At 39.3% G+C, this 264,899-nt stretch overlaps 1 protein-coding gene across 4 annotated transcripts; it reads right to left on the reverse strand.

Moving 5' to 3' along the window:
• Positions 1–37,039: 37,039 nt before the first annotated feature.
• PTPN2 (protein tyrosine phosphatase non-receptor type 2) lies at positions 37,040–167,264 on the reverse strand. 4 transcript variants are annotated; one of them, XM_037025726.2, is made up of 11 exons: positions 166,973–167,259; positions 108,562–108,652; positions 93,601–93,701; positions 74,206–74,304; positions 69,850–69,987; positions 56,505–56,714; positions 54,954–55,106; positions 49,135–49,316; positions 44,455–44,556; positions 43,561–43,653; positions 37,040–37,399 (listed from the first exon to the last, which is right to left on the reverse strand). In XM_037025726.2, the coding sequence occupies exons 1-10, from the start codon at positions 167,039–167,041 to the stop codon at positions 43,602–43,604; spliced, it is 1,197 nt and encodes a 398-aa protein (XP_036881621.1). In that variant the 5' UTR covers positions 167,042–167,259; the 3' UTR covers positions 37,040–37,399; positions 43,561–43,601. The 4 variants fall into 4 exon arrangements, with proteins under 4 accessions (XP_036881621.1, XP_036881630.1, XP_036881626.1 ...); XM_037025735.2 differs by lacking the exon at positions 74,206–74,304 and having other exon boundaries at positions 166,973–167,260; XM_037025731.2 differs by lacking the exon at positions 43,561–43,653 and having other exon boundaries at positions 166,973–167,251.
• Between the last annotated feature and the right edge of the window lie 97,635 nt (positions 167,265–264,899).

Consider the following 264,899-nt stretch of genomic DNA (forward strand, 5'->3'; position numbering starts at 1 on the left):
ATGTGCAAGGATAAGGACCTAATTCTATCTCAGTTTGCAGGGTAACATTTTGGAGTGATGCCTTCCGTGTGTGTGTGTGTGTGTGTGTGTGTGTGTGTGTGTGTGTGTGTGTGTGTGTGTGTATGATTTGGTAATCATACTAAGGCAACTATTATTGAGTTTTCTCTTTTTAATTCACAATATGTGATGGACATTTTCCATGTCATTTTTAGCAGATCTTTTGAAGAGTTATTTGGTTGTACAGATTTCAGTTTTATATAATACAAGTCCATGATGAAAAAAAAATGTAAACAGTACAGAAAGCTGCACTTCACCACTATGTCCCCAGACTGCCAGCCCTCTGCCCAGAAACAGCCACACTATTTGAGATTTTCTTTTTGCTAGCTCCATCCAAAGACACTTTGCTAGTTAGATATTAACTGAAGTTCTCCCAAATTCCTCTGCAAGTTACCCAGTGACCATCTGCCCTCTAGCCAGACACATCCAGAGCTTCAGGGTTAGAACTGTTCCAAGAAAAATGGTACAAGAAAGAGCCATGCTTAATGCTGGACCTCAGATCTAGGTTTCTGAAATCTACAATATTGTTATGAAAGCAATCATGTTTTGCTAGTAATAGTTGGGCTTCTTTTAAAAAATGAAACTGAATAATAACATAAATAATGAAGTGTACAAATCTTAAATCTACAGCTTGACTAATTTTTTAAATATGGTTACCCCCAAGTAACCCCCAGCAGTTCAGACATCGAGAAAGGAGCCAGGCCTTTAGAAAGAAAGGTTTTGAGTTCCAAAGGGTTACAGCCTGAAGGGATTAAAGAGTAGAGTTCATACATTGAAATGTCTTCAGAGAGATGTAAAATGTTTTAGGAGAAAAAAAAACACACTGCACCTTCCCAATAGGGCCAAGAATGGGGTTGGACCAAATTGTGTCCCCCCACATTCACATGCTGAAGCCCTGACCTGCAATGGGACTGTTTTTGGAGATGGGGCCTTTCAGGAGGTAATTAAGGTCAGCTGAGGTTCTCAGAGCAGGGCCCTGATCTGACAGAGATGCTGTCTTTACAAGAAGCAGGAGAGACTCCAGAGAGCCTGTTCTCTGGGTGCAGGTGCCAAAGAAGGGCCACGCGAGGACACAGAGAAGGCAGCAGTCTGTAGCCTGGGAAAGAGTCCTCACCAGACACTGTATCTGCAGGCACCTTAACCCTCGACTTCTAGCTTCCAGAACTGTGAAAAAATAAATATCTGTTGTTTAAGTTGCTGTCTGTGGTGTTTTCTTATGGCAGCCCAAGCAGACTAATACAGCAGAAGAAGCCTGTGCTCTTTCCAGGGTATGGCCTGAGGGGACTGCCTGCCTCCCAGAGATGTCCCTAGTCCTAGAGAACGTGGCAGCAGAGCAGATGTGAGGGGGGACAGTAGGAGACAACCACTGAACCTCCCACACCACGTTCAAGTCACCTGGGCTCCGAAAGGGGTTGAGAGGGGGCTGCAGGGGCCTCAGGCCTGGGATTCCAGCCCACACACTGCAGGTTGTGCACCAGAGGCTGCGTGGGCCCTGCAGGAGATGCACCTGGCCACAGTCTTCACCTTCACCCCCTGTGCCAAGACGCAATAAGCACTTGGATACCCCTGCATAGGAGGCAAGGCAGAAGGCTGGTTTCATGACTTTAACTGCCTTAACTGACCACACTTACCTGGAAAAAACTACTTAATTTTCTGCCTATCAGGCAGGTTGAATACTAAGGCAAAACTGAGTTCAATTACAGGAAAATACTAAGTTTTGTATAAACAAGCAGTGATCTGGGAAATTTGTACTAACAACAAAGTGACTTTTCTGGGTGTAGTATGTGCATACACACAAGCGTGCATGTGTGTGTGTGTGTACACCTAAATATGTCCCATCTATCTATTTGCAGTGTTTCTAGTTTACAGATCCTTTAGACTTAGATTCTGGAAATCCCAAGATAGATTCTTTTCCTACAATAGAGGCTGGTTGTAGCTGAAGTACTTCTTCCCCTGCAGACTGGAGGACCATCAGGGTGAGACCATCTAACAGAAGGGTGGGTAGGACAGCTCTGCGCAGCTGCGTGCTGTCCCTGTGCCCTGGATAAGACCCATTTCACTGGAAACAGCATGGCTTGCAGATTCATAATGCCTGTGTTAGCTGTTTGTGAAAGTACTCGACTACTTACAGACACAATTGCTTACAGGACGTACCATTGTGAGGAAGGACAGAACGATTGTTATTTCCATTCTTTCTAGGCAGTGGTCTCTTCTGGCAGAGTTTTGTTGATCTGGTCCCCAAAGGCCTGTATGAGTTTTAATGCTAGTTGTAAATATTAGCATTGTGCTGGCTTTGGTAGATGACTAACTTTGCTAGGCCAACTACATTTCCCAGAAGTCATTTCCTGGTATGTTGCCAGTTAGCATGGCCACAGACATACTTAAGGGAACTTTGGAGGGTAGACATGAAGCCGCAGGTGTTATGTGGCCTGCATATCATCACCTTCCTGTGGGCTTGCCTCCCGGGTGTGGGACACCAGCAGACTGCACTGCTCCATTATTCCCAAGCAAAGCCCTGGGTCACAAATGGACGTTGGCTCTGTGACAAATGGTGCCAGCTTCCCTTGTGGGACACCCATACCACTTGAGGTTTTAGCCTCAAATGCTATGGGCTCCCGCTTGCCCCTGCCCTTCCTACCTAGTACCCCTGCACCACTGCCCTCTCTGTGGACTTCAGGCTCCAGCAGCAGGTGCTAAGATGACAGCCTTAGAAAGAAGGCTTCACTGGCTCTAACAGTTGCATAAGACCAATCTCTGTCACAAAAAGAGTCATTTACGCTGACATATCCCTATATCTTCAGACGGTTCTGCTTCTCCGATTGATCCCTGACTGATAACAGAATCTGGTCCTGGAAGAGGAGTGGTTCCAGAGGAACATAATCTTAAACATGAATTCTCTGAATCGATTCTGGGTTTTCTGGAATTGGTTATCTGATCTGATTAGATTTAAACATACTAATGACTCTATTTCCAGTGATAACAGGGGCACCAGCAGTCTGTGGCACGCAGTGGTAAAACAGTTACACAATTATCATCCGTAGGTACTTGCAATCAGATACATCCAGAAGGCAAGGCTCTGGATGACCAAGTATCTACTGCCATAGATGACTAGTAAAAATAAAGATTGTAACGGGTTTGTTTCCAAGCGTTCTGCAGAACTTGGAGGGAAGAGAATGATAATACCAAGGCTTTAAATTCTCTGCTCGAAGTCCACACAAGGAAGCTGAATATTTCTATGTCTGCCCAAAATGAAATCTTTACCTGCTGAATCCACAGGGCCAAGATTTCTGAAAAACCACACCCAAAGACTAAGCCCAGGTGTGACTGAATTACAGAGCAGATTGAATGCCCAGCCTCCCGGGGTTTCTTGTGTTAACATTAGAGCACTGATTAAAAAGGAATGGGATAGAGACAGTTGAAACAGGGCTGCATTGACAGGGCCTCAAGGAAGCAGGGGGACTTAAACCCTAAAATTATACCAAGACATTTTTTGCCAATAGAGCCTTCAACCTGGTCTTAGGACATCTCCATCCCTTTGCCTTGCAAGGCATTACAGGCATTACTGGTCTTCTTCAGAATCATCCCTGATCACCTCTCCTTGCTTCTAGACCAGACTTAGACTCAAGTCCCAGCAGGTCCTTGATGGTGAGAAACAAATGCAACACTGAAAGAACTGCATGATTTTCCTTATTTTTATTGAGAGAAATTTAGGAAATAAGTGTGTAAATGGATTGTAAGGGCTTGAGATCAAGTTTGAAGGAAGTGATATCAGGCCAAATAATATGGAGTCATTAAGCAAAGACTCAGATTCACTGTGTTAGCTTGAGGGCTGAAAGTGGTCCTACAGTTTGGTGTGTTGACTGACATATGGATCCCAAGGGTGCCCACATTAAATGAAATAAGTGCTAGACCTTTCTTAGTGTCCTCCAGAAGGAGCAGTCCAGGGCTTCAGGGGACCAGAATTGGAATGCCTGTGTCACTAAGAGCTGCTCTCCCACACCCACTCAACGTCCCCTGGGAGTGTCCAGAAAACACATTCTTCACCAAGGCTCTGAGAAATAAGAGAAATAAACGTGCGAGGAGAACACCAGCATCCTTGAGCTCTGGATGACGCTGATCTCTAAGTCAGGAATTACAAAGGGAGAGGCTCCACTTGGCGCCATCCCTAAATTCAGTGGGGGTGATGGGTTGCAAAGTCCCAGGGACCAAGTGGTGGTGTTTAATCACCAAATACAAGGTGTGTGTGGTTACTGTAGGTACAGTGAATTACTGAGAACCCAGGTAGGAAGACAAGCTTATTTACAATAAGGAAATATGTGAATTAAGGTAGTTTGTAGCTTTCATATGAACCCCCCCCCCAAAAATCAAACATGTACTGCATGGGTACCCCTGTTTGCAGCAGCACTGAGGAGGAGAAAAACACTTACTCAGGACAGAACCAGGTCCAGATTTTCAAAACAGTAATCAGGGTAGTGGGACTGCTGGGGCCCATGGTGTGGCTGGCTCATGGCATCCCTAGAACTGAAGAAGGTGGAAAGCCTATGAAGTCCTACCTCATCTGCAAAATCAAAAAAGCCCTATATCTAGTAAGCAGAAACCTGACTCAAATCACCAAAAATAGAGTTAAGAACCCTCCGGACTTGATGCAGCCCACACACCCAGAGCGCCTTCAATGAAGAGGAGGCCAGGTCTCCCTAAAAAAGGCCCACAGGACACTGACAAACATTTGTACTACTGATCTTGCTTTCTGATTTCCACAGAGGGAACTACAGTCATTTTTCCTGTGTGGCTGTGCTTTGGGAAGGGGGAAGGGGAGAACCAGACATCAGAGGACTAGACACTGGCTCTCACCTTAGTTCTGAAGATGCAGAATGGCATCAGTGCTGTGGCCCACCAGCCAACCTGGTAGCTGCTGAAGTTAGCTGACCGAGGAGATGCTGGCTCACGTCCATCTCATAGGAGGGCTGGTGGGCCTCAAGCACCCCCTACAGCTATTTCCCCATGATGTCTACAATAGACATAGCAACTTGGCAGAATCTCTACATTAGTTCCCTGACCTTTGGAGTGAGGGCAATTATGAAAAGAAATCTCAAGTGGAAGCCACTTGAACTACCTCTACTCACAAAAATACCACATTCCTGGAGGGATTTCAGAAATCAGTTCCAACATCTAAGTTGTTGAAGATGCAGGAGTGGTGATTCCTGCCACATCCCTACCCATCCCCATGGCCTGTGCATAAGCAGTTGTGTCCTGGAGAAATACAATAGACTGCCACTTAATCAGGTGGGAATTCCAGTTGCAGCTGCTATTCCACATGCAGTTCTGTTGCTGGAGCAAACTAACACGCTTCCTGGCATCTGGTATGTAGCTATTGATCTGACAGATGCCTTTACTCTATACTTTTTAGTAAATACCAACAGAAGCAGTTTGCTTTCAGCTGGCAAGGCCAAAATACACCTTCACTGCCCCAACTCAGAGCTTTATTGGCTTTCCACCCCTATGTGATCATTCAGTCTGCAGGAATCTGATCACCTTTCCTGTCCACTGGTATGTTACATTGAGGAAAATAGGCCAATTGGACATTTGAGCAGGACACAACCACCACTTGGCACATAAAGTGACAACTGCTCAGTGCCAAGGTTCTCACTCTACAAAACTTCATGGAGTCCAGTGGTCTGGGGCACGTCAAAATATCACTTCCATAGTAAAGAACAAGTTTCTGCAACTGGTCCCCAGTACCACTGAGAAAGGGTAACAATGCCTACTGTGCTTCTTTGGGTCTTGGAGCCAACAGATAGTTCATTTGTGCATGCTATACTGACACACTTACCAAGTGGCCTTTAAAACTGCCAGTTTTGAATAGGGCTCAGAGTAAGTGATGTTTCTGCAACAGATCCAGGATGCCATTCAATCTGCTTTGCATTTGGGCCATATGACCCAGCAGATATGATGCGGGTGTGTATGGAGCCTTTGGCAGGCTTCTGTATGTGAATGACAGTTCAAATCCTTATAATTTCGGAACAAAGCCCATGCTATCCTCAGTAAACAACTTTTCTCCTTTTGAGAAAGCTTTTGGCCAGGTACAGGGCCCTAAAGACAGCAAATGCTTGATCATGAGCTACCAGTTATCATACGACCTGAGCTGTCTGTCATGAATTGGATGTTGTCTGACCCACTAATCCCTCATCAGTGGAATAGACAAGATCAGACTTGAGCAAGTCAAGGACGGACAAGTAAGTTGAATGAGTAAGTGGCCCGATGGAGGACTGAGATTTGAGTGCCTTTAGTTTGCACTAATATTTAAACTCAGTTTGGTTGGTGGTCACCTAACCTACCAGCAATGAACTTTCAGTTAAGTTTTCTTAAGCTGGGATCCTTTGACCAGCCCTTCTGTTAATGTTTTCTGCAGAAGCTGCATGATTTCTACTTGGGGAGCACTTATAGGCGACTGAGACTCTTCTCGTATGTTGAGCCCCAGGACCCAGATTCATCTTCAGCTCCAATCTTACCACCACTTCCCTCAGGCTTATGATGAGTTCATCTGAAAAACAGAATGAGATGTCCCCAATACAACTGTGTTTCCCACTTCCATTGATTTGGATTTTACATAGGGACTCCAGACACCAATCATAGGGACCCAAAAGAATGGTGAGAATTTTAGGTATAATAGGAACAAGGAAATTCAATTTCAGTCATTGGCTTTATCATTAAAAAAATAGCAACAGTCAAGTCTGGCTCTGATTCAAATTGTGGGATTAATATATAAATCAATATAGAAATCAAATGTATAATCATATATGACTTGATTATTTTTCCTGTAATTCCTGATAAGTGATCAGGAACAGAACAAACAAGACCAAAACAGTTCCTGTGACCTAACTGCCCTTGCTATTATTTCAATACCTGGTAAGACGTCATGCCCCAGGAGACCGGAGACTCCGAGGATTAAGTTTAGAGTTAGTTAATGGTTGTCTATTAAGTACCTCACACAGAATTCTATTGTTGTTATCTTGCATTTGCTCAATAAATACGAAGGGTGCCCTCTCAGCACCACTCGCGCTGTTACGCCTTGAGTCCCCTGGCTGCCCCTTTCAGATCTTCGATATCTCATCACGTCTCCTCTCGTCTGCGGGTCAGAAGCAGGGAGGGACCGTCACAAATAACAGAGACACTACTTAAGCAAAATGGCTATAAATTTGGTAGAATTAAAAACTGGGGTATTAGGGCTTTTTACACTAAGATTAGTGGTTTATAAGAAGGCATGACGAAGTTGGGAATTCTCCAGAAGGCTGGCTGATGCTGCCATCCTTGGAATGCTACCTGACAGAATTACCCTGCTTCAGGTCTGTCACAGAGCCTTGCCATTTCAGAAATTTTACCTTGTCCGTAGCCGGAGTTGATTACTAAACTCACAAAACCCTGAGTTGTGTAGTCAACCAGGCCAATTAGTAAAAAGAAATCACCATGCATTTTTTTTTTTTTACCTGGACTGTGCATTTTTTGCCTAGAGGAAGACAGTTTATCTGAAGGTTGGTGGGTGAACATGGAATCAAAATAAGAATTATTTGATTCAGATGTTTAATTGTATCAAGTTCTTTAGCCTGAAGGATCTATTTCCATAATAGGAATATTCCTGTCATATATAATAGATTTCCTTCAGTGTTTTGCCACCATGCTGCATTTTTTATTAAACTGTTTCTGACTGACATATTCATTCTTTAGATGTTGAAGACAACTAGATTTTACTAGTGCTTTGTTTTAGCTTGGGAGCCATTTTCTTTTTTTAGTGACATTCAGTAGTTCTGACCTTTCATTATGTGATTCTGTAGTTCGGTTCTCAGAGTAGCAGTGTTCTCCATTTCCCCCCAGGTTTTCAGAGGACACTTGTTGCTCCCATGTGGTACTTACAATTAACTGTGGTGAGCTTGGCCAACTGTCATTCCTCATCTTTGTAGTATTTGTTTTTTCCTATCACAAAATTATTTAAACACATACCAAAAATGGGCAATTTGACAGCATCAAAAAGAATAATGGTTACTTGAGTTTCAATAGATAAGAATATATGGACTTCAAAAAAATATTTTTAGAAAATGAAAACTGCGTTGGTTACAACCAGAGCTTACTAGGACACTAATTCATTATTCTGAAAATCAACAAATAAAAGGAAAGAATCAGATATCATCTATTCTGACTTAACTGTACAAACGATTTCAGAGCTGTGTAATAGAAGAATCACAGTTAGTAAATGCAGGAGGAAACAGAATTAGAAAATTATTATGTTGCTTCTTCCAATGAACTAACGGGTCTAGGCAATAATCACCACTGGTAACTAAAACCCAGTAGGTGACAGCCTGAGGAGTGCTTTATAAAGATAGACCAATGTCAACTGTTTCTACCAAGCAATCAGCTTTAGGTGCCTCTTGATGTGAAGCCAAAGGGCATAGCACCATCTATGAACAATTTTTGACAAGAATATTGCTCCTAAATTCTATCTAGCACTTCAATAGAGTTATCAGCTAGAGGAAGAGAAGAAAGAGGGGTGCTATTAAATGTTACCACGAGGAGAGTCAGCTAAATCCAAAATGTGGGGAATTCTACAGGACAAATAACCCAATGTTTTCTACACATAAATGGCATGAGGGGAAAGGGAGGAGGAAGGGAGAACTGTTATAGATTAAGCCACTAAGGGCTATTTCAAGAAGATACAGTGTGTGGACTTTGGACCCTGATTCGAACAAATCAAGAGCAAAGAGACACTTTTGAGATAACTGGGAAATCAAAGCTAGACCAAGCATTAGAAGATATTAAGTAATGAACATTAATTTTGTTGAATGGGATAATGATAGTGTCATAGTGTTAAACAAGCAAACACACACAGAAGGTCTTACCTGTCAGTGATACATAATTACATATTTCCAGGTGAAATGACATGAGACGGGGAGCAATGACAAAGAAGTGGGGAACGCTGAAGTGGGCTGAAGCTGGGTGACGAGTGGGACGTTTGTGATATTGTTCTCTATACTGTGTCTGTTTAATGCCTCTTTGATCAAGTGCAGCATCTATGCAAATCTTTTCTGGAAATGGCCAGAGAGTAAATATATTTGGCTTTTCAGGCCATATAATATGTAACAAGTCTCTGTTACACAATTATTCAACTGTCATTGTTGCACAAGAGTAGAAAACTGGGAAAACTGTCAGCCATTGGGGAAGAAAGCATGTGGCTTCAACAGAAAAGTCATGCTGAAATAAAATTCAGCAACTTGAATATTGGTACTGGAAACACACATACAAAATGTCAATACGTCTGTATGGGGAAGGGAGTAGTATTTCAAAATACTGACAATGTGCTGGAGATGGGGCATAATACAGGTAAAATACAAAATCTGTGATCTGAAGGATCCTATGACAATTTCCTTGCATATGCTACCTTTTCTCTCCCTATTTTAGTATTTGTTCTCTATCTACTGTGTCAATGTACATGATTACGTACTAAAATCTCACCAATTTAACCCGCTTTAGTTCAATTAAATAGTTATCTACTTAATTTTCACATCTCGTATGAGTATCTTTCTGGTCGTTTGGCTGTCTGAAGATTATTCTCTAGCAGGTTCCTAAGGGACAGCTGATGAAAAATAGCATTTCCTGAATTCTTGTAAGTTGATAACTTTGAAAGTCAGTTTTTCTATATTTTATGTCCTTTGCTCACATTTTCTTCACATTTAACCTGTATCTAAATATGCTACAAAATTTTCTTCTGGCATGAAGTGTTGCTGGACTTTAAAGAATCCTTTGGGTATGTAGTCAAGAACACTAAGTGACTTACAAAGGAAAGCAGCTCAGATTATCATCAAAGTTTGAAATTTTACTACAAAGGACAATTTTGGTGGCTCTGGGTTGATATTCCCAAGTGTACTCTCTCAATATGCAATTTCAAATATTTTTATTTGAGGACACTTTCTTGTTTTATAAATGTTAGTGTTCTGTTCACTTTTTATTTCTTCTTGTCTAATTTTTTAGAATAGTTTTAGATTTACAGAAAATTTTAAAAAGACAGTAGAGAAATCCCACACCATTTCTCCTGTATTAACATCTTACATTACAATGGTATATTTGTCACAATTAATGAACTAATATTGACACATTATTAAATGAAGCCCAAACTTTATTCAGATCTTCTTAGTTCTTGCCTAATGTCTTTTTTCTCTTCCAAGAACCCACTGAGGGAGACTGGCTTAAAGATAGTGGCATGAGAGGTAAGATAGAAACTCCTCCCAAAACCACATATAATATGAAAATATAGCAAATATAACTAATCTTGATAGAGCAACAGGAAAGAAGGCTGCACCACAGAGCAGACCTCACAGAAAAGGGTAAAGCACTAAAGCTGTGATCCAGGGGGACCCAAGCCATTCCCCAACCTGAGCTCACTGGCAGGAGGAAGACAAACAGAGCAGGGAGGGTGTGGAGGCCTACTACTGCTGAACACCCACACCTGGAGATATGTTCCAGGAGCACAAAACTACATTACATGGTGATCTGGAGATTAGTGGGGTTGGAAAGCTAAGACAGGCAGAATACTTGGAGAGACAGATTCCAGCGGCTTGTGGCAAACAGGTACCCACAACCAGCCACTCTAGGACAAAAGAAAGGCAGGCAGTCTGAGATACTTCCTAACACTAAGAGGGCTGCTAAAGGGGCAAGGATTTCACAGAGCTTGCTGCTCAGGAGAAAGGACAGGTGGACAGAATGGTTCTGGTGCACTCAGCACAACAAGTTGGAAACTTTCAGGAGCATCAGGTTCTCCATCCGCCTGGCTGGCAATGCAGCCCACGACAATACACAGCCTCCCACTCCTTCCTTCTGGCCAGAACTGGCTTGCAAACAAGCTGCCCCTGCCATTGTGACAGGCCAGCCAGAGGGCAGCCCCACCTACAGCAGCTACAAGTGCATAGCACAGAGATTCCTCCATGTGTGCTTGGCGTACTGGCCCTGTCAGTGGAGGCACACACTGCAGCTAGGAAGCAGGAAAGAGCTCTTTCCCATGGGCAGGCACCAGCACCACTCACCTGCGACCCCCACCATTGCCCCAGGGGCTGAGCAGCTTCAGAGAGTAGAGCTTCTGGATACTAGAGGGTGCCACCAACAAATATAAAATGTCAAAGAAACCTGGTTCAACCCCAAATCCTACGAACACCAGAAAGAGGGCCAAGAGAAATGGAACTCACCATTTCTCCTGAAAGAGATTTCAAAATAAAAATCATAAACATCCTCACAGAGCTAAAGAAAAATATTCAAGACATCAGGGAGGAATTCAAGAATGAGACAGAAACTTTGAAAAAATACAGTATCCAAAATGAAACACACAATGGAGGGATTTAAAAGCAGATTAGATGAAGTACAGGAGATGGTAAATGAAATAGAAATTAGGGAACAGGAATACAAAGAAGCTGAGGCACAGAGAGAAAAAGGGATCTCTAGAAATGAAAGAATATTGAGAGAACTATATGAACAATTCAAATGGAACAATATTTGCATTATAGGGGTACCAGAAGAAAAATAGAGAGAAAAGGGATAGAAAGTGTCTTTGAGGAAGTAATTGCTGAAAACTCCCCGAATCTAGGGAAGGAGATAGCCTCTTAGGCCATGGAGGTGCACAGATCTCCCAACACAAGGGACCCAAGGAAGACAACACCAAGACATATAATCATTAAAATGGCAAAGATCAAGGATAAGGACAGAGTATTAAAAGCAGCCCGAGAGAGAAAAAAGATCAGTTACAAAGGAAAACCCATCAGGCTATCATCAGACTTCTCAGCAGAAACCTTAAGGCCAGAAGGCATGAAATATTTAACGCAATGAAACAGAAGGGATTCAAACCAAGAATACTCTACCAGCAAGATTATCACTTAAATTTTTTTTTTTTAACATAACTTTTTTTTTTTTTGAGAGGGCATCTCGCTTATTTATTGATCAAATGGTTGTTAAGAAAAATAAAATTCTGAATAGGGGGGTCAATGCTCAATGCACAATCATTAATCCATCTCAAGCCTAATTCTCATCAGTCTCCAATCTTCTGAAGCATAACGAACAAGTTCTTACATGGTGAACGAATTCTTACATAGTGAATAAATTCTTACATGGTGAACAGTACAAGGGCATTCATCACAGAAACTTTCGGTTTTGATCACGCATTATGAACTATAAACAATCAGGTCAAATATGAATATTCATTTGATTTTTATACTTGATTTATATGTGGATCCCACATTTCTCCCTTTATTATTATTATTATTATTTTTAATAAAATGCTGAAGTGGTAGGTAGATGCAAGATAAAGGTAGAAAACATAGTTTAGTGCTGTAAGAGGGCAAATGTAGATGATCAGGTGTGTGCCTATGGACTAAGTATTAATCCAAGCTAGACAAGGGCAGCAAAACATCCATGGATGCAGAAGATTTCTCTCAAAAAGGGGGGGTGAGGTTCTGAGCCTCACCTCTGTTGATCCCCAATTTCTCACCTGATGGCACCCCTGCGACTGTGCCTGTCTTAGATTGTTCCTCCCTTGAGGAATCTTACCCGTCTCTGGCTAACCAGTCATCTTCCAGGGCTATACAGGGAAATGTAAAGTTGGTAAGTGAGAGAGAAGCCATATTGTTTGAAAAGGTTAGCTTTTTACTTCTTTGCAGATTTATGCCCTGTGGTTTCTATGCCCAGCACTTGTCTCGAGGTATCTTTACCACCTGGAGGAATTATGATGCTCGGTAAATTCAACATGAGGCACGAATTCTATTTAAGGGTTGTAATTAGGAAGGAAGAAGAAAAGCTATAGAGGTAGCAGATGGAAGAAAACATGGGAGGATTATTTCTTTGACATATCTTCTTGTAGAGTACCTTAAGCATGTATAGGTTTTAAACTACTAACTAACTTGTATACACATATTAACATAATAGGAATATGGTGACATAAACTAAGCAAATCTATAATTACCAGCCATCTCCAGTGAAGCCAGGAAACCCAGTTAGGCACCCTAGGCATTTGTGAAAATTTGTCTATGATATGATGGATATTGTCCAACTGTACTTGAACAGTCTGAGAGAAATCAGACAAATTAAAGCAACCCATGTCTGGGATCTGTTCACATCCCATATGTTCTTTTAACTGTAGATAGTCTATAGTCATAAGATTTTGGAGTGCTACAACTTGCACCCCTCCCAACTCCTGGTTGAGTTCCAACAGTACAGATCTGGTCAAATTTGTTGTCTCACTGTATGCACATGCCAGCCTAGATATCTCCCTCCTCATTCCAATGGCAAGTCCAGGAAACGGTGGGGTGGATGCAGCCACAACCAGAGCATCATCCGGATCCCTGTGGAGGCATTTTGATGATCGTCCCCTGGCACAAGTCCTCCAGAGAGTGCTGATGCTGGAAGCTCCTCCTCATATTGTATCTTAGTTCATTTTCTGGGTAGCCAAGCCAAGCTAGGCCTTGATCTTCTGCATAGAAACAAACAGACCCTTTGCCCACACTTTGACATGCCCTCTATACCACTGTGTAGAACTCATTGGAGGTCAGCACACACGAACTGCTTTTTTTTTATTAAGAGAAAGAAATATTATCAGAAAAGAGCACCTCCATAGCTGATCATCTGACACCCTTTAAGTGATCAACATTAAGGATGTTTAAAGCATGCATTGATCTTTGATTTACCAGTAGTTTTATCCTATCAAGGAGTAATCCCCCTTTTCTTTCTTTCTTTCTTTCTTTTTTTTTAAATCTTTAATCTACACTTACATGAAGAGTACTATGTTTACTATGCTCTCCCCTATATGAGGTCCCCCCTAAAAACCACATTATGGTTCCTGTCCATCAGGTTAGCAAAATGTTGTAGAATCACTACTTGTCCTCTCTGTGTTGTACAGCCCGCCCTCCCCTTTCTCCCACCCCCCCAAGCATGCTACGCTTCATAACCCCTTCTTCCCCCCCTTATCCCTCCCTGCCCGCCCATCCTCCCCAGTTCCTTTCCCTTTGGTACCTGTTAGTCCATTTTTGGGTTCTGTAATTCCGCTGCTGTTTTGTTCCTTCAGTTTTTCCTTTGTTCCTATACTCCTCAGATGAGTGAAATCATTTGGTATTTCTCTTTCTCCACTTGGCTTATTTCACTGAGCATAATACTCTCCAGCTCCATCCATGTTGCTGCAAATGGTTGGATTTTTCCACTTCTTATGGCTGAGTAGTATTCCATTGTGTATATGTACCACATCTTCTTTATCCATTCATCTACCGATGGACATTTAGGTTGCTTCCAATTCCTGGCTATTGTAAATAGAGCTGCGATAAACATAGGGGTGCATCTGTCTTTCTCAAACTTGATTGCTGCGTTCTTAGGGTAAATTCTTAGGAGTGGAATTCCTGGGTCAAATGGCAGGTCTGTTTTGAGCATTTTGATGAACCTCCATACTGCTTTCCACAATGGTTGAACTAATTTACATTCCCACCAGCAGTGTAGGAGGGTTCCCCGTTCTCCACAGCCTCGCCAACATTTGTTGTTGTTTGTCTTTTGGATGGCAGCTATCCTTACTGGTGTGAGGTGATACCTCATTGTAGTTTTAATTTGCATTTCTCTGTAATTAGCGATGTGGAGCATCTTTTCATGTGTCTGATGGCCATCTGTATTTCTTTTTTAGAGAACTGTCTGTTCAGTTCCTCTGCCCATTTTTTAATTGGGTTATTTGTTTTTTGTTTGTTGAGGCATGTGAGCTCTTTATATATTCTGGACGTCAAGCCTTTATCGGATCTGTCATTTTCAAATATATTCTCCCATACTGTAGGGTTCCTTTTTGTTCTATTGATGGTGTTTCGCTGTACAGAAGCTTTTCATCTTAATGTAGTCCCATTTGCTCATTTTTGCTGTTGTTTTCCTTGCCCGGGGAGATATGTTCAAGAAGAGTCACTCATGTTTATGTCTAAGAGGTTCTTGCCTATGTTTTTTTTCCAAGAGTTTAATGGTTTCATGACTTACATTCAGGTATTTGATCCATTTTGAGTTTACCTTTGTATATGGGGTGAGACAATGGTCCAGTTTCATTCTCCTACATGTACCTGTCCAGTTTTTCCAGCACCAGCTGTTGAAGAGACTGTCATTTTGCCATTGTATGTCCATGTCTCCTTTATCAAATATTAATTGACCATATATGTTTGGGTTAATTTCTGGAGTCTCTAATCTGTTCCACTGGTCTGTGGCTCTGTTCTTGTGCCAGTACCAAATTGTCTTGATTACTATGTCTTTGTAGTAGAGCTTGAAGTTGGGGAGTGAGATCCCCCCTACTTTATTCTTCTTTTTCAAGATTGCTTTGGCTATTCGGGGTCTTTGGTGTTTCCATATGAATTTTTGAATTATTTGTTCCAATTCCTTGAAGAATGTTGCTGGTAATTTGAGAGGGATTGCATCAAATCTGTATATTGCTTTCGGCAGGATGGCCATTTTGACGATATTAATTCTTCCTAGCCATGAGCATGGGATGAGTTTCCATTTATTAGTGTCCCCTTTAATTTCTCTTAAGAGTGACTTGTAGTTTTCAGAGTATAAGTCTTTCACTTCTTTGGTTAGGTTTATTCCTAGGTATTTTATTCTTTTTGATGCAATGGTGAATGGAATTGTTTTCCTGATTTATCTTTCTATTGATTCGTTGTTAGTGTAAAGGAAAGCTAGATTTCTGTGTGTTAATTTTTATCCTGCAACTTTGTGTATTCCGATATCAGTTCTAGTAGTTTTGGAGTGGAGTCTTTAGGGTTTTTTATGTACAGTATCATATCATCTGCAAATAGTGACAGTTTAACTTCTTCTTTACCAATCTGGATTCCTTGTATTTCTTTGTTTTGTCTGATTGCCGTGGCTAGGACCTCCAGTACTATGTTAAATAACAGTGGGGAGAGTGGGCATCCCTGTCTGGTTCCCGATCTCAGAGAAAATGCTTTCAGCTTCTCGCTGTTCAGTATAACGCTGGCTGTGGGTTTATCATATATGGCCTTTATTATGTTGAGGTACTTGCCCTCTATTCCCATTTTGCTGAGAGTTTTTATCATGAATGGATGTTGAATTTTGTCAAATGCTTTTTCAGCATCTATGGAGATGATCATGTGGTTTTTGTCTTTCTGTTTGTTGATGTGGTGGATGATGTTGATGGATTTTCGAATGTTGTACCATCCTTGCATCCCTGGGATGAACCCCACTTGGTCATGGTGTATGATCCTTTTGATATACTGTTGAATTCTGTTTGCTAATATTTTATTGAGTATTTTTGCATGTACATTCATCAGGGATATTGGTCTGTAATTTTCTTTTTTGGTGGGGTCTTTGCCTGGTTTTGGTATTAGGGTGATGTTGGCCTCATAGAATGAGTTTGGGAGTATTCCCTCTTCTTCTATTTTGTGGAACACTTTAAGGAGAATGGGTATTATGTCTTCTCTGTGTGTCTGATAAAATTCCGAGGTAAATCCGTCCGGCCCCGGGGTTTTGTTCTTGGGTAGTTTTTTGATTACCGTTTCAATTTCTTTGCTCGTAATTGGTTTGTTTAACTTTTGTGTTTCTTCCTTGGTCAGTCTTGGGAGGTTGTATTTTTCTAGGAAGTTGTCCATTTCTTTAAGGTTTTCCAGCTTGTTGGCATATAGGTTTTCATAGTAGTCTTTAATAATTCTTTGTATTTCTGTGGAGTCTGTCGTTATGTTTCCTTTCTCATTTCTGATTCTGTTGATGTGTGTTGACTCTCTTTTTCTCTTAGTAAATTTGGCTAGAGGCTTATCTATTTTGTTTATTTTCTCAAAGAACCAGCTCTTGGTTTCATTGATTTTTGCTATTGTTTTATTCTTCTCAATTTTATTCATTTCTTCTCTGATCTTTATTATGTCCCTCCTTCTGCTGACTTTAGGCCTCATTTGTTCTTCTTTTTCCAGTTTCGATAATTGTGATGTTAGACTCTTCATTTGGGATTGTTCTTCCTTCTTCAAGTGAGCCTGGATTGCTATATACTTTCCTCTTAAGACTGCTTTCACTGCATCCCACAGAACTTGGGGCTTTGTGTTGTTGTTGTCATTTGTTTCTATATATTCCTTGATCTCTATTTTGATTTGTTCATTGATCCATTGATTATTTAGTAGCATGTTGTTAAGCCTCCATGTGTTTGTGAGCCTTTTTGTTTTCTTTGTACAATTTATTTCTACTTTTATACCTTTGTGGTCTGAAAAATTGGTTGGTAGAATTTCAATATTTTGGAATTTACTGAGGATCTTTGTGTGAGCTAGTATGTGGTCTATTCTGGAGAATGTTCCATGTGCACTTGAGAAGAATGTATATCCTGTTGCTTTTGGATGTAGAGTTCTATAGATGTCTATTAGGTCCATCTGTTCTAGTGTGTTGTTCAGTGCCTGTGTGTCCTTACTTATTTTCTGCCCGGTGGATCTATCCTTTGGGGTGAGTGGTGTGTTGAAGTCTCCTAAAATGAATGCATTGCAGTCTATTTCCCTCTGTAGATATGTTAGTATTTGTTTCACATATGCTGGTGCTCCTGTATTGGGTGCATATATATTTAGAATGGTTATATCCTCTTGTTGGAGTGAGCCCTTTATCATTATGTAGTGTCCTTCTTTATCTCTTGTTACTTTCTTTGTTTTGAAGTCTATTTTGTTTGATATTAGTACCGCAATCCCTGCTTTCTTCTCACTGTTGTTTGCCTGAAATATGTTTTTCCATCCCTTGACTTTTAGTCTGTGCTTGTCTTTGGTTTTAAGGTGAGTTTCTTGTAAGCAGCATATAGATGGGTCTTGCTTTTTTATCCATTCTATTACTATGTATCTTTTGATTGGTGCATTAAGTCCATTTACATTTAGGGTGACTATTGAGAGATATGTACTTATTGCCATTGCAGGCTTTAGATTCGTGGTTACCAAAGGTTCAAGGTTAGCTTCTTTAGTATCTTACTGCCTAACTTAGCTCGCTTATTGAGCTGTTATATACACTGTCTGGAGATTCTTTTCTTCTCTCCCTTCTTATTCCTCCTCCTCCATTCCTCATATGTTGTGTGTTTTGTTCTGTGCTCTTTTTAGGAGTGCTCCCATCTAGAGCAGTCCCTGTAGGATGCCCTGTAGAGGTGGTTTGTGGGAAGCAAATTCCCTGAGCTTTTGCTTGTCTGGGAGTTGTTTAATCCTGCCATCATATTTAAATGTTTGTCGTGCTGGATCCAGTATCCTTGGTTCAAGGCCGTTCTGTTTCATTGCATTAAATATATCATGCCATTCTCTTCTGGCCTGTAGGGTTTCTGTCGAGAAGTCTGATGTTAGCCTGATGGGTTTTCCTTTATAGGTGACCTTTTTCTCTCTAGCTGCCTTTAAAACTCTTTCCTTGTCCTTGATCCTTGCCATTTTAATTACTATGTGTCTTGGTGTTGTCCTCCTTGGATCCTTTCTTTTGGTGGTTCTGTGTAATTCCATGGTCTGTTCGATTATTTCCTCCCCCAGTTTGGGGATGTTTTCAGCAATTATTTCTTCAAAGAGACTTTCTATCCCTTTTCCTCTTTCTTCTTCTTTTGGTACCCCTATAATACGAATATTATTCCTTTTGGTTTGGTCACATAGTTCTCTTAGTGTTGTTTCATTCCTGGAGATCCTTTTATCTCTCTCTATGTCAGCTTCTATATGTTCCTGTTCTCTGGCTTCTATTCATTCAATGGCCTCTTGCATCTTATCCATTCTGCTTATAAATCCTTCCAAGGATTGTTTCACTTCTGTGATCTCCTTTCTGACATCTGTGATCTCCCTCCGGACTTCATTACATTGCTCTTGCATTTTTCTCTGCATCTCTGTGAGCATGTTCATGATTTTTATTTTGAATTCTTTTTCAGGAGGACTGGTTAGGTCTGTCTCCTTCTCAGGTGTTGTCTCTGTGATCTTTGTCTGCCTGTAGTTTTGCCTTTTCATGATGATAGAGATAGTTTGCAGAGCTGGTACGAGTGTCCGCTGGAAGAGCTTCCCTTCTTGTTGGTTTGTGGCCTTCGTCTCCTGGTAGAATAGCGACCTCTAGTGGCTTATGCTTGTCAGCTGTGCACAGACTGGGCTTCTGCTACCTGCCCATTTGCTATGGAGTTTATCTCCGCTGTTGCTGTGGGCGTGGCCTGGCTGGGGCTGCTCCTCCAAAATGGTGGAGCCCCGTTGGAGGGATAGCAGCCAGGAGGCTATTTATCTCCATAAGGGGCCTCTGTTCTCCCTGTTGCCCAGGGGGTTAGAGTGCCCAGAGATCCTCAGATTCCCTGCCTCTGGTCTAAGTGTCCTGTCCTGCCCCTTTAAGACTTCCAAAAAGCATTCTCCAAACCAACACAACAACAGCAACAATGAAAGAGGAAAAAGAAAGAAAAAAGGACAAAACGCACGATTTTCTTTGTCCTCAGGCGCCGGTCCCAGGCACCCGCCCACCGGTCCTACCGACCTGCCTCCCTAGCACTGTGGTCCCCGTCCCTCCAAGGCCTCCAAAAAGCACTCGCAAAAAAAAAGAGGGAAAAACGTGCGACCCTCTCCGTCCCCAGGCACCGGTCCCAGGCACCCGCTCACTGGCCCTGCCGCCCTGCCTCCCTGGCACTGGGGTCCCTGTCCCCCTAAGGCCTCCAAAAAGCACTTGCTAGAAAGAAAAAAAAAGGGAGAAACACGTCATTTTCTTTGTTCTCAGGCGCCGGTCCCAGGCACCCGCCCACCGGTCTTGCTACTCTGCCTCCCCGGTATTGGGGTCCCCGTCCCTCCAAGGCTTCCAAAAAGCACTCACCGAAACAAAAAAGGGAAAAACACACGATTTTCTTTGTCCTCAGGCGCCAGCCCCAGGCTCCCGGCCACCGGTCCCGCCGCCCTGCCTCCCTAGTATTGGGGAAAATGCGTGATTTTCTTTGTCCCCAGGTGCCGGTGTCAGGCACCCGTTCACCAGTCTTGCTGCCCTGTTTCGCTGGTATTGGGGTCCCTGTCCCTTTAAGGCTTCCAAAAAGCACTCACCAAAAAGAAAAAAAAAAAGGGGAAAACACAATTTTCTACATCCTCAGGCGCCCGTCTCAGGCACCCGCCAACCGGTCCCGCTGCCCTGCCTCCCTGGCATCCAGGTCCCCGTCCCTTTAAGGCTGCCAAAAAGCATTCGCCAAAAAAGAAAAAAAAAAGGGAAAAACACACGATATTCTTTGTCCTCAGGCGCCGGTCCCAGGCACCCACTCACCGGTCCTGCTGCCCTGCCTCCCTAGCACCGGGGTCCCTGTCCCTTTAAGACTTCCAAAAAGCACTCGCCAAAAAAAAAAAAATAATGCTCCAGTTTCCACCCGCCAGGAGCTGGGGGGAGGGGCACTCGGTTCCCGCTGGGCTGGGGCTTGTATCTTACCCCCTTCGCAAGGTGCTGGGTTCTTGCAGGTGTGGATGTGGTCTGGATGTTGTCCTGTGTCCTCTGGTCTCTATTTTAGGAAGAGTTTTCTTTGTTATATTTTCATAGATCTATGTGTTTTGGGGAGGAGATTTCCACTGCTCTACTCACGCCGCCATCCTGGCTCCCCCCTCTATCACTTAAATTTGAAGGAGGGATTAAACAATTTTCAGATAAGCAAAAGCTGAAAGAATTTAGCTTCCAAAAACCATCTCTACAGTGTATTTAGGAGGGACTGCTATAGATGGAAGTGTTCCTAAGGCTAAATAGCTGTCAACAGAGAAAACAGAACCACAGGAAAGGAAGTAGACTAATTAACTACAAAGAATATGCAAAATTAAATCAACAACCCACAAAGTCAGTCAAGGGATAGACAAAGAGTATAGACTATGAAACCTAATATATAAAGAATGGAGAAGGTAGAAAAAAGGAAGGAAAAAAGAGAAACTTTAGATTGTGTTTGTAATAGTGTACTAAGTGAGTTAAGACTGTTAGGTAGTAAAGATGGTACCCTTGTACCTTTGATAACAACAAATCAAAAGTCTGCCATGGCAATAAGTACATATCTATTGATAATCACTCTAAAAGTAAATAGTTTGAATATACCAATCAAAAGACATGGAGTCACTGAATGGATAAAAAACAAGACCCATCTATATGCTAGCTACAAGAGACTCACTTCAAACCCAAAGACATACACAGACTAAAAGTGAAGGGATGGAAAAAGATATTTCAAGCAACTAATAGGGAGAAAAAAGCAGGAGTTGCAGTACTTGTATCAGACAAAATTGACTTCAAAACAAAGAAAGTAACAAGAGACAAAGAAGGACATTATATAATGATAAAGGGGTCAGTCCGACTAGAGGATATAACCATTACAAATATATATGCACCCAACCCAGGAGCACCTACATATGTGAAAAAAATTCTAACAGAATTAAAGAGGGAAATAGAATGTATTGCATTCACTTTAAGAGACTTCAACACACTACTCCCTCCAAAGGACAGATCAACCAGACAGAAAATGAGTAAGGAGACAGAGGCACCAAACAACACATTAGAACAGATGGACCTAACAGACATCTACAGAACACTGCACCAAAATGCAGCAGGATACACATTCTTCTCAAGTGCACATGAAACATTTTCAAGAATAGATAATATACCACAAGTGCACATGGAGCATTTCAAGAATAGATCATATACTGCAAAAAGAGCCTCAGTAAATCCAGAAAGATTGAAATTGTACCAACCAGCTTCTCAGACCACAAAGGTACGAAACTAGAAATAAATCATGCAAAGAAAACAAAAAGCCCACAAGCACATGGAGGCTTAACAACATGCTCCTAAATAATCAATGGATCAATGACCAAATAAAAGCAGAGTTTAAGCAATATATGGAGACAAATGACAATAACTCAACACCACAAAATCTGTGGGATGCAGCAGAGGCCGTGCTAAGAGGGAAGTATATTGCAATACAGGCTTACCTCACAAAAGAAGAACAATCCCATATGAATCATCTAAACTCACAATTAATGAAACTAGGAAATGAAGAACAAATGAGGCCCAAAATTAGTAGAAGGAGGGACATAATAAAGATTAGAGCAGAAATAAATAAAATCAAGAAGAATAAAACAATAGAATCAATCAAATAAGGGGCTGGTTCTTTGAGAAAATAAACAAAATAGATGAACCCCTAGCCAGACTTATCAAGAAAAAAAGAAAGTATACACATAACCCAAATCAGAAATGAGAAAGGAAAAATCATAATGGACACCACAGAAATACAAATAATTATTAGAGAATACTATGAAAAATTCTTTGCTAACAAACTGGATAACCTAGAAGAAATGGACAACTTTCTAGAAAAATACAACCTTCCAAGACTGACCCAGGAAGAAACAGAAAATCTCAACAGACCAATTACCAGCAATGAAATTGAATTGGTAATCAAAAACTACCTAAGAACAAAACACCTGGACCAGATGGCTTCACCATGGAATTTTACCAAACATTTAGTGAAGACCTAATACCCATCCTCCTTAAACTTTTCCAAAAAGTGGAAGAGGAGGGAATATTTTCAAACTCACTCTATGAGGACAGCATCACTCTAACACCAATACCAGCCAAAGACACCACGAAAAAAGATTACAGACCAATATCCCTTATGAACATAGATGCAAAAATACTCGACACAATATTAGCAAACCAAATACAAAAATACATCAAAAAGATTATCCATCATGATTAAGTGGGATTCATCCCAGGGATGCAAGGATGGTACAACATTAGAAAATCCATCCACCACATCAACAAAAAGAAGGACAAAAACCACACGATCATCTCCACAGATGCCGAAAAAGCATTTGACAAAATTCAACATCCATTCATGATAAAAACTCTCAAGAAAATGGGTATACAGGGCAAGTACCTCAACATAATAAAGGCCATATACAACAAACCCACAGGCAACAATATCCTTAAAAGTGAAAAGCTAAAAGCTTTTCCTTTAAGATTGGGAGCAAGACAAGTATGCTGACTCTCCCCACTTCTATTCAACATAGTACTGGAGGTCCTAGCCATGGCAATCAGACAACACAAAGAAATAAAAGGCACCAGACTGGTAAAGAAGAAATTAAAATGTCACTGTTTGTAGATGATATGATATTGTACACAGAAAACCCTGAAGAATCCACCCCAAAACTACTAGATCTACTATCTGAATTCAGCAAAGTTGCAGGACACAAAATTAATACATAGAAATTTGTGGCATTCCTATACACTAATGATGAACTAGCAGAAAGTGAAATTAGGAAAACAATTCCATCAAAAAGAATAAAATACCTAGGAACAAACCTAATCAAGGAGGTGAAAGACCTATATCCTGAAAACTACAAGACACTCATGAGAAAAATGAAAAGACATTAATAAATGTAAATACATTCCGTGCTCTTGAATAGGAAGAATTACTATTGTTAAATTGGCCATCCTGCCTAAAGCAATCTACAGATTCAATGTAATCCCTATCAAAATACCAACGGCATTCTTCAACGAACTAGAGCAAATAGTTCTAAAATTCATATGGAACCACAAAAGATCTGAATAGTCAAAGCAATCCTGAGAAAGAAGAATAAAGCTGGGGTATTATACTCCCTGACTTCAAGGTCTACTACAAAGCCACTGTAATCAGGACAATTTGGTACTGGCACAAGACCTATAGATCAATGGAACAGAATAGACAGCCCAGATACATATGGCCAATTGATATATGATAAAGGACCCATGGACATACAATGGGGAAAAGACAGCCTCTTTAAGAACTGGTGTTGGTAAAACCGGACAGCTACATGTAAGAGAATGAAACTGGATCACTGTCTAACCCCGTACACAAAAGTAAATTTGAAATGGATCAAAGACCTGGATGTACGTCATGAAGGCATAAAACTCTCAGAAGAAAACATAGGCAAAATTCTCTTGAATATAAACATGAGCAACTTTTTCTGAACACATCTGCTTGGGCAAGGGAAATAAATTAAAAAATGAACAAATGGGAGCACATCAAACTAAAAGCTTCTGTACAGCAAAGGACATGAACAGTAGAACAAAAAGGCATCCTACAGTATGGGAGAATATGTTTGTAAACAGCATATCTGACAAGGGGTTAACATCCAAAATATATAAAGAACTCACACCTCAACACCCAAAAAGCAGAGAACCTGATTAAAAAATGGGTGGTTACGAATAGACACTTCTCCAAAGAAATTCAGCTGGCTAACAGGCACATGAAAAGATGCTCCTCATTGCTAATTATCAGGGAAATGCAAATTAAAACCACAATGAGGTATCACCTCACACCAGTTAGGATGACGAACACCCAAAAGATAAGGAACAACAAATGCTGGTGAGGATGCGCAGAAAGGGGAACCCGCCTACACTGCTGGTGGGAATGTAAATTAGTCCAACCATTGTGGAAAGCAATATGGAGGTTCTTCAAAAAACTAAAAATAGAAATACCTTTTGACCCAGGCATTACACTCCTAGGAATTTACCGAAAGGAAAGAAGATCTCAGATTCAAAAAGACATGTACACCCGTTTATTGCAGCACTGTTTACAATAGCCAAGATAAGGAAGCACCCTAAGGGTCCATCAGTAGATGGATAAAAAAGATGTGGTACATATGCACAATGGAATGTTATTCAGCCATAAGAAGAAAGCAAATCCTACCATTTGCAACAACATGATTGGAGCTAGAGGGTATTATGCTCAGTGAAACAAGCTAGCTGAAGAAAGACAAGTACCAAATGATTTCACTCATTTGCGGAGCACAACAATGAAGGAGAACTGAAGGAACCAAACAGCAGCAGACTCACAGACTCCAAGAGGGGACTAGCAGTTACCAAAGGGGAGGGGTGGGGTGGATGGGTGGGGAGCTGGGGAGAAGGGGATTGAGGGGTATTCATTGGTACACATGGTGTGGGGGGGGGGGTCACAGGGAAGACAGTGTAGCACAGATAAGACAAGTAGTCTGTGTGGCATCTTCCTATGCTGATGGACAGGGATTTCAATTGGGTATGCGGGGGACTTGATAATATGGGTGAATATAGTAACCACAATGTTTTTCATGTGAAACCTTCATAAGAGTGTATATCAATGATACCATAAAAAAAAAAAGAACCCACTGAGGATACCACACTACATTTCATCACCATGTCTCCTGAGGTTTCTCAGACCTCTTGTTTTTGATGACTGACTATTTTGAGGAGGACTTATCCGGAACCTCCTCAGTGAGGACTTGTCAATGTTTTTCTCTTGATTAGACCGTGGTCATGTGTTTTGAGGAAACTGCTAAGTGCTAAAGTGCCATTTCATCACACCATGCAAGAATGTATTGTCAACATGACTTGTCGCTCTGGATGTTGACCTTGATCATCTGACACTGACGTTTTTAAGTGCTGGCAGCTCTGAGAGGTGTTTTAGATGCCTCCTCTGATTTACTCCCTCTCAACACTATGAAATATAGATACTAACATAATTACCATTTCACAGGTGAGTAGGAAAGTAGAACTTCTCCACAACATATTTATATATTTTTAATTGTGCTAAAAATATTAAGTTTAGTAGTAATTTTAACCATTTTCAACTGCACAGTTCAGTGGCATCAAGTATACTCATTTGTTCTGCAACCATCACCACCATCTATCTCCAGAACTTTCCATCCTCAGTGTTATATATTCTCTATCCTTTTGACCATAGCCAGAATCCTTTGATCTTCCGAAGATTCAAGGTTCCAACTTATCAGGCTCATCTTGAATTGTTCCTTTGGGTGGAGAACAGTTCAGGTTGATGTTTCCAACTTACCTTTATGTTTTCTCTTTATTGAGGTATAATTGACAAAATTGTCAGATATATAAAGTGTATATCAAAGTAATTTGACATATGTATGCCTTGTGAGATCTTTACTTTTTATTGCTCCAAAATGAGAGCTGTTTGAACTCTGATGTTCGTGTGTGGCACTGCTGTGGATGTCCAGCTTACGTGCTGTGCTGTCTGCTTTTGGAGGAATTGCCAGCACTTCTTTTTGAGGCTCAGAACATTTCCTACACTCTTTCTTGTACAGCTTCAGTTCAGAGGTTGCAAAGGAGAGAAACATTCACAAGGTTTTGAGTGTGGAAGTGAGGCCAAGGCATTTTCTCAAGGAGCAGTTGCAGTCTGATGTGTGAATACATGAGATTCTCAACGGCTTTTCAGCAAGCTTGAGAGAACCACTCCACTGTTGCAGACTGAGAAATGGTAGTATGTGAGAACTTCACAGAAACTCAACAATTACCATAGCAACCAGGAGGACTTTAGAGATTTGCCTGCATAGGTGCTTCAGGATGAGCCATTTACTGCTAACCACGCTGCAGTGTCAATAGCCTTTTCTGAAGTCCTAACCTCTCTCCAAAGGAATATGAGGAAACCAAAAATACGGAGTAGTTAGTGTTATAAAGGCCTAAGACTCTAGCTTTGCCGACAGATGTCCATATAGAGAGAAAATGGTGAAGGGGAAAATGAGTGTTTGAGATGGCCTAAATTTCTCTAACTCTCCATTTTATGGCTTGAAGTTACTAATGTTGAACTTCATACCTACATATTTTGGTACCTACAGATATTCATTACCTTGGTATTTTATCAAACTTCCTCAAAGCCTTTTTAAGAACAGAAACATAAGCAAATTAATATTAAGAATTTGGAAACTTCAGTAACTCTATCCAAAAACATTTCAGTGGAATTCTTTCTTTTCATTCATATACTTTTCTTAATGATGTCTGGGTTTTATAAGAATTGATTCATAAGATATGTAACATCTGGATTAGAATACATATCACTTGCACTGTTATATTCACATCTGTTTACTACACCCCATCCCAATCTTGGCTAGGATAGTGATATCCTTTAAGTTTTTCTTTATTAGAGAAAGTATAGGACATAGAAAAAATTCAATGCAAAAATCTGAATCCTTAATGTCTATGCCCATTCTTCTAATTTTGCATTCTGTGATGATTGCTTGAGCAGCACACAGGTGAAATATAAACACTTTATCTTGTGCTACATGGTACACTGGACCCAGAAACATACTGAGTCAAACCAAACACATTTACGAGGCATTTAGCTTCCTGCTTGGATCTCACTAGAAAAGGGATTTATTTACACAACCTTATCCTAGGTTGTGTGTGGCTGGCTTAACTCGGCTTAAACAGAACAGCCATACACACCCAGTTGAAATACTTCTTGTGCCTATGTGCATGCATATAGCCAAATTTTGGCAAATGAGATTTACGTGGAATTGGAATGCCAACTAATGGGAAGCCTGCCTAATGGAAGGTGACTGAGTCAAAGAGGTGCTGCTCTTCTGGGATGTGAATGTGACAACTGGAGCTCTAGCAGCTGTCTTGGACCTTGAGATAATATTGAGAGTAACAACCATGTATGGTAGAGTAGGAAATAGGTAGTGCATGGGTCTCTGAGTTACATATATCTGAATTTCTATCTTGAATAGGCCATTCTGTTAATAGTAGTCATTACAGTTCTTTTTTTTAAATTTTTTTAAATTTTGGTATCATTAATCTACGATTACAGGAAGAACATTATGTTTACTAGGCTCCCTGCTTCACCAAGTCCCCACCACATACCCCTTCACAGTCACTGTCCATCTGCATAGTAAGATGCTATAAAATCACTACTTGTCTTCTCTGTTTCACAGCCCTCCCCATGCACTCCCACACTATACATGCTAATCGTAATGCCCTCTTTTTTTCCCCCCGCCCTTATCCCTCCCTTCCCACCCATCCTCTCCAGTCCCTTTCCCTTTGGGGTAACTGTTAGTCCATTCTTGGGTTCTGTGATTGTGCTGCTGTTTTGTTTCTTCAGTTTTCCTTTGTTCTTATACTCCACATATGAGTGAAATCATTTCATACTTGTCTTTCTCTGCCTGGCTTATTTCACAGAGCATAATACCCTCTAGCTCCATCCATATTGTTGAAAATGGTAGAATCTGTTTTTTTCTTATGGCTGAGTAATATTCCATTGTGTATATCTACCACATCTTCTTTATCCATTCATCTACTGATGGGACATTTAGGTTGCTTCCATATCTTGGCTATTGTAAATACTGCAGCGATAAACATAGTGGTGCATCTGTCTTTCTCAAACTGGAGTGCTGAATTCTTATGGTAAATTCCTAGAAGTGGAATTCCTGGGTCAAATGGTATGTCTATTTTGAGCATTTTGAGGAACCTCCATACTGCTTTCCACAATGGTTGAACTAATTTACATTCCCACCAGCAGTGTAGGAGGGTTCCCCCTTCTCCAACCTCGCCAACATTTGTTGTTGTTTGTCTTTTGGATGGTAGCCATCCTTACTGGTGTGAGGTGATATCTCATTGTGGTTTTAATTTGCATTTCTCTGATAACTAGCGATGTGGATCATCTTTTCATGTGTCTGTTGGCCATCTGAATTTATTCTTTAGAGAACTGTCTATTCAGCTCCTCTGCCCATTTTTTAATTGGATTATTTGCTTTTCATTTGTTGAGGTGTGTGAGCTCTTATATAATTTGGATGTCAACCCTTTATTGGATCTGTCATTTATGAATATATTCTCCCATACCATAGGATACCTTTTTGTTCTACTGATGGTGTCTTTGCTGTAGAGAAGCTTTTCAGCTTGATATAGTCCCACTTGTTCATTTTTGCTTTTGTTTCCCTTGCCTGGGGAGATATGTTCAAGAAGAGGTCACTCATGTTTATGTCTAAGAGATTTTTGCCTATGCTTTTTTCTAAGAGTTTTATGGTTTCCTGACTTACGTTCAAGTTTTTTATCCATTTTGAATTTACTTTTGTGTATGGGGTTAGACAGTGATCCAGTTTCACTCTCTTATATGTAGCTGTCCAGTTTTGCCAGCACCAGCTGTTGAAGAGACTGTCATTTCCCCACTGTATGGTAATGGCTCCTTTATCAAATATTAATTGACCATATATGTTTGGGTTAATGTTTGGAGTCTCTATTCTGCTCCATTGGTCTGTGGCTCTGTTCTTGTGCCAGTACCAAATAATCTTGATTACTGTGGCCTTTGTAGTAGAGCTTGAAGTTGGGGAGTGAGATCCCCCCAACTTTATTTGTCCTTCTCAGGATTGCTTTGGCTATTCAGGGTCTTTGGTGTTTCCATATGAATTTTTGAACTATTTGTTCCAGTTCATTGAAGAATGCTGTTGGTAATTTGATAGGGATTGCATCGAATCTGTATATTGTTTTGGGAAGGATGGCCATTTTGACAATATTAATTCTTCCTAGCCAGGAGCATGAGATGAGTTTCCATTTGTTAGTGACCTCTTTAATTTCTCTTACAAGTGTCTTATAGTTTTCAGGTATAGGTCTTTCACTTCCTTGGTTAGGTTTATTCCTAGGTATTTTATTTTTGATGCTATTGTGAATGGAATTGTTTTCCTGATTTCTTTTTCTATTAGTTCATTATTAGTGTATAGGAAAGCCACAGATTTCTGTGTGTTAATTTTGTACCGTGCAATTTTGCTGAATTCAGATATTAGTTCTAGTGGTTTTGGAGTGGAGTCTTTAGGACTTTTTATGTACATCATGTCATCTGCAAATAGTGACAGTTTAACTTCTTTACCAATCTGGATTCCTTGTATTTCTTTGTTTTGTCTAATTGCTGTGGCTAGGACCTCCAGTACTATGTTGAATAACAGTGGGGAGAGTGGACATCCCTGTCTTGTTCCCAATCTCAGAGGAAAAGCTTTCAGCTTCTTGCTGCTCAGTATGATGTTGGCTGTGTGTTTATCATATATGGCCTTTATTATGTTGAGGTACTTGCCCTCTATACCCATTTTGTTGAGTTTTTATCATGAATGGATGTTGAATTTTGTCGAATGCTTTTTCAGCATCTATGGAGATGATCATGTGGTTTTTGTCCTTCTTTTTGTTGATGTGGTGGATGATGTTGATGGATTTTCGAATGTTGTACCATCCTTGCATCCCTGGGATGAATCCCACTTGGTCATGGTGTATGATCCTTTTGATGTATTTTTGAATTCGTTTTGCTAATATTTTGTTGGGTATTTTTGCATCTACATTCATCGGGGATATTGGTCTGTACTTTTCTTTTTTGGTGGGGTGTTTGCCTGGTTTTGGTATTAGGGTGATGTTGACTTCATAGAATGAGGTTGGGAGTATTCCCTCTTCTTCTATTTTTTGGAAACCTTTAAGGAGCATGGGTTTTATGTCTTCTCTATATGTCTGATAAAATTCCGAGGTGAATCCATCTGGCCCGGGGCTTTTGTTCTTGGGTAGTTTTTTGATTACCATGTCAATTTCATTGCTGGTAATTGGTCTGCTTAGATTTTCTGTTTCTTTCTGGGTCAGTCTTGGAAGGTTGTATTTTTCTAGGAAGTTGTCCATTTCTCCTAGGTTTTCCAGCTTGTTAGCATATAGGTTTTCATAATAGTCTCTAATAATTCTTTGTATTTCTGTGAGGTCCATCGTGATTTTTTCCTTTCTCATTTCTGATTCTGTTGATGTGTGTTGATTCTCTTTTTCTCTTAGTAAGTCTGGCTAGAGGCTTATCTATATTGTTTATTTTCTCAAAGAACCAACTCTTGGTTTCATTGATTTTTTTCTATTGTTTTATTCTTCTCAATTTTATTCATTTCTTCTCTGATCTTTATTATGTCCCTCCTTCTGCTGACTTTAGGCCTCATTTGTTCTTCTTTTTCCAATATTGATAATTGTGATGTTAGACTATTCATTTGGGATTGTTCTACCTTCTTTAAGTATGCCTGGATTGCTATATACTTTCCTCTTAAGTCTGCTTTCGCTGCATCCCACAGTAGTTGGGGCTTAGTGTTGTTGTCGTCATGTTTCCATAGATTGCTGGATCTTCATTTTAATTTGGTCATTGATCCATTGATTATTTAGGAGCATGTTGTTAAGCCTCTATGTGTTTGTGAGTCTTTCTGCTTTCTTTGTACAATTTATTTCTAGTTTTATACCTTTGTGGTCTGAAAAGTTGGTTGGTAGGATTTCAATCTTTTGGAATTTACTGAGGCTCTTTTTGTAGCATAGTACGTGGTCTATTCTGGAGAATGTTCCATGTGCAGTTGAGAATATATATCCTGTTGCTTTTGGATGTAGAGTTCTATGGATGTCTATTAGGTCCATCTGTTCTAGTGTGTTGTTCAGTGCCTCTGTGTCCTTACTTATTTTCTGTCTGGTGGATCTGTCCTTTGGAGTGAGCGGTGTGTTGAAGTCTCCCAACATGAATGCATTGCATTCTATTTCCTTCTTTGTGTTAGTATTTGTTTCACATATGTTGGTGCTCCTGTATTGAGTGCATATATATTTATAATGGTTATATCCTCTTGTTGGACGGACCTCTTTATCATTATGTAATGTCTTTATCTCTTACTTTCTTTGTTTTGAAGTCTATTTTATCTGATACTAGTATTGCAACAGCTGCTTTTTTCTCCCTGTTGTTTGCATGAAATATCTTTTTCCATCCCTTGACTTTAAGTCTGTGCATGTCTTTGGGTTTGAGGTGAGTTTCTTGTAAGCAGCATATAGATGGGTCTTGCTTTTTTATCCATTCTATTACTCTGTGTCTTTTGATTGGTGCATTAAGTCCATTTACATTTAGGGTGATCACTGAAAGATATGTACTTATTGCCATTGCAGGCTTTAAGTTTGTGGTTACCAAAAGTTCAAGGTTAGCTTCTTTACTATCTTACTGTCTAATTTAACTCAGTTATTGAGCTATTATAAACACTATCTGATAATTCTTTATTTCTCTCCCTTCTTATTCCTCCTCCTCCATTCTTCATATGTTGGGTGTTTTGTTCTGTGGTCTTTTTAGGAGTGTTCCCTTCTAGAGCAGTCCCTCTAAGATATCCTGTAGAGGTGGTTTGTGAGAGGCAAATTTCCTCAACTTTTACTTGTCAGGGAATTGTTTAATCCCTCCTTCATATTTAAATGATAATCGTGCTGGATACAGTATTCTTGGTTCAAGACCCTTCTGTTTCATTGCATTAAATATATCATGCCATTCTCTTCTGGCCTGTAAGGTTACTGTTGAGAAGTCTGATGATAGCCTGATGGGTTTTCCTTTGTAGGTGACCTTTTTTTTTCTCTCTGGCTGCCTTTAATACTCTGTCCTTGTTTTTGATCTTTGCCATTTTAGTTATTATGTGTCTTGGTGTTGCCCTCCTTCAGTCCCTTGTCATGGGAGTTCTGTGTGCTTCTAGTCATTACAGTTCTTAACTGATACACTCTGTGACCCTGAGGGATTTCATGTTTCAGATTAACTAACCACATTGGGGCTGTTGCTAGACAATGGTCTCCTCTCAAGCTCAGCTGACATCTCCATCTGGAGGCTCACTATTCTGGGCAGCAGCACACATAAACCTGATGTCATTTCTCCTCACTTGGGAGTGGGGGTGTGTGGAACTTTCCCCCCATGTCTCCTTTGATTTTCTGCTGTCATGCCTCTGTCTCTTCCAGCCCACTGAGTTGTGCCTACACAGGCACTATAAGTTGCTTCCAAGGACAGAAATGGCAGCATAGCTTGGCTGGGAGCTCAGTGAGCCTCCATCCCAAGGCCCCTCTTTGCACCTGCTCTCCTCACTTCCAAGCTGTGGGAGGTGGGTTGGCCCTTCTAGTTCCACTTTCTCCAGTGCCTTGGTTTGTTCTCTTCACAAGGAACTAATTTTCCTAATCTTATCAACTTTACTCATTCTTACTAACCAGCACCAGTAATTTTTCCTTCTCCAACATGACCAATTTCCCCTTTGCTCAATACTGTCCATTAACATTCTTCCATATCCATAATAGCCTTTGGCTTAAAATTTCTATCTCCTTATACAAAGAAGTCATTCTGCATTTTAAAGCTAGGTGACATGTAAAAAATGTAAAAGTCACTTAACTTGAATGGATCAACACAAATAATTTTTGGTATAAAGTAGTAGAAACTCTTGGCTATATTATAACCACCTTTTATTAAGAGTTGGGTAGCCTTTCCTCAGATAAATGGCCCTGGACTCAAATAGTCTTCATAAAAACAAAGCATGCAATCTCTTGTCCAACCCCCAAGACTTCTAATGTGTTACTTTCTTTCTGTATCTCAACTGTCTACATACAATAAGCAATCCTGAAATATTAGTATCTTAACACTACAGTTCATCCCTCACTCATTGCATGTCCCCTGAAGGCTAGTAAGGGACTCCTTTTGATATAGTCACTTAGGGACATGCACCAGCAAACTCGCATTTTGTCTGGAACCTGGCCCCTCAGTTGCCTGGGCAGGGGAGGTGCTGGAGGTGCAAATGGACTATTCTGCCCTTCTCCTTTCACACTTCACTGTCTGAACTAGTCACAGCCTAACAGCTGCTGGGGTGGGGCCAGGGTATGGGAAGTATGGAAGGGTGAACAGAATATCTGGCAAACAGGAAAGGTTTCCACCATGTGCCCCACACAAAATGACTGAACTTAGATTTGTTAACACTTAAATTGAATTGTCTTACAGTCATTTGAGTCACAAATTTTTATTTTCTACTTAGAAGCCATTATTTTTCAAGCAGAATACCCCTATATTTTGTTTCTTAAAAATTTTTAACTTAGTATGTATAATTTACAGAGTTCTAGCACAGATCTTGCCAATCTTACCTGTAAGAACATCAAAGTTGGTTCCACAGGTCTATATGATTACTATTCAAAGCAATTCTTATTCTTCTGACCACTTGCAATCTGCTTCTATACTGCATGGCACAAATGCTGCCAGACATGAAATTTACAGCCTTTCCTCAACTCCATTCTCTGTTCCATACCTAAAGCAGCAGTTACTCAACTTTGGCTTGGAATGTCACTTGTGGTAGCTTCTGAGGGTGTCCTTGGGACCTCCCCAATCCCATGGACTGGTCAAGTTTTGGGGGGGGACCTTAAGTACTTTTCCAGCCTTGCTTAGAAGCTAGGAGTTTGCATCAGGCTACCTTGCTGTAACTTCAGCTTCCTTAAATTGTTCACTGAGCCAGACAATCAAATGCACTGTACAGTGGGCCAATTAACCACCCAAATGCCTCACGCTACATACTGTCTGGTCTCCCATCTGGGACGTCAGCTCCCTGCTCACTCCTTGGGTTTCCCAACCCTCCATCCAAAGTACAATCATGGTGGTAGAGATTTCCACATTAATTCCATTTTGAGAGTAGCCATAGCATCTCACGCGGGCTAAGAATTGTTGGGAAGAGATCCATTCAAAGACCCACAAAGTTACATTAAATTCCTGATTCAATTAGGACAAACTTTCATCAAATGGAAGGTAGGTGCTCACACAGGGCAGTGCAGATGCAGCTCCTTCAAAGGAGCATCCTGAGCAGAAGCCTCAGGAGTGACATGCCAGTGAGTCTTGAAGACCACACAGAGTAGGGTCTCATCAGATCTGGACACTTCGACTCTTACCTCACCACTGCCCTTTAGAAACTGGGTGCTTACACTGCTGTTCCAAAAGCATACAGGTTAGCAATCTGTGCATTTCTCTTTAACCTAAGGCCTTCAAACATTGATTCTCCTTTCCTTAAGCCAAACTTCTGGTAAGGCCACATCCCTACCAGGAGAGAAGCAGGGTGCCCTAGTATCACCAGGTGATATCCTGCTACAAATTTCAGGCTGGAAAGCCATTTCCCCACATCTAAGTAGAGCCCTTTGTCATTTCCATCACAGCACCTACCACTAATTTTAACTGCACTTTTGCTTATTCACATGCTTAACTGTTTGGCTCTTCCACAAGACTGCAGTGACCACAATCATGTTTTCCTTCCTTATCACTGAATATGCAATGCCTAGTACAGTGCCCAGCACAAATGTGTTCAATAAATATATATTCAACAAATAAGCAGAATATTCCATTCTGCTTAGAATAAGCAGAAATATTCCATTAATTCTGAATGGTTAGGCATAGCTACAACTTAGGGTGCCTATTAAAGAGGACCAAAAGTCACACTTAAAGTGTAAACAACAAAATAAAAAAACATACAAGTGGGACTACATCAAATTAAAAAGCTCTGCACAGCAAAAGAAACCATCAACAAAGTGTAAAAAATCTATGGAATAGAAAAAAATATTTGCAAACCGTGTATTTGATAAGGGGTTAATATCCAAAATCTAAAAAGAACTCACACAACTCAATAGCAAAAACAAATAATCCAATTAAAAAATGGGCAAACGACTTGAATATATTTTCCCAAAGAGGATACATGAATGGTTGACAGGTACATGAAAAGATGCTCAACATCACTAATCATTAGGGAAATGCAAATCAAAACCACAACAAAACATCACCTCACACCAGTCAAAATGGCTATCATCAAAGAGACAAGAGTTAATAAATGGGGGCATGGATGTGGAGAAAAGGGAACTCTTGGGTACTATTGGTGGGAACGTAAACTGGTGCAGCCACTATGGAAAACAGTAAGGAGGTTCCTCAAGATGTTAAAAATAAAATTACAACATGATCCAGCAATCCCACTTCTGGGTATTTTTCTACAAGAATTTAAATCAGGATCTCAGAGATATTAGCATTCCCATGTTCACTGTAGCTCTGTTTACAATAGTCAAGACATGGAAACCATCTAAAAGTCCATTGACCGAAGAATGAGTAAAGGTAACATAGCATAATTATACAATGGGATACTATTCAGCTTTATAAAAGTAGAAAATTCTGCAATATGTGAAAACATGGATGAATCTTGGGAGCACCACATTAAGGGGAACAGCTAGTTACAGAAAGCCAAATACTGGGTGATTCCCTTACATAAAACAGTCTAATACATAGAATCAGAGTTTTGGAATGGTGATTACCATGGCTGAAGGAAGGGGAAATGAGTTACTTAATCAACAGGCGAAAATTTTCAGTTTTTCATCTTTTCAACAAGATGAAAAAGCTCTGGAGATCTGCTGTACATCATAACTATAGTAAAAAATAACATACTGTATAATTGAAAATTTGCTAAGACAGATCTCATGTTAAGTGTTCTCACCACAATTAAAAAAAGAAAAGAAAAAAAGAGGAAGAATTCAGATGAAGAAAACTGAGTCAAAGGAGAAAGCTTCGAACAAGTTCTTAATAGTCAAGAGGTCATATAAATAGGAATGTCATATAACCAGAGGAATGTCAACTGTATTTGGCTATAGTACGAGCTAAGGTGACCTTTCTAGGTCATTTTTAGTGGGATACAAAATATTAAATACCAGTAGAGTATATGGGAAGTGAGGAAATAGAGGTAGTTGAGTGCAAATAACTCGAGAAGCTTTGTTGACACAATATTAAGATTGTCTTACTGCACTGCTTTGTGGTATAATAAATTTTCCATACTTTGTTTAGGAAAGGTTTAGCAGGAATTGCTAGACTTTTCTTACTCCTAAAAAAGACAACAACATCCTGGGAAATAAGGCAAAAAGGAACAGAAAGTGAGTCATAAACTTTTAAAAGATGAAATAGATGTATTCAATGAACGGTACTACAACTAACAGTTAGCAAAACAAAACCATTATGAGTTGTTATACTGTTAAGGTGATATTCATATGACACAGAGACTCGAGTGTCTCTGGACAAAAAGAACCAATAACCTGACAACTAACTAAATATACAGCCCGAACCTGTCACTTTGTTGGGAAATTCAGATGGCAAAGAAGCCAAAGGCCTCCCTCAGGAAGGAACCTTTGGTCTTTGCAATGAGAAATGTTTGGGGAAAACACAACATCCAACACATGGATAAAGCCATATTAGTATTTTTCCAAGTAACAAAAGGAATATTATACTTTTCTTTTGTTGCTTTCACCTAATCTATATTGACAGACTATAGAGTTAACTAAATATTAAAAAGTGACCAATATTTTGAACCAATTTCAAATTGTCAATTGCTACTTATAAAAAATTGAGTGAACCCTTAAGAATATTTGAAGCAAAGCTGTCCTAAGATAATGCACACAAACCAACATAGTCTATTTAATAAAAATATTTAATGCTGCCAAAAAGTATAAAAATACAGTAGGAATGGCAGTACAATACAAAGTAGTCTCTCCTAATTTATTTCTTTTACATTTCATACACACATTAAAAAACTTAAGAATACATCAAATTAGAGGGTTCTGCAAAGTCTTCTGCTGGTGGTAGTCTTTGTTCCCTGGATGTAAGGTTTACTTTGTAAACAAACAAATGTGAGGCAATCTACAGGTTTATCAGCCTCACTTTAGTTTCCGGAGTGGGCTTCAGGTCTTGCTTTGCACGTCAATGGTTCAAAATTTATAGCTGCAGAATATTCTCAAGTCATGAAATATTTAGGTGTCTGTCAATCTTGGCCTAAAACATAAAATAAGAAGTCATCTATTCAATTCATATTTACCAAACACAGACGTATATGGATACACAGAAACACAAAAGGACTGACAATGAACTACAAAAGCAACCAAAAAAGAAAAAGTGTCCCAACACATCACATTCAACCACACAAAGTGCTTCACTATTATCTTGGTAAAACTGCTTAAGTGCTTGATATTTGAACAGATTGATGGTGTGAGACAGACTCATGTTAAAGCACCGTAACTCATATTCTTTTTCAAGAATTACCAACTACGAACTTTTTAGGTCATCCTGTGTTACTTAAGAAATGACCTCCATAGGAGATACTGACAGACAGACAGATTTTTAAAAAATGTACCCACAAAAGTTTAGCAAGATTATATGGTATGTACTAGACTTACCAATACTTTGGAATTCAATGCAAAAGTCTAATCCAAATTGGACCTCCACTGTATTATACTGCTAAAAATATTATCATGTCTGAACATAAAGTTGGTTTTTATTAATCACGATAGCAGCATGCTTTTTGTCCTGAAGGATAATACTAATGGTTATACAATACAGAACTGAAGTGACGTGATTTGTTACTATCAATATAAAAGAAAACACAGACATATAATAATTGACAGATTTATTGTATTTGAATGCCAAAAAGTAAAGATAAATGAGATTTTAAACAAGTGACAGATGAAGTAACTATTTTAAGGGCAGTTGAATTTTTTATGTAATTTCACAGTATTTGAAAATAGCTGAATTTTTGAGGAGGTAAATAGTATTTCTATTCTTTTCCCAGCTTCCCTTGTTCCAACAAAGTACTCCAAAATCTAAGTACTTGTCATTATTATGTGTCCACATATATAAGTAGAAAAATATAAACCACATCCACAGATTTATCCAAAAGTCAAAAATCCCAGAATACTGTGAATTGGGCTTTTTCCTGACCACTGGGCTCCTTCTGCTGAGAATGGAATGACAGTCCCAAGCACTCTGGTGTTCTGAGTAACCCTTTTCTCCAATTTTCACATAGTGACAGAGAAACGCCAAGTCATCAAGAAAAGATTCTCATTAGATGTCTGTGGGCCACAAAAATAAGTACAGAAATGACTGCAGATGCTTCTTGCAGGGATCTACAGAACCCTGAAGCAAAGTGGTTGAAGTAAGGAAAGGTGCTTATTGATTCTGACTGTTGCAAAGCATGTTATTTCCAATATATTTCCAAGTCTGCTCATTAAAACAAAGAAACTCAACCTAATCAATCAAAGTGAATGAAATAATGATCTGGTTTAGAGAATATTCTGTTTCAGTATTTCTCTGGTTTAGTGATAGTTCAAACTGTTTCACAAAGTTTTTACAGGGAAAAAATTTGATTTGCTTCACTAATAAATAGAGGGACACTGGATTTTAAAAAGTAAAAGTAGTTAATGTTTTTCCATTTAAATATTTGGCTTAAGTATTCCATAAAAATAGTCAGTGTAACATAATGGAACAAGTATGAGGTCTGGAGTTGCTGGAATTCTTTAAGGTGGAGTCTGAATATCAGCCTTGTCATAAATTAGGTGTATAATCTTGGGCAAGTTACTCTGTGACTCAGTTTTCTTATCTGAAAATAGGGGTAACTCAATGCATCTAGAAGGTGTTAGCAGGTTAAATTTAGATTATATGTAAACTGATTGGCAGAACTGTTGTGTTCAACATCCACTGCTGTCTTCTCCAGCAGTGTGTAAGAGATACACACACTGAGGATGAATCATTTTATAACAACTAAAAGAACTTGACTTTTTAAAAATTTACTTAGTTTTTTGCTTCGTAAATATTATCCTGGGGGATAAGAAAGTAAGATGAAATCATTGGGACTCTTAACTATTTTAAAAGACTATTTATTTGCAAGACTGAAAAGACAAATGGTCTTCACTTTAGGAAGAAAATATGTTCACTTGGATCATTTTTTTCTGTTCTATTTAACAAGGCAAAAGTAAAATGGGTTCAAACAAATCAAGTGAAATTGGCCATGCTTAGTGCTTTCTTTGGAGAAGGTGGCGCTCACATTAACTATTCTTATGCTGGAATAGGAGCTGGGTTTCAGTCAGAGCATAATCTTCCCAGGCTGGCTCCACACCTGAAAACCAGACAGTATCAAAGTAGCCTCAATAAGTAATAATCCCACTAAATTCTGTAACTCCCATATTCCACTCTAAATTATAAAACCAAAATAGAAAACAGCTCAAAAGATTGAACTGTTCATTCTCCCAGTGGACCACACAGAGGTGGTCAGAGCTCATTAAGACTTTTCATTTCAGGTTGTTATTGATAAAGACAAAGCCTCATAATGTCAAGTACAAGCTTTTCATCTGAGTTGCTGCTGACACCTGGCAACACTGTGATGGAGTAAACAGCATACAAAATGAGAGAGGGTCAGCAAGGACAGTGGGGAAAAAGTGCTACCTAAAGAAGTCTCTTGAATTCAGTAGCCAAAGTAGATAACCATTTCTCTGAAGAGTGCTGAGAGAAAACACATGTGCAGAATTGCTCCATGCTGTTCTTGTAGCAATCAGAATGTGGAAAATGCTGAGAAAATTCCTGCTGAAGAGGGAAAAATGAAATAGCCAAACTCATACCATTTTCCTAGACATTTTTTCTTTAGAAGACTGCCCAAGAAAGGGGGTAGCTTAAAATGCCCAAACTAAAGTTTAAACCCCCAAATTTGGATGAACAATGCAATGTCTATATTACAGCCAGGTACATGGAATATAGCCAAGAAGTGTGCTTATTGGCCTGAGGATTCCTCGGCAGAGCAGGTATGTGGAGCTTATGCAACCTGAGTTTCTTCCCACCAGGGCATGTTATCATTTACACATATAAGGAATTTCTATCATATCCACAGGTGTAGGGGCTGCTGGTACTGTCCCATAAACAGTATTTTGAAGATAGGTATAAGAAAAACAGGCATCAAATCCAAAGCAAGCTAGGGAAAAAGATGAAAGAAACAGGTTGACTCCAGAGTAAATCATCAGGAATGACCAAGACCTGTATTTTAAGTCCAGAGATCTTAATTTTGTTATATAGAAAAATAGTATGTTTCTATTTTTCAAAATTTTATTTGTAATATTTTGTGACCCTATCATTTAAATAAATTAAAGCCAAATGAAGATTTCTTAAAGTAGAAGAGACTTAATTAGCTGTTGATGTAGAAATGAAAACACAGAACAGACATTTCTGCTATACACTTAGTTCGGGACCGGGTTCAGTGCACCAAGTTCTGACCTCAACCCCCCAGCTAGCATGCACCAAATTGAGAGATCCACGCCCTTACTCCATATTCCCCATCCCACTGACAAACCCACATGGACCCACTGGAAGAAAAAAATCCCTGTTTACAGAAGGCATGATTCCTTAAGACTCTTGCTTGAACATAGGAAGAAATGGGCCATATACATAATTCATTAGGTTTATAATAGACTACATTTAAAAAAGTCTCTGTAGTTTATCTCTGAAAGTAAAAATCAAGGCACACTAGATTTTAAAATCTGTACAATAACCAGGCAGGCATTTTGGAAATGTAGGTACTCTATTTAATATAGAGTACATAATGATCAATAAAAACATTTCTAATATAATCAGATTCTGGCCTATGTCTATTTATATACAATCTAGTCAGAGATATTTTTCTAAGAGGGAAATGACTTGCAGAAGGTAAGTCTGAGAATTATCTAATTCTATAATACCCTACATATGAGACTTTTCAATAATAGCACCATAAAAGAAAGTAGAAATGTCAAGTGTCAGGCTGATTATGGCTTAATACTAACACCACCTACCTCAAAAGCTTATTGTGAGGATTAAATAGGATAATTATGAAAAGTGCTAGTAAAAGTACTAGTTTACTAGTAAACAATCAATAAATGGTAGCAACCATCACTCTGAATTGATGCTGAAAGCAAAGAAGGGATTTATATAAAACTGGAGGACTCCTCCATACCATAAACTACTTTTGAAACCACAATGTGATTTTTTTATTCATTCCATCAATTCTAGTTTAATTAAAACAAAGGGGAAAAGCACAAGTGTACATAAAGTTAACTTCAGAGTTACAATTCCTTCCTCTGGCATACCTGGTAAGCACAGCTATTAAAAGAAAGCAAGTTTTTCCTCTCTCTTCTTATGTTATTCCTTGGTAGAAATATAAATATTGGTTAAATGAACCAAAAAGATAGGAGAAAAGGACAGAGCAAATACATAAAATATCCTCTAAATATGAGAAAAGGTCTTTATATTGTTCTAAACTTCTGTGCACTTTTACATATTATTTTTTTAACCCCCTAAGAATTCAGGAAAAGGATATTATTTTAGTTTTATATATGGAACATTAAAGATGGAGAATTATATTTTTATGTAGTATATGTGTGTAGACATACATAAAAATCAGTAGTAGGAGAGAATAAAGTATTTGGCTAAACTTGGAAATGAATATGTAACCAGTTGGTGTAGCTAGAGAAGATGGTATTAAATCAAAGTTGCCGTCAGTTTAAGAGCAGGGATAGATATGAACATAAACAAACTAGACATTAATGAAAATATTCTTCCCTGAGAACAACAAAGTCTCTGGCTTTTAAAAAAATCTTTTTTCTCTTCCTTAACCTGTTTCAAAAGTAATACTACCTAATTAAGATCAAACTATACAACTTACTGCTAAAATCTGTTATAATTAGAAATTACTATGAAGACCTGAGGACACACAAGTCTTACAAAGAACCCATTCTGGATTGCTAACTTCCTCTATTATCTGAGAAGGCAGGAGCCATGTCTAGGTGCTGAACAGCACATCTCATTTAATAAAGGGTCAGGATGATGACCATGGGTACCACAGCACGTTGCCATATATTTTCAGTAATTAGAACATGGCACTACCAGTAAATATTACAAATGGTAAAAATTTCCTCAAGGCTCTGCTCAGAGGAAAGATGACTAACCCTTACGGAAGTTCATCAACAAGTGTTCACTATACTGAATATGACTTAAAAAATATATCACAACAAACAGAAGGACAGGAAGCAGACAAAATGCAAGAAGAAACCCTGAACCCAAGGAAGGACATTCACCCTACAAAGGGGCAATGTGATTATCAGCATTTGTTTCCTATAAGAAATCTTTACCTTTTTCTTTAAAGCAAGGCTACATGTCTTCAAATGGAAATTTAATATGGTCTATCCATATTTCACTTGCAGAGTAATATACTATATTTTAGCAAAATAGACCAAGGCAAATTGGAAAGAAAGATTTTAAGCCAATAATGACCTAAAATGTAATGAGGGTCTTGGTACCTCAACACAGGTTTAATGCAGATATAAGAAAATGTCACTCTTACGCCTCTCCACTTAAAAGTTACACGACACAGTAATACTGAATTAGGACACGGCACAAGTTACACAAGTCTTATTTAATATGTAGTAACACCTACACTCTGCTTTTGTGCTTTCAGCATAATTTAACACATTCAAGGAGGCTTCTCAAGTCAAATTCAAAATATCTATCTGTACCAATGGTTTTCAAACTGTTTTTTACATTATAACTGCCCCCTTAAAATAATTAAACCTCATGCAGAAATCTTATGTAGTGTATAAAATAGATAAAACAGAGATGGTCTGGTTGAAAGTAAAGGTTGGTGGGATGGAGTCCTTCCTACCACCTCTTGGAGACCCCTTAAAAATCCAATGAGCATAGTTTGAAAATCACTGAAATAATGTAATTTCATTATTACAGCAATAAAATTTATAAGAACTATTTAAAGTTTAAGTTAAACAAGTTAAACACTGAATGGAATGCTTGGATCTGAAGAGAGCTAGCATTCAAAAGAGCAGATAAATTCATTAAACAATATGCCTTAAAAATACCCATTAAGAAGTTAAAAGGACAATGTAAGGTTTGTACATCATACTATTTATTGAAGTAGAAAGAACTTAAAAAAATGTTTACTTCAAAACTTCAGTCTGGTAAACTGAAATCAAGGATAATAAAATGCTACTCCTTATTTTTATTTCCTAAATCATGATTTACCCCAATTATAAATTAGGGTAATTACATTGAAATTTTCATGAAAAATAAACAGTTTTAATAATGGGCTTTATAGAAACCAGTTTCTTTACAAAGTCTGGACCGATTGTTACCTGACTATGCCAGTAAGGAGAATTTTCCTCCAAAGATATATTTAGTTTAAATTTTTGTTTCTTTGTTTGTTTTCCTTTTTAAAATTAAGGAAACTGTAAAACATAAAAGAAATGCAAATGTATAGTAAAAAATGCTTATTCAGAGTTCTAACTGCTCACATCAAACTTCTCTTTAGGAAAATGTATCCAGTACAATTGAATCAACACACAATTTATTTTTTTATGGTAACAGGTTTTCCAAATTGAGCTTTTAAAAAGTACATTTAATTACAAAAGTTAAGATTAAATAGATACTTATAAAATATATATTTACCCCAAAATGGTTGGTAATATAAAATGTTGATGCCCATGTCAACTGTATATTATACATTACACGCATTACTTAGAGGTCATTTTCTTTCCAGTAATAATGTAGATAAAACCACAATATTTATTGCTTATATCAAGCGTAGGTTAAAATCTAGATAGCGTCCAAAAACAAATCCTTGTGATAAAGGATTTCTCAATCTGAGCAGGTGAAATAATACACTTAACATGTATGAATACAGTTGCAAAATGTACCAGTTTTTTACAAGCATTTAAGTCTTTATTTTAGATAGCTGTTTACAGTTTGGCGGCAGTGCCCTGAAGATGTTGGGCTGGGAAGTAAATATATATCATTTATCTGGTGGTGTCTATTCTACTGCACTGTTTTTTGGGGTATAAGGAGTCTGCTAACAGACAAACCCTTATGATTAGTGCAACACTGTCAGCTACTAGTGCAGAAGCTTGCTGGGCAAATTAACTACTCATAGAACATTTTTTTGAAAAAACAGTGTCCAGCCAACAAAAGCACCAACCAAAATGACGGACACAAACCCCATCTGAGTTAGAATAGGTTGCCAATATAACCACCTTTTTCTTTTTCGTTCAGTCTCATTTAGTCTCTGTTTCATCTGCTGCACCTTCTGAGCCGTGTTAGCTTTTCTGTCCTCTCGAACACGTTTCCGCAAAACACTATGAATAAATAAAAACAAATAAAAAGAAATGCATGGCAGGACTTAATTACTCTGACAGAGGATTTAAACTCAAATAACTCCCATACCCCTAACTCAAAAACTGGAATAAAAAAAGGGAAAAAGTTTCAATATTCTAAGTGGTCCAAAGATACATTCTGATAATTCAGTGGCAATTTCTGGAACAGTTTTATAATAAGAAGTACTTTTATTAGGACCTAAAAATAAGCAAGGTGCTTTCTTTTTGTAATGTGGACTGTGACTGTCAGTTTTCTTTCCCTCTTTGCTAACCAGCCAGTACAAGTGGCAAAACAAGCAGGTATGCCAGCATCTGTGCCCTTCCATGCTTACCTTTGATTTTTCACAAAGACCCCTGATAAAAGCTATCTACTTAGCATCTCCCTGAATAGTCTGTTGCGGCATTGCCTAATGCTCTGTCCACACATATTTCTAGCTCTCATTTTCCTATCCAGTCCAGAATGTTTTGCCACAGGAAGCTCTTTGACTCCCAAGATACACAATCCTAGGTCTACGGAAAGAATGGCCAATGGCAACACAAAAGTTACTGTTTCTTCCCTTAAAAAAAAAAAAAAATCTCACAAAATCCATCTTCTCTTTTCACTTATTGCCTTTAATACAGCAAAAGCCCGACCAGTTTCCCTGCCTCCAAATTTAACCTTATTGCCACATTAATTTTTCTGAAGCACAGCTCTTATTACGGAGCTTGATTAGAAATTTTGACTGTCTTTTCAGTATTTACTACATTAACAGCCAACTTTTTTCCTAGTCAAAATGTTTAATCTGCATCAATAGTGAAAAACTATCAGAGAAATCCAGATTGTGGGGCATTCTAAAAGGCAACTGATACACAGCCTGCAAAAATGTCAATGTCAAATAAGGTTAAAAAAAAAAAAGGCTAACAGTTCCGGATTACAGAATTACATCAACCAAAGACAATGCATTATCATGTATTAGATCTTGAATTACTTTTCTGTGAAATAGTTACAGAGATTGGGATCATGAAAATGCTCCAAGATCAGATTATGGTGATGTCTACACAACTCTAAATATATTAAATCCACTGAACTGCACCCTTTAAATGAACTTTATTGTATATAAATTCTATCTCAATATAAGTTTTTAATTATATCTCAATAAAAAGTTTTTTTAAGCTATGAAGTGGATTTTTCAGAGAAATTTTAATGTAGACTGTATATTAGATTATTTTATCCATGTTAAATTTCTTTGGCATATTGGAACGTTCAGACATTGCTGGTGGGAATATAAAATACCTGCAGAAAACTCTGGCAGATCCTCAAAATGTTAAACACAGAGTTACAATATGACCCAGCAGCTGCACTCCTAGGCATATTTACTCTGAAGCAAGAGAACTCAAAACATGTCCACACAGAAACTTCCTGGTATACTCCTGCTATGCAATACTTTGTTCTTGTTCACATGGCTTTGCTGTGTTCTCCTCTACCCTAGACACCTTTCTTCTCTATGGTTCTCATTCAACTCTATTCTTTGCTTCTGCTTCCTCTCATCATCTGACAGCCCTTCTATTCTTATCTTAGGGCATTTGCTTTATAGTAAACAATTTATGATGCTGATTCTTGTTTTACCCCCAGATTGGCAACTTTTAAGGACTCTTGTTTGCTTATCTCTGTATGCCTTTTGGTGCTTTCTAATGTATTTTTTATGTTTACTCATCATATTCCTGGGTATCTCGGTCTGAACTCTACCTGAATATTTGCTATAATGACTAGGAAAATTATTACCCAGAATTCACTCTCTGAATTGAAAATTCACTGTAACAAATATGTGCATACCTGCCAGTGAAGAAATTTAAGTTGTATTCAAGGGCAGGCAAACATACATTAAATATATAAAAGAATGTAGGGTTCCCATCCAAGGGGTGAGTCTTCCATGGATCCCTGTATCTGTTTCTGTCAGGGGCCTCAAGCCACCAAGCCAGGTTCCAATTTAGATGGAATCTTAAACACATTATTTAATTTAAAATTTTCACTGCAGTCTAAAAGATAATCATAATTTTTATCCAGTGTTTTCATTTATCAAATAATGAAATTGATAAACCCAATATCAGTTCACTGAGTGTTCCATCCTTATATAATTAATGCTTTAAATACTCTTATAAAGGAACTTAACAGGATTTTTATGGTATTTGGGGAAATTCATTGTGATTTTGGCTAGGCTGAGAATACACAATTTTTTCCCATTTAAAATAATAGAAGAGAGGCTCTTGATTTTCAAAAATGCACTGTATACATGTTTTTAGGAATGGAATGAATACAACTCCAAGGGATGTCATTACTTAGTTTAAGAATGAAATTCCAGAGATCTAAGGACTATTCTCCATTTGTGATACAATAGTCTTTTTTTTACTTAGTTGGGCCTAATGAAATTATGTCTGTGTAATATAACCTGACAAGTGGGCCTGGCCAGGTTTTCCTATATGGTTACACAATTCTGGCCTTAAGCTAGCAGGGAATGCCTCCTGCCCATGAAAGATCATGTGAAATTCTTGGTGGCACACATAGCAGGCTATTGCCAATACATGTCTCATTAGATGTACTTTATAACTATACAAATACAAAGAAGGAGGATTCAAGTAATCTGACTTTCCATTTATCCAAATGTTCTCTACTCTCAGTGACCTGGATTTATGGGTTGCACTACCATTGAGAACACTGGCTTTCAGACCATAATGGCAACCTGCAGCAAGAAATATCTTAACCATCACAAGAGTTAGCAACATACACACACATTTATACATGTATACAATATATATGTAAACATACACAATTTATATTTAACCTGTACATATAAAAAAGCATGTTAAATACTTAGTTACTATTTGTGATACTCTTATTTTCTAATTTAAATTTAAATTTCTATTTTATTGTATTCTATTATTTTAAAAATGCTTTTTGTAACTAAACTGATTTCATGACCATGGGAATGTCACCTTCAATATGAAAACACTAATCTGGAGAAAATTTAATAAGGAAAATGAAAAGAAAGTATTGTGCTCTATTCTTTTGAAACAAGTTCTTCTGATAAGATTTTGATTTATTCTATCAGCATCTCTAATGCAAAGCTAAAGATCAGTATTAAAATTTATTAGGGCTGAACAAGTAAAAATTTCAGTGAAATCTCTATTTTACCCTTTTCCTTTTCTATATAACCTTGCTCCCTCACTGGTCCTCTCTGTTCCTGACCCCTAACCTCCTACTGCAACCCTCACTCTGCTTTCAAATGAGTCTGCTCTCACCTACTGGAGGAAAGGAAATAGCATTCAGTGCCCCATCCCCAAAACACCACCTTCTGCAGTCACTCTGCAACTCCTGAGTGGTTTCCACTGTTCTCCTCTGTACTGCCAAACTGGACAAAAAGTGGTTTACCTTGTTGGGACTGATAATATGGTTAACCTGTCTCATTAAAAATTAAAAATCAACACCTCTGAAATATTAAGAACACCAATTTCATCACCAAGCCTGTTTTCCATTTAATTCCACACATAGGACTAGTCAAAACAATAATGTTAGGAACCTGAAAATCTTATTACTGAAAAAGATAAGGTAATTTAAAACAGTGTAATTTCTTGATTCTAAAATATATCTAAAGTGAAAGAAGGAACAAATAAACAACTCCTGTAGTCTAAAACCTCTAAAGCCATAAATAAAGGAGTAACATTGCTAAGTCATAATAAACTCTTCGGTATAAGAACATATATACTATGTATTGCAGTATACTACCTTTTATAAAATTCCAGGTAATTTTTATGTTGAGGAAATATAGAAGTATTTATATAGGAAATTATAGGAAACCTTACAATGTCATAGCACATCCCAAGATGCCAATGTAACAAATATGACTCCAACCTAAAATTTCCCACCATAATAAGCATTATTTGACAAAAAGTCATTCTGAGACAATGAAGATTGGAAGCAAAAGAGTTGATTCACTTTGCTGAGTGACTCACTTCAGGATACCAGATTCCTTAAAGTAGGGGAGGTAATTTTAATTTAAAAACTTGAATAGCTTATATGTTCATATGGATTTAAAGCTCAAATTATAAAAGGGCATTTTATGTAATGTTTTAAAAAAGACTTTTTGCTTCTAATAATTAAATTCAAATATTCACTTAAATATTTTATAATTAAAGGCATATTCTCAATTACATTGTTGTAACTACAGTATGAACACTAATAACTGCACAGTTGACAGGTATTCATATCATTTATTTTCTGTAGCATACTATACAGTTTAGCATATAATTATATTAATTTTTGCACTCAGTTTGTATTGTGTTAAACCACTTTTCAACTGGTTTCTGTCTATTGGCTTCTTAATAGAACTGAAACCCTTTGAGATCAATGATGCCATCATACACTACTTAAATACCCTGAGGTAATAAATAAATGGTTACATTAATTCAATAAACAAAGGGTCTGTATTAGTTCACATCCTGAACTGAACTTATTATATATAAAATATATGTCTTTTATATAAAATAAATCTCATGTGTTACAACATGTATTTGCAGTAGAATTACCTCTCACTGTTCTCCTCCATTGTATCCTGCACTTTGGAGGACAGTCCTGTATATCTGTCACCTGTCAGTTTTTCTTCTTCTAGGCCTATTCTATTCCCATTGTATTTTTCAGTCATTATTTTGTTTGGTGAATGATCAAAAGCAGGACACAAATCTTCCTTTGAAAGTTCTTTCCATTGTTTCTAAGGGAAGAAAGATGAAAAACAAATGCAAACATGAATTATGAATCGAAATTCTATATTCAAGAAATCCCTGTGATAACAGATGAATGAAAAAGAAGAAGGCATTTTACCATACAATCTCTTTTAGATATGTAGTTGAACAATAATCTTAATAAAATTTAGTCTTTACCCTATTTGAGACAAACCATAGTAGTACATCACTAAAATTATCATAGTAAGAAAATTGTAGCCAGGGCCAGATATTGATGGACCCCTAACCCACAGGTGTGTAATCACTGGAGCAGTGAGCAAGGTGGTACTTGAATGTGATCTGGTATCTCTTAGTTCCTTGCCACTACCTAGTCTAATGGAAAACCAATGGTGAGACCTCCAAGCAGGTCCTTACAATGCCAGAGGACTTTACTTGGTTGTCCCAACCAGGCATACTGGCAGCTCAGAGTAGTTAGCTCACTACTGGTTTAGGGAGAACTCCTCTAGCGTGCAGAGATCAGGCAGCATTTGGACCAGAATGAAGAGAAATTCCATTTTCTTCATCTATAAAACAGGGATGTTGTCAGCTACCCTGGGAGCCCGTTATGGTTAATGAGGTGACATGTGAAAGGGCCTACTACCATGTCTGACAAATATTAGTTTCCTCTGCCCTCACTGCCACCATCCCCTAGGCAAAGAAGTAGAGGAAGGAGAGGTGCAAAGTATATTGAGCCCTTGGAAGTACAGGCCAGAGAGGAAAAAGACAATAAAACCTCAGCATGGAGGAAAACTGGCTCCCCAAGTCCTTCAAGGGCTAGGAACCAATGATCCATCACCCTGCCAATAGCAAGAGTAGTAGAAGAAAGGACGGTGAGTCAATGGTTTCAATTATCTATGACTGACACTGATACAACAAATGACTTGGTGTAGACAGGCGTGGCACTCCTTGAAGATCCTATCACGGAAGCATAGAGCTTGGACTTAATGAATATAGGATTCTGTATGTTATTATCTGAGAATTCTAATGATTTTGAACAGAGATGTAACACTGCAACTTAAACTTTTCTGGAACTTAAGGAACACTCGTTCCGTGGAGTTACTCTGGTGCAAAATGGCATTGTTAAAAACAATGCATCTTTGTTTTGATTAAAAAAGAAATCCCTGGAAAATTCACTGATACACTGATCAACTAGTTTTTAATTTGTCTCTTTCTCATAAAACAAAGGAATTAAAAAGTTGCACAATGAATGTATCTTTTTGTTTTATAGTACTTGATTAACAAAAGACTTGGAGAACATAAAGCTCTATAATTTGTGATACTGGGAGGCCAGTGAGTAGTACAGTTTGGTACAATTTGGCTAAAAGATGGAGAACAGGTAGAGCTTGGCAATGAGAGACGCAGCCAGAAAGGAAGCAAACCTCAAGGAAAGAGTCTCTGAACCACAGAAACAGTGGGATAGAGCAAGGACCTAACAGGACGTAAACTAGATCCAGAAAGAACGTTCTGCCCAATGCTTGAGAAACTACTATAATGGAACACAGGAGTAAGATGTTTTCACTTTAGATGACTGGGTCAATTTTCTTTCTTCCCATTTTAAATTTGTATAATTTAGTCTGAACAGCATTTTTTATGTTGAAGAAGATGCAACTGGTGAAACAAGAAACTTACTAAACCCCACACTATTCTAATGCTTTTTTGTACTAGCTCTCAATCCTTACAGGAACCTCAGGAGATAGGTATTACTTCTGTTTTTATCAGACCCTGTTTACAGATGAGATGGGTTGACAGAGTTTAAGTAACTTGCCCAAGGCTATGCAGCTAATGAACAGTAGACCCAGAACTTTAAGCCAGGTAGTCTGGACTATGCAATACATCCCCTTATGAGTATATTTGTCTCTGAAAGCCTAATCAATTTTAGACACCAGATGTTTAAGAAAGTATCCAATAAAAATGTTAAATTGTCTCCAAGATTATGCTTGTCAATTTTTGAAGTTTTCATATTCTTCACTGAGATCTAGTTACAGAAACATGGTCTTATACTTGGACAAAACTTCAATAGTATCAGTAAGATGATTCCAAAAATCAAGTCTTAGTGGACCACTTCCGTGAATGCAACAAATTCATAATCTGTCAACAAGAGAAGCACTCAGCAAAGGAGGTGTATTTAATGCTACTGAATTACAAAAAAGTGATGTCATTTTACCATATCTCTGGGCATCAAATTCACTCAACTTCGCCTTCCCTGTGACACATATGGAAAAAAGGCAATCTAAAATCACCTGACTTGGCTTGTCACTGTTGACTGGAAGCCAAGACATCAACACTACACTCTACCTCGTTCAAGTTCCCATTTTCAAGGCTGGAGTAGAGCTAGCTGTCTAGACAGAGAGCTTTCTAATCTATACTCATGTTAAACTATACTCTCTTATGTTGCATGTTGCTGTGGCCAATAACCCATATACTGCCTACAATCCCACTCCACCCATTTCTCACTGAATAAAGTCCCTCAAAGGAGCAGTTAAAATGACATAATTTAACTTGAAACCCACTGTAGTCTGTTAGAAAATATGTCATTTAGTTAATACTTTATTAGTCATGTCAAATTACCAGCTAAAAAGCTTACAGCATCAATCCTCAATTGCCAAACTGGATTATTTACTCTGCAAAATTTACTGTCAGCATTGATACTGGGAGTGTGCTAATAAATATATGATAATACCAGCAATTACACTGTATATTTATGCCCAACGTTGTGCCAAGAGAGATATTAGGTAAATTATATTATTAGAGACAACTAGAAATTACCTAAATTTATCTAGTTAGGTCAAGGTTATTGGAGATTTCTATAAATGAATGCATGCTATATGATTATAATTATATACATATATTTATTGATTTTAGATACAACCACTTCAGATGTGATTATTAATAGCACTCCTTCATCCCAACAAGTTCTAAATCACTTTATATCCACACATGCCAGAAATCATCACAGAAAAACTAAACTGCATTCAATAATGAAAATACCACTCACAACATATAAATCTAAATTAATACTGAAGGTGAAGACAGATGTCCCCTTTAGAAAAAAGTACCAGAAATGAAGAATTACACGGGTCAAGTGCTACTGAACAGTTTCCTGGAGATACAGAGGTTCAGGAAGTCCTCCCCCTATTCCTATGGCCATCATGCTCAAAGTAGAAGTTATCTTCTTTCTTCTTACAAATATTAATTTTTCCCCAAAATTAGAGGCAAAGAGTAGGAGGCAGAGATGTAGAGAAAGAAGATTCTTTTTATAAACTGGCTATCATATCATTATATGCCAAATGGGATACTTTTATGGGCCATGGTTCTATTCAGACAGTTTGGGGTTTCTACACTAACAGCGTGACACTATATCTTTGTAACAGAAAAGTTTTATGGTACAAGATTGTAGGGAACCTTACTTCTTTTTAGATTTCTGTTCTAAAGTTCTAGTACAGCACTATCCAATGAAATATGAGAGCCACATATATAATTTTAAAATGTCCAGTCATGTTAAAAAAATGAAGTTTACTGATGCTTTACTTAACGCAGTATATTAAAATATTGTCATCTGAACATATAATAAATATTTTTGAAATTATTCAGACACTTTCCCCCCAGTATTTAATATTTAAAATCTGGTGTGTATTTCATACTTTAAGCAGGATGGATTCAACCAGCCAGATTTCAAGTACTCAACAGTACATGTCGTTTATGGCTATAGTACTGGACAGTGGAGTTCTGGGAGAAAAATATCTATGTAAACAAATCCATGTACATAAACACACATTCCTAGAAGAATACAAACATGCCAAAATTTGTGTTAAGTTAATGAGAACTTTGTTCATGACATACTTTCACATTCTTTGAACTTTTATACCCAACATACTCTCATTATTTTTATAATAAAACAGAATTTACAGCACAAAATAAATTATTAGAGCCTTGCTAAAATAATTTCTGTGGTACCTGACCTGTCCAAAGGGGTAATAGGCTTTAATGATTAATGATCCTGAACACCTGAAAAATACAGAAACTCTTACACTGTCCTATCTAGAATAGAGGCAGAAAATGCCTTGGGTTTGAATGGGGTGCTAATGATGTTCATTGAGAATCTGATGGCCACACCATACCAGATAAATTGGAACAGAAGAAGATTCCTCCTATCCACAAACTGCACTGTTGTAATAATAAAGACCACAGAAAACTGTGTCATAGACCTCATCTCTCCAGTGAAAAGGATCCTCAAAGTCAGTCCATATACATTCTAAAACTAAAGAAACAAAACTTGAAAAAATATAAAGTCGAAGGAGAATACTATCCAAAGGACAGCACACTTTTCCTACTGCTGCTCAGTCTGTAATGTAAGAACCACCAGGAAATAAGCAATGAACGGCAACTAAGGATGCTACAAAAGTGTGGAAAATTTTGATAAAACTTCTTTTAAACTCCAGCTTTAAATGATAGCAGATCACTGAGATAAAATTTTAAAGAAAGAGACATTTTTATAATCTTAAATATCTGAGATAATTTTTACCTCTCCTAAATCACTGTTCACTGACAAATAAACTCAATGTTCCCAAAGTCTGACTTCTGAAGTAGGGTCTCATGTTTCCTGGGCTTAATTTACATCTTGAGTATTTTACTGATGGCATTGAGTAAGTTATATATTTCTCTTCATTAAAAATTATTCTTTAATGCTTTTTAAAGACTTGGGGAAAAACTTTAATAATGATCAGAACAAAAGATAGACACTGATAAATAAAACTGCTTAAGAGTATTTTAATATGTCTTTGAAATCTATACAACACTTAACTACTTACACTTAATTCCACTATGACAGATGGTCTGATCACACTTAACTACTTACACTTAATTCCACTATGACAGATGGTCTGATCTAAGTTATAAAAGAAGGCTTATCCACTATATTCCTATTTTGCTAATAACCACAGTAAACAGCTAGTAAATGTGTTCATAAAAGAAAAAGATGAAGAAAGAGATTCTATCTACTTATGTCTAATACTATGTGATTAGATTAGACAAGAAATGGGGGTCTGTTGTTACTTCTGTTTCTGTGTTACATTTTCCATTAGTATATAACACAGACTTCTGATAATCAGTCTTTGACCTTAGCTTCTACAAATGTGGAATAAAAATATCTTCATGAGCATATATCTACCAACCAGAGAAAATATAACATTCTATTGGAATTTCTTTATGCCCGTCCTAGGTACTCATTGCTCATCATTTTAAACTATCTGTATATAAAAATATCTATTATATAAACTAAGTATTCTCTAATCCCAGGCCTAGTTCTTAATGGGATAAAAGTACTTAAATTTTCTGATTTATTTTAATGTTTAAATGTTTAAACCCCCCTTACCTGAAGATTTTATTTTTACAATGAAATCTTGTTCCCAGTAGGGTTTTTAAGTAATGCACAGGATTTAACACAAAGCTGAGGTATACATGAATAAGTGAGCTTTAATTTTATAGTTTCAAGATGGCCAGCTGGATCTACCACATTAATGTAAATATACTTTTCAGAAGGGAGAAGATAAGTGCTTAAATGAAGTACAGTTATTTGATGCTAATCATATTGAATACACAGGTATTATTTTTCCCCTAAAAAAGTTTACCTGTATATTTGAATCTCCCCTTATAAATTTTGCTCCTTCTATTATAGTCATATATGAAAATCTGAGTTGATCTGGTGTCTGAATAAGTCCCATTCGATATTTTCTCATATTCAGTAACAGCTGCTTAATGTTAATATCATCTCCTTTTTCCATCTGCAAGAAAGGTAAAAATCATTCAAGCCTTTTGTGGTTAAGAGTCCAGGAAAGAAGCAATATAGGATAACTACCAAGAGCTTTGCTATGTGCTGTTCCTATCAAGAACAAGGAAAAGTTACCACTGCAGCTGTTATCTCTATGTACAAACAGCCATCCCAATCCAGCCATCATCCCCACACCTCAACTGCTAGAGTAGTAGATGGAAGACTTGTGGTCCTTTAGCAGATTCACAACTGATTCCAAATCAATCACACTAATGTCATTCACTTTGGCCAGTATTTGGTGTAAGGAAGGATTTATGACCAGTTTTAGCTTAATGTAAGGATAAATCCACTGAGATTAGAGCTCTTCTTTCTTTATAAAGAAGTTTTTAGCAGAAGTCTTTTTGCCCAGCACCTTCCCCCTTTTATGTCTGCATACAGCAGCCACCTAAAGATGGTGGAGAAGAAAGACAGAAAGAGCCTAGATCCACACTTTGGAGCCACTGCACCAGCCCTGGACTACTGATCTGGTATTACAACCACCATACCCTCCTCACCCCAAGTAAAAAAGAAAAAGTTTTTGAAGTTATGCTTGGGGGGAAATAGGCACAATCCAGTTTTAATATTCATCATTAACAGAATAGACACTAGAGTTTTTAAACATGTCAAAGTTCACTTAAATGCAACAATCCAATTTTTTTTTATTGAAGTATACTTTATACAGGCAGAGTGGTAAAATAATACAGCACATCTGTTCAGACTCAAATGTTCCTATAACCTAGAAGTGCCATATGCTCGAAGTAAGGAAATATGGACATCCTAAGAGAGAAAAAGCATAGGCGTGTATCCAGGCCAGGGCTGGGAAATGGGTTGGCAGAGAGAGAATACAGCCCTTGGAGGAACAGACAGTAATCTCCAGGAAGTAATGTCAACACTAATATTTACTGAGTGCTTAGAAAATACCAGGGACTATTCTAAGTGTTCTAAGTGTAATTCATTTAATTTTCACTACCCCATGAGAAAACACTATCATTTTCCTTAGTTTGTACACAAGGAAACCAAGGCCAAAGAAAGGAAGTACTTGTCCAGAGAGGAGGTAATTCTGCATTATTTATCAGTTTATATTTGAAATATGGGGGCAATGGGAGCCTGTTATTTCTGTAATATAAAGCTACCAGGAAAAAAAGAATTCTTCTTGGATATCTCTAGAGTCACCTTGGATGAAGCCCCACCAGTCACAAATAAGAGGCGGTTGAAAGGATATAAATAAAATTTTTATGTTTTTATATAAATGAAGGCAGAAGTTTAAGCCTAAAAAACACAGTTCTGGGAGAGTGACATTACAGCTTACTTCTGCCAGCGGAAACAACAAAAAAGTAAACAAGACTAAAATTAAATCAGAAGAAGCACTTACCAGAACAAGACAGGTATCTACTAGAGAAAAGGTGCCTGACCGCCCAATGCCTGCACTACAGTGGATCACTGCAGGCCCATGCTCAGGATTCAAGGAACCAGATTCTCTCACTTTAAATAAGAAATTGAGAAATGAAGCTGGTGATTCAGGGACTCCAAAATCTGGCCAGGTAGTATAATGAAAGTGAGATATTGTTCTGGTCTCCCCAGTCTAAAAAGTGAAAATCAAGGGGGAAAAGTTAGTTCTAATTTTTTTTCTTTTAAAAACCAACTTCAGAAAGATTACGTGTTTTGTGTAATGCTTTTAATCCTTATGGACTTTTTGTACCATGATTTCTCATTTAATTTTTGATCATCGCTTACACAAGTTTGGGAAGATGTTCTTAGAAGAATTTGGAATATATTATTAATAGTTAACACTTCTATAATACTTACTATTTTGCAAGCATGTTTGAAGCCTTTAATGTATTAACTCAATCCATACAACAATCCTATTAAAATCCATTTTCTAGATGAGAAAACTGAGGCAAAAAGTTAAATGCTTTACCTAACATCATACATTTAGAAAACAGCAGAGCCGAGATCTAAAGCAGCAATCTGGTGCAGCATTTGGGTCTGAACCACTGACCTGTTCCTTACATGTTGCCAATATTTTCTTTAATTCATACATCTTAAGGAGTGGATTTTTTTTCTATTTTAAAAAATAATTTCTACCAGTATGAGTTCACATTCTTTAATGTTTTCCTTTTTAAAAATTCTAAAGGTTTTTAAATATATATTTTTTTCCATTATATGAATTATCTTTCAGATTCTGTTACACAAGCACAGAGGTACAACTCAAGAATTAATTTAAAGAAACAATCTTTACATTTTTAATTGAAATACCATTTCTAATTGCTGCTTTTCCCCATGGTAATCCTTTCCATTCCAAAACTGTTTATATGCCTTTGCTGACATGCTAAAATGGTCTACCAACATGCTAAATGTTTTCTGTCTCTTAAAGCCTGCCTGGCATTCTCTATCACTTTCTGGATATTCCTGAAGATCTTTATTTCTGACTAACTCATTATGAAAATGTTTCTTAGCTTTTGCCAATTGCTTTTTGCCCCAAGGAGCACTTATGTGCCTAATATTCCTCATTTTTGTAAATGAAGCAGTCATCCTCTAACATGTCTTTGTACAATTTTTCAGTTTTACTATAGGATTTTTTTCTGCAGGGAGGAACCACAGAAGTAACATTAAAAAAATGACATTTCTAATGGCTAACAGCTGAACATTACTATAGCATCCTTTCAATAAAAACTTTCAAACTTAAAGTTGCTTTCATTTCCTTAAACATAAATGTTCCCTTTTATCAGTAGAAACTAAGACTCCTAAGTCCAAGACTTGGTTATATGAGGTATAACACTGATAAAATGCAGTGCAGAAACTGAAAAAATTTTCTAATTACTTTAAGTAACTAATTTTTCTTAACATTCAGCTTTTATAATTCCAAATATTCTGTGATCCATAGGTTCTCAATATACTAGAAGATTTCCCTGTAAATAGTTAAAATGATCATTGTAATGAGAAGATTTTAAAACATTTCCTTTAAATTCCAAATTAAGTATGTTAAGTGAAAGGAGCTAGACTCTAATGGTTATATATTGCATGATTTCATTTATGATAGTCTGGAAAAGGCAAAATTAAAGGAATAGAAACCAGGTCAGTGGTTGCCGGAAGCTAGGAGTGGGGGTTAGGGTTGACGGTACACAGACAGCATAAAAAAATATTGCAAGGTGATATAAATGATACTGATCTGTATCTTAATGTGGGGAGTTGTTGCACAACTGAATATATTTTCAGACTTCATAACTGTACACCAAAAAGATTGTATCTTACTGTATCTAAAAAGGGGTTAAATTTATTGAATTAATAAAAGGTATTTAAAACATTCCAAATTAAGATGACTAAACTGTATGTAATTTCCTTTTACAAAGCCATAAATGTAACAACACAATACCAACATTGGAATGGGCTGAAGAAGCTGGCTCTTGATTAGCCTAGGAGTGGAGTTAACTTAAAGTCATCCTTTATAATGGGGTCTAAGAGTCCAGTGGGTGTTTTTAACCCCTTTTCTCCCAGACAGCCGCCCTGCTGTGGTCATCACACCTGCAGTACTGACGACCATACACAGCAGGGCCAGACTTGCTCCATATGCTCCTAAACAAGGTACAATGTGGACCTGCGGGAACACCAAAGGTCTGGGAGGAGTGGATCCAGTGCATATGTGTACTGTGCTCTCAGTGTTCCTATCTGTCTGTGTGCTCAATTATGGCATTACCTTCTAGCTCAAAATGTATGGTTGCCCCACAAACGTTAGCAAATGCTTGCTTTTTCTTTGCTTATATGATTTTTGACTCAAGACAAGTGGTCTGAATTTTTTCAAATTCAGGTCACATTGTCTGGGATACTCTAAGCAAGTTCCCAGAAATGCTCCTGACTATGTAATACAGTGTTCCTCACTAACAGATTTTGTAAATCCATATTTTTCTTCCCCTATAGAACCAGACTAAAGCACTTGCAAGGTTAATTTCTTAATTTAACCCTGCTGACACAAGAGTAAAAAAAACACAACTCACAAAAATCATGTAATTCCCAAAAGACCACATGAGGCAATAAGATCTGTATGTTTACTACTGTAGTATAAAAGAAATGTTTATATGAATTAAAGGGACTCCTTTCCCTTTTTTTCATGCTGGGAAAAAAGTGAGAAGAGAAAAAAAGAGCTGTCAAAGGACAGAGAGTTGAAACAAAATTCATCTTTATTCCAATCAAGCTCTACTTTTAGACTTTACTGTATTTGACAAACTCCTTATTTCTAAACTGTGGAAACACCTTTCCTTCTCTGTCACCAAGGCACATCATTTCACTTTCTGTGATGCCCAGTCAGTACCTTCTACCCACTTCCCACAGCTGAGCCTCGCAACCCATGCACAGCCAGGTTCTATCCACAGGTTTGTAGCTGTCCCCATCTCCAGCTGAATATTCCACACATGCCTGCCACATTTTCTTCGTAAAACATTGCATTATGTATACTACACTCTGCTCAAAAATGTTAGTGGTTCACCATTCTTGTGAAGGCAAAATCTCATTTTTTGAAGGAGAAGTCTAAATTTAAGGCCTCTGAATAAGGTTATCAAACTCATTCAATATAGAAGCCAGGAAGATAATCTATGAGTTGAGGAGATATAAGACAATGAGGGACTGTTAGGCTTAAGGCACTATCAGTATATGCCATCTAAAGTCATTCAAATTCAAGTTAACTATTATCAATATATAAATTAAAATTTTTCTAATTATTACTAAAAATCTATGCAGCTCGAGGCTCCAGGCCCAATTATTTTCACACTTTAGGTATATATGTAAAGTACCAAGCTTATGTCCCTAAAGACTTTTGTAAGCCCATTTCATCAATGTAACTGGGGTTAGTACAGTACTTACCTTGTAAGTCTAGTGTGAGGAATAAATGAAATAGTGAATGTAAAGTTCCTTACATATGCCTGCATGTGGTAAATGCTTCATAGATACTGGCTATTTCTGAAACAATAATTTTTCATTTATTTTATTTTAATTGCCTTTATTGTAGCCCCTCATAAGCTCCAATCAATTATAAACCTCTCCTCTCTTCACTTCATATTTCTTCAACATATAAAGAGTAGCAAAGTTTGTCAATTCTATTACTAATACAGACTTGACATCAAATTTGCACCCTCAATGTCTCTGCCCTCATTCAGTCCCTCACCAATTTTTCCCAGGATTATTATATCATCTGTGTTAAATATTAAGATTACAGTAATTTATTTTGAAAGATGAATAGAACTCACCAGATCAGGAGGAGGAGGGAGGGACAGGAATAGTTAGCCATAGGGCCGGTGTTGTAAGCAGAGTGAAAAGCAATATGTAGAGGGACAAGCTATCTGAGAAGTTTCAAGTCTTTTAGCAAGAACACATCCTGAGTGCCTGAAGGAGATGAGGGTAAACTAGGAGGTGAGGATCAAGCTGGGCTGGGTCAAGGACTTCTGCATTGGCTAAAGAAGGATTTTTAGAGCATTGTGGGAGAATCGTGCTTTTGTTTCAGAATAATCACCACGTGTACTGTGGTTAACAAATGTACTTAATGCAATGGCAGAGGCAGCACAAAATAACAGGTGAGGACTCCCCATGGAGAGTCAGAATCTTGTTATGGAGTCAAAAAAATACATATGCAAGTACTGAATAAGACAGCAAAATGCTAAACTTTAAATTATGGAGAGGTGTATAATGTAGAGAATATAGAAGATCATAGCTGTTATGAATTGATGTGTCATTTACCAAGATATATTAAGGAAGAGCTATATGAAGAAATGGCCACAAGGTGGTACTGAAGGATGTGTAACATACAGGCAGAAAAGGAAGAGGAACATTCCAGGAGGGATAAACTGTTTAAACCATTTCAAATCAAATCCCAGCCAAGCATCATAACAACTTGGCACTTAAACCTGTTTTGGGCAAATCTACAGGGTCAGAGAAATAGAAGGCAGTCAGCATTACAATAGTATTCCTGGAAATTGATAAATATAAAGCTGGCTAAATGATATTATGGAAAATAGTGAAGGACAACAAAAAGGAAAAACCTAAAAGAGAAATAAATTCTCTGGATGACCTTATATTTTAAAAACTTCCCAAAACAGAGAGAGGGGATTAAAGATGGTGGTGTGAGAGGTGAGATAGAGAACTCCTTCCAAAACCACATATAATATGAAAATATAGTTAATACAACTAATCCTAAAAGAGCAACAGGAAAGAAGGTTGTGACAGACTGCATACACCTGGAGAAAAAAGCAGACCTCAAGAAACAGGGTAACGTACCAAAGCCATGACCAGGTGGGATCCAAGCCCTTCCCCGACCCCAGCTCACTGGTGGGAGGAAGAGAAATGGTATGCAAAGGGGGTGGAAACCTAGGACTGCTGAACACCCAGCCCTGGAGATCTGCTTTGGGAGCACAAACCTAAATTGCATGGTGCTCTGGTGATTAGTGGGGCTGGAAAGCTAGGACAGGTGGAATACCTGGAGAGACTGAGATTCCAGCCATTTGTGGAAAACAGGGATTCACATCAGGCTGCTCTGGGACAAAAGAAAGGTGGGCGGTCTGAGAGACATCCTAAAGGTGAGAGGGCTGCTAAAGAGGCAAGGATTGCACAGAGCTTGCTGTGCAGGAGAAAGGATAGGTGGACAAAATTGTCCAAGTGCACTCAGTCCAGCACTTTGGGAACTTTCAGGAGATTTAGGCACTCCATCCTCCTGTCTGGCTATTCAGCTCGGAGGCCCCCCCATCATGATATGCAGCCTGTGGTGCCTTCCTCCTGGCTTGCCGGCACTGGCTCGCAAGCCTGCAGTCCCTGCCCTGGCGTCAGGCCAGCCAGAGGGAGGCCCTGCCTACGGCAACTACAGATGCAAACCACAGAGGCTTATGTGCTCGGCTCAATGGTTCTGACAGTGGAGACAAGGCATAGAAGCCAGAAGCAGGAAACAGCTCTTTCCTCCCACCAGGCACCAGCACTACTCCCCTGTGACCCCCATGATCACTCCAGGGGCAGAGCAGGTCCAGAGAGTACAGCTTCTGGGCACTAGAGGGCTCCACATACAAGAATGAAATAGCAAAGGAACATAGTTCAAAAAAAAAATTACACAAACGTGAGAAAGAGGGCTAAGTGAAACTGAACTCATCAGTCTTCCTCAAGGAGAGTTCAAAATAAAAATCATAAACATGCTCATGGAGGTACAGAAAAATATTCAAGAACTCAGGGACGAATTTAGGATGGAGATTCAATCATTGAGAAATTCCATGTCAGAAACAAAACATACAATGGATGGATTTAAAAGCAGATTAGAAGTAGAAGAGATGGTAAATGGAATAGAAATTAGAGAAGAGGAACACAAAGAAGCTGAGGCACAGAGAGAAAAAAGGATCTCTAGGAATGAAAGAATATTGAGAGAACTGTGTGAACAATCCCAATGGAACAATATTTGCATTATAGGGGTACCAGAAGGAGAGAGAAAAAGGGATAGAAACTGTCTTTGAGATGGTAACTGCTGAGAACTCCACCAATCTGCGGATGGAGATAGTCACTCAGGCCATGGAGGTACACAGATCTCCAACACAAGGGACCCAAGTAAAACAACATCAAGGCATATAAAAGTTAAAATGGTAAAGATCAAGGATAAGGACAGACTTTTAAAGGCAGCTAGAGAGAGAGAAAATATCACATACAAAGGAAAACCCATCAGGCTATCATCACACTTCTCAACAGAAACTTTACAGGCCAGAAGGGAGTGGCACAATATATTTAATGCAATGAAACAGAAGGACCTGGAACCAAGAATACTCTACTCTGCAAGATTATCATTTAAATTTGAAGGAGGGATTAAACAATCCAGATAAGCAAAAGCTGAGAGAATTGACCTCTCACAAACCACCTCTACAGTATATTTTGGAGGGACTGCTATAGATGGAAGTGTTTCTAAGGCTAAATTGCTGTCACAGGAAGAAATCAAACTACAATAAAGAAAGTAGTACACTTAATTACTAAGCAGATGTGAAGTCAAATCAACTACCCCCAAAGTCAGTCAAGGGATAGACAAAGTGTAGAGAATATGATATCTAATATATAAAGAATGAAGGAGGAAAAAGAAAAAAAAGAACCTGTATATTGTGTTTGTAAAAGTGTACTGAGTGAGTTAAATTAGACTGTTAGATAGTAAGGAAATTACCATTGAACCTTTAGAAACCATGAATCTAAAGCCTGCAAAGGCAGCAAGTACATACCTAGCAATAATCACCCTAAATGTAAATGGTCTGAATACACCAATCAAAAGAGTCTCTAAATGCATAAAAAAAACAAGACCCGTTTATATGCTGCCAACATGAGACTCACTTTAGACCCCAAGACATACACAGACTAAAAGTGAAGAGATGGAAAAAGATATTTCATGCAACTACCAGGGAGAAAAAAGCAGGAGTTGCAGTACTTGTATCAGACAAATTAGACTTCAAAACAAAGAAAGTCACAAGAAACAAAGAAGGACATTACATAAGGATAAAGGGTCAGTCCAACAAGAGGATATAACCATTATAAATATCTATGCACCCAAAGCAGGAGTACCTACATGTGTGAAACAAGTACTAAACAGAATTAAAAGGGGAAATAGAATGCAATGCATTCATTTTAGAAGCCTTCAACACACCACTGACTCCAAAGGACAGATCAACCAGATGGATAATAAGTAAGGGGACAGAGGCACTGAACAATGTGTTAGAACAGATGGACCTAACAGACATCTACAGAACTCTACACCCAAAAGCAGCAGGATACACATTCTTCCCAAGAGGACATGGAACATTTTCAATAGATCATATACCACAAGTGCATATAGAACATTTTTAAGAATACATAGTACCCTAGGCAACAAAAAGAGCCTCAGTAAACTCAAAAAGACTGAAATTGTACCAACCAGCTTCTCAAACCACAAAGGTATGAAACTAGAAATAAATTACACAAAGAAAACGAAAAAGCCTACAAACACATGGAGGCTTAAAATCAATGGGTCAATGACCAAATAAAAACAGAGATCAAGCAATATATGGAGACAAATGACAACAATAATTTAACACCACAAAAATCTGTGGGACGTAGCGAAGGCAGTGCTAAGAGTAAAGTATATTGCAATACAGGCCTACCTCAGGAAAGAAAGAACAAATAAGGCCCAAATTCAGTAGAAGGAGGGACATAATAAAGATTAGAGCATAAATAAATAAATTTGAGAAGAATAAAACAATAGAAAGAATCAATGAAAGCAGGAGCTGGTCCTCTGAGAAAATAAACAAAATGGATAAACCTGCAGCCAGACTTATCAAGAAAAAAAGAGAGTCTACACACATAAACAGAATCAGTAATGAGAAAGCAAAAATCACTACAGACAACACTGAAATACAAAGAACAAAACACCCTGACCAGATGGTTTAACTGCAGAATTTCATCAAACATTTAGTGAAGACCTAATACTCATCCTCTTTAAAGTTTTCCAAAATGTAGAAGAAGAGGGAATACTCCCAAATTCATTCTAGGAGGCAAATACCTCAGCTAGGAGGCCACTCTAATACCAAAACAAGGCAAAGATACCACAAAAAAAGAAAATTATAGACCAATATTCCTGATGAACATGTATGAAAAAATATTCAATAAAATATTAGCAAACAAAATTCAAAAATTCATCAAAAAGATCATCCATCATGATCAAGTAGGATTTATTCCAGAGATGCAAGGATGGCATAATATTCAAAAATCCATCAACATGATCCACCACATCAACAAAAAGAAGGACAAAAACCAGATGATCATCTCCATAGATGCTGAAAAAGATATGAACAAAATTCAACATCAATTCATGATAAAAACTCTCAACAAAATGGGTATAGAGGGCAAGTACCTCAACATAATAAAGGCCATATATGACAAACCCACAGCCAATGTCATACTTAGCAGTGAGAAGCTGAAAGCTGTTCCTCTATGATCGGGAACAAGACAAGGATGAACTGTCCGTTTGCAGGTGACATGGCATTGTACATAAAAAACCCTAAAGAATCCGCTCCAAACCTACTAGATCAAAAAACTGAATTCAGCAAAGTTTCAGTATACAAAATTAATAAACAGAAATCTGTTGCATTCCTATATACTAATGAGGAACTAGCAGAAAGAGTAATCAGGAAAACAATTCCATTCACAGTTGCACCAAAAAGAATAAAATACCTAGGAATAAACCTAACCAAGGGAGTGAAAGACCTATACCCTGAAGACTACAAGACACTCATTCATGAGACAAATTAAAGAAGATACCAATAAATGGAAACACATCCCAAGCTCATGGACAGGAATAATTAATACTGTCAAAATGGCCATCCTTCCAAAAGCAATCTACAGATTCAATGCAATCCCTATCAAAATATTGACAGCATTCTTCAATGAACTACAGCAAACAGTTCTAAAATTCATATGGAACTACAAAAGACCCCGAATAACCAAAGCAGTACTGAGAAGGGAGAATAAAGCTGGGGGGATTATGCTCCCCGATTTCAAGCTCTCCTACAAAGCCACAGTAATCAAGACAATTTGGTACTGGCACAAGAATAGACCCATAGATGAATGGAACAGAGTAGAGAGCCCAGACATAAACCAAAGCATATATGGTCAATTAATATATGATAAAGGAGCCATGGACATACAATGGGGAAATGACAGCCTCTTCAACAACTGGTGTTGGGAAAACTGGATAGCTCCATGTAAGAGAATAAAACTGGACTATTGTCTAACACCATACATAAAAGTAAACTTGAAATGCATCACAGACCTGAATGTATGTCATGAAACCATAAAACTCTTAGAAGAAAACATAGGCAAAAATCTCCTGAATATAAACATCAGCAACTTTTTCCTGAAGACATCTCCTGGGCAAGGGAAACAAAAGCAAAAATGAACAAATGGGACTATGTCAAGCTAAAAAGCTTTTTGCAGCAAAGGACACCATCTGCAGAACAAAAAGGCATCTTAGAGTATGGGAGAATATATTTGTAAATGACATATCTGACAAGGGGTTAATATCCAAAATATGTAAAGAATTCACATGCCTCAACAACCAAAAAGCAAATAACCCGATTAAAAAATGGGCGGAGAATATGAACAGACAATTCTCCAAAGAAGAAATTCTGATGGTCGACAGGCACATGAAAAGATGCTCCACATCGCTAATTATCAGGGAAATGCAGATTAAAACCACAATGAGATATCACCTCACAGCAATTAGGATGGCCACTGTCGAAAAGTCTAGGAACAACAAATGCTGGCAAGGATGTGGAGAAAGGGGAACCCTCCTACACTGCTGGTGGGAATGTAAATTAGTTCAACTATTATGGCAAGCAATATGGCGGTTTGTCAAAAAAACTAAAAACAGAAATACCATATGACCCAGGAATTCCACTTCTCAGAATTTACTCAAAGAATACAAGTTCTCAGATTCAAAAAGACATATGCACCCCTATGTTGACTGCAGCACTACTTACAATAGCCAAGATATGGAAGCAACCTAAGTGTCCATGAGTAGATGAATGGATAAAGAAGATGTGGTATATATACACAATGGAATACTATTCACCCATAAGAAAGGAACAGATCCTATCATTTGCAACAACATGGATGGAGCTAGAGGGTATTATGCTCAGTGAAATAAGTCAGGCAGAGAAAGGCAAATACCAAATGATTGTCTTCATTTGTAGAATATATAACAACGAAGCTAAACTGAAGGAACAAAATAGCAGCAGACTCACAGACTCCAAGAAGGGAGTAGGGTTTACCAAAGGGAGGGGTGGGAGAGGGTCGGTGTGGAAGGAGGAAGAAAGGGATTGCGGGGTATCATGATTATTGCACATGGTGTGTGGGGGGTCACAGGGAAGACAGTGTAGCAAACAGAAGACAAGCAGGGACTCTGTGGCATCTTACTACACTGATGGACAGTGACTGCAATGGGGTATGGGGGTGGACTTGATAATAAGGGTTAATGTAGTAATCACATTGTTTTTCTTGTGAAACCTTCATAAGAGTGTATATCAATGATACCTTAATAAAAAAAAGAAGAAACTTCCCAAAACTATCTATACAGATTAAGCAATGTAGCCACTTTAAAAGCAAAAATGGAATCTCTTCATTTGGGGGCAGAAGTTCAGACTCCTACTTCCAATAAAGACACTGGAAAGGGTTCCTGGTGTGCAGCTTTATTGCTCCATTAGACTAGAGGTCTCTAACAGAAAGGCCTGCATAGACAAGAGCTTTGGCCCCAAATCTGTAAATAAATACAAGCTACATTCCTTTAGAAGCAAACTGGTTCTCTGCAGATCAGGCATCAACACTGATGTGCAGGTGAGGCTGGCTATCACAGTCCCCTACTTCATTACCATCTCTTGCTCCTTTGTTATTTCTTTCTCCCTCAACTTGTTCTTTTCAACTGCTTTGCTCCTGCAGTCCTTTCCAATTCATGAATATTACAAAGAAAACATACATTCAACTAAAGCTAGTAACTATTGTTGTAGTGTTAATTCTCTTGATCCTTATAATAACCCTATTAGGTAGGTGTGTCATTATCCTCACTTCGTAGATGAAAAAACTGAGTCATAGAGGTTAAGGAATGGGACTAATCAGACAGCCAGCCAGGAGTGGAAGAATTGGGATTTAAACTCAGGCAGTCTAGTTCCAGTCGAAACATTTAACCAAATATAATTCAGCTTCTCATACTGAAATGCTACTTTAATATTCTAACATTCCTAGTTCTTACTAAACATTGTAAAGTAGAACATAAGCAAAATGTTGGTATTTATTTATGGTGGATTCTGAACCCAGGCCACTAAGAAATCAGAGTTGTCAGCAACTAAAACATAGTGGTTGGCTAGCTCATGTAGTGGTCTCAACTGTGGAAAGATGCTTTAGAACAAAGAGTCTTCCTGTATAACAATTAGCATCTTTTTCAAAAGACTTAGCCCAATGTCATTAAAAGTTAGGAGATCTGGGATTTGAGTTCTGGTCTGTCACTTAGCTGGGTAATCTATGGAAAAAATGCTACAACTCAGAAAATTTTAGGTTTTTAAAAAAATATGAAATACAGACATTTTAAGAATATTTACCTACATTACAGGAATACTGAGGGTCAAATGATATATTTATTTAAATGCTTTGCAAACTGATAAACAAAATATAAAAGCCATTCTATTTAATTTTTATTTGAGGTATAATCAATTATCAATTAGGACAGGCTTCAAAAAGAGGGAAAAACATCTATATCCTTCTCCATCTAAATCAATTTTAATGCCATAAGAGGATGAGGTACCTGGGATAAATACCAAGAAAATATGATTCAGAGAACCATGAGAAGTTTATGGAAATGCAGTTCTGTTTTTGGGAATGAGCACTGTACAGTCTGGTATCCAATAAACTGTTGATGTATCTCAAAGCAGGTTTAGACATATGTTAATAGAATAATTGGTACAAAATAAACACAGAAAGGTAAATTTGTAAGTAAATCTAAGTCTTATAATTCTCAACTATGAGCCTTCTTAAATGATCTAAAAGATCGCATAATAAGCTTAGTTATGAATGTCAAGAGAAGCTGGACCTGGGCCTTCTTAAGCACATATGCACCTGTACTAACACTGCAATAAAACAGAAGTGGTCAAAGAGATCAATCATAAGGGTGTGTGTGTGTGTGTGTGTGTGTACACACACACACACACACACACACAAACACACGTCTTCCTTCTTTTCTCTCTAAAGCTTTTTTTTGGGTAATGATCAAACATTAATTACTTTATTCACTTTATGTTCAAAACAATCTCTCACATTATAGACCAGATAAATTCTTGAAGTAATTGTTTGGCAAACAAACATTTTCATATTTTCTAGCTTTCCTAGTTTCTAATAGCATCTCAGAATCAGTCTCATTTCCTATTTTCTAGTTATTCTAATTACAGTGAAAGAAGTCAAAAGAAGTAAATGGGAAAAGGGGGAGAAATGTCTTGATCCCCAGCTTGATTGACAATGGCAGCTTCACAACCCACTATGTACATGCATCTCAACCAAGCACCAAGGAACGATTCTTCTATTTCTGGAAAAATTCCATTTAAGTTGTTGAGACCATACGCTAAATATTTCACCATTTCCCAATTCAGTAAGGACAAATTTCTGCATGGTGAATCATTTAATTAACAACAATCTTCTAAGCTATTTTCTTGAATAGCCTGCTACTTTCAACGTTAGTAAGTACTGAGGGCTGTGGTTTATGGGGCACCTATTCTGCATCTGTGCTTTGCATACACATCTTCATTTGATCTCCATAACAGCCCTGCAAAGGGGGTTTTATAATCTCCATTTTACAAATGAGGAAAGGCTTAGAGAGACTGAGGGACAGGCCCAAAGACTTTTCTTAGTAGAGATGGGATTTGAATCTAGGTGGCTTGATTCAAAGGTTTTCTCTCTTAAACTCTAAGTAATTTTAATAAAATATTTTCAATCCTCAAATATCAGCCTTAAATTTAAAATTCCTAGTTTCCAGGGATCTTGAGAGTCCTCAGAGAACTACCACATATAGGAACAAAGTGGTTATGACTACATACTATGATAGATAATAGCAAAATATATATGCTGCCCCAAACTTTATATCTAGTAACAAAGAACAATTTTTAAAGCCATCATATAAAGTCCAATATTTTGGGCATAAAAAGTCTTACATTGATATTTCCTAATTGCAGAAGATGCACTGTATAATATGACTTCACATCTTCGGACAAGAACTTCACACTGAATCCTGTTTCTTTAAACAGCATCTCTCGGTCGTCTTTTGTTGGCCAGTACTGTGCACATTTAACCTAAATTTAAGAATATGTATGTGATTTTTTTTACGTTTACGGAATAATGAAACCAAAAAAGTTGGAAAAGAAAAACAAACCATACACCTGCTATACATGCTATATTTTTTTCAAGCATCCCAATCTAAGAACAGACACAATATATTTTATGTTTAACATATCTTAATAAGATTTACATCTTATAAAAGGTGTGTAAAATGTTCCTGTAACTTTTACATTTACAAAGCTATAAACAGTTATGCTCATAAAATAAAAATGATTTTTTCATACTTCTAAAGCATTACAATCTATACTTTAACATCATATTGACATCTACTTTATGTTTCTAAAAAATTAACCTTTATAAGAATCTCATCTTCAAACAGTATTGAAAAAACTTTCTTTACAGGTATTTTTCAGAAATACTGATAAATCTGCTACTAAATACTACATATCTATAAATAAATAACATTGCAAATTTACTTACTAAAGTCAGGGAGAAAACCGGAAGATAAGCCCCCTTTACCTAAAGTTGTCACATTTTGATATGCAATTCACATTTGTGACAATAAAAGCATCTCCCCAAAAGCCAAATTATGAAGCCAGCAGACTGAAGCAATAAAGGGCCATTTCTCCTTTCCCAAATCACAAATATCTACAACTAACAAACAATAAGAATGCCTCCAAAACAAATGAATACTATGATATAATACTTCAAAAGATCCTAGCAGACATTGAAAAACTGATACAAAGTCAAAGAGCATAAATGAGAATCATAACACTCAGAAATGAGGTGACAAAAGACAGAAAAACATTAGAAATAATAGAACACGTCATTTCAGAAATGAAGACTAAAATAAAAGGAACAGAGGTGTGAATAAGCACAACAGAGAATGCCTGAAGAGGAAGAGGAGATCTTTTTTTTTTTTACTGAGCACATCATCCTTTTTATTCATTTATTGAAAGAAATGTCACTATTCTGGAGAAGAAATGTGCTCCAGTACTTTTGAAATACATCCTATGGTAATTTTTGAGAGGGCATCTCTCATATTTATTGATCAAATGGTTGTTAACAACAATAAAATTCTGTATAGGGGGGGGTCAATGCTCAATGCACAATCATTAATCCATCTCAAGCCTAATTCTCGTCAGTCTCCAATCTTCTGAAGCATAATGAACAAGTTCTTACATGGTGAATGAATTCTTACATAGTGAATAAGTTCTTACATGGTGAACAGTACAAGGGCATTCATCGGTTTTGATCACGCATTATGAACTATAAACAATCAAGTCAAATATGAATATTCGTTTGATTTTTATACTTGATTTATATGTGGATCCCACATTTCTCCCTTTATTATTATTATTCTTATTTTTAATAAAATGCTGAAGTGGTAGGTAGATGCAAGATAAACGTAGAAAACATAGTTTAGTGTTGTAAGAGAGCAATTGTAGATGATCATGTGTGTGCCTATAGACTATGTGCTAATCCGAGCTAGACAAGGGCAATAAAACATCCACGGATGCAGAAGCTTTCTCTCAAAACAGGGGGGGTGAGGTTCTAAGCTTCACCACTGTTCCCCGATTTCTCACCTGATGGCCTCCCTGTGACTGTGCCTGTCTTAGGTTGTTCCTCCCTTGAGGAATCTTACCCGTCTCTGGCTAACCAGTCATGAGGAAGAGGAGATTTTTTAAATAAAAAAGAAATGAAGGGAGATATAAATACGATTAGAGAAAATATGAAAAATATAAAGTACACAAAAGAAATCTAACATATATAATAGGAGGACCCAAGAAGCAAGGGAACAGAATACTAACAAGTGTAATTCAGTATTTTTTTATTTTAAAAAAGAAAAAAATTGAAATCACATACTGAAAGAGCATGTACTTAGAAAAACTGACCTGAATGCCCAACACAAAGACATATTTTGGTAAAATTAATGGGATTTGAAGGGGGAAAAAGAAAGCCTTTGGGTAACCTAGATAAAAAGAGCAGTGACTTATAAAGTAAATAAAGTAAGATGTCTATTTGGCTTTGACAGTAATTTGTAATGCAAGAAGGAAATGGAGTACTATATCTAAGTTGCTCAAAAAATGCAAATGTGAGCCAAGGATTTTACATCCCGCCAAACTGACTTTTAAGCATTTAGAAAGCAAATAAACTGTCATCAACAAGTAAGAAATCAGGGACTATGATGCCCATGAGTCCTTCCTTAGGATCCACTGGAGAATGAGGTGTAGACAGAACAACCGGACAGACATCAACAAAAACTGGTGATGAATATTAAAATATGTATTTACATGCAGAACTAAGATTTAAAAAGGGATATGAAAGAGCTACAGTATGCTATATACTCTGACAATGTAAGTACAACCAAAAAAAAAAAAAAAACCAGAAAGAGAATGGTCAGTAAGTATTTTGGTGATACTAAGTTGATACTGTTATTACGAATTTTTTTGTGTGTAAATGGGACAAAGTAAATGAGACATTATAAGATATTCTATATCCCTAATGTCTTTGAGAATGAGGATTCATGGTATGGAAAAAGGATGTAACAGATAAAAGTTAGAAAGGGTTATTTAAGCCAACCCTACAGTTCTAAATTTGAATCAGAAATATCAGTATGGACTCTTGAGGTATGTTACCTTATCACAGAAACATATTTTTCCTTAGTTCTGTTCACCAAAAATCTCTAAAAACAATGACCAACCAAGCAGCAATAAACAGTCCTATTTTAGCTGTGATCTAATACAACTGCCCATTAAAAAGAAACCAAGGCTTCTTCAAGAAATGGCTAATTTTTATAAAGAATTTAAGAGGAATCTGTAGTATGCAGTCATTCCAGATAGCAAGAAACTCTTAGGTTTGTGTTAAAAAGACTTAGGGCCCAATTTGAAGATATTCCTGCTAGCACATGAAGGGATAATTGACTACAAATAAAGATAATAACTACAATGGAATAAAATTAATCAAATATGTTTAAGTCTGTGAGTTCATAATAACTGATCCCCTCCCACCCTTTCCCTCAATTAAAAAACCCCAACTGGTCACCACAGAGGACAGGAGGGAATAAACTCTATTTTGAAGACAAGTTGATTTTTCCTATATAAAAGTGGTAGATTAACATTTTTATGGGAGGTTTCCTTTTGTAGAAGTTTTCCAACAAAAACTCAAGAAGGGATAAGATTGGAATATCACTATTTTGTGACCCTTAATTAATTAAGGAACTAATTAAGCACTGACCAACAATGGCTGCTAACATCATAAAAAGAAAGATAATCAGACACTATGGATCTCTTGACAAAAAACACCCATGAAGTTATCTACACTAAAATAATTAAACCTGAATCTTATTAAGAATATATCCAACCACCATAAATATGATTGCTTATTTCTGGTGGCATCTTATTAATATAGTAATTATACTCCAAAATGAGGGATGAAACATAAATTCTAGTTACAGTGCTGCTCAAATCGCTCAAATTGACAATGTCATAATCACTTAATTTTTAAATCATATTAGAAACCATGAAAAACTACTAAACAACTATGCTGACACTCCTGGATATTGTATGTCAATGTCCCTTAGTTGAAATAGACTGGAAATTTTTTCACCACCACTGAAAAACCAGCAGCTATGAATTTAGAAAAAAAGTAAGAATCAAGAATCTGAAGAAGTAGCAGAGTCCAAGATTTTAAATACCACAAGAGACCTTACTGACAATATTTTTCAATCTGCTTGTTTCACAGAAAAGAAATCTAAAGCTATGGCAGTTAAAAGGCTTAACAAAAGCTGCACCATTAATTAGCAATCTTTAGATTGTACTTCAAATTTCAATAAATGCACACATTCCCACACTTACTGTCTAATAACATAAGAGCCAATAAAAATGTAAGGTAAAACCCTGTCACTTTAATCTTTCACAAAATTTCCAAGATTTTTATAATAATAAATTGTAAAGATTCTAACACACCCTAGGGATTCCAAAGATCTCTGCATCACTACTAGTGAGTGTTTGTTTCAGTATTTTTGTATCTTGGAGGGCAGTGGTCTGTTATTTAAGTACGTAAGGTAAGAAAGGAAAATAATTCTTTAGGTCTTCTGGTCAGAAACACCCTGACCACTAACCTTTAGCAATTAAAGGCCAAAACTAATGAATACCTGAAAAGAAATATGAAAACACCTATCAGCTAATCACAGGAAGTACACTAAGTTGTAATTATTTAGTATTACTCACGGATTCTTTCTCCACAATTCGGTTTAGCATGACAACTGCTTTAGTCTTTTGTTGCCACACCATGAGCCAGAAATGACAACCTGTATTTGGAAGTGGACCCTGTGAGAACAGAGAATAAGGACGTAAGAGAAAGAAAATGTAGCAAGGCTCAAAGTAAACTCCTTCAAGTATGCTTATGGTTTGAGAACAATATTTTGGATCACAATAAGTAAATCAAGGCTTTTAAATCCACTCGAATTAAAAAATAGGGCAGTACTAGTTAGGATTATTGGTAAAAATGATCAAAACCAACTTTTATTTACTTAGGTAGAAAAGGAATTTTTAAGACTTAGAAGATGGCTTTCAGATTTGAGGGTGGAGAACTATGTTTAAGTAGAAACAAATATCAAGCAAGATTCTGCCCAAAGGAAAGACAGTATGGGTCAGTGTTCTTGATATTCTCATTACTATCATCTGGCTTTGCTGGCACTGCCATACTAAGGTGGCTGTAGTATTCACACACAACCTATAAGTTAACCAGTCAAAATCACAGGCAGGAATATCTAACTGGTCATGTTTTAGCTACAAAGGAGGTAGGCAAAAGAAGTTTTTGTCCCCTTCAGCTTCCACAGTGGAAAGAGAGGCCTGCCTCTCATGGATCATGGCAGTCCTGCAAAAGAGGAAATTTTTGCGCCATCACTGACCAGCCAACCAACCCACATTAACTGCAAAAAGGCTTCCAGACAAAGCAGAAATTTCAAAGTGCCTGAACCGCTATGAAACTGTTAATCTACAAAACCACAGCATGAGTGACCCCATAGCAGACTTAAAAGGGACAATGGTTCATATCACAATTTTGTCATGAGGGTAAAAAAAAATCACATTAAGTACTTCCAATTATCTTCACATTTTGTTTAATGATAGTGTAGGCACAAAAAGGGGAAAATAAGAAGAGATAAAGAGGCCATGCAAAGTTACAGCTAATTTTAAAGGAATGCGGGTTTAAAACAAATGAGGTACTCCACATACGCTCACATGGTAGGGCAGTGTTTAGTGTGCTGAGTCAGGGCAGACTCTGCGTTCTAGGGGCCAGGTCTACCAGGAGCTTTGGCTCCACATGTAAGATGAGGCAATTTAAGTAGTTCTAGACTGAAAGCATCTTTAGAGCAGTTGTATTGCCTAGTATGTAATGGATGCTCTAGAAATATTATTTGAATTAATAAACTTTAAACTTCTAAGTTATAAAAATGCTTTACTGAGAATCCTGAGAAACCTGCCACCTAATGTTTGAGGATACTGTCCTTACTCAACATATATTTATCTATCGCTGGATGTACTCCCAAAACAAAACAGTGTATAGGTGAAAAGAACAATGAGAAAATCCCCAGTGAAATGTATGCCTTTTCTAAAAATGGATGTATCAATTCACCAGTGAAGTCACCCTTCAGTGTGTATACACACACACACACACACACACACACACACACACACACACAATTCTATTAGTGGTTCTAAAGGGGGATAGGAGTTTATCTTTCAGCTCTTCCACTTATCAGCAATACTACCAATTTTCTTCTGCAAAATGGAGAATTATATCAAGGTACTGATATACATATATTTTTTAATTCATAAAGCTCAGACGATGATAAAAATAGTAAGAAACAAAGGAAAATCAGAACATCTGAGATACTAATAAATATTTAGCATTCTAGTTTTCTCTGTTCTTTGAAATATTTTCTGGGTATGTTCTCTGTTACAGTGTGGTAGGTAGAAAGGCAAAAGCAGTCTCAGCCTTCAAACAGCTTACAAAGAAGGCAAGGGAAGTATTTGTTCTACTAAGACACACAAAGTGTTAGAAGAGTTAAGTAGTAAGCCATCAGATCTTTGGGAGTAGGAAGGATATTCCAGCCGAGTCTTAAAAATGAGGAGGGCACTGATACTGGGAGAAGCAGGATAGGGTGGGAATCAAGGTCTATTCTAAGCATAAGGCAAGATACGTCCAAGTTTAGGGCACATTAGGAAAAGACAGATTAGTGAGTATGAAGTGGAGATATACAGCAGGAAACTCTCCCTACAGAGTATGAAGGGTCTTGAATGCAAGAAATAGTCACCAAACTTGTTAAAAGAGCAAAGTGATATGATTTGTATGCTACAAAACGAATTCTGGTGACATTGTTAAAGATGGATTAGGAAGGGAGGGACTGATGGCAAGAAAACAAGTTAAAGAACTATTTCATTAGAACAGTTCAAATTTTAAGAGAGCTCTGAAAAAGGGCCAGGGCAGCAGAAGAAAGAGAAGGATTTGGTGGATGATCCTTCCACCAAATTACTTTAATCAGATAAAAAAAAAAAATCACAAGGGAAATGGCTCAGTTAAAAAAAGAAAAAAAAAGAACTCAATACATTAAATGAAAATTCTGCAGAATCAGTGGGTCATCTGGATAAAAATATCCAGTAAGGACCTGGAAAATACAGAGGGGAAAATTTAGGAAAGAAGAAAAAGCTGAAAACAGGTCTCTGAGTCCTCATGCTCTAAATTAGTCTTCAGGCTCTATCAGGACACACAGAAACAGTCCAATAGAGACAGTAGGTGTAAACATATTCATAAGGGTATCAATCAAGCAATTTTTTTATCATGATGAGATTTACAATGTTTTTACAATAATTTACAGTAATAATTTACAACAATAATAATTACAATAAGTTACAATAGGATTATTACTACTATTACTACTAAAAGCAGGAACAAATATCACAACAAATAATCAATGGATATGGATCACCATATAGTAATATAACTATGCTTACCATATAGTGCCAGACACTGTGAGTTTCTCTCAACATTTTTCTATAGATAATATTTATATATGTTAGTAGAGATATATAGGCTTGGCAAGTTAAGGAACTTGTCCAAGGTCATGAAGCATTTTTAAGGTATACAGTTGAATGATTAAGAACTGAACCATGGATTCCATGGAGAATCTGTGACTTTGAATCCTGGCCTCATTTTGCCTGCACAAACTCGGTAAAGTTAATGTATCTGGGTCTTCTTATATGATTTCTCTTATGAAAATAAGGGTAATTACAGTATTTAGCACAGAATTAATCCTGAGGCTTAAATTATACAAAACACATAATAACAGAACAATGTTACATAATCGCTAGCTGTTATTAATTTTACCTTGCACAAGATGTGAAGTTCATAACAGCAGAGTTTTTGTTAATGTCTGTTTTATTGGAACAGGAATGCCATGATTAGGTGCTCAATAAGTCTCTTCTGGGTAAATGAGTATCCCATGAAATAGTGATATCAGGATTTGAGTACAGATATTGTGAAACCCAAGCCTACACTTTCTTAAGATACACTTTTTAACTTCCAGGGAGTTAAAGTTCTGAGTGTAGACTGGAGGAGGAGAAAACCTAAATCACAACTTGAGAAATACCTACAACTTTAAGAATTAAGATGAGAAATTAGAACGAATAAATGAGACTGGGGGAAAAAATAAAGGAAGAAAAGGTTATACTAAGAGATCTAGGGTAATCATTCTTTTCTATTTTTCAACATGATGGATTTTTCAAATAAAAAGTAAAAATTTTTAAACTCTAAAAATGTATTTATTGAAGAGAGCAAAAGATGGGTGGTGTAGGAAGAGGCTGAACTCACCTCATACACCCAGACACCAAATGCACAAATACACCTACAGCAATTCCTCCTGAGGAAGAACTGAGGTCAGAGTGAACACCTTCTGCACAAAGGATACAGGGACCATACAGAGAAAGATAGGAGGCACAGAGACACAGTAACAGCAGGACCTCCACCCCCAGCACAGCAGGAACAGACATTACTGAGGAACCTGCATACAGCTTTGCCTGCCCTGGGGCACAGAGGGAAAAAAAAGGTTTAAAAGGCAACTAGGCTACAAGTAAAGGAAGCTGACTTTCTGAATGAAATCACCCACTGAATGGTGGGGGAACTGCTGGAACTCTCTCTGGGATCACAGGTGCCAGTGAGCAGCATTATTTATGCTCCTCCACCATTTTGACAGCAGAGACGGGAGCAGGGTCCAGATGTTCTAGCTGGCATGCCATCTCACCAAACCCCAGGACCCTAGCATCCACCAGCATCAGAGAACCCCAAAGTGGCCTCCCCGCCTGCACTAACCAGCATCCACTTTGACTCCAGCAGTCTCACCAAGGCAGCACCAGTGTGGCACAAACTGGGACACCCTGATCCATGTCTGCTTCAGCTCCAGTTGTCCTGTCAGGGCATCCCCTGAGCAAAGTGCCTCAGGACCCTCCAACCCACACCTGCTCCAACTCCAGACAGACAGCCAAAGCCTCCAGGCACAGGCAGTCTACACAGGGACATTCCTACACAAGGTCATTCCTTCAAGGCTGGAAAGGTAGTTCTTTCACCTAATTCACTGAAACAAACACAAAGTCAAATAAAATGAGACAGAGGAATATGTTCCAAAGAACAAGATAAAACTTAAGAAAAAAACTAAATGGAACAGTTAAGCAATCTACCTGATAAAGAGTTCAAAGTAACAGTTATACTTACCAGACTTGAAAGAAGAATGAACTCAGTGAGAATAACAAAAGATAGAAAATAAAATAAAGAACCAATCAGAGTTGAAGATTACAATAACTGAACAGAAAAATAGAGGGATCAACAGCAGATAAAAGGATGCAGAAGAATGGATCAGCAGTCTGGAAGGCAGGGTAATGGAAAGCGCTCAAGAAGAGCAAAATAAAAAAAGAATTTAAAAAATGATAGGTTAAGGTATGTCTGGGACATCAAGCATTCTAACATTTGCATTATAGGGCTACCAGAGAAGAGAGAGATAATGGGGTCAAAAACCCATTTGAAAAGCCAATGAAAAATTCCCTAGCCTCAGGAAGGAAACAGACATCTAAGTCAAGAACACACAAAGGCCCAGGCAAGATGAACCTGAGGAAATCCATACCAAGACACATAATACTTAAAGTGTCAAAAATTAAAGATAAAGAAAATATCTTAAAAGCAGCATAAGTTTATCAACTGATTTTTTTCAGCAGAGACTTTACTGGCCACAAGGAAGTGACATGATATATTCCAAAAGCTAAAAAGAAAAAACCTACAACAAGAATACCCAGCAAGGTTATCATTCATAATTGAAGGAGAGATAGAGAGTTTCTCATACAAATAAAAGTTAAAGGAGTTCATCATCACTTAACTGGACTTTCAAGAAAGTTAAAAGGATTTTCTTAAGTGAAAAAAAGGCCATAATTAGAAGAAAATTATAAAAGGAAAAAATTTCACTAGTAAAAGCAAACACAGTAAAGATGGTAGATCAATTACTTAAAGACAAAGGTAGTAAGATCAATTATACCTAAAAATTAGGGGATTCACAAAATAAAAAGATGTAAAATATGACATCACGTACATAAAATGTAATGGAGGAAGTAAAAATGTAGTGCTTTTAGAATGTGTTCAGACTTAAGTGACATCAATTTAATATACCACTATATATAATAGAAACACACACAAAAAAGAGAAAGGAATCTAAGCTTAACACTAAAGTTGTCACTCACAAGGGAAGAGAGCAAGAGAGGAAGTCAGGAACAGAGAACTATAAAAAAAACCCCAAAAATGTCAGTAAGTGTGTATCTATCAACATTAACTCTAAATGTAAATGGTCTAAAAGCTCCAATCAAAAGACACAGGGTGCCTGGATGGATGAAAACAAAAACAAAAACACAAGACCCACCTAATATGCTGCCTACAAGAGACTCACTTCAGACCTAAAGACACAGATGCTGAAAGTGAAGAGATGGAAAAAGGTGTCCCATGGAACTGAAAGTGAAAAAAAAAGTTGAGGTAGAAATATTTATCAGATTAAATAGACTTTAAAACAAAGAGTGTAACAAGGGACAAAGAAGGCATTAGATAATGGCAAAGAAATCAATCCAACAACAGGATATAACTATAAATATCTATGCACTCAACAGAACGGCACCTAAATATATAAAGCAAATATTAACAGACATAAGGAGAAATTGACAGTAAGACAATAATAGTAGGGGACTTTAACACCCCACTTGCATCAATGGATAAATCATCCAGACAGAAAATCAATAAAGGAAGAGTGGTTTGAACAACACATTAGACCAGATGAACTTAACGTATATACAGAACATTTCATCCTACAGCAGCAGGATACACATCCCTTTCAAATGCATATGGATGTTCTCCAGAATAGATCACATAGTCTATAAGTCAAGTTCTAATAGACTTAAGAAGATTGAAATCATATTAAACATCGTTTCTGACCACAATGATATGAAATTAGAAATCAGTTATAAGAAAAAAAACTGGAAAAAACACAAGTGGAAACTATGCTACTAAACCAATGGGTCAGTGAATAAATCAAAGAGGAAATACCTGGGGACAAATGAAAACAGAAACATAATGGATCAAAATCTTTAGGATGCAGCAAATGTTCCCAGTTCAAACAGGGAAGTTTATAGTGTTACAGGCCTACCTCAAAAACAAGGAAAATCTCAATCAAATCTTATACCTCAGGAACTAGAAAAAGAATAACAAAGCCCATAGTTCATAGAAGGAAGGAAATAGTAAAGATCAAAATGTTAATAAATGGAAGTGAGACTAAAAAAGCAATAGAATATATCAGTGAAATTAAGAGCTGGTTCTTTGAAAAGATAAAATCGATAAATCTTTAGCCAAACTCAACAAGAAAAAAAGGAGAATGCAAATAAAGTCAGAAATGAAAGAGAAGTACAACTGAAACCACAGAAATTCAAAGAATTATAAGAGAATCCTACCAAAAAAATATATATATGCAACTAACTGGACAACCTAGAAGAAATGGATAAACTCCTAGAAACATACACTATTCCAAGAACCAGGAAAAAATAGAAAATCTGAATGGACTTACTCCTAGTAATGAAACTGAATTAGTAATCAACTTTCACCACCACCAACAAACAAAAAAATTCCAGGACCAGATGGCTTCAGAGATGTATTCTACCATTTAATAAAAAGAAGAGTTAATACCCATCCTTTTCAAACTATTCCAAAGTATAGAAAAGGAAGGAATACTTTCAAAATTCATTCCACAGGGGCAGCATCACCCTGATACCAAAATCAAAGAAAATTACAGACCTATATCCCACATGAACACAGATGCCAAAAAATCCTCCACAAAATACTAGCAAACCCAATTCAAAAATATATTAAAAGGATCATTAATCAATGTGATATACCACACTAAGAAAATGATAAAAACCATATGATCATCTCAATAGATGTTGAAAAAGCATTTGACAAAATTCAACGTCCATTCATGAGAACTCTCAACAAAGTGGGAAACATACAGAGAAAACACATCAACATAATAAAGCCCATATATGAGAAACCAATAGCTATACTCAGTGGCAAAAAGCTAAGTTTTTCCACTAAGATCAGGGACAAGACAAGGATGTCCACTAACCATTAGTATTCAACATAGTACTGGATGTCCTAGCCATAGCAATCAGGCAAGAAATTACAGGCATCCAAAATGGCAAGGAGTAAGTAAAACTGTCACCATATGCAGGTACCATGCCACTACATACAGAAAACCCTGAAGACTCCACCCAAAAACTATTAGAATAACTGGATTCAGTAAAGTTGCAGGATACAAAATCAATATTCAGAAATCTGTTTTTATATACCAATAATAAACTAGCAACAAGAGAAATTTAGATTAGGAAACAATATCACTTACAACTGCATCAAAAAGGATAAAATACCTGGGAATAAATCTAACTAGGAGACAAAAGACCTGTATTCTGAAAATTATGTAAGATATCAATGAAAGAAATCAAACATGACAAAAAAAAAAAAACTGGGAAGACATATACCATGCTTATAGATTGGAAGAACTAATATTCTTAAAATGTCCATGTTACCCAAAATAATCTATAGAGTCAATGCAACCTCTATCAAAATACCAATGGCATTTTGCACACAATTAGAATACCCCAAAATTTGTATGGAACTACAAAAGACCCTACATAGCCAAAGCAATCTTGAGAAAGAAGAATGAAGCTGGTGGTATCATGCTCCCTGATTTCAAACTATACTACAAAACAGTATGGTTCTGGCACAATAACAGACACATAGATCAATGGAACAAAACAGAGAGCCCAGAAATAAACTCACTCTTGTATGGTCAATTAATCTATGACAAAAGAGGAAAGGATACACAGTGGGGAAAAGACAATTTCCTCAATAAACAGTGTGGAGAAAACTGAGCAGCTATACGCAAATGAATGAAAATGGAGCACTTTCTTATACCCTACATGAAAATAAAAAGGATTAAAGACCAAAATATAATACCTGAAACTATAAAAGTCCTAAAAGAAAACACAAGCAGTAAACTCTTGGACATTGGCTTTGGCAATTCTCTTCTGGATCTCTCTCTACAGCAAGTGAAACAACAGCAAAAATTAACAAGTGGGTATACATCAAAGTAAAAAGCTTCTACACAAGTGAAGGAAACCATCAACAAAATGAAAAGGCAACTGAATGGGAGAATATATTTGCAAATAATATATCTGATAACGGTTAATATTCAAAATATATAAAGAACCCATACAAGTCAAGAAAAAAGAAACAAATAATCTGATTAAAAAATGTGTGAGGGTATAGAGTTGACCTTTTTTTCTGAAGAGGACAGAGATGACCAAAAGACACAGGAAAAGATGCTCAACATCACTAATCATTAGGGAAATGCAATTCAAAACCACAATAAGATATCAACTGGAGGCGGAGCCAGGATGGCGGCGTGAGTAGAGCAGTGGAAATCTCCTCCCAAAAACACATAGAGCTATGAAAATATAACAAAGAAAACTCTTCCTAGAATAGAGACCAGAAGACACAGGACAACATCCAGACCACATTCACACCTGCAAGAACTCAGCGAATTGCGAAAAGGGTAAGATACAAGCCCCGGCCCGGCGGGACCCGAGCGCCCCACCCCCCGGCTCCCGGTGGGTGGAAAGAAACCGGAGCGGTTTTTTTTTGTTTTTGTTTCTTTGGCGAGTGCTTTTTGGAAGCCTTAAAGAGACAGGGATCCCGTTGCGAGGGAGGCAGGGCGGCGAGACTGGTGAGCGGGTGCCTGGGACCGGTGCCTGAGGACAAAGATTATCGGGCGTTTTACTCTACGGGACCTGTGGGCGGGTGCCTGAGTCCGGCGCCTGAGGACGGAGGAAATCGCGTATTTTTCCCCTTTTATTTTTCTCTTTTTGGCGAGTGCTTTTTGGAAGCCTTAAAGGACAGGGACCCCCGTTGCTAGGGAGGCAAGGCGGCGGGACCAGTGACCGGGTGCCTGGGACCGGCGCCTGAGGACAAAGAATATCGCGCATTTTTCCCTGCGAGACCGGTGGGCGGGTGCCTGAGACTGGCGCCTGAGGACGGAGGAAATCGCGCATTTTTCCCTTTTTTTTCCTCTTTTTGGCGAGTGCTTTTTGGAAGCCTTAAAGGGACAGGGACCCCAGTGCTAGGGAGGCAGAGCAGCAGGACCGGTGAGCAGGTGCCTGGGACCGGCTCCTGAAGACAAGGAATATCGCCCGTTTTTCCCTGCGGGACCGGTGGGTGGGTGCTTTTTGGAAGCTTTGAAGGGACAGGGACCCCGGTGCTAGGGAGGCAGGGCAGCAGGACCAGTGAGCGGGTTCCTGGGACTGGGGCCTGAGGAAAAAAAAAAAAAAATTGCATCTTTTTTCTTTTTTTTTGTTTTTTTTTCTGTTCCCTCTCTCATTGTTGCTGTTCTTGTTTTGGTTTGGAGAGTGCTTTTTGGAAATCTTAAAGGGGCAGGACAGGACACTTAGACCAGAGGCAGGGAATCTGGGGATCTCTGGGCACTCTAACCCCCTGGGCAACAGGGAGCACAGAGGCCCCTTACGGAGATATATAGCCTCCCAGCCGCTACCCCTCCAACAGGGCTCCACCACTTTGGAGGAGCAGCCCCAGCCAGGCCACGCCCACAGCTACAGCGGAGATAAACACCATAGCTAACAGGCAGGTAGCAGAAGCCCTGCCTGCGCACAGCTGACAAGCATAAGCCACTAGAGGACGCTATTCTCCCAGGAGAGGGAGGCCACAAACCAACAAGAAGGGAAGCTCTTCCAGCAGTCACTTGTACGACCTCTGCAAACTATCTCTATCACCATGAAAAGGCAAAACTACAGGCAGACAAAGATCACAGAGACAACACCTGAGAAGGAGACAGACCTAACCAGTCCTCCTGAAAAAGATTTCAAAATAAAAATCATGAACATGCTCACAGAGATGCAGAGAAAAATGCAAGAGCAATGGAATGAAGTCCGGAGGGAGATCACAGATGCCAGGAAGGAGATCACAGAAGTGAAACAATCCCTGGAAGGATTTATAAGCAGAATGGATAAGATGCAAGAGGCCATTGAAGGAATAGAAGCCAGAGAACAGGAACGTATAGAAGCTGACATAGAGAGAGATAAAAGGATCTCCAGGAATGAAACAACACTAAGAGAACTATGTGACCAAGCCAAAAGGAATAATATTCGTATTATAGGGGTACCAGAAGAGGAAGAAAGAGGAAAAGGGATAGAAAGTGTCTTTGAAGAAATAATTGCTGAAAACTTCCCCAAACTGGGGGAGGAAATAATCAAACAGACCATGGAATTACACAGAACCACCAAAAGAAAGGATCCAAGGAGGACAACACCAAGACACATAATAATTAAAATGGCAAGGATCAAGGACAAGGAAAGAGTTTTAAAGGCAGCTAGAGAGAAAAAGGTCACCTATAAAGGAAAACCCATCAGGCTAACATCAGACTTCTCGACAGAAACCCTACAGGCCAGAAGAGAATGGCATGATATATTTAATGCAATGAAACAGAACGGCCTTGAACCAAGGATACTGGATCCAGCACGACAAACATTTAAATATGATGGCAGGATTAAACAACTCCCAGACAAGCAAAAGCTCAGGGAATTTGCTTCCCACAAACCACCTCTACAGGGCATCCTACAGGGACTGCTCTAGATGGGAGCACTCCTAAAAAGAGCACAGAACAAAACACACAACATATGAGGAATGGAGGAGGAGGAATAAGAAGGGAGAGAAGAAAAGAATCTCCAGACAGTGTATATAACAGCTCAATAAGCGAGCTAAGTTAGGCAGTAAGATACTAAAGAAGCTAACCTTGAACCTTTGGTAACCACGAAACTAAAGCCTGCAATGGCAATAAGTACATATCTCTCAATAGTCACCCTAAATGTAAATGGACTTAATGCACCAATCAAAAGATACATAGTAATAGAATGGATAAAAAAGCAAGACCCATCTATATGCTGCTTACAAGAAACTCACCTTAAAACCAAAGACAAGCACAGACTAAAAGTCAAGGGATGGAAAAACATATTTCAGGCAAACAACAGTGAGAAGAAAGCAGGGATTGCGGTACTAATATCAAACAAAATAGACTTCAAAACAAAGAAAGTAACAAGATATAAAGAAGGATACTACATAATGATAAAGGGCTCAGTCCAACAAGAGGATATAACCATTCTAAATATATATGCACCCAATACAGGAACGCCAACATATGTGAAGCAAATACTAACAGCACTAAAGAGGGAAATAGACTGCAATGCATTCATTTTAGGAGACTTCAACACACCACTCACCCCAAAGGATAGATCCATCGTGCAGAAAATAAGTAAGGACACACAGGCACTAAACAACACACTAGAACAGATGGACCTAATAGACATCTATAGAACTCTACATCCAAAAGCAACAGGATATACATTTTTCTCAAGTGCACATGGAACATTCTCCAGAATAGACCACATACTAGCTCACAAAAAGAGCCTCAGTAAACTCCAAAATATTGAAATTCTACAAACCAATTTTTCAGACCACAAAGGTATAAAAGTAGAAATAAATTGTACAGAGAAAACAAAAAGGCTCACAAACACATGGAGGCTTAACAACATGCTACTAAAAAATCAATGGATCAATGAACAAATCAAAATAGAGATCAAGGAATATATAGAAACAAATGACAACAACAACACTAAGCCCCAAATTTTGTGGGACGCAGCGAAAGCAGTCTTAAGAGGAAAGTATATAGCAATCCAGGCATACTTGAAGAAGGAAGAACAATCCCAAGTGAATAGTCTAACATCACAATTATCGAAACTGGAAAAAGAAGAACAAATGAGGCCTAAAGTCAGCAGAAGGAGGGACATAATAAAGATCAGAGAAGAAATAAACAAAATTGAGAAGAATAAAACAATAGCAAAAATCAACGAAACCAAGAGCTGGTTCTTTGAGAAAATAAACAAAATAGATAAGCCACTAGCCAAACTTTTTAAAAGAAAAAGAGAATCAACACAAATCAACATAATCAGAAATGAGAATGGAAAAATCACGACAGACTCCACAGAAACACAAAGAATTATTAAAGACTACTATGAAAACCTATATGCCAACAAGCTGGAAAACCTAGAAGAAATGGACAACTTCCTAGAAAAATACAACGTCCCAAGACTGACCAAGGAAGAAACACAAAAGTTCAACAAACCAATTACGAGCAAAGAAATTGAAACGGTAATCAAAAAACTACCCAAGAACAAAACCCCAGGGCCGGACATATTTACCTCGGAATTTTATCAGACACACAGAGAAGACATAATACCCATTCTCCTTAAAGTGTTCCACAAAATAGAAGAAGAGGGAATACTCCCAAACTCATTCTATGAAGCCAACATCACCCTCACCCTAATACCAAAACCAGGCAAAGACCCCACCAAAAAAGAAAATTACAGACCAATATCCCTGATGAATGTACATGCAAAAATACTCAATAAAATATTAGCAAACAGAATTCAACAGTGTATCAAAAGGATCATACACCATAACCAAGTGGGGTTCACCCCAGGGATGCAAGGATGGTACAACATTCGAAAATCCATCAACATCATCCACCATATCAACAAAAAGAAAGACAAAAACCACATGATCATCTCCGTTGATGCTGAAAAAGCATTTGACAAAATTCAACATCCCTTCATGATAAAAACTCTCAGCAAAATGGGAATAGAGGGCAAGCACCTCAACATAATAAAGGCCATATATGATAAACCCACAGCCAGCATTATACTGAACAGCGAGAAGCTGAAAGCATTTTCTCTGAGATCGGGAACCAGACAGGGATGCCCACTCTCCCCACTGTTATTTAACATAGTACTGGAGGTCCTAGCCACGGCAATCAGACAAAACAAAGAAATACAAGGAATCCAGATTGGTAAAGAAGAAGTTAAACTGTCACTATTTGCAGATGATATGATACTGTACATAAAAAACCCAAAAGACTCCACTACAAAACTACTAGAACTGGTATCGGAATACAGCAAAGTTGCAGGATACAAAATTAACACACAGAAATCTGTAGCTTTCCTATACACTAACAATGAATCAATAGAAAGAGAAATCAGGAAAACAATTCCATTCACAATTGCATCAAAAAGAATTAAATACCTAGGAATAAACCTAACCAAGGAAGTGAAAGACTTATACTCTGAAAACTACAAGTCACTCTTAAGAGAAATTAAAGGGGACACTAATAAATGGAAACTCATCCCATGCTCATGGCTAGGAAGAATTAATATCGTCAAAATGGCCATCCTGCCCAAAGCAATATACAGATTTGATGCAATCCCTCTCAAATTACCAGCAACATTCTTCAAGGAATTGGAACAAATAATTCAAAAATTCATATGGAAACACCAAAGACCCCGAATAGCCAAAGCAATCCTGAAAAAGAAGAATAAAGTAGGGGGGATCTCACTCCCCAACTTCAAGCTCTACTACAAAGCCATAGTAATCAAGACAATTTGGTACTGGCACAAGAACAGAGCCACAGACCAGTGGAACAGATTAGAGACTCCAGACATTAACCCAAAAAAATATGGTCAATTAATATTTGATAAAGGAGCCATGGACATACAATGGGGAAATGACAGTCTCTTCAACAGATGGTGTTGGCAAAACTGGACAGCTATGTGTAGGAGAATGAAACTGGACCATTGTCTAACCCCATATACAAAGGTAAACTCAAAATGGATCAAAGACCTGAATGTAAGTCATGAAACCATTAAACTCTTGGAAAAAAACATAGGCAAAAACCTCTTAGACATAAACATGAGTGACCTCTTCTTGAACATATCTCCCGGGCAAGGAAAACAACAGCAAAAATGAGCAAGTGGGACTACATTAAGCTGAAAAGCTTCTGTACAGCGAAAGACACCATCAATAGAACAAAAAGGAACCCTACAGTATGGGAGAATATATTTGAAAATGACAGATCCGATAAAGGCTTGACGCCAGAATATATAAAGAGCTCACACGCCTCAACAAACAAAAAACAAATAAGCCAATTTAAAAATGGGCAGAGGAACTGAACAGACAGTTCTCTAAAAAAGAAATACAGATCGCCAAAAGACACATGAAAAGATGCTTCACATCGCTAATTATCAGAGAAATGCAAATTAAAACTACAATGAGGTATCACTTCACACCAGTAAGGATAGCTGCCATCCAAAAGACAAACAACAACAAATGTTGGCGAGGCTGTGGAGAAAGGGGAACCCTCCTACACTGCTGGTGGGAATGTAAATTAGTTCAACCATTGTGGAAAGCAGTTTGGAGGTTCATCAAAATGCTCAAAACAGACCTACCATTTGACCCAGGAATTCCACTCCTAGGAATTTACCCTAAGAACGCAGCAATCAAGTTTGAGAAAGACAGATGCACCCCTATGTTTATCGCAGCACTATTTACAATAGCCAAGAATTGGAAGCAACCTAAATGTCCATCGGTAGATGAATGGATAAAGAAGATGTGGTACATATACACAATGGAATACTACTCAGCCATAAGAAGTGGAAAAATCCAACCATTTGCAGCAACATGGATGGAGCTGGAGAGTATTATGCTCAGTGAAATAAGCCAAGCGGAGAAAGAGAAATACCAAATGACTTCACTCATCTGAGGAGTATAAGAACAAAGGAAAAACTGAAGGAACAAAACAGCAGCGGAATTACAGAACGCAAAAATGTACTAACAGGTACCAAAGGGAAAGGAACTGGGGAGGATGGGTGGGCAGGGAGGGATGGGGGGGGGAAGAAGAAGGTGGTATTAAGATTAGCATGCATGGGGGGGGAGGGTGGGCTGCACAACACAGAGAGGACAAGTAGGGATTCTACAACATTTTGCTAAGCTGATGGACAGTAACCGTAATGTGGTTGTTAGGGGGGACCTGATATAGGGGAGAGCATAGTAAACATAGTACTCTTCAGGTAAGTGTAGATTAAAGATTAAAAAAAAAAAAGGGAAGAAAGAAAGAAAAGGGGGATTACTCCTTGATAGGATAAAACGATTGGTAAATCAAAGATCAACGCATGCTTTAAATATCCTTAATGTTGATCACTTAAAGGGTGTCAGATGATCAGCTATGGAGGTACTCTTTTCTGATAATATTCCTTTCTCTTAATTAAAAGAAAAAAAAAAGGCAGTCCCTGTGTGCTGACCTCCAATGAGTTCTGCACAGTGGTATAGAGGGCATGTCAAAGTGTGGGCAAAGGGTCTGTTTGTTTCTATGCAGAAGATCAAGGCCTAGCTTGGATACCCAGAAAATGAACTAAGATACGATATGAGGAGGAGCTTCCGGCATCAGCACTCTCTGGAGGACTCGTGCCGGGGGATGATCATCAAAAAGCCTCCACAGGGATCCGGGCGATGCTGCGGTTGTGGCTGTGTCCATCCCACCTTTTCCTGGACTTGCCATTGGAATGAGTAGGGAGATGTCTAGGCTGGCATGTGCATACAGTGAGACAAATTTGACCAGATCTGTACTGTTGGAACTCAACCAGGAGTTGGGAGGGGTGCAAGTTGTAGCACTCCAAAATCTTATGACTATAGACTATCTACGGTTAAAAGAACATATGGGATGTGAACAGATCCCAGAAATGGGCTGCTTTAATTTGTCTGATTTTTCTCAGACTGTTCAAGTACAGTAGGACAATATCTATCATATCATAGACAAATTTTCACAAATACCTAGGGTGCCTAAATGGTTTTCTTGGCTTCACTGGAGATGGATTGTAATTATAGATTTGCTTTGTTTAGGTCACCGTATTCCTATTATGTTAATATGTGTATACAAGTTAGTTAGTAGTTTAAAACCTATACATGCTTAAGGTACTCTACAAGAAGATATGTCAAAGAAATAATCCTCCCATGTTTTCTTCCGTCTGCTACCTCTATAGCTTTTCTTCTTCCTTCCTAATTACAACCCTTAAATAGAATTCATGCCTCATGTTGAATTTACCGAGCATCATAATTCCTCCAGGTGGTAAAGATACCTCGAGACAAGTGCTGGGCATAGAAGCCACAGGGCATAAATCTGCAAAGAAGTAAAAAGCTAACCTTTTCAAACAATATGGCTTCTCTCTCACTTACCAACTTTACATTTCCCTGTATAGCCCTGGAAGATGACTGGTTAGCCAGAGACGGGTAAGATTCCTCAAGGGAGGAACAATCTAAGACAGGCACAGTCGCAGGGGTGCCATCAGGTGAGAAATTGGGGATCAACAGAGGTGAGGCTCAGAACCTCACCCCCCCTGCTTTGAGAGAAATCTTCTGCATCCGTGGATGTTTTGCTGCCCTTGTCTAGCTTGGATTAATACTTAGTCCATAGGCACACACCTGATCATCTACATTTGCCCTCTTACAGCACTAAACTATGTTTTCTACCTTTATCTTGCATCTACCTACCACTTCAGCATTTTATTAAAAATAAAAATAATAATAATAATATAAAGGGAGAAATGTGGGATCAACATATAAATCAAGTATAAAAATCAAACGAATATTCATATTTGACCTGATTGTTTATAGTTCATAATGTGTGATCAAAACCGAATGTTTCTGTGATGAATGCCCTTGTACTGTTCACCATGTAAGAATTTATTCACTATGTAAGAATTCATTCACCATGTAAGAACTTGTTCGTTATGCTTCAGAAGATTGGAGACTGACGAGAATTAGGCTTGAGATGGATTAATGATTGTACATTGAGCATTGACCCCCCTATACTGAATTTTATTGTTGTTAACAACCATTTGATCAATAAATGGGAGATGCCCTCTAAAAAAAAAAAAAAGTTATCACCCTACACCAGTGAGAATGATTAGTATCAAAAAGACAAAAAATAACAAGCACTGGCAAGAATGTGGTGAAAATGGAACCCTTTTGCACTGCTGATGGGACAGCAAAATGGTGCAGCCATTATTTCAATCAGTATAGAGGTACCTCAAAAAATTAGAAGTAGAAATACCCTACAACCACGTAATGCTACTCTTCTGGGTATTTACCCAAAGAAAACAAAGAAAATACTAATTCAAAAAGATATATGCCTCTATGTTTACTGCAGCTTTGTTTATAATGGCCAAGATACAGAAGCTACATAATTGTCCATTGACAGATGAATGGATAAAGATGTGAAACACACACACACACACACACACACACACACACACACACACAATGGAGTACTACTCAACCATAAAAAAGGATGAAATCGTAATCATTTGTGACAACATGGATGAACTTAAGGGGTATTATGCTAAGTGAAATAAGTCAGAGAAAGATGAATACCATACAATTTCACTTACATGTAGAATCTAAAAAACAAAACAAACAAAACAGAAATAGACTCATATACAGAGAACAAACTGGTGAGGTAGGGTGGGGGGATGGGCAAAATAAGTGAAGGGAATAAAGAGGCACAAATTTCCAATAATTAAATAAGTCACAGGGATGAAAAATATAGCATAGGGAATATAGTTAGTAATACTGTAATACTTTTGTATGGTGACAGAAAGTAACTACACTTATCACAGTGTGAATTTCATAATGTATATAAATGCTGAATCCCTATGTTATACACCTGAAACTAATATATATTATATCCAACTATTCAATTAAAAAAATACTTTAATAAAAAAAGTTTATAAAAAAAGCATCATGAATGCTTTTAAGAAAAACTTCAAATATTACAAAGGTTGAAAATGACAAATTAGAGTCTCTATTCATTCCTAATTCCCAGAAATAATCAGAACTAATGGTATCTGTACAATTTATTTACCCAGTCCCTTACAGATTATTTCAGGTATATTATTTCTGGTCTTATGCTATTAAAATTAAGTTGCAATATATGCCTCACACACATCTTTATGTCTATACATTTTTGACCGACCACTGAGCATTACCAACCTTTAAATCTCTGCTTTGACAGGTCAAAGTTGTAACTGATTACTGGTTTAAATTTACATCCCCTAATTACTAGAAAAACTGAGTATATTTTCATGTATTATCTACTTTTGTTTTTTCTTTGAACTATGAATTTATGTTCTTTTGCAATGTTTTTCACAGATTCTTTTTCTTTTTGATTTACAGAATCCATTTTACTTCAAGTAAAATAATTTTCTTTCCATGTCAGTTAGAAAGTCTAATAGTTCATAGTGATATCCACTTGAATATCTATCATATTAAACATTTTTTCTTTCAAAACAGATTATTCTGATCCAATTTGAGTTTTTTTTAAATGTCAAATATTATGAATGTACAACTTTTGAATATTTAAACATCATTAATTAGAGGAAATGATAGCACTGTTAATTCTCTGTTATTTGATAAATAAAGGGTAGCTTGGTATGGATTAATTAAAATCATTTCTATTATGTCAGAATGGAAGAAAAGTTTGTGCTGGAATATAGGTATGGCCAATGTGCCAAGAAGCAATCAGGCCAATGTCAAAGGAAACATCAGCTCAGAGGTCTCCTAGGTAGGAGACCCTGAGCACCTGGTCTCAGCACTTTCCTCTGCCCTGAAGAAAGGCCAGACACCATTCAAGACATGTCCACACTCTCTGAAAATACATACCAGCGTCAGGTAGAGAAGAGCTTTCAAAGGGCCTGTGGCTATAATACAGGTTATATGAAGAGAGATGGAAGACGTTAACAAAGCATTATCAAAAGTTTTTTACCAGATATAGAGCAAGGAAGATAATTTGCCTGAAAAAAACTGGCCTAAGAATTTCCTTATGAAAATTTCCTTCACAGACTGCACAACATTAAAAATTACTTTTATCTTAAATATATAAAGCTGCAAAACACAATGTCTATGATCCATTACATAAGAAAATAAAAAACACAGCATTTCATTTCATGGGGTCAAGACATACTTTTAGCTATGTTCTGGAGCAGATCAACCAAAAACACTTTATTGTCAGGCACCTATTAAGATATCACACCACTTGCCTGTGTTAAGATGTAACTCCTTTGTGCCTCTTCTATGTCAACTAAGCTGGCATTAATATAATCATTGTCAGCATTTTGCAGTTTAACACGACTGTGATCATCTGAAATAGAAAATGATAAACCATAACTGTCATTTCAAATTTATCATTTCATGTTTATTGTAATATTAATGATCTAGGTATTTTAAAAATGATCGAAGAAACAAAAAAAAATTAGCACCACAGGAGAGTTGAGTCAAATCCTAAATTACTCCTTTTTTCTTTTAAGGGAAGTACAAAAATACAATCCTTTGTTTGCTGTGTTGTTGGAAGGGAAATGCTTCTGTTTGTAGCAGATTGGCAATTTTTAGTTAAAAAAAATCGACAACAGTAAAACAGTGAAAGGAATAAACCACTTAACTGCCTAAAAGTAAAAATCATTCAGATCCTTGGTACCTAACAACTGGTAAGTTTACATAAAAAAAAAAAACTGACTCAAATAGATGTGACTACATTTACAGGGTAATTACAATCCATTATCTTCATTCAACAGATATGCATTCAACTATTTAAATAATTTTAACACTTAACTACATTTAGGATTAAATGGTAAAAGTATTCAAATTCATATTTTAAATATTTAAATATTCCCATACTTTAAAAGAACTAAAGATGCTTCATTGTTAAGACTGTTATAACAATTTAAATGTATTTCTAAGTTTTTAAAGGTGAAAATCTCATATTCAGAATTTATGTTAAATATGTGGCATACTACCTTATATCATTTTGATAAGAGAAGCACGACAGAGACAGAAAGCATATGTATACCATCAGAATTAATATTAATTTAGAATCCTAAATACATAAATGTCAGAAGCATATAAGTGAGTTATAAAGTGAACACATTTGATGTTTAACTCTGGAGAATACATTCTATTATAAGCTGCCCCCTCAAGAAAATCCATACTAAATATCCATTGTCTCCTCACTTTTAAACTCAAAAAACTGTTTATATTATCTCCATATGAAAAAAAATGCTAAATGGTCTCAGTTTCACACATCAATTTATCTGAGATGTTTCTGGACTAAATCCAAGACCTCTGTAAATATTACATGTCATTTGCCAACAGGAAAAACTAAGATCTTGTTATAGTAAATCACTTATACCAGTGTTCTCGGAAAGATGATGTCAGCAAGCGCTTTTTTTTTTTCAAGTCATTTTTTTTAACAGTTTAATCACCCTTTAACTGTTATTCCATGTGAGATAGTAAAAAAGTCAGTTAATTAGCAAAATAAAGACCATAAATCTCCTATATAACACATATCAAAGAATAATGAATGAATTTAGAGTGCCACACAATCCCTAAAATTCAAATTCCACTAAAATGTAATATCAAAGGAATGTATTTCCTCATGTAATCACAGAAGAAAAACAAACCCCAAAGGTTAATCATATTTATTGCACAATTCAAAAAAGAAATTTGGCCAACAGAAGCCAAGAGTTCCCATAAAAACTAGGAAGGTTTCTCTCCAGGGAACTGGGAATTTGGTTATCTATATATTCTTCATGTCACCATCCCTGACCCTTTGAAAGCTATGGAGGAAATAAGCCTAGAAAAAGACCTCAGCAATTTTAGTTTGTTTTTAAGAGTACTTGACAGCCTGCCCTCAGGACTTTGAACTAGAATTCACTGTTGTTTTCCCTCTAGCTTTAAAATCTATACCATGTCACTCTGAACACATTAAAGAGTCCAAATCACACCACCATAAAAGCACAGATCTACATCCTGGAGTACTGTCCTAACCAGTGGGAAGCAGGAACTATATGAGAGGCAACAGAAGGCCTGCAGAGCCTGGTCCTAGGCAGTGGCCCTGCTTCCCCTAACATTTACTCACGTGTCAGCAAAAGCAAAGGAACGCTGGATTTGAATTTTCTCTAGAAAGAAATTTTTTTAAAAAAAATTTTGCCAGCAGATAATGCTGAAAAGATAATCCTCGGGAAAAATGTAGCTCTTTAGAACTGAACTGGCTACAAATGTTGGCTGACCTGTATTTCACTTCAGGACTGATTAAAGACAAAACTCTCAAATACATTGACATCATTAGATATTTATTTTAATTCTTCTGTTCTTTTAAGAAGATTAATAAAAACTTAAAAGTGTATATAACTTTTTGATTCAGAAGAGAATCTGTGTAGAGAAAAAACAAAAGAATTTCTGGTGTTAAACAAACGTATCATTTTAAAACTGTCTATAAAGAGAGTAAGTATACACATTTCAAGAAGTGAAACTATGAGAGCCTTTTTATGGGAAACTGTGACTTTATGATTTATATTCTCTAGCGAAGATAAAGAGACACAATGCTTCTTCTCCAATTAAGAATTACTTAACATATGGTTTAAAATATCTGAGCATGGACACAGTCCCCTTAAACCTGGGAGTCAAATATCTACTTTCCCTGCCCCATTACTATCAGTCAAATATCTGGGATCATTCCAAACCAAACCTCTGACTTTTGATTTAGTGAAACAAACAAACAGAAAGTAACATGCCTTCTCCTCTCCCATAGTTTATTCTGTCCAGGAACCTCTGAAATGAGATTATCAAAATGACAGAGTTCCATAACCTTGGGGGTATAAGCAATAAATCCCAAAGCCCACACCACAGTACCTTACCATTCCAAACATATGGTTATCTCCCTCTTTGCTATCTTTTAAAGGATCCAGCAAAGTTAGAAAACTGAAGGAAGATTGTTCAAACCATACTGCATGAGACAGCAAAAAGCAGCCAAACCACACTTCACAGGAAATCTTGTTTCTTAACCTCTAATAACACCAACAGCAGAACTGTTAACAATATACACTTTTCTACAGGGACATTATCAGCTCTTAATTCTTATCACCAAATGAAAGAAAAAATGCAATACCCAACAGAACTGTGGCTTATGAACTGGAGAAAAATTAGGCAAACTTCTGATTCCCTTCACCTCCCACCCTCAAACAGTATGTGTTCTGAGAAATGGTTTCATCTGCCAAGAAATGACTAGCTCTAGCTGCGGCCTGAGCTGACAATACAGATTAGCTTCCTCTTTCAATACTGTCATAATAAGCCTTTTTTCCACCTCTCCCAACCCCCACCTCTTCACCTACACACCTCCCACTCCCCACCCTCCCACTGGTTTCACTATATATGTTTATTTTAAAGATACCTCCACTTAGAAAGTCTTCCAAATCACACAGCAGAGAGGATCCATAATCATCACCACCATCCTAAACATGTGACACCAAGGCAGAGCTCAAGACTAACATAAGCAGGGCAAGGAGAAGACCAACTCCATCAGCACAGCACAACAGATTTTCCCTTGCCACTCTCCCACTCTCAGCCCGAGAAGCAGCATGTTTACAAATACTAATGTCCATATTTGTATGGTACTTCTCTGCCAAGAATGCGCAGCATTTTATAGATATGTGAACCCTCCTCAACTCTACAAATACTTGAGGCACAAATATGACAGATTTTTCTCTTGTAAATCAAGCAATGAGACAAAGGCAAAGCCAGAACTAAAACTCAAGTCACCATAAGCACTATCATGTTAACAGAGAAGAAATGCAAACCTTAGTACACACAGAGTACTCAGTATTTCACTTGTTTCCTCTGAAAAGAAATATGTATTTGATGAATGATACCTGTATTGACAACATACAACTACAACCACTGTACAGGATTACTTAGTGCTATTATGCATCAGGCACTGTATGGCACATCTTACTGGGTTACCTCTCTCAATCCTCACAACCCTATGAAGTTGATTTTATCATGCTCCTTTCATTGATACATAGGGAAATCAAGTCATTAGCGTAAAACAGCACACTAAAGAAGCACAATGAGAGATTCAAACATAGGTTTGTGTGACTCCAGAAACTACTTCCCTCATTACATTCTCTTTGATACATCAAAGTTGGCTCCTTTACCATCCTGCTAACACATCCTAAATTCTTCCTTGCATCTCTGTGGGTAAAGCTGCAATATTTCCAGAATCTCTTGCCTAGCCTTACTTCATCTCCCTATCAACAGGTGTTTCCAGTGGGTGGAGAGAAGTAGTCCACCTCCATATCAATATGTGATTACATGGGGGAGCTAGGGCATATCTGGAACAGAAAGGTTGGGTGGGGTCCCTTTTTGCAGCCAGGTCGTGAGAGACACAGGGAAGCAGAAGTGGACAACTGCTTGTAGGCAATAAATGGGTTTCTTCCACTTTATTTCTCCCTTTGATTGATTTATGTTTCAAAGGTGATATATCCTGGGCTGGGACACAGATTTTTCTCCCTGGAGTTACAATCACCTTTGAACATTGTACCTCACCTCAGGGAAGATTCTCATCTTCATCTCTGTCATATATACCTCACTTCCTTGAAGATTCAGCCTATGATTTATCTTCTCTAAATAGCCTCTATCGAACCATCACAGTGATGCTCTGCCATTCACTTTCAACACTCACAATGTCTACTAAACAAATGGGAGCCAGGCAACAGGGATATAAAGATAAGACATTATTTGTTTAATGCTTTAAAATAAAAAATTGTATTAAGTGATGATTCTTAGTACTGTATTGCATTCTGTGTTGTGGGAAGAAAGTTGGCCAACAGACACCTGGGTAGCTAGTGAGATGAGCAGGCTTTGCTCCATAGGGGAAGAAAGAGAGGGGAAGCTACAGCAGAAGGCACAACATAAAGAATAAAAAGATGATGAACTAGCAGAAAGAGAAATCAGGAAAACAATTCCATTCACAACTGCATCAAAAAGAATAAAATACCTAGGAATAAACCTAACCAAGGAAATGAAAGACCTATACCCTGAAAACTACAAGACACTCTTAAGAGAAATTAAAGAGGACATTAATAAATGTAAATTCATCCCGTGCTCTTGGGTAGGAAGAATTAATATTGTCAAAATGGCCATCCTGACTAAAGCAATCTACAGATTCAATGCAATCCCTATCAAAATACCAACAGCATTCTTCAACGAACTAGAGCAAATAGTTCTAACATTCATACAGAAACATAAAAGACCCCGAATAGTCAAAGCAATCCTGAGAAGGAAGAATAAAGTGGGGGGATTACTCTCCCTGACTTCAAGCTCTACTACAAAGCCACAATAATCAAGACACTTTGCTACTGGCACAAGAACAGACCCATAGACAAGTGGAACAGACTAGAGAGCCCAGATATAAACCCAACCATATATGGTCAATTAATATACAATAAAGGAGCCATGGATACACAGTGGGGAAATGACAGCCCCTTCAACAACTGGTGTTGGCAAAACTGGACAGCTCCATGCAAGAAAATGAAACTGGATTATTGTTTAACCCTGTACACAAAAGTAAACTAGAAATGGATGAAAGACCTGAATGTAAGTCATGAAACCATAAAACTCTTAGAAGAAAACATAGGCAAAAATGTCTTGAATATAAACATCAGCAACTTTTTCCTGAGAACATCTCCTCGGGAAGGGAAACAAAAAATGAACAAATGGGACTACATCATGCTAAAAAGCTTCTGTAAAGCAAAGGACACCATCAGTAGAACAAAACGGTATCCTATAGAATGGGAGAATATATTTGTAAATGACATATCCAACAAAGGATTAACGTCAATATAAAAAAGTACTCACATGCCTCAACACTTGAAAGGCAAATAACCCCATTTAAAAATGGGCGGAGGATATGAACAGACAATTCTCCAAAGAAGAAATTCAGATGGCCAACAGGGACATGAAAAGTTGTCCCACATCACTAATTATCAGGGAAATGCAAATTAAAATCACAATGAGATATCAGCTCACACCAGTTAGGATGGCCAACACAGAAAAGAATAGAAACAACAAATGCTGGCCAGGCTGTAGAGAAAGAGGAACCTTTCTACACTGCTGGTGGGAATGTAAACTAGTTCAACCATTGTGGAAACCAGTATGGAGGTTCCTCAAAAAACTCAAAATAGAAATACCATTTGACCCAGCAATTCCACTCCTAGGAATTTACCCTAAGAATGCGGGAGCCCAGTTTGAAAAAGACATATGAACCCCTGTGTTTATCACAGCACTATTTACAATAGCCAAGAAATGGAAGCAACCTAAGGGTCTATCAGTAGCTGAATGGGTAAAGAAGATGTGGTACATATACAAAACAGAATATAAGAAAGCCATAAGAAAGCAAATCCTACCATTTGCAACAACAAGGATGGAGCTAGAGGGTATTATGCTCAGTGAAATAAGCCAAGCAGAGAAAGACAAGTACCAAATGATTTCACTCATCTGTGGAGCATAAGAATATAGCAAACACTGAAGGAACAAAGCAGCAGCAGACTCACAGAACCAAAGAATGGACTAACAGTTGCTAAAGGGAAAGGGACTGGGGCAGGGGGTGGCAGGAAGGGAGGGAGAAGGGGAATAAGGGGCATAACGATTAGCATACATAAGGTAGGCAGGGGGCACAGGAAAGGCAGTATAGCACAGAGAAGACAAGTAGTGACTCTATAGCATCTTACTATGTTGATAGACAGTGACTGTAATGGGGGGAATCTAGTAACCACAGTATTGCTCATGTAATTGTGTAGTAGTGATACCAAAAAAAAAAAGTCTACACACATTAACTGAATCAGAAATGAGAAAGGAAAGATCACTACCAACACCAGAGAAATACAAAGAATTATGAGAGAATACTATGAAAAATTATATACTAACAAAATGGTAACCTGTAAGAAATGAACAACTTTCTAGAAAAATACAACCTTCCAAGACTGGCCCAGGAAGAAACAGAAAATCTCAACAGACCAATTACCAACAATGAAATTGAACTGGTAATCAAAAGAACAAAACACCCATACCAGATGGCCTCACTGCCGAATTTTATCAGACATTTTTAGAGAATGTCTGATAAAATAGACAATGTCCTCCTTAAAAGTTTTCCAAAAAGTAGAAGAGGAGGGAATACTTCCAAACTCATTCTATGAAGCCAGCATCACTCTAATGCCAAAACCAGGCAAAGACACCACAATAAATAAAAAGGAATGGATGGATGCAAAGAGAAGTTTCCAGGTTGTAGAATATGATGTTGAAGAGTTACTAAAATTTTTTTCTAATTAAAATCTTTTTCTACAGAATTGAAGGCAAGACCTTCTGAGACTGGTGAGAGAGGGGGTAGGGTTTGAGAGATGGCTATTCAGGTGAGAGCAGCACAGAATGGTAGTGGGCTGGAGAAGAGCACAGAGAAGTAAGTGAGGTGCACACACACTCAGCCCAGAGTTAGATAAGCTGAATGACTGATTATCCCAGGTTAGGGTTTCATAGGGTAAGTAGAATTAAAGATCCAAAGAGATTATTTCATATATAAGAACAGCAGGAAACTTATTAAGTAATAAGTAGAGTAGGGAAGGAATAATGTACTGTAGCAAATGAAAAAGTCAAAGAACTAAATATCCTGATGAAGTCATAGAGCTGGACTGTCAGAAAGCAGCCCTCCAAGTAGCAGCATTTAAGATATTAGGGGTGAAGACAACTGAAGGTTGAGGGTGAAATGGTCTAGAACTCTAAGGTTGTGTCATATGGTTTCATAGAGACCTGACATCAGCTGGGAGGATGGAGGCGCAGCACTGGGAGAGAGGAGGCAAAGGGAAAGAGTGAATGGCATGCCTGACATTTAGCAAATGTGTGAGAAGAAGCTGTAGGACAGGAACTGACTACCAAGTCAGGAGAAGATAGATGCAAGAACAATAATGGGATGTGTGTGCACAGCACAAGCCTCTGAGGAGATTTTAATTTACCAGTTGAAGAGTAATGACTTAGACTAGGGAACACTGTGGTTATGTGGGAAGCAAGAATGAACAGCTTCCACTGAGAGAGACAAAGACAGTTCACTCAAGGGAGAGCCAGGCTTAAACTAGGACTGGGAGAGGGCTCAGTGAGTGGCATGCTTACCGCAGAGTGCAGCTACAGGGGACAGTGTAGAAATGGTGGAAAGAAAGACAGTAGGGGGCCCAGGTGGCAGGATGAGACATCATGCAGCATCTCTTCCAAGGAAGAAACACCTCCTCCTAATACTAGACACTGACCCAAGGTGAATGGCTCTCTTCCTGAGAAGACATATGCAGTACGACAAACCTGAGCTAATGGTGATGGAGACGGAGCAGATAAATACACTGTAACAGAGGTCTTCCAGTGGCCTTCAACTAGACATGTCCAACAGGCAGCTGGGTACAGAAGTTGAATGCTTAGGAGATAAATCACAAGTTTTAACTTATGTACTTAGAGTAAGTTGCAAATGTCTTACTTTTAAAAGTGTCTCAGTTCTAATTTTTACAAGTTCCTCCATTTACTTCAATTTGACAAAATTAATGAGATTCAAATGTAGTTTATCAAGTCCAATGATTACAATTACAACAGATATGTAAAAACTAAAGGCAACTGGGGATGAAGGAGGGAGGGAGGCCACAGAAGGGCAGTGGAGGGATATTTTGACAGAACCTTCCCACTGGCCTGAGTCTAGACTGTGGTGATCAGAGAAACCTACACATATGATAAATCTGCACAGAACTAAACACATCCACATGAGTGCAAGTATGACTAGAGAAATCTGAATGGATTATATATGTCAGTTTCCTAGTTGGGCTATTTTACTATAGTTACACAAGATATTACCATTGGTGGAAACCGGGAGAAGGCTCTGGATATTATTTCTTAAAATTGCATGCAAATCTACAATTATTAAAATATAAAAATTCTTTTAATTAAAAGCAAGATGTACAACTGGAAAACACTGTCTTCAAAGCTCATCACAGGGAGTGAAGGGCATCTAAATATTGGATCTACTACCCACACCCCCATTCCTTGAACACACACCCACACTTAACTGTTGCCATGGGAAGCAATAGGTGTCAGAGGAAGTCTGTCATATCTTCCAGTACACTGAAGAGTGGAAAACCACTCTCTTCCAGCTTCTATTTTTACAAACACTCCTAATTGGTAAGGGAAAAAAGCACTTAAGAGAAACATAATATTTAATAAGTAATTTGTAATACATACAAAATACTTTAAGAGATTACTTCTCATTTGATTTGTCAAAGTCAGCTAGTATACTCTTCATGGAAATGTACTTGGTCAAAAAAAAAAATTTTTGTTCATTTAAGAATAAAAGTATGGACTTATTTGCTCCAGTTGATAAATTTTTCAGTAGTATATCCATACCCCCAGCAAGGAATATAGCATCTATAAAGATATATAGTCTGTGACTTTGAAAAGAGTGAGATTTTTCAGTCTCTACAGGAGATCTTGGCATGTTGGCACCATACCTTCATCAACTATAGGAACCATAAGCAAGCAGAAAATGCCAATAGATTCAGTATTTTTTTTAAAAAGTCCCTACTAACAAGCAGCCATAAAGAGAGTATCTATGTTTAGCCACTAAAATCAAACATGGGAAAACATTTTGAAGTAGTAAAGCAGCCTAATTTAATATCTGAACAAGTGGTGTCAATCAGAACAAAAGATAATATTACCTCATGATTAACACATTAACACCCTGGTATTACAATTGCTTACAAAATTGTGTGTGTGTGTGCACAGATCACAATCTAAATGTCCAACCACAGGGTAACTGTTACTTAAAAGAACAGCATATCCAAAGCCACTAAAAGACTGTGTTTATGATATAGGAAAATGTTTACAATGTATTGTTTAGTGGGAAAAAAGATACAAATTAGTATGTGCAGGATTCTAATTCTCAATTTAAAAGAATACAGTGTATGGGAGGGGAAGCCTCAAGATGACAAGTAAGAAGGCAGGATGGAAACCTCCTCACACACACACACACAAAGGAAGCAACTACAGCAAATAAAGCTAAACCTGAAAACAAACTGAAGACTGCAGAACACACCACCTACACCTGGGGAAGAAGAGAAGACCACACGGAAAAGGGTAAAGTGGCAGAGCATTGACCAAGCAGGACCCCAGCCCTTCCCCCATCTCAGCCCAAAGGTAGGACGACGAGGAAAGGACCGGGGATGTGACAGGTACCCAGTAACTACACACTGGGCCCTGGACATCTGCTCCAAGAACACAAGTCCATGTTGTACTGGGATCTGGTGATTAGCAGGACTGGACACCAGGGACAGCTGGAACACTCTGGGAGGCTGAGATACCAGCCTCCTATGGAGGACAAGCACACTCCACTGGTCCCATAAAGACCCAATACAGAGGCAGCAGTTTGAAAGACTTGCCAGCAGTGGGAGGGGAGCCAGAGCAGCAAGGGTTGTCTGTGCAGGAGAAAGGGCAAGTGGATGATACCTCCCCAGCTCTCCCTCAGCCCAGCAGGTGGAACACTCTGAGAAGCCCCAGGGGCTCCATCCCCCTCGCTGGAAGCTCAGCCCCAAGGTGCCTCCCTGCAAGCCTCCCATGCACCAGCCCACTCAGCCTAGCAGCCTTCGACTTTGCACAGTCCTGTTTCAGCCCAAATGGGGAGAAGCCTGCAAAAGCCAGCTCCCAGAGCTCTTTCCTCCCAACGGATGGCTAAGCCAGGTGCTGCGTGCCTTCCTGCTGCTAGGGAGAACTCGCTGCTGCAGCACCTGTATGCCACTGTGGTGCAACTAGCTGCCTCTGCTGATGTGGGGCCTCCCACCACCCAACTCAGTCCCTTGGCTTTTCTGCACATTCACCTCACTGCAGGACTTGCTATGGCTGCTCACCAGTGTGCCCCCTCAACCCTCCCACATACCATACACATTACTTTGTCACTGTGAGCTGGCAGGACCCTTCCACCATGAAACTCCTGCCTAAGGGAGCCCACACCCTACCAACACATGATTTGCCCCCACCACTGCATGCCACACTGCCACAGCTGCATGCCCGTACACCTACCCACCTGGTGCACAAATGTCCAGCATCAGAGAGCTCCACAACCAGGTGACATGCCACTGCAACAAGCTAAGCACCCCGTCATTGTGCAACTTGCCCTGCAACCACCCTTCCTACCCTGTTAACCCAGCAGGCCTGCCATCACTGCAGGGCAGGCACAGAGTGGCCTGCTCACAAGGATCCCAACAAAAACCACTGCTCTGATCACATAGGCCTGGCTGAGGCAAAACATGTGCCTCAGCAGACTGAGATAAACCACCACCAGCAGAAAGACAGAAAGGTGACCCTGCATTTTATCCACCAACAGCAACTGGGGCTCCCACCGCAAAGGAAAACAAGGCACTGGAGAGTAAAGAGCCTGAGTTTCTGGGCACCACAGGATGCACTCTTCACAAAGCCATTACTCTCTAGATCAGGAAGCAGAGCAGATCCATCTAACACAAAGAAAGACACACAAACCCTGACAAAATGAAGAGGCGGAAAAATTTGTACCAAACAAAACTACAGGGTAGACACCAGAAAAAGGACTAAACAAAACGGAGATTATCAATCTTCTTGATAAAGATTTCAAAGTAAGTCATAACTATGCTCACTGATCTGCAGGAAAGTATTGAAGATCACAGGGAGGACTTCAAAAAAGAGACACAAGAGCTGAAAAAGAGCCCCTTGGAACAAAATAAACAAAATCAGAACAGAAAAGGTATAGTCAAAATGGATACCGCAGAAATACAAAGAACTATTAGAGAACATTATGAAAAGGTATATGCAAATAAGTTGGATAACCTAGAAGAAATGGACAACTTCCTAAAAAAATACAACTTTCCAAGACTGACCCAGGAAAAAATAGAAAATCTGAACAGACCATTTCTCATCAATTAAACTGAATTGGTAATCAAAAAACTCCCCAGAAACAAACTCCCCAGAAACAAAATCCCAGGAACTGATGGTTTACAGCTCAATACTATCAAACATTTAAAGAGCTAATACCATCCTTCTTAAAGCATACCAAAAAACAGAAGAGGAGGGAATACTTCCGAACTCACTCTATGAGGTCAGCATCACTCTAATACCCAAACCAGGCAAAGATACTACAAAAAAAGAAAATTATAACCCCAAATCCCTGATGAACAAAATGCAAAAATCCTCAATAGTAGAAAGCTGAATTAAAAAATACATCAAAAAGGATCATCTATCACAACCAAGTGGGGTTTATTCCAGGGATGCAAGGATGGCAAATATTTGTAAATCAATCAACATCATACACCACATTAACAAAAACCACATGATCATCTCAAGAGATGCTGGAAAAGCATTTGACAAAATTCAACATCTATTCATAACAGCAACACTGAACAAAATGGACATAGAGGGTATGTACCTCAACAGAATAAAGGCTATATAAGACAAACCCACAGCTAACATTATATTCAATGAGAAAAGCTGCAAGTTTTTCCTGTGAGTTCGGGAACAAGAATGCCCACTCTCCCCACTTTTATTCAACATAGTACTGGAGGTCCTACCCATGGCAATCAGACAACATGAAGAGCTAAAAGGCATCCAAATGGGTAAGAAGAAGTTAAACTGTCACTATTTGAAGATCACATGATATTATACACAAAAAACCCTCAAGAATTCACCAAAATATACAAGAACTAATAATTGAATTCAGCAAAGTTGCAGGATACAAAATCACTGCAGAAATCTGTTGCATTTCTATATATTAACAACAAACTAGCAGAAAGAAAAATTAGGAAAACAATTCTGTTTATAATTGAAGAAAAAAAAAATAGAATACCTAGGAATAAACCTAACCAAGGAGGTGAAAACTATAAGACACTCATAAAAGAAATTAAAGAAAACACAAGTAAATGGAAATCTATCCCACACTCATGGATACAAAGAATTAATATTGTCAAAATGGCCATGTTGCCCCAAGCAATTTACAGATTAAATTCAATGAGCTAGAACAAATAGTTCTAAAATTCATAAGGAACCACAAAAGACCCTGAATAGCCAAAGCAATCCTGAAAATGAACAACAAAAATGGGGGAATTACACTCCCTGACTTCAAGTTATACTACAAAGCCATAGTAATCAAAACAGTGTGGTACTGTACAAGAACAGACTCATAGATCAATGGAACAGAACAGACAGCCCAGACATAAACCCACCCATATATGATCAATTAATATATGATAAAGGAGCCATGAATATACAACAGGGAAAAGATAGCCTCTTCAATGACTGGTTTTGGCAAAACTGGACAGCTATATGTAAAGAATGAAACTGGATTATTGTCTAACTCCATATACAAAGGTAAACTTAAAATGCATCAAAGACCTGAATTTAAGTCATGAAACCATAAAACTCTTAGAAGAAAACATAGGCAAAAATCTATTGAATATAAACATGAGCAACTTTTTCCTGAACGCATCTCTTTGGGCAAGGGAAACAAAAGCAAAAATGAACAAATGGGACTACATCAAACTAAAAAGCAGCAAAGGACCCCATCAGCAGAACAAAAGGCATCCTACAGTATGGGAATATATTCATAAATGACATATCTGACAATGGGTTAACACCCAAAATATATAAAGAGCTCACACACCTCAGCACCCAAAAAGCAAATAACCTGATTAAAAAATAGACGGAGGATCTGAATAGACACTTCTCCAAAGAAGAAATTCAGAAAGCTAACAGGCACATGAAAAGATGCTTCACATGCTATCAGGGAACTGCAAATCAAAACCACAATGAGATACCACCTCACACCAATCAGAATGGCCACTACCCAAAAGACAAGAAATCATGTGTTGGTAAGGATGTGCAGAAAAAAGGGAACCCTCCTACATGGGTGGTAAGAATGTAAGATGGTGCAACCACTGTGGAAAGGAGTGTGGAGGTTCCTCAAAAAACTAAAAATAGAAATACCATTCAACCCAGCAATTCCACTTCTAGAAATTTACCTGAATACAAAATCCCTGATCCAAAAGGATTTATGCATTATTGTTTATTGCTGCATTATTTACAACAGCCAAGATAGGGAAACAACCTATGTGTCCATAAATAGACAACTGGTTAAAGATGATCTGGTATATATACACAATGGATTATTATTCAGCCATAAAAAAGAAATTCTGCCATTTGCAACAATATGGATAGATTTAGAGGGTATTATGGCTCAGTGAAATAAGCCAGGTGGAGAAAGATAAACACCATATGATTTCTCTCACTTACTGAATATAAAAACAAAGCAAAACAAAACAGCAGTAGACTCACAGACACTGAGAAGGTACTGGTGGTTACCATGGGGTCGGAGTGTAAGTGGGTAGGAGGCGAGTGTGATAAGGATAAAGGGGTACAAAAATTCTCAATCATAATGTATTTTGGTCACGAGGATAGTAGTACAGCATGGAGAATACAGCCAATGATTCTGCAACATCTTTTTATGTTGACAGACAGTAGCTGTACTAGTGGGGGTAAGGATTTAATAATATAGGTAACTGTTGAACCATTTTGCTGTAACTTGAAACTGAAATATGACTGTATATCAAGAAAAAAGAAAAAAGGATACAGTGTATTTTTATACAGAAAGAATACCAGGATAAAATCCCAAAAGCTTTTAAGTCATGGGGCTTTTCATTTCCACACATTTCTCTGTTTTCAAAGTTTTCTATCGTGCATAACATACTACTTTTATAAAAATTAAAACAAAATACACTGATAAACATTTTAAGTAATATTTGTAAAGGCTATGGAATAATATGAAAAGGATGTATGTATATATGAATGCACATACATACCTACATGATTACAATTATTTTAAGAAAAAAATTCTGCATAAGAAATTGATAGAAATACATAATGGTTGTGTTTGAAAGATGAAATAATTATGGGCATTTTCTCTTCCTTCTACTATTCTATGCCTTGCAATTTTTCTTTAAAGAATATGCATTATGGTAATGTGAAAAAAAAAATTGCCATACTTATCAACCCTGACCCCAAACCTTCTTTTCATTGTATCCTGCCTCCTAAAATAAGCCAACAAACATATATACATGTACACAGTGAGTACTTACATGGGCTTACATCTCTGTATCTGTTTCGATTTCTGTTTTCTGGAAATTTGGCCACTCTATGAGGATAGTCATGAGACTCATTGCGAATTTCCTTTAAAAAAAAAAGTATTTTAATATTCCTCTTACATATTATAAAGCAAACCAGATACTTTCTTGGCCAGAATATAATAACATTTATTAAGCACTTATGATTCGCTAGGTGATATGCAAAGCACGTTACTACATTATTTCATTTGATTTTCACACCACCAATGGGAGCAATTATCTTCCCCATGTTATGTGTGAGGGATGACAGCCTTTGAGAGGTCAAATAATCTTCCAAAGGCCACAAAGCTAGTAAGTGGCAGAAGCCCAGAACTGAACCAAGGGTCCTTCAGGCACAAAGTCTCTGTTCTTCATACATTTATGTACTGCCATGCTATATTCAACAACTACAAGCAACACTAAACACTTCATGTAACACAGAATTAATGCAATGGAAGTATCTAAGGTTAACCATACCATACTCAAATTTCTAACTAAACTCTCTTAATAATACTACCTATATTTTGGAGTTTCTATCTTAAAATTTTAATCTATTTCTTCATCTTCATGCCATACAAATGTTATTTTATTTTGAGCCCAGAAATATCCTCAAATTTCTTTCTAGAGCTGTAAGTGCTTAGCAGCCCACCACTATAACTGAGGCTCATATTAGGACCCTATAGTTCTCTGTATTCTACTAAGGAAGAAATTCTTTGAGGGTTACTTGGTATTTCCAGCATGGCCAGGTTTTTTCTCCCAAATAGAACTATTATTCATTATTCTAAGAATTCAGGTAAAAACAGAAACATTCTCCTCACCCCCCAAAAAAGTGCATTTAAGTGGCAAAAATCAACTTGGGATTTTGTTCATACTACTATATATGAGAAAAAGTATTTTAAAAGTTAAGCGCAAGTTTTATAAATTAAGCATAAATAAGTAATTTATGTTTAGTCTTGATGAATGCCCTTACTGTGGGTTCCCCATCCTGCTGCCTTCCACCATCCTCCAGCAGCCCTAGAACAGGTAAGATTCTAGTTTCTATTTTTAACCATTGGGCCTTCTAAGATGTTAGAGTAGGGAACACAGATCAAGTCTCAGTGGAAAGAATCTCGGTCACATTGTGCAAACAGCACATGAGATGCAATGTACATTGATAAAGCCATTTGGAAAATGTAAGCTGCCACATACACATACACAGAAACATACATGTACACACACATACAACTGTTGCTATTAACTTTTTAATGCTTCAATCACATCTAGCAATCTTGCTGAGCCCTCTAATATTTTATAGCTCATTCTGAATTTCCCTATCAGCAAACTGTTAATTCTCTTATTTTTCATATTTTTTATTCATACTTCTTTTTTTTTCCTTATCTAATTGCACTGGCTAGGATCTCTAATTCAATGTCAAATACAAATATTTCTTCCTTGATTTTGAAAGAATTGTTTCTAAGGTTTAGTTAAGAGTAACAATTTGCTTTAGGTTTCTGGTCTATATCCTTTTCAGGTTAAGAAGGTTCTCTTCAACTTTTATTTTGCCAAATAAACATTTTTTATCATGAATGGATGTTTAATTTTATTCTCTCTGAATTCATGGAGATAATCATCTAGCTTTTATCCTTTAATTTGCTAATATATTGAATTACAATAACAGATTTTCATTTAGTAACATGCATTTACTGTTCATCCATGTCTTTTTATGGCTTGATAGCTCATTTCATTGTCTAGATGGTCAACGATTATTTTATTTAAGATCTATATTTTTAAGTTGAACTGACCTCTAAATTTCTCTTCTCATATGATTTATTCAGTTTTAGTATCAAAGTTATACCAGCCTCCTGTAATACACTGGACAGAAATATTAACTTTCAGTTTTAAATACTTCTGCAATTATAACAAATCATTCTGACTAGCTGAAAAGAAGAAAATGCTTCAACTATTTCCACAGATTAAGTATAAAAGTTTTTAAATGTCTAATTTTATATGTAGAATTAAACACATTCCAGTCTAGGCTTTTGTTTGCATAACCTCAAACCTCATATGCAGAGTTGAAACACTACAAAAGTCATTTTATATTGCAAGTTAGTAACAAAAAGAAATACTAATTTAAAATAATACTAGAACATTTTTCTGTTGACAGCTTTTCTGTATCAAGTGCAAAGAAAACATATTGGCAAGAATTAAAAGATTCTGATAACACTATACAGTTTAGAGAGCATGACAAAGGGGTATTCTCATACATTAGTGAGGGAGTATACACTGATACAATTGTTTAAAAGAAATTTTTAGATTTGACTATATCATAAATTTAACCCACCAATTTTACCTCCAGGAACTTATATCAAATATAGCAACACATCTGTGTGCAAAAAAAGATTCATGCCCAAAGATATTCACTGTACATATAGTAGTGAAAAGTTGGCAAAGACCTAAATGTCGTTCAGGAGGAACTGATGAGATAAAAGTACAATGCACCAATGCAGCAGAATACATAGAACCATGAAATGGGCACCAAATGAGACATATACTGACAGGGAACAATTTCGATGATATTTTAGGTAGTGAAAAAAGATACAAAAAAGAGTATGTTTAGCTGGTGGTTGAGAGGGAAATGGCACACTGCATTCAAAATATAAATGTATCTGAGACTATAATGAGTAATTCTGAAAGTAGACAAGAAATCAGAAACTTCTTGGGGAAAAGACTCACGGACTGGAGATGTAGAGAAGGGTAGGGATTTATGTAACTAAAAATGTGTTTTAACTATGAAATATTTCAAACATAAACACTCCATTGTCCGGACAGTCCACCACTATTTCATTTAAGATGTATAACTTCAAGTTCAACTGACTTCTAAATTTCTCTTATATGATTTATTCAGTTTTAGTATCAAAGTTATACCAGTCTCATATAATACAGACAGAAATAATACCTTTTGGTTTGCAGTACTTTTGCATGAAAGAGTATCATAGCATACAATAATGATACCCACGCTCCCACCACTGAAACTGAACATTTATTACCAGTTTTGCCATATTTATCAAATTTTTTTTTAAAAAAAGGAATTAAACACATCATTGCAGCATTATTTACAACAGCCAAGATATGGAAATAACCTAAATATCTATCAATAGATGAACGTTTAAAGAAGATGTGGTATATTTATACAACGGCATATTATTCAGTCAAAAAAAAGAATAAACCCTGCCATTTGTGACAACAGGGATGGACCTAGGGTAGATTATGCTAAGTGAAACAGTCAGATGAAGACAAAAACCTAATGACTTTACTCATACATAGTATCAAAAAAACTAGAACAAACTCATAGACACAGAGCACAGATTAGTGGTTACAAGAGGGGAAGGGGTGCTGAGTGACAGGGAAAATGGGTGAATGGGGTCAACTATGAATGGTAGGGGATAGCAATTACAGTTGTGGTAGTGATCACTTTGTGGTGTATACAGATGTCAAATTATAAAGTTGTACACCTGAAACTTACATCACACATTCATGCACACACACACCAGATACACTGAAAGCTTTTTCCTACTCTGCCCCTTTCTTTCTTTCCAAGGTAACCTGCCCTTTAAATTGCTTTTTTATTGAAAACCTTCTGTGACATTTGAATTTTAGACCATATATTCATATATTCTTTTATTTATATAGTACTTCAAAATAAACTAGCTAAAATACTAATAAATACTAATATAATATTAGTCCTAATGCTGATATATAGTTTTTAAATTACATTAAAAAATTTGTTGTAATCCATGGAGTGAGAAAAAATGGTTGCAAATCATGTAACTAATAAGGCATTACCATCAAGAATATATAAAGAACTCCTGCAATTAAAAAGTGGGCATGAAACCAATACATCATTGTATATCAATATTTCAATTTTAAAAAAACGGCAAAGGCAGGGCTCATTCATTGTATCAGCCCTTCTTCAATACTTCCATTAAGCATATACACCTATTTTCCACACTTAAATCCACCTGTCAGTTAGTGATTCCAATTTTTAGCAGAAAGAAACACTTACTTGTATAATTAAAACAAGTAATTACTCATGTTGCAAAAAAAAAAAAAAGAATAGAGTAAGGCCCCAAGTAGTAGAGAGAAGATTTTAATTTACAAAACACCATACAACAGCCAACTCCTTGGGATTAAGAAATACATTCATTACATTTTATTTTCCAAATTAAAAAAACCCTCTTGTAGGATCTGTTCACTCAAATCTCCAATGTTGTAAAGTCCTTTACCTTTCATTTCAGTGCATTTTGGAAGACTAATACCCCAATACTTTTAAAAGACAACTCCAAAGGTACACATATCCATTCTTTCTTACTGCAGGTTTCAGATTTTATTTCTGACTTAAAATGAATCCAACTAAAAACTTGAATTTCCCACCTCTCATACAGCTAATAGTCAAAGGACACAGTTCTGGCCAAAAGAAATAAGCAAAAATCACTGGCTTGGTTCCCAGGAACTTATTAAAGGTCTGGTTCAGCTGATCCATGTCCTCCTCACCCTGCCCAGTATACAGGTTTTGATGTGGTGGATGAAAGGTGGGAACGGGCAGGAGCTATCACGTCCCAACAAGGTAAAAAAAACACACTCTAAGGAAGGCTAGGCAGAAAGATAGGAGCCTGGGTCATTGACATCATGGACCAACAAGTGACAGCCCTGCACTCCAGAATTCTCATTACATGAAAATAATAAGCCCGTTTGTTAAGCCAGCTACTGCTTGATACTGTTTCCCAAGCAGCTAAATGTAGGTCTCTATTACACCCAATACATCCAAATTTCAACAATAACTAGATCTGACACTGATGAGATATTTTCAAGAATACCCAAGAAATAAAAAAATTTGTAAGTCCTTTGTGTAAGCAATAAAATGCACGGTGTTTCTCAAAAGGAGAATGGGAAGGCAGGCACTGGGCTATTCACTCTATCATATTTGGCAAAATCAACCTCTACTATGTTGTTCCTGACACTAAAATGTTCTGCTCCTACATAGCAGAGAGAAGCCATAAACAGCCCTAAATACTACAGCAACAATGTTTCCTGTCAGCAGTGAAACCTGCTAATCCAAGGTTTCTCAACCTGTGCACAACTGACATTCTGGGCTGTGGGAGCTGTCTGGTGCACACAGGATGGTGAGCAGCCACTGGAGCCTCTACTCATTAGAGGCTAGTAGCATCCTTTTCCCCAGCACAACCAAAAATCTCTTCAGACACTGCCAAATGTTCTTGGACAGCAAAATCCACCACAAATACACCCACCAACATTCAGTTGAAAAACACTGTTCTCATCTAACACCAACTCTTACCTTTGATTAAAGCTAAATTTCAGTGAGAATGGTTTTTATCTTAAAGAATAATTTAACCAAAAAAATTTTAAATGCAATTAAATTTATGATTTCCATTAAAAAAAATAGCTAGGAATAACTGACCATTTTTAATGGCAAAAATCCAGAATGTAGGTAACTCATGCACAAAGAGATTTTTCATGGAGTTATTTCTAATGTTAAAAGCCTAGAAATACCTAAATGTTCAATGACAAGAAAAAGATTGGTTGATTAAATTGTGGATACATCCACTCAAATATTATGCAGCTATTTAAAAAACAGGCACTCATGGGGGAGAGGATTAAACATGGTGGCGTGAAAGGTGAGACAGAGGCTTTCTCCTAAAACCGCATATAATATGAAAACATGATTAATACAACTAATACTGAAAGAGCAACAGGAAAAGAGGACTATGCCAGACTGCATACACCTGGAGAAAAAAGACCTCATGGAACAGGGTAACATACCAAAGCTGTGGCCCGGCAGGACCCAAGCCCTTCCCCAACCCCAGCTTGCCAGTAGGAGGAAGAGAAACAGAGCAGGGAGAGAGTGGAGGCCTGGGACTGCTGAATATCTAACTGCAGAGATCTCCTCTGGGAGAACAAACCTACATTTCATGATGCTTTCATGGTACTCTCGTGATTATGGGGTTGGAAAGCTAAGACAGGCAGGATTCCTAGACAGATTGAGATTCCAGCCATTTGTGTAAAGCAGGGATCCAAATCCAGCTACTCTGGGACAAAAGAAAGGTGGGCAGTCTGAGAGACTTCCTAACAGCAAGAGGGTTGCTAAAGGGGCAAGGATTGCACAGAGCTTACCGCTCAGGAGAAAGGACAGGTAGACAAAATTGTCCAGGTGCACTCTGCCCAGCAGGCTGGGAACTTTCTCGATCTTCAGGTGCTCCAGCTCCCTGGCTGGCTACACAGTTCAAAGGACCCCTCCATGATACGCAGCCTACTGCGCGCTTCTCCTGGCCAGCCCCAACTGGCTTGCAAACTGGCAAACCCTACCCTGGCATTAGGCCACCCAGAGGGAAGTCCAGTCTACAGCAACTACAAACACAAAGCATAGAGGCTTATAACTGTGTGCTCATCCCACTGGTTCTGGCAGGGGAGGCAGGCATACCGGCCGGGAAGCAGGAAACACCTCTTTCCTCCCCCGAGGTACCAATACCGCCCACCTGCAACCCCTGACATTCCCTCAGGGGCCAAGCAGCTCCAGAGAGTACACCTTCTGGGCACTAGAGGGCACCATATACAAATGTGAAACACCAAAGAAACCTGATTCAAAGTAAAATCACGAATACAACACCTGAGAAAGATTCTAATTAATGTTCCTGAAAGGGATTTCAAAACAAAAATAATTAACATGCTCATGGAGGTACAGAAACATATTCAAGAACTCAGGAATGAATTCCGGTCAGAGATCCAATCATTGAAGAGCACAATGGAGGGTATTAAGAGCAGATTAGATATGGTGGAGGAGACAATAAATGAAACAGAAATTAAAGAGGAGGAACACAAAGAAGCTGAGGCACAGAGAGAAAAAAGGATCACTAATAATAAAAGAATATTGAGAGAACTGGGTGACCAATCCAAATGGAACAATATTTGCATTATAGGGGTACCAGACGACAAAGAGAGAGAAAAAGTGATAGAAAATGTCTTTGCGGAGGTAATTGCTGAAAACTTCCCCAATCTGACAAAGGAGATAGTCTCTCAGGCCATGGAGGTGCAAAGACCTCCCAACACAAGGGACCCAAGGAAGAAAACACCAAGACATACAGTAATTAAAATGGCAAAGATCTAGGGTAAGAACAGGCTATTCAAATCAGCCAGAGAGAGAAATAAGATCATATATAAAGGAAAGCCCATCAGGCTATCATCAGACTTCTCAGCAGAAACCTTATAAGCCAGAAGGGAGTGGCATGATGTATTTAATGCAATGAAAGAAGAAGGGCCTGGAACCAAGATTACTTTATCTACCAAGATTATCATTTAAATTTGAAGGAGGGATTAAACAATTTCCAGATAAGCAAAAGCTGAGAGAATTTACCTCCCACAAACCATCTCCACAGTCTATTTTGGAGGGACTGCTATTGATGGAAGTGTTCCTAAGGTTTAACAGCCGTCAACAGAGGTAATAAAACCACAGTAAAGAAAATAGAACAGCTAATTATCAAGCAAATGCAAAATTAAATTAACTATCCCCCAAGTCAATCAAGGGACAGACAAAGAATACAGAATATGATACCTAATATATAAAGGATGGAGGAAAAAGAAAAAGGAGGTGAAAAAAAAAGAACCTTCAGATTGTGTTTGTAATAGCATATTAAGTGAGTTAAGTTAGACTCTTAGATAGTAAGGAAATTAACCTTGAACCTTTGGTAACCATGAATCTAAAACCTGCAATAGCAGTAAGTACATACCTATTGATAATCACCCTAAATGTAAATGGACAGAGTGTACCAATCAAAAGACATAGAGTCATTGAATGGATAAAAAAAACAAGACCCATCTATATGCTGCCTACAAGAGACTCACTTTAAACCCAAAGACATACACAGACTAAAAGTGAAGGGATGGAAAAAGATATTTCATGCAACTAATAGGGAGTAAAAAGCAGGAGTTGCAGTACTTGTATCAGACAAAAGAGACTTCAAAACAAAGAAAGTCACAAGAGACAAAAAAGGACATTACATCATGATAAAGGGGTCAATCCAACAAGAAGATATAACCATTGTAAATATCTATGCTCCCAACACAGGAATGCCTACATATGTGAAACAAATACAAACAGAATTAAAAGGGGAAATAGAATGCAATGCATTCATTCTAGGAGACTTCAACACTCTACTCACTCTGAAGGACAGATCAACCAGACAGAAGATAAGTAAGGAGACAGAGGCACTAAACAACACAATAGAACAGATAGACCTAACAGACATCTACAGAACTCAACACCCAAAAGCAAAAGAATATACATTCTTCTCCAGTGCACATGGAACATTTTCAAGAATAGATCATATACTAGGTCACAAAAAGAGCCTCAGTAAATTAAAAAATATTGAAATTGTACAAACCAGTTTCTCAGATCATAAAGCTATGAAACTAGAAATAAATTATGCAAAGAAAATGAAAATTCCCAGAAACACATGGAGACTTCACAACGTGCTCCTAAACAACCAACGGATCAATGACCAAATAAAAACAGAGATCAAGCAATATATGGAGACAAATGACAACAATAATTCAACACCACAAAAATCTGTGGGATGTAGCCAAGGCTGTGCTAAGAAGAAAGTATACTGCAATACAGGCCTGCCCCAAGAAAGAACAACAATCCCATATAAGCAGTCTAAACTCACAATTAATGAAACAAGGAAAAGAACAAATGAAGCCCAAAGTCAGTAGAAGGAGGGACATAAAAAAGATAAGAGCAGAAATAAATAAAATTGAGAAGAATAAAACAATAGAATGAATCAGTGAAAGCAAGAGCTGGTTCTTGGAGAAAATAAACAAAACAGATAAACCCCTAGCCAGACTTATCAAGAAAAAAAGAGTCTACACACATAAACAGAATCAGAAATGAGAAAGGAAAAATCACTACAGACACCACAGAAATACAAAGAATTATTAGAGAATACTATGAAAAATTATATGCTAACAAACTGGATAACCTAGAAGAACTGGACAACTTTCTAGAAAAATATAACCTTCCAAGGCTGACCAAGGAAGAAACAGAAAATCTGAACAGACCAATTACCAGCAATGAAATTGAACTGGTAATCAAAAACCTACCTAAGAACAAAACCCCTGCACCAGATGGCTTTACTGCTGAATTTTTCAAACATTTAGTGAAGACCTAATACCTATTCTCCTTAAAGTTTTCCAAAAAATAGAAGAGGAGGGAATACTTCCAAACTCATTCTGAGGCCAGCATCACTCTAATACCAAAACCAGGCAAAGACACCACAAAAGAAGAAAATTACAGACCAATACCCCTGATGAATATAGATGCAAAAATACTCAACAAAATATTAGCAAACCGAATTCAAAAATACATCAAAAAGATCATCCATCATGATCACGTAGGATTTATGCCAGGAATGCAAGGATGGTAGAACATTTGAAAATCCATCGACATTATCTCCCACATCAACAAAAAGAAGGACAAAAACCACATAATCATCTCCATAGATGCTGAAAAAGCATTTGACAAAATTCAACATCCATTCATGATAAAAATTCTCAACAAAATGGGTTTAGAGGCCAAGTGCGTCAACATAATAAAGGTCATATATGACAAACCCACAGCCAACATTATACGTTACAGCAAGAAGCTGAAAGCTTTTCCTAAAGATCGGGAACAAGACAAGGATGCCCACTCTCCCCACTTCTATTCAACATAGTACTGGAGGTCCTAGCCACAGCAATCAAACAAAACAAAGAAATAAAAGGCATCCAGATTGGCAAGGAAGAAGTTAAACTGTCCCTGTTTGCAGATGACATGATACTGTACATAAAAAACCCTAAACAATCCACTCCCAAACTACTAGATCTAATATCTGAATTCAGCAAAGTTGCAGGATACAACATTAATACACAGAAATCTATGGCTTTCCTATACACTAACAATGAACTAGCAGAGAGAGAAATCAGGAAAACAATTCCATTCACAGTTGCATCAAAAAGAATAAAATACCTAGGAATAAACCTAACCAAGGAAGTGAAAGACCTATACTCTGAAAACTACAAGACACTCATGAGAGAAATTAAAGAAGATACCAATAAATGGAAACACATCCCATGCTCATGGATAGGAAGATTTAATATTGTCAAAATGGCCATCCTGCCTAAAGCAATCTATAGATTCAATAGAATTCCTATCAAAATACCAACAGCATTCTTCAACGAACTAGAGAAAATCGTCCTAAAATTTATATGGAATCAAAAAAGACCTTGGATTGCCAAAGCAATCCTGAGAAGGAAGAATAAAGCTGGGGGAATTACGCTCCCCAACTGCAAGCTCTACTACAAAGCCACAGTAATCAAGACAATTTGGTACTGGCACAAGAACAGACCCATAGACCAATGGAACAGCCTAGAGAGCCCTGATATAAACCCAACCATATATGATCAATTAATATATGATAAAGGAGCCATGGACATACAATGGGGAAATGACAGCCTATTCAACAGCTGGTGTTGGCAAAACTGGACAGCTACATGCAAGAGAATGAAACTGGATTACTGTTTAACCCCATACACAAAAGTAAACTCAAATGGATTAAAGACCTGAATGTAAGTCATGAAACCACAAACTCTTAGAAGACAATAGAGACAAACATCTCCTGAATATATGCATGAGCAACTTCTTCCTGAACCCATCTCCTTGAGAAAGGGAAACAAAAGCAAAAATGAACTCATGGACTACATCAAACTAAAAAGTTTTTGCATGGCAAAGGACATCATAAACAAAACAAAAAGGCATCCTAAAGTATGGGAGAATATATTTGTAAATGACATATCTGACACGGGGTTAACATCCAAAATATATAAAGAACTTACACACCTCAACACCCAAAAAGTAAATAACCTGATTAACAAATGGGCAGAGGATATGAAGAGACAGTTCTCCAGAGAAGAAATTCAGATGGCCAACAGACACATGAAAAGATGCTCTACATCACTATCATCAGGGAAATGCACATAAAAACCACAATGAGATATCACCTCGCACCAGTAAGGATGGCCTGCATCAAAAAGACTAAAAACAAAACAACCAATGTTGGCGAGGATGTGGAGAAAGGGGAACCCTCCTACACTGCTGGTGGGAATGTAAGCTAGTTCAACCATTGTGGAAAGCAGTATGGAGGTTCCTCAAAAAACTAAAAATAGAAATACCACTTGACCCCGGTATCCCACTTCTTGGAATATACCCAAAGAATACAACTTCTCAGATTCAAAAAGACATATGCACCCCTATGTTTATCGCAGCACTTTTTACAATAGCCAAGATATGGAAGTAACCTAAGTGTCTATCAGTAGATGAATGGATAAAGAAGATGTGGTACATATATACAATGGAATACTATTTGGCCATAAGAAAGAAACAAATCCTACCATTTGCAACAACATGGATGGAACTGGAGGACACTATGCTCAGTGAAATAAGCCAGGCAGAGAAAGACAAATGCTAAATGATCTCCCTCATTTGTGGAGTATAACAATGAAGCAAAACTGAAGGAACAAAATGGTAGCAGACTCAGAGACTACAAGAATGAACCAGTGGTTACCAAAGGGGAGGGGTGTGAGAGGGAGAAGGGGACTGAGGCATATTATGTTTAGTACACGTGGTGTGGGGGATCACAGGGAGAACAGTGTATCACAGAGAAGGGACATAGTGGATCTCTGGCAACTTGCTGCACTGATGGACAGTGACTGCATTTGGGTATGGGTGGGGACTTGATAATATGGGTAAATGTAGTAACCACATTGTTTTTTCATGTGAAACCTTCATAAGAGTGTATGTCAAAAATACCTTAATAAAAAATTTTTTAAAAACCATAGACACCTTTATTATTTTTATTAAGGTATCATTGATATGCACTCTTACGGAGGTTTCACAAGAAAAACAATGTGGTTATTACACTCGCCCTTATTATCGAGTCCCCCCATACCCCATTGCAGTCACTGTCCATCGGTGTAGTAAGATGCCACAGAGTCCCTATTTGACCTTTAGACACCTTTAAAATGAAACCTGTAAAGAGAAATTCCACATACATAAAATCTTCTAAAAGTTAACATATGATTTCAGGGTTTCATAGGTCCTCTAAAGGCTGCTGGGATTGATTGATGATCTCCAGGAAAGAAGTCCTGGTGAAGAAACTGATTTAAGATAAGATGTTTTTGTCTATGGAGTCTTGTTTCCCCCCTGCCTCCCAGCATGGTAGTTTTGTATTTGTGGTTTTTTTAAATTTGCTCTTCTTACTCCTTTCACAACCCAGTATTTCTGACTTAATAAGCTCTTTGTTCCATCAGTTTTTTGGTTCTTGTCACTGATCATTTGTAACTGTTTGAAACTGCTTTCTTTCCTGTGAAGAAAATCTCATACTGAATTACCTTGTTTCTTCTTTCATTCTATTTGAACAGTTTTATACTCTGAAAGCTATCAGTTCCTATTTCCAGTTTATTTAGTAGTGTTTCCAGGAATTTGGAGTTCGAGGTGGATTGGAATAGGTTGTATAGCTCCTGAAGTGTGTGCCACTGTTCCCAGTCAAGGGCTGGTGTGCTGGGGCAACCTTAGAGAATTGCAGTTACTCCATGACAGTGGGAACTGCTCCTGTGCTGATTCATGTTTAAACAGTGAAGTAACAAAGCATAGGCTCACATTTCAAATGTTAAAGGTTTTATTTTTTTTAATCTCTACTACTGTAACAAATATTGTCAGGGAAAAATGGTTCTTACAGCTGTTAATGTATAACTTACACTATTATTATGTATCATGTATTATATATACAAATAATATTTTAGCACTTGATAAATGGCTTTTTTTCTGTATAATACACAGAAAACTATATCCTTGTTTTATTGTAGAATATTCTATCTTGAACTGTTGTGATTGAGCAGCAAATAAGAATTTAGGAAATTGGGAAAGAGTATGTTAATTTTATAAGAAAAAACAGGGCTTTAAGATAATCCCATATTGTTAGAGTTTATACTTGTAGGAGAACATACCTAAAATTCTTTCCTTATACTTACAGTCCCTAAGTGAATCCTGAACTATATTATGGTTAAGTGTTCACTTTCATTTATTAGTTAAATGTTTGTGCAAATACTCTATATAAAGACACTGTGGGAAGACATAATAATCTTGCATACTTCAAAACCATTATTTTAGAGTGTTCAGCTTGATTATGGCCCTTAATATGCCTTTCGCTTGTTGGGGAGATAAGATTCCTGGTGGAATAAGTTCTCTGTATTACACTTCTCTATGAGAAGCTGTCCTTTCTGAGGAAGAGAGTTTAGTAAGAATAAAATAGCTAATCTTGACCAAGCTTCTTTTTTATGTCAGGCATGTATTATGTACTTTATGTGGATTATTTAACAGATGGCTTCAAAAGAGAAAACAGACTCAACTTTTCCAAATTTATACTGCAGTTAAGTTGTAGATTCAGATAGGGATCCATGACTTAACTTTAAAGACTGTGTTTCAATAAATAAGTAAATAATTTGGTTAAGATTACATGGACATGGAAAAAATTAATACAGTACAGAAGGGTATGTGGATACTTTATCTATGTATTTCATTGCCTGCCTAACTTCCTCCCATTCTTCCTCCATCTATCCCACCCCTATAAAACAAGTACTAGCATACTGTTTTGCACCTTGCTTTTTTCCCTTAATATATTTCAAATTCTTCCATATAGATCTCATATGTTCATTTTAACCATTGAATAGTGTTCATTACTTAACCATTAATCTATAATGGACATGTAGGTTATTTCTAGTCCTTAGCTATTATAAACCATGCTGAAGTGAATAACCTTCCAAATAAATTGTATCAATGTACATTTCCATCAATAGTGTAAGAAGTGCATGTTTCCCTCTGCCATCACCTACCCTGTTATATTTCTAAACTTTTGATCTTTGATAGATGAAACATGGCCTTATGATTGAAATTCAACAGCTACTTTTATTTTTAAAAGCCTTTTGTATTTCCTTTCTCTTGTGATATGTAAGAGCTCTTTACAGTAAGGAAGTTAAGTCTTTGTCATATATTGCAAATATTTTTCAACTTATTGATTTTATTTTGACCTTGCTTATGTTTTTTTTCATGTAGGAATTAAAATTTTTATGACACCAAATTTATCAGCCTTTTCTAGGTTTTTGTGCTATGTTTTATAAAGGCCTTCTCTATTTTGATTGCAAAAAATGTTCTCCATTTTTTTCTTATACAGTTTTATGATGACATCTTATATGTTTAAATCATTGTTTAACTAGGACTTTATTTTGATATCAGGAATGAGGTAGGTATTCAGTTAATTTTTTTTGTGTGTGTGGCAAAATACATATAACAGAACTTGCCATTTCAACCATTTTTAAGTGTACAATTGATTACATTTACAGTGTTGTGCAACCATCACAACTATTTTCAAAACTTTCAGCACCCCAAACAGAAACTCTGTACCCGTTAAGCAATAACTCCTTACTCTGTCTTCCTCCAGCCCCTAGTAACCTCTACTCTACTTTCTGCCTCTATTCATTTGTTGATTCCAGGTACCTTTTACAAGTGGAATCTTAACAATATTTGTACCATTGTGTCTGGCTTATTTCATGACTTAGCATAATGTCAGGGTTGAACCATGTAACCTATATAAACTTCATTATTTTTTATGGCTATTTTGTTTTTGTATGTATATACCACATTGTATTTATCTATTCTGTTAATGGACATTTGAGTTGTTTCCACCTTTTGGTATTGTGAATAAAGTCTCTTGTGAATATTGATATGTAAATTTCCACTGGAGTCCCTGTTGTTAATTCTTTTGGGTTTGAACCTAGAAGTAGAATTGGTGGACAATGTAGTTAATTCTGTTAAGCTGTTTGAGCACAGCTGACCCTTGAACAATGCAGTGGGGCAGGGTTTCTGACTGCTGCACAGTTGAAAATCAGAATATAATTTTGACTCCCTCAAAACTTAATTACTAAGAGCCTGCTGCTGACTGGAAGCTTTACTGGTAACATAAAAAAATCCCACAGGTTTTTGTGCCATGGTTTACAAAGGACTTCTCTATTTTGATTGCAAAAAATTTTCTCCATTGTTTTCTTATACAATTTTATGATATCATCTTATATGTTTAAGATGTTACATGTGTTATATACTGTTACAGAGGGTAAGCTAGAGAAAACAAAATGTATATATATATATATATGTATATATATTGTTACAGAGGGTAAGCTAGAGAAAACAAAATGTTTCTTCAAACTGTTAACAGATCTCCCCCAAATTTTTCCAATATCTTTACTGGAAAAAATCTGCCTATATGTTAAACTGTTTTCCGTGGCAGCTGCAACATTTTACATTCCCACCAGCAGTGTTCAAGGATTCTGATTTCCTCACATCCTCACTAACACTAGTTTATTATCCATTTTTTAAATTGTCATGCTAGTAGGTATGAAATGTATCTCATTGTAGTTTAGATTTGCATTCTCCTAATGACTAAGGATGTTGAGCATCTTTTTATGTGCTTATTGATCATTTGTATATCTTTGGAGAAATGTCTGTTTAAGTCCTTTGCCTATTTTTTTTTTAATTAAGATGTTACTTTTTAGAGCATTTATAGGTTCACAGAAAAATGTAGGGAAAGAAACAGAAATTTCCGATATACCACTTGCTCCCACATATGTATAGCCTCCCCTATTATAAAAATTCCCCACTAGAGTGGTATGTTTGTTTAAAATTGATTAACTTAACATTGACACATCATAGTCACTCAAAGCACCGGCCATAGTTTACCTTGGGTTTTACTCTTGGTGGTACACATTCTGTTCACTGCCCCTGAAGGGTCCCCACCAGTAAGATGGCAAACTTCTGGCTTCTCTTCGGGGTCCTCAGTTCCCGCCGGCGCCACCTGAAGCCCAATCACCTCTCGCCCCCCTCCCAATCCCAGCACCTAGCCAACAGCCACCAGCCCTGTAGAAGTGACACCTCAATCAATTCATGCCCCCTCCTATATAACCCAGCACCTTTCCCTAATAAAGCGGAACTCTCCGGTGAATTGCTGCTATGTGTCGCTCCTTTCCTTTCATTGGTGCTGAAACCCGGGAGACGGGACACCCCAACTGGGCCCTGTCTTCCCCCGACACCAGCAGCAGCTTGCCCTCGTCCTCTTTTTCCAGCGCTGGCTCATCACACTCACCACTCCTCTCTGGCCTTTAGGTAAGTTCTCCCCCCGGAGTGGGCCACTCTTCCCCGAGCTATCGCAGTGCCATTGACCGTGATCGCCCGGCAAGGCCCTGACGCTCGGGGATGAGGAGGGAACGCTCCCCGCCTCAGGCCTTCACGGCTGCGGCGGACCCTCAGGCCCCTCCTCCAAAAGCCATAAATCCCCGCCTCAAGCCTTTACGGCTGCGGCAGACGCTCAGGCCCCTCCTCCGACATCAAACGCATTCACCATCCCTTCCATCACTGCTGAAAGTTTTTAAGCAAAATTTCCCCGGGGTGGGCCACTCTTTCCTTCACGGCTGCAGCGGACCCTCAGGCCCCTCCCCAAACAGCCACCATAAATCCCCGCCTCAAGCCTTTATGGCTGCGGCGGACGCTCAGGCCCCTCCTCCGACAGTCATAAATCCCCGCCTCAGGCCTTCATGGCTGCGGCTGACTCTCAGGCACCCCCCTCCAACAGCCATAAATGAGGTGACTCCTTCGTGGATGAGAACGCTCCCTTTTCCCCCCCTCCTCCTTCTGTTCCATCCGCCGAAAACGCCTAGCGCTAGGTACCTCGAGACTCCGGCACTCTGCCTTCTTAGGGAAGTCTGGGTGACGACCCACACTTTCCAAGAAATTCCGACTTGTATACGAGTTTCCGCAGACCACCAAGGATCATCGGGGATGCCCTTTGTCTCCTTGTGGTCTGCTTCCAGTCCGAGGATCTCTGTTCGTCTTCCCCTGTTTGTCTCCTTCTCTGTCCTTTAGCCATGGGAGCCTCCTCATCCCTCCCTGAAAGTTCACCTCTTGAATGCCTGCTTAAGCATCTGGCTACCCTCTCCCTGATGCCTGATATAAAACCAAAACTTCTCCGTAAATATTGCTCCCAAGATTGGCCGACATACCCCCTAGACAATAAAAACCAATGGCCCGCAGGGGGAACTCTTGATCCTAATATCACTCGCGATCTTTTTAACTACTGCCAGCGCCTGAAAAAATGGAAGGAGATTCCCTATATCGAAGCTTTCCGCCTCCTCCTCTCCCCGCCCCCTCCCAAGTTCTCCTAGCCTGCAAGCCGCAGCCCCCGCAGAAGCCTCCTGTTCACTCCCTTCCCCTTCTTTTCCTACAACAGCCCTTCTCCCTTCCTCCCCAACCATCTCCTCCCCCATCTCACCTCCTCCACCTTCATTCCCTGCAGATTAAGCCTGAGCCTTTCAGCCCCCCTTTAACTAGGTCCCAGGGGCCTCCTCCGTCTTTGCCCTCATCACCTGTTTCTCCCCTGTTAGGGACCGCCTTTGTCTTCTCACATGTTTGTAGGGAGAATGGGAAAGCACCTTCCCCCATGTCTGAACGCAGCATGGGAAAGCACAAGCTAGAGAACAACCGGTGCAGTCCTTAGAAGTTATCTGTCCACAAAAACATATCTTGCCAAGACTCCTCACTCTGAAAATAGGGAGACCTTGAAGATGTGTAGAAACACCGCCCCTGCTTCTAAATATGGCCTTCCCCCACTTGCAGATGTGGCAGGAATAGAGAACAAAGAACATTCTGTTTACGTATTCCATAAGCAATTAACTACAGCCCTGCTGCAGCTCAGTTAGTAGAGCATGAGACTCTTAATTCAGAGTCATGAGTTCAAGCCCAACTAGAGCGGCAGAAGTAAGCAGCTGAGCTGCTAGCTGGCGACATGTGAGTCCGATTCTATCTTTATTTTCTTTGCCCCCCTTCTGCACTTCAGGACCTGCTCAACTAGGCACGGCTAGACCGCGTCACTCCCCCACAGACTGAGCCAGAACCCTTCAGTCCCCTTCAGACTCAGTCCCGAGAGCCTCCCAAAATTATCGCCCCCCCTCCGGGAGGTAGCAGGATCCGAAAGCAGCGTGCGCGTTCACATCCCTTTCTCCTTAAGAGATTTAGCCCAACTAGAGAAACACCTAAGTTCCTTTTCCACTGATCCCATGACATACATCAGGGAGTTTCAATAGACCCTCCAGTTTTACAGTCTCACACATCATGACATTTTCATGCTCCTGGCCAATACTCTCCTGCCTGAAGAGTGTAGACGAGTTTAGGACTTCGCCCAAATGCAGGCTACTGAAACCCACAGGACTGACCCCACCTATCCCCCTGGCCCCACTGCTGTCCCCGAACAAGACCCACACTGAAATTATAACACCGCCATGAGTCTCCGCTCTCGAGATATTTTTGCCTCCTGCTTAATAGCAGGTCTGAAAAAGGGCAGCTTGTAAAGTAGTCAATTTTCAAAAGCTCCAAGACATAAGTCAAAAGAGAGATGAAATCCCCTCCGAGTTCTTAGACAGACTCACTCAAGCCCTATTACAGTATACCAGCCTGGACCCAGAAACACCTGAAGGAAGACATGTCCTTATGACATACTTCCTAGCTCAAGGCTACCCCGACATTAAAGCTAAACTCAAAAAGTTAGAACAGGGCCCCGCTACCCCACAGACTGAGATCCTAACAGTGGCCTTTAAAGTCTTCCATAAGCGGGAGGAGGAGAAAGAATGCCGTAAACAAAAGGCTGATCAGGCCAATTTCCAGATGTTGGCCCAGCTGATAAAACCACAACCTGGGCGCCCCTCTACAAACAAGCCCCCCCAAGAGCTTGTTTCAAGTGCAGAAAAGAGGGACATTGGTCAAGGGTGTGCCCCTCCCCCAGATCTCCTACCACCCCATGCCCCAGATGCCACAAAAAGGGGCACTGGGGGTCTGATTGCCCAACCACCCGAAGGGGAGGCTGGACGAACAACCCCCATCCTAAGCCCGCCGTAGTGGGGCTGGCAGAAGAAGACTGACGGGGCCCGGGGGCTTCTCACCCGACCATTTCCATCACCAAACAGGAGCCCAGGGTTACTTTAACAGTAGACGGTCGCCCCATCTCCTTCCTCCTAGACACAGGAGCCACCTTTTCAGTCTTGCGAGAATACCGGGGCCCTACCACACCAGCCATTACTCCTATGGTCGGGGTAAGAGGTAAACAGATTTTCCCATTAAACCCCCCACCCACCCTTTTATGCACAATCCAAGACAATCCCATACCTTTCTCCCACTCCTTCCTGGTTATGCCCCAGTGTCCCATCCCTTTACTAGGATGAGACATCCTTTCCCTCCTCCACGTTTCCATAACTATATCCACTCCCACAGCCCCCAGTACTCCTTTTCTGATGGCCCTCATAGCCGATGACACCCCTCTACCCAATGAAAGCTCCGGTTACACCCTGTAAATCCCAAAGTTTGGGACATTACAAGCCCCTCCGTGGCCCTATGTCCCCCTGCCTCTATCAAATTATGTGACCCCTCTCAGTATATCTGTCAGGCCCAATACCCCCTAACCACTTCAGCCCTCATAGGCCTCCAACCCATCATTCAAGCAGACCCACTCACTCCCCATTTAATACCCCCATATTAGCTGTTAAAAAAACCAACGGATCTTGCCGCCTTGTCCAAGACCTTCGCCTCATCAACATAGCCATTGTCCCTATCCATCCCTTAGTTCCAAATCCATACAGCCTCAGCATCCCACTTCTCAGTCCTAGATCTCAAGGACCCATTTTTCTATCCCTCTAGACCCCTGCTCCCAAGATTTTTTCATCTTCACCTGGACGGACCCATACACAAGACATTCTGAACAACTCACCTGGACAGTTTTGCCACAAAGCTTCCGAGATAGTCCCCATATTTTTAGACAGGTCCTACCTCAGGACCTCAAACAGTTTCATCATGATCACTCCAAGTCCACCTTATTATAATACATGGACAATCTTCTACTCTGCAGTCTCTCGTGGGAACAGTCTCAACTTGACACTGCCTCCCTACTTAACCTTCTAGCGTCCAGAAGTTACCGGGTATCCCCCATCAAAGCTCAAATCTCTTCCCCTCCTGTCACTTACTTCAGATTCCTTCTATCTCAACAAAGAAAGTCCATTACCTTAGACAGAAAATGGCTCCTCTCTGACCTGTCCATTCCCAAAACCAAGACAGAAATCCTTTCCTTTCTAGGCCCTTTCTAAGCCTGGCTAGATATTTTAAAACGTAGATCCCTAACTTCTCCCTGCTCCCTGTTGGCAAGACCCCTATACGACCTCAGCAAGAGCCCCCCCTAAAAAACCATTATCCTCCTCACCCCGACACTCCTTCATTAAGCTCTGTCAAGCCCTTGTGGAAGCCCCAGCTCTCCATCTTCCTGATTTGTCGAAGCCCTTCTCATTATACATTCATGAGAGGTCCAGTCATGCTCTAAGAGTCCTAGGCCAATATTATGGCCCATCCTTTGCCCCAGTAGCTTATCTCTCCAAGCAATTAGACCCCACAGTTCAGGGATGGGCCCCCTGCCTACGAGCATTAGCCGCTAGACAGCTCTTGCAGAAAGAAGCTCATAAACTGACATTCAGAGCGCCCCTTACCATTCTGTCCCCACATCACCTAAAAGATCTCTTAACCTACAAAAGTTTATAGACTCTCCCTCCCTCCAGACTCCTGACCTTACTGTCCTCTTTCCTCCAAAATCCCATTCACCCCTTTGCCATCCATACCCGAATCATGACTTTTTCCTCCTTTACTGCTCTCTCACTTTTTTTCCTCATTCCTATTGTCTTCCCCGCCACCCCAGCCTCCTTTGTATGGCGATTCAAAGTCAGACAGACTTACACACAGCATCAAACAAAAGTTACTGCCCTCATTGCCACACCAGACTGCCCTCTGAAAAGCTGCTCTGAGCCTTTATACCTCCACTTTCCTCCCTCCACTGAAGTGTTCACTAGCAGCTACCCTTATTCTCCCTACCTCTGCTTCCTCTATGACCAAAAACAAGCCTATTGCAGGTGATAGCCAGACACCTACAGGAGATGTCCCTACTGGTCTTGTGCAATTCACTACATGAGTAACTTCCAGTACCCACAGTATTACTCCTCCAACCGTTTCATGAAATATCCCAATGGCTCATTCTCCTTATCAATCCCAGATCCCTGGGACTCTCAATGGGCTGCCAGAGTCACAGCCTCAGTTTACTACGGGGGTCCTCGACCCCCCACGGTACCCTTCATATCTCTCAAAAGTATGTTCCCTCTCATTCCCAGATCTCTCAAGTTGCATCAGATAGCAGACATTCCGAAAAAGTCATTATCCAAACTCTTGATAGCGCCTCTTCATCTTCTTATCCCCACCCCTCTTCCCATTTCTCCTACTCTTCGTTACAGCTCATTCAGGACACCACCATCTTTCTCAACCACACCCTTAACACAGCCAATTGTTTCTTGTGCGCATCACTACAGCGCCCACTGCTGGCCGCCGTGCCCCTTAATATTTCCAACTACTCCTTCCATGCAGAAAGACAACCCCTCTGCCCCCTGGCAGACATACCCCTATAGGAACCAGAATAAGCAGATAATCTCACCATCCACCACTGTGTAAGCCCAACTCCACCCCCCTCCAGCGCACTTCACTGCCTCTCTATCTACACCCCTACCTCCGGCTCTAAGACTTTTACGCAACCGGGACACTACTTTTAGTGTAATAGCAGTCTTTTCAACTCACTGCCTCTCAACTCCAATACACCCTGCATTCTCGTCACCCTAATCCCACAATTAACACTTTACAGCATGGCAGAATTCCTTGAGCTCCAACCTCCCTTGCCCTCGCGCACAAAAAGAGCTGCTTTCCTTCCCATCATGGTCAGTAGCTCTTTAATCACCTCAGCCATTGGGGCAGGGTTTTCGGGAGAAGCCTTGGGTCACTCTCTATAGGCAGTTAGAGATCTCAACGCCAAACTTGAGGGAGCCCTGACATCCACTGCCGATTCTCTAGCCTCTCTCCAAAGACAGGTCACTTCGCTAGCTAAAGTCACCCTTCAAAACCGGCGGGCCCTAGATCTGCTTACAGCCGAGAAGGGCGGCACCTGCGTCTTCCTCTGGGAAGCGTGCTGCTATTACATCAACGAATCTGGCATTGTAGAAACTGACATTACCAAACTCACCGACCTTGCCTCCAGTCTCCACTCTGCTTCCAATTCCAACCCATTCTCGTCAATACTAACAAACCCCCTCCTCACCTGGCTCTGGCCCATTGCAGGCCCCATAATAATCATTCTTCTCGCCTGTCTCTTCTTACCCTGTATAATAAAGTTCATCAAATCCCAAGTCAGAAAAATCTCTAATCAAGCTTTCAACCAGCTTTTACTCAGGAACTACCAGCTTCTGGCCACAGAAGATCCCTCACCCTCACGTGACCTCCTCACCACATGCTGAGATGGACCCCTCTCTCCACTGGAAACTGTTCCTCGAAACAATAGACGCAGACGCCTGGCTCTTGACACCCATATCCTCTTGGCCAACCTATGGTTACAGGGAACCTTCATTGATTTCCAACCTGAAGAAGTCCACATCTACTCGTCCTTACTGTGGGGAGTCCTATCAACCCTTTCCTCCCAATCCTCAAGCCCTCACTCCCTTCTCCACCCCTGCTCAGCAGGAAGCAGCCAGAGAGAAAGCAACGTCCACAAACCCATAGAGGAGAAAGGGGGGAATGAAGGGTCCCCACCAGTAAGATGGCAAACTTCCGGCTTCTCTTCGGGGTCCTCAGTTCCCGCCGGCGCCACCTGAAGCCCAATCACCTCTCGCCCCCCTCCCAATCCCAGCATCTAGCCAGCAGCCAACAGCCCCATAGAAGTGGCACCTCAATCAATTCATGCCCCCTCCTATATAACCCAGCACCTTTCCCTAATAAAGCGGAACTCTCCGGTGAATTGCTGCTATGTGTCGCTCCTTTCCTTTCACCCCCAAAATCCTCTGTGCTCCTCCTATTCATCCTTTGCCTGTCCCCCAGCCCCAGGCAATCACTTTTTTTTCCTGTCTGCATAGGTTTGCTTTTTTCAGAATGTCCTATAGTTGGAATCATACAGTATCTAGCCTTTTCAGATTGGCTTCTTATATTTAGTATGCATTTACAGTTCCTCTATGTCTTCATGGATTGATAGCTCATTTCTTTTTAGCACTGAATAACAGTCCATTGTCTGGATGGTCTACACTTTATCCATTCACCTACCGAAGGACATCTTTGTTGCTTCCAAGTTTTGGCAATTTTGAGTAAAGCTGTTATGAACATCCACGTGCAGGTTTTTGTGTGGATATAAATTCTCAACTCCTTTGGGTATGTAGCTCTGGGAGGAGGGGGCTTCCCGCCTGGGAAAGTTCTTAACGAATCCGATGAGACCCAAGGAAAATAAGGGTGAAAGGTTAGGGATTAAAGGTTTAACTCTCACGGGTCAATCTTTCCTTGTTCTGAATCCGGGCTCCTCGGCTCTCTTTCCCCTACAGTATTCTGCTCTGAATCCCCCGGCTGCTCCACTCTTGCTTCGGGCACCACCTGGCACCCACCCTCCATGCACACACCTTAGTGGGGTCCTAAGCTCTGTCTCTTTGACTGCCATGTGTTCTCAGCTTCTTGCCCCTTGGAGGAAATCTGTGGGCTGGTCCCTGGTGATTGGCAGGCCTCAGTCCAATTACTACAGAAACTCAGGAGAAGACAGCCTCTCCACGCCTCCCAGCGCTGGTGCTCCCATGACTGACTAGCATCTCTGCCCCCTGGTAAACACCCTGTGCAGACAGGCTCTTATATGTATATACAATAGATACTGTCATGGCCAGGCAGAAATCCTGGTCAAAAACTTCCATTTTTCCCACAGGGTAAATACAAAGTTGTGTGCTTGCTGCATCAGTAAAATAAGCATGTGTTTAGTTTTGTAAGAAACAGCCAAACTATCTCTCAAAGTGGCTGTACCATTCTGCATTCCCACCAGCTATGAATGAGTTATTGTTGCTTACATCCTTGTCAGCATTTGGTGTTGGTAGTGTTCTGGATTTGGGTCATTGCAGTAAGTTTCTGACTATTTTTTAATTGATTGTCTTCCACTGTTAAATTGTAAGAGCCCTTTATATAGTTTGGTTATTTATCTCTTGTCAGATATATGATATGCTAATATTTTCTCCCAATATATGGGTTTTTCACTCTATAATGTCATTTAATATACAAAAGTTTTTAATTTTGATGTAGTCCAATTTAATCTATTTTTCTTCTGTCACCTGTGCTTTCAGTGTCATGATTTAAGAAACTATTGGAAAATCAAAGAACTTGAAGATTTCAGTAGTGTATATTTTCTTGTAAGAGTTTTATAGTTTTTAGTGCTTGCATTTAGATCTTTGATCTAATTTTAATTTGTGTTTATGGTAAGGACCCAATTTCAGCCTTGAGAATAATTTCTTATGCAGTATTCCCAATGCCATTTGTTGGAAGGAATGTCATTTCCACATTGAATAGTTTTGGCCCACCTGTTCTAAATCTGTTGACTATAGATCTGAGGGTTTCTTCCTGAACTCTGTTCCATTCCATTGATCTGTAAGTCTGTCTTTATGCCATACCCCATTACTGTAGTTTTTTTTTTGTTGTTGTTATCATTAATCTACAATTACATGAAGAACATTGTTTACTAGACTCCCTCCTTCACCAAGTCCCCCCCACACACCCCATTACAGTCACTGTCCATCAACGTAGTAAGATGCTGCAGAATCACACAACTTGTCTTCTCTGTGTTGTAGAGCCCACCCCGTACCCCCATCCACATTATACATGCTAATTGTAATACCCCCTTTCTTTTTCCCCGCCCTTATCCCTCCCTTCCCATCCATCCTCCCTAGTCCCTTTCCTTTTCGTAACTGTTAGTCCACTCTTGGGTTCTGTGATTCTGCTGCTGTTTTGTTCCTTCAGTTTTTCTTTATTCTTATACTCCACATATGAGTGAAATCATTTGATACTTGCCTTTCTCCACCTGGCTTATTTCACTGGGCATAATATGCTCTAGCTCCATCCATGTTGTTGCAAATGGTAGGATCTGTTTTCTTTTTATGGCTGAATAATATTCCACTGTGTATATGTACTGCATCTTCTTTATCCATTCATCCACTGATGGACATTTAGGTTGCTTCCATTTCTTGGCTATTGTAAATAGTGCTGCGATAAACATATGGCTGCATCTGTCTTTTTCAAACTGGGCTGCTGCATTCTTAGGGGAAATTCCTATAAGTGGAATTCCTGGGTCAAATGGTATGTCTATTTTGATCTCTTTGAGGAACCTCCCTATTGCTTTCCACAATGGTTGAACTAATTTACCTTCCCACCAACAGTGTAGGAGGGTTCCCCTTTCTCCACAACCTCGCCAACTGTTGTTGTTTGTCTTTTGTATGGTGGTGATCCTTACTGGTGTGAGGTGTTATCTCATTGTGGTTTTTTAATTTGCATTTCTCTGATGACTAGCGATGTGGAGCATCTTTTCATGTGTCTGTTGGCCATCTGAATTTCTTCTTTGGAGAACTGTCTGTTCAGCTCCTCTGCCCATTTTTTAATTGGATGGTTTGCTTTTTTAGTTTGATGAGGTGCATGAGCTCTTTATATATTTTGGATGTCAACACTTTATCAGATCTGTCATTTATGAATATATTCTCCCATACTGTAGGGTACCTTTTTGTTCTATTGATGATGTCCTTTGCTGTACAGAAGCTTTTCAGCTTGATATAGTCCCACTTGTTCATTTTTGCTTTTGTTTCCCTTGCCCAGGGAGATATGTTCATGAAGAAGTTGCTCATGTTTATGTCCAAGAGATTTTTGCCTATGTTTTTTTCTAGGAGTTTTATGGTTTCATGACTTACATTCAGGTCTTTGATCCATTTCAAATTTACTTTTGTGTATGGGGTTAGACAATGATCCAGTTTCATTCTCTTATATGTAGCTATCCAGTTTTGCAGCACCATCTGTTGAAGAGACTGTCATGTCCCCATTGTATGTCCATGACTCCTTTATTGTATATTAATTGACCATACATGTATGGGTTAATGTCTGGAATCTCTATTCTGTTCCACTGGTCTGGCGCTCTGTTCTTGTGCCAGTACCAAATTGTCTTGATTACTGTGGCTTTGTAGTAGAACTTAAAGTTGGGAAGCGATATCCCCCCCACTTTATACGTCTCGGGATTGCTTTGGCTATTCAGGGTCTTTGGTGTTTCCATATGAATTTTGAACTATTTGTTCCAGTTCACTGAAGAATGTTGTTAGTAATTTGATAGGGATTGCATCAAATCTGTATATTCTTTGGGCAGCATGGCCATTTTGAGAATATTAATTCTTCCTAGCCAAGAGCATGGGATGAGTTCCCATTTGCTAGTGTCCTCTTTAATTTCTCTTAAGAGTGTCTTATAGTTTTCAGGGTATAGGTCTTTCACTTCCTTGGTTAGGGTTATTCCTAGGTATTTTATTCTTTTTGATGCTATTGTGAATGGAATTGTTGTCCTGATTTCTCTATTAGTATATTGTTAGTATATAGGAAACCAACAGATTTCTGTGTGTTAATTTTGTATCCTGCAACTTTGCTGTATTCCGATATCAGTTCTAGTAGTTTTGGAATGGAGTCTTTAGGGTTTTTCATGTACAGTATCATGTCATCTGCAAGTAGTGACAGTTTAACTTCTTCTTTGCCAATTTGGATTGGTTGTATTTCTTTGTTTTGTCTAATTGCCGTGGCTAGGACCGCCAGTACTATGTTGAATAACTGTGGGTAGAATGGGCATCCCTGTCTTGTTCCCGATCACAGAGGAAAAGCTTTCAGCTTCTTGCTGCTCAATATGATGTTGGCTGTGGGCTTATCATATATGGCCTTTATTATGTTGAAGTACTTGCCCTTATACCCATTTTGCTGAGAGTTTTTATCATGAATGGATGCTGAATTTTGTCGAATGCTTTTTCAGCATCTATGGAGATGATCATGTGGTTTTTGTCTTTCTCTTTGTTGATGTGGTGGATCATGTTGATGTATTTTCGAATGTTGTGCCATCCTTGCATCCCTGGAATGAATCCCACTTGGTCATGGTGTATGATCCTTTTGATGTATTTTTGAATTCAGTTTGCTAATATTTGTCGAGTATTTTTGCATCTACGTTCATCGGGGATATTGGTCTGTAATTTTCTTTTTTGGTGGGGTCTTTGCCTGGTTTTGGTATTAGGGTGATGTTGGCTTCATAGAATGAGTTTGGGAGTATTCCCTCCTCTTCCATTTTTTGGAAAACTTTCAGGAGAATAGGTATTATGTCTTCTCTATATGTCTGATAGAAATCCGAGGTAAATCCATCTGGCCCGGGCATTTTCTTCCTGGGTAATTTTTTGATTAGTGCTTCAATTTCTTTGCTGCTAATTGGTTTGTTTAGTTTTTTGTGTTTCTTCCTTGGTCAGTTTTGGAAGGTTGTATTTTTCTAGGAAGTTCATTTCTTCTAGGTTTTCCAGCTTGTTAGCATATAGGTTTTCATAGTATTCTCTAATAATTCTTTGTATTTCTATGGGGTCCATCGTGATTTTTCCTTTCTTGTTTCTGATTCTGTTGATGTGTTGACTCTCTTTTTCTCTTAGTAAGTCATGCTAGAGGCTTATCTATTTTGTTTATTTTCTCAAAGAACCAGCTCTTGGTTTCATTGATTTTCTCTATTGTTTTATTCTTCTCAATTTTATTTATTTCTTCTCTGATCTTTATTATGTCCCTCCTTCTGCTGATTTTATGCCTCATTTGTTCTCCTTTTTCCAATTTCAACAATTGTGATGTTAGACTATTCATTTGGGATTGTTCTTCCTTCTTTAAATATGCCTGGATTGCTATATACTTTCCTCCTAAGACTGCTTTTGCTGCTTCCCACAGAAGTTGGGGCTTTGTCTTGTTGTCATTTGTTTTATATATTGCTGATCTCCATTTTATTTGGTCGTTGATCCATTGATTATTTAGGAGCATGTTGTTAAGCCTCCATGTGTTTGTGAGCCTTTCTACTTTCTTTGTATAATTTATTTCTAGTTTTATACCTTTGTAGTCTGAAAAGTTGGTTGGTAGGATTTCAATCTTTTTGAATTTACTGAGGCTCTTTTTGTGGCCCAGTATGTGGTTTATTCTGGAGAATGTTCCATGTGCACTTGAGAAGAATGTGTATCCGGTTGCTTTTGGATGTAGAGTTCTATAGATGTCCATTACGTCCATCTGTTCTAGTGTGTTGTTCAGTGCCTCTGTGTCCCTACTTCTTTTCTGTCCGGTGGATCTGTCCTTTGGAGTGAATGGTGTGTTGAAGTCTCCTAAAATGAATGCATTGCATTCTCTTTCTTCCTTTAATTCTGTTAGTATTTGTTTCACATATGCTGGTGCTCCTGTGTTGGGTGCATATATATTTATAATGATTATATCCTCTTGTTGGACTGAGCCTTTTATCATTATGTAACGTCCTTCTTTATCTCTTGTTATTTTCTTTGTTTTGAAGTCTATTTTTTCTGATACTAGTACTGCAACAACTGCTTTTTTCTCCCTGTTGTTTGCATGGAATATCTTTTTCCATCCCTTGACTTTTAGTTAGTATTTGGTTGGTCTTCTTTCGTTGCTGTGATTTTATTTTCTCTGGTGACATCTATTTAGGTTTAGGAGTGCTTCCATCTAGAGCAGTCCCTCTAGAATACCCTGTAGAGGTGGTTTGTGGGAGGCAAATTCCCTCAACTTTTGCTTGTCTGGGAATTGTTTAATCCCTCCTTCATATTTAAATGATAATCCTGCTGGATACAGTATTCTTGGTTCAAGGCCCTTCTGTTTCATTGCATTAAATATATCATGCCATTCTCTTCTGGCCTGTAAGGTTTCTGTTGAGAAGTCTGATGATAGCCTGATGGGTTTTCCTTTGTAGGTGTCCTTTTTCCTCTCTCTAGCTGCCTTTAAAACTCTGTCCTTGTCCTTGATCTTTGCCATTTTAATTATTATGTGTCTTGGTGTTGTGCTCCTTGGGTCCCTTCTGTTGGGAGTTCTGTGTACTTTCGTGGTCTGAACGATTATTTCCTCCCCCAGTTTGGGGAAGTTTTCAGCAATTATTTCTTCAAATACACTTTTTATCCCTTTTTCTCTCTCTTCTTATTCTGGTACCCCGATAATGTGAACATTGTTCAGTTTAGATTGGTCATACAGTTCTCTTAATATTGATTCATTCCTGGAGATCCTTTAATCTCTCTCTGCATCAGCTTCTATGTATTCCTGTTCTCTGGTTTCTATTCCATCAAAGGCCTCTTGCATCTTATTCATTCTGCTTATAAATCCTTCCAGAGATTGTTTGATTTCTGTAATCTCCTTCCAGACGTCATTCCTTACTCTTGCATATTTCTCTGCAGCTCCATCAGCATGGTTATGACCTTTATTTTGAATTTTTTTTCAGGGAGATTCGTTAGGTCTATCTCCCCAGATTCCTTCTCAGGGGAGGATGTCTGGGTTAGTTTGGTCTGTACCAAATTCTTCTGCCTTTTCATGGCAATATAGGTAGTTGTGAAGAGCTGGTGCGTGTGTCAGCTGGGAGAATGTCCCTTCTTGCTGGTTTGTGGCCTTCCTCTCCTGGGAGAATGGCGACTCCTAGCAGCTTGTGCTGGGCAGCTGCGCGCAGACAGGGTTTCTAATTCTTGTCTGGCTGCTGTGGAAGAATCTCTGCCCTGCTGCTGTGGGTGTAGCCAGCCTGAGACGCTCCTCCACTATGGCGGAGCCGCGTCGGAGGGGAAACAGGCGGGAGGCTGCTTATCGCCGTAAGGGGCCTCTGAGCTGCGCTGCCGCCCAGGGGGTTAGGGTGCCCAGAGTCCCCAGGATTCCCTGCTGCTGAGCTAAGTGTCCTGGGATGCTTCTGTCTAGCTGTTGGGGTCCCTGACCCTTTAAGACTTTCAAAAAGCACTTGCTTTTCTTTGTCCCAGGGGCGCCGACTGCAGGGACCCACTCACAAGTCTTACTGTCCTGTTTCCCTAGTATTCAGCACCCCATGCATGCACTGTCTGCGCTCTGGTGTGGATGGCTAGGGCTGGGTATTTAGCAGTCCTGGGCTCCCTCTCCCTCCCCGCTCCGACTCCTCTCCTCTCACCAAGAGCTGGGGTGAGGGGCACTCTGGTCCCACCCGGCTGTGGCTTGTATCTTACCCCCTTTGCAAGGCGCTGGGTTCTCGTTGGTGTAGATGTAGTCTGGCTGTTTTCCTGTATCTTCTGGCCTCTCTTTTAGTGATAGTTGCATTTGTTGAATTTACAAAAATATATATGGTTTTGGGAGGAGATTTCTGGGCTCTACTCACGCTGCCATCTTCGCTCCACCCTCTCTGAAGTCTGATTACTGTAGTTTTGTAGTAAGTTTTGTAATCAGACATGAATCTTCAAACTATTATTTTTCAAGATTGTTTTGGCTCCTTAGGCCCATGAAATTCCATATGAGTCTTGGGATGTTTTTCCATTTCTGCAAAAATTGTCTTTGGAATTTTGGTAGGGATTACTTTGAATCAGTATATGGCTTTTGGCAGTTTCATCATCCTCAGTCTTGCAGTGCATAAATACACGGTGTCTTTCTATTCAGGTTGTCTTTAATTTTGGCAACATTTTGTAGTTTTCACTGTAGAAGTTTCAGTTTCACCTTCATGGGTAAGTTTATTTTTAAGTACCCGTTTTCAGTCTGTTGTAAATAGCATCATAAATTTTCTTTTTTGGACTGTTCACAGCTAGTGGATAGAAATACGTGTGATTTTTGCTTGTTGAAATTTGTGTTTTGCAGCTTTGCTGAATTTATTAGCTCTAACATGTTTTTTTGTGGATTTGTTACTGTTTTCTACATAGTAAGATCACATTTGTAAATATGTAAATAGAGGTAGTTTAACAACTTCCTTTCCAATTCGGGTGCCTATTTTTTTGTTGTTCAATTACTTTCTCTAGAACTTCTAGAATTTTGTTGAATGGAAGTGGTGAAAGTCATAATCCTTGTCTTGCTCCTGACTAATTAACTTTTCCTAAATAACTGACTGCTTTTATCATATTTTTTTGTTGAATAGCTTCCTGCCTTTGCACAGGGAGGAAATCTGTGGGTGGGTCCTTGGTGACTGGTCCCTTCCCTCTTTTTTTGTACCCTTTTACAATACATTGTTTATAATTTGTACAGTTGCTATATGTGAATGTAGCAATGTAGCATGGACAAAATGCCTATATAGTCTGATCTCTCTCCACCTGTTCATCCTCATTACTTGCAGTTTCTTTTATTTTTTTGAAAATTGAAGTATCATCAATATACAATCTTATATTGGTTTCAGATATACAACACAGTTCACCAGTTACCCATATTATTGAATGCTCACCCCTTCTAATGTGGTTACTATCTGTAACATATAAAGATGTTAAGAGTTATTGACTATATTCTCCATGTTGTACTACTGTCCTCATGACCAACTTATATGATTGAGAATTAATGTTCCCCTTTATCACCCTTCTACTCCCCACCCACCCACTACAGCCCTTCTGCCATGGTAACCACTAGTCACTTCTCAGTGTGTATCAGTATGCTGTTGTTTTGTTTCTTAGATTCCAAAAATAAGTGAAATCATTGTATTTGTCTTTCTCCTCCTGGCTTGTTTCACTGAGCATAATACTCTCTAGATCCATCCATGTTGTTGCAAATGGGAGGCTTTCTTCTTATGGCGGTATAATATTCCATTACATATATATACCACATCTTTTTTATCCATTCATCTATTGATGAACACATAGGTTACATATCTTTGCTACTATAAATAGTGCAGCAATAAACATAAGGGTGCATGTATGATTTTGGATCAGGGATTTTGTTTTCTTTGGGTAAATTCCTAGAAGTGTAATTTTTGGGTTGAATGGTATTTCTATTTTTAGTTTTTTGAGGAACCTCCATACTCCTTTCCGCAGTGGCTACACCAGTAGACATTCCCACCACCAGTGTGGGAGGGTTCCCTTTTCTCCACCTCATCACCAACACTTGTGATTTTTTGTCTTTTGGTTAGTGGCTATTCTGACTAGTGTGAAATGATATCATGTGGGTTTGATTTGCATTTCTCTTATGACTAGTAATGTGGGGCATCTTTTCATCTGCCTGTTGCCCATCTGTATTTCTTTTTTAAGAAATGTCTCTTTAGGTTGACTGTCATTTTCTAATTGGGTTGTATTTTTGGTGTTGAAGTGTATGAGCTCTTTACATACACTGGATGATAAACCCTTATGGATAAATAATTTATGAGTATATTCTCCTATACTGTCGGTGACCTTTTTGTTCTGCTGATGGTGTCCTTTGCTATACAGAAACTTTTTAGTTTCATGTAGCCCCACATGTTCATTTTTATTTTGTTCCCCCTGCCTGAAGATATGTTCCCCCCACAAAAATTGTTCATATTTATGTTCTAGATTTTTGCCTGTTTTCTTCGAAGAGTTTTTTTGTTTGTATGTTTGTTTTTTTAATTTTTATTAAGGTATTATTGATATACACTCTCATGAAGGTGTCACATGAAAAACAATGTGGTTACTACATTTACCCATATTATCAAGTCCCCACCCATACCCCAATGCAGTCACTGTCCATCAGTGTAGTAAGATGCCACAGATTCACTATTTGCCATCTCTGTGCCACACTGTTTCCCCATGATCACCACACCATGTGTACTAAACATAATACCCCTCAGTCCCCTTCTCCCTCCCTCCCCACCCGCCCTCCCACACCCCTCCCCTTTGGTAACCACTAGACCCTTCTTGGAGTCTCTGAGTCAGCTGCTATTTTGTTCCTTCAGTTTTGCTTCATTGTTATACTCCATAAGTGAGGGGAATCATTTGGCATATAATAAAAGTGGAGAGAGTGGGAAATCCTGTCTTGTTCCCTATCTTAGGTGAAAAACTTTCAGCTTCTCGCTGTTAAGTATGATGTTGGCTATGGGTTTGTCATATATGGCCTTTATTATGTGGAGGTCCTTGCCCTCTATACCCATTTTGTTGAGAGTTTTTATCATGAGTGGATGTTGAATTTTGTCAAATGCTTTTTCAGCATCTACAGAGATGATCATGTGGTTTTTGTCTTTCTTTTTGTTTATGTGGTGGATGATGTTGATGGATTTTTGAATGTTGTACCATCCTTGCATTCCTGGAATAAATCCTACATGATCATGAAGAATGATCTTTTTGATATATTTTTGAATTCGGTTTGCTAATATTTTGTTGAGTATTTTTGCATCTATGTTCATCAGGGGTATTGGTCTGTAATTTTCTTTTTTTGTGGTGTCTTTGCCTGGTTTTGGTATTAGAGTGATACTGGCCTCATAGAATGAGATTGGAAGTATTTCCTCTTCTTCTACTCTTTGGAAAACTTTAAGGAGGATGGGTATTAGATCTTCACTAAATGTTTGATGAAATTGAGCGGTGAAGCCATCTGGTGCAGGGGTTTTGTTCTTAGGTAGTTTTTTGATTACCAGTTCAATTTTGTTGCTGGTAATTGGTCTTTTCAGATTTTCTATTTCTTCCTTGGTCAGCCTTGGAAGGTTGTATTTTTCTAGAAAGTTGTCCAGTTCTTCTAGGTTATCCAGTTTGTTAGCATATAATTTTTCATAGTATTCTCTAATAATTCTTTGTATTTCTGTTGTGTCTGTAATGATTTTTCCTTTCTCATTTCTGATTCTTTTTATGTGAGTAGTTTCTCTTTTTTTCTTGATAACTCTGGCTAGGTGTTTACCTATTTTGTTTATTTTCTCCAAGAACCAGCTCTTGCTTCCATTGATTCTTTCTATTGTTTTATTCTTCTCAATTTTATTTATTTCTGCTCTAATCTTATTATGTCCCTCCTTCTACTGAGTTTGGGCTCCATTTGTTGTTCTTTTTCTAGTTTCGTTAATTGTGAGTTTAGACTGCTTATATGGGATTGTTCTTCTTTCCTGAGGTAGGCCTGTATTGCAATATACTTTCCTCTTAGCACAGCCTTCCCTGCATCCCACAGGTTTTGTGGTGTTGAATTATTGTTGTCATTTGTCTCCATATATTGCTTGTACTCTGTTTTTATTTGGTCATTGATCCATTGGTTATTTAGGAGCATGTTGTGAAGGCTCTATGTGTTTGTGTGGTTTTTCATTTTCTTTGCATAAATTATTTCTAGTTTCATACCTTTGTGGTCTGAGAAACTGGTTGGTACAATTTCAATCTTTTTTAATTTACCAAGGCTCTTTTTGCTGCCTACTATATGATCTATTCTTGAAAATGTTCCATGTGCACTTGAGAAGAATGTGTATTCTGTTGCTTTTGGGTGTAGAGTTCTGTAGATGTCTTCTAAATCCATCTGTTCTAATGTGTTGTTCAGTGCCTCTATATCTTTACTTATTTTCTGTCTGGTTGATCTGTCCTTCAGAGTGAGTGGAGTTTTGAAGTCTCCTAGAATGAATGCATTGCATTCTACTTCCCCTTTTAATTCTGTTTGTATTTGTTTCACATATGTGGATGCTCCTATGTTGGGAGCATAGATATTTATAATGGTTATATCTTCTTGTTGGATTGACCCCTTTATCATGATGTAATGTCCTTCTTTGTCTCTTGTTACTTTCTGTGTTTTGAACTCAATTTTGTCTGATACAAGTATTGCAACTTCTGCTTTTTTCTCTCTGTTAGTTGCATGAAATACCTTTTTCCATCCCTTCACTTTTAGTCTGTATATGTCTTTGGGTTTAAAGTGAGTCTCTTGTAGGCAGCATATATTTTTTTATCCATTCAGTGACTCTATGTCTTTTGATTGGTGCATTCAGTCCATTTACATTTAGGGTGATTATTGATAGGTATGGTATGTACTTATTGCCATTGCAGGCTTTAGATTTGTGGTTACCAAAGGTTTAAGGTTAATTTCCTTACTAACAGTCTAACTTAACTCACTTAATATGCTTTTACAAACACAATCTAAAGGTTCTTTTCTTTTTCCCCTCCTTTTTCTTCCTCCTCCATTCTTTATATATTAGGTATCATATTCTGTATTCTTTGCCTATCCCTTGATTGACTTTGGGGATAGTTAATTTTGCATTTGCTTAATAATGAGCTGTTCTACTTTCTTTACTGTGGTTTAATTTCCTCTGGTGACAGCGGTGTCTATGATTTTTAAAAGCAAGGATTTCACTGTTAAGTCAAAACAACTTCCTTAACCATTACTAACACTGTACCATAAACAGAACATTACATTAGCACTACATTAAATACATTCAAAATAGCTGTGGAGAAAATGGAAGTTTCTGAGCAAGATTCACACCTGGCCTTAACAGTGCCCATTGTGTATATATATATAAGAGCCTATTTGCACATGTATGGAATATTTATCCAGGGACAGAGCAGCTGGTCAGTTATGGGAGTATCAGCCCAAGAGAGAGGTGGAGAAGAAACACCAATTCTCTTCTCTCCCTGTGTTGCTAGTACATAATTGGTTGGAAGTCCACCAGTCACAAGAGACCTGCCCACAGAGTTCCTCCCAATGCTAAGGGTGGGGAAGTAGAGGGCTGCTGGGAGAGAGCCATGGAGGCCCAGTGCTCCTGGAGGATTAAGCCCAAGCATGAAAGCAGGGAGCAGGGAGCTTGGCAAGCACAGGAGGAAAGCCTGGCAGGAGAACTAAGAGCGAAAGGAGGCTGGCAGAAGAAAGCCAGATCAGACAGAGACTGAGACCAATCCCCCTTTTACCCCTAACTTCTTGCCCTTGCCTTTATTCAGTCTTACCAAATTCATAGCAACCTTGCTCCAGGCGGGGAACCCTCTCCTCCCAGAGCAGCAATAGCTATTTTCAATAGCTATTTCAGACAATAGCCAGGAAAAATAGATCATCATTCCAAAGAAGTTTAATATTCCACTCAGAACAGTAAAGTCATTGTTTTATATTCTTTAAAATAGGCCTGCCGAACTGTTATCTCTACCTTAGTTATCAGCTGCAATGTTTTAAATTTTATATACTAAACTGACTTAGTATATGGCTAATCACTATTATCCAAAGTAATGAAAGGTATTATAAAAGTTCTAATTGGCTAATTGGTTTAAATATTTTCTGTCCCTAATAACTTATCAACAAGAAATAACAACTTTAATGAAGCATTAAAATGGAGCTAACAATACAGAGAATCTAAATTAAGAATTTCCAGGGGAAACAAATCATATGTATGCTTATTTGAAAGAGTGAAGGGTATGCTTATGTTAATTTTAATTTTGCTTTCCTATATCTTATCTGTCCATACTCTGGAAGAGAGTTAACAGAGTAAGAGAACAAAGAGATCAGACAGGGAGACAGAAGGGCAGGAAACTGAAAGAGCTTTAACAGTTGTCCAGCTAGGAATAGGGAATTCTGTGGATATAATGATCTGGGAGAAGTCAAAAAGGGTTGTTGGGGATTCTAAAATCAAGAAATTAAACAAAAGGCAAGTTAGAAAATGCAAGTCTCTGGATTTCCATATTGATAGTTATCAGTAACCGACAGAACCTATGTTAAAGGCAAACAGTATGATTTCTAGTTACAATCTATTGGGGCACCATTCCCATGATTGCTTTCCCTTAAAGCCATTGGCTTTATCTTTTGAGAAGTCACAGAGATCCATTTCAGAATCAGAAAATCATCTACAATCTAAATACCCAGGGTCACACATACATACAACACAATTTGGCATACAGCTTCAGGGGACCTGAAAATCCCTTTCCAGTCTAATCTATGGATCCCAGATAGTGTTTTAAAGGCCTTCATCCCAAAATGACCCTACTGTAACACATTCCACTCCCTCATAGCCATCAAAAATGTAAATGATTCCTTCAGTGCCATTATCTCAGGTAGATCACAAGAAGAAAGCAATGTAGGTGGTCACACAGGCAAATTAGGACAACACTGAGAAGAGAATCACAACGACTAGATTTGGGTCCCAATTGTGTCACTAATGGATATGGTAACCTTACATAAGTCACAACCTCATGCTGGATGGGTGTGTCTCCCCAGCCATGAATGGGGAATTGAATAAACTAATATGCTTACATTTTAAAAGAGGAGCAGTATTTTTTAGTTCAGTGAATACCTTCTGGGCATATAAGATATCTCTCAGGCCTACAGGCAGATTGTAAAATGAGGGAACCCTCAAGGAACTAAATAGACAAGTAGACAGTTATAAAACAATGTGATTCATACTTTAATATAATATAGGTGGCTTAGGAATCAAAGAAGAAGGAACATATACCTTCGCCTAAGGAGACTATAGTCTTGAAGGTGTTTCCCAGATGGATAAAGTGGACACGAAGTATATCCAATTTGTGCAAAGACTTCATGGTGTAAGAAAGCAGGCTATTTTAAAGAAATTCAAGGATTTTGATACAGCAAGATTAAACAGTAGTAGGGGAATGTGTAGTAGACACTGCAAGCAAAGTGTTTTAGAGTAACAAAGTTTCATTTACCCTGCCTATAGCTGCCCACTGTAAGGAACTACTAGAAGAATAAAGTTCCCCTGATATCTTTTCTAAAAATTAGCTGACACACAACTGGTAAAAACTGCTTACTCTGACAATATTTGAACTATGAATTTCTAATAAAAAATAATCTTTATTAATCTTAACTAGTCAGTTAGGAGCTCCATGGTTCCTAAACTGATTAATCATTCTTCCTGAGCTATCACTTACTAGAAACATTATTCTATGACTTGGGTTTGCTACTTCCCTGGAGCTTTTTTACTCCCTTCCTCAACAAGCTCACAAAACTCCACTCCTTTTCTCTGTCCTCCTCATGCCCCAGCCTGATTCAGACAGCAGTCAGCATTGACTAAAGGCAAAGAAGTCATCATGAACATTTCTCAAAAAGCCAGAATTAACCTCAGACTACATTGTTATTAGTTAGTCAGTCAGACCAAATTAGACTTTTCCAGCAACCTCACTTCTGCCCTTTCAAGGTCAGTTCTGCCACCAGCATGCTCTTGATCCCATCAGCTCCTGCCTTCTGAGGTTTCTGGCCTTCCATCTCTTCAACCTCCAGCCTCTCTTTAGGCTTATCTCCCCAGTTATGTAAGCACATCAAGTCACTCTTCTCTGGTAAGAAGTCATTATTCAGCAAATATTTATCAAGCGCCTACTAGGTGCCTGATTCTACACAAGATGGGCCCTGCTTTGTTGAAGCTCTTGACTATTTAAGAAAATGAGACCTTAATATTAAAAGGACTAAAAGCTAAGCTCTGCTAACAACTGTGTAACCTTCTGTATTTGCCTTTAAAATATTTTATTGTCATTCTGGTTAAATAGATAAATATTGTTTCATAGTAACTTATGATTCTCTTTATGCTATTTAGGCAAGTGCCTTAAACTTTAACAACTTCCCAAAATCAAATTCAAAAAGGTACTTTTATCTCTAGTTCACTCAGATATTTTCCAGAGGGCCCCTGGAACATGTTAGAGGAATTTTTTCTCCTCATTGAGGAAAATATTTGGCTAATTTGGCTTGTTTATCTGATATATAATTACCTGCTTAATTACCTGGAAGGCACTATCAAAGGGAATGATGCTAAACTTTGTTACTGAATGTTTTATGTTACAGAAATACCCAAATTTCCTTATGTCAACTGTCTTACGGTAAGCTCTCATCAGATCTTTAACCATTGTCATTTGTAAGTCTTCTGTCATCTATACTCACTGTTTTATTACTCCTAAACTAGTAAAAAACTAGATTTCAGGCAAAGCAGGTATTAGTTACATAAATTAAGTAAACTAAGGAAGATGATTTTGTGGCTTTTTGTTTCAAATGTTGTTGATAAAGTGTTTTAAGCTTTTTCTCTTAAGCTGAGAACAGTTAAATAAATAAATACCTTTATAAACAGAATTGAAACATTTATCTTTCTACCTGATCCCTCCAGAATTTGAAAACTTTCAGTGACTATTTTTATATTTCATGGCAGTACGTTTATTTGCATAAGTTCAATAAGAACCTATTTCCTTGTAAGAGGACCAATTAAAAACACAAGTTATTCTATCAGGGCTTTGACTGGAATGTCATACCTGAGAGGCACGTGCATAAACTCAGATATGAACAGCTTTAAAGAACTCAGGTTGACTTTATAAAGCCAACAAGCCCCTTGGAAAAACAGGCCTGGTACCTTGCTTACAGGGTTCCCAGCAGCCTTACCTGGCAGGTGCAGGAACCTCAGGATGTCTTGGACACCTCAAGAAGAGAGGAATTCACCCAAATCTATAGGTACTGCAGGCAAAACCTGATGGCAAGTCTGGCTTGGCTGTCTGGCCTCAAGAGGCCTTTAAAAGTTCAATCTGAAATTCCTTACAAAAAGTTCCAGCAAAGCACATTTAAAAGAGCCTATGTAATCAATTGCTCTTCTTGCTGCACTTTTGCAAATAATAAAGCCAAGTGTTAAATATTTTCTTAACCTGGTTACTTCTAATAAAAATGAGTGTGATTTTAGAGAAAAGTATTGTTTCAATAATGCAGCCTTATCCATACCAAATCCTGATACTAGTCATTGGGACATAAATTAGATCTTAAAATTCTCCGCTACTTATACAATTTCTGTGAGCGTACAGGCAAATGGAAAGAGATCCCATATATCCAGGCTTTCTCCTACCTCCGAACTAAGCCCTCTGTCTCCCCTGCAATCCTAAACACATACTACTTGCCTTAGAAAGTCCTCACCCTCCAACAAACCAGATCCCACTACATCCTCTGACTTTGACCCCGCTGACTAATTCCCTCCCTACCGACCCCAAATCCTGATGGCACCTCCTCTTTCTCCTCCTCCTCCTCAACCACCTAGTCCGCATGGTGCAGCCACAGAAACCGCCCAGCCTCCTCCCCTTCAACCCCCACCAAGTCTCCCACCACAAGCTCCCGTCAGGGGCGGGGCAACAACCCTGCCTCCTCTACTGCAACCAGTTTCCCTCCCATCCCGAGATCCCCTACTAAGTCCTCCTGTCACTTGCTCTCAAACCCAGATCCTAGCCCCACTATGGGAAGTAGCCGGTACGGAGGGCGTCATCTGGGTACATGTCCCTTTTTCTCGCTCCGACCTATCTCAAATTGAGAACAGATTAGGCTCTTTCACTTCCAACCCAGCTACTTACATAAAAGAGCTCCAGTACCTAACTCAGTCATATGATCTTACCTTTCATGATATTCACATGATCCTATCCAACACACTTTTGCCCGAGGAGTGTAGGGGAGTCTGGGAACAGGCTAGAACTCATGCCAATGAGGTTCACCGAACTACTCCAGCTCATCCAATTGGTGCTGAGGCGGTTCCTGACCAAGACCCTAATTGGGACTATCATACGGCAGGGGGAGTCACCAATCGAGATCAATTCATCACCTGCCTTATGGCGGGTCTCAGGAAGTCAGCCAATAAGGCCACTGACTATGAAAAACTCCAAGAGATTATTCAGGATAAAACTGAGAGTCCCTCTATGTTCCTAGACTGCCTCACCAAAGCTCTTTTACAATATACAAACCTAGACCCTGAGACTCCAGATGGGAGACAATTATTAATAACCTATTTCTTCACCCAGAGTTTCCCAGACATTAAGGCTAAACTTAGACATCTAGAGAAGGGACCCTTAACTCCTCAGGCAGAAGTCCTGGCAGTAGCCTTCAAAGTATATAATGGAAGAGATGAAAAGGCCTGTAAACAAAAATATCAAATGATGGCTAAGGCCTTTCAACCTACACCAACCACTGGTGCTCGGGTATCCTCACCTCCTAGGAAGCAGCCAGGAGGACCTCCTGGTCCATGCTTCAAATGTGGTCAAACGGGTCATTGGGCCAGAGCCTGCCCAAATCCCTGGAGGGACACTGGGCTGCTGACCGTCCTCGCACACTGAAAGGTGCCAGGCCATCCAGCTCTAACACTCCACACATAGACCTTCTGGGCCTGGCAACTGATGATTGAGGGGGCCCGGGACCTACTCAGTCCTGAAGGAGTTTTGGAGACCTACCCCCCTTTTCACAGTCCTCTATAGTCTGGGTAGAGGGCACAACTCATCAACCTTTACAAACTCCCATGCTTCACTGCATCTTTAGAGGCATTGCCCTTTCTCACTCCTTTTTGGTGATTCCCCAGTGTCCCATCCCCCTTACGGGAAGGGACCTATTACACAAGTTGGAGCTTCCATTACTTTCACTACTGGACTGCGTCTCAACCCCGACTCACCTTCAATCCCACTTTTACTTGCCCTCCAACCTGCTGCAAACCCACCTCCCTCTCCTTTTCCTCTGCTACCCCATCTGGTCAACCCTGTAGTCTGGGATACCCTCACCCCCTCTATCACCACCTGCCCCCCAGTAATTATCAGACTTAAAGATCCTACCTCTTTTCCTTCTCAACCTCAATATCCACTGCCCCTCAAGAGTTTACTGGGCCTGCAGCCAATTATCCAAGAACTTTAATACAAACGACTACTACGACCAGCCAATTCCCCTTTCAATACTCCTATACTGGCAGTTAAAAAGCCTAATGGTTCTTACAGTCTTGTCCAGTACCTAAGAGTAAATAATGCAGCCATTGTTCCCATCCATCCTGAGGTCCCTAACCCCTATACTTTATTGTCCACCATTCCTGCTTCCACCACTCACTTTTCTGTCCTTGACCTCAAAGACGCATTCTTCACTATCCCCCTCCATCCCGACTCTCAAAATCTATTTGCTTTCACCTGGACCAATCCTGCCACCCAGACTTCTACTCAATTGACCTGGACAGTCCTTCCCCAAGGCTTTAGAGATAGTCTCCACCTTTTTTGGACAGGCTCTAGCACAAGACCTCAAATCCCTTACTCTCTCGAGCTCCACCCTCCTTCAACAGGTAGATGATCTTCTCCTGTGCAGCCCCTCCCTACAAACCTCTCAACAGGCTACTATTCTCCTTTTAAACTTCCTCTCAGAACACGGCTATTGGGTTTCACCCTCCAAAGTTCAGCGGTCTGCCGCTCAGGTCACATACCTGGGAGTTCAGCTCTCCCCGTGCTAAAAGGACATTACCACAGACAGGAAAAAACTTCTCCAAACCATGCCGGTTCCAAATAACAAAGATGAAATTCTCTCTTTCCTGGGTCTTACTGGGTTCCTTCATTCATGGATCCCCAACTTTTCACTCCTGGCTGCCCCCCTATATGAAGCATCCCAAGGACCTCTTGCTGAGCCCCTCTTGACGTCCATGGCTAAGCCCTTCTATAGACTCCAGCTGGCCCTTCTACAAGGCCCCGCTCTGTAGTTGTCTGACCTCACATGCCCCTTTTCTCTATGTGTCTCAGAAAGGCAGGGCTTCGCCCTGGGAGTTTTGGGACATGTTAGGACCTTCCTTTGCCCCGGTTGCCTATCTTTCCAAAAAACTAGATCCTACTCTTTGGGGATGGGCTCCTTGCCTGCAAGCCCTAGTAGCAGCTGCCGTCCTCATTCAAGAATCCAAAAAACTCACCTTTAGGTCAACCACAACTGTTTTCTCCCCTCATCCTCTTTCTGAACTCCTTACCTACAAAGGCCTGCAGACTCTTTCCCCCTGCAGGATTCTATCACTTCAGGCTACTGTAGTTGAGGACACCTCCCTCAATTTCAAAAGCTGTTCTCCCCTTAATCCCTCCACCCTTCTTCCATTACCTCCCGATCCACAGGCAGGATCACAACCCCCCTTCCATAACTGTTTACAAACTCTAGATGAACTCCTACCCTGTCCCTCCCACATTCAGGAGGGTGCCTTTCCTCAGGCCACATATACCTGGGTTACTGATGGCAGTTCCTTTATCCGTGAGGGTGTTCAATGGGCAGGATATGCCATTGTCTCTCTGGACAAAACTATCGAGACAAAGCCCTTACCTCCTAACACTACAAACCAACAAGCAGAACTGATTGCCCTTACCCGTGCCTTCATTTGGCACAGGGGTCCTCTCTCACTATCTATACTGATTCTAAATATGCTTTCCATATCCTACTGTCCCACACAGCAACCTGGAATGAACGGGGACTCCTCAACACCAAGAGCAGCTCTATCGCCAACACCAAACACATTATACCACTGATAGAAGCCTCACATCTTCCAACAGCCATAGGCCTAGTACACTGCCGCTCTCATCGGTCAGATCAGTCATCCATCTCCCTTGGTAACAACAGGGCAGATAAGGCAGCCCGAAAAGCAGCGTTAGCCCTTGTAATAAGTGCCCTCGTTCCAGGCCCTAAAAAATCTGTTCCCACAACTAACGGCCCGCCTTCCACTGAGGCCATACTCTCCTACTTACATCATTTATTCCACCCTAACCTCCAATCTTTACAACACTTTCTCAAAATTTACCTGCCTCTTTCTCATTCAGAAACTGCCTTTCTCAAAACACTCACCACTTCATGCGAGATCTGTCAAAAAGTCAATCCCAACTCACCTTCTCAACCACCCACCTTTTCTACCCATCAAGCCGAGGGCTCATTCCAGGGACTGATTGGCAGCTTGACTTTACTCACATGCCCCCAGTAAATCGCCACCGGTATCTTTTAGTACTGGTGGACACATTTTCAGGATGGGTTGAGGCCTTTCCCACAACTAACAAACAAGCCCAGACTGTCTCTAACATCCTACTGTCTGAAATTATCCCACGCTTTGGGATACCTACTTCCTTACAATCAGACAATGGCCCTGAGTTCACCTCTCAAATCTCCCAAGCAACCACTAAGGCCCTTAATATTCCATGGCATTTTCACATCCTCTATCACCCACAATCCTCAGGTAAGGTGGAAAGAACCAACAGAACCCTCAAATCTATCCTTACTAAATTATCCCTGGAGCTCCACCTTGAGTGGATAAAACTCCTCCGCTTGGCCCTACTTTGACTCCGGGCCTTGCCAAAAAAACCTGCTACACTTTTTCCTTTTGAACTCATGTATGGCCGCCCCGTGCTTCCTCCAGGTCTCAACTCTGAATTTCCTATCCTTCCTCCTCATCTTGTCAACCCTTTACTTCAACAAATTCACTCTCTACTCTGGTCTCACGCTGACCTCTATACACAAAAACCTCAAGACCACACTTCTACTTTTTATCACCCAGGAGAGTCTGTGCTCCTATCCCCGCTACACCAAGCAACACCATCCCTAACTCCCAAATGGCAAGGACGATATACAGTAATCCTTTCCATGCCAACTGCAGTTAACTGCAGGGTCTTCCCCATTGGATACACAAATCGCACCTTAAGCCTTTTGTCTCAGCTTATTCCCCTCCCATCAAATCTCCCACAGCTTCCTACTCCTCTACCCTGATGGGACCTCTTACTCTCCGCATTCTGCGACACTCATCTCCACTTTCACTCATCACTGAAGTTTCTGCCAGCAGGGAGTCCTAAGACCTCCCTTACAACCGCCAGGCGTCATGCTTCAGGATTGTTAACCCTGGTCTCAACACTTACTCTCTCACCAGACCTATCTTCCCAACACCAGCCCTTTCTTCTCTTTCAGACTGTCCAAAAGATTACACCACCAAGGATTCCCTTTGCCCTACAGGTTGCTTTTCTGCCTACACATATGTCCCCACCAATGCTATAATTCAGCCACCCTATGTAAACATAGCAATCAGCCCAAACACAAAAAATTTCTAACCAAACCTTTAACCAGCTTATATTACAGGATTACCAACCCCTCTCCAAAGACGATGATCCTTATTAAACCTGGAACATGCCATCGCCACTGCAGACCAAGGGCTCATCTGAGGACCGCCCCCCCCCATCAATACAAAAATGAACTTCATCGCCCCTAATCAGAAGGAAGCAGTTACTGAAGACTGACCTTCACCCCTTCCCAAATCCTCTACCACTTATAAAACAGAAAAGGGAGGAATGTAAGAATATATAATTTATCCTCCATTTACTCCATGGTCGCAAGCACATAAACCTGTGAGAATTATGCCTGGACTTGCCTGGGGCTTGCCTCACCTTATCTCTAAACATCCCGACCCTCCCCCAAGGCAACAAGCTAAGCGGATCCACCACAATAAAAGGCACAAGTTTCTGCACCAAGCTGCTGCTCTCTCTGCTCTCTCTGTCTCTCTGTCCCCCTGTTCCTTCTCTCTCTCTCTCTCTCTCTCTCTTTCTCTCTCACTCTCACTCTCTGTTTCTCTCTCTCTCCCCCCCTCTGGGGCAGCCACTTTCTCTTTCAGATAATAAAATCTCTTGCGTGGGCCCATGTCTCCTGAGTCGTCCTGGGTAAGGAGGGTCGCAGCGAGATACCCTTTCATTAATGAAGAACACAAACTCGAATAATCTGTTCTGCTCCAACAATTCATTCCCAATAAACCTCCTATTGTCAAAAGTTATGTTATAAAACTGTTTAGGGAGGCGGAGCCAGGATGGCAGAGTGAGTAGAGCAGTGGAAATCTCCTCCCAAAAACACATAGAGCTATGAAAATATAACAAAGAAAAATCTTCCTAAAATAGAGACCACAGGACACAGGACAACATCCAGACCACATCCACACCTGCAAGAACCCAGCGCCTTGCGAAGGGGGTAAGATACAAGCCCCGGCCCGGCGGGACCCGAGTGCCCCTCCCCCCGGCTCCCGGCGGGTGGAAAGAAACCGGAGCGGTTTTTTTTTTTTTGGCGAGTGCTTTTTGGAAGCCTTAAAGGGACAGGCCCCCGTTGCTAGGGAGGCAGGGTGGCGGGACCGGTGAGCAGGTGCCTGGGACCAGTGCCTGAGGACAAAGAATATCCCGCGTTTCTCCCTGCGGGACCGGCGGGCGGGTGCCTCAGACCGGCGCCTGAGGACAGAGGAAATGGCACGTTTTTCCCCTTTTTTTTTCTCTTTTTGGCGAGCACTTTTTGGAAGCCTTAAAGGAACAGGGACCCCGGTGCTAGGGAGACAGGGTGGCGGGACTGGTGAGCGGGTGCCTGGGACTGGCGCCTGAGGACAAAGAATTCCCACGTTTTTCCCTGCGGGACTGGTGGGCGGGTGCCTAAGACCGGCACTTGAGGACAGAGGAAATCGCGCATTTTTTCCCCTTTTTTTTTTTCTCTTCTCTGCGAGTGCTTTTTGGAAGCCTAAAAGGGACAGGGACCCCAGTGCTAGGGAGGCAGGGCGGCGGGACTGGTGAGCGGGTGCCTGGGACTGGCACCTGAGGACAAAGAATATCCCACGTTTTTCCCTGTGGGACCGGTAGGTGGGTGCCTGAGACAGGCACCTGAGGACGGAGGAAATCGCGCGTTTTTCCCCTTTTTTTCTCTCTTTTTGGCGAGTGCTTTTTGGAAGCCTTAAAGGGACAGGGACCCCGGTGCTGGGGAGGCAGGGCGGCGGGACTGGTGAGCAGGTGCCTGGGACCAGCGCCTGAGGACAAAGAATATCGAGCATTCCTTCCCTGTGGGACCGGTGGGTGGGTGCTTTTTGGAAGCCTTGAAAGGACAGGGACCCTGGTGCTAGGGAGACAGGGCAGCAGGAACAGTGAGCGGGTGCCTGGGACAGGCACCTGAGGAAAAAAAAAAAAAAAAAATCGCGTGTTTTTTCTTTTTTTTTTTCTGTTCCCTCTCTCGTTGCTGTTGTTGTTTTGGTTTGGAGAGTGCTTTTTGGAAGTCTTAAAGGGGTAGGACAGGTCACCAAGACCAGAGGCAGGGAATCTGGGGATCTCTGGGCACTCTAACCCCCTGGGCACCAGGGAGCACAGAGATAAATAGCCTCCCGGCCGCTCTCCCTCCAACGGGGCTCCACCATTTTGGAGGAACAGCCCCAGCCAGGCCAAGCTCACAGCAACAGCGGAGATAAACCCCAAAGCAACTGGGCAGGAAGCAGAAGCCCTGTCTGCGCACAGCTGCCCAGCACAAGCCACTAGAGGTCGCTATTCTCCCAGGAAAAGGCTACAAACCAACAAGAAGGGAAGCTCTTCCAGTGGTCACTTGTACCAGCTCTGCAAACTATCTCTATCACCATGAAAAGGCAAAACTACAGGCAGACAAAGATCACAGAGACAACACCTGAGAAGGAGACAGACCTAACTAGTCCTCCTGAAAAAGAATTCAAAATAAAAATCATGAACATGCTGACAGAGATGCAGAGAAAAATGCAAGAGCAATGGGATGAGATGCAGAGAAAAATGCAAGAGCAGTGGGATGAGATGCAGAGAAAAATGCAAGAGCAGTGGGATGAAGTCCGGAAGAAGATCACAGATGTCAGGAAAGAGATCACAGAAGTGAAACAATCCCTGGAAGGATTTATAAGCAGAATGGATAAGATGCAAGAGGCCATTGAAGGAATAGAAGCGAGAGAACAGGAACGTATAGAAGCTGACATAGAGAGAGATAAAACGATCTCCAGGAATGAAACAACACTAAGAGAAATATGTAACCAATACAAAAGGAATAATATTCGTATTATAGGGGTACCAGAAGAAGAAGAAAGACGAAAAGGGATAGAAAGTGTCTTTGAAGAAATAATTGCTGAAAACTTCCCCAAACTGGGGGAGGAAATAATCGAACACACCATGGACTTACACAGAACCCCCAACAGAAAGGATTCAAGGAGGACAACACCAAGACACACAGTAATTCAAATGGCACGGATCAAGGACAAGGAAAGAGTTTTAAAGGCAGCTAGAGAGAAAAAGGTCACCTATAAAGGAAAACCAACCAGGCTAACATCAGACTTCTCAACAGAAAGCCTACAGGCCAGAAGAGAATGGCATGATACACTTAATGCAATGAAACAGAAGGGCCTTGAACCAAGGATACTGTATCCAGCACGACTATCATTTAAATATGATGGTGGGATTAAACAATTCCCAGACAAGCAAAAGCTGAGGGAATTTGCTTCCACAAACCACATCTACAGGGCATCCTACAGGGACTGCTCTAGATGGGAGCACTCCTAAAAAGAGCACAGAACAAAACACACAACATATGAGGAATGGAGGAGGAGGAATAAGAAGGGAGGGAAGAAAAGAATCTCCAGACAGTGTATATAACAGCTCAATAAGCGAGCTAAGTTAGGCAGTAAGATACTAAAGAAGCTAACCTTGAACCTTTGGTAACCACGAATCTAAAGCCTGCAATGGCAATAAGTACATATCTCTCAATAGTCACCCTAAATGTAAATGGACTTAATGCACCAATCAAAAGACACAGAGTAATAGAATGGATAAAAAAGCAAGACCCATCTATATGCTGCTTACAAGAAACTCACCTTAAACCCAAAGATAAGCATAGACTAAAAGTCAAGGGATGGAAAAACATATTTCAGGCAAACAACAGTGAGAAGAAAGCAGGGGTTGCAGTACTAATATCAGACAAAATAGACTTCAAAACAAAGAAAGTAACAAGAGATAAAGAAGGCCACTACATAATGATAAAGGGCTCAGTCCAACAAGAGGATATAACCATTCTAAATATATATGCACCCAATACAGGAGCACCAGCATATGTGAAGCAAGGAATACTAACAGAACTAAAGAGGAAAATAGACTGCAATGCATTCATTGTAGGAGACTTCAACACACCACTCACCCCAAAGGATAGATCCACCGGGCAGAAAATAAGTAAGGACACACAGGCACTGAACAACACACTAGAACAGATGGACCTAATAGACATCTATAGAACTCTACATCCAAAAGCAACAGGATATACATTCTTCTCAAGTGCACATGGAACATTCTCCAGAATAGACCACATACTAGCTCACAAAAAGAGCCTCAGTAAATTCCAAAATATTGAAATTCTACCAACCAATTTTTCAGACCACAAAGGTATGAAAGTAGAAATAAATTCTACAAAGAAAACAAAAAGGCTCACAAACACATGGAGGCTTGACAACATGCTACTAAATAATCAATGGATCAATGAACAAATCAAAATAGAGATCAAGGAATATATAGAAACAAATGACGACAACAACACTAAGCCCCAAGTTCTGTGGGATGCAGCGAAAGCAGTCTTAAGAGGAAAGTATATAGCAATCCAGGCACACTTGAAGAAGGAAGAACAATCCCAAATGAATAGTCTGACATCACAATTATTAAAACTGGAAAAAGAAGAACAAAGGAGGCCTAAAGTCAGCAGAAGGAAAGACATAATAAAGATCAGAGAAGAAATAAACAAAATTGAGAAGAATAAAACAATAGCAAAAATCAACGAAACCAAGAGCTGGTTCTTCGAGAAAATAAACAAAATAGATAAGCCTCTAGCCCAAATTATTAAGAGAAAAAGAGAGTCAACACAAATCAACATAATCAGAAATGAGAATGGAAAAATCACGACAGACTCCACAGAAATACAAAGAATTATTAAAGACTACTATGAAAACCTATATGCCAACAAGCTGGAAAACCTAGAAGAAATGGACAACTTCCTAGAAAAATACAACCTCCCAAGACTGACCAAGGAAGAAACACAAAAGTTAAACAAACCAATTACGAGCAAAGAAATTGAAACAGTAATCAAAAAACTACCCAAGAACAAAACCCCGGGGCCGGACGGATTTACCTCGGAATTTTATCAGACACACAGAGAAGACATAATACCCATTCTCCTTAAAGTGTTCCACAAGATAGAAGAAGAGGGAATACTCCCAAACTCATTCTATGAGGCCAACATCACCCTAATACCAAAACCAGGCAAAGACCCCACCAAAAAAGAAAATTACAGACCAATATCCCTGATGAATGTAGATTGAAAAATACTCAATAAAATATTAGCAAACAGAATTCAACAGTATATCAAAAGGATCATACACCATGACCAAGTGGGGTTCATCCCAGGGATGCAAGGATGGTACAACATTCGAAAATCCATCAACATCATCCACCACATCAACAAAAAGAAAGACAAAAACCACATGATCATCTCCATAGATGCTGAAAAAGCATTTGACAAAATTCAACATCCATTCATGATAAAAACTCTCAGCAAAATGGGAATAGAGGGCAAGTACCTCAACATAATAAAGGCCATATATGATAAACCCACAGCCAGCATTATACTGAACAGCGAGAAGCTGAAAGCATTTCCACTGAGATCGGGAACCAGACAGGGATGCCCACTCTCCCCACTGTTATTTAACATAGTACTAGAGGTCCTAGCCACGGCAATCAGACAAAACAAAGAAATACAAGGAATCCAGATTGGTAAAGAAGAAGTTAAACTGTCACTATTTGCAGATGATATGATACTGTACATAAAAAAACCCTAAAGATTCCACTCCAAAACTACTAGAACTGATATCGGAATACAGCAAAGTTGCAGGATACAAAATTAACACACAGAAATCTGTAGCTTTCCTATACACTAACAAGGAATCAATAGAAAGACAAATCAGGAAAACAATTCCATTCACCATTGCATCAAAAAGAATAAAATACCTAGGAATAAACCTAACCAAAGTGAAAGACTTATACTCTGAAAACTACAAGTCATTCTTAAGAGAAATTAAAGGGGACACTAATAAATGGAAACTCATCCCATGCTCATGGCTAGGAAGAATTAATATCGTCAAAATGGCCATCCTGCCCAAAGCAATATACAGATTTGATGCAATCCCTCTCAAATTACCAGCAACATTCTTCAAGGAATTGGAACAAATAATTCAAAAATTCATATGGAAACACCAAAGACCCCGAATAGCCAAAGCAATCCTGAAAAAGAAGAATAAAGTAGGGGGGATCTCACTCCCCAACTTCAAGCTCTACTACAAAGCCATAGTAATCAAGACAATTTGGTACTGGCACAAGAACAGAGCCACAGACCAGTGGAACAGATTAGAGACCCCAGAAATTAACCCAAACATATATGGTCAATTAATATTTGATAAAGGAGCCATGGACATACAATGGCAAAATGACAGTCTCTTCAACAGATGGTGCTGGCAAAACTGGACAGCTACATGTAGGAGAATGAAACTGGACCATTGTCTAACCCCATATACAAAGGTAAACTCAAAATGGATCAAAGACCTGAACGTAAGTCATGAAACCATTAAACTCTTGGAAAAAAACATAGGCAAAAACCTCTTAGACATAAACATGAGTGATCTCTTCTTGAACATATCTCCCCAGGCAAGGAAAACAACAGCAAAAATGAGCAAGTGGGACTACATTAAGCTGAAAAGCTTCTGTACAGCGAAAGACACCATCAATAGAACAAAAAGGAAACCTACAGTATGGGAGAATATATTTGAAAATGACACATCCGATAAAGGCTTGACGTCCAGAATATATAAAGAGCTCACACGCCTCAACAAACAAAAAACAAATAACCCAATTAAAAAATGGGCAGAGGAACTGAACAGACAGTTCTCCAAAAAAGAAATACAGATGGCCAAGAGACACATGAAAAGATGCTCCACATCGCTAATTATCAGAGAAATGCAAATTAAAACTACAATGAGGTATCACCTCACACCAGTAAGGATAGCTGCCATCCAAAAGACAAACAACAACAAATGTTGGCAAGGCTGTGGAGAAAGGGGAACCCTCCTACACTGCTGGTGGGAATGTAAATTAGTTCAACCATTGTGGAAAGCAGTATGGAGGTGCATCAAAATGCTCAAAACAGACCTACCATTTGACCCAGGAATTCCACTCCTAGGAGTTTACCCTAAGAACGCAGCAATCAAGTTTGAGAAAGACAGATGCACCCCTATGTTTATCGCAGCACTATTTACAATAGCCAAGAATTGGAAGCAACCTAAATGTCCATCAGTAGATGAATGGATAAAGAAGATGTGGTACATATACACAATGGAATACTACTCAGCCATAAGAAGTGGAAAAATCCAACCATTTCCAGCAACATGGATGGAGCTGGAGAGTATTATGCTCAGTGAAATAAGCCAAGTGGAGAAAGAGAGATACCAAATGATTTCACTCATCTGAGGAGTATAGGAACAAAGGAAAAACTGAAGGAACAAAACAGCAGCAGAATTACAGAACCCAAAAATGGACTAACAGGTACCAAAGGGAAAGGAACTGGGGAGGATGGGTGGGCAGGGAGGGATAAGGGGGGGAAAGAAGGGGGGTATTAAGATTAGCATGCATGGGAGGGAGGGAGAAAGGGGAGGGTGGGCTGCACAACACAGAGAGGACAAGTAGTGACTCTACAACATTTTGCTAAGCTGATGGACAGTAACCGTAATGTGGTTGTTAGGGGGGACCTGATATAGGGGAGAGCATAGTAAACATAGTATTCTTCATGTAAGTGTAGATTAAAAATTAAAAAAAAAAAAAAAAGGAAGAAAGAAAAGGGGGATTACTCCTTAACAGGATAAAACTATTGGTAAATCAAAGATCAACGCATGCTTTAAATATCCTTAATGTTGATCACTTAAAGGGTGTCAGATGATCAGCTATGGAGGTACTCTTTTCTGATAATATTCCTTTCTCTTAATTAAAAAAAAAAAAAAAAAAGCAGTTACTGTGTGCTGACCTCCAATGAGTTCTGCACAGTGGTATAGAGGGCATGTCAAAGTGTGGGCAAAGGGTCTGTTTGTTTCTATGCAGAAGATCAAGGCCTAGCTTGGATACCCAGAAAATGAACTAAGATACGATATGAGGAGGAGCTTCCGGCATCAGCACTCTCTGGAGGACTCATGCCAGGGGATGATCATCAAAAAGCCTCCACAGGGATCCGGACGATGCTGCGGTTGTGGCTGCATCCAGCCCACCGTCTCCTGGACTTGCCATAAGAATGAGGAGGGAGATGTCTAGGCTGGCATGTGCATACAGTGAGACAACGAATTTCACTGGATCTGTACTGTTGGAACTCAACCAGGAGTTGGGAGGGGTGCAAGTTGTAACACTCCAAAATCTCATGACTATAGACTATCTATGGTTAAAAGAACATATGGGATGTGAACAGATCCCAGAAATGGGCTGCTTTAATTTGTCTGATGGTTCAAGTACAGTTGGACAATATCCATCATATCATAGATAAATTTTCACAAATGCCTAGGGTGCCTAAATGGTTTTCTTGGCTTCACTGGAGATGGATGGTATTTATAGATTTGCTTTGTTTATGTCACCGTATTCCTATTATGTTAATATGTGTGTGCAAATTAGTTAGTAGTTTAAAACCTATACATACTTAAGGTACTATACAAGAAGATATGTCAAAGAAATAATCAATCCTCCCATGTTTCCTTCATATGCTACATCTATAGCTTTTCTTCTTCCTTCCTAATTACAACCCTTAAATAGAATTCGTGCCTCATATCGAATTTACCGAGTATCATAATTCCTCCAGGTGGTAAAGATACCTCGAGACAAGTGCTGGGCATAGAAGCCACAGGGCATAAATCTGCAAAGAAGTAAAAAGCTAACCTTTTCAAACAATATGGCTTCTCTCTCACTTACCAACTTTACATTTCCCTGTATGGCCCCGGAAGATGACTGGTTAGCCAGAGACGGGTAAGATTCCTCAAGGGAGGAACAACCTAAGACAGGCACAGTCGCAGGGGGGCCATCAGGTGAGAAATTGGGGATCAACAGAGGTGAGGCTCAGAACCTCACCCCCCCTGCTTTGAGAGAAATCTTCTGCATCCGTGGATGTCTTGCTGCCCTTGTCTAGCCTGGATTAATACTCCATAGGCACACACCTGATCATCTGATCATCTACATTTGCCTTCTTACAGCACTAAACTATGTGTTCTACCTTTATCTTGCATCTACCTACCACTTCAGCATTTTATTAAAAATAAAAATAATAATAGTAATAGGAGAAATGTGGGATCAACATATAAATCAAGTACAAAAATCAAACGAATATTCATATTTGACCTGATTGTTTATAGGTCATATTGCATGATCAAAACCGAAAGTTTCTGTGATGAATGCCCTTGTACTGTTCACCATGTAAGAATTTATTCACTATGTAAGAATTCGTTCACCATGTAAGAACTTGTTCGTTATGCTTCAGAAGATTGGAGACTGACGAGAATTAGGCTTGAGATGGATTAATGATTGTACATTGAGCGTTGACCCCCCTATACTGAATTTTATTGTTGTTAACAACCATTTGATCAATAAATATGAGAGATGCCCTCTCAAAAAAAAAAAAAAACTGTTTAAAGAGCATTAAACGGAGTAAGGGGCCAGGGAGTTTCAGTCTCAAAATAATAAATTCATTTTTCCTGCAATACTTTCAATAATAAGGTATTTAAGTAAAAGTTCTCATCCCGCTAAGGCAGTCTAGCTTTTAGTTATACCAAGATTTTGCACAAGAGTAAAGCCTTTCTTTTCCTATTCAAATTAGCATTGCCAAAAGAGCACAACTCCTCTCAACATTATCATAGATATCACCCACTGTTGTGAAATAGAAAGCAGAAAGACCATTTACACACTTTTCCCTACTGAAGCCATACTGATTTGCTTAATGCAAACTGTGTGTCATGGGATGGTACAGAAGTAGGTACCAGGGGATCATACCCTGCATGGGAAGGTCAGGAAGGCCCCCCTAGAGAAGTGAGACTTTAGGGATGAGCAGGAGGCAGTTAAGCAGCAGGGAGAAGAAAAGGGAGAGAAGTTGTGCTAAGGCAGAGAGAACTACATTTATAAAGGCCCTAGGGAGAGAATGGACCACCCACATTTCAAAGAACAGAACTTAGTGCAAATGAGGAAAAAGTATCATATGGGGGAGGCAGAACATGTGGTCTTGTGATCCACAGGAAGAGTTTGAATTTTACAATTTTAACAATGGGAAACCTTTCCAAGTTTTAAGTAGAGAAGTCACACAATCATCCTTCATTTTAGTTGTCTTTCCCCACTCCAACCAACCACGCTGGGCTTGTTCTCATCCACACTTGCTTCTTTGTACTTCCTACCTCTTTCTCAATGCCCAGCATCTGACTTCTGCACTCCACTAAAAACTGCTTTCTTTAAGGTATCTGTTGATCTTTCAGTTGTTATTCAATGAAGCCCTTCAGTTTGACTTATTTGTCCCATCTCAGCATGTGGGCCTGCTGACCAGCAACTCCCTCCCACCTCACTTCTATGGTTCTTTCTCTCTGGTCTTTTTTGCAAGCTCTTTCTCTACCAACACGTTTAAATGCTGCTGTCAAGATTCCATCCTTGCCTTCGACATTTCCAAACCCTCTGTATTTTCCCAGGATGACGTCATCCTCATTGAGGCCCTCAAATACCACCTATATGCTCATGATTTCCAAAATCATATTTACAGCTCAGACCTCTCCTGAACTCCAAATTTATATATTCAACTATTTCCATTTCAGTGTCTACCAGGCATCTTGAATTGAACTGAACAGTTTCAAAGCCAAACAAATGTATCTCCTTACCACATCTCCCCTTCTTTCCTCCTGTCACCATCCTAGTTCAGGAGCTCAACAAAATATTCAGTTTTAACAATGCTGCTCATGTGAAACTTTCATAAGATTTTATATCAATGGTAATTTAATTAAAAAAAAAAAACAGAGTAGAATGATGGTTACCAGGGGTCGAAGGATGGGGGACTTTGTGAGATTTACAAATTTGGGTACAAATTTGCAATGAGTAGATAAATAAGACCTAGAGTTGCTAAGAGACTAGATCTTAATTGTTCCCACCACAAAAAAGAAATGATAATTATGTGATGTGATAGGGGTGTTAGCTAACACTACAGTGGTAATCATACTGCAGTATATAAATGTATCCAACCAAAACACTGTAGCCCTTAAACTTATGAATATGTCAATTATATTTCAACTTAAAAATTTTTTTGACAAAAAAAAAGAATTCAGGTTTACTTCAACAGGTTTACTTCGCTGTGCTACCTGCCTACAGTTAGCCCCATCCAAACCAATGGTAGGATGATCTTGCTAAAATGTATATGATCATAATACTTTCAGGCTTAAAGTTCCTTGGTGAGTCAGTCCTATCCACTAGCTCAAGTCCCTCAGTCTGATTTACAAGGGTCTCCTAGGCTCTTACTCTCAGCCTAATGTCTCCATCTCTCCAGCACCTCAACTTCACACCACACTCAACAGCTAACCTGTTGGAAGTTGCCTTGCATTCTATGTTCTGTGTCTTCGCGCACATCTCTTCCTTCTCTGGAACACTAATTCTCTCTCCTTCCCTTATTCTCTTCACCTGGACAACATGTCCTTCAAGACTTAGGTAAGGCCCTCCTTCCTCCAGAAAGCTTCACCAGAACACCCAGGTGCACCCATATAGGGGAAACAGCATGCTGCACTTAACACTAGCTTTCACATTTATTACTTTTGTCTTTATCTGCTTCCCTATTTACCAACTCCCCAATAGGCTGGATCCTTGAAAGCAGGGTCTCAGTCTCAGTCTAACACAGGCATGTAATAGGTGTGTTATGAGTGAATGAATGAAAATTTGGAATTGCAGGGAGGCCCTAAAGAGCACAGTCCAGAACATGAGCTCAAGAGTGCAAACTTTATCAGTGGCATTCTCTGCTCAATCTCCAAGGCCCAGGGCAGGGGCTGGCATACCAGTGACCCTCAACACCTACTTGTAGAATTGCTGAATGGATACTCCAGAGTCTAAGAAAAATGTCTAAACTCTTCCTAGACTTGTTTTCATAACTTTCTTGGTTTGTGATCTACTTTTACTGTAACACCAGTGTACACTGCATGGTTTTTCCTGACCAACCAAATGCTCTTGTTAATCCACTGGGGAAAAATAATAAAGAGCACCAACTACCCACTAAACTAAAGGATTCTTAGGCACAAGTACATGGAAGAATTTCCTGAACTCCTTGAAATGGAACATGACATTTTCAGTGTATGTGTTGGTGCATTTTTCTGTTGAGAGGGGGATTACAGTTTTCAAGAACATGAGTGATACCAAAAAAACAAAAGAAAATTCTGCTTAACCAAAATGTTAAGTTGAATTAAGCTGCAGCATTCATCCTTCTCTTTTCAAATCTATTTTGAAATATTACTAGCAACTTGGGAGACAGTAGCCTCTTCTTAAATATAACTGGAGAAGACACAGCTGACAGGCTTTCACATAACGATTCCTACTAGAATTAGCATTTAAAATTTTCTATAATTGGGAAAGTCCTCACCAGCATTCTTTAAAGTTAGTACCCTATTTTAACATACTTTGTACCCATGTGAATCAGGGTATTATACTTCCTGCTAATGTGCTCAAGAAAATGTTACATTCTGAACATAATGACAAAAGAAACATTTTTTACTGTTATCTAATTAAATGGAATAGGGGAAAACCCAGGATAATCCAGATTTGCAGGAAAACCTTTTCTTGTTGTTTTACTGTACACATCATAGCGAACCCAACAGGGCAGCAGCATTTAACTAAACATTCAATTCAGTCTTAGGAATCACATGCCAATAATTAAACAGTGGTGAACAGACAATAAAATCCTTTGAAATAAATACTGTTTGAATGAAAAGTTTCTATAGTTGACCTAGAGAAGCTAGTCACAAGAATTCAACTACATAATTCCATTTACACGAGTTCGATGACGGGCAAGACTAGAATGGTGGTAAGAAATCAAAACAGTGGTGGCGATGGGGTGGAGAAGGGGACATGACTGCACCCACGGGGGTAATGGACAAGTGATTTTGAGTGGTGCCTGCAAAGGTGTATACATTTAAGAAGCTCGCTTAACTACATACATATATATTTTACTGCATACAAAGAATGCCTCAAAGAAAATAAGGTGAACGTCACTGTATTATTCCTTTTAACTATTAAAACCACAGCTATTCTCGTTTCTGGAAGCTCTCTGTGGAGAACGACCCACACACTGAGGCACTAAGCTCTGAGAAAATTAAGACTGCCGATCCGCCACGAGCTGTCGCCGCCACTATGGCTTAGGCGCTACCATTCGCGAGGCCCAAGAGCCACCAAAACACCGAGACGAGGGCGGGCTGCGCCTTGGGCACCGAACACCTGGCGGGCCACAAAGGTGCGGGCGGAAAGAGCTCCAGGCCCAGGGCGGGCGAGCGAGCGGCCGCGACGCGCCGTCCCTGCCCACAACCCCACCGCCCCTCGGGCGGCCAGCGGGTCTCGCCGGGACCTCCCGGGCGGCGGAGCACGTACACACACGCCACTAGGCGCCGCTGTGACACCGCCTTCTAAAACTGTGAGCCTGAAGCACCCTTGTCTGAAGTAATTTTTTTTCAAAAGAGACCAGGGGCTCGGTCGGCGCAGGCGCAGCCCTGACACGGCCCGAGCGCCGCCACTTCCGTCCCGAGCGGGAGGCGGGGGAGGAGGGAGGGAGCCGGCGGTGCGAGCCCGGATCCTCGAAGAAGGACCGCGGCTGCTCCGCGGGCCTGCAACTCACCAGGTACAGCTGCTGCCAGCGATTCTGAGCATCCAGTTCCTCAAACTCCCGCTCGACAGTGGCAGACATGGCGGCGGAATGGAGCTGGAGCGAGCGGAGCCTGCGCCCGCGGAGAGGTTCAGGCCCCGCACGATCCGGGGAGAGCACTGGCGCTGTGGCGCATGCGCGCTCAGCGCCCCGCCCCGCCCCCACGCCGGTCCCGGCCGGCCGCGGGGAAAGTACCTGGAGCGTCGGACGTCAGCGCGCCAGCTCACGGCACGCGGGTCGGCCGAATGCGGGGCGGGGCTCGGGGAAGGCGTGGTCCAGAGAGCGCCCAGGTAGACAGGGGGCGGGGCCAAAGGCTGCGGTCCGGGGACCTGGGGCAGGAGGCGGCCAGCTCCTGGACTGGGGACTGGTGCTAGGATGGAGGGAGGTGGGGTACCATTAAGTTTACTGGGAGTGGAGCAGGTGGAGAAATCTCCTGAGACCTCTTCCTTCTTGCTGACCCATTTCTCTTTTCTTAATTTTTTTAATGAGGTATTTGAATGTTATTTTAAACTTCATCTAGGTCAGTTTAGTGACCTGTGCCCAACTTTGAAACAAATTCCTCAGCTCCTGAATATAAACCAGATCCTCTACACTGGTAGGTTTTGTGCCAAATCAACCACTATAGCAAAAGAAGCAGCATTCTGTCCTGGAGTTAGGGAGACTACATATTAAGTAAACATTACGCAATTTAAAAGTTAGTGTTGCCTGTAAAAAGAGCAGATCATCTTACTACGCAAATGTGCTGCTTACGGAAATCATCTTGCTTCACTTAAAATTCAAATAATTCATAGTTGGTAAACGCATGTGCTTCTATTATCTTCATAAGAACTGTGAAAGGTTTGAAATTTTTTTGCTGTACTGTCCAATACTGATATTTAAATTTCAATTAAAATTAAGTGAAATAATAAAGATTCTCTCCTTGATTAAACTCTACTTAGGTTCCTCTGAGCTCTTTTTCAACTAGCCTTGCCTTTTGGACTTCCCTGTTTGTCTCTGCGTGTCCAATTATAGCCAGAATCCTCCACTCTCAATATCTGATCACCCTTAATATTTAATCAGTTTCCACATCCACAGCCCCCCAGGTGATGTCTGATCTCCCTGGCCAGCCTTCAGCAAGAATCCATTTAGGGCAATTTAGCCAGCATTGCCGTAATCATTCCTCTGCTAAAAACAAGACAGCAGGCAGAGGTGTTACTTGCTAAGCTCCGCCTCACCAAACCTAGACTTGACTTAATTAAGTTAATAGAAGATTCTAGAAATGGACTCTTAAAAGATGAGTCAGGAATTACCTGATCAGCACTAGTTAGACCCTTACCTGATAGGCCCCTGCCATCCCCTAAAGTAATCTTGTACTAGCCAAAAAAATATTTTTTTTTTGCTAGTATAACTAACTTGTTCCTTCTTCTGCTTGTAGAAGCCTTTCAGTTTGTACAGGTACTTGGAGCTCCCTTTAATCTGCTAGACTGGATGTTGCCCAATTCATAAATTCTATAAAACCAGTAAGATCTTTAAAATTTACTTAGTTGAATTTCTTTCTTAACACCTCTTAGTAATTCTTTATCCACAACCCCTCCACCTTGCACCTTGGCTGTAAGTTCCCACATGCTTTTCCTGTATTCAGAGTTGAGCCCAATCTTCCCCACTGCAAGATCCGTTTCAGTGGTCTCTATTCCTTTCTCAGTGGTCCCTTCCCCTTCAATAAAGTCTTCCTCACATCATCATCTTCAAGTGTCATGAATAATTTTTTTCTTTAAACACAAATGAAGACCTCAGTTCCTCAGTGGTACTAGCCACATTTCAAATATTCAGTGGCCACATGTAGCCTATGGCTGATGTATTGCAGAGCACACATATCTATCATTGAAGTTCTGTGGGACAGAGCTGCCTGAGAGGACTGAAATAGTTGGAACAAAAAGTGTTCTTACATATGTAAAATAAAACACTGATTAAAAAATAAAACAGCACTGTGGGATCTAGAAGAAATGGTATTAACAGAAAATAGGCAGTCAACCAGCATCTCTACTTAATGTAATTTTGGAATACATGAAAGCGCACTCCAGAAATACAACCTAATTGTTCTGGTTTCTGAAATTCTGTCACTGAAACATTTAGATTAAAGGCATAGTATCTCCCAGGATAGCCCATGATTGTCGGCATTACTGGGGAGGAGAATGTTTTCCTTCTCCCTCCTAGGTTCTTTGGCTGGTTTAATAAATTAATGTAAGACAAAGAGGAAAAAACTTGCATATGTACAGGGGCCTTATAAGAATAATTAAGGTTTCTGTGCCACCTTGAGCTAAGGAGTGGGGTAGGGACCTAGGGCTTCAAAGGGGAGAAGGGGGGATTCACAGGACAATATGAAGAGCAGATTTTTGTAATTGGATGCCATATAGATAGGTCATTAAGATAGAAAAGTTATCTCTTGGTAATAGCTCTGTTTCTAGGCAAGGTCCCCTATCTAAATTCTTCTAGGTAGTTTAAGGGAGAGAGTAAATTTTCTTGAGTCTGCTGGGTCTTGATGACCTTCAGCTCAAAATAGTCCACATTCTGGGGAGACTTGTTCTTAGTCTCTTCTGTATCCATCAGTGCATCAGATTGCTTTGCAACCTGAAAAGACATATTGTTTTATGAAGGAAAAGCAACCTGTTTGCCCACTTAAGATCAACTGATTTCCTCCAAGGTTGGCAATGGTGGGGGTTTCCTCTGAAAGGAAGGGCATCTTGATTTCAAATCAACAATTCTTGTCACCAGATATTTACCAATTCTTTGGAACTCACTTGTCAACCTCCCTGGTGTGAGTAGTGCTTGCCCTTCTAACAGTGTGTCTTACTTGTCTGAGAACAGCTGCAAGTCTGACTCTGTGGTTCTCACACCAGCCTTTTCCATCAATGGTGAGCTTGTTAAAAATGCAAATTTCAGGCCTCACCCCAACCTACTAATCAATCTCTGGTGATGGAGTCCAGGTAACTGCTTTAACAAGATCTTCATGGGATTCTTCTACATGTTGAAGTTTTAAAACTATTGCTCTAGAAGAACAGAGCTTTCCTAAAGCTTAGACATGAACAGAACACATGAGAGAGTAGCTTGCTTCTAGATATTCGATTTATAAGATATGGCCTGTTCTTTTAAGCATATAATGCCCAACCCAACTGGTTCCTACCTTGCCATTTCCAACAACCACAAACCTATAGATAGACCTTGCCCACTTTGAAGTCAACATCAAAAGTTTTCAAGATTCATAACTATCAGGCTTAGCTTTTACCCCCAAATTGTTGAAGTGCCATGATAGTAGTTTACTATTGTGTACATACTTTTAAATATTTGACAAAATATATAAGGAACAAAGTCTATTAATTTAAAAATTATTTTTAAGTGAATTTCTGTTTTTTAAAAATCATCCATCTGTATTTTTAAATAATAGTAATTATATGTGAATATTTATTAATTGTACAGGTACTGTTTGGTGGATTATATATTTGAGTTAATGGCAATATCTTGGCGCCTTCAGCTTCTGCAGCCCACAAGCTGAGAACCACTCATTTAGACCAAAGGAAAGGGGCCATAGCAAGAATTTAGAGTCCCTTCTTTCACTGGAATAAGGCCTGCCTTCTGAATTTCAGTTTCTGTCTAAGAAACTCCAATTCCCCAAATGATGATTAACATGAGGAGTTTATATCCCTTTCAGGGCAAACTCTATTACTACCCTTGGAACCAACAACTGGAACTCCAAAGGAGTTTCAATATACAGCCAAAAGCTAGCTGTTCTTACAGGAGACATACACTTACAGAGCTGGGCAGATATTTGTTGTGTTGCTCAGTTTCCCATGAGGATGGAGCTTTAATTAAGTACAAACACATATTTTTTTTAAAACATTTTACTGAAATTGTTAGAAAAGAGAAAAACAAAGAACATATCTATTGATAATAACTCTAAATGTAAATGTATTGAATTCATCAATGAAAAGACATACAGTTACTCAATGGATAAAAAAATAAGACCAGTCTATATGTGGCCTATAAAAGACTCACTTTAAACCCAAAACATACACAGACTAAAAGTGAAGGGATGGAAAAAGATATTTCATGCAACTAAAAGGGAGAAAAAAGCAGGAGTTGCAGTACTTGTATCAGACACAATAGACTTCAAAACAAAGAAAGTAACAAGAGACAAAGAAGAACACTACATAATGGTAAAGGGGGCGGTCCAACAAGAGGATTATAAATACCTGTGCACTCAAATATTTGAAACAAATACTAACAAACTTCAATGGAGAAACAGAATGCAATGCATTCATTTTAGGAGACTTCAACACACCACCCACTCCAAAGGACATATCAGCCAGACAGAAAATAAGTAAGGACACAGAGCCACTGAAAAACACATTGGAACAGAAGGATCTAACAGACATCTACAGAACTTTCTACCCAAAAGCAGAAGGATACACATTCTTCTCAAGAACACATGGAACATTTTCAAGAATAGATCATATACTAGGCCACAAAAAGAGCCTCAGTAAATTCAAAAAGATTGAAATTGTACCAACCGGCTTCTCAGACCACAAAGATATGAAATTAGAAGTAAATTACACAAAGGAAACAAAAAGCCCACAAACATGGAGGCTTCACAACATGCTCCTAAATAATCAATGGATCAATGACCAGATAAAAACAGAGATCAAGCAATATATGGAGATGAATGACAGTAACTCAACACTGCAGAATCTGTGGGATGCAGCAAAGGGAGTGCTAAGACAGAAGTATATTGCAATATGGGCCTATCTCAGAAAAGAAGAACAATCCCATATGAACAGTCTAAACTCACAATTAATGAAACTACAAAAAGAGGAAAAAATAGGCCCAAAGACAGTAGAAGGAAGGACATAATAAAGATTAGGGCAGAAATGAATAAAATTGAGAAGCATAAAACAATAGAAAATCAGTGAAAGCAAGAGCTGGTTCTTCAAGAAAAGTAAAAAAATAGATAAACTGTTAACCAGACTTATTTTTAAAAAAAGAGTCTACACACAAAAACAGAATCAGAACTGAGAAAGGAAAAATCACCAAAATACAAAGAATTACAAGAGAATACTATGAAAAATTATTTGCAAACTAATTGGATAACCTAGAAAAAATGGAAAACTTTCTGGAAAAATACAGCCTTCCAAGACCAACCCAAGAAGAAACAGAAAATCTCAAAAGACCAATTACCAGCAATGAAGTTGAATTGCTAATTAAAAAACTACCTAACAACAAAACCATAGTCCAGAGGTTTCAGTGCTAAATTTTATCAAACATTTAGTGAAGACCTAACACCCATCCTCCTTGAAGTTTCCCAAAAAGTAGAAGAGGCGGGAATACTTCCAAACTCATTCTATGAGGTTCTATAAGGCCAGAATCACTCTAATACCAAAACCAGGCAAAGACACTACAAAAAAGAAAATTACAGACCAATATCTCTGATGAACATAGATGCAAAAATGTTCAACAAAATATTAGCAAACTGAATTCAAAAATACATCAAAAAGATCATCCATCATGATCAAGTAGGATTTATCCCAGGGATGTAAGGATGGTACAATATTTAAAACTCCATCAACATCATACACCACATCAACAAAAAGGACAAAAACCACATGATCATCTCCATAGATGCTGAAAAAGCATTTGACAAAATTCAGCATCTATTCATAATAAAAACTATCAACAAAATGGGTATACAGGGCAAATACCTCAAAATAATAAAGTCCATATATGACAAACCCACAGCCAACATTATACATAAAAGCATAAAGCTAAAAGCTTTTCCTTTAAGATCTGGAGCAAGACAAGGATGCCCATTCTCCCACTTTTATTCAACATAGTACTGGAGGTCCTAGCCAAGGCAATCAGACAACACAAAGAAATAAAAGGCATACAGATGGGTAAAGAAAAAATTAAAATGTCACTGTTTGCAGATGACATGATATTATACACAGAAAACCCTGAAGAATCCACGTCAAAACTACTAGAACTAATAACTGAATTCAGCAAAGTTGCAGGAAACAAATTCAACACACACAAATTCATTGCATTACTATATAGCAATCATGAACTAGCAGAAAGAGAAATTAAGAAGAGAATTTCATTCACAATTGCATCAAAAAGAATAAAATACCTAGAAATACACCTAACAAAGGAACTGAAAGACTGATACCCTGAAAAGTACAAGACATTCATGAGAGAAATTAAAGAGGACACTAATAAAAGGAAATTCATCCCATGCTCTTGGGTAGAAAGAATTAATATTGCCAAACTGGCCATCCAGCCTAAAGCAATCTACAGATTCAATGCAATCTCTATCAAAATACCAATGGCATTCTTTAATGAACTAGAACAAATAGTTCTAAAATTCATAGCAACCACAAAAGACACCAAATAGCCAAAGCAATCCTGAGAAGGAAGAACAAAGCTGGGGGAACTACACTCCCTGACTTCCAGCTCTACTACTAAGACACAGTAATCAAGACAATTTGGTACTGGCACAAGAAAAGACCTATAGATTAATGGAACAGAATAGAGAGCCCAGATATAAACCCAAGCATATATGGTCAATTAATATATGATAAAGGAGCCATGGACATACAATGGGGAAATGACATCCTCTTCAACAACTGGTATTGGCAAAACTGGACAGCTAAATGTAAGAGAATGAAACTGGATTATTGTCTATGCCCATACACAAAAGTAAACTCAAAATGGATCAAAGACCTGAATGTAAGTCATGAAAGCATAAAATTCTTAGAAGAAAACATAGGCAAAAATCTCTTGAATATAAACATGAGCAACTTTGTCCTGAATTCATCTCCTTGGGCAAGGGAAACAAAAGCAAAAATGAACAAATGGGACTACATCAAACTAAAAAGCTTCTGTACTACAAAGGACACCACCTGTAGAACAAAAAGACATCATACAGCATGGGAGAATATATTCAAAAATAACATATCCGACAAGGGGTTTACATCCAAAATATATAAAGAACTCACACACCTCAACAACCAAAAAGCAAATAACCCAATTAAAAAGTGCACAGAGGATAAGAAAGGACACTTCTCCAAAGAAGAAATTCAGATCGGCAACAGGCACATGAAAAGATGCTCTACATTGCTAATTATCAGGGAAATGCAAATTGAATCCACAATGAGATATCATCTCACACCAGTTAAGATGGCCAACATCAAAAAGACTAGGAACAATAAATGCTGGAGAGGATGCAGAGAAAGAGGAACCCTTCTACACTTCTTGTGGGAATGTAAATTAGTTCAACCACTGTGGAAAGCAATATGGAGATTTCTCAAAAAACTAAAAATAGAAATACCATTTGACCCAGGAATTCCACTCTTAGGAATTTACCCAAAGAAAACAAGTTATCAGATTCTAAAAGACATATGCACCCCTATGTTTATTGCAGCCTTATTTACAATAGCCAAGATATGGAAGCAACCTAAGCGTCCATCAGTAGATGAATGGATAAAGAAGAGGTGGTACATATACACAATGTAATACTATTCAACCATAAGAAGAAAACAAACCGTGTCACTTGCAACAACATGGATGGAAGTAGAGGATATTATGCTCAGTGAAATAAGCGAGGCAGAGATAGACAAGTACCAACTTATTTTGCTCATTTGTGGAGTGTAACAACAAAGCAAAACTGAAGGAACCAAACAGCAGCACACTCACAGACTCCAACAAGTTACTAGTGGTTATGAAAGGGGAGGGTTAGTGGTGGGTTGGTGGGGAGGGATTGAGAAAGGGATTGAGGGGTATTAAGCTTAGTACACATGGTGTTGTGGGGGATCATGGGGAAGACAGTGTAGCACAGAGAAGATAGGTAGTGACTGTGGCATCTTACTGTGCTGATGGTCAGTGACTGCAATGTGGTGTGGGGGGGACTTAATAATGGGAGTGAGTGTAGTAACCACAGTGTTTTTCATATGAAACCTTCATAAGAGCGTATATCAATGATACCTTAATTTTTTTAAAAAGGCCCAAAATGAAATCACTTGTGCTAAGCCCAACATCTGCAAATGAAAATTTCTACCTAACCTAATTGCACTTTCAGCCTCTCCCAGGAATATAACCTTTAATGAGTTAATCTGGAATTACCTGGTCAGCACTAGTAAGGTAATCTGCTTGATAGGACCCCGCCTTCCCCCAAAAGAAAGAGAGCTTGCCTTAAATAATCCACTCTTTAACTTTCGTGCCCTGCTCTCTTCTGCCTAGAGAAGGCTTCCACTTTGTACAGCTCCTCAGAGCTCCTTTCTGTTTGCCAGATGGGATGCTGCCCAATTCATGAATCACTGATTAAAGCCGATTAGATTTTCAGATTTACTGTTTAATTTAATTTTTGAGCCAAATACACATACTTAAATGTATACAAATCACAAGTGTGTAACTCCATGAGTTTTTACATAGTGACCACAGCTGTACTCCAATCCTCAGGTCAATAACAGGAACTTCAGCCACCCTTCAGAACCCTCTAGCTCCATCCTAGAGACCACTCTCACTCTGAGTTACTAGCACCCTGACCTCTAACACCGCAGATTTGTTTTATCTTATTTGACCTTTGATTATACTGTGTATACTTTTTGTGTCTGACTTATTTGACTCAAAAGGTTTGTGAGATTCACCCATTTGTTAGATGTAGAAATAGTTCATTCATTCTCATAGTATTCAACTGCTTGATTAAATCACAATTTATTTATTTGTTCTAAAAAAAGTAGTAAGAATGTTTCATATCTTGATCTGAGTGATGGTTACGTGACTGTATGCACATGTCAAAATTCATTGAGCTTTTCACTTATATTTGTGCATTTTATTGTATGTATCCCAATTTTTTAAAAAGTGTTTGTTTATTTGTTCTAACTTTGGCTGTTCCCAGTTTGGAGTTAACATTAATGGTACTATTATGACCATTCTTATACCTGTCTTTTGGTGGACATTTACGCTAATTTCTCTTGGGCATTTATCTAGGAGTGGGATGCTGGATCACAGTGTATATGTATGTTCGTCTTTACCATATATTGCTGTGTGGTTGTACTCTCCTGACAATCGACAAAAAACAATGTATTCCCCCTATCATCACTATGTTCAACATTATATAGCCATAGTGACAAGTGAGAAAAATTAACAAATAGTATAATGAATGTGAAAGATGAAACAAAGTTGATATAATTATAGCCAATACATTATACAAACAGAAAATCCAAAGTTATCTACAGGCAAACTATTAGAGTAATAAATGAATTTAGCAACATCACTAAAGTCAATAGTTTAAAAAATCAATTATAACGCTATATAATAGCAACAAATGAATAGAACATTAGAACATTTTAGACAAACTATCCAGGAAAAAATTTAACAAAAGATTAGCCAGCCCTCTAGGCTGAAAACCACAAACTACTACTGAGAGAAATGAAAGAACTAAATAAATGGAAGAACAGATGTTTATGGCTTGAAAACTTTAGTATTGCAAAGCTATCAATACTTCCCAGAGTATCTACAGTCAATGCAGTCTCAATCAAAATCCCACCAGGTTTTATTTGGTGATGTTATAAGAAAATTTTCCATAGATTATTTACCAATTGAGTAGGCTTTTATTCAGCAAATCATGAATTAGTAGGATCAAATATAGCACACAGAAAGGAGTTCTGAAGAGCTGTACAAGGTCAAAGATTTTTTTGGACCAAAGTGAACAAAAACAAGGCAGTTATACTAGGCATTTGATGATCGACTAAAGCAGAGTTACTTTCCTTCTGTGAAGCAAAAGGAAGTCTTGGAGCTGGGTCAGGTCACTTGTGCTGAGAAGACAAATGCTAACTGATTAACCTAGGCCTTCAGTTTCTGTGAAAGCCAAGCATAGACACAGGTAAGTTTGTTGATGTGGGGCTTAGCATGAACAATACCATCTTGGGCTTAGTTTGGACTCTTTAACAGTGGAAATCGACAAGCTGAGTATAACATTTATATAAAAATACAAGGGGTCAAAATGATCTTGAGGAAGGGAAAACTGGAGGTTTTACTCAAACAAATATTAACACACACTATAAAGCTACAATAATCAAAACAGCACAAAGCTAAACAAATAAAATGAAATTGAAAAGAACCCAGGAACTAATTCAAGGTTCTAAGAATAGCCCAGAATAAGAAAAGATCTGGAGGACTTTATCCCTCCAATATCAAGATCTACTATAAAGACAGTGTGGTATTGTTGCAAGGGTTGATAAGCTGACCAGTGGAACAAAACAGAAAGTCCCAAAACAGGTTCACACATACGCTGTTTGTGTGTGCATGTTTCACAGAGGCTAACCCTGGTATGATGGGGAAATGATAGTGTCTTCAAATGGTACTGGTTCCAAAAGAATGGATATTGTTTGTTTCCATTTATATGAAGTTCAAAAATAGGCAGACATTTAAATGAAGTTTGAGAACAGGCAGCAGAATAATGCTTACCTTTGGGACAGTTTGGGTAGGATAGGGATGTCTACTGGGAAGGAGCATGAGGCAACCATCGGGGGTTCTGGAATAATTCTGTATCTTAATTTGGGTGGTACATAATACACACATATCTGTGTGTTCATGTGTGTATAAAAATTCATTGAGCTATACCTTCAAGATTTTTGCCCTTTATTTTATGTACACTAACCTCAATAAAAATTTTTAAATTTAAATAAATTAAAGTAAATGGTGTTATTTCATTTGGAAATGGAAAACACAGAATCTAACATGATATTTAATAGGCTAATGTCATTTAGTGCGTATAGCAAAAGACTGTATAGCTTCCAGAGCTACACAATGCACCTCAAATTGCAAACCTCAAAATATAGATATGAAGCTCATGGGATTAAGATAGGGATTCAGTCCTTCCGTATTTGGGAACTATAAACTCTATCTGCTGCCTAGGATATGCCAAATACAATTAATGTATCTAACGAAAATACTTATATTTATCCAACTTCATGCACAGCCTCCAAAAGTGGCTTTGGTAAAAGCTCAAATAAATCATAGTTTCTTTTTAAAAAAACCACATAACCAAATCATATAGCATATGTGATAGACACTGAATGAACTATCATTATATCTGACTATGCTGGTTATCAATTTATTGCCTTTAAGCTCCAAAGTCTCCTTTTTTGCATTCTCCATGAGAATGGATCTGGGCTCTTCAAACATTTTCCCTCCAGCAGGTGACACTATGTTAAGCTCCATCAGAAGGCAACAGAGAAACATTGCAGGAGAAAAGGGTTTGTGTCCTGGTTCCAGTGTACTTGCTCAGCAAGTTGCTGCAGCCATAGAGGGCTCTCCAGCACCAGGCTCCTGCAACACCCAGCACCCTCCTTCTTGGGAGGTTTTGTAGCAGAGTGCCTTCCATGAGATATCTCCCCATGAACAGGTTTTCCCATGAGCCCTAGACAGCTCATTTCCAGCAAGCTTCAGAAGGAAGTGTAGTGGGCTGAGTGCTGGCCTTCCAAAAATGTTTGCCTCAAACCTGTGTGACCCTAGGCAGAAAAAGGATCTTTGCCAATGTAATTACGTTAAGGATCTTGAGTAAAATCATCCTAGATTATCTGGGTATGTCCTAAATCCAGTGAAAAGTGTCCCTAGAAAGGCAGAGAAAAATTTGAGATGGGAGAAGGCCATGTGGAAGTGGAAGCAGAGATTAGAAAGATGTATCCATATGGACTCCTGGAGCCACCAGAGCCAGCAGAGGCAAGGATGTATTCTCTCCTAGAGCAGTGAGAGGGAGCATAGCATTGTAAACACCTTGATTTCCAACTTTTGGTCTCCAGAACTCAGAGAGAACAAATTGCTGTTCTCTGAAGCGACTGAATTTGTGGTGATTTGTTATGGCAGCCAATTGTCTGGGATTTCCAGTAAGTTCCACTGGTGCAGAACCACAGGGGCTTCTCTGCCATTCCATAAGCCTGGGACCTCTTCTTCAAGGGGGTGCCTGGCTCTTAGCTTCACAGAGATGTCGGGTAGCTGAGAGGGGAAAGGGTGTTCCTTCTGTTGTTGGGCAGCTGCATCTGGGGAGGTCTCTTTGAGCATCAGGTGAAACCTCAACTTGGACAGGGGAGGGTTCTTGACTCTGATGAAGAAAGAATTCTTGAACAGTTTGGAAGAGTGTAGATAAGGAAGGAATTCATTAAAGCAAGAGAAGCAGCAAATGGCAGCAGCCATGCAGGCAGCAGAGAGCAAGGAATAACAGAGGGAGGAAAGGGAAGTTCATTGAACTCCTGCTCAGCATAGGGCAAATTGATTGCCAAATCCTGAAACCAGGGTCACCTGGTATGTAGTGTCAGTTTAATCTGCACAGCATGGGAACTAAGCCCCTACCACCCCAGGATTTGGGGGATCCACAGAGCACTGCATGGAGTGAGTTTATGTTCTGAAAACTTCTACCTACTACTGGTCTGAAATAAAACAGGGAGAGACAAAAGGATTGTTAAGACTAGAAAGCTGAGTGAAACAGCAAAATGACAAAGATATTTTCCACCAGAGGTGGAGGTTGGAGAGTATTTGTCTTTATCATAGAAAAGAGTTCAGATGTAAGTGCAGTCAGCTTATGCAAAAAGTTTATTTCATTAAAGACAGTACACCCAGACAGGAGTGTGAGCACCCTCAGAGATGAGACATGCTTAATGGCTTTGGATTCTGTCTTAACACTTTCAAGAATAGAGCAACGGATTTGGGGAGTGGAAAGGCTTGACATGTGGTCTCATGAAGTCTGTCTCTGGTGAGAGACATTGTGTCATCATCCATAGTCTATCCTCTAGATGTTCTGTAAGATAAACTAAACACAAGGAATTTCTTCATCCTGTTTTTCTCCAAGATAATGGTTACCCTCAAGCAGTGGGGACATATCACTTAGGATAGCTTGCCCTGCCTTCAGACAGGGTAGGTTATTGGCTGATTACCATAAAATATGTTAGGAATCTTAATTCCCAACTCTCTGGTTTTAAAATGGAATCTTACACCTAAGATGCCCCTCCTGTTCCTACTATAATATTTATATCTTGGCATTTTCATCATAAGCAGGAAAAATTATCTTGGTGCTTGTCTCATAACCCTGCCTTCCCTCACTTGGACCCTCTCTCAGCTAAAGCACGATGGCTACTCCTTATACCTACCATTCATATATTCTGTAGAGTTTTCTGTGCTTTTTGCTAGTAAATCCCTTGTTACTCCCACCCTCTGTTATAGTTAATTCTTAATATGAAATATACTCTGTTCAAATTATCATGTGATCTCTCTCTTCCTATTAGAGCCAGACTGATACTCTGAGAAATAAGACAAAAAATGTTACTAAGTCTAACTTCTTGCATGAAGAAAAGTTCACTTTTTCTTCTTAATATTATGATATAATTTTTAAATAATGAATGAAGGAATAATGAACATATTTATCAAATTCACGTACATTATGTTCTCCCCACCCTAAAAAACAACCATGTCAAAAAGGAGAGAAAAAACATGAAATGAGTGAGGCTGATCCATTGGGTATGCATATGGAAGAAACTAATTTTTACCCCTGACCTCAGACCATTCATAATAAATAATTCTGATGGACTGGAGAGCTAACTGGAAAGTAACATAATAAAGATCTCAGGGAGAAAAAAAAGAATATTTGTACAACCTTAATGGGACACAGAATGCACTAAACATACACAGAAAAATTACAAGTTGAGCTACTTTAAAATTAAGAATTTCCATTTTTCCCAAAACAACATTAAAATTAAAATAGGGAAATGGTAAGCCAGAAAGATGGAGAACTGTTGCAGTGGATATATATAACAAACAACTCAGAACCTGAATGCATAAAGAATGGCTACAAATTAGTATGCAAAAGATATCTCAATAGGAAAATGAACAATACATCTGATGAGGATATTCATATAAGCAATAAACAAATCAATAGGGATGTCACCCATTACTCACTAGAGGATGTACTTATTGTCACTTCAGGCTTTAGATTCATGGTTACCAAAGGTTCAAGGGTAACTTCCTTATTATCTAACAGTCTAACTTATCTCACTTAGTATACTATTACAAACACAATCTAAAGGGTTTTCTTTTGTTGTTGTTGTTTTCCTCCATTTTCTTCCTCTTCCATTCTTTCTATATTAGTATCGTATTGTGTATTTTGTCTATCCCTTGACTGACTTTGGGATGGTTGAATTGATTTTGCATCTGCTTAGTAATTAATTGGCCTATATTTTCTTTTTTACTATGGTTTTTTTTCTTCTGGGCATAGCTATTTCACTTAGGAACACTTCCATCCTTAGCAGTCCCTCCAAAATACATTGTAGAGATGATTTGTGGGAGGTAAATTCCCTCATCTTTTGCTTATCTGGGAATTGTTTAATCTCTTCTTCAAATTTAATGATAATCTTGCTGGTTCAAGTTTTCTTGGATGGAGGTCCTTCTGCTTCAGTACATTAAATATATCATGCCACTACCTTCTGGACTTTAGGTTTCTGCTGAGAAGTCTTATGATAGCCTGATGGGTTTTCCTTTTTATGTGATCTTTTTTCTCTCTCTGGCTGCTTTTAATACTCTGTCATTGTCTTTGATATTTGCCATTTAAATGATATGTCTTCTTGTTGTCTTCCTTGGGTCCCTCATGTTGGGAGATCAGTGTACTACCATGGCCTGAGAGGCTATCTCTTTCCCCAGTTTGGGGAAGTTTTCAGCAATTACCTCCTCAAAGACACTTTCTATCCCTTTTTCTCTCTCTTCTTCTTCTGGTACCCCTATAATGCAAATATTATTCTGTTTGGATTGGTCACATGGTTCTCTTAATATTGTTTCATTCCTGGAGATCTTTTTTTCTCTCTGTGCCTCAGTTTCTTTGTATTCCTGTTCTCTAATTTCTATTTAATTTACTGTCTCTTCTACTTCATCTGATCTGCTTTTAAATCCCTCCCTTGTATGTTTCAACTCAGATACTGTAAACTTCAACATTTGTATCTCATTCCTGAATTCCTCCCTGAGTTCTTGAATATTTTTCTGTAGCTCCGTGAGCTTATTTATGATATTTATTTTGAAACCTCTTTCAGGAAGATTGCTTAGTTCAGTGTCATTTGGTCCTCTTTTGGGTGTTTGTGGGATTTTGGTTTGAACAGTGTTCCTTTGATGTTTCATATTTGTAGGTAGTGCTCTCTAGTGCCCAGATGCTCTACTCACTGGAGTTGCTCAGCCTGTGGGGCAATGGTGGGTATTGCAGGTGAGGGGTGCTGATGCCTGTTCAGATGAAAGAGGTATTTCCTGCTTCCCAGCTACTGTGCCTGTCTCCAGTGCCAGGGCCAGTGGGCCAAGTGTGCAGGGAGAAGTCTCTATGCTTTACACTTGTAGCTGCAGTATGTGGGGCCACCCTCTCACTGGCCTGGCACAATGGCTGGGGCAGCTGGTTTGCAAACTGGTGCTGGCTGGGAGGAAGGTACAGCAGGCTACCTATCATGGTGGGGGGCCTTGGTGCTGTGTAGCGAGCCAGGGGAATGGAGCACCTGTAGGTCCTGAAAGTTCCCAACCTACTGGGTGGAGTGTGCCTGGACAGTTTTGTCCACCTGTCCTTTCTCCTGAGCAGCAATGTCTGGCAGCCCTATCACTGTTAAGTCTCTCCAACTGCCCACCTTTCTTTTGTCTCAAAGTGGCTGGATGTGGATCCCTGTTTTCCACAAGCAGCTGGAATCTCAGTCTCTCCAAATGTTCTATGTATCTTAGCTTTCCAACCCCACTAATCTCCAGAGCACCATGTAATATAGGTTTGTGCTCCCAGAACAGATCTTCAGGCCTGGGTGTTCAGTGGTCCCAGGCTTCCACCCTCACTTCGCTCCATTTCTCTTCCTCCCTCAGGTGAGCTGGGCTTGGGGAAGGGCTTGGGTCCCTCTGTATCACAGCTTTGGTACTTTACTCTTTTCCTTGAGGCCTGTTGGTTTCCCCAGGTGTAGACAGTCTGCTGCAGCCTTCTTTCCTGTTGCTTTTTCAGGATTTTATGTATCTGCTATATTTTCATATTACATGTGGTTTTGGGAGAAAGTTTCTGACATACCTCTCAACCCACCATCTTTAATCCTCCACCCATTTCTTATATTCTGCTGAATAAATACACTTTGACCAGGTAAATAAGGTTCTAACAAGTCAAGCCACACTAAACCATTCCAGAGTACAAAATGTAGTATAAAAATTTGTTGGAATAGAAGTTGCCCAAGAAGGATAAATATGTACCTTGCCACTTAATTAAGATAATTATCACAGTTTGCCTTGAGCAGTCCTGGAAGGAAGAATAAATAATGGGTAAAGAAGGCAAAAACTATCTCTGGCAAGGAATCTAAAGTAATTAATTCTTGAATGCTTTATTACAACATATTCCATGGTTTATGTCAGATGGTCCTCAAGTATCCTTAATTCTTGAAATCTAAGACTTTTTATTTATTTTGATTACTTTAAATCTCTACCCATCAATGTCCCAGTAAGAAATGGTACCCTCCAAAAGGATAAATAAAGAATATTTAAGGGCAGGGCAAGTTACCAAGTTGTGGACAAGATGTTTAAAAAAATTAATAAAGTAGGGTGAAACATCCTAGGTTAGCAGCAGTGGAGGATTCCTACCACTTTTAGGTCTGAAGATTCAAGAGAAGGCAGTAGTTAACAAAACTCAGAGAGTGCACAGGAGTGGGCTGCCCGATGGGTGCTGTGGCTTCCTTTACCCAACCCCTGCAGTTCAATGACTACAGCAGGAACAAATACTGTATTCATTTCCAATTGCTGCTGTACAAATTACCACAAACTTTGTGGATTAAAGTAACATAAGTTTCTTACCTTACCCTTCAAGAGGACAGAAGTCTGAAAATGTTTTATGGGTCTAAAATCCAGGTGTTGGTGAGGATATGTTCCTTCTGGAGGTCAAGTGGAAAATCTGATCCTTGCCTCTTCCAGTTTCTAAAGACCACTGTGGGTAAATTTATAATATTTCCAGAATATCTCGCCTAGCTTTAGTGCATCTACATATCAACAGGCATTCCTAGGAGGTGAAGAGAAGTAGTTCATCTCCGTATCAGTGAGTAATTACCTGGGCAACCAAGGGCTTATCTGAACCTGAGAGGCTGGGTGGAGGTCTTGCTTGCTTCTGTCAGAGCAGGGGAAGGAGACGGCCCTGGACTGCAATTTTGCAATTTGTAAGCAATAAATGGGTTTTAAACTTATTTCTCCTTTTGACTGATTTCAGTTTTAGGGGTATTTTGCCCCGAGATTTCCTTTCCCCAGAGTTACAACCACCCACATCACTAGGCTCTTGGACCCTTCAGGCAGTGGCATCACTCTGACCTCAGTATCCATAGATAAATATATTTTTATTTTATTTTATTTTTATTAAAGTATCATTGACATACAATCTTATAAAAGTTTCACATGAGCAACATTGTGGTTATTGCATTCACCCATATTGTTAAGGGAGACATTGTGTATTTTTCTCGGTTCTCGTCCCCACCACAACAAAGAATTGAAGAACAGAGACACAGTAATAAAACAGAGTAAAAGTTTTATTTAAAGTTACTTAAAGAATGAAAGAGTGCTGATGACCTCAGGTAGGAGAGGTGTCCTGAAAGTTGTAAGCTTTATTTGAAGAGAGCAAGTGCACACTTGGAGAAAGGGGAGTGTGAGCTATCTCATAGAAGAGGCACATTGAAAGGCTAAGATAAAGTTTTAAAGCTACGTGCTTAGAAAGTGTGGCAGTCCTCAGAGAGAGGAGTACACTGAAAAGTTGGAAAGGTATTTTATTAAAGTTACACACTTAGAAAATGTGGGCAACCTCAGAGAGAGGAGCACACTAAAAGGTTTAGGGTCTTGGATTTTAAAGGCAGTTGAAGATTTTCAGGAATGCAACACAGGGCCAGGTGTGGATTGGCCAAATTGTCCCGAAATGTTTATCTTTATTAAGACATTAACTATCTTTTCTTTAAACTTAACACAAGAAATATACTGCTTTGATTCCTTTCCAGGACGTCAACTTCTGTCTGGAAACATATCAATCAAGACAGTCAACCCTGCCTCCAAGGTGGGCTGAGCCACCATCCATTTGATTAAAATGCAGTCTTAAGTGTTAAGATAGAGTTCTTCCAAAATAAGCTGGGCTTTTGAGCAAGCTAAAGTAAATCTTACAATGGTATGCTCTAATTGATACAGTAAAAACATAAGCTATGCTGAGATACTTTTCTTTATCTGGGGAGTATACAGACTTCTAGGCCAAGTTGCACCTGGCCTTTGAGCTTCCTATTTGTAACTTGTTAACTCTTTGAGTCCCCTCTACTTGGTTTTGCTGGCCTTACTCTCTTTCAACCCACCTCATATCTGTTTTCCTGCCTAACAATATTATCAAGTTCCCCAACATACACCCCATTGCAGTCACTGTCCATCAGTGTAGTAAGATGCCACAGTCACTACTTGTATTTTCTGTGCTACACTGTCTTCCCATGATCCCCCTACACCACGTGTACTAATCTTAATACCACGCATTCCCTCTCTCAATCCCTCCCCACCGACCCTCCCTTAACCATCCCATTTGGTAACCACTAGCCCCTTCTTGGAGTTTGTGAGCCTGTTGCTGTTTGTTACCTTCAGTTTTGCTTCATTGTCACACTCCACAACTGAGGGAAATAATTTGGTACTTGTCTATCTCTGCCTCGCTTTATTTCACTGAACAAAATACCCTCTAGCTCCGTCCATGTTGTTGCAAATGGCATGATTTATTTCCTTCTTATGGTTGAATAGCATTACATTGTGTATATGTACCACCTCTTCTTTATCCATTCATCTACTGATGGACACTTAGGTTGGTTGCTTCCATATCTTGGCTATTATAAATAGTGCTGCCATAAACATAGGGGTGCATATGTCTTTTTGAATCTGAAAACTTGTTTTCTTTGGGTAAATTCCTAAGAGTGGAATTCCTGGATCAAATGGTATTTCTATTTTTAGATTTTGAGGAACCTCCATATTGCTTTTCACAATGGTTGAACTAATTTACATTCCCACCAGCAGGGCAGGGGGGTTCCCCTTTCTGTGTATCCTCAACAGCATTTGTTGTCCCAGTCTTTTCAAAGTTGGCCATCCTAACTGGTGTGAGGTGAAATCTCATTGTGGATTCAATTTGCATTTCCCTGATAGTTAGCCATATGGAGCAACTTTTCATATGCCTGTTGGCCATCTGAATTTCTTCTTTGGGGAAGTCTCTGTTCGTATCTTCGACCCATTATTTAATTGTGTTATTTGCTTTTGTTTGTTGAGGTTGTGTGAGGTCTTTATATATTTTGGATGTTAACCCCTTGTCAGATACGTAGTTTTTGAATATATTCTCCCATGCTGTAAGATGCCTTTTTGTTCTACTGATGGTGTCCATTGCTGTACAGAAGGTTTTTGGTTTGATGTAGTCCCATTTGTTCATTTTTGCTTTTGTTTCCCTTGTTTGAGGAGATGTGTTCAGGAAAAAGTTGCTCATGTTTATATTTAAGAGAATTTTGCCTATGTTTTCTTCTAAGTTTTAATGCTTTCATGACTTACATTCAGGTTCTGATTCTTTTTGAGTTTACTTTTATGCATGGAGTTATCCAGTTTCATTCTCTGACATGTAGATGTCCAATTTTGCCAGCACCAGTTGTTGAAGAGGCTGTCATTTCCCCATTATATATTCATGGCTCCTTTATCACATATTAATCGGCCATTTATATTTCTATTCATATCAGGGCTCTCTATTCTGTTCTATTGATCTGTGGGTCTGTTTTTGTGCCAGTACCAAATTGTCTTGACTACTGTGGCTTTGTAGTAGAGCTTGAAGTTGGGGATCATAATCCCCCCAGCTTTATTCTTCTTTCTCAGGATTGCTTTGGTTGTTCAGGGTCTTTTGTGGTTCCTTATGTATTTTAGAACTACTTGTTTTCATTCATTGAAGAATGCCGTTGGTATTTTGATAGGGATTGCATTGAATCTGTAGATTTCTTTAGGCAGGATGGCCATTTTGACAATATTAATTTTTCCAATGCATGAGCATGGATGTATTTCCATTTATTGGTGTATTCTTTAATTTCTCTCATGAGTATCTTGTAGTTTTCAGGGTATAGGTCTTTCACTTCCTTGGCTAGGTTTATTCCTAGGTATTTTATTCTTTTTGATATAATTGTGAATGGAATTGTTTTCCTGATTTCTCTTTCTGCTAGTTCATGATTAATATATCGGAATTTCATATATTTCTGTGTACTAATTTTGTATCCTGCAACTTTGCTGAATTCAATTATTAGTTCTGGTATTTTGGGGTGGATTTTTAAGGATTGGATTTGTAAGGGTTTTCTGTGTACAATATCATGTCATCTACGAAGAGGGACAGTTTAACTTCTCAACCTGGATGCCTTTTATTTCTTTGTGTTGTCTGTTTGCCATGGCTAAGAGCTCCAGAACTATGTTGAATAAAAGTAGGGAGAGTGGACATTTTTGTCTTGTTCCCCATCTTAGAGGAAAAGCTTTCAGCTTTTTTCTGTTATTTATGATATTGGGTGTGAGTTTGTTGTATATGGCCTTTATTATGTTGAGGTACTTGCTCTTTATACTTATTTGTAGAGCATTTTTTCATGAATGGATGTTGTATTTTTTCAAATGCTTTTTCAACATCTATAAAGATGATCATGTGGTTTTTGTCCCTTTTTTGTTGATGTGGTGTATGATATTGATGGATTTTTAAATATTGTACCATCCTTGCATCATTGGAATAAATTCTACATGTTCATGATGGATGATCTTTTTGATATATTTTTGAAATTTGTTTGCTAATATTTTGTTGAATATTTTTGCATCTATGTTCATCAGGGTTTTTGGTATGTAATTTTCTTTTTTTGTGGTGTCTGCCTGGTTTTGGTATTAGACTAATGCTGGCCTTGTAGAATGAGGTTGAAAGTGTTCCTGCCTCTTCTACTTTTTGGGAAGCTTTAAGGAGAATGCGTATTAGGTCTTCACTAAATGTTTGATAAAATTCAGCAGTGAAGCCATCTGGACAAGGCATTTTGTCCTTAGGTAGTTGTTTGATTACCAATTCAATTCTGTTGCTGGTAATTGGTCTGTTGAGATTTTCTTTTTCTTCATGGGTCAGTCTTGTCAGGTTGTATTTTTCAATAAAGTTGTCCATTTCTTCTAGGTTAACCAGTTAGTTAGCTTATAATTTTTCATAGTATTCTCTAATAATTCTTTGTATTTCTGTGGTGTCCGTAGTGACTTTTCCTTTGTCATTTCTGATTCTGTTTATTGTGTAGACTCTCCTTTTTTTCTTGATAAACCTGGCTAGGGGTTTATCTATTTTGTTTGTTCTCTCAAAGAACCAACTTGTGGTTTCATTGATTCTTCCTTTTTTTTATTCTTCTCAATTTTATTTACTTATGCTCTAATCTTTATTATGTCCCTCCTTCTACTGTTTTTGAGCCTCTTTTGTTCTTTTGCTAGTTTCATTAGTTCATTCAGTTCATTAGAACTGCCTTCACTGTGTCCCACAGATTTAGGGATGTTGAGTTGTTGTTTTCATTTGTCTCCATATACTGCTTTATCTCTGCTTTTATTTGGTCATTGATCCATTGATTATTTACAAGCATATTTTTTAGCCTCCAGGTATGTGTGTACTTTTTTGTTTTCTTTGCATAATTTGTTTCTAGTTTCATACCTTTGTGGTCTGAGAAGCTGGTTGGGACAATTTCAATCCTTCTGAATTTACTGAGGCTCTTTTTGTGGCCTAGTATGTGATCTATTCTGGACAATATTCCATGTGCACTTGAGAAGAATGTATATCCTTCTGCTTTTGGGTAGAGTGTTCTGTAGGTGTCTATTTTGTCCAATTGTTGTAATGTGTTTTCCAGTGCTTCTGTCTCCTTACATATCTTCTGTCTGGTTAATCTGTCCTTTGGAGTGAGTGGTATGTTAAAGTTTCCTAAAATGAGTGCATTGCATTCTATTTCCCCCTTTAATTCTGTTAGCATTGGTTTCACATATTTAGGTGCTCCTATGTTGGATGCATATTTATTTATAATGGTTATATCCTCTTGTTGGACTGACCCCTTTATGATTATGTAATATCCCTCTACATCTCTTGTTGCTTTCTGTTTTGAATTCTATTTTGTCTGATACAAATACTGCAATTCCTGCTTTTTTCCCCCTAGTATTTGCATGAAATCTTTTTCCATACCTTCCCTTTTAGTCAGTGTATGTCTTTGAGTTTGAAGTGACTCTCTTGTAGGCAGTGTGTAGATAGGCCTTGTTTTTTTATCCATTTTGCCACTCTATACCTTTCAATTGGTGCATTCAGTCCATTTACATCTAGGGTGATTATCAATAGATATGTACTTATTGCCATTGCAGTCCTTAGATTTTTGGTTACCAAAGGTCCAAAGTAGCTTCTTTACTGACAGTCTAAATTAACTCGCTTATTATGCTACTTCAAACACAATCCAAAGGTTCTTTTTTCCTCCTCCATTTTCTTCCTCCTCCACTCTTTATAAACTAGGTGTCATATTGTGTACTTTGTGTATCCCACAACTGACATTGTGGGTAGCTGATTTAATTTTGTATTTGCTGAGTAATCAATTGTTCTATTTCCTTTACTGTGGTTTTATTTTCTTTAGTGACAGTCATTTAGCCTTAGGAGCACTTCCATCTATAGCAGTCTCTCTGAAATATGCTGTAGATACCTTTTGTGGGAGGTAAATCCCCTCAATTTTTGCTTATCTGGAAATTGTTTAATTCCTCCTTCAAATTTAAATCATAATCTTGCTAGGTAGAGTATTCTTAGTTTGAGGCCTTCTGTTCCATTGCATTAAATATATCATGCCACTCCCTGCTGGCCTGTAAGGTTTCTGCTGAAAAGTCTGATGATAGTCTGATAGGTTTTCCTTTATATGTGATCTTTTTTCTCTCTCTGGCTGCTTTTAATACTCTGTCCTTGTCCTTGATCTTTGCCATTTTAATTATTCTATGTCTTCATGCTGTCTTCCTTGTGTCCCTTGTTTTGGGAGGTCTCTATTCTTCCATGGTCTGAGAGACTATTTCCTTCCCCAGATTGGGGAAATTTTCAGCAATTATTTTCTCAAAGACACTTTCTATCCCTTTTCCTTCTTCTGGTACCCCTGTAATGTAAATATTGTTCCGTTTGAATTGGTAATACAGTTCTCTTAATATTCTTTCATTCCTAGAGATTCTTTCTTCTCTTTCTACCTCAGCTTCTTTATATTCCTGTTCTCTAATTTCTATTCCATTTACCTTCTCCTCTACCTCATCTAATCTGCTTTTAATTCCCTCCATTGTATGTTTCATTTCAGATACTCCATTCTTCAAGTTGTCTATCTTTTTCTTGAAGTCCTCCATGAGGTCTTGACTATTTTTTTTTGTAGCTCCATGAACATGTTTATGATTTTTAAAAAATCCTTATCAGGAATATTGGTGATTTCAGTTTCACTTAGTGCTTTTTCTGGCATTTTAGGGATTTTGGTTTGTACCACATTTCCAATGATTCTTCTGGAACAATAACTTTGTGTAGGCAGTGACCTCTAGTGTCCAGAATCTCTACTCTCTGGAGCTTCCAGGTCCCTGGAGCGATGGAAGGGGTCGCAGGCATGTGGCACCTGTGTTGGGAGGAACAAGCCTTTCCTGCTTCCCAGCTGCAGAGTCTGCCTCCACTGCCAGGGCCAGTGGGTGAAGCATGCAGGAAGAAGCCTCTATGCTATGCCCCTGTATCTGCTGTAGGTGGTGCTGCCCTATGGCTGACCTTGCGCAATGGTGGGCACAGCAGGTTTGCAACCCGGTGTCAGCCTGGAGGAAGGAGCGGCAGGCTGTGTATTGCAGTGGGGGGTCTCGGTGCTGCCTTGCTAGTCAGAGGGATGGAACACCTGAAACCCCTTAAAGTTCCCACCCTGCTGGACTGAGTGTGCTGGGACAATTTTGTCCACCTGGCCTTTCTCCTGAGCAGTAATCTCTATGTAATCCTTGCCCCTTTAGTAGCCCTCTCACTGTTGGGAAATCTTTCAAAATGCCCACCTTTCCTTTGTCCCAGAAGGGCCAGTTGTGGCTACCTGTTCTCCTCAAGCAGCTAGAATCTCAATCTGAGTATTCTGCCTGTCTTTGCTTTCCAAGACCTCTAATCTCCAGAGTACCATGTAATGTGGGTTTGTGCTACCATAGCACATCTCCAGGGTTGGGTGTTTAGCAGTCTTGAGCTTCTACTCCCTCCCTACTGTGTTCCTCTTCCTTCTACTGGTGATCTGGGGTGGGGGGAGGGCTTGGGCCCCTCTGGATCATGGCTTTCCTACTTTACCCTTTTCCGTGAGGTCTTCTCTTCTCTCCAGATGTAGGCCATCTGTTGCAGTCTTCTTTCCAGTTGTTCTTTCAGGATTAGTTGTATTTGCTGTATTTTTGTACTATATGTGGTTTTGGGAGGTGGTTTGTTCTTCACTTCTCATGCTGCCATCTTGTTTAATCCTCTCATCATTTTTTTTTGTTTTGATCTTTTGCTTCCCTCTTTCAAGTACCCTTATGACTACACTGGCCCCACTCAGATAATCTCCCCAACTCAAGATCTTTAACATCTGTAAAATATTTCTGGCCAGGTGATGGGGATTAGGATGTGGACATCTTTGGGGACCATTGTTCTGTCTGCTGTGCATACCCTGCCTTCTCTCTCCTGCATCTGATATCCTGCTGGTGTCTCTCACTGGATGGGAAACAAAAAGCTAGAGACAAGGGAACCACTGAGATCTATAGAGACCAACCAGTTGGGCACACACGAGGGAGAGAAGTGTGGAACATGGACATGGAGATGCAAATGCAGGTTGTCCAGCATAAAGGCATTTAAGGATTCAATACATAGTGACATTCTTTTTCTGATTAAGAGAAGAATACATGTAAAAGGAAAAGAAGGGGTGCCAACTCAACAGTCCAAGCAGGTTTATTGCTAAACCTGAGAGTGACCTCTCTATTCTGGCAAGCAAAGCAAAGAAGGCACCTCTTACAGGCTAAGAGGCTTTTTTTGACTTTTTTTTTTTGGCAGGCTTTTGAGGGGACAGGTCAGAGAAGAGGTGGGTTTGTGGGTTGCTGTCCTGTCCCCCTGAAAATGCTTGTAGCCTAAATAAAACGAATCCTAGGTCTCTCTGAGATGGCAGGTGAGCTTATTCAAAATGGCAGTACTCCCGTCTAGGCTGTATCATTCCCGGCTCTAAAGGAGTATAGGAAGATGGGTCTCTATTCTTTTCTTGGCTATTTCCTGCTGAGAGGAGGCAATGAAGGGGGCTTCCGATATTTTGAAGCAGGAAGTTGCCCAGGAGATGGCTGCCATTTGATCCTGAAACTATCTTTGGAATAGGGTAAGCAGGGAAGGAAAAGAAGGAGGATGGTGATAAAGGCTATTGGGACCAAGAGAGCTAGATGAGGTGATGTTCATGGATGTGAGTCTGGTTGGTGTGCACTGGAAAAGGGGAGCCTTTCTTAGAGAGGAAATAAAGGACCCAGGAGGAATGATCCTTTAATTTGGCCAGTGTTGGGGTAGTCAGGATTACTTAGAAGGGTCTCGTCCATTTTGGTTTTAGCCCCTGGGAAGGGTTAAGGGGCTTTCTATGTACCCAGACTCCAGTTTGTAGGGATGGAGGAGTTAGGGTGTGTAGGCTGTCAGAGAGTTTTGGGAGGGTGGAATCAGCATACTTCCAGATGAGATGTTAAAGGGTATTAAATAGAGAATTTGAGAGAGGGAGGGGTGTTTGAATTGGAGGTGGGAAAAGTAAAGGCAATAAGGGGCCTTCCATATAGAACCTCAAAGGGGCTGAGCATAGGGGTTTTGTGGGGGAGAAACCTGTGTTTAAAAAAGGCTAAGGGCAGGAGCTTATTAGTTCAATCCAAATGAACCTGGAGGGAAAACTTGCTTGGGCTCTGTTAGAGAAGGTGATTCACCCTTGCCTACTTACCTGAGAATTGGGGTCAATATAGGATGCGCAACTTATAGTTTATATATAGGGAAGAGGCCACATGTTGGGTGATCTGTGAGGTGAATTCAGGTCCATTATTGGTTTGGATAGAGTTTGGGAGTTGGAAGCAGGGGATGATTTCAGTGAATAGGATATGTGCTACTATGGAGGATCTTTGATGTAGGAAAGGCCTCTATCTGGAGACAGTGTCAACTAGGACAAGGCGGTATCTTTGTTTCTTTACTGGAGGGATATGGGTAAGGTCTATTTGCCAGTCAGTGGCAGGGAGAGTTCCCTGGAACTGATGAGTAGGAAAGGGAGGAAATCTGAGGTGGCTTTCAGCGTTGATGGTTTGGCATATGGAGCATTGTGCAGTAATCTTTTGTAGGAGGTCCTAAGAAGAGCAGTAATATGTATGTGGATCTGTAGCAATTGGAGAAGAGGGAATGATCTGGCATGGAACTGGTCATGGAAAGATGAAAGGAATTTATTTTGTAAGTGTTTAGGAAGGACCAGTTTGCCATGGAGGAGTCACCATTGTCCTACTTGCAGTGCCTCCTGTTGTTTGAGTAGAGGTAATTCTTGTGATGAGTAGGACAGTATAAGAGGGAAGTGTGGAATGGAGAGAGGGTTGGTAGCTGCTTATTTTGATACTCTATCAGCCTTGTTATTTCCTCAAATGATGTGACTGAGATTTTTATCCTGTGAGTTGTATCTTTGATGGTCCTTGAAATGAATGACAGCACCTCTATGGGGTAGAAGTGCCTCTAGGAGATCTTCAATTAGGGGTCCATTTTGTATAGGGGTGTTTTTTGCTGTTAGGAATCCTCTCCTGTGCCAGATCTAGGCATTTGTGTGCAGGATATTATATGCATATTTGGGGTCTGTATAGATGTTTATAGTTTTTTCTTTTGCCAGAGTAAGAGCTCTGGTGAGTGCACTAAGTTCTGCCCACTGTGAGGTCATCCACATGGAGAGAGCTGCTGCCTTGACTACTTCTCGGGGAGGGCAGGAGTATTGGCTATCATGATAGCACTCAATGATGGCTACCCTGCCTGGGAGGGGGCAGCCTTTGAAATGCTCCCATCAATAAATGAATCAGGAGACCCAGGAATGTGTTCTGAGGTTATGTGATGGAAGTGGGTGAGAGTGAAATCAAGGAGCTCAGTGCACTCATATTGGCAGGAGGAGGGAAGCAGGGTTTAGAACAAAAGAGTGGCAGAAGTTACCTGAGGGTTGTAGGAGCTGAGAGTGTAAGACTTGGACTTGGGCAGGGGAATGGTTAGATCCTGGTGGCTAAGGTCAGAGAGGTTGTGTGAGGAATATGCCTGTAGGAACTGGTGGAGGGCAATTTTGGGGGCTTTGAGGATGAGGAGTGAAGTGGACACTCAGACCTGTAAGCAGAGAGGCTTTTTATCTTTTATCACAGGGTCAAGCTGTCTGGACAAATAGGCAACAAGCTGGAGGGAATCCCCAGCTGATTGTGCAACCAGCCCTAATGCTTGTGTCTTTTTGTTGGTTAAGAATAGCTTATTCTTAAAGAAAGGTTTATTAGGGTTAGGTAGAGTTGTGCAGGTGCCTTGAGGAGTGCTCACTTAAGAACCCAGAAAGAAGCAGATTTGAGTCTGTCTCTCACATCCCTTCTTGGGGATCCCCGTGGGAGGCCTTGTAAAGGGGTTTTGTAATGAGAGAAATTTGGGATACAGAGTCTAAAATAGCTAAGAAGCCCCAGGAAGGAAAGACCTCGCTTTGTGGTGGGTAAAAGGAGATTATTAATAGCTTGCTTTTGGGAGGTGGGTACAAAGCAAATGGTATGGGTGAAGTCAAGGTCAGGTTAGGTGACTTTTTGCTGTACCAGTTGAGCTTTGTGATCCAAGACATGGTATTTCTTTTTCCCCAGGAATTTAAGGAGGGAGATAATGTGGAATATAGAATCATTTTTTGAGGGGCTGCAAATCAAGAGGTCATTGACATTGGAGCAGGCAGCTAGAGGTGAGTTCGAGAGATTGGAGGTCCTTTTGTAGTGCTTGGCCAAAGAAGTGGGGGGGGTGTTCAAAATCCCTGGGGAAGAGCTGTTCATGTGAGTTGTTGGGCAAACAGAGATGTTGGGTCTGTACAGGTAAAGGCAAAAAGTTGTTCGGAATCAGGGCTGATGGAAATAGTAAAGAATGCATCTTTGAGGTCTAGGACAGTGAAGTATTGAGTAGTGGGGGGGATATGGGAGAGGAGGTGTAGGTGTTGGGGACTACTGGGTGGGTAGGAACAACAGCTTCATAAATCTTTTGATGGTCTTGGACTAATCAAAAGGAGCCATCAGGTTTTTTTACAGGAAGGATGACTGTATTGTGGGAGGAATGGGTAAGGATGAGGATTTGGGCTTTAAGAAGGTGGTTGATGATGGGCTGTAGGCCAAGATGACCATTGGGGCTCAGGGGGTATTGATTAACTGCAACATCTTGAGTAGGGTCTTTCAGGGCTATTCTGAAGGGTTGGTGGTGTGAGGCTTTAGAAGGGTTTTTTGTGTCCCAAACAATAGGGTCAACTTGTGATTTAATAAGCTGTACCACCTCAGAGGGGAGGGCCTCTTCAGAGGGTATGACTGGGAAAATGAGGAAGTGTTCTGAGGGAAGTGAGGGAAAGTGTAAGGATGCCCCCATGCACTGGAGGATATCTCTTCCCAGAATGGTTTGGGGCAGTGGGTGGTTGCCAGAAAGGAGAGAGTGAAAGTAATATGGCCAAAGGAACAATATAAAGGAGGGGTTTGGGTTGGTGTTTCTATTAACCTTTCGTCCCAACAAATGAGATAGAGGAGGGGAGCAAAGGTCCTGAATATTCAGTAAGCACAGAGAGGCTGGACCCATGTCAACCAGAAAAGAAATGTCCCTTCTGGCCACCACCATTGTTACCTGTGGATCCGCTGGTGTTGTCATGGAGGGGGCCTTGGGATCCAGGCCTCATCAATTGGTCACTGAAGACAAGGCCTCGAGGGCAGCCAGGTCCTCTGTAGATGTGTCCAGTCACCCGGACGGGAGAGAACTCAAGGGAGGGGCTGACTTTCCTAGAGGGCAATCCATTTTCCAGTGAGTCCATTGTCCGCAGTTTGGACATGGCTTTGTAGGAGGCCTGGGATTAGGGCAAGCTTTTGCCCAGTGGCCCAGATACCACAGTGAAAACAGTTGATAGGTTGATGTGGGGTGGAGCCTTTTGCAGGCTTGTCAGTGGAAGATTGGATTATGGAGGCCAGAATCTGGTATTTGGCTTTAACCTTTTTTCCTAGGTTTTTATTCCTCTTCCCAGTTGTTGAAAACTTTAGATGCAAGGTCTACAAACTCTTTTTGGGGTGTTTGGGGTCCATTTTCTAATTTTTGGAGCTTTTTTATGAATATCTGGGTAAGGCTGGGAAATGAAGTGAAGGTGTAGGAGAATAAGACCCTCAGGTGAGTTAGGGTTGGTGTTTGTGTATTTGATCATGGCCTCTGAAAGGCAGTTCATAAGAGGGCTGGGTTTTCATTCACCCCCTGGGTAATTTCTCTGAGGTGCTTGTAGTTGACCTGTGTATTTTTATTTCTTTCCATTCCTGCCAGGAGACAAGTGATCATGTGATCATGACTTGCCCTACCAGGGTCACTGAGTTGGTATGTCCACTCGAGGTTTTGGGGCTCAGTCCTGGGGACCTCTAGAGCTGCCCAGAACATGATTAGCAGGATGCTGGTGGTGCAACTAGTCAGCATAATTTTCAGCTGCACACCAAATGTGTTCCTTCTCATTGTCTGTGAGGGTGGATGAGAGGAGGAGGTAAATGTCCCCCCAAGTGAGGTCATACATTTGAGTAACACAGAGGAACTCTTTCCTGGATTTATCGGGATTTTCTGAGAAGGACCCCATCTTTTGTTCAGTATGTTCCAGATCATTAATTGCAAAGGAAACGTGAACACGAATGGGCCCTTCAATGCCTGCTGCCCCACGGAGGGGTAGGATAGGGTGAGAAGCAGTCTGGGGAGGCATTAGGTGGGAAGTGAGAGTGTAAGAGTGTGTCTGAGGTGGGGAAAAGTGTGGGTTTGGAGAGGGGTTTGTGTTAACAGAAGCAGACAGCCCAGTGGATATCAGAAAGTGGGGGGGGGTGTTTGTGGGGGAGCTGACGGTGGGGAGGGATTTGGACTTTGCTGGGGCTGTTGGGTAGGAGGAGAGTGATAAGGTGGAGGGTTGTCATCCAGGTCAGACTCATCAACAGAGTACAGAAGAAGTGGGTAAAGGGGGTAAAGCTAGGGTACGGGTAGGGGATTTTTATTTGGTGAGAACTTTAGAGGGTTTTGTTTAGCAGGAGGAGATTTGGAGGGGGTTGTTGGCCAGAAGTATTTGAAGAGAGGAGGGGGAAGAACAAAGGGAGGGCTGCTCGTGGAGGGTGAAGGAGGCTTGAACATAGGGAACCTCTGACCATTTGCCAGACCTTTGGAGGAAATCATCAAGATCTTGCAGAATTTGGAAATCGAAAGTGCCCTCAACTGGCCAGTGTGACCGGTATTGGGTGTGTAATGGGGCCACACAGAAGTAAAGTAAAAAGATCCATTTCTTTTGGTTTAATGTCTTCTTTTAATCCCAATTGGGAAAGTTTACGTAGGAGACAGCTGAGCGGGGTGTCTCCTGGTGTTTTTGAGGGAGAATTGTCCATCGTGGGAGGATGAGAAAGGTGGCCAAGGTTGAGAAACAGGCCACTGGGACATCTCCCTGTGAACAGCATCCCAACTGGAGTCTTTGGGCTCCTGGAGCTAGACAAGATTGTCCTGCAGGCTGGAAGGAAGGGTCCCCCCTAGTCAGAGTGCAGGGGGTCCCCTACTGTTACAGTGTTCTCAAATGGAGAACAGAGAGGGAGGGAAAGGATAAAAGGGGAAAGGGAAAGAGGATGGCAGATCAACTTTCTCTAGGTGCCAAGAGAAAGTTGGTGAGGCCAGAATCTTACCCTCCTGGGAATGGCAATGGATTAGTGGCCAGTGGTGGAAGTGTAGACTGAGGTCTGGCAAGATGGTCCCCGGACTGGAGTTCATGAGGGGTGTGTGGGGTGAGGGAGGGAAGGGAAACGGGGTGAGACCCAGGAGGCTCTCATGATCTAGGAGTTAGCCCAGGATGAGCTGCCCTTCCCCACTGCTTCCTAGGTTAGAAAACAGTGGTATCACCCACCAGCTCCCAAAGGTTGCAAAAGTGGTCCTGCTCTTGGCTCCCACTCCCGGGTTTCGGCACCAGATAAAAGGAAAAGAAAGGACACAAATTCAACAGTCCAAGCAGGTTTATTGCTAAATCTGAGAGGCACCTCTCTGTTCTGGTAAGCAGAACAAAGAAGTGTCTCTTACAGGCTAAGAGGCTTTTTATGGCCAGGCTTTTTGGCTGGCTTTTGAGGGCATAGGTCAGGGAAAATGTGGGCTTGTGGATTGCTGATGTGTCCTCCTGAAAATGCTTGTAGCCTAAATACAATGAAACCTAGGTCTCTCTGAGATGGCAGGTGGACTTATTCAAAATGGTGGTGCTCCTGTCTGGGCTCTATGAACATGTGCAACTGAATGGACAAGACATGCAAGTCAAACTCAAGCTGATCCAATCAGAACCTTTCAGGAATTCAGAATTGAGCCTATTAATCTGTCTCAGTAGGTGAATGGAATGAAAATATGCCCATATTACACCATTAAGGCCAGAGAAACAGAAAAAGCATGCAGCTAGAAAAGAGAGAATGACACACACATACAGAGGGAAGTAGAGATTTTTCAAACTATCAATCAATTATAGTTAGAATAAATATATTTTCAGACATGTGTATACATGTTATATATAAACATTTTAAATGATGCAATTATTACCTACAGAAAAAAATGTCATAGAAAGGAAACATTCTTGAATTTTCTATCCCAGTTAATGGCATTAACTCAATCAACCAAACAAATCTGGAAGTTATCTTCAACATCTCCCTAATCCTTCATCTTCTATATCTAATGGTTCACTTTGTTCTGTTGATTCTTTCCTTCTAAGAAATCTCTCAAATCTATGTTCTACTCTGTCTTCCCCTGCTGCTGCCTTAGGTCAGGTTTCATCATCTTCCTGTTGTCTGTCCTGTCTAACTGTGTGACATTCCATTGGGTATTCTGAGGAACCAGCATAGTGTATGGAATATGGTAGATGCAAAATAGATGTGGCTGAAAGAATGACTGAATGAATATTTGTGGCACATTCTGCTTGTTTCCAATTTTCCTATCACAAAAATGCTGCAATATCTTTTTTTTGATATAACTCATCCCTCCTTTTTAAGGATTATTTCCTCTGGAAAAGTACCCACAAGTGGAATTATTGGGCAAAAAGGCAGCACTGTTATCTACATTTAAATTTTCCCAGAAGCAAGCCATGAGATGGAGATTATGTGGGAACTGATGCCAGAAATGTGGATAAGGGCATGTGGAAGGGAGCCAGGGAAAGGAAGTCAGGAAAGGGTTTGTTAACAGCCAGTCACCACTGTATGGTAGCAGGACCTTGGTTCCACTGGGGAGCTCCAGAAGGAAGTACAGAACATACTGACTGCTGAGTTATCCAAACGGAAGGGTAATGAAGCAATGGTGTTACCCACCGGCTCACCAGTTTGTCCTGGTTTGAAGAATGCCTATGGAGGTAATTAGATCTCTGGCACTTCCAGCTTGCTCTGTGTGTCAGCTGAGTATGTTCCTGCCATAAACTGAATAGCTTGTGTCCTCCCCAATTCCTTTGTTGAAGTCTTAACTCCCAAGGTGATGGTATTAGGAGGTGGGGCTTTTGGGGACTGATCAGGTCATGAGCATGGCGCCTCATGAATGGGATTAGTGCCCTTGTAAAGGAGACTGCAGAGAGCTCTTGCTCCTTTTCTGTGAGGACACAGTGAAGACAGAAGATGGCCATCTATGAACCAGGATGCTGGCTCCTACCTAGCACACTAAATCTGCCAGCATCTTGATCTTGGACTTCCTGGTCTCCTGAACCATGAGAAATAAATGTTGTTTAAGCCACCCACCCAGACTATGGTATTTTTGTAAGAGCAGCCCAGATGGACTAAGACAGTTCCCATGACCAGATATCTTTAAACAGAAAATAGCATCTGAGAGTAGAGGTGAATGTGGGGATATGGGCAAGGCTTTCAGGGCATCTACTAAAGATGTTTTCAGTGCTTTTGAATTGTACCACTAAAATGCTTTAAGAAAGAAAAGAACAAATGTATACTACAGGTAGAAATCTATAACCATATGAGTTTACCCACATCCCTGCTAACATTAGCAATTATAATTATTCTTAACAAACTTAGGATATTTGAATGCATTGCATTATCTTTGCCTTCTTTTATCTACAATTGCTGCCCACTTCCTTTTATTTTATGCTTGTGAGTAAATTGGGCTGCTTTTAAAGCAAATTACAAATAAGTTAATATAAAAACAAAAGCATTGGTGTTGCAAAACCACCTTTTTTTTACCAGGTGGAACAGAGATGCTAGACAGTTTTACTTAATATTTCTTTTATTTAGAAAATGTGTACAAAGTATATTCCTGCTATGAAAGATATATTCAAATCGCTGAATCTTAAATCAGTTGCACTCAGCATCAGAGCTGTATGAATTCCATCTCTGAGTATCTCTCACTTCCTGTCCCAGGATTTCTCCGATGTTGTAGCACGACACACTCTAAAGAACCCACTATTCATCCAAATAAGCATTACTCAGAGGCACAGGGAAGTTAGCATGGGGGCAAGGGGAGGGAGCACCCTTGATCAATAAGGACTTCTCCTTTCATCCTCTAGGCACACAATTCTGAGATACATTTCTTAAGGTTTCTTATAAGGGCCCAATGCAAACGAGCACCATTTGTCCTAGTGATGGCCAGTATGATAAGACACCCTCCTATTGGCTTTTCCTTACCTTTTTCACTCCCCATCATACACCATTGGTCTTGAGAAGTACTTTCCCATGAGCCTTTGTCTCGACTCTATTTCAGGGAATTAATTTAGACTCAGTAGTAGCCATAGAAAGCAGAAAGCAGGTGGGATTTTGCACACAGCAATAAAGAACCCACAGCTGGTGGTAAGTGTCAGCAGGAACACCACAATTGCCAAGGATTTCATGTATGGTGGTTTGGAATAGGTGCAGGTGTAAGGTTAAACATTAGGCTACATGGTAGCTCCAGCACCTAAGTGGTATTAGGACAAGGGTGATTATAAAGATTTTGGAGGTGGGTGGCCTTTGCCAAATGCCTTGGAAACCTTGAAGAAAGTAAAAGACAGGTTTTGGTCTCCATCTATCAATTTGTGACAGGTGTGGAAGCAAGGGGACCCCTATGGCGGGTGTTTAAGGAGACACTTCTTAGTCACAGAGTGTGCTGAATAAAAATCAGGCACAAAACCTCTTTTATAAGGAAAACAGAAATGTAAAAGAGAATAAATGCATAGCCATAAAATATCTTGTCATTAAAATTAGAGACACAAGAAATACATGGGCGGATTAGCCTGAGAATCTCTCAACTCCAGGGCCCAACTCCAGGGACTATTGGGCCCTCCAGGCACTAGATGCACACCCCTCATTCTTGCTAGACTCACTAAAGACCTCACCTGAATAGGCGTCCCAAACCCGTTTTTCTACTTTTAAAGATTTACCCCTGCCACCACTCACTGCCTCTTGACTGATAATCAGGGTCTGCTCTCAGCACAGTTTGAGTGGGGGAACTATACTCCAGGAAGAAAGCTCATACAATCAAAAGAATTAAAAGACCTGACTAATACGGACCAATGGAAAGGAGAATCAAGTGGGCAACTGTAAATCTTAAGGTGCTGAATGGAAGAGGAGGCAAATATAAGGATGGGTAGAGGAGAATTTATTGATAGAGGAACACACTCCAATGGTTTGGGAGTTCTGATGAAATCACCTGAATCCACTTCTAATTCACTGTTGGGATAACTTCTTGAAGCATGGACAGGACTGTGATCTGCAATGAGTAAAGTGAAGATGTATGAATTTCTTGGCAGAGTACTAGATAAACTCAGAGACACGGACGTTAGAATGGACCCACTATGTGGGAACAGAGAATCCACTGTCTGGCTGTATTCCTTGGGAGAACTCCAAAGAGATGCCTTCCTAAAGCACAGGGCTGCACTTGTAAAAGAGGCCTGGGTGGCTTTGAGAAATTTGATAGGATATGTCCCTTGAAGGCCAGAGCTGACAAGTGGAGTTGCTACCAATGGCTGCCAAGTATCAATGGTGATGATAGGTTTCTGAAATAGCAGAGGGGAGGCAGCAGCACAAGGAGGATGAAATTACTCTAATGGGAAGTAAAGCCAGAATGGCAGTTAGAGTGTCTTGCCTTGCAGAGATCTGCGGTGGTGACTAATAGGTCATGGTGCTCTGTTCTAGGGAGCAAGGCAGATGACAGCAAAGCAGGGTGTGACTTGACTTGGATAACTTTTTAAAAGAAAAAAAAATCAAGTTTGGGAAAGCTGAAGTTTGAAGTTAACCACAGCAGTGGAAAAATCACAATCCCTCATTCAATTTCCAAAGCTAAATCAATTCATGGACCTAAAAGCACATTGATTGAAGGGAAGGCTGCCAGTCTCCTTGTTGAATGACTGCACCACCACTAAAAGTATGAATGATAACTATTACCACAGTCCTTTCCCCAAAGGAACTTATAGCCGTATATCAGGATGATAGTGCCTAAGGAAATGGGTAGAGAATATGGGTTGACACAGATACCTCAGGACTTGAAATACCATTATGTTCCTCAAGTTAGAGTTGAGCTTATGAAGGGCAGATAAATGAAGTTCTGATCCAAGTACACCTTACAGTGGGTCCACTGGGTCCATGGACCTGTTCTGTGATTATTTTCCTAGTTCCCAGATGTATAATTGGAATAGATAACTTCCTAGTTTGACGGACCCTTACTATGATTTCCTGACGTGTAGAATAAGAGACAGAGGGAGAAGTCACTGAAACTGCCCCCAACCGAGCCAAGATAAAAAGCAGAAGCAATCTTAGGAAGAATTACAGAGATTAGCATTACCATTAGAGACTTTAAGGATGGAGGATAGTTGCCCCATCAATTTATCTGACTATTCCTGACAAAAATCAGATGAATCTTGATAGATAAGGGTGGACTACTATAAACTTCACTAAGTAGCTCCCATATCATAGGTGCCATGTCTGAGGTAGTATGGACTAAACAATCAACACAGTTTCCAGAACTTGTTATGCAGCTGTTGAGCTGTTAATATTATTCTTCCCAATATCTATCAATAGCAGATTGAAAGTAGTTAGCTTTTACTTGGAATGAATAGTAATACACATTCACTATCTTGATCCAGAACTTTCACTTTCTGTTACAATATGGTCCTCTGGGATCTTGATCTGCTTGGCGTCAGCCACATTGGCTCACTGAGCTGTTCATTCCAAGTAAAAGCTAACTATTATTGATCTTTATTAATGGCCTGCTCATTTACACAGATGGTCTTAGTTTGGAATGGGAGAATCACTTGCATATATTTTCCTGGGACTCCTGTTGAAATTAAGTCTTCAGTTTCACTTTTTTAAATTGGTATTTTATTTTAAACATTTAAGATTAAATAAAATATGGCATAATGTTTACATTTATTTGTTCCAAATGATAGTTATAAGGGGTATTTGTCATATGATTTTTTTTCTTTTTTGGTATTTAAAGGTTTTTTTTTTACTGTGGAAAAACACAAAATTTATCATTCTATCATGTACAATTCAGTGGCTTAAAGTACATAAGCAATGTTGTGCAACTACCACTACTATTTCCAGTCTTTTTCATTGCCCTGACAAAAGCCCCATACCTTAAATTATTTTAAAAACAAATTATAACACTTAATAAATAATTTTTAAAAGCTAAAGCCAGAACAGTTTTTCTTCAAGAATGTTAACAGGCAGGAACCATGATTATGCAATGTTCAGCAGAGGAGTTCAGTGGGCAAGGTGCCACAGTGTGGTGTCTACAAGACCCTTGCCATCTGGCTCACTGACTGTCTGAAATCCGAGCACCTGACTGAGTTCCCCCTTCTCCCCATTACCTGGCTACTCCACTCATCCTTTAGGTCTCAGTTTTAGACATTGTTTCCTTTGGGAATTTCTTCCTGCTCCTTAAGACTGAACTATATCTCCCTCCTTTGTTGTGAACAGTACAAGTGCTACCTCATAAGATCTATCACTCTATTATAATTTCCTCCCTGTTTGTCTCACCTCCTAGATTGCCAGCTCCTTGCAGACAAGAGGTTATGTGGAATTCATCTTTACAACTCCCAGCCAGCACAGTTCTCAACTCTCAGTACATGCTTCAGATATTTTTGCTGAATTGCATAGATTCTTGGCCCAGACAATGTGCTGTGGTGGGAATCTACATTGGCAGAGGGCAGAATGAGGGTATTGAATGCCTAAAGATGCTGGGAGGAAATGTTTAGGACAACCACCTACTGGAACTCATATTGCTTATGTTGATTCTCATGAAAAGAAAGTAAACTCACTTAATTTTAATTAAAAATTATAATAGCTGAAATTGTTTCATTTTATTAGTTCCATTTAAAGGTCCCATTACAATGTATTTAATCAGTCCTCTTTTGGGATATTTAGACTGTTTCCTTTCACTATTATAAACAACAGTAAAATAAAGAGCTTTTTTATGTGGGTTATCAAATGCTCTCTAGAGAAGCTTCACTAATTCACTTCCCATAAGCAGCATGCTGTGTGTGGCTAAGGCATGTTAGCCTGGAAATACGAATTTGCCGTGAAAAACCAGGACTGCCTCAGGATATGCAGTGTCCTAGACAGATGTACACAACTTGTTTTAAATGAATACATACAAAGTCTTAACGAAAGCATTACAAAATTCATAAGCCCATACATGAATTTATTGATAAATATTTAGAATAATCGGTGGAGAAGAGATACTTCCATATTTGTTTATCACTCAATCAGTGGTTGTGAAGATTCTCTGTGGGGTCCAGCTACCAGCTCTTTCTGTTCTCCCTTCTGGCTCATGTCATAGTTCCCATTTTGAGAAAAAGCAGCCATGTGATCATTACTTTCAAGGCTCTGGCTCTGGCACCTTCTTGCTGACACAATGGAGACCTTCTTGCTGCTGCAGCCCCTGGGACCATTTCTGTGACATGGCTGTACCACCACTCTGAGGCTGCATACCTGGTCCACACACTGCTGTAAACACTGGCTTCCACAGACTGTAAGTTGTTTCTGAGTTTCGCTGATGTGGCCATCAATGCCAGGATTCACAGAGTACGTGGGAAGATGCAGGTGAAGATTTGTTTCTGGTCATGATTAAGGTGCCTTTGGAATTTTATAGCATAAACCAGGTAGAACAACAGCCTTCCAACCATGACTTTTCTTGATCCCTTTAGACTATAATCTTCACACTCTTAGAATGTGAGTGCTTTCAATATGGACCTCACCCTGCCTTCCATACTGTACCACCAGATGGGCTGGTAGCAGGTGAAGGAAATATTTTTGAGCAAGTAAATCACCCTGAAGGACTTAAGCACTGACCAGCTAAAGCAAGACATCATCATGTCAATTGGGGAACAGAGAGGATGTCAACTGGAAGGTCCTGTGGGGGTCAGATAACGAGGGTTGTGCAAGCCCTCAGAAGAGATGATATGGGACAGGGGGCCTGCAGAGGGGCTGAGGTCACCACTTTGGTACCAAAGATGGGGGTATAGGGACAGGACACCTGCTGCCCATCTTGCTGCCCTTGCTGCTGACAACTGCAGGCAGCATGCAACCCAAATGGGCCATGGATCAACAGACATGGACTATCAGCAACTCAGAGCCTGAACTTGTCACATGCCCAACGTGACTAAGAATCACCAGAACTAGTGTGGTAGCACCACTATGGTGACCTAGTCTTTCGAGATTCTGTAAAAGACAATGTCCCAGTAAAGGGCTATGATCTACTCGCAGCTGTACTTCCTGTATGAACTTCCTGTATGATGAGATACATGGAACTACTGAATCAACTGAGAGTTCTTATCTCACTCTCCTCCCTCCCCTCCACCCCTGGTTAGCTCATTGGTAGGGTGCTCTGCAGGAGAGAAAGGGCTTCAAGACCCTAAGGGTCTGGGACCAGGTGCCCACTTGGATGGACCGGCCTCATGGGGAGGCAGAAAATGCTGAGAAAGGCAGTACACATGGACTTCTGGCCACAGATCTAGACTCTAAATGCAGAGCTAAGACTACCACCCACAGCAGTAACTGAATGGTGGATTCTGCAGTATAGTTACTGGCAGTGAGGGTTATTTTCAGTGCCACTGTTGATGGTGAGTCTAATACCAGAATTGAGCAAATGGAGCAAATGTGGAAAGTCTTATGCCCTTGAGCCAGGGGCATCCTAGTGCTCTCTTCAGCTTGATGGTTGCCAAACACACAGGAATGGCTTATAGAATAAAGGAGGGGGAATTATGGGAACACATAGTCCTCATCAACTAAAAATAACTTCATGCTTATTTGTTTTAGTAATGCACTTACAACTATAAATTTGCTTCATTGGCTATTGGATCCTTTCCTTAGCTAAGCTCTGAGCCTAACTTTTGTGAAAGCATTGTTGCAAGGAAGGCTAATGTTTTCATAGAGTCTGCCAAGATAGATAGGAATGACATTTTTTAAAACAGTTCCAGGAAATATGTGATGACTTTTTTTAAAACAAAGAATTCAAAATCTGGAATTGTTAAAAATGCTGTATTGATACTCCTTATGACATTTTTGGAACTTTTAAAACAAAAGTAATGGTTTTAATGGAAAAATATGTGATTTAGAGGACTGTGAGGTTATTGGATTTTTTTAAACCAATTTTTGATCTTCTACAGCCTAGTAATAGCTTCTCCTTTTATTATGAGAGTGAATAGTCATTTCTTCTTCATTATACAGATTTAACACTTGATAAAAGTCTTGGTCTTTAATTAGCCTGCATTCTTTAAGCTCTATTGTCAGTTTTCAATTATGTAACAGGTCTGTACTTCTGTTATTCTTCAATGGAAGAAAGAAAAGAAGAAAGGAAGGGAGTGAAGCAGGAAAGAAAAAAAGGAAGAGAGAGAGAGAGAGAGAGAGAGAGAGAGAGAAAGGAAGAAAAAAAGAAGGAAAAGGGCAGGAAAAAACAGAAAACTGGATTTGTACTTAACGGATTGTCAATATAATGACATCCAATTTAAGTCTGTTTGAAGGATGTTACCAGCAGATGGTCCCTTCAACCTGCATTTCAGCAATGCCTCCTTGCAAAAATTGCTGGTATTTGTCTCTGGTCTCCATGACTATATTGTTTGGGGGCAGGAGTTGATGAGAATTATTTTGGAAAACTGACTTCTCTCATTCAGACACAGCATTTCCGGAGCAGAGACATTTACTGGCAGCACAATACAGATGATATCACAGAGGTAATTCCCGCACAGTTGAGCTGCTTGATTCCCCAGCTAAACAGTTTTCTGATGTCAGCAGCCTGATGGCCAGTAGGGCTGCCAAAGTCATGCTGCACTGAAAAAGACTTCTCACCACCCTGGAAATGCCACTTTTGCACTAAAATTAATTTCAAATAGCAAGTTATTTTTCTTCCTAATCAATATTTGACTTATTTTATGTATATACATTTAGACATACTTTATTTGGTCATAGAGATTTGAAATTTTTAACCAAAATTTAAAAATTTCAAATAATTGAGACAGATCTTCTCACTACACAAACATCATGTAGAGTCAAGGATATGGAAAGACACAAAGTTGTGGGTTTTCCATGATTATACACCTCTGTAACAGGCAATATGTTATGTAAAAATATAGAATATTCAAAAATACTGGCATTTTATTGGAATGCATATTCCATACCCACAAACAGACATCTAAGGAAGATATCTTAACCATTTCATATTTCCTAAGTGCCAGCCTCTGTTAAGACATGAAATGCATTTTTGTAGATAATCACATGGGCCCTTATAGCTCTCTTATTCAAAAGCTCATTGCTATACAAAAGACAATTCATATTTGAGCAAAGGAGAGAGTTTAGCAGCCAAAAAAGACCTTACATTTGTTATACAGTCCAGGGATGGGTGAGTAGCTGGGCTTGGAACATGCTCTGCTATTACCAGGTTGAAGAGTATAAATCAATCAACTACCAGAAAATATCATATTCACATCTCTATTGATCATAAAACAGAAGACACCCATGGTGGGAATTTTAAACAGGAGTTACGTAGAGACTGTTTTCAGAGCCATGGGCAGTGTTCAGAGCTCCACAAGCGATGCTGAGGCACCTAGGACTAGTAATAGTGGGAAGCTGTGTTACTGGAGCCCAGTGAGAGTTGGCCCCATTCCTGGCCACAGCCCACAAGGCCAGGACTGACAGACACTTCTCACCAGGGAGAAGTAATCCACAAGCTCAGCTACACCAGTCAAACATTCTTTCTCAAGAAATTGAACTTCATGGCTAGAAATCAAGCCAGTCATATGGTGTGAAACCCTACAGTGATGTGAGATACTGTGGAACTGCAACCAGTCAGTAAAAGCCAAATGAAAGCAGAAATTAAGAGGGTAACAGAGGAATCTGGTCTGGAAAGAAAAGAGCATAGCTATACAGGATGTAGAAATTAAAGACTATGTGGCCACAGAGACACAGGCAGAGATGGCTTCTCTGATATCTGAATCCCCAGGATGATCCAGCCTAGTTCTCAGTCCTGCCAGGAGGGATTTACCACATTTACACCTGTTGGTTACACTGGCTTAGAGTAACCAAAATTTTCCTGAGACACCATTTAATACTCAGCTAGTTTGAAACATCTGCAACATATCCCATTTAATGGGTTAAACAAATTGTGCTTTATTTATAAATCCCCCATTGTTTCCAATATTTTACACTATAAACATCCTTGTAATCTGAGTACATCCATGATTTTTTTTTCTAGAGATGAATTCCAAGAAGTGGAATGGTTGGATTGCATGGATATTTTGATGTGTATTGCTTATTGCCTTCAGTTCAACTAATTTGTACTTGAACAAGGCAGCTCCTGTTTCAACCTATTCTCTAAATATTGTTGTGATATAATGAGTTATAAGAAATACATGTTTGGTCATTCATATGACCAAACATATTTCTAAGGTATACTGGTCTTCATCCACAGTTCCTGAAAACACTGCAGAGTCTTGGAGGTGAAATGGGTGTTTTGCCATGTCAATGAGAGACTTTTGGACCCCACCCAAGGGCTGGGGCTGGAGGCTGAATCTCCAATGGCCAATAATTTAGTCACTCATCTATGCAGTGAAGCTCTCACAAAAGCCCCTGAGAAGAGCTTTTTGCGCTCTCTCTCTCTCTCTGCTCTGCTCTGCTCAGCTGGGCTGGGCTGGGCTCAGCTCGGCTGGTTTGGATCATGCTTCTTGGTTGGAGAGAGCTTTTATGCTTAGGGAACCAGAACGACTCAATATGCCATTGAGCCAGGCCCCAAGCTCCATGAGGATAGAAGCCCCTTTATTTGGGACCTTGCCCTATGTCTCTCTTCATCTGACTGTTAGCTTGTATCCTTTATGGCATCCTTTATTAAATCGGTAAACGTAAGTGTTTTCCTGAGTTCTGTGAGCTGCTCTACCAAATTAATCAGACCCAAGGTGGAGGTCATGGGAACCTCCAGTCTGTAGCTGGTAAGTCAGAAGCACAGGGAACTGCTTGGGGTCTGGACTGGGGGGTGGAGGGCAGTCTTGTAGGACAGAGCACTTACCTTGGGGAATCTGATGCTGTCTCTGGGCAGATGGCATCAGAATTGAGTTGAGTTCTTGGACACCCTGCTGGTGTTTGAGAATTGTTGGTACTAGTATGTATGGGAAGACCCCCCTCCCACATATGTACATATTGGAATCACATCTGGGTACCTGAATGAAGTTATACTACTATTACTGCTGTGTATAATATTGTTACCATTATACATATATGTAGGGAAAAAATACACCATTGCTTTTGGTATCAGATGAGTGGGAATCACAACTGTCATTATTATTTTTTCATCCATGCCAGTGTGTTAGGTTAAAAACAAGTACATCATTGTTAATTTTTATTTCATTGATAGAATTTTTGTAAACTACTGATGGGCACTTATATTTGTGTGAATATGTATCTTGAGTTTATGGCATTTGCTTATTTTCTATTGCTGTGGTCAATTTTTCTTACTGATTTGTAGGAGATTTTCAAATTAACCCATTATCTGTCACCATGGCTTAACTATTTTCTGGCTTATTGTTCTATTTTTAAATTTTGGTTTCTTTGACACTGAGAAGTTTTGCAGATTTTCCCTTGTTCTACTTAAGATTAGGAAAATAATATATGATAATTAAAAAACCAAACACCAAAAAGTATATAAATTAAAATGTGACACTCCCCCATTTGCTCACCCACACCCAATTCCATAATCCCAGGAGTAAGTGCTGCCAGCAATCGGATGCATATCTTCTCACCATTTTCTAGGCATATACAAACACATGCAGTTGAAGTTTTTAAAAACAAAAATGAGATCATACACAATGTGTCCATACTATACTTTATAACATATTGTATCATGGGACAAATAAATATTTTAACAATTATTATTCTATAAATATTTTTTGTCCTAAGATACAGTATGTGCAGCTTTTCTATGTAGCAATACATCTACTTCATTTGTTAAAATGTATAACATAATATGAATATATCATGTACTTGTATAACCACTCACCCACTCAGAAATACTTACATTGTTTTAAATATTAAAAATGTAACAGTCATAATGGTACAAGTACCTTTGTATTATGAAAGTATTTCTGCAAAGTCAAATGACAGAAGGAATTTCTAAATCAATATATATATTGAAATTTGATAGTTACTGTTAAACTGTTGTTGAAAAACACTACACTATTAAAAAAAAGGATAAAAACCATGTGATCATCTCAACAGATGCTGAAAAATTATTTGACAAAATACAACATACATTCATGATAAAAACTCTCAACAAATTGGGGATAGAAGGTACGTACCTCAACATAATAAAGGCCATATCCAACAAACCAATAGCTAACATCATATTCAATGGCAAAAAGCTGAAAGCCTCTCCTCTATTATGACAAGACAGGGATGTCCTTGCTCACCACTTTTATTCAAGATAGTGCTGGAGGTCCTAGCCATGGCAATCAGACAAAATAAAGAGATAAAAGATATCCAAATTGGTATTGAAGAAGTAAAACTGTAACTATTTGCAGATTACATGGAATTATACATAGAAAACCCTAAAGACTCCATCAGAAAACTATTAGAACTAATAACTGGATTCAGCAAAGTTGCAGGATACAAAATTAATACACAGAAATCTGTTGTACTCCTATATATTAATGATGAATTAACAGAGAAATCAGGAAAACAATTCCAGTTACAATTGCATCAAAAAGAATAAAATACCTAGGAATAAACCTAACCAAGGAGGTAAAAGACCTGTACTCTGAAAACTGTAAGACACTCGTGAGAGAAATTAAAGAAGACACAAGTAAATGGAAATCTAACCCACCCTCACAGATAAGAAGAATGAACATTGCCAAAATGGCCATCCTACCCAAAGCAATTTACAGATTCAGTGAAATCCCTATGAAAATACCAACAACATTTTTCAATGAACTAGAACAAATAGTTCTAAACTTCATATGGAACCACAAAAGAAACCAAATAGACAAAACAATCCTGAGAAAGAAGAACAAAACTGGGGGTATTATGCTCCCTGACTTCAAGCCCTAATAGAAAGCTACAGCGATTAAAACAGTATGGTACTAGAGAAGACAAGCAATGACTCTATAGCATCTTACTACGCTGATGGACAGTGACTGCAATGGAGTTTGGGGGGATATGTGTGGTGGATAATATGGGTGAATGTCATAACCACAATGTTGCTCAGGTGAAACCTTCATAAGATTGTATAACAATGATACCTTAATAAAAAAAAAACAGTATGGTACTGCACAAGAACAGAGCCACAGATCAATGGAACAGAATAGAGAGCCCAGATATAAACCCATGCATATATATATCTATTAATATAAGATAAAGGAGCCATTAGTATACAATAGGGAAAAGAAAGCTTCTTCAATAGCTGGTGCTGGGAAAACTGGACACCTATATGCAAGATAAGGAAACTGGATTACTGTCTAACCCCATACACAAAAGTAAACCTTAGATGGATCAATGACCTGAATGTAGGACATGAAGCCATAAAATTCTTAGAAGAAAACATAGGCAAAAATCTCTTGAACATAAGCATGAGCAATTTTTTTCTGGGCACATCTCTCTGGGCAAGGGAAACAAAATAAAAAATGAACATATGGAACTACATCAAACTAAAAAGCTTCTGTACAGTGAAGGACACCATCAGCAGAACAAAAAAGGCAACCACAGTATGGAAGAATATATTCACAAATGATTTATCCAATAAGGGGTTAGCATCCAAAATATATCAAGAACACATATGCCTCAACAACAAAAAAGCAAATGACCCAATTAAAATATGTGCAGAGGATATAAGCATTTTTCCAAAAGACATACAGATGGCAAACAGGAACATGAAAAGATGCTCCACATCACTAATTGTTTGATTTTGTGCAAATCAAAACCACATTGAGATATCACCTCACACCAATCAGAATGTCCACTAACCAAAAGAAAAGAAATAACAAATGTTGGTGAGGACATGGAGAAAAGGGAACCCTCCTCACTGGTGGTGGGAATGTCAATTGGTGCAGCCACTGTGGAAAGCAGTATGAAGGTTCCTCAAAAAACTAAAAATAGAAATGCCATTCAGTTCAGCAATTCTGCTTCTAGGAATTTACCCAAAGAATACAAAATACCTATGTTTATTGCCACACTATTTATAATAGCCAAGATATGTAAGTAACTTAAGTGTCCATCCATAGCTGAATGGATAAAGAAAATGTGGTACACATATACAGTGGAATATTATTCATCCATAAGAAAGGACAGAAATCGTGCCATTTGTGACAACATGGATAGGCCTAGAGGGTATTATGCTAAGTGAAATATGCCAGGCAGAGAAAGACAAATACCATATAATTTCACTTATTTGTGGAACACAGAGACAAAACAAAGCAAAATTAACAAAATAGCAGCACATTCATAGACACTGAGAAATGACTGCTGTTACCATGTGGGAGGAGTTGTGTTGGGTGGGTGAGAGGGATAAATGGGCACAAAAATTCTCAATCATAATGTAAGTTGGTCACAGGGATGGTAGCATAAAAATACAGCCAATGATTCTGTAATGTCTTCCTATGGTGACAGATAGTAACCACACTAGTTGTGGTGAGGATTTAATAATGTGGGTAACTGGTGAACCACTAGGTTGTATGCTTGAAATTAATATAAGATTGTATATCAACTATATTTCAATTAAAAAAAGGGAATTATGGAAACAAGGTTAGAGCTGGGACAAGAGTTGTCTTATATGATATGTGAAAGAACATATATATTGTCATGAATCACAGGAATTTTAAGCGTAAGAGTAGCAATCTAACTTCGTGTTGTACAAAGATGACTCATGTGTGAAAATAAATTAATTATAACACTATACCAAATTACACTTTCTTTAACAACAGAGAATAAAGAAACACATTTTTCTCAACAATTATCAACCTTTTAACTTGCTCTTGACCTGACAGATGAAAACAGTATGTAGATGTTTTACTTTGACTATATTGGTTATTAATGAGATAAGCATGATTTCACAATTTAAATTGCCATTTGTATTCCATCTTCTGTGACAATTTCCTACTTGGTTTTTGTCTCTTATTTGTAAAATTAATTCATATAGATACATACGTTGTAAATCTATTCTTACGAATTTAGGTTTATTTTTAGATGTTTTAGTTGGCTTACACTGCACAAATATATATATTTTTTGCACAAATATTTTAAAATTGTATAAAGCCTATCACATGGGGATCACAGGAAGATGGCGGCATGAGTAGTTCAGAGGAAATCTCCTCCCCAAAACATATATATTTCTGAAAATACAATAAATAAAACTATTCCTAAAAGAGACACCAGTGGATGCAGTACAACAGCCAGGATACATCTACATCTGTGAGAATGCAACATCATACGAAGGGGGTAAGATACAAGCCACAGCCAGGTGGGACCCAAACGCTCCTCCACCCCAAAACCTGGTGGGAAGAAAGAGTCAGAACAGGGAGGGAGTGAAAGCCCAGGACTGCTAAACAACCAGCTATAGAAATCTGCACCCGGAACACAGACACAAGGTGCATGGGGTACTGGATATTAGAGAAATGGAAAAGCAAAACCTGTGGGCAGGTCCCCGCAACCAGCACCCCTGAGACAAAAGAAAAGCGAATGCTTTCTGCAAGTCTTAAAGAGACAAGGACCCCATAGCTGGACGAAGTTGTCCCGGCACACTTAGCCAGCAGCTGGAAATCCCGGGGAAACTTAGGCGCCCTAAACCCTGGGAAGGCAGTGCAGCTCTGAAGGCCCTCATGGCACTAAGCATACTGCCAGTCATTCCTCCAACTGGCGCGGACCCTGACACACTGGCCCAGTAGTGGGAGAGTGGCAGCGTGTGCCGGGGATGGCGGCACCGGAAGGGACTGGGAGCAGATCCATGCGCCAACGGCACAGGAGGGGACCAGGAGAGGCTTGTGCGAGCCCACAGCAGTGTGACTGAACAGCCTGGGCACAGCTCATGTGCACTGGCATCAGTGAAGCCACAGGAACCTGGTAGAGGCCTGCGCGGGAGAGCCCTGCGTGCACCTGCACCGGAGCCAGAGGGAGCAGATGCGCTCACAGCAGCCAACTGGAATCCCAGCCCAATGCACAGCTGCCCAGGCCAGACCCAAAGGCCGCTGCTGAAACACAGCTGCTCAGCAGGGGTGCTGCTAGCACAGAGGAGAGCACCTGGCATGCCTGCCACTCCCCGCAGGGCTCTGCGCTGCTCTGACAGAGACCCTGCCCACAGCAGCTTAGGGGACTAACCAGGTGGCTGCTCCAGGAATGCGGGTAACTGACACAGGCAGCGGAGAAGGGCAAGGCATCCAGCAAGCAGGAAAGGACTTTCTTCTCCCAGCTGACACACCCGCAACCTGCCTACAGCCACCCCTATCACCATGAAAAGGCAAAAAAAATTTAGTCCAGTTCAAGATAGTTAAAACAACACCTGAGAAAGGATCTGCAGAGGCAGACCTAACCAGTCTCCATGAAAAAGAATTCAAAATAAAATTATAAACATGCTGACAGACCTGCAGAGAAATATGCAAGAGCTAAGGGATAAAGCCCAGAGGGAGACTAAAGATGTCCAGTGGGAGATTACAGAAGTGAAACAAACTCTGGAAGGATTTATAAGTAGAATGGATAAGATGCAAGAGGCCATTGATAGAATAGAAACCAGAGAACAGGAATGCATAGAAGCTGATGCAGAGAGAGATAAAAGGATCTCCAGGAATGAAACAATATTAAGAGAACTGTGTGACCAATCCAAAAGGAATAATATCTGCATTATAGGGCTACCAGAGGAAGAAGAGAGAGAAAAAGGGATAGAAAGTATCTTTGAAGAAATAATTGCTGAGAACTTCCCCAAACTGGTGGAGGAAATAGTTGCTCAGACTACGGAGGCACACAGAACTCCCGAGAGACAGGAACCAAAGGGGACAACACCAAGACACATAATAATTAAAATGGCAAAGATCAAGGACAAGGACAGAGTATTAAAGGCAGCCAGAGAGAGAAAAAAGGTAACCTACAAAGGAAAACCCATCAGGCTATCATCAGACTTCTCAACAGAAACCTTACAGGCCAGAAGACAATGGCATGATATATTTAATGAAATGAAACAGAAGAGCCTTGAACCAAGGATACTGTATCCAGCATGATTATCATTTAAATATGAAGGAGGGATTAAACAATTCCCAGACAAGCAAAAATTGAGGGAATTTGCCTCCGACAAACCACGTCTACAGGGTGTCTTAGAGGGACTGCTTTAGATAGGAGCACTCCTAAAAAGAGCACAGAACAAAACATCCAACATATGAAGAATGGAGGAGGAGGAAAAAGAAGGGAAAGAAATAATCATCAGACTGTGTTTATAACAGCTCAATGAGCAAGTGAGGTCAGGCAGTAAGGTAAAAAACAAGCTAACCTTGAACCTTTGATAACCACGAATCTAAAGCCTGCAATGCCAATAAGTACATATCTTTCAATAATCACCCTAAATGTAAATGGACTGAATGCACCAATCAAAAGACACAGAGTAATAGAATGGATGAAAAAGAAGAACCATCTATATGCTGCTTACAAGAGACTCAACGTCAAACCCAAAGACATGCACAGATTAAAAGTCAAGGGATGGAGAAAGATATTTCATGCAATCAACAGAGAGAAAAAAGCAGGTGTTGCAATACTAGTATCAGAAAAAATAGACTTTAAAATAAAGAAAGTAACAAGAGATAAAGAAGGACATTACATAATGATAAAGGGCTCAGTTCAACAAGAGAATATGACCATTACAAACATATGTGCACCCAATACAGGAGCACCAATATCTGTGAAACAAATACTAACAGAATTAAAGGAGGAAATAGAATGCAATGCATTCATTTTGGGAGACTTTAACACACCACTCACTCCAAAGGACAGATCCACCGGACAGAAAATAAGTAAGAACACAGAGGCACTGAACAACACACTAGAACAGATGGACCTAATAGACATCTATAGAACTCTACATCCAAAAGCAACCGGATACACATTCTTCTCAAGTGCACATGGAACATTCTCCAGAATAGACCACATACTAGGCCACAAAAAGAGCCTCAGTAAATTCCAAAAGACTGAAATCCTACCAACCAACTTTTCAGACCACAAAGGTATAAACTAGAAATAAACTGTACAAAGAAAGCAAAAAGGCTCAGAAACACATGGAGGCTTAACAACATGCTCCTAAATAATCAATGGATCAATGACCAAATTAAAATGGAGATCCAGCAATATATGGAAATAAATGACAACAACGACACAAAGTCCCAACTTCTGTGGGATGCAGCAAAAGCAGTCTTAAGAGGAAAGTATATAGCAATCCAGGCATATTTAAAGAAGGAAGAACAATCCCCAATGAATAGTCTAATGTCACAATTATCGAAATTGGAAAAAGAAGAACAAATGAGGCTTAAGGTCAGCAGACGAAGGGACATAATAAAGATCAGAGAAGAAATAAATAAAATTGAGAAGAATAAAACAATAGAAAAAATCAATGAAACCAAGAGCTGGTTCTTTGAGAAAATAAACAAAATAGATAAGCCTCTAGCATGACTTACTAAGAGAAAAAGAGACTCAACACACATCAACAGAATCAGAAACAAGAAAGGAAAAATCATGACAGACCCCACAGAAATATATAGAATTATTAGAGAATACTATGAAAACCTATATGCTAACAAGTTGTAAAATCTAGGACAAATGGACAACTTCCTAGAAAAATACAACCTTCCAAGATTGACCCAGAAAGAAACAGAAAATCTAAACACACCAATTACCAGCAACAAAATTGAATCGGTAATCAAAAAACTACCCAAGAAGAAAATCCCCGGGCCAGATGGATTTACCTCAGAATTTTATCTGACATACAGAGAATACATAACACCCATTCTCCTTAAAGTTTTCCAAAAAATAGAAGAGGAGGGAATACTCCCAAACTCATTCTATGAAGCCAACATCACCCTAATACCAAAACCAGGCAAAGACCCCACCAAAAAAGAAAACTACAGACCAATATCCCTGATGCACGTAGACGCAAAAACACTCAACAAAATATTAGCAAACTGAATTCAAAACTACATCAGGAGGATCATACACCATGATCAAGTGGGATTCATCCCAGGGATGCAAGGATGGTACAACATTCAAAAATCCATCAACATCATCCACCACATCAACAAAAAGAAGGACAACAACCACATGATCATCTCCATAGATGCTGAAAAAGCATTCGACAAAATTCAACATCCATCCATGATAAAAACTCTCAACAGAATGGGCATAGAGGGCAAGTACCTCAACATAATAAAGGCCATATATGATAAACCCACAGCTCACATCATACTGAACAGCAAGAGGCTGAAAGCTTTTCCTCTGAGATCAGGAACAAGACAGGGATGCCCACTCTCCCCACTGTTATTCAGCGTAGTTCTGGAAGTCCTAGCCACGGCAATCAGACAAAACAAAGAAATGCCAGGAATCCAGATTGGTAAAGAAGAAGTCAAACTGTCAGTATTTGCAGATAACATGATATTGTACATAAAAAACCCTAAAGACTCCACTGCAAAACAACTAGAACTAATATTGGAATTCAGCAACGTTGCAGAATACATAATTAACACACAGAAATCTGTAGCTTTCCTATACTCTAACAATGAACTAATAGAAAGAGAAATCAGGAAAATAATTCCATTCACAATAGCATCAAAAAGAATAAAATGCCTAGGAATAAACCCAACCAAGGAAGTGAAAGACCTATACCCTGAAAACTACAAGACACTCTTAAGAGAAATTAAAGAGGTCACTAACAAATGGAAACTCATCCCATGGTCCTGGCTAGAAAGAATTAATATCGTCAAAATGGCCATCCTGCCCAAAGGAATATACAGATTCAATGCATTCCCTATCAAATTACCAACAGCATTCTTCAATAAACTGGAACAAATAGTTCAAAAATTCATATGGAACCACCAAAGACCCCGAATAGCCCAAATAATCCTGAGAAGGAAGAATAGAGTTGGGGGATCTCGCTCCCCAACTTCAAGCTCTACTACAAAGCCACAGTAATCAAGACAATTTGGTACTAGCACAAGAACAGAGCTCCAGACCAGTGGAACAGAATAGAGACTCCAGACACTAACCCAAACATACATGGCCAATTAATATAGGATAAAGGAACCACGGACATACAATGGGGACATGACAGTCTCTTCAACAGATGGTGCTGGCAAAACTGGACAGCTACATGTAAGAGAATGAAACTGGATCACTGTCTAACCCCATATACAAAAGTAAATTTGAAATGGATCAAAGACCTGAATGTAAGTCATGAAACCATAAAACTCTTAGAAAAAAACATAGGCAAAAATCTCATGGACATAAACATGAGTGACCTCTTCATGAACACATCTCCCCCGGCAAGGGAAACAAAGGCAAAAATGAACAAGTGGGACTATATCAAGCTAAAAAGCTTCTGTGCAACAAAGGACACCATCAATAGAACAAAAAGGTATCCTACAGTATGGGAGAATATATTCATAAATGACAGATCTGATAAAGGATTGACATCCAAAATATATAAAGAGCTCACATGCCTCAACAAACAAAAAACAAATAATCCAATTAAAAAATGGGCAGAGGAGCTGAATAGACAGTTCTCTAAAGAAGAAATCCAGATAGCCAACAGGCACATGAAATGATACTCCACCTCACTAATCATCAGAGAAATGAAAATTAAAACCACAGTGAGATATCATCTCACACCAGTAAGGATCGCCACCATTGAAAAGACAAACAACAACAAATATTGGCGAGATTGTGGAGAAAGGGGAACCCTCATACACTGCTGGTGGGATTGTAAATTAGTTCAACCATTGTGGAAAGCAGTATGGAGGTTCCTCAGAATGCTCAAAATAGAAATACCATTTGACCCAGGAATTCCACTTCTAGGAATTTACCCTAAGAATGCAGCACTCCAGTTTGAAAAAGACAGATGCACCCCTATGTTTATCACTGCACTATTTACAATAGCCAAGATATGGAAGCAACCTAAATGTCCATCAGTAGATGGATGGATAAAGAAGATATGGTACATATAGACAATGGAATATTACTCAGTCATAAGAAAAAAACAGATCCTACCATTCACAACAACATGGATGGAGCTAGAGGCTATTATGCTCAGTGAAATAAGCCAGGCAGAGAAAGACAAGTACCAAATGATTTCACTCATATGTGGAGTATAAGAACAAAGGAAAACTGAAGGAACAAAACAGCAGCAGAATCACAGAACCCAAGAATGGACTAATAGCTAGCAAAGGGAAAGGGACTGGGGAGGATGGGAGGGAAAGGAGGGTTTTAAGGGCAGGGAAAAAGAAAGAGGGCATTACGATTAGCATGTATAGTGCGTGGGGGGCACTGGGAGGGCTGTGCAACACAGAGAAGACAAGTAGTGATTTTATAGCATCTTACTACGCAGATGGACAGTGACTGTGAAGGGATATGTGGGGGGGCCTTGGTGAGGGGGGTGCCTAGTAAACATAATGTTCTTCATGTAATTGTAGATTAATGATACCAAAATAAAAATAAATAAATAAAAAGTTAAAAAAAAGATTCTTAAAAAAAAAAAGAACTGCAGAGAAGTGCATTGGGTTATCTCTCCCCCACGCTCCCTTAGAAAAAAAAAAGCCTATCACACCCATTTTTCCCTTTATGGCTTTATTGTAATGACTAGAAAGACCTTCTTGAATAATTAGCAGTAGTAACAAAGTAAAAATTGCAATATCCTTTCTAACAAAATACTTTGACTTGCTACCCAGTACTCATTTCCTCTTTCTTTCATGATAACAGAAGTTTAATTTTATTTAGATACATATAATTCAGTTCAGAGGCAAACCCTGTTTGTCCAAACCAGTCATAATTCCACCTCCCTTTCCAATAAGGCATGAGACAGGTGAGTCCCATGTGGCCAATGAAGACCTGGGGAACTTGTGAGGGGGGCTTCTGGAAAAGGATTCTTCACTCTTAGGAAGGAGGCCCTGAAGAGATACTTCCTTTTCCTCTATGGGCCTTATCATGTCTGGATTTAGTACCTGGAAATGCTGTAACCATTTTGTGACTTGAGAATAGCATCTGAAGTCAGGTGCTTGTCCTCTGGAATGACAGAGTGCTGAGAAAGAAACCCAGCCCTAACATTGCTGAGCAGTTGGATCAACCAACTTAGAAGCCCATTACCTCTTGATTTTTTGTTATGTGAAATGCCACATTTCATTTCATCTTAAACACCACTCATTATAAGATGTATCGTTATTTTTTATGCCATTAAGAAAAGAAAGTGCTGCAAATTAAATCACAGCATGCCATCAGAATACTTGTCCTGATTTCAGCGATTTTTAAAATGTAAAAACAAGGAACCATGGATATTAAAATCAATGAAACATGATCATACACTACTTCACTGTTTGTTAAATAAGAGATTTCTGTTACTTGCCGTTGTAAGCATTATATCTGATACATCCAAAATTTATCACCTTCTAGGAATATATCTCACAGATGCCTAACACATGTGTGTAAAGACATGACAGGAAAATTCACTGAAATATTATTTGTAGGAGCAAAATATTGACAAAAATTATATGTCTATCATTGGAAACAGGTTAAATGAACTATGGGAAAACACATAATGGAATATTAAGCAGACATTAAAGAGAAAGAAGGAAAGCCAAATATTGTTGTGGAGAAAAATTGTTAAGATTTTTTTGTGAGGGAAATAAAAGAATACTTTGTTTATGGAAAAGTGTGTACAATATGCCTATATATTTATATTCATATACATATATATACTATAGTATATATATGAACATGGTTGCCTCTTAAGAACGGGACCAAGAACCTGGGAGATTAGGGAGATAACCTTACTTTTTATTATAGACACCTTTCTGCCACTTGAGATTTAAAATACAAGTATATGTTACTTATATAAAATTGTATGCATTAAAGAGAAAAGCTCTTCCTCGTGCCAAGATCACATATTTTATTCTTTCATAAATTTAAATATAAATTTTACTTTTATACTTTCCTGGTTTATTTCCAGTTTCAACACTTTCCTTTTCAATCTCTAAATGCCCTCAGGGCCAGTTTGGGACCCTCGTTTTATCCCTTGTCTACACTTAACTCCTTAGTTATTGCATTTTAATACACAGCTTTAGATACTGTTTATACCACTAACAATCAAATTTCTGTCTACTACAATTGCCCATTCCTCTGAACTCCGATATCCAACTGCCTAATTGACATCTCCATGTATCAGATATAATGCTTTGGGCTACATGTAATATAACTTGAACTACAGTATTTGTTGGAAAAGTTCTGAGGTAGATTGTTGTTTTGCCAGGGAGTTTCAGCCCCGGACAAGTCCACTATGGATTCAGTGAGACTGAAAAATGACAATGGAACATTCTTGGGGTGAAAGGGTTTATACCCAACTTTATTCCTACAGTGGCAGGTCAAGCGCAAGAATCCCATCCACTCGGAGTGAGTCTGCATGCAGTAAGCTGGTCTCTGCCTCTGGGCCTCTCTGCCCCTGTAACTATATCAGTCTCTGTCCTTGGCACTGTCATCACTCCAGTCTCTGCTCTTCTGCAGGCTTGCAGCCCAGAGCACTGGGCAGAAGTCTTTATATAGAGTCAATAATAACCTATTGCCCACATATTGGTAGTGAGCAAGCTGACCAGGGCCAGGTGAGAATCCTGGTCATAGGAACCTTCACAATCTCCACATTCCACCCCTCCAGGATTCTCACCTTTCAATTATGTGCCCTCAATCTTCTGCAGTGGTCCCTGTGTGAGGAAGCTTCCCCAGCCCCTCCAGCAAAGTCTTGCAGACACACAGGCTGATCTTGTTGCTTTGTCTCTGCCTTCTGCTTCTGTCTTTGGCGGCTGGAACCGCTAAACCGGTTTCAGTTGTTGCCACAGCTCTAGTAAGATTCTATTTGACTTTCCTTCCAATTTCTTTCTGTCTGCTCCTGTCTTCATCAAATGAATCCACATCTGGGTCCTCATGACCTTCACAGGGCCCTGTAAATTCTTCCTCCGAATAACAACTAAATTTTCTTCTGTACTTTCATTGCTTGAGCTTGAGTATAGAAGCATAGCATAGAGTGCTCCACAACCTGGGGAGGGGACTGCACCTCTCCTGGAGGAACTTGAAGTTGCCAAGTCTTTATTTTCTTTCAGGCTTTCCACCAGCTTTCAACCACGTGGGGTTTCAACTGAGTTGGGGCTGATGCCTCCTGCACCAGCAGGGCCTCCATACCCAACTGTTCATCAAACCTCGGCTCCTCCTTCACTTCTAAGGCTGATGCCTCCACTACATCCTTCACCTGCCCCATGGCACCTTGAAGCCCTCATTCTTGTGCTGCTTCTTCTCAGGCCACTGCTTTTTGGGCCACTGATTCTCAGGCTGCTGCTTCTTAGGCTACCATGATATCTTTTACCATTTCCATAACACCTTGTAGTGATGCCATTTTGGTCATCACCTAATTTTTTACGCCCTCAAGGGCATCTTGCAGCTCACGTTCTTGTGCTGCCTCTTCTCATGCTCCCTGCAGGAGGATGTCTTTCTCCCTCATGGCCTTTCTCAATATTGTGAGAAAAAACACCCCACAGTTCCCACAGCCTCATAGGCACTCTGTTTCTTTAAGGAGTTCCCTATAACGCTGAGGCCAACTTTACTACCTCAGGTCTTGCCTCTTCCCAGTCTTGGGGTGGGGCCCAGTCCTCTAGAAGGCAAGTCACCTTGGACCACATGTCCACTGGGGGACACTCAAAGGTCTTGCCATCCATAGGGGCAGCCCACTGAAGCACCCCCACTGATGAGGGCAGCCTGTTCTGTTCCTCATTCAAGAATGAATCCTGCTGATATCCCCAACTGTCTTGCCAATGGGGTTCAGCCCTGGACAAGTTCATTATGGATTCAATGAGACTGAAAAATGACAATGGACCATTCTTGGGGTGAAAGGTTTACATCCAACTTTATTCCCACAGTGGCAGTTCAGTCACTAGAATCCCATCCAATCAGAGCAAGTCTGCATACAACAAGATGGTCTCTGCCTCTGGGCCTCTCCACCACTGCATCTGTCTCAGTCCCTGTCTTTGGCACTGCCACCACTCTAGTCTCTGTTCTCCTGCAGCCTTTCAGTCATTCAGCTGTGCAGCGGCCTAGAGCACTGGGTGAACTCTTTGTGTAGAGTCAATAACAACATATTGCTACATGTGGGTAGGGCCAGGTGAGAATCATGGCTATAGGAACCTTCACTTTCTCCACAATTGTATATCAGTGGTACTTTAATGAACAGCATGAACTCTTTGCTCTCCCCTCTGCCCTCCTAAAAGGCTGGCTTCATCCTCAAGCTGGATTCAAGAAGATGGCCATAGTGCCAGCCACATACTGACTACTACAGTGTCCAGAGGATGAAGGGGCTTTGTCTATGGATTGAGTCCTCTTAAAGAAAATAAACTTTTTCTCCTAAGTCCCCAGAAAATTCACCTGAACTTATGCCTAAGCCTGACTCCTGGCCAGTGAATGTCCTGCACTGATTAGCAAGGCTAGGATTCCTGAGCTGCCATTATCCTTAGATCTTTTAGGCCAACTCTGGAGAACAAGAAGAAGCTAGCTTCCCTGAATCATTTGGGGTATATGAAAAACTGGTAAACACACGGAAGAGACTGGAATTCTGTTGGAGAAAGTGAAATAGACACTGGGTAGGGCAGACAAAAGTGTCCAAAGGAGGTTTTTTACTCCCCCCCTATGCCAGTCTAGTCCTTAATTCTTCCAACCTTAATAAATGGCACCACCTGTGGATAAAGTGAAGGTTCCTGTGGCCAGGATTCTCACCTGGCCATGGTTGGCTAGCTCACTACACACGTGTGGGCAATACATTGTTATTGACTCTATATAAAGAGCTCCGCCCAGTGCTCTGGGAGACACAGTGGCATGGCTGCAAGGCTGCAGGAGAGCAGAGCCTGGAGTGGTGGCAGCTCCAAGGATGAAGTCTGAGATGGATGTGGGGATAGAGAGGCCCAAGGGCAGGAACAGCTTGCTGCATGCAGACTCACTCTGAGTAGACAGGATTCTAGTGATTGCCCTGCCACCGTGGGAATAAAGTTGGTATAACCCTTTCTCCTGAAGAACATTCTATCGTCATTTACATGGTTTCATTGAATCCATAGTGAACTTTCCTGGGTCTGAAACCCATTGAGAAGACAGCTGACATACATTTTATTAGTACATATCTTATAAAATCAATGTGTGGGGAAAATTGAAGTTCCTATGGCCAGGCGCCTCAGCTTAACCTAAACTACTTGATGATGTAATTGGCCTGCTGCTTCCACACCCATTGGCAATAAGCTATTATTATTATTTTTTTTATTTTGGTATCATTAATCTACAATTATATGAGCAACATTATGGTTACTAGACTCCCCCCATCATCAAGTCCCCACCACATACCCCATACAGTCACTGCCCAGCAGCATAGTAAGATGCTACAGAATCACTACTTGTCTTCTCTGTGTTGTACAGCCCTCCCCGTGCCCCACCTCACATTATGTATGCTAACCGTAATGTCCCTTTTCCACCCTTGTCCCTCCCTTCCCACCCATCCTCTCCAGTCCCTTTCCCTTTGCTAACTATTAGTCCATTCTAGAGTTCTGTGAGTCTGCTGCTGTTATGTTCCTTCAGTTTTTGCTTTGTTCTTATACTCTACATATGAGTGAAATCATGTGACACTTGTCTTTCTCCACCTGGCTTATTTCACTGAGCATAATACCCTCTAGCTCCATCCATGTCGTTGCTAATGGTAGGATTTGTTTTCTTCTTATGACTGAGTAATGTTCCATTGTATATATGTACCACATCCTCTTTATCCATTCACCTACTAATGGACACTTAGGTTGCTTCCATATCTTGGCTATTGTAAATAGTGCTGCAATAAACATAGGGGTGCATATGTCTTTTTCAAACTGGGCTGCTGCATTCTTAGGATAAATTCCTAGGAGTAGAATTCCTGGGTTAAAAGGTATTTCTATTTTGAGTTTTTTTAGGAACTGCCATACTGCTTTCCACAATGGTTTAACTAATTTACATTCCCACCAGCAGTGCAGGAGGGTTCTGTTTTCTCCACATCCTCGCCAACATTTGTTGTTGTTTGTCTTTTGGATGGTGGCCATCCTTACTGGTATGAGGTGATATCTCATTGTGGTTTTAATTTGCGTTTCTCTGATGACAAGCGATTTGGAGCATCTTTTCATGTGTCTGATGGCCATCTGAATTTCTTCTTTAGAGAACTGTCTATTCAGTTCCTCTGCCCATTTTTTAATTGGATTATTTGTTTTTTGTTTGTTGAGGTGCGTGAGCTCTTTATATAATTTGGATGTCAACACTTTATCAGATCTGTCATTTATGAATATATTCTCCCATACTGTAGGATGTCTTTTTGTTCTATTGATGGTGTCCTTTGCTGTACAGAAGTTTTTCAGCTTGATATAGTCCCACTTGTTCAATTTTGCTTCTGTTTTCCTTGCCCTGGGAGATATACGTTCATGAAGAAGTTGCTCATGTTCATGTCCAAGAGATTTTTGCCTATGTTTTTTTCTAAGAGTTTTATGGTTTCATTACTTACATTCAGGACTTTGTTCCATTTCTAATTTACTTTTGTGTACAGGGTTAGACAATGATCCAGTTTCATTCTCTTACATGTAGCGTCCAGTTTTGCCAACATGAGCTGTTGAAGAGGCTGTCATTTCCCCATTGAACATCCATGGTTCCTTTATCATATATTAATTGACCATACATGTTTGGGTTAATATCTGGACTCTCTTATTTTCCACTGGTTTGTAGTTCCTGTGCCAGTACAAAATTGTCTTAATTGCTGTGGCTTTTTAGTAGAGCTTGAAGCTGGGAAGCTAGATCCCCCCTGCTTTAATATCCCTTCTCAGGATTGCTTTGACTATTCGGGGTCTTCTGTGGTTCCATATAAATTTTAGAACTATTTGTTTCAGTTCATTGAAGAATGCTGTTGGTATTTTGATAGGGATTGCATTGAATCTGTAGACTGCTTTAGGCAGGATGGCCATTTTGATAATATTAATTCTTCCTAGCCGAGAACATGGGATGAGTTTCCATTTCTTAGTGTCCTCTTTAATTTCCCTTAAGAGTGTCTTGTAGTTTTCAGGGTATAGGTCTTTCACTTCCTTGGCTAGGTTTATTCCTAGGTATTTTATTCTTTTTGATGCAATTGTGAATGGAACTGTTTTCATGATTTCTCTTTATGCTAGTTCATCATTAGTGCATAGGAAAGCAACAGATTTCTGTCTATTAATTTTGTATCCTGAAGCTCTGATGAATTCAGATATTAGTTCTAGTAGTTTTGGAGTGGAGTCTGTAGGATTTTTTATGTACAATATCATGTTATCTGCAAATAGTGACAGTTTGACTTTTTCTTTACCTGTCTGGATGCCCTGTATTTCTTTGTGTTGTCTCATTGCTGTGACTAGTACATACACTACTATGTTGAATAAAAGTGGGAGAGTGAGCATCCCTGTGTTGTTCCCAATCTTAGAAGAAAAGATTTCAGCTTCTTGCTGCTGTTAAGCATGATGTTGGCTGTAGGTTTGTCATATATGGCCTTTATTATGTTGAGGTACTTGCCCTCTACACCCATTTTGTTGAGAGTTTTTATCATGGATGGATGTTGAATTTTGTTGGATGCTTTTTCATCATCTATGGAGATGATCATGTGGTTTTTGTCCTTTTTGTTGATGTGGTGGATGATGATGATGGATTTTCAAATGTTGTACCATCCTTGCATCCCTGAGATGAATCCCACTTCATCATGGTGTATGACCCTCTTCATGTACTTTTGAATTTGGTTTGCTAATATTTTGTTGAGTATTTTTGTATCTATGCTCATCAGGGATATTGGTCTTTAATTTTCTTTTTTTGTATTGTCTTTGCCTGGTTTTGGTATTAGAGTGATGCTGGCTTCATAGAATGAGTTTGGAAGTATTTCCTCCTCTTCTATTTTTTTGGAAAAGTTTAAGGAGCGTCCAGTATTGTGTCTTCTCCATATGTCTGAAAAAATTCAGCAGAAATCCACCTGGCCCAGGGTTTTTGTCCTTGGGTAGTTTTTGATTACTGATTCAATTTTGTTGCTGCTAATGCAGCAACGAAGCCCCTTATAGTGATAAGCAGCCTGCCATTCATTCCCCCTGACCTCTGCTGCAAGCAAATGGGCTGAACCTCCACAGCTGCAGAGAAGCAGGGGGTAAGCCCCACCAAGAGCAACCACACAGTCTCCTCCCAGTACACAGCTAACTGGGACAGACAGAGGAAGCCAGAGCAAGGTCCAGAAGGTATGAAGGGTGGTCATTCTCAGAGGAGAGCACACCCAGTGTGTCTGCCACTCCCACAGTGCGCTAGGCTAGTTCGAGCACCACCCTGCCCATGGCAGCTCAGGAGATGATCCCAGAAACTGTTCCCAGTGTGTGGGTAGACAGTACAGATAGAAGAAGCTGGAGCAAGGTCTGGAAGGCATGAATGGGTGCCGTTCTCACAGGAGAACACACCTGGCACATCTGCAAACCCCAGCAGAGCGCTAGGCTATCCTGAGTGCTGCCCCGCCCATGGTACCACAGGGGATTAACCCAGAGACTGTTCCCTGTCTGTGGGTAACTGGCACAGGCAGTGGAGAAAGGCAAGGTGAGCAGCAAGTAGGAAGGGACTTTGTTCTCCCAGGTGACACATGCACCACCTGCCAGTGATCACTTCTATCACCATAAAAAGGTGGAAGAATCTGCTCCAGTAAAAAATTACTCAAACAACGCCAGAGAGAGGGCCTGGTGAGACAGATATAACCAATATTCCTGAAAAAAAAATACAAAATAAAAGTCATAACCATTCTGATGTACCTGCAAAGACATATGCAAGAGTTAAGGGATGACATCTGGAGGGAGATAACAGAAAGGAAACAATCAATTGAAGGACGTAAGAACAGACTAGATGAGGTGCAAGAGACTCTTAATGGAATAGAAATGAGAGAACAGGAACACAGAGAAGCTGAGGCAGAGAGAGAGAAAAGGATCTCCATGAATGAAAGATTAAGAGAACTGTGTGACCAATCCAAACAGAACAATATTTGCATTATAGGGGTACAAGAAGAAGAAGAGAAAGAAAAAGGGATAGAAAGTGTCTTTGATGAAATAATTGCTGAAAACTTCCCCAGTCAGGGGAAGGAAATAGTCTCTCAGACCATGGAATCCCACAGATTTCCCAACACAAGGGACCCAAAGAGGACAACAACAAGACATATAATAACTAAAATGGCAAAGATCAAAGACAAGGACAGGTATTACAGGCAGCCAGACAGAGAAAAAAACATCACCTACAAAGGAAAATCCATCAGGCTATCCTCAGACTTCTCAACACAAACCTTACAGGACAGAAGAGAATGGCATGATATGTTTAATGCAATGAAACAGAAGGGCCTTGAACCAAGAACACTATATCCAGCAAGATTATCACTTACATTTGAAGGGTGGATTAAACAATTTCAAGACAAGCAAAAGTTGAGGGAATTTGCCACCCACACACCACCTCTACAGGGTATTTTAAAGGGACTACTCTAGATGGAAGCACTCCTAAGGCTAAATAGATGTCACCAGAGAAAATAAAATCACAGCAAAGAAAGCAGACCAACCAAATACTAACTACAGGCAAAAAATAAAATCAACTATTCACAAAAGCAGTCAAAGGAAACACAAAAGAGTACAGAATAAAATACCTAACATATAAAGAGTGGATGAGGAAGAATAAAAAGGGAGAGCAAAAAGAATCATCAGACTGTGTTTATAATAGCATAATAAGTGAGTTAAAGTTAGATGGTTAGATACTAAAGAAGCTATCCTTGAACCTTTGGTAACCACAAATCTAAAGACTGCAATGGCAATAAGTACATATCAATCGATAGCCACCCTAAATGTAAATGGACTGAATGCACCAATCAAAAGATACAGAGTAATAGAATGGATAAAAAAGCAAGACCCATTAATATGCTGCTCAAACCAAAAGACATACACAGACTAAAAGTGAAGGGATGAAAAAAGATACTTTATGCAAACAATAGGGAGAAAAAAGCAGGTGTTGCTATACTTGTTTCAGACAAAACATATTTCAAAACAAAGAAAGTAACAAGAGATAAAGAAGAACATTACATAATGTAAAGAGGTCAACCCAACAAGAGGATATAACTATGATAAATTTATATGCACCCAACACAGGAGCACCGACATATGTGAATCAAATACTAACATAATTAAAGGAGGAAATAGAATGCAATGCATTCATTTTAGGAGACTTCAACACACCACTCACTCCAAAGGACAGATCCACCAGACAGAAAATAAGCAAGGACACAGAGGCACTGAACAACACTAGAACAGATGGACCTAACAGTCACCTACAGAACTCTACACCCAAAAGCAGCAGGATAAACATTCATCTCAAGTATACATGGAACATTTTCCAGAATAGACCACATGTTAGGCCACAAAAAGAGCCTCAGTAAATTCAAAAATATTGAAATTCTACCAACCAACTTCTCACACCACAAAGGCATAAAACAAGAAATAAATTGTACAAAGAAAACAAAAAGGCTCACAAACACATGGAGGTTCAACAACATGCTCCTAAATAATCAATAGATCAATGACAAAATTAAAACAGAGATCAAGCAATATATGGAAACAAATGACAACAACAGCACAAAGCCCCAATTTCTGTGGGATGCAGCAAAGGCAGTTCTATGTGGAAAGTATATAGCAATCCTATTTAAAGAAGGAATAGCAATCCCAAATGAATAGTCTAACATCACAATTATTGAAACTGGAAAAAGAAGAACAAATGAGGCCCAAAGTCAGCAGAAGGAGGTTCATAATAATGATCAGAGAGGAAATAAATAAAATTGACAAGACTAAAACAATAGAAAAAATCAATGAAACCAAAAGCTGGTTGTTTGAGACAATAAACAAAATACATAAACCCCTAGCCAGACTTATTAAAAGAAAAAGAGAATCTACACACATAAACAGAATCAGAAATGGGAAAGTAAAACTCATGACAGACACTACAGAAATACAAAGAATTATTAGAGAATACTATGAAAATCTATATGCTAACAAGCTGGGTAACCTAGAAGAAATGGACAACTTCCTATAAAAATACAACCTTCCAAGACTGATCAAGGAAGAAACAGAAAATCTAAACAGACTAATTACCAGCACTGAAATTGAATTGGTAACCAAAAACTACCAGAACAAACCCCCAGGCCAGATGGATTCACCGCTGAATTTTTTCAGACATATAGAGAAGAAATAGTACCCATTATTCTTAAGGTTTCCAAAAAATAGAAGAGGAGGGAGTACTTCCAAACTCATTCTATGAAGCCAGCATCACTCTAATACCAAAACCAGGCAAAGACAACACAAAAAAAGAAAATTAAAGACCAATATCCCTGATAAACATAGATACAAAAATACTCAACAAAATATTAGCAAACCAAATTCAAAAGTACATGAAGAGGGTCATACACCATGATGAAGTGGGATTCATCTCAGGGATGCAAGGATGGTACAACATTTGAAAATCCATCATCATCCACCACATCAACAAAAAGGACAAAAACCACATGATCATCTCCATAGATGATGAAAAAGCATCCAACAAAATTCAACATCCATCCATGATAAAAACTCTCAACAAAATGGGTGTAGAGGGCAAGTACCTCAACATAATAAAGGCCATATATGACAAACCTACAGCCAACATCATGCTTAACAGCAAGAAGCTGAAATCTTTTCCTCTAAGATAGGGAAAAACACAGGGATGCCCACTCTCCCCACTTTTATTCAACATAGTAGTGTATGTACTAGTCACAGCAATGAGACAACACAAAGAAATACAAGGCATCCGGATTGGTAAAGAAAAAGTCAAACTGTCACTATTTGTGGATGACATGATATTGTACATAAAAAATCCTACAGACTCCACTCCAAAACTACTAGAACTAATATCTGAATTCATCAGAGCTTCAGGAAACAAAATTAATAGACAGAAATCTGTTGCTTTTCTATGCACTAATGATGAACTAGCATAAAGAGAAATCAGGAAAACAGTTCCATTCACAATTGCATCAAAAAGAATAAAGTACCTAGGAGTAAACCTAACCAAGGAAGTGAAAGACCTATACCCTGAAAACTACAAGACACTCTTAAGGGAAATTAAAGAGGACACTAAGAAATGGAAACTCATCCCATGTTCTCGGCTAGGAAGAATTAATATTATCAAAATGGCCATCCTGCCTAAAGCAGTCTACAGATTCAATGCAATCCCTATCAAAATACCAACAGCATTCTTCAATGAACTGGAACAAATAGTTCTAAAATTTATATGGAACCACAGAAGACCCCGAATAGTCAAAGCAATCCTGAGAAGGGATATTAAAGCAAGGGGGATCTAGCTTCCCAACTTCAAGCTCTATTAAAAAGCCACAGCAATTAAGACAATTTGGTACTGGCACAGGAACAGACCCACAAACCAGTGGAAAATTAGAGAGAGTCTAGATATTAACCCAAACATGTATAGTCAGTTAATATATGATAAATGATCCATGGATGTACAGTGAGGAAATGACAGCCTCTTCAACAGCTCATGTTGGCAAAACTGGACAGCTACATGTAACAGAATGAAACTGGATCATTGTCTAAACCCATACACAAAAGCAAATTCAAAATGGATCAAAAGTCTGGAAGTAAGTAATGAAACCATAAAACTCTTAGAAAAAAACATAGGCAAAAATCTCTTGTGCATAAACATGAGCAACTTATTCATGAATGTATCTCCCTGGGCAAGGGAAAGAAAGTAAAAATGAACAAATGGGACTATATCAAGCTGAAAAACTTCTGTACTGCAAAGGACACCATCAATAGAACAAAAAGGCATCCTATAGTATGGGAGAATATATTCATAAATGACAGATCCGATAAAGGGTTGACATCAAAATTATGTGAACAAGTCACACACCTCAACAAACAAAAAGCAAATAATCCAATTAAAGAATGGGCAGAGGAGCTGAACAGATACTTCTGCAAAGAAGAAATTCAGATGACCAATAGGCACATGAAAAGATGCTCCACATCGCTAATCATCAGAGAAATGCAAATTAAAATGACAATGAGATATCACCTCACACCAGTAAGGATGGACACCATCGAAAAGACAAACAGCAACAAATGTTGGCAAGGATGTGGAGATAAGGGAACCCTCCTATACAGCTAGTGGGAATCTAAGTTAGTTCAAAAATTGTGGAAAGCAGTATGGAGGTTCCTCAAAAAACTCAAAATAGAAATACCATTTGACCCAGGAATTCCATTTTTAGGAATTTACCCTAAGAATGCAGCAGCCTAGTTTGAAAAAGACATAGGCATCCCTATGTTTATCGCACCACTATTTACAATAGCCAAGAAATGTAAGCAACCTAGGTGTCCGTAAGTAGATGAATGGATAAAGAAGAAGTGGTATATACACACAATGGAATATTATTCTTCCGTAAGAAGAAAACAAATCCTACCATTTGCAACAAAATGGATGGAGCCAGAGAGGGTATTATGCTTAGTGAAATAAGCCAGGCAGAGAAAGACAAGTATCAAATAATTTCAATCACCTGTGTAGTATAAGAAGAAAGAGAAAACTGAGGGAACAAAACAGCAGCAGACTCACAGAACCTAAAAATGTTCTAACGGTTACCAAAGTGAACGGGACTGGGGAGGATGGGTGGGAAAGGAGGGATAATGGGCAAAAATGGGCATTACTATTAGCATACATAATGTGGAGATGGGGCACAGGGAAGGCTTTACAACACAGAGAAGACAAGTATTGATTCTATACCATCTTACTACGCTGATGGACAGTGACTGTAGTGGGTATGTGGTGTGGATTTGATAATGGGGGGAGTCAAATAATCATAATGTTCATGTAATTGTAGACTAATGATGCCAAAAAAAAGGAAAAAAAAGATTACACATGCACACACACACATACATACTCAGCTCCCTTATGTCTTAGGTGGTTTCAACATTTATGAAAATTGTTTTAATAATTTCCCAAGTCATATAACAGTGGGCAGCAGGAAAATTCTTATTGGATCAGAAGTACACATGCTTGTTTATTAAGGTCTCTTGCCCTGGGTTGGAGGTGGAGATGGGGTGGGATGGGATGTCTGCTGTTTGCTGAGACTTGCTTGTGATCTAGAGGAATGCTGTCCATTAGAAACATTGGGTAAGTCACAGATGTAACTTAAAATTTTCTATTTGCCCTATTTATAAAGTAAAATTAATTTAAAATTAGACTTAACCCCACTTATCAAAAAAGTAAAAAAGAACGTGAGTTTGCCATTCGATTGGATTCTGGTCGCAATTCTGGAAAGGAGCAGAGGGACACTTTAATAGAAAAACAATTGGCTGCCTTGTATCATGCCTTGTTGGCTATAGAACCCATCACTGGAATGGCCCCAATAAAGGTAATAACCACCTATCCCATCACGGGATGGGTATGAGACTGGAACCAAAAGCCACGGAGTGGTGTGGCAAAGACACCTACACTGGCCAAGAGCCTACAACAGCATAGCGCCCTCCCTACTGTCCCCTCGAGTAAAGAACTTCAGTGCTTATTGGGGCCAATGACACGTACTCATGAAAGACAAGAAGAATATACGTTAGAACCCTTAGTAGCAGAGAGTCATTATCAGGAGGGAAGAGCGCTTATACCCGATGATGCATGATACACAGATGGCTCCAGCCATGGGTGTAGCTTTCCATCCTAAGATTGAGAAAATATGGATGGAAGATGGTGCGGGGAAGAGCAGTTAATGGGCAGAGTTTCAGGCAGTGTTGCTTGTGATCCACCAGGAGCCCTCCCCAATAGTTGTCTGCACTGATAGCTGGGCTGTCTATTGGGGCTTGATCCTGTGGCTACCGACATGGTACCATGCCAGTTGGTTGGTTGGTCACCGACCCCTTTGGGGACAATAATTGTGGCAAGACTTATGGGCCTGTGTTCAGACTAAAACAGTTACTATATCATGTGACAGGTCATTTGCTGCTGGCATCCCCAGGAAATGATGAAGCAGATGAATCGGTCCAGGTACACTGCCAAGAAGGAAAACCTACCTCTGATGTAGCCCAATGGTTACATCAGCATTTGTTGCATGTGGGGTAAAAGACAATGTGGGCTGTAGCCTATTAGTGGAGTTTGCCTTTGACCTTTGAAAAAGTCAGCAGAGCCTGGCAGGGGTGCATGATATGCTCTAAAAGGGACTTACACAGAGTTCCACAGCAACATGGGACAATAGCTAAGGGGCCAAGAGTGCTCGTCAGGTGGCGGATAGACTATATTAGGTCTCTGCCTGTGTCAGAAGAGTGCCAATATGCCATGACTTCTGTGGAAACATCTACTGGACTTCTGGTTGCTTTTCGTACATGTTGTGCTGACCAACATACAATCAAAAAGAGGCCTGGACTGTCTCTTTGCAGCCTATAGCCAGCCACAGGTAATTGAAAGTGATCAAGGCACCCACGTTACTGGACATGCACTACAAGAATGGGTGTAACAGTTAGGAATCAAATGGAAGTTTCATGTGCTATACAATCCTAGTGTGGCAGGCATGATAGGGAGGTACAATGGTTTGTTAAAATGTGAACTGAAGTCAGACACCAATAGTCTACGGGATGGTCAGTCTGCTTATGGACCATGCTATGGCGTTTGAACAAGAAACCCTGAAAGGGAGCACTAAGTCCTGCAGACATGCTAACACATATTGCTGCCTCTCCTATATAAATGCAAGTACAAACCATGGAGAAATCACTGAAGCTGAGGTTTGGCCACCAGAATAATATCTTACTGCTGGCACCACCTGCATTAAACCCTGGAGACTCCATTGAATGGTCATGGTCTTGGACATTTTGACACATGGACCAACAATGGCTGGCACCCCTCGCACCTTGGGGATGAGGCTTGGAAACTGGCCTTCTGTGTATTCCTGGAGTAACAGCAGAGTGGCCCCCAGTAGTATATCCTGAGTGGCTAGAAGCTAGGAGCATCTTACCAGGGAATTTTATCATTATGGCCACTCCATTCACCTCCAGTAACACTATATACACTCCAAAGTTACAACTACAGGGAGAGGGGTAAAGGTATGGTATACTAGACCTGGATGGGACCCACTTCCTGCCACAGTCCTATCACAGGACCACTCTCTTGCATGAATCCTACCTGACGGACCAGATTTGCCTACACTGGTGTCATTGAAACATGTGTCTTATCACCCTTAAGGTCTTTATGGATTGGGCACACAGCTTAGCAAAAAATTGCTACTCACTGGGGTGCATGGAGCTTCCTATCAGTACCACTACTAAGTGTGAGTCATGAACTCATCTGAGTAGAACTGGTTTTGAATATAGCTGAAATAACTTCCTCAGGCTTAAGGATTATTATAATTTTTGTTACCTGTATCATAATTTTTCTTATTATCTGTATATTGTTATTCTCTGTTACTGTTGTGGAATCTGGTTACAATGCTCCAGCTTTCTTGCACAGGGACTGTCATGAAAGATTGAGAGCATGTAGATTGTGAGACAAAAATCCTGGAGGGGTGGAGTGTGGGGAAAGTTGGGGTTCCTTTGGCCAGGATCTTCACCTGAACCTAAACTACTTGATGATGTAAGTGGCCTGCTACTAAGCTACTGCTTCCACACCTGTAGGCAATAAGCTATTATTGACTGAGTCACTATATAAAGAACTCTGCTCAGTGCTCTGCGGAGGCAGAAATGAAGGAGAATTACAGACCTGCAGACTGTTGGATGCAGATGTAATTCTAGTGCTCCACCTATTGCTCTGAGAAAAGCCAGGTAACGTTCCATTAGCATTCCTCAGTCTCACTGAATCCATAGTGAACTTACCTGGGGCTGAAACCCAATGGCAAAACACCATGATACATTGTTACTGTTTTTTCCTTAAGCAGTAAATTGACTTTTAAAGAAATTAAGAAGAGAGAAAAATATTTTGTGTTTACCCATTTCTTCATCATTTTATAGCATTTTTCATGTCTTAATATAGATTGGGTTTCCATCTGGTATAATTTCCCTTAAGTTCCTGTTTAACTGAAAATGTTTTAATTTTATCTTTGTTTTTTGAAGGAAATTTGCACAGCACATAGAATTCTCATTTAACAGTTTTTGTTCTTTCTATACTTTAAAAATGTCATCTCATTGTCTTTTGGCTTACATTGCTTCTAATGAGAAGTTAGCTGTAATTCTTATAATTGTTCTCATGTAATCTTTTTCTCTGGTTACTCAGTATTTTCTCTTTGACTTTGGCATTTGTTAGTTAGACTATGATGTGCCTAGGTGTGGTTTTATTTGTATTTTTCCTGCAAGGACTTGCTGACTTTTTGGATCTTTGGATAATTTTTCTCCAAAATTGAGATTTATGACAATTATTTATTCAAAAAACTTTCTACACCATTCTTTTTTCTCTCTTTCTGGGCACCAAATACATTTATGTAGGACTCTTGATATTACCCAAGAGGTCACTGATGCTCTTTTTATTTACTTATTTTTTCAGTTTTATTCTCTCTCTTGCTTCAGCTTGGATAATTTTTCTTTTTCTTTTTTTTTTTCAGTATGCCAACTTTCTGTTTTATTAAGGAAAGTCATTATAGCAACAACAAAACTCACCAGTACTACTCTCTGCCATACACCGTCACCACTGTTTCATGAAACAAAAGAATTTTAGCACATACACAGAGGAGAGTCATAATCACAAAATATAGGGTAATCTTTTAAATTGTATTATTTGATTTCAAACACAAAAAAATCATTATAAAAATGTTTTTCTCATTTTCTTTCAGACCTGAGTTTGGGAACCATTGGTTTAGATAAGGACCATTTCAACTCTAAGATTTTATGATTCTAAATACAGAAATATGCAACAAACTTATTTTAAATAGTCTGAGATTATATTCTATACAGTTATTCAGATCAATTCATTATGTATACTATGGTGGCCCAAACCTATCATTTATGCTCACATAAAGTTTAAGAGTTCAGTGACTCTCTTTAATTACCAAATAATCATAATAGTTTTATTTTTCACTACACATTGGCCTGCAAGCTCTATACTTCATTGAACATCACAATAAGCTATGAGGTACACAACAATAACTCTATGTTCTTTGAATTTGAAAGTAACTGAATTCACACTGTTGATTGAACTGAAATTCAGGTATTCTTAATCCCAAAACACATGCTCATTTCATGGATAATTTTTCTTTTAATTGAAATATTGTTGATAAAAAATTAGCTTGGATAATTTCTAATGAATTTTAAATTTTTATACATTTCTTCAGTTCTAGAATTTCCAGTTAGTTTTTGTGTCCATTTCTTTCTCAATACACTCATATCTCACCTGTATACATATATGTGTGTGTGTATTCATATATATATGAATTCACATACACACACAAACATATATATATATATATATATATATTTGTAAATCCTTTAATATGTTCATAATAGTTTTTTTAAAGTTCTTGTTAGCTAATTCTAATAACTAGTTCTCTCCAGATCTGCTTCTATTTACTGTGTTTTCTCTTATGGGTCATAACTTTCCTCCATCTTCACATGTATCATAGTTTTTTGGGTCATATTCTTTACATAGTGCAAAAAAGACCAGTGGAGACTGAAGTATAGATTTTGCTGGTGTATTGTTTATTTCCCAACAAATATGAATCCTTTCCATTATCTGATGGTTACAATGGAGTTGATTATTTACAATCTTCCTAGAGTTGTATTGAGCTGGTGTGGGCCACCACTTCAATGAGGCTGAGTTCAATGTGATTACCTCTAATATCCCATGCAGCAGTTACCTTTTTGGTCTTATCCAAATTGATATGGAAGAGATATCTATCACAATTTTCACTATTTTTGGTTCACCATTGGATGCAATTCCATCAGAATTCTAGAAGCCAAAAATTGTGAGGAATGCATGGTACTATATGATTGCTCCTTGTTTATCAGCCTTTATTTTCAGTACCTTTATGCACAGTACCTTTATTTTCAAAATGTAGAGGCAAGGTAGGAGGTTCTTCAGCCAAGTGGTTCATACTTGTGTCTGGGGGCTTTTCCAGATTCTAATCAATCCTTCTAGCCCTCACTGTAATCTAAGGCATAGCCACTATTGCCTCTTCATGTCTTCATCTATGGCAGCCTTGTTATTCATTCCCATATACCATCTAGCTGCCTCCCTCCAGATACGAAAGCTGGTGCAACTCTCTGTTTACCTATGAAAATATCCTTTCTTTCTAAATTCAGTTCATTGAAACTTGTTTCCACCACTGTTCATTAGGTCCATAGGTAAGTATTATTATTTTCTAAATTCAGGTTTTCTTGTTGATATTATGAGAAGGAAGGATTTTCATACCCACCTACATTCCTAACTGGAATCAGAGTTCAGAATGTCTTAAATTTCCTTGATTCTTTTCTTTCCTTGACTCTTTACATCCAATTGCTCTGCAAGTTTTGGCAGCTACCTCTACAATATAAATCATCCATTCATCCAGCACTCTCCATCTCCAGCAATCCTACCTAAGCTAGAAGCACTGCTCACTTGGGTCACTGAAGTAAACTACTAACTCATCTACATGATATTATTTCTCTCTATACTCTTTTCTCCACAGAAAAGTCAGACTGCTCATTTAAATGAAAAATCAGCTCCCCTTTCTTAAAATCAGTGATTGTTTCTCACTGTATTTGGATTAAAATCCAAATTCCTTATTGTAGCCCACAGTGCTCTACATCATCTTGTTCTTGCCTAAATCTCTATTGCATCCCTATTTGTCACTGACCAAAGTTGTACCCACACTGATTTTTTATTTTCCTATCACACACCAAGGTCTTTTTTTCCTTTTGTTCCCCTCCTACTATCCTTTGCATTGCTTTTACTTGCCAGGAACATTCTCCCAGATCATCACAACTTTTGGTTGTCAGATCTATTTCTTCACTGATCCTTTCTGTATTGCATGGTACCAAAATCTGCAAGCATATTTCCTGAGATTCTCTTGCCCCTAGGATTTGGTCGGGTTTAGCCAAAGGAAGGCCTTTACAAGAGATTAGGGGGTGGGGGGGAAAGTCATGATATTCCCCTAAAATCCTTCTTTGAGGAAATATTTTCAGCAGTGATTGCATCTTCTCTGTGGTTCCTGCTCCTTCCAGGCAGCCCCTGACAATGGATTACAGTAAGCCTACCTCTTTTGTCTCTTTTGCATAGGACTGGGAGAACTTCCCTTCCTGCTCATTTCTGGATTGCCTTACCACACCCTGTTTTTCTTAACAACTCTTCCAACACCCATATTAAATTACTTCTATTTGACTTCCTAATATAATTATTTTGTTTTGTTTTCTGATGGAATTTAGCTGATGTTAAATTGGCTACATGTCATAATTCAGCTCTGAGCTCAAATAATCTCTCTTCAGAGGAATATTTTCCTGACCATCCTGTTCAAAGTAGTTTCTAGTAACTCTCACTATATCACTCCCTACTTTATTGTCTGTCTTCTCCCAATAGAATAAAGACTTTAAGAGAGCACAGACCTTATAAATCTTGTTCAGTGCTGTCTCTCTATGCCTAGAATGTTGTCTGGAATATAACACCTCAATAAATGTTTGTGTAATGAATGGAAAGTTTTTCTAGTGCTTTTAGGATTTTAACATCCATGTTTACATTTTAATCCAATTTTATTATAATATGGAAAGTATAGGAACAATTTTTTTTGTTACATAGCCACTGGCACAAACCCATTTGTTAAAAAAACTATTCCTTCTACACTGTTTTGTACTGTTCCCTTTATTATATACTGAATCCTTACACATATTGTACTTTCATTTATTACTGGACTCTCTATTCTGTTTCATACTTCAACCCATGCAAGCGATGCAGTATTTTGATTATTGTATCTTTATAATACATTGTAACAACTGGTGGATAATTTCTCCCCACAATATTATTTTAAGAAGTTTAGCTATTATATAACATTTTTATTGATCTAGATGTCATTTAGAAAAAATGTTAAAGGTCCACAATAATCTTGTTGGTGTTTGATTGAAACTGTTTTAAATACATAGATTAATTTCAGGAGAAAGCAACCTTACAATATTGAATCTTTTGAAAGGGAAAAATAGTGTTTTTTTCCATTTGTTAAAATCACCTGTGTATAGTGCAGCTCTTCAGTAAAGTTTTAGAACTCTCCTCATATAAATTCTGCATAATTTTCTTCTTAATTAATATTTATTGAGCTCTTAATTATGTGTCAACAACTTTTTAAAGTACTTTAAATATATTAACATAATTTAATCCACACAACCCTATAAATAGGTACATCTATTAACATTACTCCTAAATAATTTATATTTTTGTTGTTATGTTGAATGGGATGATTTTTCTTTGCATTTTCTAACTCAGATATACAGGAAGGATATTGATTTTTGCAAATATATTTTATAACTGGGCATGTCTATTTCTTTTTAAATGAGTTAAAGAAATTAACAGCTTAATATACACTTAGGAATGTTGCCCTGTGATGAAGGTTATATACATCCACATTCATATAGGATTTTTAGTAAACTTAATTTGAATATTTGTCATCAATCATATTCAACAAAAGAATTACTACGATCTAAAAAGATTCCGCTATGTGACAAACACTATACTGACACTTATGTGATACTTTAATCGTTGGCACAACACTCTGTAGTAAAAATTATTATACCCAGTTTACAGATGAGAAAACTAGGGCTGAAAGAGAGCAAGTAATTTCTCCAAAGTCATACATATTTACTCTGCTGCTTTAAATATAACTTGTAAAGATATAACAACTGTTCTCATTTAAAAAATTGTTAATTATATGAGACTATAAGATTTTGTTAGTCTAAGATAAAAAGAATTGAGCATCATCAAATAATGCATGAATTTCTGTAGTGCTGCACTCTTAAAACTTTGATTTTGGAATGAGAACCTTCATTTCCTTGTAATTTTACTACAGTTTGAGACAGGGAGGTATGATGTCTGAAGATTGCTTCTAATTCCATAAGCCTATGAATGTTTTGATTGTCAAAAATCTTTAGTTCCTCAGTGCAGTAAGATAAAAGGCCTCAAAGAAAAACTACATGAATCACTCATAAACTACCTTATTCCCCAATTTTTTAAATTTTGCTAACTGAACTTAAAAATTAACTCAATAAAGCCACTAGCAATGCCACTATTAAGTTCTCCCATTCTCTTGAACCCGCCAATGCTCAGGCAGAAATTATGACATGTTATGAAGTTGTGCCATTTAGGGTATATAAAGCTTTTGTTTTTTTTACATCTAGTAACACTTGCAGAAATTTTATCCTTTCTTTCTTGTTTATAATGAAATACTTGACTCCCATTTTTCATAGTATGTCAGGTGTGTAACCGAATAAAGATGTTCTTTTCCTTCTGCTTGGAAATTATAACCTCCTTAATTAAGAAAACTTTATTTCACAGGATTATCTTTATGACTTACGTATCTTTATGATAGTCTCAACTTAAAGTTGCCCTTAAAAAGAAATAGAAACATCACTGATCATGAGGGAAATACAAATCAAAACTACAATGAAATGCCACCTCATTACGATGGTTATTATTAAAAAAACAAAAACAGAAAGCAAGGATTGGTGAAGATGTGGAGAAATAAGAACACTTTTGCATTGTTGGTGGGAATGTAAAATGGTACAGCTCCTGTGAAAAACAGAATGTAGAACCAGAGCAGCTCCCTCGCTGCAGATCTATTGAAAGTCAGCCCTTGACACAAGCGTTTGTAAATTAAAAACAAAACAAAAGAGGAAAAAAAACACAAACAGAATGGTGATACCTCAAAACTAAAAACTAAAATTACCATATGACCCAACAATTCCATTTCTGGGGATATACCCAAAATAATTGAAAGCAGGATCTTGAATAGATATTTGTACATCCATGTTCATAACAACGTTGTTCACAATAACTAAACATGGAAGCAAACCAAATGTCTATCAGCCAATGAATGGATTACCAAAATGCAATATAGTCATACAATTGAATATTATTCAGTCTTAAAAGGAAGGAAATTCTGCATCATGCTACAACATGGATTAACCTTGAGGACATTATGCTAATTGAAATACACCAGTCACAGAAGACAAATACTGTATGATTCCATTTATACGAAAACCTAAGTAGGCAAAATCATAAAGACAGAAGATATATGGTGGTTGCAAGGGCTGGGAGGAGGGGAGAATGGGGAATTATTGTTGAATGGGTGTAAAGTTTCAGACTTACAGGATGAAAAAATTATAGGGATGAATGGTGGTGATGTCTGCACAATGTGAATGTATTTAATACCAGTGACTATGCACTTAAAAATGGTTAAGATGGTAAATGTTACATATACTTTAACACAATAAAATTTTTTTGAAACAATTTGATTCCATAAGTGATAAAAGTTATTTGACTTTATACAGACACATAGGAAAGTTTGATTTTACTGAACTCAGGCAAGTAATTTTGTGTGTATAGAAAGCATGAATCTGGCCAATGGGATTTCCAATCCACCTTTGTTGAGAATAAGTTAATAGCCTTCAGTTGGTATATATTTATAAAATGCAGTAGAGTTAAATAAATAAATTTAACTCTGGTTTTGAAAATTCATACACAAACACACATACATACTACTTACGTAGAGAGACAATAAGTTATTATTTTGTCAAATGTTATGTTAAAGAATAATGATTTTATAAATTTAATGGCTTTTAATGAAAGCTCCTGAGATCACTCAGACTCCTTCATAATGAAAGAGGTGCTATGTCTCTCATTCCATTTTGCAAATTTTATGCCAAACTAAATGTTAAGAAGAACCTTAAAGAAAAGTCTCACTGCCAAACCACAAACTGCTCTGAAAATGCAAAACAGTGAGGAAGTAAAAAGTCAAACAACAACAAACAAGCCTAGCGTTCTGTGAAGCCAGAATAAACCACAGACCATAGAAAAATGCTTCCCTTTCAAGGCCTTCGGTATCATCACAGTGGAGAACGGGGGTGGGGGGTGGGGAGGGATGGGCCCAGCCAGGCTGCCATCCTGGAGCATCAGCACCATCATTTCAGTTCTCAGTGGATGCTGGCTCTGAGTTGTCTCTGTTGCCTGTCCCCTCTACTTTGGCACCCAGAGTCTCCATGTTGGCTGTAATGGTCTCTGTATCTTAAGGAAGACCATCCAATGTAACTAACTCCTCAAACAACTTCGCCAAATCGTATTCATGAGGCACTTTATGTTTTATTGTTTTCCAAATAGGTATTATTGATTAGGAAAGGAAGAAAAGACTCCCTTTGTACCAGCAGACTACCTCTTTCAGAATAATCTTTTAAACATTTCAACAGCAAACTAGATAGATATTTACCAAAAAAGCACTTGTAAGTATGTGAAATCCCAGTTTGGCTGCTTAAGAGGAAGATATTTAACTATGGGATACTTCCATGAACAAAATTAATATTTTGTTTTAATGACTAGTTCAACCCACATTTCTGTCAAGCCATAATTTGGGGCCCCAACTTGATGGTTACCAACCTAAGTTCTTAGTACACAAAACAGTAATCTTGTCTAATTCTTGGTTGTTTTTAGTAAGATTTTGTTGTTTTTGTAGATATCTATAGCTTTGGAAACCCTAGTTCTCAGACACAAACTAAGCAGACATGCCAGAAGACGGTGCACTTAACTTTTTAGAAACTGAAGATCTCATCTTTATTATTGTTATTATTATTATTATTTTAGATAAGCCTTTGCATCTCTCAGTCAAACTAGTATCTAAAAGGGAGGTGCTGCTGGGTTGGGAATTTTGAAATATTTTACACTGTGCAAAATGCATGGACATTTTCTTGAGGTTGATGGGTGTCTTAGAGTCAGTCTAACCCTTTTGTGACCAATTTGCCCTTATGTGGTATCTTTGAGTTAGGAAGCAGGCACTTTCACAGCTTCCTAGTGTTCAACCCATGCCCACCAATATTTGTGGCTTCTCTGGCTCCCAAATTCCCATAAGCAATAGCCTTTACACAAACAAGACAGACAAACATGTGCACCTCAGCACACCAACAGTTAACCATGAAATGTCACTGCAAACTGGCCAACAGAAGTCCCTGTGCATGCTACCAGTAATTCTTGCAGAGCTTGGGGCTGAGAAAGGGATTCAACCAGCAGACCCCAACATAAGGTTGAGTTTCCCAAAGGGGAATTGTAGACTGGAAAGCCAATTAGGTCAGATGCTTGATGCAAACAAAGCAGAGCTCAGAACAGAGAGGAACTTACCCATGGCCCTTGGAAACAGCAAGAAAGAGAACTCAAAAGGTTTTGTAGGTGCCACGTCTGAGTTTCTCATTGTCTCCAAAGCTGGCAGAAGTCTCCTTCAATCCAGCCACTGCCACCAAATCTGTTAAAGAATAAAATTCAACTGACTAAATTTTAAAGATCTTATTGGCTTTATTCCATAATTCATAAATCAGGCAGCAGCCCATCTAGCAGATTGAAAGGAGTTCCAAAGGGCTAAACAAAATGGGATAATCAGAAGTGGTCAGGGACAAGAAAGAAGCAGATTGCCTTGTCATTCTTTGAGGGATAGAAGGCACCTATCAGGTGGATTACCTCACCAGTGCTGACCAGGAAATTCTAGATTTACTGGTTTAATATTGGGAGGGGTTGAAAACTGCAATTAGGTTAGGATAATAAGTCTTGGTTTGTTGATGTGGAGTTCAGCACAGGTGACTCCATTTTGGTCCCGTTTTCTTTTTTTATTTAAACAATTTTTAATGTACTATCATTTTTCTGTCCTGGGATCCAGGAAACTATATTGTATTAAGTCATTATATCTCCTTGGCTGTGACAATTTCTCAGATTTTACGTGTATTTGATGATCTTAACAGTTTTGAGGAATAATGATCAGATGTTCTATAGAATGTCCCTCTAGTGGGATTTCTCTGACATTTTTTTCATGAGTAAATGGGTTGTTTTGGGGAGGAAGACTACAGAGGTAAAGTGCCATTCTCATCGTATCAGGTCATGTACCCTTGATGTACTTATGATTGTTTTCATTGGCTTTGATCACCTGGCTGAAGTAGAATTTGCCAGGTTTCTTCACCATAAAATTACTCCTTGCTACAGTGTACTTTTTAAAGGAAGTCACCATGTGCAGCTCACAAGTGGTTTGGAGAGTTATGCTCCACTTCCTCGAGGATGGAATATCTACATAAATTATTTGGAATTCTTCTGCATGGGAGAATTGTCTATTCTTTTTTTTAAAATTTATTTTGGTATCATTAATATACACTTACATGAGAAACATTGTGGTTACTGGATTACCCCCTTTATCAAGTCCCCACCACATAACCCATTATTCTCTCTTATTTACTTATTTATCATCATTTATTAATGGATGCACAGAATTTATACGTTGTGTAATAATCAAATACTCCTTTATTTACTTATTGCTCAAATTGTTCTAGGTTTGGCCATGGAAGCTCTTTCAGTTGGCTTCTGTGTCCTTTGAGAATTATATTAGAAATCAAGATCTGTTTGCCAGATGTGTTATTGATACTGGGTTCTTGTTGCCTCTAGGTCCTCTCAGCTGACAGAGCAAGGAAAGATATGTGTGTACCCTAGTATTTGGAAATGTTTCTATATGTAACCATTTGTATCTATATCAAGCTAAGGAGGAGATGTTTCCCACTCCAACTCACTACCATATTGATCATTGTAGTCTTTTCCTTTTTATCTGTGACCTACTACTTCAATGTGAGACACCTAATACTAATCATATAGCATCCATTTACTACATTGTTCAATGTATGTGTAGTAGATTCAGAATTGTTAACCTGTAACCCTGAAAGCAACTAGAGAAAAAGGAGAAGGTCAGAGAAAAATCCAGGGGAAACAATACAGTGGAAGTGGGAACTGGGGAGCAAAGGATCTAGGAAAAAGTTTCTGGTGACAGAATTCCAGACTTATAATTGAAAAAGGTCTCCAACAAATCTGGAGAGATAGACAACCTCTCTTACAGAGAAATGCAGAGTTAAACAATAAGGCCATTGTTATCTATCATATAGGGAGAAGATGAAAAAGTATGATAATATTCCAGTACTGTCTGAGAGGATGCTGCTGCTGTAGGTCAGGTTGTGAACTGATATATTGTGAAAGGTAATCTGTCAATTGTATCACAACTTAAAGAGCATCTGCTCTTTGACCATGAGTTTCACAAGGAGGTTCATCATCGTATTGTGTGTACTAGAATAAATTTAGGAACTTAAATGTTCATCAGTAAGGGACTAGTTAAAATGCCTGGTACACACCTCACACTAGTAAGGTTGGCCAGCATTGAAAAAACTAACAACAACAAATGCTGGTGAGGATGCAGAGAAAGGAGAACCCTCCTACACTGCTGGTGGGAATGTAAGCTAGTTTAACCACTGTGAAAGCTTATGGAGGTTCCTCAAAAAACTCAAAATAGAAATATCATTTGACTTGGGAATCCCACTCCTTGGAATTTACCCAAAGAATACAACTTCTCATATTCAAAAAGACATATACACCCACATGATTATCAGAGCACTTTTTACAACAGCTAAGATATGGAAGCAACCTAAGTGTCCATCAGTAGATGAATGGATAAAGAAGATGTGGTACATACACACAATGGAATATTATTCGACCATAAGAAAGAAACAAATTCTACCATTTGCAACAACATGGATGGAGCTGGAGGACATTATGCTCAGTGAAATAAGCCAGATGGAGAAAGACAAATACCAAATGATTTCCCTCATTTGTGGAGTATAACAATGAAGCAAAACTGAAGGAACAAAATGGCAGCAGATTCAGAGACTCCAAGAATGAACTAGTGGTTACCGAAGGGGAGGGTTGTGGGAGGGCTGGTGGGGAGGGAGGGAGAAGGGGACTGAGGGGTATGTTTAGTACACGTGGTATGGGGGATCACGGGGAGAAGAGTGTAGTACAGGGAAGGCACACAGTGGATTTGTGGCATCTTGCTGCACTGATGGACAGTGACTGCTTTGGGGTATGGGTGGGGGTTTGATAATATGGGTAAATGTAGTAACCATATTGTTTTTTCATGTGAGACCTACATAAGAGTGTATATCAATCATACCTTAATAAAAAATTAAAAAAATAAAAATAAAATAAAATACCTGGCACATAGTAAACACTCACTGTTAATTGAATGAATGAAAGCATATGTACATCCATAAAATAAAACATGTATATCAGCTTAAATATATACACATATACACCTACATATATATAAAGAGGGCCAAGCTATAATGTTGAATGAAAAAAGCTATAATGTTTAATCAAAAAATAATCTTATTTATAATAGGATTCAATTTTTGGAAAAATGTTTGTACATTCATGACAAATTTCTGGAAGGATATATAAAACATAATTCTGGCTATTTCTGGAGAGTAAAAATGACAGACAGAAGAGGAAGTGCTAGAGGGATCTGTAACTTTCCCTTTGTTGAGTTTTTAAATTACGATTATTACTTTCATAATAAAAAGAACAAATGATCTCATTTCGATATCACTTCCTTTGTGTTTATATGGTGTTTTGTGTTGCTATATAAGCTCCTTATATAAAGTTTAAACAAACAAAAAGAACAAAAATGTGTGTTACTCCATTTTGTGTGGTGTTTCTATGAGATAAATGTCTCCCATAACCTCAAACCTTCATTGAACTTTGTCACTCACTTAAATGCCTTGTCAAGAAAAATTAAGAAGAAAGGTCTGTGTTTAATCAGCACAGCAAAGACACAGCAAAGGAAGCTGGGTATGAGGGAGATCAAGGACTCATGAGAACAGAACTTGGAAACAAGGTGCCTAGAAGAAATGTCAAACTCCATTGAACAAAGACATCAGGAGGATCCCCAGGTTAGCTGTACAGTCCTAAAAGGATCTTGGTTTGAGCAGTATTTTATTTACATCTGAAAGAAAGGATGCCCCCAGCTGTGACTTGGGTTGCAAGTTAAAAGACGACTACATGACAGTCATGAACCAAGGCTTCTGGGGGCACAGAGGACAGCTGTCCTCTGTTAATAGCTAGGAAAACCACACAGAAGATAGGATGTTCTGGCAGAATTATGAAGAATGAATAAGAAAGTTTGCAAGGGAAGGAGGGGTGTCAGAGGGGTGTCCACTTCAGGAACAGGGGAAAGCATGCTGTGGCGATGTTAACAGTGCTAACTCCTGGTGATTGTATTCCCTGGCAGCATTGCAGTTAGCCAGTGACCACTTCTGTCCAGTGGACCACAAAACAAAGTGATGTGTCAGTTGCAGACAGAAGCAATGAAAAGTCCCCACACAGCCCTCCAGCTTTCTCTCACCCTGCTGAAGCAACCTGGAAACCACGTGTTGACATGACAAAACCACAGAAGTTAAGGGGATCTGAGGAAGGATGGGTAAGAAATAGTGCTGTTGTGTTAATTCATTGATATTTCAAGGTTAAATTGTGATTGCAGCATAACATAGCCTGCCCTGATTAGTAGGCACAGACATTCTTCCCAGGGCTTGACTCTTCAGCATGGAGCACACACCCCAGGGGAGTTTGTATGGACCAGGCCATTCCTATGGTGTGAACCTGGCTACTGTTTCTGGTGCTCCCAAGGCTCCAATGCCTCCTGTTCTCTCTCCAGTAGATTCTGCCCATGTTTAAGATTGCAACCAAGAAACCTGATGGGTATATACATCAAATGTGGCAAAACCCAAATTCATTTTATACGAAGTTCCACTTACACAAACAGTATTATATTTTAATTTCAGTACAATTATAGAGAGACAGCTTTTGAATTGGATGGTCATTTGATGATATACCAAATCCCTCTTCAGCCCGTAAGTGGTTTGGAAATAAAATGAGACCCAATCACTTGATGTGGATTTAGAATGGAGTGTGGTAATTAGGAAGCTTTCGTGGAAATCACAGGCTCCAATTGAGAGAGATGCCCCAGCATGTCACATGAGTAAAGTTGCACCAATGACAATAAGTCAGATGCACAAGGTTGGTGGTAGGCATATTGATTTAGTTGTGGTGGATCAACCAAGTAGGACAATGAAGAAAGGCAATTGCAGACACAGAGGGGTCAAACGCAAGCAGAAGGAAGTCCTTTATTGTGGGGCTTGGGACATAAGAAGTACTAGGGAAACCCAACTAACTGTACTATTCAAATCTGGGCCTGAAGGAGAGAATTATAGGAGAAAACAGTTATATGCAGTAACATTATACTCCACAAAACACTGTCACCTAAGTAATCTGTATTTAATCTTCAAAGTAACCTTACGAGGTATGTATTATTACCCAATTTTGAAAATGGGGAAGCCAAGACTCCATCAAAGGAACGTATTCATTTTTACCTGTGAGGTCCAGAAAGCAAGAGTCCAGGGCAAAGGCAATTGCTCTATTTTATCAGGGAGTGCAGTCCAGGGAGCAGGAGTAACAGCAGAGGGAACTAAACAGGAAAGATGACAGCCAATTTGAGATCATGGTTTTTGAGTTGGTATTGCTGAGTGCAGGAGACTGTCTGTGGGATAGTCCTGTGAACCGATGTAGGACTGAACCTAGGAACAGCCAGGGGAAGCAAATGTCCACCAGTTCCTGCATTTTGTTGGACTGAAGTTTACTGGGCTGTGCATCATGAATGCTGATGAGTCCACTGATTATCATCGAAGAACCCTGAGCAGGGGCCAAAAGGGGCAGACAGAGGCAAGTGCACCTTCACGAGGTCAGCTGGAACCATGCTGGGACAAGAGACAAACACATGAAGAAGAACCAGAGGTGTCCGGTAGCCATTGAGCTGCATGTAGAATTTTTTCTGGGTCTTCTATTATGTTTGGACAACAGGTGAATACACCAAGGTTAAGGATGTGGTAGTTAAGTTAAATCCCAGGCGGCAGATAGTCCAAGACTCTAGGAGTCTTATTTAGTTTATGAGTATCCTAGAATATTTTTGGTATGACATAGGATTTTCCATTAGTCTTAGAGTCTGCTTATAGGCAGAAACTGTATAAATTGTCCAAGTATATGAGTACTGTTAAAAATTTTAGCATGAAACAATATATGAAACTGACTTTCATTCATTTATGAATTGAACAAATTCATTTGCATTTGCCAAATCTATTAATCATACATTCTACTGAAAAAAACTATGACCAGTGACTAATGAAAACCTAGTAATTGCCTTTGTGTTTCCCAAAGAAGGAAAAATTATTTCTAGGCGGAGTTCCTTATTCCAAACCTCTCATAGGGAAATGAACTTCAGCAGATGAGAAACTCTCCTGTCTTACTCCCGTTTTTCCATCCATAGTGCAATAGGATTCCTTCATTAAAAAAACTCTCTTGATGTACTGTGAGAAGTGGAACAATATCATGATGGATGAATCACAAAAATATACGTAGCCTAAGGTTTATTTTGAATTGAATTTCATTGTTATTGCAGATTATTCAATGAACATTGAGCTATTATTAGCAAGTTCTATGAGCTGCTTGGAAAGCATCCGTCAGCAGGCAGCTGCGAACGGGCAGGAATAGATACTGTGCAGAACCATTATACCATCCTCCAGCATCACTGGAGAAGAATGACTACAGGCTAATTCACTGCAACGGCCTGCGTCTACAAGGACTTCATAAATAACAATGTCAACATATCCATTCATCACATGTACAGGATAATAGGCATTTTTCATGCAACTTTCTAAGAATCAGAATTTACTCAGATAGAAAAATATCTGTCCTTTATTCTTATTGTAGTTCTAATATATAATCATGAAAATCAATAATTTAATTTGAATTTACTTGCTCTTCTTACCATCATCTAAATCATTATTCAATGAAACCAAGTGATATACTTCTCTTCATCTCTATGTGGAAGTGCACATTCAATTTATTTTAAAACATTTTGCAAAACAACATCACTTTCAGAAAACATTTAATAATTGCCTGGCAAGTTATTCTCAGATGAGGAAAACCTCAAGGGATTGAATAAGCAACAGCCTCCCTGCTTTAAAGACAGGCTGAAGGGAACAAAACCTTCTTTACTCTCTGGCTCAACTTGGATATTAAATGAACTGAGTTGAGCTGTCTTGGCTCTCCATCTGCTCCACTTCTCTGTTGCACATGGAGCCTGCCCCTTCACATGCAGCCTAGATACAAACAGGAGAGGCAGGTAGGGGGCAGGGTCCCTAGCCAGGGCATGCACTGTCTGTAAAGCCTGTGCTCAATATAACCTTCCAAGTTCCACACAGGAGCTGCTTGCACCTCTGTATCCCCAAACCTAGAACAGCTATTAAAATATGGAAGCTGGAAGCACCAGGGCACTGACAAGTCACAGCAGATGACTATCCATCAGCAGGATGGCCTTGTGCTTTCTGGCTAAGAGTTAGTCAGTCTGAACGCCCATCTGGAAACCCCCACATGCTTCTGACCCTCCCTCCACCTGGCCCCTGGTGGCATTTCTAGGCACAAAAAAATAGCCAGAAAACTTCAGGAGGTATAGCCTAGGGGAGGTAATATGGGAACAGGGTTCCAATCTGTACAAGGAAGATGGCAGGAGAAATGAAAAGTGCCAAAGAAAGGAGAAAAAAGGACAGGGATACACATGCACACACCACTGACACACATGTATACACACACATGCATGCACACACACCCCTGATCCATCAGCGTACGCTGGGAGACAGGCCCTTGGGGCTCCTAGATTCTGGTCTGGGTCCTGCCAGACATCTGGGCATTGGTCTCTGACTCCCCTGGCTGGCATGAACAGGCTGGAAGGGTTGCTGGGTGGTCCTGCACATCTTCACAGCAGGCAGTCTTCAGGAAGGTCAGGAGGGGTGATGAGGGTGTAAAGCCCCTCAGAACATCCAAAGAGGTTCTTTCCAGGCCTGACAACACCCTCTTCTGCAAGGGCATTTTACTTAGTATCTATGTGTCCCCAAGAGGATTTCAGGCCCACAAGTCCAGCTAGGAGTAAGACATCTCATTTCCTCCTTTGTGCGGGCTTCTTGGTGTGGAGACGTTTCTGTGTCCTCTGCTTTTAGAGAAACCTTATGCCTTTAAACTTTGTTTGCATCTTTTTCTTAATCGCCACCTATTGTGACATCAACACATAAACTTACATGTGTGTAGATTCCAGAACAAAAATGGTGGCCCACAGATCAAAACAGTTCCCTCTTTCCAGGCCATAAATCACATTTTCTCTTGTCATTTCTTGTTTCCTCCCAGACAGAGCTCCTGTGAGGAGTGAGCCCGACTCGCAGCTGCTTCTCCATCCAGTGCTCCTGATGAAGGTTATGATGAGATGTCTTCTGGCATGGGGACCTTTTCATCACCCAGCTGCATTCTTCTGGTCTATTTCCCCTAGTTAACCCTGGGAGCGCGTCTAAGGAAGAACTATGGCGGTTCGGCTGATTAATGAGGCATACCCTTGGATGGGTATACCTAGTTGAAAGCCAGCCTTCTGAGACATTGGTTCAGAGGGCAGCAGATCGTAAGGATGTCTACTGAAGGCCTGGACCTATGACTAGTTGATTCTTTATGGCGTAGTGGTGTACAGTGCCCAGCCATTCAACTCATGGGTCACGGGTCAGTATCAGTACCACCAGGAAGCTTATCAAAAATACAAGAACTCAGCTGCCACCCAGACATACTGAGTCAAAAACCTGCATTTTAACAGACCCTCCGCCCCAACCTCAACTGATGCACATTAGAATTTGAGAAGCCCTGGTGTAGTGGGCAAGGCTTTAGGCTTGGCATTGCAATATCTGACTTATGCCAGTTCTGAGTTTTACCAACTGTGAGCCCCGGCTTCTTTATTGGCAAACTGGAGATCATCAAAACAATCCCTTCAGTTCCTTTCTCACAAAATTATCATGAGGTAAATTAACCTAAAATAAATATATGAGCATTCTGTAAACCATACATCACTCTGACTCAAGCACTATGAGTAATAAGGCCATGCTGCTTTTAACATGGATCAATGTTAACAAAGCAGTATGGTAATTTTGCAACATGTACATAGATCAAACCATTATGTTGTACATTTGAAACGCATACAATGTTATATGTCAATCATATCTCAATAAAACTGGGAGAAAATGAAATAAATCAATATTTAAATATTTTTTAAAAATAAAAATGTTACCTGAAATACAGATGCAATTCCTGTGTTGATCTAATACCTAGATGTGGGTGTTCTCACAGACTCAGACAGTTGCCTTGTAGACATGAGCCTTGATCCCAAGAGAAGCCAGTGAACTGGTTTAGCACTACTGAAGAGTTGACACACTTAGTGCCAATTTCAGCCTTGGTACTTTTTATTTAGAAAACTTGCAATGCCAGACTCTGCATTACTGTCAGCCGATACCACCCACCCATCCTTCCCTTGTTAACTAGAAGATAATCTGAAGCACAAGGCATTTAAAACACAAATACCCAATGGAGGTATTATTTTCAAGGAGTTCCTTATATATCTAAGGCATTATAACTGTCCATTACTCCCACACCAGGCTTTTATACAGGGCACCCACTGAGGACCTGAAAAATTTGCCTAAAACATAAGATTCTGTATGAGTAAGAGAAGTTTTAATTTGAAAATGTGATACTGTCCTGAAAATACCATGATCTGTATTGTTGCACTGTTGCCATACTAATGGCTCTGCATTTGATTACCTTTAAATATTACAACATTCTTCATAATACTATCATTAACTCTATTTTAGAGATAAGAAAATGAGGTACAGAGATGTTAAGTGGCTGGTAAAGTAATTAAACAAGAAGGCCATTAGACTGAGGTGGTCCTAATGCCTTGGCAGCCTATGTAAGCAAACTAAAACCAAAGCCAGAGTCAACGCACTTGAATCTGAGAAAATGGAACTTCAGAACAATCAGTCAGACAATGAAACTTTCCCAGATAAGTCAACTGCTTAACTTATAGCCAATCAAATAATTTCCTTGCTTTATGTCTGAATCTTCCCCATAAAAACCTTTCCCCTCAATCCTATTGGAGGGCACTCCTAACCACAGCTGTGGTGGTAATGCCCCATTTCAACTGAGGTACATTCAAATACACTCATGAAAATTTTAATGTGCCTTATTTTATCCTCTAACATGACTTGCTGAAGATCAAGCAGCAGGCAAGTGTTGACACCAAGTCACCAGGCAGTCTGACTCCAAATCCTCTACAGTGGACTCTGATATTTGTCCTCTGAAAAAGATGGAAATAAGCACTAGGTCAGTGATCTCAAGTTAGCTACACCTTGGAATCACCTACAGAGTTTTAAAAAGTACTAATGTCACATAGACTGGAAAAAAATATTCTCAGTTAATTCATCTGACAAAAGCCTTGCATCCAGACTCCATAAAGAATCCTCACAAATGAACAGTAAAGGACCAACAACCCAGTCTTTAAAAAGACAATAGACTTGAACGCTCCACAAAAGTAGATGAATGGCTAATAAGCCCATGAAAGGAGGCTCAATATCATTAGTAACAAAAGGACTGAAAATAAACTAACATCGAGGTACCCTTTCATACCCACCAGGGTGGCTAACATCAAAAAGAATAACACCAAATGTTGACAAAGATGTAGAGCAACTGAAATTCTCATGCTTAGCTGCTGGGTGTGTAAAATAGCACACCCAGATTGGCGAATTGTGGTGAATTTGTATCAAGTCAAAAATGCATTGAACTTCCAAACCAGCAATTTTAATCCAACATACTTAATGGAGAGAAATGAATGAATTGGTTCCCCAAAAAAAACTTCTCCAAGAATGCTTGTAACAGCATTGTTCCAATTATTCAATGTGACTAAAAGACCACCCCCAAATCAGAGGCATACAACCATTTTTCATGCTCACAGATTCTGTGGACAGGGATTGAGAAGGGACACAGTGGCGCAGCTCCTCTCTGCCCCACCATGGCCCTTGTGTGATACAGCCATTCCCACTCTGGTCTGGCCCTGGGTTGGGATGGCTGAAGTCTGAGCTCACCTGGAACTTTCAACCAGAGTCTACAGTAGCCTTTCCCAAATGGTGGTCTAAAGGTCCCAGACATATTCCATGCAGTTCAGGGTCTAAGCTGGTATTCCCAAAGAACTTCCCAGCTTTGAGAAGTTGCTTAGCCTTTTAAATTACAGCCTCAGAAGTAATGTAATATCTGCATTAATTCACTGGGGTTGCCATAACAAAACACCAAAGACTGGGGGGCTTGAACAACAGACATTTATGTTCTCACAGTTGTGGAGGCTGTAAAGTCCAAGACTAAGGGTTGGTGGTTGGTAAGGACTCTCTTTCTGGCTTGCAGACTGCTGCCTTCTCACTTGTCTTCATGAGGCTTTCTTCTGTGTGCACAGAGAAAACTGGTCTCTCTTCCTCTTTTTATAACACCAGCCCAATACATTAGGGTCTGCCCTTATGACCTCATTTAACCTTAATTACCTCCCACAGTGACGGTGCCTGCTGTCGAAGTTGAACAGTCTGAAGGAGCTGAATATATGTACAACTCACTCTGAGAGGATGCCCCATGTTGGGTGCCAGATGTAACGTGCCGCTCATCTTGTGTGGGTGAAATGAGAGAACAAAAAACACAGACAACACAGACAGACAGACAGACAATGGCTGCAGCCCCGATGTTGTGCAGCACCTTTATTTTTATACTACCTTTCTTGGACCTCAGCCAAGTGCTATACTCATTTTTCCCTTCTCTCGGGGGGGTGGGGGGCAGGCCAGAAGCAGGGGCAGTGTTTTCACACATCCTCAAGGTCTCCCTATTTTCAGAGTGAGGCGTCTTGGCTCGTCTTCGAGGACAAGATGTGTTTTTGTGGGCAGATACCTTCCAAGGACTGCACCAGTTGTTCTCAATCTGGTGCTTTCCCATGCTGCATTCAGACATGGGGGAAGGTGCTTTTCCATTCTGCCTACAAACATGTGAGAAGACAAAGGCTGTCCCCTACATCTCCCCCTTTCTTTAAATATTACATGGCTGAGATCGAACATGTCAAAGGAGAGATATAACTTGAATATATATATATATATATATATATATATATATATATATATATATATATATATATATATATATATATATATATAGGTTTTAACAAACTACTAGTTAAATTGCATACACACATTAACAGAATAGGAATACAGATACATAACAAAGGCAGACTTACAATTACTAGTTATATGTAATGAAATTAAGAAAACTAATTAGATAACTCAGGCATTTGTAAAAACTTATTGACAATGTGATGGATATCATCTAATTGATTTTGGGTAGTTTGAGAAAAATCAGACAAATTGAAACAGCACATTCTTGGAAATTGTTCACATCCTACATGTTCTTTTAACAGCAAGATAGTCTATAGCAGAGCTATTCTGAAGCACTGCAGCTAGCACTTCTCCCAGTTCTTGGTTGAGTTCAGATAGTAAAGAAGCAGTCAAGTTTGTTGTTTTGCTATATGCACAGGCTAGCTTAGGTATCTCTTTCTGCATTCCAATCACAAGTCCAGGAACTGGCAGGAGGAATGCAGCTGCAACTGCAACAGCCGCAGGACCTGAAAGTTTCAAGTTTTCATCACAATCAGATGGCAGAGGTTGGAGAAGCCTCTTGTGTCTATATCCAGGATGTAGAGCAGGAAGAATGCGTCCTACACCATAGTGTGAAGAAAGGGCTTGATATGTTTTGTTATTACACAAAAAAACCTGTTTGGGAGTCTATAGTTAGAAGACCATTTTACACTGATTGTAGAATTACAGTAAGAGGGTACATGAGTACAATCAATACATACACAGTGATTATAGTAGTACTAACAGGTAAATTTAATTAGGCATCAGGAGTAAGCACCTTAGGGGGAAGAGTGACATTTCTGTAACATAAAAATTCAGTAATAAAGTTTAGCATTATTCCTTTTGACAGTGCTTTCCAGGTAAATATATATAGGGTAAATAAGCCAAATTAGTCAAATATTTTCCTTGATGAGGAGAAGAAATTCTACTGATATGTTCCAGGGGCCCTCTGGAAAATATCAGAGTTAATTAGAGGTAAAAATACCTTTTTGAATTTGGTTTTGGGAAGTTGTCAGAAGAAAGTTTCTTTGGCACTTGCTTACATAGGATTATAGGTTGCCATGAAGCAATACTTATTAGGTTACATAGTTGTTAGTATAGTTTAGCTTTTAGTCCTTTTAATATTAAGATCTCATTTTTTGAAATACTTGGACAATTCATTGAGACTTTAAGCATGAGAAACTGCTTTGATAAAACAATTAGAGAACCCTTTGCAATCTTTCGACAGAAAAAGCAGACTGACAGTTAAAAAAACTGATTTTTTTTAACTGAAAACAAAATTCTAATTTTGCTGTGTACTTGATACCGAGACTCATTTGCTTTAATTTTATATAGCATGACCATATCAACTCTTTCACAAATTTTCTATAACTTCCTTTTACATTCAGTTCTCCCTCTTTAAATAAATAGCTGTACCTTTCTCGGACCTCAGCCAAGTGCTATACTCACCTTTCCCTTTTCAGGGGGGGCAGGCCAGAAGCAGGGGCAGTGTTTTCACACATCCTCAAGGTCATGTGAGAAGACAAAGGCCATCCCCTACACCACAGGTTCTCTTTGCAAATACAGTCACTTTGGGGGGTAAGGTTTCAACATATATATATATAATTGGGGTGACATAATTCAGTCTAGAAAAAGGTTATTTCCACGATTCTCTATTATTTGAAGCAGTCACAGCCTGTCCAGCTCCAGCAGGAGAGGAGGGGAAAGCCACTTCTGATGAAGGAGTGTCAAATATTTTGTGGCCATGTTTTAAAATCACTACACTACTCTTGTTCGTAATAGCCCCAAATTGTAAACTCCAAAATCTATCAACATCAAAATAGATAAATGGCAATTAATATAATCAAATATTACTGGGTAATAAAAGGGAGTGCAAACCACATGGATGAATCTCAAAAACATTATTTTTTTAAAGTTTTTTAAAATTTTGGTATCATTAATCTACAATTACATGAGGAATATTATGTTTACTAGACTCCCTCATCACCAAGATGCCCCCACATACCCCATCACAGTCACTGTCCATCAGTGTAGTAACATGCTGTAGAATCACTACTTGTCTTCTCTGTGTTGCAAAGCCCTCCCTGTGCCACCCCCTACATTATACATGCAAATCATAATGCCCCCTTTCTTTCCCAACCCCCATCCCTCCCTTCCCACCCATCCTCCTCAGCCCCTTTCCTTTGGTAACTGTTAGTCCATTCTTGGGTTCTGTGATTCTGCTGTTGTTTTGTTCCCTCAGTCTTTTCTTTGTTCTTATACTCCACATATGAGTGAAATAATTTGGTATTTGTCTTTCTCCGCTTGGCTTATTTCTCTGAGCATAATACCCTCTAGCTCCATCCATGTTGTGGAAAATGGTAGGATTTGTTTTCTTCTTATGTCTGAATAATATTCCATTGTGTATATGTACTGCATCTTCTCAGACCAAAAGGCATAAAACTAGAAATATATAATACTGGGCTGCTCGGTTGGCTGCTGCTGCCACCGCTGCCACTGGCTCGCACACTACTGGGCCGGTGTGTTGGGGTCCGTGCCAGCCGGGGGAACGACTGGTTGGCTGCTTATCGCCGTGAGGGACTTCAGAGCTGCGCTGCCACCTAGGTAGTTAGGTCACCTGGAGTTCCCCAGGATTCCCAGCTGCTGGGCTGTGTGTGCCGGGACGATTCCATCCAGCTGTGAAGCCCCTGTCCCTTTAAGACTTTCAAAAAGCACTTGCTTTTCTTTTGTCCCAGGGGAGCTGGTTGTGGGAACCCGCTCGCAAATTTTGCCCTTCTGCTTCTCTAATATCCAGCACACCGTGCACTGTGTGTCTACGCTCCCAGTGCAGATTACTAGAGCTGGTTGTTTAGCAGTCAGGGGCTTTCACTCTCTCCCCACTTTGACTGCTTTCTTCCCGCCAGGGAGCTGGGGTGGGGGAGGCATTTGGGTCCTGTCGGGCAGCGTCTTGTATCTTACTCCCTTCCTGTGATGCTGAGTTCTCGCAGATGTAGATGTAGCCTGGCTGTTGTACTGTATCCACTGGTCTGTCTTTTAGGAATAGTTGCATTTGTTGTATTTTCAAAAATATATATGCTTTTGGGAGGAGATTTCTGCTGAACTACTCATGCTGCCATCTTGGCTCCTCCTCAAAAACATTATTTTAAATAAAATAAGCCAGACCCATCCTCAAAATACACACTGTCTGACTGCATTTATATGAAGTCCCCAAATAGGCAAATCTCACTGATGGTAATAAAAGTCAGAAAATGGTTGTGTCTTGCCTGGGGGCAGCCAGAATTCATTGCAAAGGAACATGATACAACTTTCTTTTGAGATGAAAATGTTCTGCATATTGTTTTTGGATGGAGGTTACACAGGTGTATACAATTGTGAAAGCTGTTTGTTAACACCTAAGATATGGACATTTTATTATCATGTGGACTATTTCTATTTCTCTATTTACAAAAAAATTAACAATAATAATAGTACCTGGGTGTTAGTCAAAGATTTTGGCTCAATTAATCTAGGGATAGGTCCTGGGCAAGAGGAGCTTTAGAAATTCTCTGTATGATTCCAGTGTAAAGTAGAGGCTGAGGCCCTCTGCACCTGGCCATTACAAGGTCCTTTAGCAGAGGGAGAGGCCTAGGTAATACCTTGCATAGATATCCAGTGCTTGCTGTGTGTGTGTTTCCTATTGCTGCTGTAACAAATTTACTAGCTTAGAACAACCTAAGTTTATCATCTTACTGTTCTGGAGGTCAGTAGTTCAAAATGAGTACTCAGGGGCTGAAATCAAGGTGTAACAGTGCTGGTTCCTTCTGGAGGCTCCAGAAGGACAGTTGCCTTGCCTCTTCCAGTTTCTAGAGGCTGTTCGCATTCCTCAGCTCATGGCCACCTTATTCCCATCTGTTTCTTATCACATTGTCTTTTCTGTTGACTCTGACCTTCCTGTAGCTCCCTTGTAAGGACTGTTGTAGTTCCATCAGGCTCACCTGGATAATCCAGGATCACCTCCCATCTCAAGACATTTAACTTAATCCTATCTTCCCAGTCCCTTTAACACATAAGGGAACCTATTCACAGACTTGAGGGGTAGGATGTGGACATATTTGAGGAGACTTATTCAGTCTACCACACTGGGCTGCTCAAAATGCAGTTTCTCAGATGTCAGAGGAGCAACTCCTTACCTAGAACACTGGAGCCCAGAAGGGGTTAGGAAGTTTCCATAGCCAACTCAAACTATATCTTAAAAGTGACCTGTAAAAAGTTTCCTTATAAAATAAAAATAATAATAATAATAGGAGAAATGTGGGATCAACATATAAATCAAGTACAAAAATCAAATGAATATTCATATTTGACCTGATGGTTTATAGGTCATATTGCATGATCAAAACCGAAAGTTTCTGTGATGACTGCCCTTGTACTGTTCACCATGTAAGAATTTATTCACTCTGTAAGAATTCGTTCACCATGTAAGAACTTGTTCGTTATGCTTCAGAAGATTGGAGACTGACGAGAATTAGGCTTGAGATGGATTAATGATTGTACATTGAGCATTGACCCCCCTATACTGAATTTTATTGTTGTTAACAACCATTTGATCAATAAATATGAGAGATGCCCTCTCAAAAAAAAAAAAAAAAAAAAAAAAAAAAAAAAAAAAAAGTTTCCTTATCTCCCTAGACTATATAGCATTGCACATTAGCTGTCCCAAATAACCAGGCCCTGGGGTAGTGACTGAATTAACAGAAAACTCAATTTCCTTTCTCAGGTCTCAGGGGGACAAGGCCCATTACAGTGTGAGAACTAGAGAACAGTAACTGTCCTCTGTCATAACGGGAGGAGCAAGTGCAAACATCAGTCAAAAAAGCAATGAAATATGTGTACAGCCTGTTTTCTTACCTCTCCCTTGTGTACTGACAGGATCCACTTTGAATTCTTTCTCTCTTTAATTTTCTCAAACATTTTTGAGTGCTGACTGTGTGCCAGGTGAAGAACACTGGGAAAGAAACTTCTTCAACTCTGATTCTTCCAATTTCTTCCAGAAGAAAATTCATAAAATACCACTTTGCTCTGCTGTTTCCCTGATAATGGAGTTCTGATTATTCTTCTCTTCCTATAAGATAAAGGCCAGGGTCTTCAGTCTGGCCCTTGGGGTCCTGTCTTGTCTGTTATCCTATTACTCCTACTGTGTCCTTTTAATATATAACACAAATTACAGTGGGAAGTATAGATCTAAGCGAAGTAACCATGGAGGATCTGTGCTCTCCTTATACCAAGCAAACTTAGGTGTCCTATTCCTGAAACACAGACACTTCTTGGCAGTTCTATCTAAAACCACCCTCTGAACCTTTTGCATGTAAGAAATCCCAGCCCCAGACACTGTTGCTTATGCACTGAGAAAGACTAGAATGGCAAGGGTTTCCCTCTAGCTAGTGTTCTGGAAACAGTCTCTATTCTCACTTTGGTCATAGCAAGGAAGGTGGCCCTACTGGCCTGCTGCCATCTTCCTCTGTCCTTCTCAGCATGGCTGCAGCCTTTCTGGAGTCACATATGCACCACCTCTCTCTTCTGCCTTAACCAGAAATGAAAAGTTGCCCCCAGGCTCTTTGCACCCAGTTTAGAAAGGCTCCCCCTTCCAGAAATCAGGAGGAGAGAAGGAAGTCTGCATGACCACTTTCTTCATAACCTGATGCAAGCAGATGAGAGGCAGAATGCCACCTTCTCACATGTTCAGACAGGAATGCCATGAAAGGCCATGCACCCAAGGCTAGTCCTTCACTTCCCAGATTGAAGCCTTTTGGCCCAACGGACCCATGTCAACTAAACTCTAGAGGTGCACTTCTTTCTCTTTCACCAAATTTTCTTTCCTCAACCTCCATAATCCTCCTGTTGCAAGATGATTCCCCATGGTCTCTCACTTTTCTGCATGTCTCACAAGCTACGCAGTGGGTTCCTTTTGTTCTGAATTATCTTTTCAAGAAAACTGTATAACAAATAGCCATTCTCCAGAACAAGGGCCATTTGCTTACACCTTGGGAAATAGTGTCTTCCCCTAGAACAAAGTGGTAGATACTTACTGCCTATTATCAAATATTCAGGGTCCCTGTGCTCAGAGATTCTTCTGAATTGCAATGCCCTGTGTGTATTGTGTCACTTGCTCTGATCATGTTGGAGCTCAGGGAAATGATGCAAGAAAACGTAGGTTCTCTGGATACTGCTCTTGTTGTGGGTAATAATATGGCTTCTGCCAGTGTCTGTGAGACCAGGACAGGCTAACTCATTAGCTTGCAAGTAGGGTGAGATCTCAGACCATCTGGATCATGGGGATTCCCTGATGCAAGACTTAGGGCAAACTGCCTCCCAGCCTACTCTGTTAAGGCCTCTAAAACCTGAGCATTTCAAGTTTATTGAGTCAGTTAGCACTTAATTTAGAAATGTAAAGATTTCATTTCCAATTTGATAATATGCGGTCTGTTCCGTATAGACCATGGAAAATTTCAGATGTTGCCTACCCTTCGAATCTGCAGTTACAGGACAGTTCCAAGTTCTATGTGAGATGTTTTAGTGCCACCTACAGGCTACCTTTTAATGAGGCTCTCTGAATTGCAGAGATGATCTACTCCCACATCCTCAGTAGGATGGAGGGACCTCTGCAAAGAAGGCATGAATCTCATAAATATACCATACAGCAAAAGAAGCAAGAAGGAAAATGTATATATTGTACAATTTACAGAAAGTACAAAACCAGATGAAACTAATTCTATCAGAGTTTCCAAAGAAACAGAACCATAGAATATATTCCTTAAAATAAATCTCTTTTATATAAAATAGTAATATATATCATAATTTATACAACAATTTATATAAAGTAAGTCCCTATATATGCAGGGAGACAAGAGGGAGAATGTCAATATATGTTTGTATTTACATATAGAGTTGCCCCTTTGAACAGTGCAGGAGTTAGAGGCACTGGCCCCTGTGAAGATGAAAATTTATGTATAACTTTTGTCTCCCCCAAAACTTATCTATTAATAGCATACTGTTGACCAGAAGCCTTATCGATAACATAAAGTTAATTAACACATATTTTGTATATGTATTATATACTTGTATTCTTACAATAAAGGTAGAGAAAAGAAAAGGCTTTTTCAAATTGTCACAGGTCTCCAAAAATATGTTCAATATATTTATTGAAAAAAGTCTGCATGTACGTGGGCCCATGTAGTTCAAACCTATATTGTTCAAAGGTCATCTGTACATTTTAAGAGATCTATGTTAAGGAACTGGCCCTGGCTCCTGCTTTGTTCTTAAGACTTTCAACTGAATGGATGAAGTCAATCCACCTTATCAAGGATAATCTTCTTTACTTAAAGTGAACTGATTACAGATGTCAATCACATGTGGTACAAAATATCTTCATAGCAACATGAAGACTCGTATTTCACTAATGTAGGCACTATAGCTTAGCAAAATTGACACATAAAATTAAATACTAGTGATTAATCCTTTGTCACTTGGCACCTATACATATCTCCTTAAACCATATAAAGATAATACCAAATTCATAATTCCACCTAGCATGATAGAACTCTCCTGTGTACAACTTAAAAACACACTCTAACCCTTTTCTCAGGAGAGGCTGCAAAGTCCTTGAGGGATGTTTACTATTCTACTTGATGTCCCATGACTTAAATATCATGATGTATAATTAACAATACTTAAGTTCTATAATGTACAGTTAATACAGCTTA

Source organism: Manis javanica, chromosome 9 (assembly GCF_040802235.1).
Source record: "Manis javanica isolate MJ-LG chromosome 9, MJ_LKY, whole genome shotgun sequence".
In the NCBI taxonomy this organism is placed as follows: Eukaryota; Metazoa; Chordata; class Mammalia; order Pholidota; family Manidae; genus Manis; species Manis javanica.

Coding starts and splice junctions, on each gene's coding strand:
- PTPN2 (XM_037025723.2), bottom strand. CDS start 167,041: ATGTCTGCCACTGTCGAGCGGGAGTTTGAGGAACTGGATGCTCAGAAT. Junction 74,305..93,600: donor GGAGTTACATCTTAACACAG/GCAAGTGGTGTG, acceptor CTGTTCTCACAG/GGTCCACTTCCAAATACAGG. Junction 69,988..74,205: donor GAATTGTGGAGAAAGAATCC/GTGAGTAATACT, acceptor TCTTAAATTTAG/GTTAAATGTGCACAGTACTG.